Below are 225539 nucleotides of genomic sequence, written 5' to 3'. Positions count from 1 at the left end.
AACAGCACCAAGCCTTATGGCTGCCAGTCAACATAGAGGGGTAGCATTCATTAGGAGCCACCCTCTTTGACAGACGTGCCCCATTCAATCCATTTGCCTAGAATTAGCAGTGAAGGTGCCTTTTGGACAGATTAGGAGGACGCACGCAAAGGTTTCAGCACTCAAAACCACTCTTCCAAAGAAATTCCATCTTGAGAAAGAAATCCAGAGGCTTGATACATAATATGACTAGTACAGAAGACATTGGCCTAAAACATAAACTGATTGGCTGGTTTAAGTCTTATATGGTAAGTCAGGTTAGATGTGGTGAATGTTTTCATCCTTCAGCCCAGCTAGGAGCTTTCTTAAGGAGAGGAAGGGAGGGAGGGAGGGAGGGAGGGAGGGGGAGAGGGAGAGGGAGAGGGAGAGAGAGAGAGGGAGGGAGCGAGAGAGAGAGAGAGAGAGAGAGAGAGAGAGAGAGAGAGAGAGAGAGAGAGAGAGAGACCTGCCCTCCCCACCCACCACCTCCATCCCCACTGCCACCAAGGCGTTATTGGACAAGGAATCTACAGTGTTCATGTAATTCCACAAGACAATTAGTAATAAACTGATAATTTATGGGGATCTGTGAAGGAAAGAATATTTTAATTAACCCTATGGCTGCCCCCCAAACAACTGGTTGATAGGATTGCATGGTTTTTCCTGCTTAGTCCTCACTGCTGTGTGTGAAGCAGTAGGTACAAGTAAGACCTACAAGACTAAGCCCTACATGGCTTAGGCCCAGGATATCTGTCAGAACATCTGCAACCAGCAACAACTCCCCATCGTCCAGTGCGTTCTCACAGGGAGGGCCTACTCAGGGTGCCGTCGGCTAGACAATGTCAGCTGGCGACCCCCAGAGGTAGAGCTTTCTCTGTGGGTGCACCCACCCTTTGGAATCAACTCCCCCTGGGGCTCCGGTTGGCCCCTGACCTTCACACTTTCTGCCGTGAACTAAAACCATGGCTATTTAAATTGCCCAGCCTGGACTGATAGGGTTTTGATTTTTTAATGTATTTTAATATGCGTTTAATATGTACAGTATTTTAACATGTTTCTTATTTGGATTGAGATTGTATATCTTAATTGTTGTGAGCCGCCCTGAGTCCTATGGAGATAGGGCGGCATATAAATCTAATTTAAAAAAAACTCTACAAAAGCAAAAAGGTATGGCCAATAAAAACCCAGATAGCATTCCCACTCATGCGAACAAGAACCTCATTGTTCTGGCATCTGGTTTCTCAGCATCCAAGCCCCCCCCCTCCACAAAACACATACACCATGAAAACAAACACGAGCAGACAAGGGAGGGATTTTCTTGCTAGAGTATAGCCAGTGAAATCAATTCACAGAACTCCATTCCCAGATTTTTTTTAATTTTTTTTAAGAATCAAAGTAAGGTCAGGGGCGGAGGAGGCAATTTAGTTATTCCTGGCTGGAAAAGAACAGGCCAGCATCTGCGGGCTTGAATTGGTCTGCTTGTGACCGAGAATTGGCAATTACGGACAGAAAACAAGGTGGATGGCCAGCTTGCCTGCCTGCCTGTTCTCTGCCAACAAGCAAGGAACAAGATACCCTTTGACAATATCTTGAGTGTGTACTGGGCTGCCATGGTGTAAGCCTTGCCCTGCAGCTGTGTCACAGAGCAGGCATATAGCAAAAGTGCTTGTGTATCTTGTCCTGCTTTGTTAGGGACACCCCTAGCAGGTAAAGAAAGTACTGCAGGATTTATGGAGGGATTGTAGAATGAAAATATGGGTGGTGTAAAAATAGCCCTGGTCGTTATGTATTACCCTGGATTTCAGGAAGTATGGACTTCTTTTGAGAAATAACCCTGATTCAAACAGTTCAGTTTAATAGAGATGTGCAGCAGTGGTAGGATTCAAAATTTTTTACTACCAGTTTTGTCGGTGTGGCTTGGTGGGCGTGGCATGGCATGGCGTGGCGTGGCATGGCTTGGTGGGCGTGGCAGGGGAAGGATACTGTAAAATCTCAATTCCCTCCCCACTCCAGGGGAAGATTACTGCAAAATGCCCATTGAATCCCGATCAGCTGGGACTCGGGAGGCAGATGGGGCCGGGGCCAGTCAAAGGTGGTATTTACCAATTCTCTGAACTACTCATAATTTCCACTACCGGTTCTCCAGAACTGGTCAGAACCTGCTGAATACCACCTCTGATGTGCAGTGAGCAGAATATATTGGCAAAGTTTGCACTAAGTTTAATGGTTGGACCTTTTCTTTTTCAGATCCCTTCCCAGTTCTACAACCAAGGCAGAAATCCAGAGACAGCAAAATACTATTCTGACATTTTGATTTACCTTGGCTAGTACAGCTAAACTAATAAGAAATGACAGTAGGAACTGAACATTCTTAGCTCTAAGAAACAGCTCAGTCCTACCATCAACTGAACTATAACTACTTGATCTCAGTGATGGCCATGGGTTGGCTCTCCACAGAAAAAAATGCTGTAGGAGGATTTTTGTGAGAAATATCAAGAGCTGAGTTTAACTTAAACAAGACTTTGCCTAACCAGGAACAACTGTATGCTAACACTGACTTGCAAGTAAAATAGTACTGATCAGTTATTCTCTGTATAGAATGGTGGAAATGTACTTTGCAAGGTTAAATCATCATCTAAGAAACATGCATAATTTAATTACTATTAGGTAGAATGTTTCCAGTTTCCCATTTATTCACAATACATGAGTGTGACAACATCCAGGCAGACTGGCATTCTAGGTACATTTATCTGGGAGTAAGTATCACCAAAAACAATAGGACTTCTAAATAAACACATGTGGAGTTTTACTAGAGAATGTCCAGTGAAGTTTGCACAGCCTTATCGAACTCCAGACACATCAGTATTGTATTCGTGAATCTTAGAGCCTTGACCAGGCAGAAGGGAAAACATGTACCAAGAAGCAAATTTAACTCTGCTGTTGTGCAGTTAAAGGGGAAATGCATAGCAATTTTTTCGAAAGTTTATAAAGAATTATATAATATTATTTGCCTGGCATAGATAGATAGATCATGTGTGTATGTATATACATGTAGATAGATGTAGATGGACTGTAGGCATACATCTAGTTTTGATGAAGTTTGTCTATGGGCTCAATAATGAACTGTGGTCAGGTATCAAAAGCATGGAAATAACAGGCTCAAATGTTCAATAAATGAAAGGATGAAGGATTTTAGAAGAAATTCCATGTGGGTGTCTAGCTATCAGAATTAAAGAAGGATGCCCACTTTCACTTGCCTAAGGAACTACTTATAAACTGGTTCTCCAGGTGTGGCCAATTTTCATTATTATTCTTTGTGTTTTACCCTCAATTTGTTTGCATTCACACTTCATAACTGACATAAAGATGGTTAGATGGGCAATTTCTCATGCAAACTGCTAGAATCAATCAGTTTTTTTAATTGGATAAGATGACTCAAAGGTACAGCAAAACATGTGGGAGAAGGCAGGATGCATATTAGTCCTGTTATCCTTTTTTCTCTGCATTGCAGATTTAAACAATGGTTGCTAGTTCATGTCTCATGCTGCTGCATTTGAAAGGAGGAAATAATTTGAGTAAGGAAAGCGCATCCAAAAGGTAACTTCTGAAATGAGTGTAGTGAAAATTCTGTCAACAGGCAATTAGCATGTTACTCATCCAGCACAAAGGTAAAGGTAAAGGTTCCCCTTACACATATGTGCTAGTCGTTCCCGACTCTAGGAGGCAGTGCTCATCTCCATTTCAAAGCCAAAGAGCCAGCGCTGTCCAAAGAAGTCTCCGTGGTCATGTGGCCGGCATGACTAAATGCCAAAGGCGCACGGAACGCTATTACCTTCCCACCAAAGGTGGTCCCTATTTTTCTACTTGCATTTTTTATGTGCTTTTGAACTGCTAGGTTGGCAGAAGCTGGGACAAGTAACGGGAGCTCACCCCATTATGCAGCACGAAGGATTCGAACCGCTGAACTACCAACCTTTCAATTGACAAGCTCAGCATCTTAGCCACTGAGCCACCACATCTCGTATCAGCACAGAGAAAAGGAACAGATAAATGGTTGGTTTGCTGTTCACAATTCCAGATGATTTCTGAATAAACTTAAAAGCCCAAGGCCTCATTCAGACTCTTAAGAGGATCCCATCTTTTATTTTAACAAATGCCCCATTTACCTTTCTCTGCACTTGTGTTCTTTAATTTGCTGCAGGTCCATGAGGAGGGGGCTTAAAGTTTGCTGAAGAGTCTTTCATAAGGGTTTTGCCAAATCCAAGTAAAAGGGAAGCAATCCTATTCTAATGCTTAATGCTTTCAAGGTTCACAAAGGGGTCCTCTGTGTAGAGTTTTTGTGCTACTTTTACATCAGCATTAGATTTCCTCATCCCAATGTTCACTGATATCGAAGAGTGCAGGCATTCCTCTAATTTATTTGGAATTGGATTAATGGCGTTTTTGAGGAAGGACAATGCTGGTTGATAGGTACTGTTTTCTATTCATTTGCTGAAATTTCACAATTTGCTTTTAAGGAAACTGGAGTGGTCATCAGACTTAGCGATTTGGAATGTAGCAAATTCTGCAACTGCCCACTGATTACAATTTTCACAAAAGCTCTAGTCTAAGATACTCAGTGTTTTTCAGTCTAGGCCTGGGTGTACTTGACATGCTAATTGAATTTCTGCAAAGGCTTCTTATCCACAGCTACCAACCAGGTTAGCACTCTTGGGATAGTTTTGGATCTGTTCATACACAGTATACAATCTCCCTTTTTTTTTTTTTTTGAACAAAAGATAATACTTGAACAACAGAGTTATAAACCGTCTGGTATTTATTGAAATAAAAATAAATGCATTTTTACAATTCCCAAACATACAGTAGGTAAGCCATGTACAAAAATACCAGTTTCATTAAATGCAGCTACAGAGGATTATTATTTCTTTTTAGAAGAAAAGTGCACAACAGGTTTTGAAGAAGGAATCAGGCTGGTCTGCGTTTTTATTTAGAAAGCCAGAAATGGAAGGAAAAGGCTTGCTTCACCAAATTAAGTAGGTGCAGGTATAAATGGCGATAATTTGCACATGTAGAGAAAATGAGGCAGAAGTTTGGCTCATTAAAATGAACCTAATTTTCTTCAAATGCATTTCAAAACTATATCCTATGACAGTAGAGAGGAAGTGACCTTTATAGTATGTATGCTGAATAAGTTGATTCAAGATTAAAATATTGGTAATCGGGGCACAGAATAGACAGATTGCCCGATATCCCAGGGCATCCTCTTGCCTCTCTCTTGAAGTAAGAGAGGGAATATGCATGCTTCCTTCCACCATCTAGATTGTTTTACTGAACCTTGACCTACGCAGAAAACTCCAAACCAGCAGTCTGATTTGTGCAATGCATCTTCAATACTAGAAAATGAAACCAACTGACATTCAATTTAGCACCTATGTACGGACTGCAACAACCAAGGCACTCTGAGAACTGTTGTTGGGTGGGAAGGGGCTCCAGAAATGTCCAATAATTCAAACAACCCCTTCACAACCTTTTTGCAGTCGGATTATGTGCAGAGTTTATTTTTCAGAAAAGTAGGAAGCAAGGACAGTTAGAGCAGATCTACAAGGTTACACTAATTATCTGGATGTGACCTGTAATACTGAGGACTCGGAAAGGCCTAGGTGGTGTTGTAATTTTTTTTGTAATATGCTGGCATCTCCAAGTCAAGACATCAGAGACATTTTGAACAAGATTTTTCAGGACTCTAAGAGAGCTTAGAAAAAAGATCTGGGTTAGGGAAACAATTTGTCTGGGAAACAATATAAGATCTTATTCTTGTATTGTTTTTTTCTTATGGTTTACAATGTGGTTTAATGTATTCAAGAAATATGGGAGGCTGTTTTAAATCAAGTCTAACCTGTTGGCTCTTCTAGCTCATTATTATCTCTAATATTTGGCAACAGGTGACCACAAAGTCTGACTGGAGTAGTTTCCAGTTCTGCCTGGAAGCAGAAAGACAAAGAATGCATTATCAGTTTAATTATAAATTATGAAAGCCTATAGAGACACACTATTTTCATTGTGGGACAAACAGTGATAACCTTCCTGCATTTTTCCTTTCCTTTCAGTGGTATAATCCCATTACTATACATGGGAGAGTTTCCGTGGGCATTAGTTTTGCATTTGATAGTAAGAGAAAGAAACAGAATGTTACTTCTTATTACAATAAAGTACTAATGGTGAGCAACATAGTGATTTGGCTTCAGCTTCAGAGTTGCCAATCTTAACTTGTGTTACTTAAGTTTAACATGAAGTTATTTTACTGTGTATTGGGCAATTCCTTGTGTTAAAAGAGCATGGGACAGTGCAGGGGTGGGATTCTACCGGATTAACAACTGGTTCACTGAGCGCGCGCATGCCTGACGCACACTTTCGAGAAAAGTCACCTTTCGCATTGCAGCCGGCGAGGAAAACAGCTGAGGCGCAGCAATCCACTCTGCCGCACCGATCAGCTGGACTTCGGAAATGGAAATATAGGTGAGTATAATGCAGGGGCGGTCAGGCAGGCACACTTCAAAGTCAGAGCAAACCGGTTAGCTCACGGCTGAAAGTCAGAGCTAATGGTTCACCTGAACTGGTCCGAACCGGTAGAATCCTACCACTGGGACAGTGGTTTGTGCCCTGAGATTAACATTGATATATGGTTTGTTGGTTTCTTTGATGGGTACTACAGCGCAATACATGAGATGTTCACACAAGTTTCCAGAATTTTAGAACTTACAGTCCTATTCATAATTGCATCCACGGATGTTCCATATTCATTAAATTCAGAAAGTCCTGAGTGGTAATTATGTTTAGCTGATGTACCTAAAACAATCATAAGTGCTTCCAGATGGACTACTGCTATTAAAAAGCTTTTGAACAGTTACTCCACCTTTCTCTCCTCAACAGTTTCGATAGTAAGAAGAAGAAAAAAGGAATTGTAGAGAAATAAATGAGGGTTGCAAGCAGAACACAAAATCATCTGGATCTCCTGTAAAATTCTGTGTTAGACACATAATACATGATCTGAAAGCACTGAAGTTGCTTATGGTATCATAAAGCATATCCAGAAGATTAATTTGAGACACAATTTCATCAGATACAATAAAAAAGATTAATGCCATAATTTAGCTGTGTGACTTTAAAGATCTACATTCTATACTGAACTGCTTTGCCCTGATTGGACATTTTATACATTATTTTTCTAAATATATGCATTTTTATGAAATATTTTTAATAATATGCATTCTTACTGACAACTCTTTTCAAAATTTAGGGAATTACACATTTCAAAGAATATTTGTATTTCCTTTACATATTTGCTAGAAAAATATAATTATATTAGTTTGCATTAAAATAACTCGCGTTAATTTCTTCTCCATACCTATTTGAAATGCTTCGCAAATGGAAAACTTTAGATTAGGTTCTAGAATGAATGGCTTTTTCTCTGCGATTACTTCTAAGCTGTTATATCTTGGAATGCCAATTGTGGATGCAATGTTGCAAGATTAAGGGGAAAATTGTAACCCAAATCTTCAAATCATATCTCATATTATACATTCATAACATCATATATCATGAAATTTATTTCATGATTCTTCGAAGCCATTCAAATTATTTTAATTTTTTTAAAAATTTACACGGGTAATGGTACAGAACATCTGTAATGTAAATGAGTAAAGGGGAAGGGGAAAAAAAACCCTAAACAAAACTAAACAAAGCAACCAGTTTGCTGTATATATTTGACTTAAGAGACCTGATAATTTTTGCATAAAAAGTTCAGAGTGATACAGTATTCAGATTAAAACATCAGGAAGCTAAAGCTGATATAACAAAAAGATCACATCGTTAGATTCTAAGACCAAAAAAAATATGAACATATGAGAATGTAATGTTCTTTCAAAAACAAAGGCATTAGCAGAACGGGAAATTGGAGTAAGCACCTTTTCTTCTTTTCTAGAAAGCATTCCCCCTTTATTCTTGCTAAAAGCTGCACACAAAAATTATAGAGGAGTGGAATGTTACCATGTTAAAAACAGTACAATTATGACACTTGCTATTATATAGAGATCCCAGTAACATTAAATTATGTTTACAGAGCAAAGAGATGTGTGTGTTTGCAGACCACTCCAAAGCCTGCAGTGTTTAAATCTTATTGGAGTTGACATATGGTATGCTTAGATTAGTAAATCTGTGGATACAGGCTCCAAAGGTAAGAAACAAGGAGAATGGAATAAAACCATTTGTCCATGGCTTATAAAAAGCTTGTTATAAATTCTTGTTACTCCAGGCAGCTAGCACGGAGATTGCTTATTTTGTTTGGGATAAAGATCCTGTTGTGTGAAGATTCCTAAATGGGATATTATTCATAGATTCCCAGCAACTCACAGGAAATCTCAAGTTCAACTTTCAGAAACTGAGGTTGAAGCTCAAAAGGATCAACAGAGTTGAAGCAGTTTGCAACAACAATGAACATTAGAGACCAGTTTCTTGGAGCTTGGAAAAGAAAGCATGTGAGGGATAATTATTTGTTCTCCACCAGAAACAAAACCCTGGAGAATCTCTACAGAGCAATTCTATGAGCTTGCTTCAGAGATATTGATTTAGCCTCTAGATTTTTGTGCCTTCTGGATATGATAATTAGGGAGAATGTGTTGGAGTCACATTTTTGAAGAAGGCCAGGCTGAAGAAGATTTTGCTTGTAAACATAATCTCTTGCAGTAAAGACTTCATTACAGCAAAGGCAACAAGCTGCAATATATCACCTTTATCTACCCAAAAAGTCTCTCCATCCTATAATTAAATGGTACAACAACCAGGAAAATGAGGTCATTTCTAGCAGAATTAGATAGAAGGTACCTGGGTTCTACTAATACACGGTGTCAAACCCGCTGCGTCGCTTTGCCATCACATGACATTTGTGAAGTTTTCCCCATTCGCGGAGCTGGGGTGGGCATGGCCTGTGCAAGATGCATGTGGCCCGTGGACTGCCAGTTTGATACCCCTGCACTAATAGATCCCTTCATTTGCAATAGACAGACAAGTGTTTCTATTTTCCAAAGATTAGCAGCAGCAATGTGACTTTGTTCCACCTGAATTAGATTGCTATAATGAAAAATAACTTCATGTAAGCAGAAGGTTTTTTTTTTTTTTTTTGGTTTAAAAGGACTGTGAGCTCAACATTCTTCTGATACCTGGCTTAGAATGTACTAAACACATTCAGCAAACCAAACACCATTGTGTTTTAGTTCCAATATTAAGTTCTCTGATACAAATCTGGCTCTACTTTTTAAGAAAAAAAGGGTGAAAATTTTTAATAACAAGAAAAAAAAACATTATTAGCACTATTTTTAATACTGTTTCCAAAATTCTGTAAAAAGCCTTGTATGGTTAAAAACAAATGGGGCAAAATGAATACTTGGCTATATAAGAAGTACCACTGCCTTCTTTTTAGCTGCTTTCAATTGTTTGGTTTTCACTTCTGATATTCCTGTTTTAAGTCTTGCACCTATTTTTCCCTTTGGATTGTAACCTTCACCAGTAATATGCAGATGCTTATAAGAAGTAATTGACACCCATATGTGATGGGTGTTGGCCCTTTTGATTAATACACAGAGACTAACAATAGGTTGCTTGTCTTATGAATCCAACATACAATTATGATGATGCTGTTCAAATTACAGATCAAATCCTATGTTTTGAGGGTAAATCTTACCCTTCAGGAACATCTGGTAATTATTTAGTAAACATGTAAGTTTTAAATTAAACAAAATGAAGGCTCGTTTTAAAAAGAGGAAGGTGGTTTGAAAAATAGGGGTTTTTTTCACCTCTCCAAAATTAAGACAGTAGCAGAAGCCTTTTCAAATTTTATACTGTAGAGGCATAGTAGAGAAAAAGAGCATCTGTATGCATATTCCATTTACAATATACACATTACAGCTAACTTTAAAAATGCAGATTTAATTCCACAGGACTAAAGCAATAAATGAAAGACAAAGTCTTAGCAATATTTAAAATGACACACTAATCAACAGAAAGGGGGGGGGATTAATGACTAACAACTAATGTGATTATAGCCCCAGAAGGCCAACCATATCTAGGTTTTAAGCAAGCAGACATGAATGAAGTTGAACATCAGAATATTACTGGAGTAATGCAATAGTGACATGCATTTCAGCAGTTTCAGAGCTCTGGATTCTAGTCTTCAGCCCTCTGCTTAAATCATTTGAAGCAGCTTATGTGCAGAACAGCTGTTGCTTTTAATCCACAGTGTAGAAAGTCCAAAACCAAGTAAAGACATCTGAATTTTCTTTTAAGAAATTTGGTGGTGGTAGTGGGAAGGACCAGAATTTCAAAAAGCTGTTGCACCTTGATGTCTTACCAGTTTAATGTGGAAATTAAGGTAAGAAAGGCAGCTGGTTTTGGGGTGATGTGCCACTGGCATAGGTGGAGAAATAATGGCATTCCCTCTTTCTACTGGGAAATTTGCAAGATTCAAATCCAGTTTAGCAACTGTGGATAATGATGCTACAGGTAATGAGGCCTTGAAAAAATATACTTTCTGCATACACAAATGTTTGCCCATGATCTTGCATGCTATATGCATAGTTTTAGAAAACGGCCCCAAACCACAGGTATGTGAAAACTGTTACCACTGAAGTCTGATCATGAAACCACAGATAATGAAACCATGATTTAATAAGGGCCATCTGTGCATTTGTGCAGGTCAGATTCATTTCAACACATGCACACTAAAAACTTATTGTTTAGCACTGAAGAAAAGTTTATTTTAATAACTTAAAAGGGGAAGTTTAATCTTTAGTGCTGGTCTCACTGCTATAAACAATGATAAATATAATATCTTCCACTTTAGCAGGTGCACAGGGACTATTATGCAGATCTGAGTGAGACTTGATGAAATATATGAAAAAGGCAAAAAGCATTTTCACAGAAAAATAATGTTACTGCCCAAAGCCTTGTCTTATAACAGCTGAATTAGCCTTTAAGTTCTCTCATACTCTGAGCTGGTATGCCTGAGGGATGTAGATATACAAAGCCCCCTTACAGTTAAGTTCAACTCCTGATGACGTTATGAATGCATCCGTCTTTACAACAATATGGAAGTGGTTTGTAATTGCTTTCACCCAGAATGTTTCTGACTTCACAATCTGGTTCACAACCTTGGTAGTCTCCTATCCAACTACTAATCAAATCAAACACAGCTTGTTTTTTCAAGGTCAGCCAAAGTCAGATAACTACTAAGCCAGACATTATACAGAATAAAAAATTGAGGCATGCATGCAGTCCGTAACTAACTTGCTTCTATGTCCAAATGAAGGGCTAGATAAGAATACAAACGGTGGAGAAGCAGAGAGGAATCTCCTGTCAGAGATAGGCAACCTGGCACCCCCTGGTGGTATGGACCAATGTTAACCAATTCCAGGCTATGTGGTCAATAAGAGAGAATGGTTAATAAAAATGTCAAGAGGACATTTGTCAACCTTCCTGAACATGCAAGCCAAACTACAGTATGTTGTTTCAGAGTGTTTTCATAGAGGAAAGCACAATTTCTTCACTGTAAGTTTTGCCCTCAGTAATATTTAATAAAGTCAGAATAGCTGACTGGAAGCATACATGGTTATGAAGCAGAATGACATTTTTCTCTTTTGTTTTTCCCAAGACTGGAATCAGTTTTTACATTGGATTGTTCATGCAGTTTGCTTATTCAACTAGCAGGCATCCTGGCAAAGGATTTAGCATTCAAAACATGCATTAAATGGCAAATAACAAATCAGATACAAGCATTGCTTTTCAGCTTTCATATGTTTGCATTCCATGGAACTTCAGGAAATGCACTTTTGTCTCCATTAATATTCTGAGTTACAAAAGAGAAATGCATCTCCATGCAAAATTGGAAAGAAAAATACCTGAACTCATTTGAATGATGTCTCAGTTCAGGTCTACCTCTAATAACAATAATAATCTTTCCAAAGAGTAACAGGCTGTAAGAGATATTATAGATTAACGTGCACTGAAGAGTGGCCAATTCCCATTTTTCAGCATTTCAATACTTATTTCTGTATTTAAGGAAAAGGATTGGAATTGCTGAATGAACTAGTAATAGCCCTTTTGCTAGACTCTAAGCCTTCGGACTGAATGTGCTGCAGCTGGTCTTGTTGTTGTTGTTGCTAACAATGAATACAGTGAGTTTTCTTGCAAACCCAAGCTTTGTACAAAGGGGAGGGAGAGTCGCATAAGGCTTTTTTCCCCTTCCCAGATGGCCTTTGATGGCACATATTCACAGAATGCAACCATTATTTTCCACAGGAGATCCATACATTCTTATAATATGAATCTCTGGGACTTTCCTTTGCAGAAAACCTTACTAAAAGATTTGTGTGGGACATCAGCTGGGATCTCACATATGCTAAACCATAGATGTGGTATACTGAATAAAACATAAATAGCTTTGGCCAACATACTAAACCAGAAATCATGGTTTGCAAACCACATAATACATGAAGCAAAACATTCACTGCAATAGCTAAGTGTTACCTAGGGAATTACTGAAACATCGGCAGTAAGAGGTAAATTAGCTTCTTCCTTGAATTAGGGTTGAAGTCAAGTGGACACAATTTTTCCTACATTCTATTAGCTGCTCCTTTGTGATCTGTCTTTTAGCTGTAGTTGGGAGGGAAGTCCTACTTTTGCTTTCTGGACTGTAGGAAATTTACAGAGACAAGCTGGAGGCTTTGGATCTGTTGCACAATTGTGCACAAGACATTTTTCATGCTCTGAGGCGGGGAGGGGTTGGGGGACCAACTCAAATTGCAGAAGGATTTTTTTTTCTTGGAGTAATATTGGTAAACATGTTAGAAGGCTAATCTGGTATTAACATTGTTTTGCAGGTGTAATTTTGCATCTTGCCAATTACATCAGTCTGTAGTCTGAAACAACCTACGCTATGACCCTGAAAACAGTGTCTTGCCTAGAGCTGGCAAAAGATTTGGCAGCAATTAAGTCTTCAGACTAGAAACCAGAAAGCCATAAATTCTAGTCCCTCTTTAGGCATGAAAGCCAACTGGATGACTTTGGGCCAGCCACAATCTCTCAGCTCACCTCACCTCATTGGGTGATGGTTGTCAGGAAAATTGTAGATAGAAGGAGTATTAGATACCATATTTTTCGGAGTATAAGATGGTCCGGAGTATAAGACACACCTTATTTTTGGGGGGAGGAAAATAAGAAAATAAAATTCTGCTTGAGAGGCTCTCTGTTTGGGAGGCTGTATTTGCAGCCTCCAAAAACTCTGTTTGAGAGGACGCACGGAGGCCGAAGGGTGAGGGCCAATGGGTGGGCGGGGCTACATTCGATGTATAAAATGCACCCAAATTTTCACCCTTTTTTTGGGGGGGAAGTGCGTTTTATACCCAGAAAAATACGGTATGTTGAACTTGCATTATTTATAAAAATAATAAAGGGGGAAGTACAAATAAAAGAAACATAAATCAGCCCAACCTTCTCTTGTACTCCTCTACTTGATGTGTAAAGATTGGCAGATGAAGCTTTTCACATCTTTGAGATAAAACGTTCACCTCTACACATCTGTCATGTTATTGGGAAAGGCAGAGGTCCACTGAATTGTTGGAAAGCCAGCAGCCCTATTCTGAACTAACAAAATCATTTTATGAGAGCATCTCAGGACTATTCTTTCGTGCTGGCCAATTTTCCTCCCCTCATTGCTGCTCTTCTCTATTCTCTCCACCCACCCTTCTTTTCATGCTTTCTTGTATCTCCTGGATACACTGGAGTGCCTTTGCAGATTCATATTACGGCTCAGGATTCCAGCTGCACTATCCATACCACGTTCAACCATATTTAATATTTTGTAAGATTTAAGAAGGCCTTAATAGGTCCTTTATTGGGTTATCTACCTGGAACAGAAAGCTGATTATTTACAGAAACTGATCGGGTTCATACAGTGCAATAAATCACAGCTGTTTAATTCTTTTAACAATGCTGTTTGAAGAAACCAAATTGTGCCAAGCCACAAACCATGATTTACATGGTAAACTAAAAACCAGAGAAAACCACACTATGATTTAGCATGATATGTGGACCCAGCTAAAGTACACACACACCATGAAACTATAGTTGACTTCTCTTCCCTTTGGCAGAACATTTAAAAGCACATTATATGATTCTATCTGAACTACAATGTTGCCAACTCTGATTTAACTATGCTAAGGGGAACAATCAGATACATATTCTAAATGCCTGTTTACTTTTTAGGAGAATTCCAAGTCATCCAATCTAGCTGAATAGTATGAAATTGAGAATAAACAAAAAGAAATCCTTTTTCATGCAGCATGTAGTTATATTGGCATTTCTTTCCACAACATGGAGAAAATAGAGCTATGTAAAGTTTTGACTTCAATAGAGATTTTCATAAAGCACCTTTGGAAAGCAATGTGATCCTAATGGTTCTAAGAGTGAAGCGACCATGTTGGTTCACCTCACCATATTGTGTACCACCTTTCAACAATCTCCTACAGAGCTTTGTCTGTGGTAGAAGGCCGAGAGGAGCTCCTTGTGGGTGTGCTACAGGAGAAGACTTCAAGGAGCTTTCTCCCACCATATTGCTCAAGGGCTTCTTGGTATGGCTATTTCAGTGAATACTGTGACTGATTGTAATGTGCATCCAAAGCAGTCAACCTGGAGCCCAGGTTGATGGTCTTCCAGAAATGTCCTACATGTAGTTTCAAGGAGGTAAGTGATGTCTTCTCTGCAACCCTAGTCCATGGTGCTTGTCTTATCCAAACTATTTGCCAGAATCCCCACACTGAGGTCTTCCAGGCCAGGAAGTTCTGAGCTACAATGTGAGCAATCCCAAAACTGCCTATCCTGGGAACTGTCTTATTGAGAAAAATCTGGGAAGAATCTTCTCCTACAAACTGACCCATGTGGTAGGAGGCCACCCAAATGGTTTTGTTGAGGCAATATGGGTCATGATTCACTTCAGCCTTGGTGGAATGAATCATATTGTCTCTGCAGTGTGAACTGTTTCACTGATGTGAATCTAAGTCTCATCATCTACAGCTTGTATAAAAGGGATCAGATAAGCTGATGGGACAAATAAGATTTTCAATAATTACTAATTATGCTGACTATATGCCACCCTGAAGATCAGATGTTTTATGCCATTAATACTTGCTCTTGGGGAATATGAGCAGGGGTGTGAGATGGGTTGGGCTGAGAGAGAATGGTTGCTCCAAAGCAGAGGTCTTCAAACTTGGCATCTTTAAGACATGTGGACTTCAATTCCTAGAATTCTCCAGCCAGCATAGCTGGCTGGAGAATTCTGGAAGTTGAAGTCCACAAGTCTTAAAGCTGCCAGGTTTGAAGACCTCTGCTCCAAAGAATCAGCCTTTTTTTTTTAAAAAAAAGAAAAAAATATGACTGTATGCCATTTGCTTCTGTATTTCTAAGCATTTTGGTATGATATAACATTAACAAGGGAATTTAACAAGGAATCCCTTGTTAATTTTGTTATTTTCACAATATTTCAGCATTAAATATAATGAGATGTGATTTAAAATATATCATGGTGGGGATCCAAAGGGCAACCCCATGGTGGCTTCTCCTTTCTGCTAGTAAGGTGAATACATAAAAAGATGTGAGATGAGGATATTGGCAACAGCCACAATGCAAGACACATGATCTGTAGGGTGACAACATTAACCAATGAATATGGGGAAATAGGAAGCAGCAACACATTTATTCAGACCACTGGACCACTTAGTGCAATGTTTTCGGTAGCAAATCTCCAGAGATTCAAACTAACCCAAACTTCAATGCTATAGATCAGGGGTCTCCAACCTTGGCAACATTAAGCCTGGCGGACTTCAACTCCCAGAATTCCCCAGCCAGTTTTGCTGCCTGGGGTATTCTGGGAGTTGAAGTCCGCCAGATTGGAGACCCCTGCTATAGATGGCAACCCCTCCAGGTTGGAGACCCTGCTATAGATGGCAACTGGAATCCTTTGCACGTAAAATGTTATGGCCCTCCCTTTAACAGTAATCAATTATAATTAACTGGACAGTATATTTTTAAAAAATATACTGTTTCTGATTACAGGCACACATAAAATCTACAGAGGGCAAATGGCATCTTAAGAGGCATCCCTCATTCCCTTCCCAAGATATAAGATAAGGTTTAGTTTAGGTTCCAGTTTAGGTGTGCATCTTCTGCATTCAGGCATTCGAATACATCTGTATTTTGTCAGATGAATATCCTATCAGCAATAGCCATGGTGATCAATGGGAAGGATTGAGTAGAAAATCCACATCTGGATTGTGCATACTATATAAATTCAATAAGAAGTTAACTGGCTAATACAATTAATCGATTACCTTTTTTCAATCAGATGGCAATCCTAAGCACAATGTATGTAAAAACACAGGAAGGAAAATGACACATGGCTGCTGCTGCCTTTGGGTGGTAAATCATTTTTCATACCTTCTTATATTATTCTTTTTATTTTTGTGCTTAACACAGACTATTTTTCAACAAAGACATACTCAAATAAAGAGTAGGATTTGTTGAAAACATCAATGTCAGGACATTTTTGATGCACATACATATATATATATATATATATAAATCATATATACAATATAAATATAGTCATATATTTTAAAAACGTAATTTAGCTCTAAATATGAATACTTCATTTCTCCAGCCTGAGCGTATATTGGATAATGGCGGTCATTTAACCAAATTTCCAGTTTAAATGGACTCCTTAGCAGTTGCCATGATTCTTGAAGGACTTATACAAGATAAAGATCTGCGGGGGGGGAAAAACCGCTAGGAAAAATGCAATCTGTCAACTTAGCTGCACTGCAGGCAAGGAGAACTTAAATTGGCGGTGGGCGATCGTGTCTCAGCATTAAGTTGAAGGAGTGTGCAAAGTTGTTGGTGAGCTTGCAACTGTGTGTCTCCTCTGCTAGTGGGAGCAGAAAAGCAAGGAGTAGCAGAAGCAACAGCAGCAGCTGGAGGGGTAAAGCTGCACAGCACACACGACGTAGGAAGGAACATGCACTTACTGGTCGACCCTGAAAGACAGAAGCCACAGGCATTAATGGAAGCTAATACATGACTCTGAACTGAATCAGGCATTTCCTAGGCAATGGAAGCGTAAAATAATAAGGGAATTATCTTCTCAGGGTAAGCTCAGCCTTTTGGCTGGTTGTGCTGATCATGCACTGCTTTGTAGGGCATTGAGACAGAAGTGATAAATGCCGTACCCATCTTTCAAAATGCAACAGCATCCACAGTCCGCTAATCTTAATCATCGTTATTACTAGTATTACTATTTAAAGATCAAGTAATCCCAAAAATGTTCTACGAGCATGATGACAACATCTTGTGATATTTTGTTTTGGGTCTTTGAAATTTCAAGATTCTCATGTGAAATTTCATTTACTGAAATCTTGTGAGATTTGTTTGGGTTTGGGCTGTCTTTTATTTTGTTTTGATTTTTTTTGCAGGACCTGCAGATCTGAAAAATTTACTAAGTCTTTCTTTAAGGGATTTGGAGGATAGCTCTGCAGATGCCTCAAAGTTTTAATTTTAAGTAGAGCTGTGAATTTTGATAACAGCATCATCATCAAATTTACTTTACACAGAAGAATTTAATTTAATTAATCTAAATTAATTTAAGAACATTGTTAAGGTAGTCCAACAGAGTCTTAATTGTGTTTTAAGTTAATTCTTAGTTAAAATGAAGAGCTGAAAGGGTAAGTCAAAAAAATCAAATTTCTCTAGAACACTTGTGGGATCACTCAAAACTATAATAATAGCTCTAACTTAAAAGATATATCCCCTGTCAGGAAATAGATCACAAAATCCAAAAATTCATCAGCATGAATAACCAACAAAGTCTTTAGAATGTGTCACTGAATCTGTTGAACAAAACAAATTTAGAAAACTTTAGAAAATGGAAATTTGAAACAAGCCCCCCTCAAATGAAGTACATTTTTTTTCATAGCAAAAGAGCAATAGAGGATTTTTTTAAAAAATGGATTTTGAAGAAGGTAGTACCTAATGCTAATCTTGATATCTTGAAAAGGTCCTTCCTTGATTTAGCCAACATTGACAACTTCTTCCCTACCTCTCTTTTGGGAAGGTTGTTGAGAAGGTGGTGATGAGTCAACTGTAGAGGCTCCTATATCTGTATTCCTACTATTTAGCATCCAGTGCAGTCTCAAACATGGGATAAAAACCACATTAAGCACTGGTTGATAATTTTTGTTAGAATGTATGTGGGCAAGTATGTGTGTTTTGGTTCTGCTAGCAAATGAGCAACATTTGCTATTTAACAGCATTAGCAACATGTTATTGATTGTTTTATATTTTATATCACCTGCAAGAGATGAAAATTGGGATACCCTTTAAGATAGTTTTGCTCCCAGCTTATTGGATGGTTCCAGTTGGTAATTATTATTAAGAAGAACTCCAGCATTTGATTATTCCAGTAGTATAAAGGTATTTGGAAAATATCTAGTAGTTGGGGGTGAAGGGTACTTTGCCACTCCATGTTGTGCCTTGACTACTGCAATGCTCTCTACATGGGGCTCCCCTTGAGGGGCACCCGGAGGCTCCAGCTGGTCCAGAACGCAGCAGCGCGGGTAGTGATGGGAGCAGCATGGCGCTCCCATGTAACACCGCTCCTGCACGAGCTGCACTGGCTCCCGGTGGTCTTCTGGGTGCGCTTCAAGGTGTTGGTTATCACCTTTAAAGCGCTCCATGGCATAGGGCCTAGCTATCTTCGAGACCGCCTGCTGCTACCGACGACCTCCCAGCGATCCGTGCGCTCCCACAGAGAGGGCCTCCTCAGGGTGCCATCAGCCAAACAATGTAGGCTGGTGACCCCCAGGGGGAGAGCCTTCCCTGTGGGGGCACCTACCCTCTGGAATCAGCTGCCCCCAGAGATAAGGAGAATCCAAGACCTCAGTGCCTTCCGCCGTGCCCTTAAAACCCACTTTTTCCAGCAAGCCGGGCTGGCTTAGGAAGAAATTTTTTAAAATTTTTAAATGTTTAATTGGTTTGTGGTTTTTTAAATTTTGGGCCAAATTTATATAGATTTTAATTGTTTTTAATATTTGTATTTCATGTTTTTAATTCTGGCTGTGCACCGCCCTGAGTCCTCAGGGAGAAGGGCGGTATATAAATTGAAAAAATAAAATAAAATAAAATAAAAAAATAAAAAAAAATGCTGTTGAAACTGAAGATGTCAAGAACTGGATGACATGAAACATGCTCAAATTACAACCTTCCAGGATAAAGTTGTTTGGCCAGCATTAGAGCATGTTGTAACACCATTCCTAGAAGTTATTTTGGATGAGTAGTGCTTAAGAAGTTAGTTCATGTACTTGGTGGTCCTTTTGGACTTAGGTTCCCATACAAGCAGTAGGTCAATCCTATGCCAGGAAAATCCTTGCCCAGCTGATGCACCAATTATGATTTCCTCTAGTCCATGATACCCATACCTTAGGGATAGATAGTGACTTCTGCCTTCAACTGGGCTACTATAAGTAATGTAAGTTAGGGTGCTCTTGAACATGACTCGGCATCTGCAGCTGTGAAGAATGGACTAACCAGAATGCTTGAAGGGCTAAACCCATTTCTGCAAAATAGCACAAATTTTGAGATTGCTGCATAGACTCCAAGTAAACATCTGAGTCCAATTCAAAGTGCTAGTTATCACCTTTAAAACTCACTATGGTGTAGTTCTGGGTTATATCAGGCACAGCCTTACCAGAATCGAATCTGTCACTCTGGTGAACATCAAGTGAAGGTCTGCAAATAATTCTTTACCTACGAGAAGTGCATGGGGGTTGGGGTAGGTGGCCAACCTTCTCCAGCATAGTGTGCACTCCCTAGAACATGCTTTCTCAAGAGGTATGTTCAACCCTCCCTCCTCACATTTCACAAGACTGTTAAAAGCATTGGGTGTTCAGTTCAAATTATTATGAGCATTTCTTTTGGACACATAGTACTGTTTCTATTTGGCTATTACTATTTCTATTTTGATTTCTTTGCTACCCAGAGTCTTAATTGATTGGGGTGATCTTATAAATACTGTAAAGAACAAAATAAACAAACACTGTTTCTTCTCTGACCCTATTTGATTAACTGCTATCTCTTCAGCAGATGCTGAAACCCTGCACATCAGATGCCTTGTAAGTTTATAGGGCATTTGATTTTTAACCAACTTTCAACAATTGCTGAATAATGCAAGCCATTTTTTAAAAATTATATTGAATAATATCTTCTGTGTAAATACTGTAAGCAAAACTTCTGTAGTGGCCTACTCCACAGCCTTTAGAAAACAAGTAATGAACATAAAAGGCAAACATTTTTGGGGTGCCTAAAACCTCTTTTCAGCAGTCAAAAACCTGGATCAACTCAGTATTAGCTTGCCAACCCTTCAGTCGCTAAGAAAACGTTCTGTATTATGAAATACAGAATTTTCCAGACAATTTTTCTGCCTTAAGGGAAAACACTGTGTTGTTTTTTTTTTTAAATATTTGTTTTGTGATTGCCAAGTGTTGGCTAGTTTTTCCAAAAGGTTTTCATGCCAAGCAGGGACTTAATTATATGGAAGTGCAAGTTTCACACTCTTTCCTCCTGGCAGAAAAGTTTCTTACTTGTGTGCATTTCCTGCATTTGAGGCATCTACCATGTTGGCTTGTTCAGCATTTAGCACTTGATTGTCTTGCTCACCTTAATCATTGGAGGGCAGCAGAAAATTCCCCCACTAAAATCTTTTTAAATTATTATTATTCTTGTACAATTTTATATTTTTCAAGCTGCCAGGGAATGAAAAAGGAAATGGAACAGATGGTGAAATTTGAACCCAATTCAGTAGCCTTGGTTATTTCTGCTGCTTAGCAATGGCTAAGGGAATGGAAAAGGGAATCTTAGCAAAGGGAATGAAAAAGGAAATGGAACAGATGGTGAAATTTGAACTCAGTTCAGTAGCCTTGGTTATTTCTGCTGCTTAGCAATGGCTCATTATAATAAAGATATGTGAAAAGAAATGTGGACCGAAATCAAATCATGGCCTGTATCACAAAATATAGCTGGCACCTGATTTTTCTTAACAATAGCAGAGATATAAATCATCACAGTGTCATGTAGTAACACCTTCTACACATTGAATGCAATGGTATCACAAAAGGTGGCCTTGGATGCGACAGTTGCTGTTTTATTTATTTTTCATTTTATTTATTTGTGTCCCGCCTTTATTATTAATTCAAGGCAGTGAGGATATCCAACACACCTTCCTCTTATTTTCCACACAACAATCCTGTGAAGTCATCCAGCTGGATTTCCTGGCTAAGGTGGGTCTTGAACTCATGGTCTCTCTCTTTCTAGCCTGGTGCCTTAATCACTTGACCAAACTGTCTCTGAGTAGCCAATCTCTGGGGAGATAAGAGTGAATTTAATCTGCTCTGCGTCTCACTTGGTTGCTTTACCAATCTCTTTCCTGGAGGGGAATTATGCAGCTTGCACAGAATAGTAGCAAGGGGAGAGCAGGGGAAACAGTGGCTATATTTGCACAATCACATCTTGAATGAGATTATATGAATCTTTTGGGTAGTGCATGCACCCCTTTTGCAAACCCACCTGAGAAAGTTTCTATGAATTATAATTTCTCATTTTGCTTGAAAACCTTATTGGACTGTTTTGGAATAAATCAGTCCTTTCTACTTGTACAACTCAAAGCACACTGCACTAATTCTATAAATGGATAGACAAGTTTCAGGAGTTGGCTTACCAATCTCTAGGGCCTTACTATAAATAGCATTTTCCAGATTCACTGCTTCTACAGGATGGCTACACTCTAAGACAAGGAATATTTCCAAAGTATATACTGTAGCAGCTTCTCATGACCTAGGGCCCTCCTTACGTGTTGAGAGCACATTTACATGGCTTTTGGGATTCTGGAAGCTGTGGTCCAAAACATCTGATAGGGATTAGGATGAAGAACTAGGATGAATGAAAATAACCATTCATTTCAAGTAAGCAGTTTTGTTTGGACAGTGCAGGGAAAAGATTGCAACAAGGGGACAGGAATTCCAAGTTCAAAAGGGTAATAATGCCTTCTTTCAGGTAAAGTTCTCAGCACAGAAATGAAATATTCCCATGCTTTAAAGGTTATGCTATTTTGGGTCCATTGCCCTTCCTGTGTTTCCTTCATTCTGGATGAAATTTCAGAGCGAGTGAGTCTTAACTTCAAACAGAGCCTGGGAAACTTCAATAAACATGCAAAGCATCTGACTCAAAGTTGTCTTAATCTTGAGGCATAAAGGGCAGATGCTCATAGAATGACCTATCTCTTGAACACTGAATTCTTGATGTGCTGGTAATAATTTTTTGTATTTTCTTTACAATACCAATCCTGAATCTCACCGAGGTTTTAAAAACGCAATGACCTTTATGTCCTTGACAACTGGACATGAATTTTCCTAGCCTTAAAAGTGAATAAATTAGGCAGTTAATTTCTTAACTGATTTGCTCTTGGGACCTAAGAAGAAAACATCAAAGGGTTAAGCTGTCAATGGTAGAATTTTATCAAACAACCTTGACCTATAAGTTTTTTGGAGTGGAAGTGGCTATACTAAATGTAAATGAGGAGGAGGCGGAGGAGGTGGAGGCAAGAGGCAAAATCAGAAAACAAAGCATATGAATTAACGATCTGAGTTTGTATCGCTACATTCACATTTATAGTTTTGCCAGACAAATTTGATCAGCAGACAGAGGGAAGTTATGGAAGATGAAATCCAGCAAATTGGGGACTGGAACAGAAGACAGCACTACTAAAAATACTTTCTTTAGCAATCCAACACTTGATTCCTGGTTAAGTAGCAAAAGCTACCTATAGATCAGACATAAATAATGGAAATATTAATTCAATTTATATCCCTCTCTTTTTTTCCAAACTGGGTGGAAAAATCTACAAAAAACAGATTGTCTATGCCTACAATCTTTTTTCATGATCAACCTGCCCAGAATTAAATGTAGTATGAGCAGAGGTGGTATTCAGCCGGTTTGGACTGGTTCGGGCCAACCGGTAGCTCCGACGATCAGTTGACTCCGCCTACCTGTCCCCGCTCTATCCTGTCCTTTATTTCCTGCTTTGTAGCGCATCTCAATTGTGTGGCACAGCTGATTTCCCCTCCTTGCTGTTCTATTTACCGTTGCTGACTTGGAAAGTAAGCAGCGGAGCTTCTAAATGCTCCATTTTCAGCGCTGTGCGCAAGCGCCTTAGGCACGCACGCTCACTGAACCGGTTGTTAAACTGGCAGTATTCCACCACTGAGTATGAGTCTAATCAGTGACTGATTTTTAATACAGTTTGTGAGCCCTGATTGATTTTCAGTCTTATTCCAAAACATGTCCGTTATGAGATCTATTTTTTCCATACATCTACCTATTTGCACAGAAAGGTGGGATATAAATAGAAATGGTCTTTTCTACTTGCATCTTGCCCTCAGGATGTAATTTTCTAACCCATCTCTGCTACCCTGAAGTTAGACCCACAGGAAAAAAAAAGTATTTGCAAATTTAGCATTCCTGCAATACTCGGCCTCCCACCTTCTCCCTTGGTTTTTGCCAGATCATCAGCAGAGCCTGTTATCTTGTGTTAATAACTCGGCCAGTTACCATGGAAATGCCCAGGCTGTCACAACTTCAGCATTGTGATGCCTCTGCAGGATCTAGGAGTAGGAAGCACACATGCTTATTACAAATAGAGAGTCAGTCAAAATGTTACTTTCTTAGTTTAGCAATGTGAGCAGAGAACTGCACTATCTGAAGCCAAAACCTTCTTTTGAAGGCCTGTGAAGACAGCAAGTTTAAATGCAAAAGGGGGAATGACCAGAGGAAGGATAGATGCAATACAGGTAGTCCTTAACTTATGACTGTTCATTCAATGACTGTTAAAAATTGTGATGGCACTGAACAAAGGAATTTACAGTCCCTGCCCAAAGTTACAGCTGCTCTAGCACCCCTGCAGCAATGTGAACAAAGTTTGAGTCTTTGGCAATATGCATGCTCTAATGACCAACCACAAGGATACTGCAGTGGTTCCCCCACCTAACATCCCCCCATCCCATTCCACTGGGCCTCCCAGGCCTTGAGCCTGCTTCCCAACCCACTGGATCCCACACTGTCGCCCCCCCCCCCAACACCCTCATTATGGCTCAGTCACTTACCTTTTCCATAGATCTCCTTTGGAAAGCAGGCAATTTGCTGTGTGGTCTTCTTACATTGAGGCCATGTGGCGCTGTCCCAGAAATGGCACCATTTTGGGACTGGCTGCAATGAATTCTGGCTGCTCCAAAATGGCACCTGCTTCTGGAACAGCATCACATTGTCTCCATACTGTACAATCAATCTGGAGTTCACAAACTCCATAAATTAGAACTGGGGTCATTAGGTGAGGCAATCAGATGTTTGTCTTGCTTAACAACTGCCACAATTTGCATGCTCCATTACAGTTGTAAGTTGAGGAATACCTGTATAACAAGGACTTTCAGGTTTACAACAAGCTGCTTTATACCAAGTTATTCCCTTAATCTGACTAGATTAGAGTTGTCTACATCAGTGTCTTCCACTCAACATTCTTCAGATGCTCTGGGAATGCCGACTCCGCGAATTTTCAGCCACCATCTTCTGGCTAATGCAGCTGTGTATTCTAAAAAATCTAGATTAAACACTTCCAGAGGTCAATGGCTGGGGAAGACTGGTCTTCACTAACCTTCCTTAATTCTTGTGTCTAGATACATCAGAACACAATTCTTGTGGTTAAAGAACATATTTCAAAACTGGCATGAAGCTCAGTGAAATTCAAAGAAAAGGACCCTCTCAGCTTGTTGCTCTCAGAGGGTTACTAAGTATGCAGTGAGATATAATACAATAAGATATACTGTATAATAGCTACCAATTCCCCTACAAAATTAATTCAAAAGATAGCAAAACAACGCTAATGCTACAGTTGTGGTTTTACAGGTACCCTCTGTTAATCTTCTGTTACTTTGGCTAAACTACAATTTATTTATTTATTTGTATTTTGTCAAGCATGTATTTGAAACAGATACAAGTGTAAACATAATTATGAATATATGAAATGGATACGAATAAAAGGAAACATTAGGATAAGGAATGGTAGGCATGCTGGTGCGCTTAAGCACGCCCCTTAAAGACCTCTTAGGAATGGGGTGAGCTCTACAGTAGACAGTCTAAGGTTAAAGTTTTGGGGGTTTGGGGAAGAAACCACAGAGTCAGGTAGTGCATTCCAGGCATTGACCACTCTGTTACTAAAGTAGTATTTTCTGCAGTCGAGTTTGGATCGATTTACCATGAGCTTGCATCTATTGTGTGCTCTTGTATTGTTTTCATGGAAGCTGAAGTATTCATTGGCTGGTAGGACATTGTAGCAGATGATTTTATGTACTACACTTAGATCAGACTGAAGATGGCTAAATTCTAAATTGTCTAAAGCCCAAAATTTCAAGTCTGGTTCTTGCAATCCTACAATTCCTGCGATCCCAGCCAATATAGCCAATGATACAGGGTGCAGAGAATTTTATTCAGACATATTTGAGGGATCACAGATTTCCTATCATTGCTGATTTTCTTATTTTCAAGAAAAAGAAGAAAAAACCCCACAGCTAAGTGACAAAGTCTCTGTTTTGAATGCAGCAGGTGCTAGGAACTGTTTTCAATGTATGACAATATCTTACTATATTTCTTGCCATTCTGCATATAACTCCTGGGTTTTTTTACATGGACGGCTGAACACAATGCTTGTCAGATAAAAAGGGCTGTACTAATATTATTCCTGGGCAGCTGGACTAATTTCAGTAATAACACAACATCTAAATAAGATTAAACTGCCTATCCTTCCTTTCAAGTTACACTGTGAGATGACATCCTGTAGCATCCCAGAGAAAGCGAGTCAGGCAATAGGAATTTAATAAATCTTAATTATTTGTATAGCAAAGAACTTTAATAAGATTGTGCACTGTGCAAAGAAAAGCAAATCAAACTTCTGAACCCCAATAAACCCCAATCTTTCATTTTTTATTGATGTAAGTACACTTGGGCAATATTTTCCACAACAGGGAAGTAAACATTTATCTTCATTATTATTATATTTGTTTTTACAATGCTCTGAGGTATGCAAGGAGCCAAAGAACTATTGCTCATTGTCAAATTATGGAAAAGCCACAGGATCCAGGATCTTCAATTTCTCATTTTAATCTTCTAATCTCTTGTTTATGATGAAATGGCATTAGTGTATATTTTTAATCTGATCCATTCATCCTGATTCTGATTGCTGAATTATCACAACCCACTGATTTACAAACTATCCAACTGTATTTTACATGGGGGGATTGTATAAACCCTTTCATAGGATTTCAGGCTATACATACAACTTTTCTCAGTGGAAATTAATGCATAGGACTGCACTGCATATGGCCACCTCTATTTTTAATAAAAAATGGTTATTGTAGGCAGATACAACTATTGCTTCTCAGCCAGAACCGCACAGCCAAATAAAATATATATATCTTACAATAAATAATGAAAAATGGCCTTGGTATGTTCCTTGAACTTTTTGTTTTGGTACCCTTTTCATGAGATTTTTTTGTCTCAATATCTGGCAATCTTCCAACCAGAATTAAATAAAGCAAGTTTTTATCCACCTTAGGAATGTAAGGCCTGACATTATCTGTGGCTTGTTTAAAATGTTGAAATAAATAACTCCCCCTTGAGTCCTTGTACATTGATCAAGAATGAAATCTGATGCCTCTTTACCTAGGAATAATCCCTGCAGAATTCCAGGATTTACTTCTGAAAATGAGCAATAACATATACAAAACTGCAGATTTTGCAATCCATGTACTCCATTTCTCAGAATGGATCATTTTTGGGTCATTTTCAATCCCAGGAAGATCCTTCACCCCCAAACAAATGAACAAAGTAACCGAAATATTAGGATTAAATAATTTGCCTTAATATGGATAAAATTAGACTATATATATATTTCCTGGTTCCTTTGTGATACAGTACATTGAGATTTTGCAGCAGATACTCAATGATTATCTCAGTAGATGGCAAGTCAATATGTAAAAAGTTATTTGAAGGCAAGGCATCTAAAACCCCTTGGCTTACATGCATCCATTTATGATTCTAGACACAAATGTGAAAGAAATTATCCTAGACTTCAGCTTCCCCATTGGGAATGTTGCCAGCAATCCTGCAAAAACAATGATTTCTGGGAATGTATACTCTCTAATCATTCTTTGTCTTACTAGATTTATTGCATTTTTTTCTTGTATTTTTTCAGAACACTTAGAGATTCATATTCCACACATGGATTTTCCTTGTATTTTCCCTCCATCAAACAACCCTTTGGATAGTTGTACTCAAGAGGGAATCCAAAATCTCCTTGTAGGCTTTTATGGCTGAAGGTGTATTAGAATCTTGGGCTCCTTAATCATAGTCTCACATCTTAACCACACATTGGAAAAGCCATTGGAAAGTAATAGGGGGTAGAGAGAAACAGCTTTCTCTTTAGCATTTTAAAGGATCTCTTGCATTTTTTTTAATATCCTGGAATAAAACAAGGCTGTTAACCACTCTCGTAATTGCCTTGGTTGCTCCCAGCAATTATTTGAAGCTAAGGAGAAGTTTCCTGAAAAAGGCTTTGAAATTTTATCATCTAGAATTATTCCAGGAAATCCCCAAATATCCAAAGCAAGTTGGCTAATAGAGAAGGAAAAAACTACCTTGGGTTTCAAGGGAGCTATCCTATATGAATAATTATATGAATTTAAAGATCAATAAGAGATGTGATCAAAGGAAGAGGAAGAATTCCACATGGATATTTTGGAATGCTTAACAATGTAGATTTAGATGACCTGAAGCTACTTGGTTTTGCCATATAGGAAATTCATTATGTAATGCATAAAATTGGATTTTGAGATATCTGACCAGAGCTTGTGACTGGATAATTAAGATCAATATTGCTGTTCCTATGTGTACTCTTAGAGGTAGAAATATGACAGACCGACACACTGTGTGAAAGTAAAGACAGGCGTTTCTGTCTGAATCAACACAGATAGGCAGCGTAGTGCAAAAGGGCACCAATGTGCCCTTGGATATCTTACTTCAGCATTGTTAGTTATTCACATCCACTTTAGCAACATTTCAGATAACATTTCCCATGTAATAGCTAACTTGTGAGAGACCCACAATATGCTTTCGAATATGAATACCAGCCCCCAAATTTGACTGCCTCTGGCTTAACTAATCAGAGATTGCAACAGTCTGAATAATTTTCTCAGTGTGATGTTTTCCAGATCTCTTCAATTTCACAACTACGGCACCATCTTGGGGATGCCTAGTCTGCAAGGTCCCATGGATTGACTATCCCATCAGTCAATTCCCTACTTAACCCCTGACAGGTTGTAAACTCTTCAAATGATTCAAATGATTAGGTACTATTAAATAGCATGATTTACCACAAAGCAACACATGGCCACAGAAGTACAGAGGATGAAGCAGGACATAAAGTTATTATAATGAATCCAAGCCAACATGGAGATTATGAAGGTTAAAGTATTAGGATTACGTGGCTAGTCTACGGAGAACTAATAGTTATTGACTGCTTATCTGAAAATTCTTCAGACAAGCTGTCTGTTGAAGTCTAATTTAGTTCCTCTTCTATTTACAGCATAAACTTTTGGGAACAAAGAGATAAAGGCCTATTTGTCTAAGAAGAGCCAAACTTGAACTACAGTTTATATGTACTTAAGCACCCAAAGAAACAAACACTTTCCATAGCTCTATGCAAACTATTATTCTGTCTTTATCAAGAACGTCTCTCTTTTTCAATTCTGGAAACAGTGATCAAGAAATATACTGTATCTATTACCTGTAATTACCTAAACCAAAAGACATTGGCCATCTAACTGATGGTTTAAAGGAATAATTCAACAATTATACTCTCCATAACATAATAATTTTACTTCAAGAATCTCTGAAGGCTGTGCATATGTAATACAATAGTATGTATTGTACACATACACATCCCTACCTTTTTTTTTTTTGGTGGACAAAAATAGCCTTACCTTTCTGAATGGGTTTGGTTCTTTGAAATAGCTTGTCATCTGTTTAAAAATATACAAATTTTAAAGCATTAATCAATGCTAGTACAATTTAAAGTGCAACACTTTGCTTCACAGGGTGGGATACTGTTTTAAAAACTGCCTTCATTTGGATGGCTTAGAAGAGCAGACAGTTTATCTACTGAATTTTATAGTACCATACCAGTGGTGGGTTGCCCCCGGTTCAGACCGTTTTGCAAGAACCGGTAGTAAAACCTGTGGGAGGCTCCACCCACCGACCCGGATGTCATCAGGAAGTTTCTGTGCATGGTCCCGTTGCGAACCGGTAGTAAAGGTAAGTATAACCCACCCCTGTACTATACCATTTAAATTCTAAATAGTTTGGTTTCTTAACAATTTAAATCAGACATCAGCTTAAGGCAGAAATGACTTAGGTATTACTGACCCCTACTGATGTGATATTACTTTGCAGGAAGTAAGATGGATAAAAAATATAGACCCATAAAAAATTAAACACATTAACTTTTCTTGGTATTATGTTTAATTCAAACGTGGGTATTGAGGAAAAACAAAATACTCTGCACCTACTAAAATAAGTTTTACTTTCTAAATATCAGAAAGCAAAGATTAGAACCAGACCAGCGAAAAGCAAAACTGGCTGAGAAATCCAACTTTACAATTCCAACAAGCTGAGTGGTGCTAGGTTTGAGGACACTAAACAAAAATCCCATAGAATATATATTTGGCATCTCTTTTTCGTCTCTTTCCAAATGATATGTATAAAATAACAAGGCATACAGTACTACCAAGCTATAATTTCTCGAGGAGGAGGAGCCAATGGAATAAATTTATTAGACTAAGGTAGAAATGTTATACAAATCATATTCAATCATGGAAAGAAGGCTGTGTTCCCTCCAGGTGTTGCAAATTAATATCTTTCACAACTACCCATGCTGGCTGGGACTGCTGAGTGCTCCAGTATTAACAATTTCTGGGATACATCTGATTTCCATCCTTCTCCTGGAAAGTATAGGTACTACTATTTTTAATGGCAGCCATCTAATGTGTATTCATACACTAAACAATCAAAATAAGTGTAAATTTTTTGAGGGAAGAAACATGGTTGATTTTTTCATAAATAAGCTATTTGCTGTTCCTTTAGTTTTAAGCTGCCAAGGAATTTGCATAACCGCTATGAGATGAGCTGTTTTGTATTTTCTGTAATATTTGATCCTAGACAATTTTTGAGTGGACTGATTAGATTTATATTAAACATAGTTGTTCTGTTGGGCAGGAGGCAGTGTGTAGAATAATTTTAAAATAAAATTTAAGAATGTAAAGAATAATTTTAAGAAATTCATAATCACACTGCTTCTAACTGTCCTCAGATCATAAAACCTAAAGGTAAAGGTAAAGGTTCCCCTCACAATATGTGCTAGTTGCTCCCGACTCTAGGGGGCGGTGCTCATCTCCGTTTCAAAGCCAAAGAGCCAGCGCGGTCTGAAGACATCTCTGTGGTCATGTGGCTGGCATGACTAAATGCCAAAGGCGCACGGAACGCTGTTACCTTCCCACCAAAGGTGGTCCCTATTTTTCTATTTGCATTTTTTACGTACTTTCGAACTGCTAGGTTGGCAGAAGTCATAAAACCTACCAATATCTTATTGGAGTCCTTCAGTTTGGATTTATAAAGCATCCATTGGTAACGCAATTCCTCTAGTTCATCCCAGTTCCGGCCAGCTGGTTGAAGATGGAGAAGTTCTTCAAAATGATATTGACCTTCAGGGACCCTTAGCTGAAGCTCCTGTAGGGAAAAGAGGTATCGATGTTGAAGGCTTGATAGAGGGAATGAATAGAGCTCTGCCAACTTTGAAAACGATATAGGAATTTATTCTTATGGATAGTGTCAGACCTGGCACAAACTTAAACCTCTAATTAGAAAACAATCCTTGGCTCCATTTGCTGAGAAAGGTATATTTTATTAGAGATAAAGTGTATTGCAGTAATGCAAAGCCAGAACTGAGCCAAAATCCCTATGTTATACTTTTTCCCACCTCAAGGTTACCAATTAAACTATTGCGAGCTGTTTTCTTAATGGTCAGTTCAATTGTGCTCTGGTATGCCACTCCCTCCTTCTTTCAGCTGACAGACCTTGAAGCAGCTTCTCAAGATGGCACTCTACTTTCGTTTTCCCAAGCATGCCTCCTTTCATAACCCTTCTCCATAGTTCATGGCAGACTCTCATTGCATATCAGCGAAGCACAAACAAGGTCCAATAGTAGTACATATTGGAAGAATTTCAGAAGTATTTTCAAACAGAAAAAATTGTAACAGGATTATCAATTCCACAAATATGTTAAAGCATAAACATATAATACAATGTCGTTCCCTGGCTTAAAACTTCATGTTTAGTATTAATCAGACTTTCAATTACCTTAAAATATAGACTTTGAGGTATTCTTGGATCTGTATTGATCAGGAAATCAGAGCTAAGAATGAGGCTGGTCACAAGCTATGCCATTTTGGGGAAGGAAAAATCGGATCAGATTCATGGGTCTATTTGGATTATAATTAAGTGTTTGCCTATAGCCACAATTGTTTTTTCTCCCCAACAATGCATTTTATAGCCATCAATTCAGCCATCGATAGATACATTTAAACAACATTTACAACTATTCAAAGGACACAATAAGAGCTAACAATAAAACAAAAAGACCAAAACCCATCCTCACCAGCACCCAACACCGAGATAAACAAGGATTAATCACAGACAAACTATCAAGCAGAAAATAATTCTGATCAAGCAACTACCAAGGAGAAAATCACACCCCCACCAACACAAGCAGGACAAGCTACTGTATATAAACAGGGAGCAAGCCCAACACTCACTCACACTAATGATGCTAACCAGTCAAAACATCTGAAAGCAAACAACCAAGCTCAGACAGCAACAAAGACTCCAGTAAATAGACCAATTCACACAATTCTTGGAATCATCTTACTGGCCTCCAATTTGTTTCTAGGATTTGAACATGTTGTTTTGATCTTGAAAGTCTTAAATCAGAGATGGGGAACTTGTTCCTCTGATTGTCACTAAACTGTACTACAGCAACTCTACCTGCATGACTGGAAGTTAAAGCTCAGGAGCAACTGAAAAGACATGGCTTCAAGATCTCCTCCTCCCACTCCCAACCAGGGGTGAAATGCTATCGGTTCGCTCCGGTTCGGGTGAATCAGTAGTGATAAAAACTACCAGTTCAGGCAAACCAGTAGTTAAAAAAAGCTACTGGTTTGGGCAAACCGGTAGTTAGCTACCAGTTTGGTTGAACTGGTAGTTAAAAAACCAGTGAAACCGGTGGAACCGATAGTTTAAAAAAGCTACTGGTTCGTCTGAGCTGGTATTTCCAATGATCAGCTCTGCTGTGCGGTTTAGCTTCGCTAGAAAGCAGGAAATCCTGCTTTCTAGCAAAGCTAAATTGTGCAGCACAACTGTTCCCCCCCTCGCTGTTCTACTTACCTAGTGAAGTCTTCTTTTTCTGTGTGAAGCACGTGTTTGGTGTGCAATGTGCATGTGTGCGCAGCATGCTTTTGGCATGCACCGTGCATGTGCACAGCGTGCATTTGGCGCACACTGCGCATGTGCGGGCAGCAAACTAGTGGTGATTCAAAGAGAATTTCACCACTGCCCCCAACCCACATTGGAGTTTGGAAGTTTCACTAATCAGAGTTTCTAATGATGCTACTGAAATTTGCTTGCAGAAGAGTCCAAATTCAGTTTTAGCATCTTCAAGGAGAGATAGAAAAGGCCCCTGTAGAGAACTCTGAAAATGTACTTCTAACTAGCCCAGTAGTCAAAACTGAATTCATAAACACATTTAACAACATGGTACCAAAATGCTTCAAGGTTAATGTGGAAATTCTGGGGTTGAACTAACCTTTAGCTTGCTGTACCTTGCCTCAACCTCTTCATTGTTTGATGGATTCAAGGCAAGAATTTTAGATAGCTTGTTGTTTTCTCTTTGCAACCATTGTTCAAAGTTCTTAATAAGTTGGAGCTCATTGGTATCTTCCCCCTTAGCCACTTTCTTCTGAATTATAGAAAACAAAGAAAAAGACATAATGTAGATGTAAACTAGTAAATCATCTCTTTCATGTATACACACATTTTCTGAAAGTAAATGGCTTTTTAGTGTACAGAAGAGAAAGGAATTATTTCACACTTATTGATAGATTGAACTAGGGGAGAAATGACAGATATATTGAAAAGATTTTAAGTATCATCCTTATACACACTTGCACTGGTAAATAACTATTATTAAATAATTTGCTATAGTTACTTTTGAGATTGCAAAGTTTAAATCATGGGTAAGCAACCTGTGGCACACCAAATGTCATAAAAATAGTGAGGCACTTCTTTGAGGTGGTTGTGGGGCTACTTTGACTTGATTGTGGGACTTTTGTGCTATCAGGAACATGAGAGCTATGCCAGAGGCTCAACTTATACTGGATAGGTCTCATCAGAGGAGCTGGATGAAGACTGTCTCTCCATAAACAATATGGTGGGAGGTAATTTACAGAAACCCATACCGGATCAGTTGTCACTTGGGTCAACAAGAACCATGTTAGGTGTTGGAGTTCCTGCATGTGTCATTGGACTCAGGATTGTTGGCTGAGCAACCAGGGCCAGCAGTTACAAACTACTGGAAGAAAAGCTTGTCTGTACTATATTAAGAATCCTCCCTTCTTTGGTTGCTATGTTGCTAATTTTAGTCCCTTTTAATCCGGAATAGAAACAAAGATTCAAAACAAAGAAATGACAATGTGTTATTACAAATCGAGTCCAATGAGAAGAGGGCTAACTGAAAAGAAAGCACCAGTTTTGGAGCCTGTACTGATAAGACAGCTTCTATTTTTGATAAGGAAGTCCCAAAGGATCATCTTCCCAGAATATTTTGACAAAGAAGGCACAGGACTCATCCAATCTTGTTTCTACTTGGGAAGTTGGCAAAATGTATTTTATCTGACCTTTGGAAATACTGCCAGTTAAAAAACTGCTGCAGTTTTGTAATTTTTCTGCGATGGTTAGAAATAATTATGTTAGTAGCACAAAGTTTTTATTTTTAGGCCATGTGCTTTTTACTATAGAATGTGTGGTAGAAATGGGGATAAAGGAAAGAAATTGTTCTATTCAAATAAGGCATTAACCAATTCGACTAGGATACACTAACACCATGATGGCGAACCTATGGCATGCGTGCCACATGTGGCACATGAAGCCATATCGGTGGGCACGCGAGCTCAGCTCTGGCACACATGTGTGCACCAGCCAGCTGATTTTCGGGCCTTTTGGGCCCACCAGAAGTAGGGAAACAGACTGTTTCCTGCCTCCAGAAGGCCTGGGGGGGTGGGGAAGGCCGGTTTTTTGCTCTCCCCAGGCTCCAGATCCTCTCTAGAAGCCTGGGGAGGGCAAAAACGGCCTTTCCCACTTCTGAAGTTGGCAAATGGGCTGTTTCCAGCCTCCAGAGGGCCTCAGGGTGGGGTGGGGTGGGGTGGAGAAGGCCGTTTTTGCCCTCCCCAGGCTCCTAGAGAGGCTCTGGAGCCTGGGGAGAGCAAAAATCAGGCCTACCAGGCCCACAGTGCCATCACGTGCCAAAAGCGGGGGGAGCACAGGGGGGTTGCGCATGCATGCACGGGGCGCATAGAATTATGGGTGTGATCTCCCCCCCCACAATGCCCCCGCTTTTGGCACGCGATGGCAAAAAGATTAGCCATCACTGCACTAACATCATAAATAGCTCTCATTACGAATATGGAAAGGTCATTCCAATTAAACCTTTATATAGTAAAAGTACAGGTAGTCCTCAATTTATGAGCACAATTGAGCCCCAAATTTCTGTTGCTAAGCAAGGTATTTGTTAAGTGAATTTTGGCCCATTTTACAATCTTTCTTGCCACAGTTGTTAAGTGAATCACTGCAGTTGTTAAGTTACTAAAATGGTTGTTAAGTGAATCTGGTTTTCCCATTGACTTTGCTTGACAGAAGGTCACAAAAGGTGATCACACGACCCTGGGACACTGCAACCGTCATAAATATGAACCAGTGGCAAAACATCTGAATTTTGATCAGGTGATCATGGGGATGCTGCAATGGTCCTAAATATGAAAAACATTCATAGGTCACTTTTTTCAGTGGCATTGTAATTTTGAAGGAACAGTTGTAAGCTGAGGACTACCTGTATTTCATTAAGCCTATATGGTTTTCTTACCTGTAAGTGCTCAAAAACATCCACTTTTTTGAGTTGCGTGTTCTCTAAACAGGTTATCTTCTTATTCACATCAACTGCTGTCCTATTTGGATGGAAAGCGACTAAAATTAGCAACATAGCAACCAAAGAGGGGAAGATTCTTAATGTAGTACAGACAACATTTATAAATATATTGGTTCTTACTGAGAAAAGTTACTGATGGTTCCCCATTTTGGGAGGAGTGGGAGAATGAAGCACAAAAGCGCTGCTTTTTGGTAGCAATGCCAGCCATCTGGGATGGACTCCCTCAGTTTATTAGATTAGCCCTGACCTTAGCTACCTTCCCTAAGCAGTTGAAAACAAAGCTCTTTGGGGAATAGTTGGGGCTTGATACCTCTTCATTTGCACCAGTTTGGATGTTTTGAATGTTTTGATTTTTAGTGTATGTGTTTTCTGTTCCTGGATTTTATTAATTCTGATATTTTAATGTTTGTATTCTTAACACTGCTCAGGGTCCAGTGCAGGGGTGAAATGCTCTTGGTTCGGACCGGTTCGACTGAACCGGTAGCAATGGCGGTGCAAGGCTCCGCCCACCTGCCCAGTCGTCGTTACTTCCTGGTTTTAACCCTCTGTTTTTTTACCCTCTGCGCATGCACAGAAGGGTTTGCGCATGCGCAGAGGATGCGCGCACGCATGGCATGTGCACTTCCAAACAGATAAGTAGATTTCACCCCTGGTCCAGTGGGAGTGAAGGAGGATAGAAATTTAATAAATAATAAATAATGTTCTAAGCTGTAGCCAGTATTTAGTACAGTCTACAATCTGGAAATCAGCTGCACAGCCCTTTTAAATATTGAACAAGAAGAAAATGACAATATAGTCATTGCATATTCTCCATCCTTTTGTTTTCTCTTTTCACCAGCTGAAATTAAAGTGCAAAAGCCTCTTACCTTGACATTAGGTTTTCAAGAAACTTGAATGAGTCCTTCAGCTTCTTCATTTCAGCCTGAATATTCACAGCTCCCTCTGGAGAAGTATCTTTTATAACCAAATGCCCATGGGCTTCAATGAGATGTAACTGGATCTCTCTACCTGGAAACTCAGTTTGCAATCTCTAAAAGGCACAAAATACAAACACATCAATGTACTGATGAAGAGAATATTTGCAGTTGAACTGTGGGGTCCTTGGTGCTCCCTGAGCTTGGTGGTTTTCAGATGCAGATGTTTCATTACCAAACTAAGCAATAATCAGTGCACTGATGATGTTACCTAGCTTGGTAATGATACGTCTGCAAGAAAACCACCAAGTTCAAAGAGTACCAAGCACTCCAAATCAATGTAGATGATAAATGAGAATGAATGTTTAGGATCATTATTCTATTTGCATATTTAGCTCTGATTCAAATTAATTTTTGTTAACATTTACAGCATTTGTTTCATTAATATAAATGAAAGACAAAGTGCATATCTAGAGCAGGATCTTTGCCATTTACTATGAAAAGCTGCCAAATATTATTAATGGAATCCTATGTACTGATGACAAACTCTATGTCCAAGAATAGCAGAAATACTCTTCTGAATCAGACCAAGGTCCCCTTTAAACTAGCAATGAAGAATGAACAATGTTAAGGCCACAAATGGCTTTTGGTCTAAGTTCCAAAAATCTTGGAAGTAATTATTTTAAGCTTCTAGTAAGATTAATCGGTTTGTACCTTGGCAGCCTGCTAGAATATACAATTTTTACAGATCACTGTATCCTTCATAGATAAATAGTTTAATAATTTGTTTCCCTTGGTGACAGCAGATGTGAATCAAAAAATCAACCAGCAAGAAATGGAAAATAACATACTTCAATAATATGGCTTCTAAGCAATGACATTTAGGAGCATATTGTCTCTAAATCTGGAGATCCCATTTTTATTCTGTTGTATGAACTACATACAGTATTAATTCAAGTTCCATTAATACAGATGTATATAAATTTCTCTTGTTTTTAGTGTTCATATGGCCTTTAAAAACAGTGTACCGTATTTTTAGGAGTATAAGATGACCTTTTTCCCCCCTAAAAGGGGGTGAAAATTTAGGTGCATCTTATACACTGAATGTAGCCCCGCCCACCCACTGCCCCCTTCTTTGGCCTCTGCCTCCCAGCAGTTACCTCCTTGTAGCAAGCAGCAAGAAGAAACAGCGTGTTTCAGCTTCAGCACAACCTAATTAGCACAAGTTGATTGGATCAGCCTCCCGACTTTGGTGCGGGCCTCTGCTGCTTGCTGCAAGGAGGTAAATTGCTGGAGCATAGTTTTGTTTTCTTGTGCTAATCAAGCTATGCTAAATGAAAATGAAAGTAAAGCAGGCTGTTTGCTGTACAAGGCAAAATTGCTGGGAGGCAGAGGCAGAGACAGATTTCTTTTTCTTGTTTTCCTCACCAAAAAAGGTAGGTGCATCTTATAGTCTGGTGCCTCTTATACTCTGAAAAATACGGTAATTCAAAATAAATAGTACTTTCAAAAAACAGTAACATGGCACCTTGCAAATATTTTGCAGATTCCTAGACCTTTCTAGGTGAAATGTAAATCTCAGCTGAATCCTCATATTTCTACCCACTGGAAAGCTTGCTAGTAACCTCACAAAAGAAGAAAGGTTCTTTACCTCCAAGTCCAAAATTGCATTGTGAGTTGTAGCATCACAGTAATATTCCAGTTTCTGTTTGGTCACAGTAAGCCACTGTTGGAGATCTGATAATTTGTCATTAAAAGCCCAGTGCTTCTGAATATGTTGCTTACTTTGTGCAATCATGATCTGCAAAGAACCATAGGAAGACCCATCGTCATTAACAAGGGAACTCATTGGATTTCTTTCTTTGGATCAAAAAATTGTGTAGAACCTTTCTTCGTAACTTCCAAAATACACCTTATTATCATCCCCAAAATGAACATACCAAGATGAAGACAGGACCTTACCAGTGCCTTACAGCATCTTCTAGAATCATTCAGCCAGAGTTGTGTTGATATTAATGAGGACTGGTTTGTTTTTTTATCATCTCAACAACTCTAAAGGATGCTATAAGTCATCAAAAGCGAAATACGGGTAGTCCTTGTTTACTAACCAGTCATTCAGCTACCCTTCAAAGTTGTGATGGCACTGAAAAAAAGAGACTTGTAGTATGTTTGGTGGTTGAAGCTGTGGCCATTGCAGCATCCCTGCTGTCATGTGAGTATTATTTGGACACTTGGTAATCAGTGTGCATTTACAATGGGTGCAGTGTCCCTGGGTCACCTGGTTATTGGGCTACATTTCAATCACCTAGTTATTATTTATTACCCTCACAGACGGCTTCTGATCAGCAATGTGAATGAGAAAGCCAGCAGGAAGTTGCAAGTTGTGGTCATGTGACATCACATTTACCAACTGTGGGTGATCACAGCGGGTGGAACTACTGTCATAAGTCAAGCTCTGATATGTAATTTTTCACTTTACGTCTGCATCACTTAGCAAGAGTGCTAGTTCCATTTGCAGGCAGTAAGTGAAGGCAATCGCTAATTTAAGTCTGCAGTGTTTCCTTAGGACAGAGGTCTTCAAACTTGGCAGCTTTAAGACTTATGGACTTCAATTCCCAGAATTCTCCAGCCAGCATAGCTGGCTGGAGAATTCTGGAAGTTAAAGTCCACAAGTCTTAAAGCTGCCACAAGTCTTAAAGCTGCCACAAGTCTTAAAGCTGCCACAAGTCTTAAAGCTGCCACAAGTCTTAAAGCTGCCTTAGGAGCACGTTCTATTGAACCTAATACAACTTCCATCAAAGTAGGCATGCATAAGACCGTACTGCACATTTTATGAGTTCCAGATTCATACTCTATCTTCATTTTATAAATTGTTTTCTTATTAAGAAAAAGAATTTCACTAAATTAAAAAAATGTAAAGTAGTCTGTTAAGGTGAATGAATATTTAACATAATTTTACCTTCACTAGCAAAAAAATCTAGAGCTGCAGATCTGAATTTGGCCACAGAGTGGTGCTCCACGAATAAAAATGCCTTAAGCATCTCTTTCTAATGTACATAATAATGTAATAATGTACATAATAATGTAAAGGAAATGCAGCCAAGGAAATACTGTATTTCTAATATATTATTAATACTTAATTTTTATTGTGCTTCTACATTCATTGTTTTAATTACTCAGAATCAAATAACTTGTCATCTTTGTTTTATAAGCGCATGTAGATTCCTTTACACTTTTATCAAAGCTTGCCTTGGTAAAAGCAGCTTGATTTGCTCACCATTTGCAAGTGAAACTTTTAGATCACATAGCAACAGCTTCAATCACTAAACTTCCATCACTAAGCAACTTCTTGGAAGTGGACTGATGATAAAATTACACACTCCAAGGTTTGCTCTATCATTAGATAGAACAGTCATTTTACATAGCAAATGTTACATAAGATGTAACAAACATAAATTTACTACATTGGCTCCAATTTCTTCCCAATATTGCATTACCTTCTGAATTGTAATGGAAAATGCCAATACAAGATACATCACTAGCTGCTTAGAGAGGACTGTAAAGACTGTGAAGTGATATATAAGTCTAAGTGCTATTGCTATTATAAGAATTAGAATTGAATTGAATTTGAATTTATTAAACTTCTATTCCGCCCTTCTCCCAAAGGACTCAGGGCAGTGTACAGCCATATTAAAACACATATAAACTCACAAAATTTAAAAACAATTTAAAACAAATATATAAAATTTGGCCCACAAGGTTAAAAGCTAACACCCGATTTAAAATTCATATTAAGCCAGCCCGGCCTGTTGGAACAAAAGAGTCTTAAGGGCGCGGCGGAAGGTACGCAGGTCAGGGATCATACGCACCTCTAGGGGCAGCTCATTCCAGAGGCCAGGTGCCCCCACAGAGAAGGCTCTCCCCCTAGGTGTTGCCAGTTGACATTGTTTGGCCAACGGCATCCTGAGGAGTCCCTCTCTGTGGGAGCGTATTGGCCGGTGGGAGGCTATCAGTGGCAGAAGGCGATCTCATATATGCCCAGGTCCTAAGCCATGGAGCGCTTTAAAGGTGGTGACCAACACCTTGAATCGCACCCGGAAGACCACCGGGAGCCAGTGCAGCTCGCTCAGGAGAGGTATTACATGGATGCGACGTGTCTCCCCCATAATCACATGCGCGGCCGCATTCTGGACCAGTTGGAGCCTCCGAGTGCTCTTCAAGGGTAGCCCCATGTAGAGAGTGTTACAGTAGTCCAGATGGGAAGGGACGGGACGAGGGCATGAGTGACCGTGTGCAAGGCATAAATCCGTGCGCAAGGCATTAGCATAAATCCAGCTGCCTAGATTCACTTTATTGTGAGATGGGTGGCATAAAATTTAATAAAATCAATAAAATCAATGTTATTTTCCCCTTTATTTACCCAAACAATCTGATCTCCTGAATAATGAGGTCCTGGACTTTGGCTCATTATTATTCATCTCTATTTGGAGCATGTCTGACAAATCATTAAAAGAAGACCTGGAGGCAACATCTCCATAATGGTAACATCTACATAATGATTGGTGGGAGGGTGAGGGCCTATAGAGATGGACCATTTTACTTACTTGTGTTTACCAAAGAACAGAACTGTTATTATTATCATGAAAATTGGGATGTTACCCCACATTTTCTTCTGCTTGTTTGGAATCCCAAGAGGAGTAGAAACCCTGTCATAAGGGTCCATTATGAGCCACAAGAAAAGATGCAGGTTGTATGGGCTGATGAACACGTTTTTTCTGCTTGGCTCTCATTTAAGAAGCATAAGAAGCAATTGCTGCATCAGTGCAATAATTGCTGCACTGGATGAGAAGCGAAAGATCATCTTGGAAAAACAAAGGAAGTCCAGTTGCCTTTTGAAAGAATGACTGAGAATCTCCATAGACATGCACCAGGGCGAAATCATACAATTTAGGAAAAAAATTAGGGAAAAAACCTCCTTCAAGTTGAGTTCAGTTCCTGGTGGCTTCTTGGACCCATTTATGTAGTCATCTTAGCAACAGTAAGTGATTTGTCATTGTCTTCTTTGGTATGTCTGGGATTCCCTGAATGTCTCCCATTTAAGTACTAACAAGGCCTGACTCTGCTTAGCTTCTGAGCCCAGAAAAGATTAGCTGAGTGCTGCCATCTTTTGAGAATCCTTCACCAAAATGAGTTACCTCCAATGATCTCTTAAGTATTTGATAGTCAGAAGAACTCTGTTTTATTTTATGCATCTGTGCTGGGTCTGACTGAACAAGTTTCTCTATTTCTTCCATTTGGATTGCACATTCATCCAGGTGTCCTTGAATGCTCTGTAGAATAAAATTGTATTTTGAATAAGTTGCCATGCACGATGCTGTTCAAGGAATCATTGCATACTTGAAAACATCTTAAAAGAACACAAGAACCTGTTTGAAAATGCACATTGTTGTATTTCAAAGGGATACATTCAGAGGATAATCTCCAAGTAAAAGTTAGTCCTAATCATGCTAACCTATATCCTTAACTGGAGTTGCAGAAAAATGAATCATCTACCACCTCCTAGACTCAAAGCTTATATTCTGCAACATAACCCACTGGAATAAATTTGCAAATGGAGGGGGGGGAGGTTCTATCTTAATTATATCATGCTTTTCCTATATTGGTTTGTGCGTTTTGTGCTTTTTGGTTTGGTTTAACACACTTATTTTAAGATTCCACATCTTTTAGGGCATGAGTGTCAAACTCAGTGTCATGGTGGCATCACATGACATATTGAGACTTTTTCCCCCTTCACTAAACCGGGTGTGGGTGTGGCCAGTGCGTGTCATATCCGGCCCGCAGGCCACAAGTTTGACAGCCCTGTTTTAGAGTCTTGGTTCTTCACCTGTCAAGACAGGATCAGAAACATGAACTGTAGTGTCCAGACAGGTGGCAACACAGGTGAGGACTAGCAAATGAAATTTATTTTGAAGGAGATGTTTATTCTTTTAATGTGTGTCTTACTTTTTCATCCCACCTTTGCCAATTACACCAGTCCTCTTTTCTTTAAGCTTCACAACAAACTCATAATATTATGAGATAGATTAGGGATGTACCCCCCTTTTAGTTCCAAAATGGAAAGAAGTGCTGCAGCAGAGGACCAGGCATGCTTCCTGTACCAGTTGATGCCTCCTTACAGGAAACACCTTTTCCTGCCTCACACTGCAGCCATACAGTTTCAAAAAATTAACACTTATTCTTGAAACTGAATGGCTGCTGTGCGAGCCAAGAAAAAGACATTAAGGAGGTACAAGTCTCACTGCTCTAATGCTCCAAAAATGACAGCTTGGGGGCTTTTGTTTGTGTGACACACATCACATCCATAGCTGGCTATGCCTATTGATGACACATTTTGGAAAGGAATTATTTTGGATGGTTTTTGATGCCACTTACCTCTAGCCTTTGCAACCGGGCTTCTTTACCCATAAGATCTGGCAGCAGTTCTTTTTCTGCATTTAGCTTGACTCTGAGAGCAGACAGCTGTGTTTGCAGAAGCTTGAAGGATGCATCAAAGTCTTTATGCTGTGATACCAAAGCCTAGCCAGAGAGAAAAAGCTGATTTCATGCCAGTCCTGAGAGCATGAATGCTTTCTGCCAACTCACAACACAGACCTGTGAGTACATCAGAATGAAAATAACAACCTGACTGAAGTAAAAACTGAATGATGTATTAATCATTGTAGTTGGTGGTGTATTAATTGCTGCACTATTAAATCACAATTATTCTTCTTATCAGCTGGCTTTTTAGAAGAAGCTTACCTGTAACCTGCTTTTCCTCTGGAGTAGCCCTTTGTGCAGGTTTTCTAATTCCTTTGTAGCATCACTAACTTCCTCCAAGAGTAACTTTGCTCTCTCCTGTTTGAAAATATTGCCCAGGAAATCTTTTTTCATCTGGACTTTCAAGAGTTGTTCCTTAAGATGGGAGCTTTCAACCAGAAAAATCTACAAAAGAGAATAATTGATTGTTATGCATTTATGTCAATCATTTTTATTTTCCTACTTTGAAAATATTTTCCCCAAACAGGAATAATTAGAATAATAATTTAAAAAAACCCAATTACAACTCAGAAATATTATTAAATAAGTTTATCAGCATGCAATTTATAACAACATATAAATATGTCAGTGTAATGTATCTTTACCTAAAAATATCAGAACAATGCAGCAATGGTATTCCCTGTAACACTAGATGAAAACTGGAAGAACCAGGTGAGAAAGTTTGTTGATGCTTTTCAACATTGCTTTTGGAGGATACTATGGACATCCAAGGAAACAAATAAATGGATAACTGGATCAACCCAGAATTTTCACTTGAACACAAATGACCAGACTCATATTATTTCTCTTTGAATGTATTATTCAAAGACTATTTCTCTGGAAAAAGTTCTCTGTCAGTTACAATGACAGAAGGTGTCTCATTTGAAGATCTGAAGAAAAGGTTAAGAACAGATCATAGTGGGGAAAAATCTATTTGGAAAGTAATCTCTATATTAACCACATTGATTAGAGACAATGGATTAGACAAGGTTATGAGAGATTGGAAGTCATTTGCGGCCTTTTAGAATGTTAAGTACAATAACAGACTGTTAACAAAGATTTGAAGACTACTTTTGTTTCTGGGGTTACCTATTAACTTTCTCTTTTAAGTGAAGAGATGGTGGCTCGACTTGATAGATGGACAACAGATCAGGGACATCTTTTTATGTAACATAGTATTTTTAGTAAGAAACTATAGATGGCGAAATAGTTGTAGACCTGTTATGCAAGGGGGAGGAAAGTGTATCAGATATTTGAGATATATGTTTCAGCTTTAAATCAAGGTGTACATTTTATGTTGATTATTAATATTAATGATATAGTTGTTATTTGTTCTACACACATTTTATTATTGTTTTTTGCTTGGCTGGTTTATATACAACCGACATCTTTTTTCTTTTTATTCTGTATTTTAATTTTGGAGATGAATATAAAATTATTTTTAAAATAAAAATAGAAAAAAAGTTTTAAAAAAAGAAAGTAAAGTCTATGGGGTCACTATGGGCAGGCACCAATTAGATGGCAATCAATCTCTACAAAAATTAAAGAAATATACCAGCATATAAAACTGCACAATTTTATACAGATGGCATTGGGGAAAGTTCCTAAAGCTCCTGAAAAATGGGAAAAGGGGAATGTAACTGGAGAGAGCATTTTACAACTATAGTTCTGCTATTAAAGAAGCCTTGTCTTTTTTTTCAGATGAACCAGAGAACAGAGCCTTGGACTCAGAATTCAGAGCTTTATATTTGAGAGAATGGTCTTAGCTATGCAAGGCTTCTAATAATCTCCTATAACTGTTTTCCAACCACATTCTAAGGAAATCCTGGTTTCCTGGTGAGCTTGTGAGGATCTGTAGAGTTCCAGAAGGTTCCAGGACATTGACATTTCAATTTAGGGAGACATAAAAAAGAAATTCCAATGTGGGCAGGAGGACAAAGTAGAGGAATTGACTTGCTCCAACTGTTATTAGGTGAGAGTTAACTTTATAAGCATTTAGCAGCAAAGGGGGATTTAGGGTGAATGCATGTTGAACTTTTCCCATTATGCACTATTATAATACGTTCTGGTACAGGCTAGAAATACACTATGATGTTTTTGCAGAGTACACACACACACAGAGACACACACACATGGACTGTGTGTGTGTGTGTGTGTGTGTGTGTGTGTGTGTGTGTGAGAGAGAGAGAGAGAGAGAGAGAGAGAGAGAGAGAGAGAGAGAGAGAGAGAGAGAGAGACTAGTCAGACTAATAAATAAATGATATAACAGACAAAATATATCAATAGGGGTTGTTTGATTTCTAGAACCTTGCATTACTACCATGTCTTTATCTTTTATTTCAACTGTTTATTCCAATATACAATGCTAAATTGTTAAACTTGCTGAAGATTATGACGATGATGGTTAAATTAGCCTGGTATTCAAATATTTATTGATATTTACTTACTGATCACTATTTGACCAGGATGAGGAAAAATGATGCATATGAATTTTCACAATTTACAAGTTCTCCTGACATTGTGATGATTGTTGTACAGGCTAAAAATGTTTCCCATGCTAATACAGAATAGTCTTAAATTCTTACAAGATTACTGTGTTGGTTTATGTTTTGGTTTCTGAACACATCAAGTTTAAGATTCCAAATGTTATAAAGTCATCACCTCAATCTGACGCAGGAATGCATCTGTCAATGCAGGATCAGAAACATGGACTGTGGTGTCCAGGAGTCGCTGAGCTGATGGTTTCCACAGCTGAAACTCCCTCAGGGGGTTTTGGAAGCGCTGCCTCAACTCTGTTTCAATCTCTGTGCTCAATTTAAACATTTTCCCCTTCAGACTGAAAAAATAAATTAACAAAATGATGAAGTTTTATTAATGAACTATGAAGAAGGATTTCATTTCTTCCTTGGCAGAAGGGAGAAGTGAATCCCAAGTTGGACTGAAAGGGACGAAAAGCCTGGGCATGTAATCTGCTTTCTTAACACAAAGCAGCTCTTTTTCTGCTTCCTATATTCTCCTGGCTTCTTCTTTCCACAGCTGCCTTTGCCAATCAGATAATCCACAAAACCGTTTTTAGATGCATTTTCTTTGCACCTGCTGCAGGGAATTACAAGAAGCTAGCTGTGCAGCTTGGATTCCCCAATAGCCTCTTAAAGATCAGCTTTAAGATTCACACACCCACCATCTATTACAGGCCTAGAGCAGAAAGACAACAGAGACACTAAAGGGGGAAAATAACTACCAAAAGATGGATTTTTCCCTTCACAATGACGATCATAGTGATTTTGTTGGTATTTATTCATGTGACTTTGTATCATCTTAATTACAGAGATGGCCTAAGGTATTTACAATTCAAGACATACACCACTGAAATCTAGCTTTAAACTCAGCCATATAGCCATAATATTAAGATTATCTAATTTATTTACAAATAACAATTAACAAGAAATATGCACACTAGGTATCAAGGGAGTCCAATTTAGCAGTATTCTCCATTCTGGGATCCCTTAGTTAGGTAGGCTGGCACAGTGCATCATCTTGTCTGCATTTGAACTAACTTATTTAGTAGGTTACTGAAATAATATTGAATCATATATTCACCAATGAGGTGGATTTACACAATAAGGCATGTGATCAAGGTTAAAATTTAGCAGTTGGAGCAAGACGTGCAGCCACAAGGTTAAGTGTGTTTATTGTAGAATACCCCCTTTCTATATATTATATTGTCTGCATGTACAAAATACTGGATTTAAAATATGAGGTTGGGATGATAGATCTTTTTATTTCCCCATTCTGCTCTTAAAAAGGGGCAGCCATGAAGCAGAAAGTTCACTCTGATTTGACAGAGTTAACAGATGTGTTTTGTGGCTTCTCCTCCACCTAATTTTAGTATTACTGTCAAAATACTCTTTAGAATGAACTAGCCATACTTGAAACTGTGTGGTGCAAAATACCTAGAAAATGTAGCTATGTATCCGGTTCAATTCCGAAAAGCACAGTTTTGTTACTGTTTAAAAATTCTTTAGTGATTTTGTATTAAGAAGTTATTTTCAGTTTGCCTCTGAGCATACCTGGAAACAGTGTTTTGTGTGAACTCTGATTCTGTTTGTGTATTAGTTAAAAAAAAATACTGGTTTATGTTTAAATCTGAACAAAATTAATCTCATCCTCTCTGCAGGTGTCTGGCTCCTTCTATCCACTGACTGAAAAAGAAAAACTTGTTTTTACTTGCTGAAAATTCCAATCTGCTTGTGTCTCTGGCTCACAACCTAAGGCACAGCTTATTTTTAATTTGATTCTCTAGCTTGAAGGGACCTGGCAGGCAGTAATGGCCAATACACAGGTTTTTAGAAAACAAACATAAAGCTTTCCTTAGGAAACATATTTTGTTTTCAGTTAAACAAAACAATAGAAAAGGGATTATCCCACTCAGCATGCCACAATGCTCTTGTGATAGTAGCTATCCTGTAAGGACAGTCTATGTTTAACATACTTTTGGAAGAGCACAAGTCCTTTGATCACTACCTTCACTGTTGTTTCTTTTGTCTCTTCATAATCATTAGTGAGATTATCATTTCCTACAAAGGAAGCAATGCCTCTTTGGAAGATGATACCAATGATCTGTCATCTTTACTATGGCAAATTTTCAGACATTCCATTCTTACTTTTCCTCACTGGCAAGAATCCCAGACTTGCTTCCTTAACTCTGAATTAATGTTTCTCCTGCAGTAACTAATTTCATTAACAGAAAGCCTTTTTAGCTTGCCAAAACAGTCTATGCTTATCACAAGAAAGCCAGTATTTAGATACAAGCAAACATTTGTCTGTGCCTTAACCAGCTGTTGATAACCCTTTTCCCAGATCTGAAAAAAAAGATTATGCAGATAATTTCCTGACTGCATTTAGCATGGAAGCAAAAATGTTTTAGTAAAGCTAGAAGCGGGAGGGGGGACTATGTCTATCCAGAAAAACATGCATGGGAAAAAAATCAGGAAAGAACACATGGAGAAGAAGCCTTCTTATCATTACTGTTGCTACCTGCATAACATTTGGCTAACACCTCTGATAATATGTACAATTGTACATATATACACAAGTACAAGACAGCACACAATAAGATAATGACTTATACAGCGTGAGCCAGTGATTCAATTATTTTGCTCCATTTTCAAAAAATCCTGCCATGTCCAGACTTCCAAAAAGCAGGAGGGAAAGTAGGATACAAAGTTAACTAGAATGATTTTTCCTTCCCTTTTCCTTTCCTCTCTCTTCATTGTCCCTTGTATCATCCATAACAAGACAGCAGTGCAAAAAGCAAATATGGTAAGTATTTCTTACTTTTCTCAGAAGATTATTCAAGATGACTCAGTATTATCAATATTAACTAGTTTTCTGGCTAGTTTTCTGATGACTTTTCTAGTTGGACAGAGTTTCATTTTGGAAACTGGTAGTTGTACAACTATAGCTTTTCCTAATCAAAAGCTACTGATAAAGAAAAGCTACAAAATCAACCCATGAGTAAGATCTTAAAGCTGAAATAAATCGACATTCTTTCTATATCAAATCATGAATGGGACCCACCACCATTTCAGGAAAGAGTCATAATGCAATAAAGCTTCCGATGCAGAGAACTTGGATTCAATACCTGGTCTCTTACAGGTAGAACTGAAAAAATTTTAGTCTGAAATTCTGGTGAGTTACTGTCAGTCAGTAGAGGGTACAGAACTAGATGACCAAAGAACTGATTCCATAAAAGGCATTTCTGTATGTTCACCAATGATTCATCCTGAATCACCAATGTCACTATCTGCCAAGAAAAGTCAGAAAGCACATCCTAGGAATGTGGATAGCAAATGTCTCTAGATGACATGAGAGCATAAACCACATTATATGCCTCTTTCCAAAAAGTTGGAATATTTTCAGTCTTCAGGTGGTTTTTTTTTTAAGAGTTGTAATATAATGATAAAGGAACAGATTTAATGTTTAGGAAGATGTGAAAATAGTATAGTATATACTATATATACTATAAATAGTATAGAAATTTGAATAATAAATAAATAATAAAAAGACATTTATTTGAACAGCCAGATGAGAGGGATATTTTGAAAGCAGATGCAGGTTTCCTTATATTACATCCAGTGGTGGATTTCAAAAAATTTTACTACCGGTTCTATGGGTGTGGCTTGGTGGGCGTGGCTTGGTGGGTTCGGCAGGGGAAGGATACTGTAAAATCTCCATTCCCTCCCCACTTCAGGGGAAGGTTACTGCAAAATCCTCATTTCCTCCTGATCAACTGGGACTTGGGAGGCAGAGAATAGATGGGGGTGGGGCCAGTCAGAGGTGGTATTTACCGGTTCTCCGAACTACTCAAAATTTCCACTACCGGTTCTCCAGAACTGGTCAGAATCTGCTGAAACCCACCTCTGATTACATCTGCCCAAATTCCCTTCCTGACAGGATTACTATGGAGTGATTGCACTGAAAAATACCTGATTATTTTCCATTCATACACATACTTTGGTGCCTACATTCTACCTATTACATGGGTGTTATTTCATAATGTTCCATCTGGAAACTGAAAGCCAGTTAAAATAAGCAACTTCTCACCAGGGCTGGGAGATCTTTGACATGCCTCTACAAATCTCTCTTTCCTATGACGTGGGGGGAAAAAATCAAATCTGGATGGCAACCAACTACATTTGAGCCAGAGTTCCACAATGGTTTGTCCGTATTGGGGCTGAAGAATCCAGGTTTAAATCCCCATCCAACCACGGGTTAACGTGAGCCACTTATTATCTTTCAGCCTGTCTCCACAGTATTATTATGAGATGAACTATTGCAAGAAGTGAGGGAAACATATAAAAGGCACCTAGAGCTTTGAGAAGGAAAAAAAAAAAGACAAATCTTGTTTCAAATAAGCTTTGAGTCCAGTGGAAGTCAAGAGAGGTAATTTGCCATTGCCTCCTTTCAGATTTATGTTTCTTAATTTTGAAACAAACTGTCTATATCAATCCTTTCATTGAAATGTATTTTTGGAGCGATCTAATCCCCTTGCTGTCATTTATTCTGAGTTGTGCCACTTCCTACAGCAAAATACCTTTGATGTTCTCGTATGGCATGGATCACACTCTCAGAAAGAGGCTGCAAGTCTTGTGAAAATTTGAACAACTCCTTCAGTTGAATCTTCAGTTTCTCAGCCGTTGGCTCTTCTGCTGTAAGGTTTGCCTTTGTTGCCTTAAAAAACAAAATTATTGTCAAGAAATATTGACATACATAGCTGTGTTTGTTTTTTAACTTGCATAAAATCTACAAACATCCAAACATATAAAAATAAAAACATAGCCACAATATAGCATAAATGTACATTTCACAATAAAAGCAAACTTACAGTGGCAACTTCTCCCATCCCAATGCTTCATAAAATCATACATTAAAAACATCCCGAAACTTCAACTGAAGAAAACTCATCAGCTTGTGATGAAAGTTCAAGAGGAAACAAACAATGGCGTCTTTCATGGTTTCATAAATTAGCTACAGGTAAAAGTGACTTATTTCCACCAACATTAAAAAAAAATAGGACACAAGAAAAAAGACCTAGAATTACCTCATGTTAATATCAGTTTCTTAGTGGGAATAGAGTAAAGTATGCCTGTTCCAATGAAATGGAACATCCTGGATAAGGGCATAATTCATTAGGACCCATTAAAATGTTGCCATGAAGATGTCTCAACCATTTATTTTAATATACAGTAATCGCATCTGCATAGACGAACAAGCTTGAATTTCATTGTAATTTCATTATGTGGCCATCTGTCTTTGTTCCCAGTTGGTTTCTGTCCAATAACTACTCACCATGTATTCTCTCCATAGAGAAATTAAATCCTCATCACTTCTCACAATATCATCCTTTTCAAAGTGGTTTCCTAGTCCTTGCAGCCTTTTACGGAATTCTTGAACATCAGTTTCGAGCATCCTGGCCTGGGTGTGGTAGGTGTTTTCGGACTGAAGGCTCTTCAGCAGTTTCTCCTCTTCCTCCACACTCACTAGCTTTATATTCTCCAGGAGTTTTTTCAGCTCCTCAAGTTCAGCCTTCATCTTTTCTGCACCCAGGGGAGAGGTGTTTTGCATCACATCTATAGACTGTGCTTCCAGATGTTTCAATTTCTTTTCTCCACCCCTTACATCTTTTGTAATGTCCTGCAGGAGAAAAGAGCTGCAAAGTAAGTGATTCCCAATCTCACATGTTGAATATATGCATACTGAGGCAGCATAAACCCACCATGCATTGCTGCCTATGGATATAAGAAAAGGCCTCATGCCTTGTGCCTAGTTAACCAAATTCTTTTGAATGGCCAGAATGCCAGGAATGTTATAACCATGAATCCACCAGACCAAGACTGGATCAGGCAACATTGGTTCTTGGATTTATGTCACATCTCTGTTGGGGAACAATTGTGTGCATCTTCTTCCCTTGCCAGTTCAGCATGCCTGACCACTTCTGATATGATTACACATCTGTATGGTACTATCATCTTCAAAAGATGGAGCACCTCTAAATGCTTGGTCCATTCATCAAAACAAAATATAACATAAAACCCCTGACTGCTAGCAATTCAGCAGGATTTAGGATTTGGCAACAAGAATTCTTTATTTTTGAATCCATACAATATCCTGATGGCAGAAATGGCAACTTTCCCAAAGTAACGTAATAAATATAGTCAAACATAGCTTGGGTAGACTTTCCATACATATACAATGATCCCACTCAATACATATAATCCATGAACTGGATTGATCACCAAACATCGCTCTACACATGTGTTTGTGATCAGTGCATACAAAACATATGTGTGTATTAAGCTTGCAGATCACACCAGTCATATTGGGTTCTAATCTTCCTGGGTTAGCATCCCTAACATATAGTTTGGTTTTCTCCTCCTCTTTGCATTTGTACAATGAACTCTGTATTAAGTATCAAATAAAGAAGCAAATGTATATATCTCAGTTAAAGACTGGTTTAACTGCATTGACGCCACACTCTGTTCCTTAAAAATCATTTTGTCCTACAACTTATGGCTCACAATGTTGCTTACTCCATTCTAAGTATGCTTCTGACTAGTCCCAAAAATTCTTACAAGATTGGGATGGTAGGCATGTAGATACAGGAAAAAATGGTTCCAGAAATATTTTCAAGAATGTTCTATATTTTATATCTTATAGTAACAGAGTTTCAGCCTCTGAAGGCAGGGCAAAACTTCCAAATTCTAATAAACTGGATCTCATGGCTGTAGTAAATCCAGACAGTTTAAAAACAGAAATGAAAAATGAATTCAAATTTGATTTTATATTTCATGTTACATATTTATTATTCTTTAATATGGACGTAAAGGTACTTTTTTCAATGTAATGATTTTAAATTGGATGTTTTAAATTTTGGGGGGTTTTAATATTGAGCTGAAATTATTTAATAATTTTAAATTTATTTTAATTGTTGTTTGTCTTTGTGCTTTTAATAGGCTTTCACCATCCTGAGTCCTTTGGGAGAAGGGCGGTATAGAAATAAAATTATTATTATTATTATTATTATTATTATTATTATTATTATTATTATTATTATTATTATTCGCATTTCCAGTAATAATCAACATGGATATTACCATTCTTTGGATTTTGCTGGAGCAGAAAGCTCAGTAAATTGTAAACAGCGTGCAAAAAACAGCACAATTCTTTAAAAATAAAAATAACTCTGGAGGAATCTACATTTAGAAATCATTTTCTACAAATGATTTTTCATTCGATGGGGGGAAAAACTAGTGTTTTTTGACCGATGCCCTGTTAATACAAGTAGTGCAGGGAGCAGGATTCAGTAAGTCATAGGTCCCCCTGCCTATGGAAAATGATGGGCATGTTTCAAAGAAATTAAACAAGTCAAGAAGTTGGTTACAACTCAGAAATGAAGTCATATTGATTTTTTTTTTTTAAAAAAAGGTTCCTCCATAGAGGTTCCTGGAAGCTTAAAAAACAGAACTCCAACATGTTAGCAAAACAACACCTTCACAGAACTAACTTCAGCAATCAAATACCTGCAATGCTTTGATTCTATTTTCTGCTGGCAGCTTTGATTCTTGATTGAGGCAGCAGTTTAATCTTTCAGTTAGCTGAGTCAGCCATAGCCGAAACTGGTCAACATTGGTCTTATATAGCTTGTGCTCTGTTGTTATCTTTTCAAGTAACATCACTCTTCTCTGAAACAAGAGAAATATCCCAGACTGTTTTGTTTTTCTTTAATAAACTCAGAGCACAAAGAACTCTTCTCCTCATATGTCATTTGGTTGTTTTCAGGAATTTGAAACAGTTAACATACGTATCCCAGGTCCAAGCGAACTGTAATTATTTAGCATTTAATTAAGTAAATACAATATTTTAAAGACTTTCATTTCTTTTTCAAGGAAGGAAAGATAGTGCCGGAAGAAAGGTTTAGTAAGCCAACTTCTCATTAATGACAGCATTTCAGCTACTGTGTTGAAAATAAAAATACTTGTAGGAAATAACATGGAAAACATTTAAGAAAAAATACACAGTTCAATATGCATTATCCCTGCAGGTTTTTCAATGTAATGTTCCACTAGGGGGCCCTTATGAGTTATTCAATTTTTTTAATCCCCCCCCCCACACACACACTTTTGTGGGACAATATAAAGGAAATTTATACAGGCAGTTCCCTCAGGGCAAATATGCAAACATGCAAACCAGTATTAGTGTAGCTCCAGGGTTAGCTCACACTCCTCATCAATTGGATAATTTTCTGCTAAAGGCAAGAGAGAAGGTTTCTGGATGAGACCAAGGACCCACCTATCAAATATCCAGCATCCAGTTTTCTACAGTGGCAATTTACTGACAAGCCAGTAAGGCAATAACTCTCCTCCAATGTTTTCCAGCTATACTGCCTTGGAATATGGAAGTTCCATTCACACCTCAATATTAGCAGGACTACAAGCAGAGATAGATTTAATTTTTTCTGTGTTACTCTCTCCGCTTTATAATAGTATTACAACCAGAAGTCAACTGCAGATAGGAGTGTTCTTGGGGAGTGTAAAAAAAAAAAAAAAAAGTCAAGGTGGCAGCCACAACTGCATGAGTGAAGCCAGCATTTTGACTTTTTTGACACCCTCTTGTGAATGCCCCAATTGCTTGTGACTGCAATTGGAATAAAAAAGGAATAAAACTTGTTCTGTCACGTATTAGATAAAAATGCTCTTTCCAAAATCTCCTATTAGACTCTGGAGAGAGAGCCTTCCACCGGTAGGAATGGCTCTCCCCTTCTTACCTCAGACCATTTTGGGTGGCGGCAGTGGTGAAATCCAATTTTTTTTTTACTACCCGTTCTGTGGGCGTGGCTTGGTGGGCGTGGCTTGGTTTGGTTTGGTGGCCATGGCAGCAGAAGGATACTGCAAAATCTTCATTCCCACCCTACTCCAGGGGAAGGATATTGTAAAAACCTCACTCCCACCCCACTCTGGTGCCAGCCAGAGATGGCATTTGCCGGCTCTCCGAATTACTCAAAATTTCCACTACCGGTTCTCCAGAACCTATCAGAACCTGCTGGATTTCACCCCTGGGCGGCATGGACAGACATTTTCATTGCAACTGAGAGGAGAAATAAACAGTTGAGAATTTCTCCATCTCACAACAAGAGTCCTAACCCTGGAGAAGGGATTTCACAAAGTCCTCTGGAGTTAAATAATAAATTCAAACAAACAAAGAAACAAACAAATAGCAATGGCTGTTTAAAATTTTGCACTGCTAACGTGAGAAGGGAGCAATGCAGGATTCCTGCAAGTGACAGACTATTAGCAGAGTTGAAAAGCAAAAAGCAAAAGGAATTATTTGCCAAAGGAAGAAGGGTATATGATTATTTACAATACTATCATGGTTTTCTTTATGACTAAAACATATTTTAGGGTATCCCTAAAGTGTAATTTGGTGTAGATCTGTTTCATTTCTGAGGGATGAGGCTCTACTGAATTGGTACAAATAGACAGAAAGGGCTGCTTGGTTAAAAAAAAAAAAAAAGCTATGAATTTTAACAGAAAAAAAACCTGCTTGTGATTTGCTGTTTTTCTGTTTATTTGTTTCAAACATTTTCCTCCTGACCCCCACCCCCCTTTCTTTCTGGTGTATCTCTTTGTTTATAAGGATAATTTATTTACTTTTCTAAAATCAGAATAAAAATAAAGTACAAAAATAAAATGTTAGCAAGGTTAATTTAAAGCCAAGAAACTACATTTTGGTGTCTCTCAATACCAATTATCATTATTGAAAACAGAGTGTTTTGGAAATACAATGAATCATTTGTCAGAAGAATAGGGACTATAATATTTTTCACAGGAACCACCTCAAAGACTGCTCTACCAAAAAGGTTACTTTGAATCATAAATTTGAATTAATGTATCACAAAGAATGATTTGTGCCTTGTGCATCAGGAACACTACTTTCTCTGGAACACAATGTACAATAAGAGCTTTGGAAAACCAAAGAATAAACTTCTGTAACTGTTCTTCAAGTCTAACCAATGCAACAATTAGACAAAAAATAAATTTGTTAGCAAATGAATATTTTCTTTTCAGTCATGGTTGCCTCCTCTTAAACTGCATACATTTCAAAAAATGCATATCGTAATGGTTTTTCTCGTTATTTGCTTTCAAATTTGGGGCAGAGTTGTAGCGGTAACTTTATTATGTCCATTATATAAAATATGAAAGTCATTTCGTATAAATGTCTCTATGACTCAAAGATTTAGGGGATTATGTGATTAGGAGGAAGGTTTAAAATTAAACCCAAGACAGATGTGGTATCCCAATTCGATTTGGAAGCTTTAGAAGTTATTTGGAAGGATGAGCAAGAGGCTGAGCAGTATATAAATTATTCCTGTGTCTAGGTTCAGTCTGAAATGTGAAAATAAACAGATGAGAAAAACCAATAATGAGATTCAGAATAGTATGACATCACGTATCCAGATACTGCAGAATGTTTAAACCAGGGGTCTCCAACCTTGGCAACTTTAAGCCTGGAGGACTTCAACTCCCAGAATTCTAGAGGGAGTTGAAGTTCTCCAGGCTTAAAGTTGCCAAGGTTGGAGACCCCTGGTTTAGACTGTTCCTGATTTTCTACTCAACTTGTCTATCAATAATCTTACCCATTCATTAAGTGGTCAATAAAAAAGGTTTTCTTCCACCCTACTAATAAAGAGTATTTCTACTGTTCTACCTCCATTCTTCTCAGTTTTGTCAACTATAATATGAAATATTTCTAAATTAGTAGACAACTTTTGCCCTAAGCCACGGGTCTGCAACCTTAAACACTCAAAGAACCATTTGGACCTGTTTCCCACAGAAAACACCAGGAGCCACAAAACCTCGGTGGGCATGGCCAAATCAACGTCACTCAGTTTCACCAGTCACATGACACCCCCCCCCAGCCACGTCTACCTAGCCGGTCATTAGGGCAGAGAACCGGTTGTTGAAAAACAACGGGAACCACAAAACCCTTTTGACATCTCTCTCTCTCTCTCCCCCTCTCTCTGTATCTCTCTGTCTCTGCCCTGGCTGCTTCTCCATCCCCCGCCATCACCCTTACCATCTCAGGCCAGGCGAGGAGTGACTGGGAAGGGAGGGGGAGGGGTGGGGTCAGCCAGTGGTGGGATCATCCAACAGGGAGCCACAGCAGAGGGCCCAAAGAACCGCATGCAACTCCGGAACTGCAGGTTGCAGACACCTGCCCTAAGCCTTTCATTTGGATCTGGTTCCAAATGAAAGGCTTCTGGCAAAAGTTTTCTACTAATTTAGACTGTGTCTAACTATTGAAATACCATTGATATTTCAACTAAAGATAGAATGAGAAGCTGTCTCTAGTAATTATTTATACTATTATTGTAATAATAAATGGTCACCGAAGTTTTTAGGGTATACATAGCTGAAAATGTAATGAGAACAGAGATGGAAAAAAGATATGGAAATATTTCAGTAGTGCAATTGACCAAACTGAGAAGAATGAAGGCAGAACAGTGAAAATACTCTTAATTAGTAGGGTGGAAGAATGCATGTTACTCCTAGCTGATATTCAATGGAAGCATTAAAACCGCTCAGCTTAAGAGAGGAAAGGCCATTATTTACAAGAGGCCTAAAATACTCCATAAACACGAAAAAAGAACACATAGAAAAGAGCCCATGTCTATCCTGATCAAATTTGCCTGCCTCAGCCCTCAACCCACCGACTGATTTATGTGGCTCAGTTTAATGTGTAAATCTAATCTTTATGATTTGTAAAGTATGTGTGAACATGGGCATTGTGGTTTACTCAACCATCAGGGCCAAAGAGAATCATGGTAAATCATATGATCTCTTCCAACATCTGCAACTCCGGATCAAAACAAAAGGGAATTTGCTGATCTGTACAGCTGGGGGGCAATTTAAATATAGAGGACAGGAGCAGAAGACACCTACTACAACATCTACTTTGTTCTTCTATTTGGCCTTCACTCCAAATTTTACTCACCTCTGCTTCATTCTTAATTTCTTCATATTCTTCCTTCATCTTTTCCCTGGCATCTTCATCAACACTTGTATCTCCAATCCGGTTATACAGAGATATGGCTTCTTCTAGTAGTCGATCCAGCAAAGATGACCGATTCTGAACATCTTTCAGTAGGACCTGAGCGTGGCTAAACTGCCACTGCTTCTCCTTTAAGCCAAGCTGCAACTCTATGTCAGGTTCCAAGGTCACCTTCATGTTGTGAAGCCAGGTGTAAAATTCATCCTGGGCCTTCAAGTATTCACTCCAATGCAACCACACCCACTCAATGCGGCTGTTGGAACAAAAAAGACAGCTAGGTACATTAATTCTGCCTTCTCCAACATTAAAGAGAATCATCTCTGGATAGTATGACCAGTCCTACATCATTACATCATCTCCAGATAGTATGACCAGTAGCAGGTGATAGTTTGTATCCAGAGGGACTAAACTTGATAGTCTACAAAGTAAAAATGGTACTTGCCAATAAATTCCAACACTAAAATATGGCATTCGTCTAAGGCAGTGGCCCCCAAACTTTTAGGCACCAGGTTCCATGGAGAAAGGTTTTTCCATGGACCGGAGGCGGCATGGTTTCATGTGCTGCCTGCATCCTATAGATGGGCTTTGCTTGCTTGCATGGACCAGTTTCTGCCATACCGGTGACAATCCATGGCCCTCAACCTGTTCCATGTAAATGCTGCCAAGATGGTTGCTTTCCAGTTCCAGCACATGTTTCTCCTCATATTACTGTTCTTTCAACTTTTTAAAGAGATTTTGAATGAACTTAGCTTTAGTCATCATATTAATCCATGATCTTGTGCAAACAAGCCTTAAAGTATTCTTGGGCACTTTCTTCCTTTACTACAATTTATTTCTTTCCTTTCTGATGGGCTATAATTTTGGAATTGGGAAAATATGACTTGTTATTCCTGTGCCTATAAAGTTAAAGGCATTTGTAACAAACTAAGAGATCACATGCTTTGCATGGAGAAGAGCCTTGGACCATTCCTTGGTATCTCAGTAGTACTGGAAAATTTACTGCCTGAAATTCCTACGTAAATGTGGCTAATAATAAAACATATAACATATTACAAAATAAATAAGAATATAGTCTACAAAATCACAAACATTTATTCAAATTAATTTCATAAAGTCCCAGACACCACGACCTCCTCCTCCTCCTCCTCCTCCTCTTTTACCACTTCAGGTGTCAAGGGAGCTACAAAGTTCTGGTTCTTGCTCCTCTGGTGGCCTCAACCATAGTTAGTTGATGTTGTTATATATGGAATCCCAAGACATCCTCCCCAAGTGAGCATACCACCTTTTTTGCTGTGTGTATGTAATTATCACATACCTAATTACCAAATTCTTGCTTGAATAGCCGTCTTTTACAATTTTATCAATACTGGTAATGTCAAGATTGGGCTGCTGCACCAATGGTTCTTTGTATTCTTATCGTATATTTATTCCCACTGCAATTATCACAATTCGCCTTCTTCCATCATACAGAATACTATATAAAAAAAGTGTAGGCATCCTATTTGTTAAATGAAGACCAGGAGGAGGCCATGGCGTCAAATGCTCCCTTTATGTCGTATTTATCACTTTTTCAAGGGAATCTGGGCCCATGATCTGGATGTCTGAAAACAGGTATTTGAACCATATGAAATGATCTAAACTGACTTATTATGCTGCGATATTATCTCTGGATAAATCTCTAAGGATTAGATTTCATTTGCCACGATTACTTGCTACCCATCCAGCTTCACCTAGTTAAAGCAGATACATTTTTCAGACTCTTCAGAAACTGGTGACAAAGACGGACAAAATTGTCATTTTCTGTCTGGCTTAAGAGTTTTCTGCTCAGAAAACTCTTAAAAGCCATTTGATGGGAGACCTAATTGGGGGCACTTGGGAATCTTACCTGTGACAATGAGTAATGTATATGGCTGTTTCTTCCCACATGGCTTTTACATCCTTTAGCCTGGATAATACTTCATGCTTTTGTTCCTCACTGATACACTGAAGCAGAGCATCAGCTTTCATTAGGACCAGGTCCATTTTCAACCGGCCTTCAGGTTCCAATGCACAAATTTTCTATTAGGAAGAATTGTACATGAAAAGTAAAACATGTATATATTCTTTAATGAGGTTTTTTTTTTTTCCAGAAACATACTTAAAAAGAAAAAAAACTAGAGCCATACTTTTTTGACACTGGAAAATTACGGACTACAGAATATTGGTTGCTTCATTCAGAGTAAACAGAAGGAAATGCACTGAGTGAGTAAATGGAAAGGAAGAAAATGGATAAAGGAGGCTTTCTCATAATAGGGTTAATTCAATCTTCCCATTCTGTGCTTTAAAATAATTCATGCACAGGGACAATTTAATATAAATTGTGTGTGTGTGTGTGTGTATATTATATGATTATATGTCATCGGTTCCCAGTAAATAAAGCCGGGTTAGGATTATGCTATTAGGGGCACATTTTAACTGAAAGTCACATCAATTGATTTAATTAAGTTAATGAACTGCAAAATAATCTTCTAGCAAGGAGGACATATAAGCAGAATTAGACCTCCACGTTTATGGTGCAATTTTGTGCATTTTGCTCTGAGAAATACTGGACAGGAGACAAAGAGCTGCTAGGATAGATGCATGTATGTATGTCAAAGAAAGTGTGTGTGTGTGTGTGTGTGTGTGTGTGTGTGTGTGTGTGTGTGTGTTAGATGATACTGCTGAGATTATTTATTTTAAAATAGTGACTTTTTTCTTTCCTCTCCCTCCTTCCTCCCCCCACATTTTTGGAACTGCTTTTGTGATCTTGAAAGCAGATGCAACCTTATCTTCAGCATTTCTGTAATACCAAGTTTACCCTTAGTAGTTATTATTCTAAAGCAGGGGTGTCAAACTCAAGGCCGGGGGCTGGATCTGGCCTGCACGGTGTTTAGATCTGGCCCATGGGGCCGCCCTGGAAATAGCAAAGGACTGTCCCGCAGTGCCTCTGCCAGCAAAAACGGAGCTCGGGAGGATCATGTGCAGCCCTCCAAGACTCCTTTTTTGGCCATGACATCCTGCTGCAGCCATCTGCCCTACCCCCCAAGCTCCATTTTCACTGGCAGAGGACTGCAAGAGGCCGACATGGCAGAAAACAGAACTCAGGAACCCGTTTTTGTTGGCAGAGAGCTCAGGCCACACACAGAGGTCCCCTGATATGAGTGATGTCAAACTGGCCACACCCACTCTGCCCTCCCCCAAAGTCAAACACAACCCTGAATGAAATCAAGTTTGACACCCCTGTTCTAAAGCCATTCAGCAGATTTCCATAGGACTTCAGTGGTTGACAGGTGTGGTGAACACTGTATTGCTTTTAGATGTTTTATCTGCTAAATATCTTTTTTTCTTTAATTATGACACTGGGAATTCCCTTGCAAGGGTTGATTGACAATGTAGTAAGATTTGGAGAGGTATGATGGATAGTGTTGCTGTAAACTAATTTTAGTAAGGTTTTCGTTTTCTTATCTCCTGACTTAAATTTTTGACTTTTACTTTCTTACTCCTTTCCTACACTCTTTTCTGCTCTTTTCTGTTGCTAATTGCAAGGTACAATAGCACAATGGATATGCATGTATGAGCTTTCCTCGAGTTATGCCTACTTTCCTCTTGTGTATGGATGAGTGCTACGTTAGTCCCAGGATAATCCACACATGGAGAATGAGTTGTATGCTATGTAGGAAACATTTGCCAAATTCTATTTATCTTCAATATGTCTTGTTCTTATTTATGTATTATGGGCTATTTGAAAGGGGGATTATATAACCAAACAGACACTATACCCAATTACTTGGGTGAAAAAAATGAAGAACAGTGGATTAATTAAGGTCCCATCGATAAAAATCATATCTCATCCAGTCTTTAGGCACATTAGGTTTATCCACTTTTCTGCAATGGCTCTGGAGCAGCACCCAGTTTGAGGCACCAGGAGACATCCAGAGACATAGTTCAAAATGATGGTGGTCACAACTATGTGATCAAAACCATGTCTATTTTTTAAAAGATCACATGATTGTGACTAGATTGCATAGTCATGCCTGCCATCTTGATGTTTCGTATACATGCTCCGGTGGAGCACAGCTCCTTTAGTTGAAAGGTGGGGTGCAGGGGTGGGTTCTAAATTTTTTTACTACTGGTTCTGTGGGCGTAGCTTATTTTGTGGGCGTGGCAACTCATCTGGGATTGTCAGAGGCTTTTCAAAGCATTTTTTAACCACCTCTTTGGCCGAAGAGGTTGCAGAAAACAATGCTTTGAAAAGCCTCTGCCGATCAAGCAACTCAGCTGAGATTGTCAGAGGCTTTTCAAAGCATTTTTTTTACCACTTCTTCAGCTGAGCCATGGGATCATCAGAGGCTTTTTTTTTTTTTTTTTTTACTTTTAAAAGCATTTTTTTGGCCAAAGAGGTTGTAGAAAAAATGCTTTAAAAAGTTTTTAAAAAAAAGCCTCTGATGAGGTGGGCGAGGTAAGCGAGCGGCGACTGGGCCAGGGACCGGTTTGGGGGTGTGGCCAGTGAATGTTATTACCGGTTCTCGGAACTACTACAAATTTTTACTACCGGTTCTTGTGAACCGGTGCGAACTGGGAGCAACCCACCACTGGTGGGGTGGAACAGGTTGCCCTTCAGCTATTAATGAATTATATAATTCCTAGCAGATAATCATAGATGGCAAACACTAGGAAAATGTAGTTAGCAATATTTGGAGAAATACTACTGACTTACTTAATGGCCATTAGTAAATACAATAAATTTTAAAACTTTCCTTCTATCAATTATATCTCTGAAAAGAGTGCTGAATACAGTTTTACTCTCATAATTCCCCATCTAGATGACCAGACAGCACAATTTTAGGAAAGGCTATTATTTGAAGGATTTAAAATAGCCTGACTCCACAACTCCACATAATAAGCATCATTTATGATTGCCTAAAGGATATCAAATTATAATTGATGGCTCTTAAATATGCCATGTTTCTGCAAGATGATTCACAAATCCTGATGCATGTAGAAAAAATCCACACCCATTAATGCCTACAGTGCAGTGCAACTTGTGAGCTTAATTTTTATCCAAAAATGCGGTGTAAGAGGTGGCTTTGGAAATAGTTGGTATGTCAAGATATAATTTCACAAATGCACAATTATGTAATGACATTATGATGTTTGACACATAAAGTACATAAACTGCGTCATTTGCATAATGTTGTAAGTATAGGCATGACATTATTTGTCCCTCGCTTGTATCTCTTGTCTCAATATTCATGATAATGGATATTAGTCAGGAAGTTTCCTCACTATCTCTAAGACTAAAGTCAAGGAGAACAACTATAGGAAGAGACTAGTTTGAATATATTTTATTTATTCATCATATTTATATACCTGCTCATCTCACAAGCAAGTGACTCTATAAAAAGTCCAGCTTAGAAAGTGTCAGAGTGCGCACATGTAAGACAACCCAGGAGCAAATACAGTAAACAGAACTTGTAGGCAACAGCAAAAACAGGTGATATTAGCCAGGATAATTTAATTATAGCAATAGTTACAAATTAACATCAAATCTTTAATAATTTTAAGTTAATCAGAGAAAAGTATAGAGCCATGATGGCGAACCACAGGTGGCACGCGGAGCCATATCGGTGGGCACGTGAACGTTGCCCTAACTCAGCTCCAGCTGATTTTCAGGCCCACCGGAAGTCGGGAAACAGGCTGTTTCTGGCCTCCAGAGGGCCAGGGGGGGCATTTTTCACTCTCCCCAGGCTCCAGAGGCTTTCTAGGAGCCTGAGGAGGGCAAAAACGGCCTTCCCCACCCCCCCGGAGGCCCTCTGGAGGCCGGAAATGGCCCATTTGCCGTTTCTGGCCTCCAGAGGGCCTTGGGGGTGTGTGGATGGGGAAGGCTGTTTTTGCCCTCTCCAGGCTCCAAGAAAGCCTCTGGAGCCTGGGGAGGGTGAAAAACAGGCCTACCGGGCCCACTGTGCCATCATGTGCCAAAAGCAGGGGGGGTGCACGTGCATGCACGGGGGGCAGGGCGCATTGAATTATGGGTGTGGGCACGGGTGTGCGAGACCACCCCCCCATGCTCCCCCTGCTTTTAGCATGCGACGGCAAAAAAATTAGCCATCACTGGTATAGAGCATGGTCCTCATACCCCCATAGTCCTGGGCTGCAGTAGAAGTTCTCACAGCAGGGGCCTTGTGACCACGAAGGCTTCATCAACACTGAATGCTATAATGGAATTATCTGACTAAAAGATTCATGCCTGTCAATGAATTGTGATAAATGCAACCTCCATAGACTGAAATAGCATAGGATAGTCCTTGGCTTACAACAGTTCATTTAGTGACCGTTTGAAGTTACCATGGCACTGAAAAAAATGACTTATGACTATGTTTCACACTTACCAACATTGCAGCATCCCAATGGCCACGTGATCAAAATTCGGATGCTTGGCAACTGACTCATATTTATGATGGTTTCAGTGTCCCGGGATCATGTGATAAACCTTTTGCGACCTTCCGACAAACAAAGTCAACGGGGAAACCAGATTGACTGAACAACCGTGCTACTAACTTAACAACTGCAGTGATTCACTTAACAAGTATGGCAATAAAGGTTGTAAAATGGGCAACATTCTCTTAACAAATGTCTCACTTAACAACAGAAATTTGGGGCTCAATCGTGGTCGTAAGATGAGGACTACCTGTACTTTTGAATAGAAGAAACTAGAGAGCATGGGAAGGACCTTGGTTTCTTTTTCACTCTATGTGTATGACACTGTATCTATTGGCATAATTGTTTTGGTGTCTCCATTGCGCATCTGAGTCAGGAGGGGCAATTGAAGCAAGATTTCAGAATATGCCTCCATATAATAATCACAGCTATCAAAATATTGTTTCTGCAAACATGGTTCTTTTACCTCTGTGTCCCTGAGTCTGGCCTCCAAGGCAGACCGAGGCCCTTTAGTATTGTCATTGATCCGCAGCCTCTCCTGGATGGCCTTCATCCAATCTTCTGCTTTCTCCACACTGCTGTCAAATTCATTCTGTGACTGCTGGATCATTGCATTAGAAGAGGCTGGGCAGAGAGAAATGAACATAAAAACATTTTAAACAGGAGGAGTAGAGATAGGGTGCAATGTTCCCTAATTCAGAGCAAATTTGGTGTGTTATGTGGAGATATCAAAGCCAGGGACACTATCACTTACATTATTTAAAGTGTGAATAATGTAAGTAATAGTGTTTATCAATAAATAAGTCCAACTAAGCTCAGTTAAATTGATACAGATTTCAAACGTTAGATCTGATTTTCAAAATGGAGTCACGATCAAATACATGACCAAATATATCTTCTAAATATCAACCAACCAACCAATCATTACCACAAATCAACTATGAGCTTGTTTGGAAGTTCTAGTAGGGGAGTGCAGCTATCTTATACCCTTGACCAAAGATCAGTACACTCCTTCTATTTGAGGCAGTCGTCCTCTTCCACCAAGCACGCATCTTCAGAAAGGACACATATGGAATGGTAAGGGAGGAAGGAGACACCCGTGTAGCCGCTAGATCAGCTGAGTCAACCCTGGTGATCAATGGGATGACTGTTCTGCCCCAGCTCCGGATTCCCAAGGATTGTGACACACACCAACGGTTCTTATCAAAGTTATAACATACCAAGAATAAACAAAGTCCGGCAAAGGTTGGCAACCAGCCCAGAAAACAAGATACGATAAGACACTCACTCTCCAAAATGCTCTGTAATAATTACACGTTGTTTCCAGCAAGAAATTACTAACTGCGTACAACTTAAATAGGCTAAGGGAGTGGCCAATTATCCTCAAACCTTACTCTCGAGACCTCCTCCTCCTGAGTAGCCACTCCTGCCTTTTGGCAGCCCTGTGTGCTCGAGCATTGAGGAGAGGCTCCTCCACTTCGCTCTCTCCACTTGAAGGAGCCTCCAGAAGGTTCTGAAGGCCCTGGCTGAGTCTCTGTCTCTGGCACCACATCTTCTTCAGCCTCCTCACTGTCCGATGCGAGCGCCAGCTGCGCAGGCTGCTGGCGCAACCCCACACCAGCCTCCTCATCGTCGGGATCAGCCATGATCTGCATAGGCCGCTGGCGGGCCAGAACAGTGACAGATGTCACAGCCAAATCGCCTTCACAGCCAAATCAGCTATGAAATTAGCATGTCAGAAAGCAAGTTTTCTCACCCTGCTATTTCTATATACTGTAGGTACCATCATCAGCCCCACTACCATCACTTTCACCACCATATTAAAAAGAATCTAATTATGCCTACAGTTTGAAGAACTGAACCTTTGTTTCAAATTTCCATTCACAGACTGAAAGCATATCCCCTTTGTCAGAAACCTATATGACTAATTCTTTTTTTAAAATTGATTTTTCTATTAAATACATTTCTTAGTGCTTAATGTAGATCATGTTGTCTGGATATTTAATTTGCTTAACATTACAGATTACATTCTTAATCTCTACCCCTTTTTTCCAACCATTGATAGAATAGATTCCATGTTTGATAATATTCTATGTCTTCTTTCTATTTAGTTTTCAATGTCAATCTATCCATTTCTGCACAGTCTAATATCTTCTTGACTATTTCTTCCTCTTGCGGTGGATCTTCATTTTTCCCAGTATTGTGCAAAAATAATCCTTGCTGCTGCTAAAACATGTAATATTATATACATATTTTTCTTATAATTTTTTTCTGATATTATGCCTAATAAAAACAATTCAGATTTGAAATCTACATGTTTCCCTATACCTATATGACTAATTCTTAAATGGGTCCACTGTATGCATGGATTTACATGAATGGCATTCATGTTTATGTGATACTAATACACTTTTACAAAAACTAGGGAGGATCCTTTCTGAGCTGTTTGCCATGTCCACATTCCTTTGGCAGGCTAAGCTGCCTCTTATCTGACTGTTCCCCTGCCTGCAGGTCTTCCCCATCTCTCAAGGTCATTTTCACATACTGTACCATTATGGTATCTAATAATAATTCCTTGGTTCTATTTGTTCTTCTTCAAGAGATGCAGTTCTTCCTTAGTTCCTTGCATTGTGTGTCCTCTAAGTCAGGGGTCTCCAACCTGGGCAACTTTAAGACTTGTGGACTTCAACTCCCATAATTTCTGGCCGAGGAATTCTGGGAGTTGAAGTCCACAAGTCTTAAAGTTGCCCAGGTTGGAGACCCCTGCTCTAAGCTTCCCATAATAGATTAAGTTTTTGTGCTAGTATAAAGTCCTTCTATTTATGGAAGGTGATAAATCTCAGATTCTCACCTGCCACTTACATAAAAATCATTGTTACATTATTCTGGGAGTCCCATAAACCTCAGTGGATGAAGAGCAAGAGGGAAGAAGAACTGGTGATAATTGCACACATTGTCTTTTGAGATCACAAACGATTTATGCTGAGATAAAATCTGCTTTTGTCATTTCAATCAAGGTTATCATAACTAAGTTACACCTGAAGTTCGAAAGTCATTATTTTGTTTTTATTGCCACTCCTCATTCTTGTTTAACAATCTCACAGCACAAATGTCCTCAGGCATGTAATAAATTGAAACCTGGCGCAAAACTGAAGCTTCCTTGACAGAAGGCAGAGTTCATTTAGGGACTGGGTGTGTTTCTTCATAATGAAGAAAAAAGATAATATTTTGTGGTGGCAATTTAGTATGCATGGAAGAAGACTCTTCAACTCCTCCCCACCCCCAAATGCAGCATGGATGGAAGCTGTCAGTTTATGTGGACTTTGAAGTGCTTCAGACTTCTTTGTGAAAAAGTGCTTCAAAGTACTTCAAAGAATCTCAATGCATCATCATTTTTCTCAGACTCTTCTGACAGGTGCCTTGGAATCCCAGGAAAAGGTGCAGCTGCTTTAAAGAGTTGTAAATTAAGGACATTTTTGGAGTTAAATAAAAAAATGTAAACTATTGTAAAACTCTTGGAAGGAAATTGTAGAATATTTTGTACATATTTAAAGTACTGTGTCCAGCCTCCCCCCACCCTCGATTTGCTGAAGAATAACTCCCATAACTCTAAACTGGCTAGAGGTGACTAGGTAGAGGGAAAACTGCACCATGGAATAGGGACGGAAAAAGTGGAAATAGTTGAAAATTCAGAATGCTGTAAACTATAATTCCAATTATCCTGATTACAATTATTTTATCATATACTGTATGTGACTTTTCAGTTTCTTCATTCATATTGCTCTCATCAGTGTTTTGATTAAAATTATTTTCAAATCAAATAGCAGGTGATTTTGATATATTTCTGATTAACAAAATCAAGTTGCATAATAGTATATTGCTTGGTTACTTAAAAAATACAAAGTAATTCTCTAAATAAACTCTAAAGCTCCAGCTAGACACATTTATCATAATAACTGGATTAGAATCGGGCTCAGGTATAGAGTTAGATAAAGATGAGGAATTAAATCTCACTGAGAAAATGTTGCTAATTTTATGATATGCTGATGATAGCAGTACAGTTGTAAACAGTGTAGTTTATTATGAAGAATGAATATTTCTGAAGCATGCAAAAATGTGTGCAAAAGAATGTTTCTGCTTACTTAATTATGTGGCTTGGTTACATTAGAAGAACAAAGTGAATTGAATGCATGAAGAATGCATGAAGATAGATAGATAGATAGATAGATAGATAGATAGATAGATAGATAGAGATAGACAGCTTTGTTTCTGTTTGTTAGAAACACACGACTTACAAGTTGTGTGTATGTGACTTTATGTATGTGTACTTACAAATACAGTATACATTTGTAAATCATCTAGCTGAAATATATATAATTTTGTATGCAATTTCCCCAAATACCAGGATTTTTTCAGAGTTTTTTATTGAAAGATATAATCCAAAATAGAATAATCCAAACTATTATTAATCTTGGAGATATGAATTACAATTTGCTTAAAAATTACCCATTTATCCCTACAAGAAAAATTATATATTGTATTTAATTATTCTGTGGCTATGTTCATTCTTCACTCATTTCCTGCACCCCATCCCATGATTTAATTTTCCTAAATGTAGAAAGTGTTGTTTACGTACTTATTTTACAAACCTTAAATTAAACCTCATTTAGATTAGAAATAAAGAATTCTAAAGTAAAGCTCAACTGTGTTTAGACTTGGATATTAATCATCAGCCCTGTAAAATGGATGTTTGCCATGACAAATGAAATTCACATGCAAAAGTATCATATTAAAGTTGGAAGCAATAAGAATTGGCTCAAAGAAAACAATCCTTGCTGTTTTGTTATGGGACAAGGTTCATTAATTAAGATTCTCTGACCAAAATTGTTCTGAACTTTATTTTGCAATAGTCCCAAAGCTACATACTTCTAGACAATCTAGCCATTCAATGCCTTTTCATGGCAGTTTGGGCCCCAAGTGGATTAGGCTGCAAAATAGCACTGACAAAAACAAACACCAGTAGTGCAAAAACTTGCCTGACCAAGTAGATAAGGCAGCTACTGACAACTTCATCTCTGTGTGGCTTCTTCAGAAACAAAATCAACACCCTTCATATTGCAGATATATTTAGAGCTAAGGCATATACTGTATATTTGGGAATAAAGTAAAATAGGCTATTTCCTTATGACTCACTTTTGCCTGCACTTCTATTTTCCATAAAGTACTCCTACTAAGTCTGTGCATATGAGTTTGTGTGTGTGCCTAAGAATGTGCTGGATTACAAACATATGTTTTCAATCCCAGAAGCAATTCCTTTGCCATCTAGTGGGCACATTCAGTTCTGCTAAGAGGGCAACTCCACATTCTGTCCTTCTGCAGTCTGATTATATTAACCCATGCCATAGTAACACCAGACTTGGAGTACCACATCTCGTTTTGGTTGCCTCGATGTAAAAAAGATGCTGAGACTTTGGAAAAAGTTCAGAGAAGAGCAACAAAAGATGATTTGGGGACTGGAGGCTAAAATATATAAACAATGATTGCTGGAATTGGGTATGTCTAGTTTAATGAAAAGAAGGACTTGGGGTGACATGATAGCAGTGTTCCAATATCTCACAGGTTGCTACAAAGAAGAGGGAGTCAAATATTCTCCAAAGCGCCTGAGAGTAGGACAAGAAGCAATGGGTGGAAACTAATCAAGGAGAGAAGCAACCTAGAAATTTCCTGACAGTTAGAGCAATTAAACAGTGGAGCAACTTGCCTGCAGAAGTTGTGAATGCTCCAACACTGGAAGTTTCTAACAAGATATTGGGCAACCATTTGTCTGAAATGGTATAGCGGAGTGATGGCTAACCTTTTTGCCGCCGTGTGCCAAAAGCGGGGGGAGCATGGGGGGGTCATGCGTGCACGTGCCCACACCCATAATTCAATGACCCCCATGCCCCGCCCCTCCGCACATGCAAGAGCAACCCCCCTGCACTCCCCCCACTTTTGGCATGCGACAGCAAAAAGGTTACTGGTGGGCCCGGAAGGCCTTTTTTTTTTTTATTTGATTTATATGCCGCCCTTCTCTGGAGACTCAGGGCAGCTTACAATGCGTTAAGCAATAGCCTTCATCCTTTTGTATATTTACACAAAGTCAGCTTATTGCCCCCACAAACTGGGTCCTCAATTTACCTACCTTAGAAAGGATAGAAGACTGAGTCAACCTTGAGCCTGGGGAGATTCAAATGTGCAGTAATTGCAGGCAGCTGAATGTTAATAACAGGCTATTAGTTTTTAATCCTCCCCAGGCTCCAGAGGCTTTCTTGAAGCCTGGGGAGGGTGAAAACAGCCTTCCCCCCCCGGAGGCCCCTCCGGTGGGCCCGGAAGGCCCAAAAATCAGCTGGCCAGCATGCACATGCGTCCTGTAGCTGAGCTAGGGCAACGCTCACATGCCCACAGATATGGCTCCGTATACCACCTGTGGCAAGTGTGCCATAGGTTTGCCATCATGGATATAGGGTTTCCTGCCTGAGCAGGAACACCTCCATGGCCCCTTCCAACTCTATTATTCTATATTCCATTGTTGCTAGTACTGCTTGGACTAGAAGACTTCCATGATCTTGATTCATGATTCTAAGCCTTTTGCCATGGCACTCATAGGTAGCTTACAGTTGGAAGCCAATAGCCAGCACTAACAGAAGCAGCACCTAGGTTGTCATTACATTTAAAAGCAACTGAACAGAAACCCAGAAATCTCTGTTGCAAATATGAGCATTTATGTCATTCTGGAAGTCTCATTTAGATGGAGTCACACACATCTTTTTAAACTTTAAGATGCTTGCCCAGAATCTCAAAACTCACTGTGGGCTTTGTTCCTGGCTTAGCCTGGCTAAACCAGCTGCAGACTTGCCCAAGCGAAGCAGAAACAAAACTTAGCTCCATGCTTTGCCTGGGCAAGCCTATGACAGACAGTGGCAGTTTTATCAAGTCTGACAAACTTTGTCATATTGGTATTAAAATAGGATAAATAAAAGTGATATAGTTATATTTTGCCCTGTCTAAATGCCATTGAAATCAAAGTTGTATTCATAGGTGAAGGTTCATTCTTTATTTTAGCAAGTCATGCTAAGTTTCAGAAGTCCAACTTATGGGAAGCCACATGCAAAATATGTAAAAGCCTTCTCTCCTTGTTTCCTAACAAGTGGCATTTATTGGAAGCCTACTGCTTCTGATCCTGGAAACAGGTGGATCCTATCCTTGAGGGGAGTCCTCAGAGCAGAGCTAAATGCTGATTCAGCTGTTGTTGGATGGGAAAGCATATTTTATTTATTTTATTTGTCAAGCATATATAAGATAACAAATAAAATTATAAACATAATTTGAATACATGAAAAGGATACGAGTAAAAAGTAATATTAGGACAGGGACAGTAGGCACGCTGGTGCGCTTATTCAGGCCCCTTACAGACCTCTTAGGAATGGGGTGAGGTCAACAGTAGACAGTTTAAGGTTAAAGTTTTGGGGGTTTGGGGAAGAAACCACAGAGTCAGGTAGTGCATTTCAGGCATTGACCAATCTGTTACTGAAGTAGTATTTTCTGCAATCAAGTTTGGAGCGGTTTACCATGAGTTTGCATCTATTGTGTGATCGTGTGTTGTTGTGGTTGAAGCTGAAGTAGTCATTGACAGGTAGGACATTGTGCAGATAATTTTATGTACTACGCTTAGGTCAGACCAAAGTTGCGTAGTTCTAAATTGCCTAAGGCCAAAATTTCAAGTCTGGTGGCATAAGTATGGAGTATTATTTTTCTCTCCTTTTTAATACAGTACACTGGTTCATAACCCTAAGCCTAACCGAGAACAATCCCCAATCCTTTCTAGCACTGATGATGTTACCATGTCGGGTAATGAAATGTCTGCAAGAAATCAACCAAGCTCAGAGAGTACCAAGGACCCCTCTCTATAAAAACTAAACAGTCACTTTTTAAGCTTTGCAGCATTTTTGGCAACCTATAACAAAGAACCTTATAACAAAGAAAAACTTGTTGCAGACCACATTATAAATATCTGCTCTCATTAACCTGCCCCCATTTCTTCCATGGTGACTTTATTTGGTTCCATTCATCTAGAGGTTGCAAATCTTTTCATTAAAATTCTATGGAACAGTTTACTTTAATGTTATGGGGACTATATTTATAAAATATTCCTAACTGCCTTTTTGAACTTTATTCATTAATTCAGTAGATAAGAATGAATGATAGTACAGACGATGTAGCTTTTAATTAATTTAATCAGTAAACTAAATACTATACCATATACTAAGCTTTAGCTGATTAATGGGGATAATCGAATTATTGAATCAGTGCATAAATATATATTTTGCTTTGTCTGGCTTTGTTTTCATCAGTAATCTTTATGCTGTTAGAAACTGTGGATATTAAAACAGAAAAACAATAAAATCGCTTTAGTCAGTTTTGATCAGTAATTGCACTCACATGTTAAGACACAAACATGACATTACATCTACATGTATGTTCAAGGTTTCCAAATAATTATCCTCATAAATACTTCCCAAATTGCAGGTCTTATAAGAATAGCAGGTTTAGCTTCTCCCTGAAGTCTATGAAAAAGTGTTCCTTGCAGTTTACTTTGACCTAATTTAAAAAAAATATCCTTACAAACCTGTTCACTGCTTGTCAAGCAGTCAACTCTCCCAGATAAACTAGACTGAAAACTCAGCCAGATGAGCTAATTCTACTTTATTGTAAGGCAACATTAACAGAATCTACTGCCACCACTTTTAATTGCTCAATCAATTAGGATGCCTCCTTTTTAAGTTTCTTCCTCTGACAGTCAACTCCTCCTTCTCTTGTCTGATCATTTCCTAGGCAGCATCTCTTCCCCTCATTCCTCAAGGTCACTTCCACACACCATTATATTACTTTAGCAGACTTCAAGGTCCATTTAGACAGTTATGCGTTTCAGATCATGGGGGAAGGGGCTGCCCTCCTTAAGATTTTCCCCCATGGGTTAGAAAGCAGGATTTCTTAGCCAGGGTTCCCTACTCTAGGGAAGACACTGTCCTTGAAGATGTGCTTGGCTTTTTTGCTCCATACCTACAGGAAGCCTATGAAGTTTTGCAGATCCTTGCAAGAGAACAAATTTATCAAAATGCTCAATAATTTCAGCAAGGTGGGCAGGCAACAACACCTATTAAAAATGGGTGTGGCTTTGATCACATTAATGCTACCTTTCCTTTTCGGAACTAACTCTCTGGATGCCCCTAGCAACAATATACAGATCTAGAAAAGATTTCTAGCACCAAACTTATTTTGTGCCCAAAAATATCCACTTTTTTTTCCTTATTATATTCCTTATCACATGGAATATAATGACTTGCAGATCCATTTTATCCTAATATACAGTACATGTATGAGGACATCTGCAATTGACTTCTAAATCTCCATGGAGAAGTTTGAGTTACCTTTCATTGCTGCAGCTGGTGAGAGTTACTGGTTTGAATTGCTCACTAATATATGGTTTCCTAAATTAAATTAAATTTAAAAAAACAGATATGTATATTTTTAAGCTTAAAAAAATTAAAAGAAACTTCCATGAAATATAAAGTGAGAAGACAAAATGTTATCACTGAATCCTTGTGGAAGGCTAGGCTGCTGTATGAAAGATGTTCTGATCAGAGGTTGGTTTCAGGAGGTTCTGACCAGTTCTGGAGAACCGGTAGTGGAAATTTTGAGTAGTTCGGAGAACCGGTAAATACCACCCCTGACTGCCCCAGCTGATCGGGAGGAAATGGGGATTTTGCAGTAACCTTCCCCTGGAGTGGGGAGGGAATGGAGATTTTACAGTATCCTTCCCCTGCCACACCACCAAGCCACGCCCACCAAGCCGTGCCATGCCCACCAAGCCACACCCATAGAACTGGTAGTAAAATTTTTTGAAACCCACCACTGGTTCTGATACAAACAGATGTATATCCTATTGCTTAATTCCAAACCACCCCATATTCTTTGCCTTGTTATTTAACTGTATGTCCTGTTCAATATTGTGAGATCTTGTATGACTTGCTCCTTTATCTACAGTAGCATCTACCTCAAGGTTCATCAGTAAAGAACTGTTTTAAGGTTTGGGTTGCGTGAAGTTCTAACAAGCCCCCACCCCCAAGTGATCAAAGCACAAACAGCTTGCTTTAATTCCCTTCCAAGAACTCAGACCCAAAGAACCATCCATTTACAGAAAAAAAATTTCAAATGCCAGAAGCTCAAATCCATACATTTACCCATAGCACTTTGGCAATATGGGAGGATTGCCTTTATTTCATCTTAGTCTGGAAAGAATTTACCTCACAAACTCCTAAACTCCAATTCATCTGTACTTCATCAAAGCTGTGTCATTTACTGGGGGGGAAAATAGGATCAAAGTTTGCACGTACTGTAGAAAACACCACCTTTTCCATGAAAAGCAATTAAAACATTAAGTTCTGCAGAATGTGGGCGAAGCTAAGGGTCAAAAACCACATTTGCTATAGGCATAAACATTATTACAGTATTGCAAAAGTCATTAATGGAAAAAACACTTTCTCTTTCTATAAAATAAGCCAGAAGTGCCCATCATAAAATAGGGCTAGGCTATTTATCAGCTAGCTCATTTTCCCATGAGTCACTACCTTCCTTTTTATGCAGGCTGATGGCTTCCTTGAAAAATGCAGTTTAATTTTTTGATCTCAATATGGATTTCAACAAATAATGAAGAGATTAGATTTATCCTTTTTTTTTTTGAGTTTTAAAACAAACTATTAAACATAAAAAGATAAAATATCAAATCAGGTACATACAAAACAATATATATATATATATATATATATATATATATATATATATATGTGTGTGTGTGTGTGTGTGTGTGTGTGTGTGTGTGTGTGTGTATGTATGTATGTATGTATGTGTATATATATATGTATATATGTATATATGTATATGTATATATGTATATTTCTTTTGTTTTCTTTTCTTTTGTTTTCTTTTGTTTTTCTATTTTATGGGGTGAATATAAATGTATTTTGTATGTACTTGATTTGATATTTTATCTTGTTGCTTGTTGTTAATTTTATTTTCTTATAGAATTTTACATTTACTCTCCTTTCTTTTGACTTATCCAATCGTACCATCTATTCCATACAGTATAATATTTTGAGTCTACCTTGTCTTTTAACTCAAATGTTAATTTAGCCATTTCTGCACAACTGTAATTTTTTTGGATTACTAGATGATCTGTTGGCAATTTATCCGTTTTCCAATGTTGCGCTAATGCCAATCTGTATGCTGTAATTATATGTAATATTAAATATTTTGTTTCTTTGCTATGGTTTCCTTTGATCATGCCTAATAGAAAAATTTCTGGTTTCAACTCTATTTCCTCTGCTGTTATTTCTGTTAGTCAAGTTTTTATTTTTTCCCAGTATTTCCTAATTTTTGGGCAAAGCCACCAGACATGAAAGAATGTGCCCTGTGCTTGTTTACATTTCCAACAAATTGGGTTTAAGTTCGGATACATCTTCGCTAACCTCGAAGGGGCCAAATACCATCTACACCACATTTTATACTGATTCTCTCTATAAACTGCTGATTTTGTCATGATATAATTAGTTTCCCATGCGTTTTCCCAGTCTTCTAATTGTATGTTATGTCCAATGTTTCTTGCCCATGGTATCATTTGTCCTTTTACTAATTCCTCTGCTAGGTCGAATTCCAATAGGTATTTGTAAATTTTTGAAATTAATTTTTCTTCCTTGGCTTCTAACAGTTTATCTAATCGGTTCGGTTTTAGTTCAATTCCTCCTTCCTCTTGATCCTTTTTATATCTTATTTTTATCTGTAAATAGGGCCACCAGTCTATCAATATTCCTTGTTCTCTAAGTTCTTCTTGTGTTTTTAATACTCCCTGGGAATCTAATATTTCCTTATATCTTATCATTTTTTGTATTGCTAGTGTGTTGGGGTGCATTAGCGCCTCCATTGTGGATAACCATCCGGGAACTTTTATATAATGTTTGTTTTTAATTTCTCGCCATGTAAAAATTAATGAGTTTCTTAATATATGATTACTGAAATTTTTATGTTTTCTTCCCAGTGTTCCATAAGAAGGCGTGCCACCCCATCATCAAATCATGTCCTTCTAATTTTAATAGTCTTTGATTTTCCAAATTCACCCATTCTCTAATCCATGTCAGACTTGTTGCTTTGTAGTATGTTTCCCATGCTGGCAAACCAAATCCACCTCTAGTTCTATCGTCCTGCAATATACTTAATTTGATTCTTGAGACTCTACTGGAGACTCTACTAAATAAGGGAGTATTATTATTATTTATATTAGTCTATTATTTATATTAGTCTATTATTTATATTAGTCCTGGAAACCCTCCTAAAACAAATCAGAAGAGATAATGAAATAAAAGGCCTAAAGATCAAACGCGAAGAGTACAAACTCCAAGCTGTTGTTGATGATATTGTATTCATTACAGAACAACCAATAACAACCGGCACCAAGTTACTAGACAAGATAGAGAAATACGGGAGAGTAACTGGGCTCAAAATTAATAAACAGAAAACAAAAATATTGACTAAGAACCTTACCAATCAACAAGAAAAACAATTAGAAGATAAATTAGGCATACAAACGACAAAAAGAGTAAAATACCTAGTGATATGGCTGACCAATAAAAGTTCATCAATTAGAGAAGATAATTATGATAAATTAACAAAACAAATTAAGGAAGACTTAGAAATTTGGAAAAAGTTACAGCTATCTCTTTTGGGAAGGATCGCCTCCATTAAAATGAATGTGTTGCCTCGAATACTATTCTTGTTCCAAGTGATTCCAATAAAACCGGGGAAGAACTTCTTCAAGGACTTTAATAAACTAATTGCAGACTACATATGGCAAGGGAAGAAGGCAAGAATTAAACTAAAACACCTACAGGACTCAAGAGAGAGAGGAGGATTGGCATTGCCCGATTGGGAAATATATTACAAAGCATCAGCATTAATTTGGATCAAGGAGTGGATGGAACTCAAAAACCATAGACTATTGAATTTGGAAGGATTCGATCTTCAGCGAGGATGGCATGCCTTCTTATGGGAGGGCACAGACAAAAGGCATGAATATTTTCAGAGACATACAATCAGACATGCATTATACCAAACATGGCAGAGTATTAAAAAGGCACATTATTACAAAATCCCGGAATGGTTGTCAACGATGGAAGCCCAGATCTATCCAAATGCCATGGACTATAACAAAACGAAAACTTATAAAGATCTGTTAAACAATCGGGGGGAACTAAGAACGAGGCAAGAACTAAAAGAGATGGGTACAGACATTGACTGGTGGCCATATATACAAATAAAATCAAGATACAATAAAGATTTGGCTAAATTTGAATTCCAAAAAGGTCAAACCGAATTAGATAAAATTTTGCAAGGGACACAGGACAAACTGATAAAAAAAATTTACAATTACTTACGAGGATATAAATTAGAAGAAGAGGTAGTGAAAGAAAATATGATAACCTGGGCAAAAAATTTCGGTTATAGTATTCAATTAGACAAATGGGAAAAACTATGGAAAATAAATTATAAATTGACAATGTCTGTACCCTATAAAGAAAATCACTATAAAATGTTTTATAGGTGGCACTTGCCACCAGCCAGATTGGCAAGAATGTTCCCCGGCATGCCATCAACATGTTGGAAATGCAACCACCACAAAGGCACCTATTACCATATGTGGTGGACCTGCCCAATGGCGAAACAATATTGGCAAAAGATCAAAATACAAATAGAGGAAATAACACACCAAAAGATAGAACTAAGACCAAAAAGCTTCTTACTAGGCATAGTGAATGGATACTACGAAAAAGAAACAACATATTTAATTATACATATGATAACAGCAGCACGAATACTATACGCGCAACATTGGAAGAGTAGTGATATACCAACACCAGATAAGCTAATCAATAAAATTATGGAATGTGCGGAATTAGATAGACTCACAAAGGAATTACAAAACAGGGAAGAACATGACTTTTACTTAGTATGGGAAAAGTGGTATAGTTGGTTGAAAGATAGGAAAGAGATGAAGCAATAGGAAGTAAACAAAATGACCAAATATAATATGATGGAAACAAAGAACAGACATAGGTCAACAAAGATCAATAGTAGATAGACAAAAGGGAATGACCAAATAAGGAAGAGTCAAAATACAAAGGGAAATGTATATTACAGTTGCGACAAACTAGACATGTATTGAAATGGATGTTTATATGTTTTTATGTTTTGTACGTTTCATTGTTCTGTTTAGTTTATACTTATAAATAAAAATTGAAAAAAAAATGAAATAAATAAGGGAGTATGGCAGGGATGTCCACTCTCATCTTTACTGTTTATTTTAACATTGGAAAATCTACTTATAAGAATTAGGTCAAATAAAGGAATAAAAGGACTAAATGTAAAATGAGAAGAATACAAGGTCCAAGCATTTTTTTTTATTATTTGATTTATATGCCGCCCTTCTCCGGAGACTCAGGGCGGCTTACAATGCGCTAAGTAATAGCCTTCATTCTTTTGTATATTTATACAAAGTCAGCTTATTGCCCCCACAACTGGGTCCTCAATTTACCTACCTTAGAAAGGATGGAAGGCTGAGTCAACCTTGAGCCTTGGCGAGATTCGAACCTGCAGTAATTTGCTGACGACCTTGTATTCTTCATAGAAGAACCATTAAAAACAGGACCAATTTTAATAAAAGAGATAGAAGAATTTGGAAAAGTAGCGGGTTTAAAAATTAACAAAGATAAGACTCTTAACAAAAAATATAACAGCAAGACAAATAGAAGAATTAGTTAATCAATTAGGATTACAGGTGGTAAAAAAGGTGAAATATTTAGGTATAAATTTGACAGCCAGATGTGCAAACAAAGGAGAACAATTATGGAATTTTAGTTCAAAAAATAAATGAAGATTTAGAAAAATGGGGGAAATTGAAATTATCTCCATTAGGGAGGATTGCAGCGATAAAAATGAACATACTGCCGAGACTCCTTTATTTATTTCAAACAATTCTGGTAAAATTAGATAAAAAATTTTTCAATAATTTGAATAGAAAAAAAAAAGAATAGAATAGCTACAAAATTTGTGCGGGAAGGGAAAAAACCTAGATTTATCCTTAAAGCTCATTTCTCAAAGCACAGCGTGTTGTTTGGATGAAACTCAAATGTCTTAATAGTGTTATACCTGCAAAACTTTTATTGAAAAGTATCTTATCTAAATTAAATTAAATTATGTAGGCTGACCTGTCAGACTTCTCCAATCTGTAGCCTTCCAGAAGTCTTAAGATCGTAATTCTTGTCAGTTCCATTCAGCGTAAGATGATGGTAACTGTATTCCAACATTTCTGGAAGGTATTGTATAGTCAAAGACCTACTTAGAAAAAGAAGAATTGTCTTGTCCAGTATTGAAGAGTGGAATTGAATTCTTGTCCCAGAATCTCTTTGGAATATTTCCCAGTGCTTAATTTTTGACAAGTAGTAAAGAATACCATGTTGAAAATCTCCCATATTTCTTTGTATTTTTTTTTGTCTTACTAACAGAAAACATGTCTATTTTATTTAAAGATTTAGAACATATGTACTTTTTTATGTGTAAAGTGGAGTCCTTGGTGCTAGTTTGGTTGTTTTCTTGCAGACATTTCATTACCTGGTCAGGTAACATCTTTACTGCTAGAAGAAAATGGGATTTGTTAACTATTTATATACAATAGCTTGTCCTTTTGGTGGGGTGGTTTTTTCTCCTTGGGGGTCCCCTGATTAGGCTGTTGTTTAACAGCCTAATAATAGGCCATTAATAATAGACCATTTTGTATTCCTTAACTTCCCCAGTTCTTGTTGGAATTTAACTTCCTAATACATTCTGTTTTCCAAGCACAGTACTAAACATTGCTTTTTTGGGTCTCTAATATCTAACATTTTTTCATATTCTACAACTTTAATAATCCTGCAGAGATTAGGATTCTAAAAAAAAATCTCAAATAGCTCATGACTTTTTAACATTTTGATTCATCATCACTAAAAATTATATTGCTCTTTTTTATATATTAATCCCAGCACAGCTTGCTGAAGTACAATATACTCACCCTGCTTTGGGTGGAGCCACCTACAAAAAATATTTACAACCATTAATAGGTAACTCAATGTTATTCCAACCTGTCTACTACCAATGCAGTACTAGACAAAGATCAACTCCCTCGTTCATTCTTCATTCATTCATTCAGTTTGTAGGCTGCCCATCACAAATACATGATTCTGAGCAGCAAACTTTAGGGAGACTGCTACCTCTTAAGACACCTCTGAGGGAGATAGGCAGTTTAGAAATAGGATAAACAAACAAACAAACAAACTTAAAATTCTTGATTTCTGTTCCTATCATCAGTAATTAACCTGAAGACTTATTTCCTGTATTAAAAAGTTGTTGACTAATCAACATGATGACCTCCAAATTGTCAGTGTTGCACTGATCTGCATTTAATTTAGGCGAAAAAATCCTATTTTTGGTCTATAAATGTTTGCGTCAGTCTCACTTGGGAATGAGCAAGAAACTCAGAACAAATGAGTTCTTCAAAGATAGAAATGAATGATGTGTTTCATTGCATTTCTTCTTGACTGAAAACAATTTTCTTTTCTAGGAGATCTTGAAAAAAATATGCAGCTGCTTTAAGAACCTGATTTATTAACCTGACTCTTAAAGTAACAGCAACATTATTTTAGCTTTGCACAGAAAAAGTGAGTGTTTTAATGGAGAGAAAATGGGGTGTTTAGTTTGCACAAGATCTAAAATACTTCCTCCTAACCATTTTTGAAGCTTGCAATCCTGCTTCATAATACTGCCAACACTCAGCAACATAATATGGCCCTGGAATCCAACACGCTACTTAGTTTTGAATTAAACAAAAATTGGGTGGGGCTGTAGTAACGAAGTGGATAAAGACAAAATCAAATCTGATTTGGTTCACTAAGAATTAAATTACTTAACTATGGATAAAATGATGCTATTTAATCTGGTATTTAATCATTGTTCCATTTTGTAATACTGCAGATTACCCTGTAGCCTATCTGAAGTAATTCTTAGCCACAACCAAAGTTTTTCAGGAGAAAATGTAGTCCTGGTCCCCCAATTTATACATACGTTCTTTCTTTAATGACATGAATAAATTCATGTTACCAAGTTCATGAAAAATGAAGGGCATCTGTTCTCATAATTAATGAGCATAAAAAGGTTGCTTGTTTTCACATAGCATGAAAGCAAAGAAAGAACAAGGGAGGTTTGGCACACATGGTTTGGAGTTTGCCAAAGACAAACTGTTTGTTCCACCCACTTTTATTCCTTTAGGCAATCAAATACAATTTTGTTCCCAGCCTTTCTCACAGCAGCTCTTCCCTTTCTGGAAATAATGAATGTTTACCCCTTGCATACGGAGAATACCAACAACAGTCAGTTAAATCACATGGGCAGTATTCCCTGAAAAACTGTGCCAACAACACATGTCAACAATGTGAAAAGCATTTGTGCCCAGCTTTAATTATATCCAAGAGAGAAGCTCTTTTGCAAGTTAACTCTCTGAACCAAAATCAAGACCAATCCAGAGTCCTAATAGATTAATAATAAATGTATTACACATAAAGAGAAAGCCAGAATGTTACACATACATATATGTGGTATATACATATTCTTTCCTCTTGGAGAGATTTATTAATCACTTAATAAAAGAAGACAAACATGCTAAGTGTATGTTTCGGTAAACTTCTAAATTCTATTGTAAATTCCACTGTACTTGCATTTTTCCTTAATGTGGATTATAATACTGCATTTCAAAGTACCAAAAATGCTTTATGTACCTCATTGCAATAATATTTTCAACAAAGTCGGGTCAACAGGGAATACAGAGGATGGTAAAACCAATGTAAAATAGCAAAGAATTAAATTTAAGAAGTTTAAAATTCTTAAAATTGGGTGTTAAATAATTTTATCTAGTGCACAGTAATATTAGGCTGCAATCTTAGCAGAGTACAATGTGAGTTGCTTTCTAAAAAATGGTCCATAATAGTTAATATTTCTAATAAATCTCTCATCTTGAACACCCTTTTATCACCTTGATTACTGGAACACAGAACAGGTTTATCTTCTTAAACTGCAACTCAGATGACAAAACAGTGCCGGTCCAGTGTTGCTGATTTCTGATGAATTGCAGAAACTTATTGTTGCTTTTTCAGGGTTTTTGTTTTGGCTGAAAGGATTAGCTCATCATATTACCTTTTCTTTCTTTCCTTCTATTCAATCGTGTCAGATTCTCAGAGAAATTGCTTGAACAAGTCCTTGCAGTTTTCTTGGCAAGATTTCAGAAATGGCTTGCCATTGCATCCTTCCTAGGGCTGAGAAAAAGTGACTTGCCTAAGTTGCTTTCGTGCCTTAACAGCAACAGCACTTATATACCGCTCCATAGTGCTTTTACAGCACTCTCTGAGGGATTTATAAGTCAGCCTACTGCTCCTAACAATCTGGGGTCCTCATTTTACTGACCTCAGAAGAATGGAAGGCTGTCAATCTCAAGCCCCATCAGGATTGAACTCAAGGCTGTGGGCAGAGTTTCCCTGCAATACTGCATTCTAACCACTGTGCCACCAGGGCATTTAATGGAATAAAATTCATGATCTCATAGTTTCTAGCCTGATGCAACTACTACACCAAGCTGGCTCTCTACTATACAGTAGAACCTCTTCCATAACTTTGGTCACAAACCGATTTGGTTGTGACTCAAACCAGTTTTGGAAATTTGGCACTTACAAAAAAAATGGCACGGAAGGGGAAATCGGCTGTGGGGGGGAAAATGTGAATTTTTTGGTCGGAACCCGATTTGGTTGTGGTCAGAAGCGTTCGTGACCAGCGGTTCTACTATATTACTATTAATTATATATATACACCAGCAGGGCAACACCTAGTTGATCTTGGATGATCTCCAAAACAGGGTTGCCCAAGATTAGTACTTAGATGCAGGACCACCAGCAAATTCTGGGGCTTGGGCATTAGAAAGCTACAGCTGGTCCAGAATGCCTCAGGTCAGGAAATGGTGGGTGTCCTTTGAGGCACCGATGTCACACTTTTACTCTGAGAACTGCCTTGGTTGCCAGTTGGCTTTGGGGTGAAATTCAAGGTGTCGGTTGTCACCTTTAAAGCCCTTCATGTTCAGAACACAGTTATGAAATTATCTTTTCCATGTAATATCTGTCTGTCTGATAAAATGTAACATGGCAGGCTCACTAGATGTCTCCCCAGTTAGAGACTGTCACCTTTGGGGACCACATAAAACACTTTTCCAGTGTTTGCCCTTCAGAAAAATAGGATTGGCACCTTCCCTTTGGGTTTTCAGGAAGCTGGTGAAAAGCTGGTTCTTCCATCAAGCCAGGAAGACTGTTTGATTGCAATTGTCTCTTGGAACTGGTTTGGAGAATGGGTTGTCTTGTATTATTATGAACACTTTAGTTGTTGCTCAGAATCAGCAGATTATAGTGGCCTTTAGGCTTTGCAAATAAGTACATACGTAAGTAAAATTAATATCTACTCCACAGTATTTTTCATCTGTAAAAAGTGCAATTCTTAGTACAATTGATCTGGAGCCAATCTTGATGGTGACTTGACAATACTGTTCGATTGAAGGCTAGCCTTAAAAAGAACAGGAATCCTCATCCTATTTATTTATATATTACCTAGCTTTTCTTTATGGTACATAAGACAGTGTGTATGGGGTTAAATTGAAAAACCAACTGATCCCAAATTACCCAGTAAATCTCCATAATCAAGGGGGTTTTGAACTTGGGTTTTTTGAGTTTACCAAACTACTACACTACATATTAGTACTACAAACCGTGCAGGAGGCAACAGCCAAATACAAATGTGTTCACCTATCATGTGTGCACAGCAAATATTTTTGCTCATTTTGATTTTAAATTTCCAGTCAGTTGCACTGCTATAAGTGTGCAAGTATATATGACCCTCCAATCGCAAAGAATATATGTAACTCAGGGTTGAACTATGGAATTCTTGGTTCTCTCTGAACTTTGTTTGCTTGCAGATGTTTCATGTCTAACTAGGTAAAATCACCAGTGCATGAAATTAAATGTCTACAAGGTCAGAAAGCACCAAGGTCTTAATACATGACTCTCTCCCAAAGAGTTAGAGACAGCAGCCTTGGATATTGTCTTTCTCCAACTGATACACTGCAAATATGTTCAATTATGCTCATGGTTATTACAATCAGTGGTCCCACCAGTGAAGGATGTTTGGGAGATATAAACACACTTAATGGATGTCAGGTTTACAACTTACAGCATGTGTTCTTGTTTTTTTTCCAGAACATGCCAAGGACTGAACATGCCAAGTTCAGTCCAGAACATGCCAAGGACCGTTCTTGATGACAGTCTCAATACATTCCAAATGAATTGGGAGAGGAAAATGCTGCTGAGCATTTGTGTGTGTGTGTGTGTGTGTGTGTGTGTGTATTGAGAGATCTATTCTGCATCTTTGGTAACGAGAAGGATTCTTCCAAAGTTCACTTCTAATAAATCTGATGTCCATTAAGACTGAATGACACTACCCTGTGGCTATACCAGGAAAAACAGATAAAAGATCTGTTAAGAAAAAAATAAGCAAAGTTATAGTAAGATTATAACTCCTGATGCTCCTGAAATTCCCTGGTTTAAATGAGGGGGAAAAAAATCATTCTAGAGGCTGGAATAGATATGTTTCAACATTTCAGTAGAAACACCCATAAGTAAATCTTCTCAAGAGGATTAACCAGAAGTATCATTTCCAGAAAATGCCAGCCCAACTCTGAGCTATACATTCAGCAAAATGTATCAACTAGGCCTCTTTAAATTGATTCAGCAAAGTTGCAATATAAATAGCACAAGTACTCAGTTGCACAACCCACCTTCACTTCTCTTTTGCACTAGCACTCCCCCCCCATCCCGCAGAAGGTGTTTTCCCTTATTTATAGGCACACCCACTTTTTTAAAAAAGCCAAGTTCTTCTTCTTTTCTTATTTTTAGGCACACCCATTTTGTGAAGCCAACCCTGGCGAGGGCAACGACACATCTGGTTCTTCAAAGCCTCTCTTCCATCTTCCTCCACGTGCTTTTTCACCAGGCATCGCCAACTAACTCGCCTGCCAATTCTGCAGTCTAACTCTGCGCAGTCACACGACGACACAGCGGGGCCGTCAAAACGTGCACCTAAATGAATTTTAATTATTCTGGTGGTACAACAATTATCTTGAAGGGAGTGTGGTGGGGGGGGGAGTTCTTAACAGCCAATGCGGCCGGTTCTTCCTCTATACCAGTGTTTCTCAACCTTGGAAGCTTGAAGATGGGTGGACTTCAACTCCCAGAATCCCCCAGCCAGCGCTGCTGGCTGGGGGATTCTGGGATTTGAAGTCCACCCATCTTCAAGCTTCCAAGGTTGAGAAACACTGCTCTATACCAAAGAACTGAGCCAGTTCAAACACCCTGGAATTGATTTCAGAGAAAGCAAACAGCCTACCGACATCGCCCGCACAAGAGGCGTTTTGAGGATGGAGTCATTATGGCAGGAAATAAAGAGGGAAATGGAAGCGGCAAAGACAACTGCGATACAACGATAGCCGTACGTAGGCATAAAGTATTTATTTTATTTTTTTATTTTTATTAAACAATCCAATTAAAATCCCCGACCGTTAAAACTAACCCCCCACCCCCCAACAGATCAGGAGATTTGTAACTTTTTGCATAAAGTCACTTTTTTTTTTTGCATAAAATAACTTTTTTTTCCCAGCTGGAACTGGAACAGTTTGAAAACTAAAAGGCTGGGAAGGTGGGGAGTTGGGCCGGGCAACCCACACCCCGGAGTCCCCTTGCCTTCCCTTACATTTCAGCCCGGACCACACTGGCGCTTCCACAGGCGATATTCCTCGTCCCCGCGGGTGACCGACTCCGCGAGAGGAAGCCAAGTTTGCTTTCCCTCCGCCAATCAATAAAAGCAGCCCGTCACTCACCGCAGCTGGGCAGAGATTACCAGGTTGGCAGCTGGACAATGAACCAGCGGGACAGTTTTGCCTTCCGAGGTTGCTGTGGGCGCTCCATCCCTGGAGGTTTTTAAGAAGAGACTGGACAGCCACTTGTCTGAAACGCTATAGGATCCCCTGCTTGTGCAGAGGGGGCTGGACTAGAAGACCTCCAAGGTCCCCTTCCAGCTCTATTCAGATTCCGATTTCAAAGCGAAAGTGACAGACAAGCCGGAGAGTCGGGACTGACGCAAAGCCACCTGCCCCGCCGGCCCTCTCCCACATCATCCTCGACTCCCCCCCCCGCTCCCTCCTCCGACGGCTGGAGTTCCGCTCACCTCCCCAAGAAGCGCCTCCGAAGAGCCCCTCCGCCAAGACCGCCCTGCAGCTGGAGGGCTCCAGGACCCGGAGCTGCGGCGCGTTTGAATCAATGGCGCTGGCAGCGGCTCCTCCCTCTCGGCCTTCCCCGTCTCTCGCCCGCTTCCTGCTGCGGGCGAAGCGCCGCTTGACTCATCTTTTCGCCGCAGGGCGCTGCGCAGAAATGATCTCGGGGAGGAGCGGGGGTGGGGGGGGGAGAGAAAGGGAGGGCCCGGGACCCGAGAGGGAGGATCGCGGCCGTCGCTTTGCGCGCCTCTTGCCTCAGATCCGCTAGTTGTGATTCTCGGGAGGCGGACGGCCGGGTTTTCTCCGCTCTTTCGTTCTCCCCCCCCCACACGCCTGGGCAGGCGAGACCCGGCGCGCTTGCCAAAGCGGCACGCTTATGTAACCGAGTGGCGAACCGCTTAGCGACCGAACGGAGCTTACGCAACGGCCGAGCCTTTCACAGGCCGCGACCGCGCAAATGAATTCCCCCCTATTAAAAGGTTGTTTACTGTCATCTGAGCGGGTCTCGGACGCCTTCCAGCATTTCCTGGCGGCCGCGGTCTCTCCGTCTCTGCCGTGGCCGCGACGTCGTTTTCTACTCCCGTTACGGTCCGTCGCTCTCGGCCAGATCAAGTTTCCCTCAGCAGAGGGAAGGCGGTGGGGGCTTGCCGGCTTTGGGGTCGCGTTAGCGCGTTTTTTCCACTTCGCCTGACCACGCCGGGGAAAAGGTTTGTATGGGACGACTCTCGCCGCTCCCATCTCCCCGCGCCGTTGGAAACCTATTTCGGTCAGTGGGCAGAATGCGCCCGCGATGACCGCATAAAGAAGCCTATATGATGAAAAGGGAGACGGCCACTCGGAATGGTGGCGGAAAGCATGGCGGTCACAAGACCCAGTTTGACTCTCCAAACGCCTGAGGGGGGAATCAGTTTGGTGCGGTTGCTGTTGCTGTATTAGAGGGAAATTCTTTGCAAGAAACGTGAGAGACATTCAAAAATTGCCATATTTTCAGCAGTTCACTTAAAGGCTAACTAGTATCGTGTAGTATTAGTAGTAATTACTACTAGTATTACTACTACAGAGGTGGGCTTCAGCAGGTTCTGACCAGTTCTGGAGAACCAGTAGCGGAACTTTTGAGTAGTTGGGAGAACCGCTGGTAAAGATTCTGACTGGCCCCACCCCCATCTATTCTCTGCCTCCCAAGTCCCAGCTGATGGGGAGGAAATGGGGATTTTGCAGTATCCTTCCCCTGGAGTGGGGTGGGAATGGAGGTTTTATAGTATCCTTCCCCTGTCACGCCCACCAAGCCATGCCCACGGAACCGTAGTAAAAAATTTTGAAACCCACCACTGTACTACTATTACTACTACTACTACTACTACTACTACTACTACTACTACTAAACTACTAAGGCACCAAGATAGAAACCAGAAGACTAGTCTGATGAAAGCCAAGTGGGTGACCTTGGGCCAGTCCTTCTCACTCACTCTCAGCATTGGAAAAAGGCCCAGGATCCAAAATCTTGCCAAGAAAATTGCATGGAATTGTCCAGTCCCCAGGTGTCACTGCTGACTGGAAGCCAATCCTCCCTCCCAAAATGATACTATGAAATATTTATTCATTTCACATTGAAATAATAAAAGCAAAAAGCTGCACTTTTCTAAGGAAAAGTGACGGAACTTTTGACTTTCTAAGAAAGTCAAAAACATTTACAAACTGTTAATATAGCTTTGTCAAAAGAAATTAAACTTTATAATAAACTATGGTATAAATAGCACTATGTGACCCAGCTAATAGGTGCTATTAAAATTCCAGATTTATTTATATTCGTGGAAAGAATAATAGAATGTTGGAACCAACTTCCAGCAGAGATAGTTGATCAATCATCAGTAACTGAGTTTTAACATGCTTGGGATAAACACATGTCCATCATCCAACAAAAAAATAGAACACAAACATTAATAAAACATAAACATAATAATTAAAAATGTATAAATTAAAAAAAATAAACAAAAAAGAAATCAACTCAAAGGCAGACTCAATGGACCGTTAGGTCTTTTTTCGCCATAACTTCTGTGTTTCTATATAATATTAACTGATGTAATATTCTCAAGAGATTCATATCCTTTTGAGTGATATCTCTGTCATGTGGACATTGTCACCTGCTGGAAGAAAATAGATTCTCTGCTCTGCTTTTAGCAAAAACATTTCTTCGGCATTGGTTGAAGGTTAAACATATGGCTCCAACTATTCAATGCTTTACAATATTGGTATCATTAACAACAGAGAAATGAATTTCTTATTAATATAATTTAGCTATGATTTTACAATGAGATATGACCATCATTTATGAGCATAAATTCATTGTTTCTTTTTTCCAAGCTTTACTTTGTTTTCTTGTTTTATAATTTTGTGTATAGTTTCTTTTGTTTTTATTGTGTCAAGTAATAAAATCATTTTTTGAAAAAAGTTCACGTTTATTGTACAGGACTCAGTAATGAGTAATAAATGGTTCCTGCAGTTCTGGATAATTTAGCTTATGTGTGTTCACGATTCTCAACAACCTTAAAGTACAGTTCCTTCCTAAGGCAGCACATAGCAATTACAAGGGAAGAAAATTAGGGTAAGTTTATAGAATAGACTGCAATCCCATTCATGTTTGCTAAGAAGTATGAAAGAATGATGGTCTGAATTTAAAAGTGTTTCAGAGCATATGGGGTGTTTGTCTAGATGGCATCTGCTGACAGCCACTTAAAACAGCTACATTTGTAGCTAGGACTGTACAACCTGGAAAAGATGTGTTTGGGTTAAGAGTTACTAACAGTTGCAAATGCACCAAAGTATCTTTTTCTGAAGTTATTTTGGATTCCCATCTCTGAATCAAAATACTATCTGGCTGATTGGCACAGTATATGTACTATAGGACTAAACCTTGGTTCTCTCATGCAGCAAACACTATATTGTCAAATCAATTATTCAAATTAAATTGTCAATGTTTTCATGATCCATGTTTTTTCTTTGTCTCATGATGGGGTGAACAAGAAGAAAGGGTATTTGTGAAGATGTTTTCTTTTTGTCTTTTTCATCTAGCTTCAGTCTGATTGAAGGGGTGATTAAGGAAGCAATGAATGTAATTAATATTTGTAACCCACGCTGTTCCAGAATCTTAGGAAGAGTAGCAGCTAAAGTTATATATTCAAAGCAATCTACACAATTAAATTAACACAGTTAGTTATTAATGCTAAACCACTGTGTGACTGTTGATGTAAAACCCAAGTTATTGCATGCATCCTAGCCCACAATAAAGTTTTCAAACAATGCTTCAGTAGGCTTCTCAACATTGGGGTACCCCGTGCTTTTGTTATGTTTAAGCTCTTCATGTCACTTTGAAAAATGAATTTGGTATTCAGGATTTTCCCTCATTCATGGTCAAAAGAAAATGCATACAGTCTATGATATAACCAAATTATCTCTATTGCTGGTCCCTCTGCTATTTCTACCATTATATGATAAAGAATATTGGATGAAGCAGTTCCAAGGAATTTGTAAAAGGAGACAGCTCAAGAAAGGAAATGGTTAAAAGGGACAGCTTCAAGGAAGTTTTGGCACCATAAATCCCATTTGTTTCAGTGGGAGGGAGTTACATAGCATCTAATTTGCCCAATGGGAAACAAGCATGAGATGCAGACTCTATGGCTGATTGTTTTTCTCAACCCTGGCAACTTTAAAATGTAAGACTTCAACTCCCAGATTTCCCCAGTCACTTCCGTTCTGGGAGTTGAAGTCCATGCATTTTAAAGTTGCCAGGGTTGATAAACACTGTCCTAGGAAATGTGTCACAAGCAATAAATGACAGACACCATCTGACTTTCTATAGGACTCCCCTCTGTCTACAATCAGCCAATTTTAATCCCATGTAGCAGCTGCCTATCCCTTAAATAGCTTGATAGTTACAAATGGAGCAGCACACATAAATAAAATCCCCCATTGCCCCCTGACACCCAGTTCCAAAACCCATATCCTTTAAAGAAGCAAACAGTGGCTGTGCTAAATTCAACTTTGATCCCACTTGTTTCACTTTGTTTCAGGTGTCCCAAACTAATTTTAATTTTAACAGTAGGGTTGCAAAATATGCTGAGAGACAGTGACCTTGTCATCTAGGGAGGTTCCTGAAATTCAAAGACTGGCCATTTTATAGCCTTGCCTTCAATTTATTTCTAAGTTTTGTTTGTTTGTTTGTTTATGCATACAATTTGTATGGGGCATGATGGCTCAGTGGCTAAAGACTCTGAGCCCAGGTTTGAGACATGAGCGCTGTGCAACGGGTGAGCTTGCCTCAGTTCCTGCCCACCTAGCAGTTCAAAAGCATGCAAATGAAAGTAAATAAATAGGTACCACTTTGGTGGGAAGGTAACAGCATTTCAAATGCCTCGGGGTATAATCATGCTGGCCACATGACCCCAGAAGTGTCTTCGGACAATGCTGGCTTCCTTGACTAAGAAATGGAGATGAGCAATGCCCTTTAGAGTCAGACACTACTGGAAGAGGTAAACCTTTGCCTTATATACAATTTGTACATTGCATTACTCCAATGATTCTGGACTGCTTACAATTTAAAAAAAAGATTTTTTAAAAAAGTACAAAAGACAAGAAAGCAATTCAAAAACAACGTATAACCCTAAAAGCTAGATCTTTATATACCTTCCTGGATATCATCAGAGTGAGACCCATCTAAATCTCTATATAAATAATTACATTCCTCTACTTGCCAAAATCCTTAGTGACAGCAGGGAGGATAAAAAGGCTTTGAACACTTGGCATGAACAGTGTTGGGTAAGCCTTGCTATGTCTACATAACACTCCTGCTACCTGAGCTAAACTGACTGGCTTCTGGGGATAGTTCCAGGTGCATTTGTCACCTATGCAACATGTAAGACATAGCATGTCACCTATGCAGCAGAGGTGGGTTTCAGCAGGTTCTGACCAGTTCTGGAGAACCGGTAGCGGAAATTTTGAGTAGTTCGGAGAACCAGTAAATACCACCTCTCACTGGCCCCGCCCCCATCTATTCTCTGCCTCCCGAGTCCCAGCTAATTGGGAGGAAATGGGGATTTTGCAGTAACTTTACCCTGGAGTGGGGTGGGAATGGAGATTTTACTGTATCCTTCCCCTGCCACACCCACCAAGCCATGCCCACAGAACCAGTAGTAAAAATTTTTGAAACCCACCACTGCTACGCAGCATGTACAACATAGGACCTAGCTATTTGGAGGACTGCTCTCTCCCTCTCTCTCTCTCCCTCCCTCCCTCCCTTCTCCCCTTCTCTCTCTTGCTGCCTGCCTGCCCATCCTGTATGTGCCAAGAAGGTGAATTTGCTTTAGGTCCCATCAATGAATGTCACATAACAGGATCCAGGCAGTAGAATCTCTTGATCACTGCATCTGCTCTTGCAACAGCATCCCCTGGACATTTGTATTCCCCCTCCCCCAGACATACACATACTTTGCCTGCCTCTTTAAGTGTTCCTCAAAGGCTTGGGTCTTTGGTTAGGATGACCGGGTGGGTCTCTTTAAGTTGGAGGGGGATGCTGAAGGATGACTCTGTTCCAGGGGTGGATTCTAATTTCTTTTACTACCGGTTCTGTGGGCGTGGCTTATTTTGTGGGCGTGGCTTGATGGTCATGTGGCAATTATTTAGGATTTAGCAGAAGTACTGGTCTACCAGGCTTTTAACTGCTTGCAGAGCTGTACCGATCTACCCATTCATTTTTGCAGGCACCGATCTACTCATGTATTTTTGCAGGCACTGGTCTACTCATTTGTTTTCTTTTAACACTGATCAACTTTAGGGCGATCCTTTGAAACCCTGCGGCAAGAGTTTAAATAGTTTTTTTTCCTTCTAGCCATCAGCTGGGACTCAGGAGGCAGCAATAGATTGGCCAAATAAAAGGTAAGAATAATGCGGGGGTGGGTGGAGGGGGCACAGGGGAGGCACGGGGGGGGGGCAGGGGGGCAGAACCGGTTCGGTGACATCATACCGTCACTGCTACCGGCTCGGGAGAACTGGACTGAACCGGGAGGAACCCACCACTGCTCTGTTCCCTCAGAGGGGTTGTTGTTTTATGTATATTGCTGTATATATGCAGTCTTATTCTTTTATTTTTGTAAAGCTGTCCAGTCTTGTTTTGGAGCTGTGTGGGCTAGCAACTAGTTAATGAAATAAACAAATAAATTTGCACATCAGATTTAATTTTAATAGGTTTCATTATTCAACTGAGTAATCACACTACTGACCAATTTATAAGTGAAATGATAAGTGAGACAGAACTTAACCAATTATTTAGAGCCTCACCAGATTTCATGCCTTAGGTTTACAATTAAGGGAAAGATTGAAAAACTGCAGTATATTTTGCATTCTTTGTTATATCTTTGTGGGCCTGCTGGTGGATGTGTTTTCATCTTCCACTGGCAGGCATCTCTGGAACAATTTCATGCATTTCCTGTGATAAGATGCCCAAGAGAGTGGTTAAAATGACTGAACAATAGCTGGCAGACAAATGTTAAGAGTTGTTTGGGTACAGTGTAATTTTTAGAAGCAGGACAGTAGCCTTTAAAATAGGCACTTTCTATTATGTTTTTTTATCTACATTCAGATATAATTTGTATTGGTTTAACAAGACTTTATACCAAATCTTAATAGATTTTTATTATTTCAACAAGACATTCTGTTGAAATAGGATATTCACTCTCTCACTCTTCCTTCCTCTTGTTCTCTCTTCCTCACTCACTCTCCTTTCTGTACAATAGGTGGGAATTCAGCCTACAGTTTCAAATCTAAAACTGAAAATTATGAGGAAGATTCACTACTAATGATAAATGTTAAGGTAATACATTCACAAGCACTCACACCAGGGTTGGGTTCTACTTACCTTTACTACCAGTTCACAACGGGGCCGCGCACACGTTCTTCTGTGCATGCACAGAAGCTTCCTGATGGCATCAGGGTCGGTGGGCGGAGCCTCCCAACAGTTTTACTACCAGTTCTATAGAACCGGTCCAAACCGGGGACAATCCACCACTGACTCACACTCAAAGAATTAATAGGATCTGAAGTTAATATTTTTTTTATTAACCATTGCAATGAAACTAGTCCCAGAATGAGACTGGTCACCAAACCACTTATTGCTAACTTCATTTCTATGATAATATCAAGATGTCATAATTGCTCATAACAAATACTTACGAAGCAACAGCTGCTAGAAGTATAGCATCCTATTTTCAAATGCTGGTTGGAAATGATGAGGCTGTGTGGCCTGTCAGTATCTGAATTAGTATTTTGTGGAACAGGAACAAACGAGGACCTTTGAAAAAACTGGTAAAAATTCTTAGGTGTGTTTGTTTCTGAAATAATTTTCCAAGCCTTTTGTGTCTTCTTTTTGTGGGGACTTCTGTTATTTTGATTACTGTATATTATTTTGTTAATAACAATGTTTCTTTCAGTTAATAATTGGATGGAGGAAGGAAGGAAATACATCTTGGAAAGAGCAGCCAAGACAAACTAAGATTTAAAAATTAATGTGGGATTTGCATATAGGATGTTGAGGGCATTCAAACGCTATGTACTACTATAATTAGACTTAAAGTAAAACCAAGACAAATTGTTAGTCTGGAGAAACTCTTGTTTACTAAAGAAAGCAGAATTTGTGCAAATACAAGCAAGAATGAATTCTAATAAAACGTGTCTTAGCATACTTTAGACCAGTGGTGAAATCTAAAATTTTCATCGGTTCTGTGGGCGTGGCTTGGGGGGGTGTAATGTGACTGGGTGGGTGTGGCCAATTTTTTTTTTTTTACTTTTAAAACCATTTTTTCTACAACCTCTTTGGTGAAAAGGTTTTTAAAAAATGCTTTCAAAAGACTCTGACAATCCCAGCTGAGTTGTCTGATTGGCAGAGGCTTTTTTTCTTTTAAATGCCTTTGACGATCAGGCAACTCAGCTGGGATCGTCAGAGGCTTTTAAAGGCATTTTTTCTACAACCTCTGAAGAGGTTGTAGAAAAAATGCTTTTAAAAGCCTTTGACGATCCCAGCTGAGCCGCGCGATCTTCAGAGGCTTTTTTTTTCCTTTTAAAAGCATTTTTTTGGCTGAAAAGGTCATACAAAAAATGCTTTTAAAAGTAAAAAAAAAGCCTCTGATGATTGTGCGGCTCAGCTGGGCATGGGGGGGGGGGCAGAGATTTTTGCTACCGGTTCTCCGAACCACCCGCCTCCATCACTACTGGATCGGGCGATCCGGTCTGAACCGGGAGCATTTCACCCGTGCTTTAGACCTTGAACGCTGCTTTTGTTGATTTCATTCTGATGCTGTTTTCCCATGCCTTTAGGTTTGTGTTCCATTGTATCTGTTTACATTTTAAGATTCTATGTTTTGTCTGCGTATTAGGCAGAGGAGTTGCTATCAAGTGGTATTGGAAACTGTAAACAAAAACATAAAAGAATGAATAGTTCTACAGACAAACATAAAAGAATGGATAGTTTTGCAGATGCTTCTAATTCCTAGCATTCAACAGTCAATCAATGTCTCCATTCTGTTTCTCTTTACAGAAGAGAGCTTGTCCTGGATTGCAGCTCCCCCTAGAGGCCACTTTCATGGATTAATTGTTCTCACTGTCAGGAAATTTCTTCTCCCAGTGTTAGGTTGGATCTCTCTTTAACAGTCTTCCACCCGTTACTTCTTGTCCTGCTCTCAGATGCTTTGGAGCAGGGGTCTCCAACATTGGCAACTTTAAGACTTGTGGTGCAGTGGTTAGAATGCAGTATTGCAGGCTAATTCTGCTGACTTCCAACCAGCAGTTTGGCAGTTTGATTCTCACTGGCTCAAGGTTAACTCGGCCTTCCATCCTTCTGAGGTCGGTAAAATGAGGACTCAGATTGTTGGGGACAATACGCTGACTCGGTAAACCACTTAGTGAGGGCTGTATAGCACTGTGAAGTGGTATACAAGTCTAAGTGTTACTGCTATTGCTACATGGATACATACTGTAGATATATATCCATCCCTAGCATGCTAATCTCTTTTGGAATAAGCAACATTACGGCAGTGCTGAAAAGGGATAGAAAGTAGCAAGCATATAAAAGACTGGAGATAAGGTAAAAGTTTGCATCACACCATTCACATATACCTCTCCATGCTTTTCTATCCTTGAAAATCATCTTTGCTTATACTAGATTCAGACAGGAATTCAGACACTGCCCTCTGCACTTTAAGCTTCTCACTTGATTCTTTTTGAGGGTCATATGAACTCCATCCAAACATGTATTTTTTTTTTTGCTTTTCTTCTTCCTGTGCCTTCTTTCACGCTTCCTTCATATATTTGTTGTATGAGGCAATTTTCATTCAATCCTCTCTGTCATGAACAGACTGCTCAAAACGCTTCTTTCATACAGGTCACTCCTATTCCTATTCAGTTCTATTCCATACCCGCTCAATCTTGTCCATATTCATTATTACTTTTATGCTTTTCCTGACACACATTTTGCTTCCATATTACAAAGCAGGGTTGTACTGTTTGTATCTTTGTACAATGGAACACACATGATCCAATGTTTATGTTTTTCATTATACAGTAATCTCAATTTTTTTTAAAATCAAAATGCTCGATGACCAACAGTAGATGGTGCTACTAAGCTGAAAAATGAATGCTTGGTTATTGTCTTGGAGAAACTGCGTGCATTTGAAAAGGGAACAGTGTGTTTTTCTCTGAACTATTTTTAGCATTATACTAGCCAAAGCAATGCCAAATCTATGCAGAGGCCAATTGCTTTATCGTCTACAAAAACAAATTTCAATGGCAACATAGAAAAGGAAAACATATCTCGATAAAGAAAAACTCCGTAGGCTTTATCTCCAAGTAAACCTTAAGTCTGCCTTGCACAACTGTTAAGAAAAGCCACTGTGTTCTCCTCCCGATGCCCCACCACTAGAAAGCTAACACCGTGGGAACCACAGCTCAAGAAATATCAACTCTTTGCATCTTTTATCCAGTAGGAACACAAGAGTAAAGATACAAGCCAGGAATTTTGTTTTTCTTCTTTCCCATATTAGAAAACTGATATTTTTAGATTTCCCCTTCACTTGTCTTCCTATTAGAAGGATAAAGTGGCATCTTTCATCTTCTTTACCCTACCATGAAGAGAGAAATTGCTGAGAGGCAGCTTTGTGTTAGAGCTGATAACTTCCTTAGTAAGCTTTATTTGTCCTTTTGGACTTTAAAGGTCTGTCTCTTAGATATGGTTAGCAGGCTTGTGTCCATTTTCTGCTCAGCTAAAGGCTGATCAAAGAGAATGACCTGAAGGATTCCAGCTAGACGTACTCCAATATTTCCTTACAATAATATGATTAGGACTACTGTATCTGGCCTGAAAAGGCTGGAGACCATTAAATGGCAGGGAATCATAGAACTGGCAAGGACCTTAGAGGTCTTCTAGTTCAACTCCCAGCCCAAGACAGGAGTCCTTATATTATCCTGGAAAACTGGTTGTTCAAACTTTTTTTGAAAACCTACAGTGATGGAGCACTCATAGTTCTGGAAGACAAGCTGTTCCATTGATTAATCATTCTCACTGTCATAATTCTTCCTTATTTCCAGGTTGAACCTTCCTCTGACTAGCTTCCACCCACTGCTTCTTGTCCTGTCCTCGGATGCTATGGAGAATAAATTGACACCCTCTTCCCTGTGACAGCCCTTCAAGTATTGGAAGGCTGCTATCATGTCTCCCCTGAGCTTTCTCTTCATTAGGCTAAACTTATCTAGTTCTCTTAGCCGTTCATTGTATGATTTAGCCTCCAAACCCCTTATCATCTTTGTTGCTCTTCTCTGCACTCTTTCTAGGGCCTCAGCATCTTTGGTGACCAGAACAGGATGCAATATTCCAAATGTGAGCTCACTAGTGCAGTACAAAGCAGTACTATCACTTCTTGTGATCTTGATGCTGTCGCCTGTTGATGCAGCCTAGAACTGTGTTGGCTTTTTTTGATAGCTGCTGCACATTGCTGACCCATACTTAAGCGGTGATCCACCAGCACAGCTAGATTGCTCTCACAGTCCCTGTTGTTGAGCCAGGTACCTGCTAGCATCGCCTTGCCTCAATTGTTGCCAGAGGTTGTATGATGAAAAGTAAAGTATACATGGTTACATAGAACTCTACTGGACCCCAATTAGGTCTTCGTATTCATTTATTAAACTATATATTGGCTCAGTCTGATCTCTAGATATAAAAAAAATATAACATGTATGTATGAAAAAGGTCTTATTTATTTATTTATTCATTCATTCATTCATTCATTCATTTATTTATTTATTTATTTATTTATTTATTTATTTATTTATTTATCAATCATATGACATACAAGGTCAAGGAGGCTACAAAGCTATGCACATGTAGAAGTTCTGGCAGCCAACAGTTGTTAGTCCATTTGTTGCACTGGTGTACCACAAGAGACCAAACTAACTTCACATCAGCTTGTCCTGCAGCATTTTCAGAGGAAGTCAGCTCATATGGGACTTTCCTCCACCGTTCCTCTGCTGATAGCATCCGGGCAGATTCAGAGCCAGTTCCAGTTCCCCATGCAGAAAGCAGTCAGCACTTTCCCACCACTGAATGGTGGTACCTGTCCAGTGGTGGGTTGTCCCTGGTTCGCACCGGTTCTATAGAACCGGTAGTAAAACCGGCAGGAGGCTCCACCCACTGACCCTGACATCATCAAAATGTTTCTGTGCATGCCCCACTGCAAACCGGTAGTAAAGGTAAGTAGAACCCACCCCTGTACCTGTCTATCTACCCACAGACAAAGCTTTTGAATTGCTAGGTGAGCAGGAGCTAGGGACAAGAGACAGGAGCTCACCCTGTTCCATGGAACTGGACTCAAACCACCGGATTGCTCAGCACATCCAGCGTCATTAAACCTCTGTGCCATGGCATTCCCCAAAAGGTCCCAATACTCTTATGACTGAAAATAAATGGACATCATACCACCCTCCCTATGAAAACCTTGAAATGCTGATAGATAAGATGAGAAAATAGATTGCTCATAAGCAGCACGAGCCTCTGTAGTAAGCTTTATTGTTTTTTTCAAATGCACCAGAGCTGAGCCAGAAATAATGAGATTAGTTTTAAACAGGTATAAAATTGCTGTATAGAAGTGAAAGGGTTTTCTCAAGCAGAGCTAGTAAATTTGTGTGCCGGTAGCCTTCACATACAACCACAACTGAGCCCAAAATTTTCATTGCTAAGCAAAACAGTTGTTAAGTAAATTTTGTCCCATTTTATGACCTTTCCTGTCACAGTTGTTAAGTGAATCACTGCAGTTGTTAAGTTAGTAACGTGATTGTTAAGTGAACCTGGCTCCCCCATTGACTTTGCTTGTCAGAGGGTTGAAAAATTTTATTTATTTATTTATTTATTTATTTATTTGTCAAACATGTACATGGTAGCAAGTATAAGTATGAACATAAACATGAACAAAGAAAGTAAATACAGATAATGGGGACAGTAAGACAGGGACACATGACTTCAAGACAACATAGATACATGCCAGTTGCCAAACATCCAAATTTTGATCATGTGACTGTGGGTGTGTTGCAACAGTTTTAAGTGTGGAAGATGATCATAAATCACTTTTTATAGTGCCATTGTAACTTCAAACAATCACTAACTGAATGGTTGTAAATTCAGGATTATCTGTATTTGTCTATTAGATATGGTACATCTGTTCAGATTTGTCTAGGTGCTTCGGTATTTAAATAGAAAGTATTGGGAGAAACTAATACGTTTATAGCTGAACATTTTATCAATAAGAATAATTTATTTTCATAAATCAATTAATCTGTAAATACGTTTTGGTCCATATTTTGTAGTGCAACTGAATCATCATCATTGTCAACATCAAGGGCCTTAATATTATGATATAAACTAGGAATGTCCTAGCTTTATTATCTATATCAGGGGTAGGGAACTATGGCCCTTTTATGACTTGTAGACTTCAACTCTCAGAATTCCTTAGCCAGCCATGCCATAGTCCCCAACTTAACTCTGGTGTAGATGTTGCTGAACTAAGATCCCAGGATTTCTCACTGGTGTATAAAGATTGGCTTATATTCCAATCTTTTCCATTAAAAATGTCTACAGTAAATTTGGTCATTTATAATTGGTCCTCCCAAATGAACTGCATTTGCAATTTTACTTATACTCTTTTTTTCTGGATTTTATTTGTCCCATCAGTATATTGTGACTTTCTACCAAAATTTGGACTTCTCCAAACCATTCTATAGTTTCATTAATGCCCAATGCCCTTTCCTAAAGCATCCTAACATCAAATCCCAGGGGTTTACTTTCTGGGAACTCAGATTATCATCCCTGCGGTTATATAGCTATATGGTAATTGGTTTCTCAGAATTGATTTATTTGCCTTATTAGAAGAGTAGAGCTCAAAGTTCCACTCTACTTACATTTAGATTGGCTCATGAGATTAAATAGCCTTTGTTCCTGCTATATATTAAGATTTTCCTGTCAGTATTCCTTTGGTAGTCTATGGAATGAATATAGGCTCAAATTTAATATATTTCTATCTATTTACTCCACTGGTTTATGCATTAAAGTTTGGCTGAAAAGTTCTAGGGGTCAATGCAGCTGAAAAAAAAGTTAATTTATACCTTTATATCACACTGGTACACCGGCATTCTTATAACACAATACAATGTTACCTAACCCTAACCTAAACTCGAAGAAAAAAAGTTGTGACTTTGAAATATTTGCAGGACTGGTCTGTCACTGGCTATTTGGCCTTTTTTGAATGTTGGAATATTGGAATCTTTCTATGAAAACACCATAAATACTTCAGATAACAATGAATCACAAATACAAAGAATGTCCTGCTTCTGAGCTCTGAATTACAATCTAATGATTAGGGAAAGTTTGGCCTGTGATGTAGTGAAACAATGTTTGTGTCCTTGGCACTTCTTTATAATCATAGAACTGGAAGGGGCTCATCTGAGATCTCTGCTGCAAGCCAGAAAACACAACCAAAATTATGGATTCAGCATGTAGTGGACACCTTTGTCATAAAAAAAAAAAAAAAGGAACAGCTAGGAAAGATACATGAAACCATCTACATCTTCAAAGGAATAAAGTTTACATACTAGAATAACACATTATTCTTCCTGGATATTCTCATCAACAGAACAAATGGTTCAGCTTAAAAACACAATATTGTAAAAACTACCCACACTAGTGCTCCACTACCAAAGTAGTAATTCAACTGCAAACACAGTGCAGCAACCCAGAACACCAGAAAAAGAAAACAGACAACATCTTCCAACAAAATGGGTACTCAAACAACTTTATCAAAAAACGCCTGACCATCAACTCACTACAACACAACCAATACAAGTTATGGAAAAGATAACATTTCCATATGTCAAAAACAATTCAGAAACAACAAGACTATTATGCTCGCACAGCATCACTGTAGCACACAAACCAACTAATGCTTTCCAAAGACCTTATGTAAGCCAAAAGACCCAGTACCCCTAGAAGAAGAAGAAAAAAGGAACAGAAGTCATTTAAAACATACAGTGTAAGAACTGTAACAGCCACTATGTGGGAAAGGCAGAAGACAAGCAGAGTGTACCCATGAACACCAAATGGCAGTTAGAAGACACAGTGCAAAGCTCCTTCATTTCACAATACATGAATAGACTTAACCATAGTTTCAACTGGAAAACTGTGAGCATCTTAGACCAAACTAAATCCAAAAATGCTAGGGAATTCCTGGAACCTTGACTCTGAGACAAATTAGCCATCAACAGGTACATAGAGATTACACACATTTGCACACCATTCAGAAGAGACAATAAAAAAACTAAAAAGAAAACAAAAGGATCAGAACAACAAAATTCCTCATCAGCAATCACACTGAGATAAGCAGGGATTTAACACCAGGAGTAACACCAGACAAACAAATCGTAAACAATAGTCTAATCAAAGAACTACCAACTCAAAAGAAACAAGAAAGCAGTAAACAACTGCGCAATCAAGGAACCACAAAGGACAAAACAATACCCCCCACCAACTTTGACTGGGCAAGCCAAAGTATATGAACAGAGAGCAAACTGCACTCCCCTCTAGCACTGAAGATGTTGATAATGAATTCTCTGCAGGAAAACAACTAAGCTCAGAGAGCATCAGGGACTCCACAGGCCAAAAAATGGATTTTTCTTACAAAGGAGAACATGGCAAAGATCTCAGAACAGTAACTTGTCTATTATGATACAAAATCTTTTAATCCTAAAGCTAGATGGTTACAATGAGTTGCCAGTCTCCTGCACGCAAATAGGCAAGAATAAGTATTTCAGGATTACAAAGATCAGATACTGGCTGTTGTTTTAAAGCAAGTGCATATTGGAGACTTCCGTTGGTGACGTCAGCGTGATAGGAACCGAGGGGACAGCACTCCGTTCCTAGGTCCCAATTTTCGGTCTGAAAGCTGAATTTTTTTAGCTCTATTGACCACGAAGAGGTCAATAGATAAAAGGGAAAATCCTGAGGACCTCGGGAGTATAAAAACTTGCCCCGAAGGTTCAAGGAAAGTCCCTTAATTCAGCCCGGAAAAAAACCAACCTCTTGTCGGTTGGCCAGAACGCTGACGGTTGCTTTTAAAAAAGGGAAGTGAGGATTGAGCAAACAGCATCAATAAGAATAACTAATTACTCTTATTCTGAAACATTTAAATATTTAAAACATCGGATACATAACTAAAAAGAGAAACTGATCGGCAAAGCAGAATTGTTAAGAAGAACGGAGTGAAAATATAACGGAGTGAGTTAACGAGGCTAATTGAAGTGTGAGGGGGCGAAACTGACAGGCAACGGAGCTGAGGCGATTTTGAGGAAGTGCAACGGAGAGGTGTGGATTGGAAATAAAACACATAGTTATAGATTTACCAGACAGAAATTGGGAAATAGACAAAGATTATTCATTTGGGGAAAGAAATACAGATCCAAGTGTTGGACTTATTTTAAAAAAAAAGAAGGTGGTGCGGAGACAATAAAGAAGAGACGAAGAAGAAACAGTATCTAGTTTCCGGAGTGACTGTGAGGGATTTAAAAACTTTGTAACGGTGGCAGAGCTTCAGTGAACAGATACTGTAACTATATTAGAGTATTAACTTGCAAATAAATAAAAAACATTGAGGCTCTGGAAGAGGTGTTTAAAATATTTTCAGAAGGCAAATTGAAGGACTTTGGAAACAATTACAAACTAGACGACTGAAAAGACACAAAACCAAGTGAGGATTGCAAAGACTTCAATTCTGGAACCTAATACAACGAAAGAAATTTATTTTATTGTTTGAAAGACTTAATTTATTTGAATTATTTTAATTGAATTATTTTAATAATATTTTAAGTACTTTTAAGTACTTTTATCTATTTGTTTGTTTATTTATGTAATACTTAATGTTTTAATATAGAATATAGTATATAATATTATAGCCCAAATAGCATAAGGTTTAGGATTACTTAAGTTTAAATGTTAAATATATACTTTTTAATATATTCTGGAACCTAATATAACGAAAGAAATTTATTTTATTGTTTGAAAGACTTAATTTATTTGAATTATTTTAATTGAATTATTTTAATAATATTTTAAGTACTTTTAAGTACTTTTATCTATTTATTTGTTTATTTATGTAATAATTAATGTTTTAATATAGAATATAGTATATAATATTATAGCCCAAATAGCATAAGGTTTAGGATTACTTAAGTTTAAATGTTAAATATATACTTTTTAATATATTCTGGAACCTAATATAACGAAAGAAATTTATTTTATTGTTTGAGAGACTTAATTTATTTGAATTATTTTAATTGAATTATTTTAATAATATTTTAAATACTTTTAAGTACTTTTATCTATTTATTTGTTTATTTATGTAATACTTAATGTTTTAATATAGAATATAGTATATAATATTATAGCCCAAATAGCATAAGGTTTAGGATTACTTAAGCTTAAATGTTAAATATATACTTTCTAATATAAGTAAGAAAAGTTGGAATATATAAGTTTTGAATAGATATAATAATATAACACATAGCATATCTGTTTTTTCTTATTTCTGTTTTATCTTGTTTTTCTATTCTAATAGTTTTTTTATGTGACACAATTTAATATTAATTTAAAAATTGATATGGTGTTAAAAGAATGAATTGAAAATTGATTATTAATATTGATATATATTGATTTAAATAAGAATAAATTTATTAAAATTGATAAAATTTATTAGAGATATAACTAAGGATTTAATAGAACTTATTAGAATTAATAATATATTTAAATAGAATATTTAGTTTAGAAACTGAAATATGACTTGCTGAGATATCATATTTTATCCCTGCTCCTTATTTAAATTTAATTAATCCCTCATATAATGATATTATAGTTTGAAATTTGACTGTATTTGAAAACTAAACAAGTGATATTGGCTTCTGTAATTATCAGAAGGAAAATCTTACTATATGCTATAGACAGTGCGTGAAAATTTGGGAATTATTAAATTAGAAAATTAAGACAACAACTACTGGCTTATTAATAATGACAAAACCAGGTAAAAAGGCAATAGCCAACCAAGCAATGTCTATTACGTCATCAACACAACAGAAAACAATAGACACAATGTTACTTTCAGAAAAAGAGAAATCTCCTCAATCAATTAACATCAAAAACATTCACTCAGTATTATCAATGATACAAGAGACTATGAACAAAACACAGGAATCAATTGCTGATAACCATCAAGAAAGTAGGAAAAACCATGAGGATTTGAAAATGGACATAGGTGAAATTAAAGATAATCTTAAAAAAATGGATAATAAGATAGAGAAAATTCAACAAAATATTGCTAAAAATGAACAAAGGATCCAAAATATTGAAGATAAGATGGGCAAAGTAGAAAAAAAGATAGAAGAGTCAGAATGTGCTCAAACAACAATAAACAAAGAACTGGAAGATTCAATTTCATTTTTAGAAATGGAAAAGGCGTTATTTTACCTAAGATTTCAAAATATAGTGGAAAACAGAGAGGAAGATTTGAGAGATGTAATGGTGGGAATTCTGGCTGAAGCAACGTTAAAGAATAAAGAAGAAATTAATAAGGAAATTGATGAAATTTATAGAGTATTCACAAATTACGCCCGAAGAAACAGGTTACCAAAAGAGGTTCATATTAGATTTGTAAGGAAGTTGGTAAAAGAGGAAATATACAAAAAAATGAGAGAAAAACCAATTATATATAAGGGAAAAGAAATAATTACATTAAAACAAATACCAAGAAGAATAAGAGAAACAAGGAAAAATTATAACTTTCTGACAACAGAATTACACAAACATAAAATAATGTTCCGGTGGTTAACGCCAGAGGGACTGCTTGTTTCATGGCAAGATAAAAAATATAAACTTGATACACTAGAGAAAGCACAGCAATTTTTTGATAGCAACTTTTTTCCTGAGGAAGAACAAGAATCTGAACCACAGCAAGAAATTGCAAATCAGGAGAACAAACCGAGAAAAATACAGCAAGAAGAAAGAAAAAGAGGGGAGAAAGAAAGAATGGAAAGAGAAGGAGCAAGGGATAAAATACAAATTACAGGAAAAAAAAGACACTAGGAAAATAAGAACATCAAGAAAATAGAAATTTGAAATGGAGAAAGATTTAAAATTGATATCGATTAACATAAATGGACTAAACATTCCATCAAAGAGATCACGTACTTTTAGAAATTTACAAAAATTGAAGATAGATATTATAACATTACAAGAAGTTCATATTAAAAAACAACAACGCAGTTTATTAGAGAACAAAAGATTAGGAAAACTTTATACGGCACTAACAGAACAAAAAAAGAGAGGTATAGCAATGTACATCCGGAATCATATACAATCAAAGCAATTATTTGCAGATGAGGAGGGTAGGATGCTGATGGTTGAAATTGAAACAGAAAAGAAGAAGATATTACTAGTATCACTTTATGCACCAAATGGAACCCAAATTGATTATTTTAAAAAGATGCACAACAAAATTAAGGAATTGGAATACCAAAACATATGCATAATTGGAGATTTTAATGCAATTGTAAACATAGAGAAGGACTATAGGAGTTGTAAACATAATAAATCCAGGAAAAAAACACTTCCAGAAACATTTTATGATATAGTAGAAGAATTTCAATTACAAGATGCTTGGAGGGAACTCAATTATGATAAACAACAATACACATTCTATTCAAATCCACATCAATCGTGGTCCAGAATTGACATGGCTTGGATGACAGCAGAGCTTATAGCAGACATTAAACAAATAGAAATTACAACAAACACATGGGCTGATCATAGCCCCATTGAAATAACATGGAAGGGACACCAAAAGCGTAAAAGATGGATGATGGATAGAGATATTATAAATGACAAACAATATGTGGATATGATCCAAAAAGAATTGAAAATATTTCTACAAATTAATGTGAAAGAGCACACCAGTCTACAAAATCTATGGGACACAACCAAGGCATATATCAGAGGCTTAACAATTGCCTATACTGCACAAAAAAATAAAAACAAACAACAAATAAAACAAAATTTACAGACAATATTACATCAATATGAATTAGATCTACAGAAACAGCCATATAATCAAGAAATTAAGGAGAAAATAAATTTAACAAGGCATAAATTAAATTTGATCACAACAACAGAAATAGCAAGAAAAATAAAAATCGCTAAACAAAACCAATTTGAACATGCAAACAAAACTGGACGGTGGTTAGCATATAAATTGAAAATAGAAAAACAGAGGAATATTATAATACAGTTAAAAGATGTAGATGGTTGTTTATACCAGAATATTGAAGACAAAAAACGAATTGCAAAGGAATTTTTCAAAAACTTATACACAAAGGAAGAGATTAGAGAAGAAAATATCATAGAATATTTAAATAAAATAAAGATTCAAGAATTAGAAGAAGAACATATAGAATTATTGAACAGACCAATCTCAATGTTAGAATTAATAGAAGCGAGAAAGAAACAAAAAAATAACAAGACACCGGGAACAGACGGTATACCGGCAGAGTTTTATAAGACATTCCAACAACCATTAGATGATATATTAATACAAGTTTTCAATGATGCATTAATGGAAGTTGAAATTCCGAAGTCATGGAATGAAACAATAATCACATTAATACCAAAACAAGATTCGGATCCCACGGAAATTAAAAATTATAGACCAATTTCTCTTCTCAATGTAGATTATAAACTATTCACATTAATTATAACACAGAGATTGAAAAACCTAGTCAAATACTATATACATCCTGATCAAAATGGTTTTATTCCGGGAAGACAAATTCATAACAATACAAGAACAATTATTGACACTCTGGAATTCTATGAGCAAAGATCGGAAAACCAGTTAGCTTTAATTTTCCTAGATGCGCAAAAAGCATTTGATAATCTCAACTGGACATTTCTATTAGCACAATTAGAAAAAATGAAATTTGGAGAAAGATTTATAAAAATGATTAAAAAGATATACAACACCCAAACAGCAAAAATACAAATTAATGGCGATACAACTGAACAATTTGATATAAAGAAAGGAGTGAGACAAGGATGCCCATTATCTCCTATATTGTTTATATTAACATTGGAAATATTACTAGAAGAAATCAGGAAAGATACAGAAATAACTGGACTAAAAATAAAAAATCAAGAATATAAACTGCAAGCCTTTGCAGATGATATAGTATTCATTTTAGATAAACCCATACAATCTGGACCAAAATTAATGATAAAAGTACAACAATATGGAGAAGTAGCGGGATTGAAAATTAATAAACAAAAAACTAAAATTATAACAAAGAATCTTAACAAGTATCAAAAAGAAGAATTGGAAAATATATTAGGGATACAAATAGCAAAGAAAGTTAAATACTTAGGAATATGGATTACAAACAAAATATCAACTTTGAAGGAAGACAATTATATTAAATTAGCTAAACAAATAGAAAAGGATTTGGAAAAATGGGCAAAACTCCAATTGTCTCTTTTAGGCAAAATTGCTACCATTAAAATGAATATTCTGCCAAGAGTGTTATACTTATTTAGGGTAATACCAGTAAACCCAGGAAGAACATATTTTAAAGATTTAGACAGAATGATATTAAAATTTATTTGGCAGGGGAAAAAAGCAAGAATCAAATTAAAACATCTACAAGACAAAAGAGAGAGAGGGGGAATGGGACTCCCTGATTGGCAGAGTTATTACAAAGCCTCAGCGTTAATATGGATAAAAGATTGGATCGAACTCAAAAACATAAGAACATTAATATTGGAAGGTTTTGACTTAACAAGAGGTTGGCATGCATATCTTTGGGGAGAGAAAATTACAAAACAAGAACAATTTCGCAAACATATTGTAAGAGATAATTTGCTTAAAATATGGAATGAAATCAGAAAATATCACTATGATAGGATTCCTAGGTGGACTTCCATAATGGAAGCACATATTTATCCAAATACAATAGATACAAATAAATTAAAAACATATAAGGACATCTTAAATGAAGAAGGAAAACTAAAAACAAGAGAAGAATTGAGAATGCAAAATGTGGAAATAGAGTGGTGGTCATATTTGCAATTAAAATCCAGATATAAATCTGATATGGAAAAAACTGGAATTCAAATGGAACCAAATCAGTTGGATAAAATTTTATTAGGCCCCAATGAGAAATTAATAACCAAAATTTATAATTTTCTATTGGAATATAAACTAGCAGAGGAAGTAGTTAAAGAGAATATGATCACATGGGCGACGAATTTTGGGTATGCAATAGAATTAAATAAGTGGGAAAATTTGTGGAAAAATATTAATAAATTAACATTATCTGTACCATACAAAGAAAATGCTTATAAATTGTTCTATAGATGGCATCTACCACCGGCGCGAATTTCTAAAATGTTTCCTGGCACATCTCCACTCTGTTGGAAATGTAAAGCGCATAAAGGGACATATTATCATATATGGTGGTCATGTTCCAAAGCTAAAAAATTCTGGAACAATATAAAAATGCAACTAGAACAAATAATAACTCAAAAGGTGCCATTAAAGCCAGAAACTTATTTATTAGGAATACCTACAAGCAAATATGAAAAAGAAATAATATATTTAATAACACACATTTTGACTGCAGCAAGAATTATATACGCACAAAATTGGAAACAAGAAGAGGTCCCGACTCAAGAGAAATTAATATCCAAAATTATGGAATGCGCTGAGATGGATAAACTTACCAAGGAGATCCAAGGAAAAGAAGAATCTGAATATTATCTAGTCTGGCAAAAATGGTATAAATGGTTAGAGGGAAGTGGAAAAAGAAGAGAAGAAGAAAGAAAGAAAAATTGAATAAAAGAAAAGATATCAATAGAGTAAAATAAAGTTTTAAATCAAATGAAATTTAAGAAAGAGACACGAGATATCAATAAAATAATATCATTATATAAGGTGAGAGAAATATTGTATATTGAAGAATATAGGATATTGATATTGTAACAATTCAGATATTATAGGTAGATGTTATAAAGATGATGTTTGTTGTAAATTGTTTTACTTGCATTTATAAATGTATTATGTGGTTTCTTAAATTAATAAAAATTAAAAAAAAAAAAAAAAAGCAAGTGCATATTGAAAGTAATTCTGAATTTCAACCGATATGTGATAACGAACAAAGGTATCCCTTGAAAGTGTCCTTCAAAGTATGAAGATATTACTATTATATTCTTTGAAATATACAAGGACTACCAAACATTTAACTGTTCTTTGACACCATTATAAACTTTTGTTCTGGTACTTAGCAATTCCTAACATTGATTAATTTACAAGAAATCTATTTATAATCATATCAATAGTATATATCATTGTATATAAGTTTGGCTGCATCTTTAAATACATATGATTCACACTAAAGTTTTTTTTAATTAATAGCAAACTATTTTACTTTATTGTCACAAGTCTTTTCTCATTGTTGGGCTTTCCATTAATACTTGAATTAGGTTTCTCATTCTCCAAGCAATAATCTCACTTTTCTCATAAACTTCTTTTTTTTCCCCCTTCCTCATTTTTATCTCAATCTGATTGGTATTCTCCCCTTGTGTAGCATCACACTTGCTGCTAAAGAGGTTAGTGTTTTTTGTGCATCTTTGAGGTGTCTTTCAGGCTGTAGAAATTACTCTTGGTTCGATAACTCAAACTGGATCACCAGCAATGCAGACATTTGTTCAGTTACATATAAAAGTAGGAAGCACAGAGAAATAGCTAACATCTCTGTTGTGGAAGCACATGCTTTACTTTGCATCATATTTTGGAAGAAAGAAAGAAAGAAAAATGAATAAAAGAGTTCACTACCACTTCTTAGAAGTTTTACATATAAATATAATAACAAAAAAATCAACCACTTCCCTATTTAAATTTTATTTGTGCCTTTAATTCTTTTTAAGGATAGTTATCAGTTTTACTATTAAGATTTTTACTATTAACTATTAAGATCTGCTGGGTCACTAAATTCTGTCATAGACATGTGAAGGTAAAAATATAAATGCAAGGGAATATGGATAGGCTTGCAAGGGAATATGGATAGGAAAGAGCTGATTGGGTTGCATGATTGCAAATATTCTGTGAAAATCTATTGCAAAATTGATCCAAGATGGCTATTAGTGGATTGCAGGTGACTCATGAATCTTTTTGCCCTCCAGGTTAGGAAGAGGAGACAAGAGAACTAATACATGGCACTTCCAAGTCTGAACTGATTGACAAGAGAGAGAGAAATCTGTATATTTCTGTAAAGAAACTCAAATAATGTACAATAATATAAAAAACTCATAAAGGAAATTCAATCTTAATAAATATCCCTTGGAACGTCTTGCCATCTGAGCAAGTTCTATGCATGAAAGCTATAATACAAGCCCTAAAATAGGCATATCACAGAGGATGGATGGTTGGATGGATGGATGGAAGGAAGAAAGGAAGGAAGAAAGCAAGCAAGCAAGCAAGCAAGCAAGCAAGCAAGCAAGCAAGCAAGCAAGCAAGCAAGCAAGCAAGCAATCTTTTTTAAAAAAATCAGGAAAATATCTTGCCTGCATGCATAATATGGCTCCACCTACTTTTTGACTCATCTCCTCACAAATATTATGCAGAGCCTTTGGCCATTGACAATTTGCCCATTTAGCATGGTCCTAAAGAGAATATAGGGTTATACTGCCCTTGTGGGAACAATGTATCTTACCTCCTGTTGCTTTTCATAGCAAAGCAATGTCTTACCCTAATAAAGAATTCTTGGTATTGACCTGACTCCTTGAAGAAAGATGAAAAGATTTTCCTCTTTGATGTTGAATAAACTTTGTGACAGAGGGGAAGCGAGAATGAGGAAAGAGGGGGCTGAGTTATGAAAAGTTATTTGAACTAATGAGGATACCAAGGTTGTTTTATGTTAAAGAAAAGAAGTTAGCTACAAGCAGTGCAAGATCAAAGCCTTCATGTACAGACATCAAACAATTGGATACCTGCCCTACGGAAACAAGCAAAACCAGCCTCAAAGTAAGTAAAACTCTGGCTCCATCTTCTTCAATGAGCTTTTTCTAATTTAGGGATGTAGTCCCAACTGTTGGAATTGGAGTTCCTTTGCTGAAAAGGGACAACTCACCATGGTCAACTCATTGCTGCCAACTTGCTACAGAACAACTCACCACGGTCAACTTGCCACAGCCAACTCGCTGCGGGACACCATGCCGCAGGACAATTTAACGAAAAGTTAAATTAATTTTGACATAACTGTGGCCAATAATAATAAAATAAAGACAGTCAATGCAGAAATACAAAAGTTAATAATTTCACTGAAAACATGGTCACCAATAATAAAAGTAACTGACTGAAACGATTAATACAGGGTTGAATTGTTGCATGGCGAGTTGGCCACAGCAAGTTGCCCTCCAGCAAGTCGGCTGTGGCAAGGTGGCCATGTTGAATTGGCTGTGGCGAGTTGTCCTAGACCCTTTCTTATGCTGGGAGAGAATTTTGAGAGTTAATAGGCTGGACAGGAAGGTCTCTTCACTCCTGGCAGGATTTCCTTAAAGTGGTTTAGAGTTAAGCCAGCATTTGCACAAGACAGGAGCAGTATTAATAGTAAAAGCAGATATATCCAACCTCCTTACATTGGTTTGTTCCAACATTCTGTTGGATAGAAAATAATAATCCCTCCAAAACCTTGCAAGAGATTGACATTTATGAGCTCTTGTATAATATTTCATAAAATCTTGTCTGATCGTGCTGAAAATCTTGTGAGATATTATGTAAACACACTGAAGCCTGGCTGATTTGGTTGGCCTTGCACGAACTCTTGCAGAGTTGCACGAACTCTTGCAGGCGCTCCTAGCCTATCAAGTAAGACTATGGGGCTGAGAGATATACTATGTATTAGCCATGCCCTGTTGCTCTCCACATAGAGCAAACTATGCAAAAGAAGAAATGGACAGAAATCTATCTCAGAAATGAAGAGTCTTCCTTAAGCAAAAATCAGTATTATTCTTATTTAGAAGATTGAACTTTATTTCTCAAGATCAGTTCACCAAAAACACAAGACTGTTTTTGTCATTTTTAGAGCCAATTGTTTGCTAATTCAGTTTTAAAGCAACTGAAGATACTTTTTTACAGCTACCAGTCTTACCCCCTGCAGTTGTTTGTGTCATTGGGTAAAGTTCCTGTGCTGCAATTCACCATCTCATGTTTCTTGATTTCTCTATGGCAGCAAAATTGATGCAAAGGATGCCAACAGGGATTTGTCTATTTGGGATTTCTTTAGATCTATTTTTAAATTTTGTTCAAAAATACATAATATATATATATATATTTCATGTTGTGAAGGTATTGTCCATGAGGCAGTTTGAGATTTACAGATGTAATCATAGCCAGAGAAGAAAAATATATATAATTTCCCTAGTAGTCTGATTCTCAAATTTTATTATTATAGTATGAGTTCTGCTGAAATGACTCCACTGTTATGATTGTGGTTGGGTCCCGCCAGTTTTGATATTCAGAAAAAAAAAAAAAGTTACGTTCAAGTAGGGAAAAGAGGAATGTCTCTGCCTGATACAGGAGCCCAAGCTAATCTCAGAAGGCTCCACAAATAGCAATTTAGTGAAATTAGTATTTAGCAGGAGTGGGAACAATATGTGGTGATCCATAGCTCATAAATCTAAACCGTAGAATTTTTGATTAGGCAACTTTAGGATTCATAATGGGACAATAAGGGACAATGGGTCTTAAAATGTTCTGTATTTTTCACAGCCATTCTCATTTTCTCTTTAGGGGAGAACAATTGTTGAAAAAATTCTCATAGATATGGAGCAAAATTCTTGCATGCAGCTTATTGATGAGGTGACAAAAGGATAACTGTGATTCTTGGAAGGAACCGAGATAATTAGTCTCCTCAAAGAATATCTGCAACTGAATGAAGCTTCTCAATCGTCTTTAGGATTTGGTAGGACTGTATTACTGATTATGAAATAATTAGCAAAATCAGCTGAATTTAGGGATGCAGAGATGGCTAAATCATTGCCTCCATTAATAGCAGTGCAGGGGTGAAATCCAGCAGGTTCTGACAGGTTCTGGAGAACCGGGAGTGGAAATTTTGAGCAGTTTGGAGAACCGGCAGCGGAAATTTTGAGTAGTTTGGAGAACCGGCAAATACCACCTCTGGCTGGCCCCAGAGTGGGGAGGGAATGAGGATTTTGCAGTAACCTTCCCCTGGAGTGAGGAGGGAATGGAGATTTTGTAGTATCCTTCTCCCACCAAGCCATGCCCACACAACCAGTAGTAAAAAAATTTGGATTTCACCACTGGATCAGTGGAAGTACTTCATCAGATAAAGGTGTGCTCAGTAGTGTCTGGATGCAACAATTAATTTCCCTCAATTACCTTTAATTAACGCTGGGGTTTCAGCAGCATCTTGTTCACTTTCTCAGGTTACGAATACTATTATAACAATGCATTTTCTCAGTCTGGCTACTTTTAAGATTTGTACTGGACTGCTACATGTGGATGCAACGGAAGCCACAAATGAAGCTTTCTTTGTCTACTTCATTTCTATGCAATTGCCGTGACTGAATGCATTAGGGCAGTGTTTCCCAAACTTGGCTATTTTAAGATGCATGGACTTCAATTCCCAGAATCCCCCAACCAGTATGCCTGGTTGAGGAATTCTGGGAGTTGAAGTCCATACATCTTCAAAGGGTCAAGTTTGGGAAACACTGCATTAGGGTATTCACAATCAGCCTCAAGGTAAATCTTAACATCATGTATGCTTGGTCATATTTTGACTCAGTTCATCACTTGGAGCTTTGGAGAACATTAGAAAGATTCACATGCTCCCCAAAACCATAGAGGGCATTTAGGGAGCCTGCAGATGCAGAACTGGCTTTCTCCATCTAACACAATGAGTCCATACCCAAAGACTGAGTCTTTGATCACATTGAATAGCTGTCCTCACAGGAAATCTAATGGGAAATTATTTGAAAGTTGCCATATGATTTTTCATTATGTTCAAGACAAGCATGACTAATACATTTTTATCAAGTGCACTTTGGTACATCTGACACAGAAATCTTCTTCACTGATTCAAGCAAGTCCCCACTAATGCTGTTTCTTCATCCAGGTTCAGTTACTTCATCCAGTAAATTAGTTTAAGATATCCACAGAAATGAAGTAAGCTATGTTTAGTGAAATTATTTCTTTGTTTGCCAGCTTCTGAGTAGAAGATGCCTTAAGCCCGTGATGGCAAACCTATGGCACGCGTGCCATAGGTGGCACACAGAGCCATCTCTGTGGGCACACAAGCTGTTGCCCTAGGTCTCTTTCACTACGCATGTGTGTGCACCAGCCAGCTGATTTTGGGCTGGCCATGCCCACACCACCCCTCCCCGGAGTCTTCACATGGCCCGTATTGGATGCCAGCTAAGTACAGGGCTCACACAGAGGCTCTGAGGGGGTGAAAATTGGGCCTTCTGGAAGTCCAGAAATGAGCTGTTTCTGGCCTCCGGGGGCTTCGGGGAGGCCTCTTAGGTCCAAAACGGGGTGCAGGAGGGTCATTCACGCATGCGTGGGGCGTTCACGCATGCATGCGCAAGGGGCAGGCCATTGTGGGGTGGGGTGCATGGGGGGCATTGCATTATGGGTGTGGGCACATGCACACACGACCCCCCCTGTGCTCCCCCCACTTTTGGCACGTGATGGCAAAAAGGTTTGCCATCACTGCCTTAAGCTATTGTAACATGGGAGCTGGGTACTCAAAGATGCCTCTTCTATACATTAGCGCCTCAGACAAAAGAGTGTTTACCATATTCTTCCAACCATCTGAATTTTGGTGGATGGTGAGCAGAAAATAGTCCTTTTTAATCATGGCATCCAATTTCTGGATTGCCCTTTCTAGGGCACCTTTCCTGGTATAAACTGCTTAGCATTTTTGGACCAGGTGAAGATACATTCAAGAAAGTACATGCATCAACAGAAAGGGCACCACTTGTTCTGTTAAATGGATATGGTGAGAGAGTTATTTATTTATTTTTAATTGTAAATATTCATGGGATTTTTAATCACTTTCCTGAACATTGGCAATCTTACAGAACAATGATCTAAAAATCCCAATAAATCCATATTGAAATGAAAATATTATAAACTCCAGAATCTACAAATAGAATTTTATAGTGAACTATCAAATATCAATTGTCCTCAATGTCTTAAACAATACATAAGCATTTTGATCAACAAAATGACTTCCATCTAAATCTGATTGCTGCAAATGAAGAGAGCTTAGGAAACCAGTAATGAATTTTGTTTGAAAGGACTGTAAAATCAATTAAATTCTATATCTATCTGCCTGCATTCTCCCTAACTCTTGCAAAAGTTATTACATTGGGTAAAAGATAGATAATGGCACTTTCAGGGGCAAATAGCCATTCTGGAAATACAAATTTTGCATAGAAAGGGGAATCAATCTTCCTTTCTTTGATCCACTTGCTATGTTTAAAAAACAAACTGTGTCACCTACGGTAATTAAATATCTGCTCTTGTGAACAAACCCATCTGCTTCACTATTTTAGTTGAAGAGGATAAAACAATGCTGTATGCCCTTATTAATCTATCCATGTATTTATTATAATTTTATATAAGACCTTATATGAAAGTATTACTAACAGCCAGATAAAAACATTGTTTTTTTATTTTAAAAACAAACTTTATTAACTTTAAAAAGATAAAAATATATAAATTATTTTCAATAAAATTAGATATACAATACAAATCACCACGAACAAACGAACTGAATATATGTAATTATATATATACACATATATAAACAGTGACTTATTACCTACTCTATCTACATGACAGTGCCTATTTATTACTTTTAATTTTTCCTAAATTTTGTCTTTACTTTTTTTCCTTTTGATTAATCCACTTGTACCATCTATTCCATACTTTAAAATATTTTGAGTCTTCCTTGTCTTTTAATTCTAAGGTTAATTTGTCCATTTCTGCACATGTATAAATTTTTTGAATTACCTCCTGGTCCGTTGGCAAACAATCTGTTTTCCACAATTGTGCTAGTGCCAATCTATCCTTTTGTTGTGGGGATCAATGGATCAAATCCTGTGTTTTCCAATTACTTATCCATCACACTAGAAGAAAAACATCTGATTTCAGTTATACACTTATTTTAAAATAACTCTTAGGTTTCTTACATGTCCACCAAAGGTGCCTTCAGGCTGATTACATTTCCTGTATATATTTGACATACCATTATACATCTTTGACAGTTTATCAGGTGTTAAATACCAATAATATATCATCTTGCAAATATTCTCTTTCAAATTATTGTTCAATGTATATTTCAATCTCTTATTCCACATATTTTCCCACTGATCCAGCATTATATTATATCCACAAGTTTTGGCCCATTAAATCATTAATATTTAATGTTCAATATTTTAACATATTCATCTTGCATATTCATTTTCAATAAAAGTCTATACATCTTGACATTAACATGTTTATCATAAATCTAGGTCAAAGTCAATTTTCTCATTTGTAAAATCAAAATTCTTCTTATCCAATTTAAATCTTTCTGACATCTGAATATGTGAACTATTGATAAATAAAATCCTCATTTTCCAGTTCTTCCCTTGTTTTCAATTTAGATTCTCCTTTAAAAAAAGGTCAGATAAATCAGCCTAAGTCAACTAAGTTTGTCTAGCTATCTTCTGTGAAAATTTTCTTGGGATGGTAACCATAAGGGAGTTTGGGGAGTCAGTCTGGTTTATATCCATCCCAGACTTCAATATGTCATGCCTAACAAAATGATTTTGGAAATCTCTATTATCATTGAATTTGTCATACCATATATAGGCATGCCACCCAAAACTCAAATCATATTCGTCCAATTCTAACAACCTCTTGTTTTTCAAATTACCCCATCTTTTGTTCATGCCAAACAGCAAGTTGCAAAATACAACTTTAAATCAGCTAATGCTAACTTTCCTCTTTCTTTGGCATCTTGCAACAATTTATATTTAATTCTTGTTTTTTTTTTCTCCTTACCATACAAACTTAGAAATATCTTTTTGCAATGGTTTGAAGGTACATCTGATGTCAATATCTCTATTATTTGAAATAAAAATCACATCCTAGGTAAACATTCTTCTTAATCATTGAAATTCTACTATTAATGACAATTGTAATTTATCCCTCTTTAACAAATCCTTTTTAATATCATTCTAGGTCTTAATGTAGTCATTTTGAAACATTATATACCGTAGTTCATATTTAAGATATTTAACCTTCTTCTCAATTTTGCAACTAGACATTTTCATCAAAGCCTCTTTATCTTCTGTAGTCATATTTCAATCAACGTCTTTGTCTTTTGGTTTATGAATTTTAAAACTGGCTAATGCACCAAAGTTCTTCAGTTTCTTCATTAAGTATTCAGTGCCATTATTTGGCTCTTGCAAACTCAAAGCTAGATCATCATCAAATGCCCTCAATTTATAAGTCTCTTTTTGTATTTTTAAACTTTGAAATAAAAAAAGCAAATGGGACCAAGGATATCCTTATCTTGCCCCCTTCTGTATTTCACATGACTTAGTTAAATCAGGGTTGTTCTGAATACAATTGGAGTCAAAAGCCATCCAGAGTTTTTTAGAGACTTATTTGTTTTCCAATGATTTTATGCTGATCAAAGAACGTCCACTAGGAAAGCTTGCAGAATGATATACAGTGAAGGAATCCATAAAGGAGCAGATACAATCTAAAGAAGGCACTTAAAAAGCCAGTAGGTGAGAATAAACCACATATAAAACATATGCTAGCAACAAACATTTCACAGTCTTTAATCCCTAAACATGCAGACAAATGAAAAAGAAAAGAAAAGCAGCTTGGCTCCTACAATATGTGTCCCACTCTTCTCCAAAAACAGGTTATGTGTTTCTTATTTAAATTGAATGAGTTCAGATCATCAGGCCCATGTGGCTTGCATCTCAGACAACTTGTCATTGTGTATGAGAGTTCATGACTGGGAAGACATGGTAACAAGATCAGCCAATAAATAGGCATAGCAACTAAGTCAGCCAATGGGGATTGTTTGGATAGACATGGTAACAGGTCAGCCAATGGGGACTGTTTGGAAACTCAAACAGTTTTGGAGGCTGGCTCAGCTCTGAGTCTGTGAAAAAAGGAACGAAACTAGTCTGCTGACCAAAACTGAAACTCATCTCTACTGTGCTCTCCTCTGCCTGTGTTTTGCTTGTAACTACTACCACGTTGGATAATTTGCCATTGGTATTGTATATTGATTTCATGTGTTATTATATATAAAGAGAAGTTAATGAATCCTGCTGATTCAGTTACCTGTGTGTGCTTTCTGGATTTCATTTCTGCAACAAAATCTGACACAACTGTAGGGATTATAGTGAACCCTTATGCATTGTGCAAAGGATGCTTCCTTCTGAACACCTTACAAAGCATTCCCCCTATCGTATAGTTGGCTGAAAAGTATGTTGATTGAATTCATGCTGCCTCTGTGGCTAAGCTTTACTGCCATTCACAGGGCAGGCAAGAGGTGCTCTTCTTACAGATTTAATACATGACTCAGAAAATGTCAGTTTTCCAGAAGTTTGGTATTTCCATAACATAATAACAAAAAGGTTGGTCAAGTTGAGTGTCCAATCTCTTTTGCAATCCAAAAGAGAAAAATAGTCCTAGCTAATGAAAGGAGTGGCCTAATCCTGACCGTATCACTATCAACTTTGTTATCAAAGCACTATAGATTCTTCATATGACAAGAATTGTGAGAAAGAGGGAAAATATGGTTTTAACAATGGAACAACGAAGTATAATTTCAGGCTCCCTCCACAGTGAGATGGGGACGACAGGAGACAAGATCAAGAGGATATGTCTTTTAAAAATGATTATCACGGCATCTTTACACCATGGCAAGTGGGATATGAAGTTGAGTTTTTGCAGAATAATGGAAAATGGGTGAAGTGCTGGTTCACTGAAAAAATGAAGGGTGTTGTTCTTATCTTTAGAAAGACGCCCTAGGGAATTAAGGACCACTCAGTTTGACATTTTTGCCTGGGAATATTTCAGAACAGATCATATATAAATCAGTTGATAAATGCACTGAAAGCAATTCAGTAATACCAGATATGGCTGTATTAAAATACACAGGTACTGTGATCCACTTCTTATATAAGAGGGAAAACTCAAACCAGGCAATTCTTATAGGGACTGTACAACCAACTAGAAGAATTAAGGTAAGTTCACTGACTAATGGAGCTGATAAACAGGGACAGTTTTTTTACACTATTATGGAACTGACAAGAAGGATTAAGACTGGATTTGTTGAGAAGGTTTTCTGTATTTCTTTCTTAATATAGTTGAACTCTAGTGTTGGGTGACCAGAGGCCTGCCTACTCCTAACAACTGGGAACAAAGTTGGTAGAAATACAAATTGTCTGAAAGCCCTAACATTGCAAAAACATTGCTCTTGTTTCAAATAAACCAGTTAAAAAAGGCAACTCAGTCCCTAAATGAACCATTTGCGATGTATCAAATTATATGTGTGGAAGGGCCTAACTTTGTCTATAGGTAGAACTGTTTGTTCTCCTCCCCTCCACCCAACCAGGGGTGAAATCCAGCAGGTTCTGACAGGTTCTAGAGAACCGGTAGCGGAAATTTGGAGCAGTTCAGAGAACTGGCAAATACCACCTCTGGCTGGCCCCAGAGTGGAGTAGGAAATGGGGATTTTGCAGTATCCTTCCCCTGCCATGTCCACCCAGCCATGTCCACCAAGCCACACCACGCCCACCAAGCCACGCCCATAGAACCAGTAGTTAAAAAATTTGGATTTCACCACTGCCCAGAAACCCACCCCCCTGCAGTCAGAATCATCACTTACCACATCAGAAAATATAATGAATCATAAGAGATAAATCTGCACAAATGATATACTAACAGCTATTAAACGTAGCATATTTTTGACTTTCAGCTTCTGGTGATTGATATAGATATAGTTATAGCGATAGAGAGATAGAGAGGTACAGAGAGAGAGAGAAAGATCTAGAGAAGGAAAAGTTGTAGGTCTCTTTCACTGGAGATATTGAAGAAGAAGTTGGACAGCCATTCATCTGGAATGGTATAGAATCTCCTGGTTGAGTAGGGGGGTGAACTAGATGTCCTCCATGGTTTGACTCTGTTATTCTATGTTCTATTTTGGTGATTTTCTTTTTGGAAATTTCTTATTGTTGCTATATTCCATGTTATGCAGTTGAATAAACCAATCTTTGCTCCTAGCAGCATGACCCGTGGTTTTTTTGCCTAGCTCAGATAATTCTTCTAACAATTTTAAACATGTTAGAAGAGGATGTTTAGGACTGAAAGATGGCTAATTTGAACTCCAGAGTTGGGTATATCTCTATCATCACTTAAGCTGTTTCCATCCAGTTCATGCTGTCTTCAACAAAAGTCATTATTTAGAAAATAATGTTTGAACTGAGACACTTGGGCAAATGGGCACGCATGGAGACTACTTTCAGATTGAGGAGGTTATGTTTATTTCTACTCTCCAGAAACAGATGCCAGCCAGTTTTGAAGGCAGATGAAGTAGTTAGCCCAGATCTGCTTTAAGATTTCTTTAAGTTTAGTTTAAGACCAATGAAATCTACGATCCCCAGAGATTTCTTTTTTTACAAATGAGGCTCCTGATTTTGCATCTCACTCTGTTTCTTTTGGAATTTCCTTACAACTTCTTTTGGAAGGGATTTTCAGTTTGATTTACAGCAGAAGAATTCTGAGTTTCTTTTGTTATCTGTCATACATCCTCACCATTGCTTGGTGGTTATTCAGGCTTAATGATGCAACAAACCTATGGGAAGCATTATTTCATTTCTCCCCTGAGGGTTTATCGGAAACATGGGAAGCTGGGAATGTTGCAACTTGCTAGAGAAATAACTGTATAATGAAAGACACAACACGCATATATCTTGACTCCCTCTCACTAATTTCTAAGACAGTTTCACTGCTTTTTTCCCCCCTTTTGTGAAAGAACTGAAGACTGATTGCCTTCCACATTAAATAGGAATGGTAAGAAAATGCATAAAAACATGGAACTACTTGCAATAGTGATGGACTTGCTCTGAGGTAGCAATTCAAGGCCTGAAAAAAAGATAGTTGTGAGCGCAGCTCTATGGCTGACAATTGCAGCTGATGAAAGGCAACTTTCTAGCAATGCCTTTGAAATACAGGTAGTCCTCGACTTATAGCAGTTTGTTTATTGACCGTTCAAAGTTACAATGGCATTGAAAAAAGTGACATACTATTTTTCACACCATTGCAGCATCGCCGTGGTCATGTGATTTACATTTGGATGCTTGACAACTGACTCACATGTATGACGGTTTTAGGGTCCCAGGGCCTCTTTTGTGATCTTCTGACAAGCAAAGTCAATGGGGAATCCAGATTCACTTAACAACCGTGTTACTAATTTAACAGTTGCAGTGATTCATTCAACAAATGTGGCAAGAAAGGTCATTAAACGGGGCAAAACTCACTTTAAAATTTTCTCACTTAGCAACATACATTTTGGGCTCAATTGTGGTCATAAGTCGAGGACTACTTGTATAGGCAGGCCTAAGTGTGGTAGATTGAAAGAAAAAAAGCCACATTTTTCTTTCTTCTTCCTTCCAGGAAGATGGGAAAAAGGAGAGGCGAACATTAATGTATTCAGAAAACAGACTTGGTGGGAAGAGAGAAGAAAAGGAGAAAGGTAACTTAGTTTTCTTCAGGAAATTCTAGACATCTTATGGGAAGCTGGGATGTTAATGTTGTGATTCTTCTTCATATATACAGCTATACCATATAGCCTTCCGGGCTGTGACTCCAAAGCTGGGGAGTTGACTCCAACAGATCTCAGGAAAATTATTAGAGCTTTCTTCCCAGAAGAATACAGCGCTAAAAACAGCTACCGCACAGAACCTTCAAACACTTAAGTCTCTGGTAGAGGATCTGAAACTAAGGAAGACACATGGGGTGAGAAGGGAAGTTTTTGTGTGTGTGTCGCAGAATGCAGAATACTATAAATTTTCAATGACATCTTTGAGAAAGATTCACACACGCTTGACATTTCTGTATTTTTAGGTCATGCTTTAATACAGTTCACATATCATGTCCTTTTGTGGCCATCTCCATTTCAGCAATAAATGGATTATCCATTCCTCCAGCTTTCTTTATTTTGTTTTCTTATGGGACAATTGCATGCCATATTAGTAAGCAAAGCAGGGCACAGATTCACATCACTTTGTGTTTCTGAATCTGCATTACATCAAATGGCTACCTGATATAAAATTGTTGCCGCTTGATAGAGCATCTAAGTCTTTGAGAATGTAACCCAGCAGGCTACTTCCTGATTATCTAGGGTAAAACTTTGTGCGAACAATTTAAAAGTTTGTTTCTTTGTTTAGTTTAATAGTTCTAAGCCCCTGGTTGATTTTATGAAAACATTAACCCTGACACTTTGATGGATTCTTTCCCTTCCCTTCATTTAGCATCTCATTTAAAGTTTACTTCTGTTGTCTTCTGTTTAATGATTCCCTCTGACTGATTACACAACCAACGTCCTTCCAAGAATGACAGTTTAGAGTATTCAGTGGCAGATCCCAAAGTGGGGATTAATGTCTAAAAGAAAGGCAGGTTGCTAGCGTGTGACACCTCAGCAGCTTGACATCAGCATTCTCCAGTAGTAATGGGGATGGAATATATTGTAGTTAGGTAAACAACTCCTCTTAGGAAGACAAGTTGTTACTCTTAATGCCACCTCAGTTCATGCTCAGGGCTTATTTAGTTAATGCTGACAGTCTGCTAGGACTCGTGGGCTTAAGCTCTTTAAAACACTGCAGCTCTGGCTGCCCTTATGAGGAACACAACCCATCACCCACTGACACAGAAGCAGAACCCACTGAGGGGCTCTTCTGCCAATGTATTCATCAGCGGAGATGGAGAGAATAAGTTCCTTTCCCTTTGCTAAAGATAGTGACTTTTTTTTTTCTCTTTAGAGAAGTAAGGGATACAGAGAAGAGTATGAATTGGGTTGAACTAAATCTGATCAGGACCAGTTGCACAACAAAAGTTGGATCTCAGAACTGAAATCTAGGTCCTAAGGTCCCAAATCATCTTCCAGAGAATAATAATCAATAGAGGAATAAATTGACATGGAAAAAATCAGGATCTATCCTCATTGAATATTACTTACCAGTAGCATATTCTGGTATTTGAAAATAAAGCATCGTCTAGTTAAAGATGTTCATTGCTATAGATGTTCACTTTATTTTTTAAAATATATCAACTGTTTTTGTCCTGAAAGTTTTTGTTTTTTAGTTTTTCCGCAAACATATCAGGAACATAAAAGCAAATGAAAACTAAATGGTAGTTGTAGAAAAGAAAAATGTTAGTTGTACGCTCCACAACTTAAATGATATTCATGACCATTTCAAGACTTAGCATTAGGGTCAACTGTATTTCTCAAGAACATTTTTAGTTTGTATAACTTCTTTGTACCTATATAACATTGGAGCCACAGCAGCTGTGAATCTGCAGGTGTATCTATGTGGTGAACCAGGGTGTGGCAAGAAAGCAACACAGCCAGAGAACAGGTCTAACTCCCCTTTATTGCTCCAACTTTGCCCCCAAACCAGAGGTGGGTTTCAGCAGGTTCTGACCAGTTCTGGAGAATCGGTAGTGGAAATTTTGAGTAGTTTGGAGAACCAGTAATAAAAATTCTGACTGGCCCTGCCCCCATCTATTCTCTGCCTCCTAAGTCCCAGCTGATCAGGAGGAAATGGGGATTTTGCAGTAACCTTCCCCTGGAGTGGGTGGGAATGGAGATTTTACAGTATTCTTTCCCTGCCATGCCCACCAAGCCACGCCCACCAAGCCACACCCACAGAACCAGTAGTAAACATTTTTGAAACCCACCACTGCCCCAAATGTCCCCACATTTACTGCAAGTCTTGGAGCAAAGCTCTCACATGCAACTTCAGTAGCTTCTGGCTGCAAGTAGTCCAGTAAGCCAGGTTATCCAAACAGTAAGCAGGACCAGCAGTCCAGTAAGCCAGGTTATCCAAACAGTCACCAGAGCAAGAAATTCAGCGAAGCAGGCAAACCGGGAAAGCCCCATAAAACAGAGCACAGTAATCTCTTGGCGTTGGCAAATGTATACAAGGCTCCACAGATTCAACACTTGTTCCTGACAAATGCCCCTCCCACCAGCACCTCCTTACATCTCAGTCCCCAGGTGTGCCTTGTGAAGGGGAGCGGGGCACTCTCCTCCCTTGCAGTTGGCTCAGTCTGCGTTGGTCTCGCCTTCTCTGTGCTCTAGGATCAGGAGGCAGTGGTCCTTGCTCTTTGCCTGAGCTCTGTCTCTCCTGCTCCTCCCCGTCAGCAAGATGTTCTGATCCTGAAAAGCCTTGCCCGGATTGACTCTACCGTTCTCCAGTTTCCTCCAAGGACAACAGAGCAGCCCTCTCAGTCTCTGTTGGCTCTTGTTCCAGCTCATCTTCCCCCGCAGATTCAGACTCCGATGGGGGCATGACAATCTATAATATTTTGCTGCTTGAGTCATACAGGCAAAGCGTGTATCATTTAAAGCTGATTAAATTATTATTTATTTACATCTGAAGCAGAAAATGCAGGATTTTAACTGAGCTTCCTTGCAGTTAGTATGTAGTAATAGTTAAATAACTAATAATCTGCTTCTGTTTCATAATTCCAAGGAACTGCTCAGATCAGATGCTTCCTTCTGCCTAATGGTCTGAAGAGGTGTGAGAATCCTTTCCTGCATGATATTTTTCCATGCTGGTCATACACAAGAAATTGCTATGACAGGAAAAACATTACTTAGGAACAATTCTCTAATGCAAATTGTTCAAAAACCATAGCATAAATAGGACAGCTTTACTTTAAAATACAGACATTAAAGATTGCCCTTGTCTTAAATGTAGCAAGCTCTCAAATGCAGAAGTATACACTTCAGTATGTCATTCGCTTCCAAGAAAACGTGGTAGTTTTGTGATTTACTGATTATTCTGTTGCAGTCGATGGTATTAGGTATGCACAGTATTTGAAATGCTGAATAGTATATATTTAAAATAATGCAAGGAATTAGGACATTGATTTAGTATAATTCAAACTTAATTAAAATTAATAAAATTAACACAAGTGGATGCTATTCATGTACTTAATAATTTCATAATAGAAATGGCAATTTGATGGCAATATACAGTAGGTTATGGAGCTGGACATGTTACTAAGTGAATGAAATGAAATGAAGTGCCATTTTAGATCCAACCGAAATACAATCTCAGTCTAAAGTGCCAAATTACTCCAATGAAGTTATATTGTTGGATCAAAACCATTTTTAGCACATGAAACTCATGTTAATTTTGTAAATCCGGATCCAAAAACTGTGGGATTATTTCTATATGTCCAAAGCAGTTTGGGATCTGTTCTCATCTTTGCTGTTGCATTCATTAGTGAGGAGTTTTAAAACACTTTGGGATAATGACACAGGAGAAATGTCTATTTATTTTGGAATAGTAATAGCTAAGAATCAGTTAAGGGTTAATTATTCTTCAACTAACTGTATTTCTTCCTTCTATTTTAAATTAAGAATTTGAGATAATAAAACATAGTACTCCAATTAATTATATGGTTTTGTTATTTGTTTGTTTGTTTGTTTGTTTACTACCCGTCTTGTAGCAAATGACTCCTGTCAGTTTCCAGCATTAAAACATTAAAATCTTAACACATAAATATCTTTAAAAGATTACAAATAGAAATCAATTATTTCAATATACAGTAAGCAAGGTTTCATTTCCAAAACAGTGTTTGTTCATGAGTAATTAGAGCATCCTTCCAAAACTAATTTGATCCCCTGGCTGGTTGTTTCAAAAATGAAAGTACATATTGAAAATAAACTGCATATCAAGAGATTATCTTTTATAATTAACATTTTCATGAAATTTAGTTTGTGAAACAACATTTCCATGAAAGTAATTTCCTCATAATTTCCCAATCAATTTATCTATCAAAAAGAAAATACCCCCATAGAAGTTTTGTATACAATTACATGGATTGTGTGCATATGTTTACTTCTCTTCTGTTATGTTCTCATCATACACTAAATATTGTATTATTCTTACATCATTTGAGAGCTAACATTGGCCATTATTTGATAACCAATAGGGGATAATTTTTTAAGTCTAGTAACTGTTTAATGGTAATTGTTTAATAATTATTTAATGATTGCCAGTATGCTTGTTTACAATATGCATTAGTTAGACTTGACCGATTAGGGTACTTAACTCCATTTTTTAAGAGTCTAGAACTGGGGTGTCAATCTCGCATCATCACGGCATTGTCACGTGATGTATCACAACTTTTCCCCCCTTCGCTAAACCGGGCGTGTTGCGGGCCATGAGTTTGACAGCCCTGGTCTAGAAATATGAAGCTCGTCCCATTTACTGAGCACTTCAGTAGCTAATGTGGGTTTTATGGAGTTGCCATGGCTTGGACCCTACTTAAATGATGGATTTAAATAAGGTCCCAGGTGTTCCCACAGCCATTTGCATGAATGAATGAATGAATGAATGAATGAATGAATGAATGAATGAATGAATGGCTTAATGGTGTTATTATTGAAAAGGATTAGGTATAAATAATAATTAGTCTCTAGATGAATTGCTTGCTTAGATGGCAGCTCCTAATCTATGTTAGTTGAGCTCAAAAAGTTAAGCAGGGCTGGATTTAGTTATTTTTTGGTTTTAGAGATCACCAATAAGACAGATCAAGCAATTACAAAAACCAAATTTAAAAACCCAACCTAGAAGATGATAATGGCATTTTGGATTATTGCCAAGAAAATGGTGGTTTCCATGAAGTTCATAAAAAGTTAAGATTAATTTGAGGAAGGAAATTTTACTGTTAGATGAATTAGTATACAACAAATAGTGAAAAAAATTCATTGGTCCCCCTATTGTCGGGTCCCTTCGGGGAGAAGGGCGGGATATAAATTCAATAAATAATAATAGTAATAGTAATAGTAATAAATAATAATAATAATAATAATAATAATAATAATAATAATAATAATAATGTGTGCATATGGGAGTAGAGAGAGAGAGAGAGAAAAACAGACAGAGAGAGACACATACAGAGAAAGAATATTACTGAAAGCCTTATTCAGGAACTAGTAATTTTTTTAAAAAAAAACAAACATGTAGCCATTGTTTTGTATAGAGCAATGATTCATTTTAATATCCACTGGAAAGGAATCTTTTTCTCACATTAATTCACAGATGGCAAGACCACCAATTCTTTGGACTGCAACATTGTCCTATTGTAACTGCTAGACAATCTAGCAGTTTTTCTTTGTGTTTTTCTTTGATAACCTCCATTTTCAGCCTGGCGTCTCTGGACTTGGAAGCTTTGCCTGATTTTCATAGCTTTCAACAGATATATAAATAAATATAAAGGAAAGCAAAAACATTCCACACACTTTGTACTACAACTCAAGCAGTCACCAATGCCAGGAATTTCATTTTCTCAGTAGTTTCCAATAATGTTTTACTGACCACCTGCTGTAATTTGCATTTTTAACTTGTTACTGGAAGCTGCCAATTATGATACTGTCATATTTTTCTACTACAATTTTTTGGTATTTTTTCTAAGTTAAACTTATTGCTATAATATGCATTTACCTAGTCAAAAATGAGGCTAATTAAAGAATTCCATTACTATAAAACTTTTCCCCTCAAACATTTCCCTTGTTTCTTTCTCCGTTTCATGGGCCTCCTGAGTGATGTAATTCCAGAGAACTGAGGAAGCATGATCATATAGACCAGCAATAGTCTATAGAACCTTATCGACATTGGCCAAACTGGAGCATGTGCCACAGCCCTGGAAAGTCAAAGACCAGCTGGATGGCACTTAGCTGGTCTTCTCGTGTGCCAGAGTGCCGGAAACACGAAGACCAAGTGGCCAGGGCTCCAGCACACACAAAGATCAGCTGGCAGAACCAGAAGAGTAGCTGGCAACGGCACACATACCCAGAGAGAGAGCTCTGCATGCCATCTCTGGCACATGTGCCATAGGTTCACCATCATGGATATAGACCTAGTAATTAAGCAATTGGTTTACTTTGAAAAAGGCAAAACTAGATAAAATTTACTAGGCCCAAACAGGATGAAATCAGATTAACACTTGTATAAGTGAGCTCCAGAAAATCCCAGAGCTGTAGCTGGAATGGAAGTTGAAAATCCTCTCAGAAAGAGATAGTTATAATCCATTTCCATATAATTACTTAAAAAAAAAACATTGATGTGTCCATTAGTCTCCAAGAATTAAACCTGCTTGGAGAAAGTTTTTTTCTTCTTACTCATTAAATAGAGAGAATTGCTTAATATTCTTGAGAACAATTATTCAAAACGGACACCTTATTGTGTCATTTGAATTCATAAGTATGAAAACCAATGGAAATGCCTGCGAACCTGAAAGACACATTCATCTGTCCTCATTCTCTTCGGATCAGAACAATGGTGGGTTGCTCCCGGTTCGGTCCAGTTCTATAGAACCAGTAGTAAAACCGGTGGGAGGGTCTGCCCACCCACCACCACAACGTCATCATGGGTAATCTGCACATGCACAGAAGCGCAAGCGCGCACGGTCCCATTGCAAACCAGTAGTGAAGGTAAGTAGAACCCACCCCTGGATCAGAAGACTTCAGATTTCCTGATCGCATTTATGCTCTGCAATTACATTATGTCACAGTTTCATTTTAGTCCTGGATAAAGATGAATTATTGTATTCATTCAATTTGTATGTTGCTGCAATCACAATAATCTCAGAGGCTCAGAAGACAAAGAAATACAATAATATAAAATAACATAGACGAAGGCAATAAAATCCAGCACAGTAGATGGCATTAAGCTTCTAAAATCATTTAGAAAAGCTTAGTCTTTTGCTTTTCCTGGAAGGTCAACAATCTGAGGACAAATGAATCTCCAATGGCAAGCCATTCCATCAAAATCCAACACTCCTTGGCAGCTGCCCCCCTGACCTCCTGAAAATGGGAGACAATTTACTGTAAATGCTTATCCTGATAGGATTAATGTGGAATATCTGACTTTAATGAGGAGATGTGATACTCCAGGTAACCAGGTGCCAAGCCATAAAGGACTTTGTAGGTTAAGACCAGCACTTTAAATTGCCCCCTAAAACTATTAGGCAATGCAATGTAATGTAAAATATAACCAATGATCCACACCTGTGACTACTTAGACCACATATGTGGTTGACAACAGTGTGTCCTGGTTCCTATATTGGGGTAATGTAGCCTGGATTTGTTCCCTTGAAGAGGCAGGGATTTTTTCTGGCCAATAGTCTTGCTGAGTCCTCATCTTTATTTAGTCCTCGTCTCCTTGCAGTAGACCATTGCATTGAGAGGAGTTATTAGTTTCACCTTGTCTTCTGAGGCCAGCCATAGTTGCCTCTCCTGGTTGCTAGGCAACTGCTGCTGATCCTCTTCATGTTCTGAGTCTGAACTGGCCATGATGGTATCAACAGAGGCTGTAAATGGTACACCAGCCAAACTTAGCAAAAGCTCTGTGGCCATGGCCTCTTTCTCCTTATCAAACAATTGCCACAGGTCCAGGAGATGCCTGGAGAACAGTCTTAGGAACAGTTATCTAGGAACAGTTAATCCTCTTGGGCTTGATAAAGTCCTTAGTGCTATCAGTGCGGCTCTCTGCCAATTAAATCCCTGTCCCTTCTGGCTGGTATAAGCCTCCAGGATGGTGATCACCAGGTGCATTCAGGCAATGATAAATTCCTTGGGGGAGGGATCTATAGGACCTTTTAAGGAGGTGCTATTCCACCTCCTTCTTCAAAAACTATCACTAGATATCCCCTACTGGGACAATTTTTGTTCAATTTCTCACATTCTCTTTCTAAAAAGATGGTTGCATGGCAGCTTCAGATCCTGGATGAAATGGATTATCTGTAGCAATTTTTATTTTATCTCTCCCACTGTTTTGGAACATTATTAGTCAGTTGTGCCTCCAGAGGCTTAAGGGTCAATAGTTTATATTTGAGAAGATACTTAAACATGAAATAGGAACCCCACCCACAGTTACCCTGTGGTAAGATGAGCAGCCAATACATTTTATAAACAAATAAATAAACTCCATGTTTTACTGGAGGAAAAGGTTTATCTGCTTATTTGAATCTGTTTTTAGGCCTCATGCTGGGACAGAAACATTTCGGTAACATTATCCATGCTGAGAAATGAATATGAATCTTTTGGTTCTGCTAGTCTTCTCTGCAACTTTTTATACCCTGTTTCCCCCAAAATAAGACATCCCCTGATAATAAGCCCAATCGGGCTTTTGAGCACATAGCAATAAGCCCAAGTGCTTATTTCAGGGTTCAAAAAATATAAAACAGGATCTTATTTTTGGGAAAACATGGTAGTTGTCACCATGATGACCTTTTGGATGGTCTAACCAGAATATGGCAATGGGAAGGATTGACTATGAAAAGCTCTGACCTCTTCTATCTTGCAGCTCAGTTTAGAATAGAGGTGATGTGCTCTTATTCCTTTAATATGACAGGCACAGAAAACTATTAAATGCATGACTGCACTATATGAAATATTTTAATTAATTGATTCAAAGAACAAGTGTGGCCCTGGCCCATAAAAAGTTGTGGAATTTACTTGGATAAGTAACTAACTTTAGAAGTTAGCATATTCTTAACCCTTGTGAAATTGACCTCATATCCCATTCTCTTAAATTCTCTTAAATAATGATATGAAAAATGACAGGTGATGTCATTTCCAAGGATGTTGATAGCATTTCATCAGTTTGCTATTAATACCCATTTCTGTATCTTTTCATTCTACTGGAGATGGTTGAAATTCTGACTTCTGCTGGGAGACAGTGATGAGTAGGATGAAGAAGAAGCAAAGTTAATTTATTCTAGATGTCAGATAAGAGCTTTTGATAAAAAGAGTTTTGGAAAGCCAAATATAAATTACACAGTTGTAGGTAAAGATGGTGAAGGTTTCAAATAAAGCACATTATCACAGAACAGGCCAGGATCTGGGCAATTATTCTTTCAAATTAAGTTTTTGAGTTCAGAAAGCAGAAAGTTACACAGAGTTAAGTCAAATTTATAGAAGTAATAGATTCTGGAGCTTATTATGTGTTTCACAGTATCACTGAGCATGCCTCATTGGCAAGCCTAATGGGTGCTTTGGGAAGAGCATCAATCTATCTAGACTTCTACATCAAAGAATAGCATAGGTTTTCAGCCAGCCAGAACATTCAAGGGGGCTGTCAGAGAAGGCAGCTTTGCTTAGCTTGCTAGCTCTTTCCTGAGTTGACACGAGACAAGATATTACCATATAAATGAGATAAGGTCTTAGGTAATTGCTGACTGAAATAGGAAAAAAAACTGCACTGGATTGCCTGTGTCCAGAACTATTAAACAAACAATTTGATCTTCTATCTCTCCCATCCCCCCTCCATAAATCTGTATAATTCCTTCTGTTTCTACCGCTATTTCTGCATTTTCTTCTATAGTGTAATGAAAAATATGAATGCAAAATAGTAACAACAACTCTGATGAAACTGTAGTATGGTAGAATAAATAGAAAGATAAAACCCCAAGCTCATGCTGCCAAGACCTACAGGGAAAATGGTTAAATGTTGGCAGTGTGTTTTTAACAGATAGAGGTATTGATTTGGGAGATTTTAAGCATGAAAAGGGGAATGTCTTGTTTCTGGTAGGCCTCCCATTCCTTCCATTAAAGCCTCTCCCCCTCACCCCCCAAAAATAAAAAGGATGAGAAGGAGAAAGGAGAAAGATGGACAGAAGTGCCAAAAATTCAGCCACATTCCTTCTAGTGATATGACAGTTTCATCAAATGGCACCTTTAGGTCTAACAAATGTCAGCAGACTGAGTTGTGCCCTGGCATAACTATTTCCCATCTCTGCTTAAAACACTTTTCAGTTCACTTGCAACTGAAAATTTGAATGTGGCTAATGAAATTTTCATATAACGTTTGACTTTGTTTTCTAGTTTGTTCTTCTTCTGTCTAGGACCAAATAACAAGGTCAACAACAGGATGTCTAAAATCTGAAGATGAGATCATCTTGTACCTCTGATCTGATGATGGTACAAAGCCCCTTGCAGTGGTGGGTTGCCCCCAGTTAGCACTGGTTCTATAGAACTGGTAGTAAAACCGGCTGGAGGCTCCGCCCACTGACCCTGACATCATGAAAATGTTTCTGCGCATGTGCAGAAGCTTCTGTGCTTGCGCAGAAGAGTGCACGTGTGCATTTGCTTCGCTCACACACGCGCGCGGCCCCATTGCAAACTGGTAGTAAAGGTAAGTAGAACCCACCCCTGGCCCCTTGGTCTTTATAATTCCTGGTCAAATTACTTTAGGACAGAGGAGTGAGTAAATTTAGAAAACAGCTCTTTAAAAATAATGTATTTAAAATATAATTCCAATTAAACAGATGAGGAACTGAAAATACATTTCGAGGAGGATGGAGCTTAGAAAAATACTACCTGTTAAATGTAATCTAAAAGTAGAACATCCTGAAACATGATACCGTACTTTATCTTCGGTAAAAGAGAATGAATGGAATTATAGATATAGATACACACACACACACACACACACACAGTGTCTCAAGTCCCTTTATGAGGTTGAAGCTTGAAGTTCATTGCTTTATAAACACTGAGTAAAATGGGTTACTGTAATGAAATGTGTGAATGACTTTGAGGAATGTGGGGAATGTGATGCTGCTTATGAAACAATCAGACAAGAGAGGCATGTGCCCTCAGTGGCTTAAGAGTCAGAGAAAAAAACTTTGGAAGGACTCACCCTAATGAATCAAACAATTAAATGTGGTGGTGGGAAATTTGTACTTTCAGATTTGCAAGATTCTATTACTATAGTCTTACAATAATGTAGAATTAGTTTGTCCAGTCATGTTTTCTTTCTGGTTCAGCTGGGCGGGCTGACAGTTACTCTTTATTCAAAATATATCAGGTAATTTATTTACAATGCAATCTATGTCACGTAGAGAACATGGTACCTTAAAAAAACTAACACATCTACTATGGCATCTAAAGTGGACTATAACCTATTTTCTCAAATGGTTGTCATCCAAAGTGACATGTTCAGAAAATAACCAGTCATGACTAACAAATTGATTTGCCCATCTGATGGAAAATCTTGAACCAGGTTACAGAGTTCCTTCAGGTATTTCTCAGAATTATTTAAGATTGTTGGTCAGATCAACATGCTTTTGGAAAGTTGTTTCTCAACCTGGTGTACATAATTCAAGCTGTTCACAATGACAAGTCCTTTTTGACCTCTCCAGTTACAATGCTGCTATTGCTTTTGACACTCCGGATGGTGTAATATTTTCCGTGGCTGAGACTTCAGCACAGGATGATGCTTGCTAATATCTCAGCATTCTCTATACAAATCTACTCTAGTAAATCTTCAAAGTATATAACTTTCTAGCACTGGTGATGATTTAGTTTTTTCTTCATTAATTAAGTTACCCATTGTAATTTTATGTAATGATAGATACCCAAGGATTAGTGAGTGGGGTCAGTACACATAGTTGCGTCCAGAAGAGAAAACAGAGGTATATATTAACATTTAACATAGAAACATTATTCTTCTAGAGTTGGGTGGTTTGCTTTGCTCACATCCATTAGGAAGCTGGTCAGAAATTAAACCTCACAAAACCTCCCTGAAGGTCATGGCTCCCACTTACTGAATTTATTGTATTCTGAAAAGTAATCCATGACATGGCACTGGAAAAAAATGTTGGGATTATTCAGGAACAGAACTGGTAAAACAACTGTGTTGTTTAAAGGCTCCAGAAGATAGAATCAACATTACTTCCTGATAACTAGATCTCTTGTACGAGAAAGAAATGGTAAAACCATTTTGTAGCCCATACCACACCTCTATATCAGTATTCAATTAGAAACAGGGCACAAAAGCAGATTCATCAACAGATAAGGAATCATAGCAGTGATGAATTTCAAAAAGTTTTACTACCGGTTCTGTGGGTATGGTTTGGTGGACATGGCATGGCTTGGTGGGCGTGGCAGGGGAAGGATACTGTAAAATCTCCAAGGGAAGGTTACTCCAAGGGAAGGTTACTGCAAAATCCCCATTTCCTCCCGATCAGCTGGGACTCGAGAGGCAGAGAATAGATGGGGGCGGAGCCAGTCAGAGGTTCTATTTACTGGTTCTCCGAACTACTCAAAATTTCCGCTACCAGTTCTCCAGAACTGGTCAGAACCTGTTGAAACCGACCTCTGAATCATAGCGTTAAAAAAGATGGTGCAAGCTGCTGATCCCAACCGTCTGCTTGGTATACTTGGCAAGCTGCTGATCCCAACTGTCCTGCTTGGTTAGGAATGAAGTCATTCCTAACCAAGTGCTGTCTAGAATGATTACATAGGAGTGAAAGTTTGATACAAACTGAAAGGAGTTTGCCAAGAGAGGTAAGGGAGTTAAAACCTGATTGTCAAGGAGCTGATTTGGTAATCAAGATTTCAGAATAGCAGGTGGGGGAATAGGAACCTCTTAAGAGAGCAAACTGAGGGGAAGTTTAAGGGGATGATGAGGTATATGCTTATCATCAGAGCCAGTAAAATAAAATAAAATGAGGGACCCTCACACAGTGAGAGCTTGGCCCTAGGAATAGAACAGCAAAAAGAGCAACTCAAAATTATTAGGAAAGATATAAACATGAGTTATAGAATCAGATGCAAGAGGGAGGTGCTATGGAGTAAGGGGAAAGAGGGAAGCAGAAGAAATTTGGTATGGTTCATACCAAGAAGCATGAGGGGAAAAAAGGGGGGGGGATGGAATCAGCATCTTGAGAGATAAGAAATATGTAATAAACCTGAGTTTTTAAAAAAACTACTAAACAACCAGCAAGAAAAAATAAGGAAGACGTCAAAAGAAGGAAGCATGGAGCTTCCCCCCCCTGCAACAGTCTACCCTTCTGAGGGTTTGCCCTTTAGCTAACAGGGGGAAAGGCAGCAAGGGATGTGTCTTCAAAGGAATACCAAGTTTGGATTGTAGCAATGCTTGGCCAATGGAGGAGAGAGAAACTGGTAATATCAGCAGTGAGGGGATTAAATGGATTTATAGGAGAGGACCAAGGTTTGTACCAGCAAGGAAAGAAACATATTTAGAGGGATAGGTGGAAGACAGTGAATTCAGCAGCAGGTGGAGAAGAGAGGGAAAATCACTATTTTGCTTTGGGCGTTTGCCAACTGAGGGAAAAGAATGCATTTGTTTAAATAAGCACTGTACCTTTAAAATATATTTGCCTGGCAAGTGGAAGAGAGAATGGAAGAATTGCTAACTCCCAGCAAGGTTCTTTGCAAGGCAAGAGGATTCATCCCAAATAAACTTTAATATTTAAAGGAGTTCATGCAGGCATGTAACATTTGTATAAGGCTACTGTTTCTTTATTGCAAATAATGAAGCTCTTTTTCTCTATGTACAAGTCAAGGTTTGACAGAGTTTATTGGATGTTTTGGAGGGAGGAATGAAAGTCGCTCTCTTGCTCGTTACAAATTAGGCACCAGCTTTTTTTTTTTTTTTTTTTAAGTAAAATTGCAAATAAACTAGTTTAGAGGAGGAGCCAACATCCTAGTGGAGCCAACATTTTAAACCCTGGACACCTGTGTTAAAATAGGAGTTACACCTCTACTAGAACATATTCCAGTATGGTGCTCAGAACTGGGGTCAAGGAAGGGTTACACCAAGGCAAAATGACATGGAATTATTCCTTCTCATTATGCAAAACCCATATTTCCTAATTTCCTTTTTCAATCAGCTTTTAAAGCTATATATGTCTGCACTCAATTATCATCTAGCATACAATTAACTAGCTGCCTAAGTACTATGTCAAGGAGTAATATGTCAAATAATTTGCTGAACTCAAAATACAGTATATTATGTTTACTAAATTCCCACAATCTTCAAAATGGTATATAAAAGGAGAAACTACAGACCAATGTCTTAAAAACATAAGTAAGTTACCCAGTAAAAATAAAATAAGGTTCATATGACAGGACTTGTACTTGATAGATCTCGGCAATCATTACAACTTTTTCAAGGTGTTTGATGTTCTTCTATAGAATTTTCCCATGTATAGAGGTCAAACTGAGTGGTCTATAGTGCCCAGGTATTCATTTTTCTCTTTTTGAAAATAGAAGCAATCTTCATTCTCTTTCAGTCATTTGGCACTTCACCCTGTCTCCAGGAGTTTTCAAAAATTATATTTAAAAAAATCAGCCTAACCCCTTTGAAGGGACGCAGTGGCTCAGTGGCTAAGACATTGAGCTTGTCAATCAAAAGGTCGGCAGTTCAGTGGTTCGAATCCCTACTGCCATGTAACAGGGTGAGCTCCTGTTACTTGTCCCAGCTTCTGCCAACCTAGCAGTTCGAAAGCACATTAAAAAATGCAAATAGAAAAATAGGGACCACCTTTGGTGGGAAGATAATAGCCTTTTGTGTGCCTTTGGGGTTTAGTCATGCTGGCCACATGACCACGGAGACATCTTCAGACAGTGCTGGCTCTTGGGCTTTGAAACAGAGATGAGCACTGCCCACTAGAGTCAGGAACGACTAGCACATATGTGCAAGGGGGACCTTTACCTTTACCTTTAACCCCTTTGAAATACCTTCAGTAACCTAGGGAATGTAAACCATCTGGTCCTGGAGATTTGGACTCATTCAAAATAAAAAGGAATTGGCCACCATGTTTTTATCATCCTCAAGCTTCCATTCTTCTCCATCATTCTGCCCTTATCTGATGGAACATCTGCCCCCATTGCTGGGGAAAACTGCAACAAATGAAGAGTTGCCAAATGAAGACTTCTTAGCCTCCTTCATCAACCTCAATCCTTTCTGATTGAGGTTGAACTTTAATACTCCTTGTCAGAAATTTAATCAAGTAACATCATTTTGAACCAAAATAATTCAAAAGAGAGATCTAAGGTTCTTGCTAAAATTAAAGCTATATAGATTGGGCAGGGCACTAGACCCGGACCAGGGAAATGAACTTTTAAGTATCTAACTAACTAGAAAATTCTTCAGTAGTCTTGCCTACCTATTTACCTTGCAAGGCACTCTTGAGAATAACAAATAAAACGTGCTTCGGAGGAAGGAAACAATAAAAGAAAATGAACAAAAAATGCGCACAAATGATAATAAGAAGTGAAATAATGAAATTGTCTCTGAAGAATAAAACTGAGCCAAAAATGCAGAGGCTTCACTGAAGTATGAATTGTTCAGTGAGTGGATGGATAGCTGAAGCTACCCATGCATAACAGTTGAAGTTAAGAACATTTGAAGGCGAAAGAAAAAAAAAAGTTAAACAGTGGCTATGTGAAAGAATAATCAACAGTCTGATTAATTTTTCAGGAGTTCCTATTTTAAAATGTTGTTATTACAATGCTTCAGGCATTAAATTTGCCAAGCAGACTATTATGGGAAATTTGTGTAGTTTAAATACTCTGCAATCATTGAGAATTCATAGAAACCTAAAAGAAGTTATATATTATGCATTGTAACTGGGGGGGTGGGGGTGGGGGGTGAGAGAAAAACACCATAAAAACACAAATGAAAGAAGGAGAAAGAAATTATATAATTTCCTCATGTTAACTCTCGTTGCCACATCTCCTCCAGCATTTCATAGATGAAAAGAAAAACTCTCTTGTGCCCTTTGGACCTTTCTTTATTTTTAGACCGCTTATATATTTGCTTCGCAAAAAGCTGTCCCGGACAGGGTTTCCGGATGTCAAAGGGTTAATAAACATATCGTTCCATCTTCTTTTTAATTACAGAAGCATTATATTTATTATTAGAATGGCAATTTTCAATGCATTCACTGAGGTTCATTATTTGGGTGGGTGGTTATGAGATACGTGAGGGTGAGTCATGAAAACATGAGAATGGTTGCGATGTGTGGCATACAGAAGATTGTTTGTTCTGAGAGTGGATTTCACTCCCTCAGGCATTCAACTGAGAAAGAAAGTCCTTGAGCTTATCTTTAATGTTGTGGGTGGGGGAATCCTGTGCTAATATCTGGGTTTGCCATTTTTTAAACATTTGATCTCGGGGTACTTTAGAATTCCTTTTGAATTTCTCTAGTGGTATTTTGAACTCACTTTATTGTTGGAGGTAGTGTAGGGTGCTACTGTATTTTTCATTATGTATTTTTCTAATAGGGGTCCTTGGTGCTCTCTGAGCTTGCTTGTTTTCTTGCAGATGTTTCATTACCCTAACTAGGTAATATCACCAGTGCTAGCAAGCTCAGAGAGTACCAAGGACCCTCATTTCAACCCTGAGCTACAAATATTCGCCTTTATTTTTCTATCAATCTGAAGTATCCCTGGTTGCCCATCCTTCCCCATCTGAAAATGCCCAGTGAGAAACGCTTTTTTCATAGTTTTTAGGATTTAAGCCAGGGGTGAAATGCTCATGGTTTGGTCTGGTTCGCATGAACCGGTAATAAAAATGGCTACTGGTTTGCCGAACCAATAGTAAAAAAAAAAAAGTTCCGACGATCAGGTGAGCGATGCATGCTTGTCGGAACTTTCTTTTTTATACTTTTTTAGCATTTTTTTATTACGAGTTCTCCAGAACTGGTAGTTAAAAATGCTTTAAAAAGTAAAAAAAAAAAAAAAAAAAAAATTCCAAAGATCCTGAGTCACTCAGCTGATCGTCGGAATTATTTTTTTTTTACTTTTTAGGCATTTTTTAAAAATGCTTTTAAAAAGTTTTTTAAAAAGGCTCCGACATGGTGCATGATTATCAGAACCTTTTTTTTTTTTAACTTTTAAAAGCATTGTTTACAACCTATTTGGGCGAATAGGTTGTAAAAAATGCTTTTAAAAAGTTTAAAAAACGGCTCCGAAGATTGCATGCCACAGCTGATCACTCCCCGTGCGCTGTTCTACTTACCTCATGCCTCCTTTTGGCGTGCACTACATGCGTGCGTGCACCTCGCATTTGGTGCATGGTGTGCACTGTGCATGTGCACACTGCACATGCACATGCAGTGCACGTTTGGCGCATGGCGTGCATGGGTAGCCAGCAAATCGGTAGTAAACCAGTTCAGATTTCACCACTGATTTAAGCACTAGAACTTAGAATACACACCACTATAGAGGTGGGTATAAGTGAAAAAGAGGAAAATCTCAAGAAATGATGCAGGAACAATTAGAACGCTCTTGCAAACTATAACTTTATAAAATAACACTTCATAATTATTGGGAAATGGCAGACCAGAATTCCCAACATGTGATCCTGTAGGAGCTGCACAATTCCACAATTTTCAGTTACCATGTCAAAACAGCTATGGAAGTTACCAGGTTGGGTAAGCTTGAGCCAAAATTTTCTGCGTTCCTTTGTGGCAGTTGTAAAGCTTAAAACCCCATCATGAGTGGAGTCCTTGATTCTATTGGAACCAATCTATTGAAACCACATCATCCTTTGCCCTTCAGATAAAAGTTCCATTTTGTTTATATATAGAAGAGCTGGCTTGGCAGAATCCTTCTATGGTGCTATGACCATGAGGATCAGCTGTTTGGGTATTTTTATTCCTTGACAAGGAGTCTTCAAAGTTGTTAATATGGCTGGATGAAAACAATATTGATCCCACATTTGGACAGCCACCCAGGCTGCAAACCAATATTTGCCAGAGGATCTTACACAGCTTGCTGGTTAAATAATGCATCCACAAAATGCTGCAGAAATCTGAGGTTCAGAGATAGTTGTTTTGGAGATAACCCCTAGTGTTTCTAATGCATTTTGTGGCATCTGCAATACACATCTCCTGAAGTGTGAGATAATCTAACATGGCACACTGAGTTATAAATAGAATGATGAACTCTTGTAAAACCCTGCCTGAAAGGCAAGACTTCTATCTCTTTCTCTCTCCCAGTCCCCCACCCCCATGTTCCCTCTAACTTTATGATTGATAAACTCAAGCCTGATTTTGGGGTCCTTGGAAATTCACCGCAAGCTGTCCAGTTTCATGTTCACATTTGATGAAACAATAAAGGATACCAAAGAAGAGAAATCTTTTCTCCCTCCTGTAAAATAACCTGGTGTTACGTAGTGGAGTCGATTTTCAGTGACTTAAGACCAACAATTCATCTAAGGCAATTTAAATAATGACATAGCTGCCAGGATGATGTACAGACAAGTAAGCATATAAGATTTAAAAATAGATTCTCTGTATTAGATCAATTAAGTCTACATAATAGAACTCTTAAGGATAGGCTTCAATAGTTAGATGAAGCTTCTCAACTCAGCGATTCCAAGAAAAAGAGATAAACAAACCATCTTTATGTTCTCTGCATAAGTACTGGGAATGCAGAAGAAATAAAAAAGAGGAATTCTCAATAGTACATAAAGAACAATGAATTAGGATTATCAGGGGAACATATAGCTCAGAGGTAAATTAAATTCTTTATAAGCTGAAAATACAGGGCTGAATATTTGAACGAGTTTGAAAAAAAACTAGACCAGTAATGAGAAAGACTGAGATTTTGGATAGCGGCTGTCAGGCTGAAGAGGCAACACCAGCCAGAAACTAAATATTCAGATTGATGTGATGATGATAAAATAATATACATTTATAATTCCCAAGGAAGGTGCTTTAAAAAGTTTATTATGTTTCCACTGGGTATAAGTGAGTTGTACAAGTTATCCTATCATTTGAAGAGACTAGGTCAGTGCCCCTGAAGTAGAATCATCTGAAATGAAATGCTTTAATATATGGCTTCAGTGGTGGGTTGCCCCCGGTTCGCACCGGTTCTATAGAACTGGTAGTAAAACCGGCGGGAGGCCCCGTCCACCAACCCCAATGTCATCAAAATGCTTCTCTGCATCACAGAAGAGCGCACGCACGCAGCCCCATTGCAAACTGGTAGTAAAGGTAAGTAGAACCCACCCCTGTATGACTTTCATTATGTCTTTGAGATGAGTATTATTAATTACTAATGATAGGCCAGGATAAGGATCAAAATATCTTCTACAAACAGAAGATTTAAGAATGGGCCAATATATTTGAATGGTTAGTTCTATCCCCAATTCTTTGTGTAATTTAAGTGACAGGCTTTGATTTATTCAAGGTTCTATATTGAATGACATTATGTGTAACGAACAGATATGAAGTATTTCTGAGGATATTTATTTATGAATACATGTACACATGCAATTTTTAGGTCACCTGACTGCCAGCCCCAAACCCTGAAAGAATAGCCAAACCTTTAACAGGAAAAAGAATATTTTTAAAAAGTCAGGGGGATATTCTTTGTTAAGAAAGAACATAGAAAAGTGCCTGATATTGTGTAAGATTGTTGTCCCATGTAGCTCAATACCAACATTACAGAAGGTCCGACTTCAGATTTGAATGATCTACTTCATTTTTGGTAGTAAAATAATAATATCCTTCAAGTAGAACTGTATACAATATGAGCCTAGAACCCAAGAATGCTGAACCACAGCATGATAGACCAAATTCAACATACCATACACATTTATGAAGTGACCTAACATTTGTGGGATAGGAAGTCATTTCAGGATGAGGGAGATTCTGGTTTTGGTTTTGGCACTAACAGTCAGAAATTGTTTTGGATCTACTAGAAATGACTAGCTGGACACCATATCATCAGTACTCCAGAATTTCCAATCAGAAGTTGGTTTTATGTGCTTAAAAGATTCTGAAACTAGAAAACTGTGTTCTCATATATACTACTTGTAATATATACTACTTGTAATATATATTTCTCTATATCTCTCTATCTATATATCTCTCTCTATCTATCTATCTATCTATCTATCTATCTATCTATCTATCTTCTACAGTATGTGTGTGTGTGTCTGTATGTGTGTGTGTATGTATATGTATATGTATATGTATATGTATATGTATATGTATATGTATATGTATATGTATATGTATATGTATATGTATATGTATGTAATCAGAGCCAATCTTCACACTTCAGAATTTTAGCTTTCTAGATATGAGATGTTACTTCCTGTGTAACTCTATAACTTTTAGAGATAAATCATTGGCTATGACAACTAGAAAATATCACCAAACTAACATTGGAATTATTTCTGTTTCAAGAAGGACATAAAATTAACTAAAGCAAGAAAGTATTGAGATTTTCCCCATTTTCTTCATTTATAATTTGCATTTCCCCTTTAATTTGTAAAACCTCAAAGTATTTTTTTGTGTATCCAGCAAAGCATCTTTTTCCAAATCATTCTCCTGTCATTAGTAATTCCATTTTTGGTACTTTCTGTGTCTTGTCAGATAAAATGTGTTCCATATCTGTCATTCCCCCATTAACATATTTTGGACTATCCATAAAACAATGCATCATTTCTGATAGTATGTTTGCATGTATGTATTTACTATATATTTCATATTTCATATAAATGCCCATTTCCCACTGAGATTGTATCGTAGTTGCTAATTTCTGGCCATTCTTCAAAGATGCCATTTCATGTTTCTGATGTTATAACATGTTGTCTCATTTTTTTAAAGTTGCAATATTAACTGACATCAAAAACAGGCTTTTGTTGTTGTTGTTGTTCTAGTTAGAACCTTTAGTGCCTTCCAATGTTCAGTTTCTAAAACCGTAAAGTAGCTTATCTTTGTGTGGCCTAACAACAGCCAGAGAGCCAGAATAAATCTGTTTCCAATGAGAAGTTACATAATTGTTATAGATAATTCCAAAATCTTATAGTAGAAATCAATATTCGTAATAGAATATATGAGGGAACTTGAGGAAAGAGGAGAAAAGATGCTGCTTAGGAAACAATTAGACAAGAAGGGTAGGAGGCTGAAGTCACCTAACAGCCAGAGAAAGAAACTAAGGAAGGACCCACCCTAATGGAGCAAGCAGTTGAGTTTGTACTTTCAGATTTGTAAGATTCTATTAATGTAGCTTTACGATAGCTTACATTTAGGCCATCTTCCTATCTGGTTTACCCAGGAAATTCAACATCAATCTTGCAAGTCACTTGACTGATGTCACCAGTTCCTTGGTTTTTGCCACTGTCATTGGCTCTGCTTTCCCAAAGATGTGTTCAATTCATTATATATCCCCCCAGAAGTCCCACAAAAATTACTTCTGAGGGTCATCCGAGGTCACTGCTGAATAGAATTGCCTTCCCATAGACTAAGGGTGGGCAATTAATTTTCCCAAGGGGCTACATGAGAAACTAGGATTGTTGTGGAGGACTGAACCAATAGGCTGAACTTAATTTGGCTGCTGGCACCTACCTTTTGAGGGAGGAGGACGTGCAAAGCCTAGCCTCACCTCACCTCATCTCACCCCTTAGACCAGAGGTGTCAAACTCGCGGCATCAGATTGCTGTCACATGTTGTATCACAATGTTTTCCCCCTTCATGGAGCTGGGGTGGCCGTGGCCTGCGTGTGACGCATCCGCCCCACGGGATGCCAGTTTGACACCCCTTAGACAAATGACTGTATAGCCTATGCTTGAACACATTCAATTAAGCCACTCTGGGAAACTGATTCCACTGATAGACTACTCTTACTGTGCAAAAAACATTAAATTAGAAACAGTCTTCCTGTAACTTAAATGTGTTGCTCCATGTCCTGCAGTCTGGAATAGAAAACAGGCCTTAAACTTTTTCTGTTGACAATGTTTCAGGGATTTACAAAGTACAATCATGTCTACTCTAAGTCACCTTTTCTCAAGGGTAAGAATATCCTTACATATCTAGCTACCAGCAAATCTAAATATGAAGCCCAGAAATCTACACCCTAACTGAGTTGGGTTATATATAAATGCAGAATAAAGTGGAGTCATTGCTTCTTGTAATCTGGATATTGTACTTCCACTGATGCAACCTAAAATTGCATTTGCTTTTTCTGTAGCCTCATCATAGTGCTGACTCATATTTCATTTGGAACCAAATGCAATTCCACAACATTTTTTCACAAATACCGTAATATAACCAAATATCCTATATTAGTTTTTTGTTTTCTAAGTGAAAACCTCTCTATTTTTTTTTGTATTAGATTTCATTATATTACTTTCAGTTCATATCTTTATGCCATCAAAATCATTTTAAATTTTATTTTGGTCTTCAAGAGTATTAATCATCCTACTTAATTTTATTTCACCTCTACATTCAATAAACATTCATTCCTCATTTTCATTCGATTCATAAATGAAAATATTGAACAAACCTTGGGGCACCAGTTTCAATACCTCTCTTCAATATTAGAAGAATTGTTGTTGTTTGTCTTTGAGTATTATTCTGAGCTAGGTGAGTCATACTACCAGTTTGTATTATTGGTATTGTTTGTATTATTGTAATTGTAATTAGCGTTCTAATCTGCACTGTATGGGCTACTTTCTCAAAAGCTTCACTCAACAAAGTAAATTATGTCTACAACACTTAAATAAGATAGACAGTTATCAGAAGGAAGAAGAAGGAAGGAAGGCAAGAAAGAAAGAAAGAAAGAAAGAAAGAAAGAAAGAAAGAAAGAAAGAAAGAAAGAAAGAAAGAAAGATAGATAGATTTGTTTTAGGCACTTCCATGCTGACTTCTACTAAGTATTAAACTGTTTTCAAGGTTCTTTTAAATGATATTTTTATAATATAATCAATGAGCTTCCCAGGTACTGTATGATCTATACAGACTGACTGATCTATCATTTCTGGATCTTCCTTTTTTTTCTTTTCTGAGGATGGATACATTTGCTCTCCTCCACTCCTATGGCACTTGGTAGATTCTCAAGAGTCATCTAAGAAAAATATATAAAGGTTTAGCCAGACTATCAATTAGTTACCTCAATATCCTAGATGCAGTTCATCTGTTCTTGAAAACTGAAATTTCTTTAGAGAAAATAGTATTCCCTGATTTTATTTTTTCAGTCTCATCCTACATCCTGATTTTCATAATTTCTTGATGGAACTTGTTTTGCTGTTGTTATTAGACTGAACCAAGAAGGAAGTTGAGTAGCTCTACCTTTTCTGTTACTTGTTATTATTTTTATCAAGCAGCTAGTAAATGAATTCTTTTATTTTCTTTTTCTTTTGAGCTTAACTAAAAAAAGTCCTTTTTGCCATTGCTCTCACTTCATTCCAAATGTTTGCTTTCCTGACACAAACTATGGTGATGTTAAAAATATGTAAGTTCTTAAGTGACAGTTAAATTTTAGTCCAGGTTTTGTTCAACAAAAGGTTCATAAGGTTGATTGCAGGGAACAGTTTCCTTATATGTTAAAACTGGTATCCTTATGCAGTAGGAAGGATCTGGCTAGCTTTTCTATTTGGGAAAAAAACCTTCAGTTTGAAGAAGGCCAGGTGCTTTCTACAACCTTTTCCATGACCCTGTCTTCAATAGTTCTGGGGAATAAAAATGATACTAAAAAGAGTGAATTTTGCAAAGTAAGATTGTGCAGAGATTAGCCCTCATCTCTTCCATTTGAACATTGATTGCTGGATCTTGGTAAACATTGACAGATGTAGCAAAAAGGGTATCTGTACAAGATAATGTAGTTAGGACCATGAATTCTTCCTGGGCCATTCCATTGTTGGTCAGAGCATGAGGCATATGTTTTCCAGTGACTAATTTCCTTGGAAGCTCTGTTGTTGATTAAAAGGAGTCTGGAAAACCTTTTCAGAATCATCAATTTTGGGCAACGTTTTTGTTCAGCCCAGGATAAAAGTTATTAACTAGCACAATTACCTTACTGAACCAACCTTCCTTCCTCCCTCCCTCCCTCCCTCCCTCCCTCCCTCCTTCCTTCCTTCCTTCCTTCCTTCCTTCCTTCCTTCCTTCCTTCCCATATCTCACTGTTCCCAAAGAATATCTAATAAATTTCTGTCTTGTTTTGGCGGGGGCCTCCAAAAGTCTGACTTTCTTTATTGTGGCAAAAAACTGTTTCACTTCCAGCCTTATAACCAAACACTGTGAACAGTGGATCACTTCTGGAAAACCTTCCTTATTGCCACTGTCTGAGCTCCTGCTTCATCTTTCCTTTATTAAACCAAATTGCTACTTCCTAATCTTCTTGTTTTTCTTCCATTGAATAGAATAATGCACTAAATTATCATTATATGTTGTAAAATTTAAGACCATCCCTTTGCAGAACTTGAGACTGCTTCTTCACCACCAATCTAAAGTTGTTAAAATGTTTCTCCAACCCCATAAAACATCAGGGCTATTTTATTAGAGCTGCAGAACTATGCATACTTAGTATTTTCCATGTCTTTTTGCTCTACCTCATAATCAGTGGTGGGTTCCTCCCTGTTCGGCCCGGTTCTCCTGAGCCGGTAGCGATGATGATATGACGTCACTGAACCGGTTCTGGGATGGGTGGGGGTGGAGCCAGGTTTGAGCAATCTATATATTACCCCCCTCCAAAAAAAAAACACAAAAAAACCCCCAACAACCTCTTTTGTTTGTAACCTTCATTTGGGTGAAACAGTGCATTATACATCAAATCACCGTACTTCAAATGGGCTAACTTACAGAATTTATCCAAAATTCAGGACTCCCATTGGTAAAGTTATGGCCATTTCAGTGTTGCCATGCTACTACACTGCTCAGCCACATGATTGTCATTTCCAACATTCCCTGGCAACTTCCTACAAGGGACGATAATGGGGAAACTGGCAGGAAGCTGGAAGTAATTCCCACACCCACTTCTTTTTTGCCCTGCCCGTATCAGTACATGTTTTGTAGAAGGGTGAGTCATATTTTCTACATTCTGAGTTGCTAAAATGGACACTTGGTTAAATGGAATTTCCACTTAGGGTAGGGTAAGTGAACATACTGTATACTAGCCTACCCAAAGCAGTATATTTCCGCTAGATATTTCAGATTTTTCTCTTCTTCAAGAGGTATGTGACTCAAAGTCAGGGTGGGCTGCTAGGGGTTTGTAGGGGTTCGGGAGAACCTCTAGCTAAGATTCTGTACAGTTTGGAGAACCCACAAATCCCACTCCTGGATGGCCCCACCCACCCCTCCCCTCCCCTCCCCTCCCAGGAGTCCCCATGCAGCCCATTTTGAATGCAGGTAAGTGCAGGGCGTGCATGAAGGCTTGGGGAGGGTGAAAAATGGGCCTACCGGAAGTTCAGGAAGGCTGGAAACGGGTCTGTTTCCAGCCTCCAGAGGTTCTCTGGAGCGTTGGAAGGCCGTTTTCACCCTCCCGGAGGTGCAAGAGGCCAACTAGATCACGCCCACCGTAGCCACGCCCATCCAGCAACTGGGCAGAGAACCCCTTGCTAAAATTTTTGAAGCCCATCCCTGCTCAAAGTGGATATAATGTCAGGGGGGAGGGGGGAATGGAGGGAGGGAGGGAGAGAGAATTGCAATAGCCATGTGGAAATGTCTTAAGTCGGTGGTTCTCAACCTTTTCTTTACCATGGACCTCCTTTAAAATACCCTTTTGTGGCCATGGACCATAGACCACCAAGCCTAAGATTTAAATCATAACATTTTTTCAAGCTTTCTCAGATCCCCTGTGAAGACATTACACCCACCCCCTGGGGTCCGCAGACCACAGGTTGAGAATAGTATCACCTTCCCAAGATCCACAACAGTAATAATTATTTATTCTTTGTTAGATGTAATGTTTGGATGGTGTGCTGTTAATTACAACTCAACCAACTTTGTGGGTAAGTGTCTTCCAAAACTCTAAAGCAAGGGTGTCAAATTCTCAGAGTGTCATGTTGCCATCACGTGAAGTTTCACTATATGTTTTCCCTTTGCAGAGCTGGGTGGGTGTGGCCTGTGTGTCATGCATCCGGCCTGCAGGCTGCCCGTTTGACACCCCTGCTCTAAAGCAACAAGGAAGGATTACCAGATTTTATACTCATATTGTGTATTTTGCAAGTCTTTTTAATTTTGGTACCTCATAGGTTGGTGCCTGAAACAGCTCTGGCAGTGATTGGGGAAATGTAAAAGGATACTTCTATTTTTACCTTTAGCAACCATAAAAACAGCTTTCAGTCTTCTTAACAGAAATTACAAATACATCTGTATTTTATTTTCTCTCTTTCAGGAGATGATTGGTTTTCAAGAAAAAAGAAACAAGAAATCCAGTTGCCTTTTGAAAAGCATCTTTGGAACAACTATGATGATTGAGAATTTCCATAGACGTCTCTCTTTAAGGTTACAAGATATTTTCCTTCTTTCTATAGTCTACTTTTTTCTAATCATCAAACCCATAAACCACATTCATTTTTTCCCTTTTTTTCAGAAAAAAATCCATAAGAGTTTTCCATTCACTAATAAATGCAGTTATTGACCTTTCTGTAATCAAACAAGTCAGTTTGCCATCTCTGCTAATTTTGTTACCTTCAGCAGCCATTCCTCCATTGTGGATATTTCAGTGGCAATAATTATTCATATAAATGGATAGAGTGCAAGGACAGATAGAGTGGAGAACTTACTGGTGGATCTCAGGTTTTCCACCCGTTCAAGGAACATCATACTTATACATTCTGGGCACCAAATTTGTCTGGAGTTTGAGGGGGGGAGTGGATAATTGGTCCCTTGCATGCTTATTATTTTAAAATACTACAGATCAAATCAAGATCTGTGATTTTCCTAAGCAATTTGTCAAGCCACAAGACTTTTATTGATTAACAGGGCCAAACTGAAGAAAACCTATTGTAGGTTGTGTGCAGCTTGTGCTGACCTTTCCCTTTAGCTTTGCCAAGTGCACAGAAGGACAAATTTATGTTGGAATTCCTTTATCAGAAAGAGAAAAGTGGTTCCAAGGGATTAATTTGCAAGGCAACCTCAAGCTTTTGTGAAAGCTGTTTTCCCATCTCTGCTGCAATCAGCAAGATGCTTTCTGTTTAGTTCAGCTCTTCATTTCCTATATCCCTTACTGAATCCTGAAAACCAACATCTCCCCACCTATCGGTTCATTTCCATGTTCTTCACACACCTGTTACAGATATTCTGGGAGATTTACAGAATTGTAAACAGCTGTTAGCCCCAGTCTTGTCATTCTTCCTTAAGAGATAAATTACCAAAAAAGTATAATGAAGATAAAGTGTAAAAAATGAGGCCTAAGTTCACATATATAGAAAAAGTTCATTGAAACTAATGATGCTTTACTTTGGAATGTATCTGTTTATTAGTGTACTGCAAGTCCATTTTGATGATGCATGGATAACCAACCCCTGGTCCTTCTTTTCTCTAGACTGGCCATATCCAATTCCTGCAACCGTTCTTCATATGTTTTTGTCTCCAGGCTTATAATCATCATAGTTTCTTCTTCTTTGCACTTTTTCCAAAGTCTCAACATCTTTTTTGTACTGTGGTGACCAAAACTGGATGCAGTATTTCAGGTGTGGTCTTACTAAGAATTTATAAAGCAATACTAATACTTCACATGATTTTGATTCTATGTCTCTGTTTATACAAACAAGTATTTCATTACCTTTTTTGGCTGCTGCTGCACACTGCCTGCTCATCTTTAAGTGATCATCCACTAGGTCCCTCTAACAGTTAATGTTTTTGAGCCAGGTTTTGCCTAATCTGTACTTGTACATTTGGTTTTTCCTGCCTAGGTGTAAAACCTTGCTTTCCTCCACATTAAATTTCATGTTGTTGGATAGGGCCCATTGTTCAAGTCTGTCAAGATCTTTTTGGATTTTGAGCTTGTCTTCTGGGGTGTTGGCTATTCCTACCAGCTTAGTGTCATCTGCAAATCTGATGAGTTCTCCTACTCCATCATCTAAATCATTTATGAAGATGTTGAAGAGTACTGGGACTAAGACTGAACCTTGTGGTACCCCACTGCTTACTTCCCTCCATGTAGATGTAGTACCATTAAGGACTACTTGTTGAGTATGTTTTGTCACCAGTTACAAACCCATCTCGTGGTAATGCTGTCTATCTCACATTTTTCTAGTTTACCAAAAAGTAAGTTGTGGTCAACCTACTTTGTGGTCTACCTATTCCCTACTTCTGCAACTGTTCTCATATATTTTAGCATTCAGCCCACTAATCATCTTTGTTGCTCTTCTCTGCACTCTTTCTAGAGTCTCAACATCTCTTTTATATCATGGTGACCAAAACTACATGCGATATTCCAAGTGTGGCTTTACCAAAGCATTATAAAGTAGTATTAACACTTCACGTGATCTTGATTCTAGCCTTCTTTTAATGCAGCCTAGGACTGTGTTGGCTTTTTTGGCAGCTGGAACATACTGCTGGCTCATATTTAAATGGTTGTCCATTAGGACTCCAAGATCCTTCTCACAGTTACTACTATTGAGCCAGGTACCACATATTCTATTCCTGTGCATTTGGTTTTTTGGTGTTTTTTTTTTTTTTTTTGCCTAAATGTAAAACCTTGCTTTTTTCTCTTCATTGAATTTCACTTTGTTAGATAGGGTCCAATGTTCAATGCTGTCAAGATAGCAATAGCAATAGCACTTAGACTTATATACCACTTCACAGTGCTTTACAGCCCTCTCTAAGCGGTTTACAGAGTCAGCATATTGCCCCCAACAATCTGGGTCCTTATCTTGAGCCTATCTTCTGGAATATTAGCTATTCCTGCCAGCATGGTGTCATTTGCAAATTTCCTCTTTATTGTCCAAACATTTTCTCTCTCCCTTCCCCACATCGCAGCAGTTACTTACCTGCATGCTGGCCTTGGACTTGAACTTCCTGTCAGCTTCCTCACTGACTTTCTTCCTCCAAGCTTCCCACAAGTAAAGTAAATGAAGAAGCTGGCAGGAATTATGGAAGGAAGGAAGGAAGGAAGGAAGGAAGGAAGGAAGGAAGGATGGTTTCTGATCTCCCTGTTAGTTTTCTACAAGGAAACTCAATGGGAAAGCCAGCAGGAAGTTGCAATTTGCTCCCACTCCCACTGTTTTCTTTGCCTTCCTATGTTCATTTCTGTGTTTAGGTAACAAAATATCTCTGAAACCATGACCCAGTGATGAATGGGTTGTCTAGTTTTTTTTTCTCTAAAAATACTTAGTCAAAAACCATGGGGGAACATTTAGAAAGAGTGGGTATTCTTAATTCACATGTTAGCCTGAAATCTAAATGTTTAAACATTTTAGGGAATTAGGAAGTGATTTTATATTCAGTTGATTTAAGGCTGGGTCTGTCTGAAAATAATAGGTAATGGTAAAGGTTCCCCTCAGCTGTCCGAAGATATCTCCATGGTCATGTGCCAAAGGCACACGGAACACTTTTACCTTCCCACCAAAGTGGTCCCTATTTTTCTAGTTGCATTTTTTACGTGCTTTCGAACTGCTAGGTTGGCAGAAGCTGGGACAAGTAATGGGAGCTTCACCCCATTACGCGGCACTAGGGATTCGAACCGCTGAACTGCCGACCTTTCAATTGAGAAGCCCAGTATCTTAGCCACTGAGCCACCGGGTTCCACTCTGAAAATAATACTCTTCCATTTTAACTACAATAACTTCCAAGTTATTGGAAGTTATAACCTAGTTCTTAAATAAATGAATAAATAAAGTGTAGCAAATTATGTCATGCAGATTTTCTTTGCAGTAATAATGGGCTTATAAGGGTTGGAGGCTGGTTTTTGCTAAAGAAGAACAAAGGGATGAACTGATATGGTATGCGTGAATTTCTTTTGTTTTAGGGGGATTTGAAACTACTCCTTGAAGATTTCATGCATGTCTGACTGCATTAAGTCTATCTGCAATACATAGATACATTTTATCATCTCCAAGGCCACTGAAGAGACTACTAACTGGTTTCAACAAAAGTAACAACCAAATGTGAATTTGTAATATGGGGATTTTCTATCCCTATAGTTTAAATAAATATAGTTGACTTGTTAGATGTTTTTCCTTTCCATTGTAGATGAAAAATGAAGGTGGTATCAGGATTCTATAAACTAGGGATAAGAAAATCTGTCATTTCAAAGGCTATTTTCCTCAGGGATCATGTTATTAGGCCATTTTAGGCAGTTGATAAGCCAGAATCAAAAATGGGCAGGAGTAAAGCCTAGATATCCTTCGTTTATGCCTTTCTTTTTCTCACTCTTAGATCTTTTCTCACTTCTTTGTCCATCTCATCTCCTCCTCATCAGCAACCTCATGGAGTGAGGACAAATATCTTTTGCTAGGGATGCAGACAGATAATTTGCAGTGAGGTTATTGCAACAACACAATCAAGGTCTATCTTCTGGTTTCAGGCTTAGCCAGGATTTGGTTACTCATTGAAATGATGATTGAAATAGGAAACAATGAACCATTGGAAGGAATGGATTTTGAAAGTGCAACCAGTTGTTTTACAGTGGTTACAGAATAATACATTAGAAATGAATGTGGGACTAGTGATTAAAATAAAAGGATTAGAACATAAGATGCAAAATTGTGCCCATGGGCTACTGGAGATAAGAACTTGCTGGCATTGGCTTCCTCATGACTAGCTACTCCTTCTGGCCTAAATAATGGGTCACATGGTAAGTCATAAGGTTTGCTTGGTACTTGTTGTTTTGGTCTCACTTCTCAGAATGAAACCCAGATGAGTACTGAGGTACCACAGTATTTAGTTTTTCCTTTGTCTGTACAACCACAATTACACAACTAGGAACAAAAATAAGTATACCTATATTTAAATTTGTAACTATATTCTACTCAACATTTCTTAATATTTGTAAATTTTAAATGCAACTGGTTCTCAAGTGTATAGTTCAGGGAATTAATTTTACCCAAATCATATATAGGCTTGCTCTTCTACACAAATTTCACAAATAAATGTTGTTTTACAAATGTTTCAAGCAAACCTCAACAGACAACTGCGGAATCAGTTTGTTGCTACCATCTGCTTCAGCACCATTTCCTTAAGAATATTAGAGTATTTCCTATAAAAAATAATTCCATGGTAGCTTCTGTTTTTCTACTCAAAGAAAACTTACGTACATCGCTTATATAAACCTTATAATGTATTTCTGTCTTTCTTACATTCTTTCTGCATCCATTTCTTTCTGCTTTTAAGTTTCCAAAATCTGTTTTGCTTCCTCCTCTCTAAAACCATTCCTTCCCACACACTGGATTTAGTTGCTTTTCCAATGAGACTATTAGAGTTTTGAGAGGTACTTTGGTTCCATGGTGTTTTGACTGAATAACACCATCAAAGTAGATCCACAAATTGCCTTTTCATGGCAGCTAATTAAATCATGTGGTTTCAAAGTAATTCATAGTTTTGCTGGATGCTGAAGTATTCTGTGTGTGCATGTGAACATTTCTGAGAGCAACAATTTATCCTGAACAAGGGTTAGTCCCAAAGGTGGTATTCACTTACCTTCGCTACCGGTTCGCAAATGGGAATGTGCTTGCACACTTGCTTTGCTTGCACCCGCCACCTCCATGCATGCACAGGGCCTTCCACGTATGTGCAGAGCATCAAAAACATGGATAAATGGGACGTGATTACATCCGGGTGGGTGGGCGGAGCCTCCCACAGCCGCCACTACCGGTTCGCACGAAACGGATAGAACCAGCTAAATACCACCACTCGTTAGTTCTCCTGCAACTAAGAGAAGGGAGATTTAGTTACAAGAAATTCATTATAAGAGTAGGCAAAATCCACCATCTGGTAGGATTAAAGAGTCCAAGAACCCATAAAGCATATAAAGGAGAAAAGGTATGAAGGAAATGGTGTAAGACTAGCAATATTGAACAGAGCAGGCAGAGCGATAGACAAAGAAGGGACATAGACTGAATTGTTCTTTGTTTACACACTACTTCCCATGAAAAGTCAGCTGCTTTGAATATGGATCTCTTTTGTAGCATTTTGCAACTCGATGGCTTTTCTTTGCTTTTGAGATTGTTCTAGATGATGTACAATGTTGCAACTTCACTTCTACACCTAGAAAACCCTGACAGAGGAATGTGACAAGCTTGTTGATGTTGATATGAATAATTGGCCAATGAGTCCGATCACTTCATTCAATACCAAACCTGTCAAAACTCTTTTGGTTGACGAGTTTAATATTATTTTGGGCTTCATTTGTTTTTTTCAACTCTTGGCTTCTATAATGTGACCAGACATAAGCTTTAATTTTGTTTCCCCTTGTGCTTAAAGTATGCTGTATTTCTGTGCTATTTTGACAATACAGGTCAAATCTTTGTATGTGGGTCTTAGGCTGACCAATCTGATAACACTCTTAAGTCAAATGTTGAACTTCTTAATGATTATGGCATGTTCAATTTTCTCAACAATAAGCAAATGGCATTGCAGAAAAACAAGTAGACAAGTAAGTAGTAGATTAGTACCATATTTTCCCGAAAATAAGACCCTGTCTTATATTTTTTTGAATCCTGAAATAAGCACTTGGCCTTATTGTCATGCACTCAAAAGCCCGATTGGGCTTATTATCAGAGGATGTCTTATTTGGGGGGAAATAGGGTAGTAGTAGTAGTAGTAGTAGTAGTAGTAGTAGTAGTAGTAATATACACAAAAGTGTGAAATCATAACTGCCAGTTCTTTAGCTGGTGTTGCATCAAGTTCTTCCAAGAACCTTATTATCATTATTATGATTCATTGCATAGACAGTCAGATGTTTAGACTGGATTTGGCATTTTATTTCCCTTTTGTTCCCAAGGACCTAGATAGGCAGATGTTGTTTGATGGTATTAAAGGTATTGTCTCAAGAATAAGCTGTTCCAAATAAAGTTGCGTTTTGCAATCGATGGATGGTGATTTTGTCAATGCCGGTAGTGTTCAGGGATTAGGATTGCCCCCAAGATGTTTTGGGAGTGCCCGCAAGGTGCTTATCATTATTGGTACTATTTTCGCTTTCTTTTGCCACTGTTATTCTACTTCTATTTTCAGGTTTTTGTATGTTGTGATTTTTTCCAGTTCTTTTTTCCTGCAGGTAATCGTCAACTTCCAACAGTTCATTTAGTGACCAGTCAAAGTTCACACTTGTGACCATTGCAGCTTCCCCATGGTCACGTGATTTTCATTTGGATGCTTGACAATTGACTCACATTTATGACAATGGCAGTGTCCTATGGTCACCTTTTGCAACCTTCTGACAAGCAAAGTCAGTGGGGAAGCCAAATTCACTTAACAACCGTGTTGTTAATTTAACAACTGCAGTGATTCGCTTAACAAATGTGGCAAGAGAAGTCATAAAATGGGGCAAAATTTAGGTAACAAATTTCACACTTAGCAAACATAAATTTGGGGCTGAATTGTGTTCGTAAATTGAGGACTACCTGTATTCTGCTGTCTCCAGGTACTGCCATATCCACTATCCAGACTTTTCCCCCTTTCATATTGACAGTTGTTAAGTCTGGAGTGTTACATGACAAGTGCTTGTTTCAATTCTAAAATTACTACTATTTGTGGTTACATTTATATCCCACTTTTATTTCATATCTTGGAAGTGTTTATTTTTATGATGGAGTACAACACTTTTGTCACTAGATAGTTTAAGGTATTTGCATATCCATTGTGCTAGAATCGGCACTTCCAGATTGGATCTGCAGTGCCTTCTCCATGTCCGCAGATGAATTACACAACAGGTTTTTCCTTAAACCCAAAGGACCTCCATACACCATTTCCCATTCCTCCTGTTTCTGCCTTAAAAAAAAGGTACAGAATGAGTATTGCAAACATTATTTGTATGGAAACCCTTCAATGTACCATATCCAAATGAAACATGGCAGTTTTAATCTTGTTTACTATCCCTGTTATTTTCATCCCCATCTTCCCAAATTTTAATGCTTCCCCGTGGATGCTTGCTCCCCCCCCCTTAAATCAGATCTCCCATTGCTCGAGCTCAAACTGCCTATTTTGAAACAGGGCTGTTTCAGGCAGGTCTACTCTGTGTGACATGTCACCCTCACTTTGCCTTTGCTTTTTTTTTTTTAAACTTTCTGGCACCTTTATTTGTTTTTTAATTTCCCCAGAGTTTGTCTAGGGCAGGAAGTAGGAAGAAAATAAGGGGATCTCTGAATCTTCATCTTTTTTAAAAAAACACACAACAACAACACAAAGGCATGTTGGTGCTATGGTCTTTGTGTTATGGAGGTGCATATTTACACCTAGCAGTCCAGTCCTGATGGTGCTGCTACCTTGATATATCGGCCAGCTACAAGTCAATATAGTCCCCTAAGAGTTTGTCTTTTATTATCACCTTTCACTTGGAATTCAGCACATGCTATCAGCGTGTGGATTCTTGATGTTCCGTGTAATTACAACAGGGGTCCCAGTGGGATCTCCCAAACACAGGCTGACCTTTTAAAAAATGCACCAGCTGTAAACACAGACACGGAGGAAAGCACCTAAGCAAATGATCCACCGCAGACCTCAGAGCTGCTGCTGGCGTTCATCAATGTTGCATGTTGTTTGGTATACTAATACAGGCTATGTGTGGGTGGAAAAAGGAAATAAGGGATATTTGTGGCTCTCTCACAGCCTCCAGATATTCTGAAAATTTGTTTATTAACGTCATCATAATATATATCTGCCAAGGGCCACAGCATGGTTCTTAGCAGCATTCTTTTTTCATTGTCACTTTATTCAACTTTACATTTAAAAAGATTAAAAAATCTAATACAAAGAAAAATAAAAGAATAAAAAAAGTGAAAAAAATATAGAAAGAAAAATAGAAATGAAATAAAATGATATATTTTATTAAAAAAAAACCCAAAAGAAATATATACTTATTCATCCTAATAATTATAAACAATTTTGGTAACTTATCACCTTTTATTAAAATACAACAAATGATCTCTTCTTCCGATTTCTCATCTCTTACATACAAACAAATTCACACAAACTTGTTGTTCAGTCCTAGTTAGTAAAAGTCCGATAAGGATTACCAGAAATAATATATCTATTTTAATGTTGATCAGATAAACCAACTTTTTTCCCTTTTTTATTTTTTACTATCTTGATCTTTAATTCCTTCAACTTGATTTCTTTTAATTTTTTCTTTATACTTTCTTACACAATTCTTCAAAAAATTAACAAGCAAGTCTTTTTGTAAATCAATATAAAAAGTTGTCCAGTTCACTCTTTTGGTTATCCCTCTTAATTATTAAGATATCTGCAGTTTCATTCATTCATTCATACATACAAATACAAACACACACACATTATAGCATCTTTTTTCTTGTACACTGTCCCTAATAGCAGTTTCTGGGTCCATTGTTCACATATATCCCAAAGTAGTTTTCTCCATTCGTATTAGTAAGTCAAATGTCTGTGGTGTTCTCCTTTAACTGTAATCTTTAGTTCCTTCAGCTTTTCTCTAGTGTCCAACCTTCCAAATGTCATCTGTTTTGTTTTCAGTTCATGGTTGAATCCAAAACAGCGGCATTTTCTAACAAGAAAGTTTCTTAAAGATTCTTATCATTAATTTCAAAACTTATTTCAAATCCATCTGGACCACTAACCCATTTGTAACTTTCCAAAATTAATGTTCTAATCACCCTTTTGCTGTTTGTTCCAAAGAAAGAAAAATTTAAAGGCTTTAAACATGTATTTAAAATTTCTTTTGTAAAGGATCGAAGGAGACTTAGTAAAACTTGTCATTCCAAAGATTCCTAATACCTATAAAACTTAATTAGTAAACATTTCAAAAAGTGATTAGAGGAAGTATGTGCCCATAATGCTGCCAAGGATGGTTTGGCAAGGATGATTTCCCCTCATCTCCCAGAGTTCTAAATCCACTGGAGATCACTGTATTGAAATCTCCTGAACAGGACCACGTGTGTGTGAACCCAGGGGTGGGCTTCAGATCAGGGATGAAATCCAAAATTTTTCCCTACCGGTTCTGTGGGCGTGGCATGGCAGGCGTGGCAGGGAAAGGATATTGCACCCCACTCTGGGGCTAGCCAGAGGTGGCATTTGCCGGTTCTCTGAACTACTCAAAATTTCTGCTATCAGTTCTCCAGAACCTGTTAGAACCTGCTGGATTTCACCCCTGCTTCAGATCCTTTAGCAATGGGTTCACTGCCCTGTTGCTGGGTGGACATGGCCATGGTGGGTGTGGCTTATTTGGCCACCTGCACATGTTTTTCACCCTCCCCAGGCTCCGGAGGATTTCTTTGAGCCTCCGGGAGGGCAAAAAATGCTTTCCCCAGGGTCTGGAGGCCAGAAACAGGCCCATTTCCAGACTTCCAGAACCTCTGGTAGGCCAGTTTTTTCCCCTTCCAGACCCTCCTTGTGGCCCTTGCACTTACCTGGAATGATGAACGGGCTGCATGGAGACTCCTGGGAGGGGCAGGGTGGGGTGTGCATGGCCAGCCAGGGGTGGCATTTGGGGGTTTGCTGAACCCCGGTGATCCTTGGCTAGAGGATCGCCAGAACCTTGTTGAACTCTCAGGAGCCCACGCTCTTGGCTCTCTCCTTGTCAGAGAGAAAGTATGAAAAAGCAGTTTGCTCATTGGCACTTCATTCTGCTGTCTTTGTCTGCTCTGCTCTCAGAAAAACCATCTTCAATTCTCATTTTTCCCTAGAAGTCCTGATTTTTGGCAGCATATTCCAGTCTGACACTATCCAAATATATTGGCCTATAACTGCCAGAATTTCCTGCAGCTACAGCCACTAGTGATCATTAACTCCATCCACAGAGCTATTTACAAGATACGGAACACGATCCTGCTGTAAACTCATCAGATCTAAATGATTACCATCATATCTTGTGCTAAATCCCTACTGTTAACCACAGATAAACAGATCTGTTGGTTCACTTTCCCTCCACATTTTAAAAGAATTACAATTTAATTTTTGTCTATGTATGAATAAATTTTTGAATGTTAGTACAACAAATATAAAACAAAATAAAATGATTTACTGGATGGAATCCTGAGCATTAAGCAAACCATATCTTGTTTGCTTGCCCTGTATCCATGAAAAGGCCAGTCAGGAAGAGAAGGGATGGAAGAAAAAATAGATGAATAAACAAGGTTCAGCACCCCAGATAGACCCCTAAATAAATGCAATCTTGATCCCCGGTATACTAAAGTTTCATGCTCCTCTGCTAGAAATTGGATAACAGAGTTGGAAGGGACCTTGGAGGTCTTCTAGTCCAACCCCCTGCCCAGGCAGGAAACCCTACACCACTTCAGACAAATGGTTATCCAACATCTTCTTAAAAATTTTCAGTGTTGGAACATTCCCAACTTCTGCAGGCAAGTTGTTCCACTGATTAATTGTTCTAACTGTCAGGAAATTTCTCCTTAGTTCTAAGTTGCTTCTCTCCTTGATTAGTTTCTACCCATTGCTTCTTGTTCTACCCTCCGGTGCTTTGAAGAATAGTTTGACTCCCTCTTCTTTGTGGCAATCCCTGAGATATTGGAACACTGCTATCATGTCTCCCCTAGTCCTTCTGTTAGACGGGGCTCATTTTACTTTTTTTTATTTCCACTTGTTTAAAATGTCAAGGTCTTCCTGTCTTTATGGGAGAAAAGATGAATTTTTGAATGCTTTCATTAAAATCTGTGAATTTTAGCACATTCTCATAAAAATACTAATCTATCTCATACTACCTAGGGTTATAAATATTTTAGCAACCCACTGTAAAATCCCAGTGTAAAATATAGAGAAAAGATCTTGTAAAATGGATGATAAGAGACTTCAGTAAAGAAAAGAACATGTCTTAGAAACCACATTCCCTCCGCATTCTGTTCCCTTTACTGTCTTCTAGTAAATTATGTGTTTTTGGGATGCTTTTAATTTCAGATGGTCGTTTCTAAAACTAATATTGTCTCTGGTGATGCAGACATTAATACTTTGCACATGGCTTTCTAATGTTCTATCAATGATCCCAGTATGTGCTTGATTGAATTCCAATAATGTTTGCACATACATGTCTCCAATTTTCATTGAATCCTTCTGTACCATTTTTTAAACTCCATTCCTCTTGGAAGTCTTATTAAATATAAGTAGATAAATTAATTAATAAATGAAACAGATAATTTAATAAATCGAGCAATGCTTATTCCAAGTTTAGTTTTCTCTTGGGATGTTTTGGCACTGAAATGCAAGTAATTTAATAAGCTCCAAGATAGACTTATTTTAAATATCACACTCAATTCAATCAAAATATTGAAAAGAGTAGCTTGGATAAAATATCTGTGTAATTATTTGTGAAAGTATTTGTCATGTTTCTAAAGCAACTTGCTGATTCAAGATAATTCTGTCTATTTCCTTCCTCTCTCTGGGCTTCTCTATATCTTTTATGCTGCTCTTATGGTATTAGACTTTAATCAAAAATGAGATTAGGGTCACTCTAAATTGCTTTATACCTAGTAACTATGGTTTTGTGTAGTTTTACAGAATGCATATTAGGAGCACAGGATTGGACTCAGCATTCAAGTTTGAAAAGCTAAAGTTTGAATTGGGATATTTGTATAGATGTATTATATTTTTGCAATACTGGTTTGTGCTTGACATCTTTGACAATGTCCATTTTCTCTCTCTCCTTTTCCTGCCCCACCCTCTATCTGTAAGCATTCATACAGAATTAAGCCAAAGCTCCTTTTAATCACAATTTAGCGGTTGGCTGTATGGCATCCATACCTATTCAGATATTTGCTGGAAGTCGTCCTCCAAGAAATCTTTGAAATATCTCAACATTGTAATATCTTGTGAAATTTCAACAAAATCTTGTAAGATTTTAATAGCCCGATGAGTTTTGGTGATCTTCTACAGGGCTACAGTGATATTTAGGCACCACATCACTACAAAGTGCCATTCTTAGGATTTAATTGAAAGGCGAGGAGCCAAGAAGTCTATACAGTGAACCACAGGACATTCACTCACACCTGCTATTTCCACCTTGTAAAAGTAGAACACAATCCACCCATCAAAAATCCACATGTTCTTATCTTCTTTGAAAAAAGTAATTCAAGAGCACTTCCCCTTTAAAAATAGAATCTAACAGTTAGGAGATAATACAGAATTACTTTTTCTGGCGTTTATTTACTACTGACGCAGACTTAGGGATTCCAGTTTCTAGTTCGTGATTCTGAGCAACTAAAATTTATATAGTTAAAAAAAAAGGAAGGTGTTGGCTCTGAATTCCAAGTAACACACTAAATCTTTTATGGTAAATAAGTGAATAGAAGTTAAATGATTAAACTGCTTTATATTGATTTATTTTGATATCTACTAAAGATTATATTGGTTCCGAAGGAAGGGATTTATTGCAGGCTGACAATGGATGGGACAGTATAAAATGTAGGAAGAATTTTAAGATGATCTCTCTCCCTCTCTCTCTCTCTGTCACACACACACACACACACACACACTTTTTTTTTGAAATTATATTTTATAGAGATCTCTATTCTCCCAACACTTCATTCATTTTGACATATTTTGTAGAATTATACAATTTTCAGGACATTGCCTTCACCTATAAAAGATATCCCATCAAAATCTAGATTATATATTTTGGTTTAGCACTAAACTTTCCTCATCACCAAGATTTCTCCTTTCCAAATCTATGATCATATAATGAAGTGCAGTGAGTCAGGTTCTGCTTGTTCTTTTCATTATTTTCCAGAATGCACTATTTTGGTTTTCTTTTGATCCTTTTCACAATAATGTCCTGAAATCTGTTTAGCAATTTTTCACATTTTCCTCTTCTTCAAGAGTCATCTTTTTTTCCTTTTGGAGTTTATTTTCAGAATGCTTAAGAATTTATTTTGAAATTCTTGGCTTCCGGTTTGGCTTCCGTCGCCACCAGACGGTCCTTTGAGACCGCCAGCCCCGTCACCCATAAAGAGCCGCCTTTACAGCTGAAAGGCAGCTCGAAAAACTCCATTTCCTTAAGGAAATGTGAGACAGAGCCGGCGAGGGCAGGTAGAGCCCTCTGCGAAGTCCCCAGAGTTCTTTTTTACCTCTGGGAGGAAGCAGGATGAGGCTCCCTATTTTCGCTCGCCGCTGCTCCGGGCTTCGGGAGAACTCTGCATTTTGCAGAGCCAGGCGATGGGACCAGACCAACTAACGAAACTAACAGATCATCTGAACAAGTAGGATGAAATCCGGATCTGGGATCTTAAATTGCAAGTATTTCTAACAATCCTAAGACTGATTTTAAAAGTAAAGAAGAGTGAAAGGGGAAAAAAAGAAAGTTTAAAATGGCGACTGGCTGAGGCTTGAGAAGAAAGCCGAAAGCGAAAGTCCTTCCATTTGAATAGTTTAATAGGTTACAAAGTAACTGAAACAACAGCGCTGGCTAGAAGTGAAGAGAAAAATTCTTATTTCGTGCTTTTTTCTTCTTAGAGACTTGATATTAATATTGTTTGGAGAGAAGTCTTTCTCCATAAAGGGGAGAAAAAAAATCTGTTTGTGGGGCAGGATGGCGTTAAAACTGACAAAGCCAGACAACCAAGCTGTGGGGGGGGGCTCCCCCATTTATAAACCACATGAACAAGTTGTGAGCTTGCAGATGCAGAAGAATGGCTTTATAGACCTAAAGGAATTTGTACTGGAGGAGATGGCAAGACATGATAAGATTGTGAATCAGAAACTTGAAAATTTTAGACAGGAAATTAAAGAGTTGGTTCAACAAAAGTATGATATCCTGAAGCAACATTTGAAAAGTTTCTTAGACGTAATTATGAGGATGGATAAAGAGATTAATCTAGAAATAGAGTCTAAAATGAAGGAAGTTGATGATAAAATTGATAATCTGGACAATAAAATACAAAGAATTGAAAATGATTTGATAAATATTCAAGATAATAGCTCAGAAGTAAAATCCAAAATAAAGGAAGCTGATTACAGGACCTATAATGCAGATAATATAAAACAAAGGATTGAAAAAGAAGTTACAATGATGCAATACAGGTCCATGGAATTTGCGGTCAGAATAAGGGGACTACAGGAAAATAACAGAGATGATTTGAGAAAGATGTCTGCTCAAGTCCCTGGCTGGGATTTTAAAGGTTAGTCCTGAAGAGGTATCCTGCAAGATTGATAAGGCCTACAGAGCTAATTCTTGGGTGGCAAAGCAAAGGCAGCTGCCTAGAGATGTGGTGATCTACTTTACTGATAAAGAAATAAGAAATGATATTGTGCAAAAGTCTTTTAACTCCACTCTTGAAATACATGGAAGGAAGATTTGGATATTTAAAGAGCTGCCGCCCAAGATGTTAAAAGATAGAAAGGATTTTGGATTTTTGGTGACTGAGCTAAAGAAACAAAACATCCCATTTAGGTGGGATGCTCCAGTTGGTATAATATTGAGATATTAAGGAGAAAGATATCAACTAAATACTGTTGAAAAAGCGGAAGAATTTTACTACAAGGTTCTTAAAATGGATTCAACATCTCCATGTATAATACACGAGGGGAATAAAGAAAAGCAAAATCAACAAGAGATTGAAATTCAGGCTAAGCAGATGAAGGTGGAGGTAATGGAAAAACAACAAGTTACAGAGGCCTTTTTGGATGAGCCGCTTTTGGATTCTCCTTCAGAGGTTATAGTTGGATTACCTATAAATACAAGAGAGGCGGCTTTGGATTCTAATGTGATGATTTATCAAGTTACAGACCAGCATGGAAATCAATCAGCTGATATACAAGTCCTAGAAAGGCAACCAGATGGAGATCTAAGCCACAAAAAGTTAAGAAAAGAAGAAGCAGGTTCTACAAAACTAAAAATTTTTAGACTAAACAACAGTCTAATGCCAGTTACTTAAGAGACGATTAAATACATGAAAATATAGTTGAGGCAAAGTATTGGTTTATACTATTTTGAGGAGAGTGACAGATCTCTGCAGTGCTGTGCTTTTGGGATGTGGAAGATGGCCTTTAATTGAGTGGATTGGAACTTTCTATTTTGGACTCTGTGACAAATGGGGGAGGAGGAAATGGGTAGATTACGAGTTGAAATTGCCAAATTAGGATTTATTATATAATTTTACAGCTGAATGTCGTTCTGAAATGTATAGTATAGGGGGGATATAATAATATTGTTAGAAAGAAAGGGTCAGTATATGGGGGGTGGAGTAAAAGGATGGTAAAGTATTATATAATCTGTTATCAATTTGGGTTTTATTTTGGAGAAGCCACAGGGGGAGGGGAGGGGAGGGGGGGTTAGGGAGGAGGGGGGAAGAAAAGGGGGAAAAATTTGTATTTGAAAAACTTTTTCAATAAAATAAAAAAAAGAATTTATTTTGAAATTCTCTTGAGGGGTTTACTTCACTTTTGAAGGAAAAGGAGGCTGCTGTTTTCTGTTATTCATATTCCATCAGTCTGAACTTTCCTTATTTACCTACTCTTTTCAATCAAGAAACATTCAATGGGAGAAGTGCCTTTATGATGTTTTCTCTTGGTAGATAATTAAAGTATAAGGTAGAAAAGTTGTGTAATAAGAGATAGGATACTTATACCTCCCTTGGTGAAAGTGGAGTATAAGTAATTGAATAAGTGAATAAGTAATTGAATAAGTGCGAGAGTATCTATCTTTTCCATAATTTCCTGGTGCTCTCATCAAATATTAACCAAGTTGAATCCTGTTTAGCCTTTTCAACCTTAGCCAAAGTTGGCTAGATGCTACTATTAGCTGCGGGACCTAGAAATACTCTTGGTCAGACTCAACATTGACATGGCAATCATTCCCTCGGATTTCAGAAAGAGTTTTCTGAGTGCTACCTTGAGGTCTTCAAGATTGAACTTGGGACATTCCAGGTGAAAAGCATGTATTCTGTTCATGAGTTTCATCCCATTATTTTATGTTTTTGTTAAAGATTGGAGCACTTTTTCCTCAATAGCAACCCTGTGGATAGTTTAGCGAATGCAAAGTTCTTTAATGTTCTTTTTGGATCCTACATTCTATCTTCCCTTTCAAATAAGGGGGAGTATAGGTATCAGGGTAGGAAAAGCCTGAGCTCTTTCAGAGCTATTGCTAGTCAAGGTGAACAAAAGGATTGCAGTGAGATTTAGTTCCAGATCATTCCACTCTACAGAAATAAGCCGGATGCTTGAAATCCCATGTCAGTCTTAGTCATTTTGATCCCTACTCATAAGAAAGGTTAAAAATAACACAGCTAAATAAAGGTAGTGAAGAGTCCTGGTTTAATCAAGTACTGTACATCCAGGTATTTTTAGAAGGTAGATTTAAATGTATTTTTAGAAGTCTCTTTTGCATAGTACCATCACTTGGAATCGTTTTATTTGCAATTGTTAAAAAGAGAAGGCTTACATGCTACATCTGTAAATAATTTTAGCCACATGTGACCATGTCTTATTTGGGAACAGATGCTTCCTGTTGTGGAATGAACTTTTTCAGCTCAATGTTGCAAGTAATTTTCACGCAAGTGCTGAAACGCAAGCAGTTTCCTCAGCAGCTGAGTTTTTGCTGGCTTAGGCTATTGTCCTCTTGCTCAAACTTCCACCACCTACCACCTAAGCTTTGTTTGGTAGCAGATAGAATTGTTAAATTCACAACATGTCTGGTGCTTACTTGCCAAAGTGAGGAATGAAAAATGAGACACTTGGTATTCTCATTTCCCAGTATGTCTCTGTTTTATGATACCTCAGTGCTGGATCAAGTATTTAAGAAAATCCCACCTGGAAAACGAGCAGATCCATCAGTAAGAAAGGGCAAAGATGGCATACACTTAATTCCACTCTCAAATGCTTCAGGCTACATACTGTATTACTACTATTACTGAGAAGCTCCTATAAACTCTTCTGATACACGATGAACTCAATTACAAAACTATGATTATTAACCATGTTAGGTAAGAATTCTATGAATTTGAAAGTATATATGGAAGAGGCAAGTTTGGGGAAGTTTGATTAAAAGTATTACAATAAATGTTCCAAATCCCTTTGTGTGTGTGTGTGTGTGTGCGCGCGCATGCAATTTACTCTATAAAACTAGCCACAAACCACTCTAAGAACACATTGTAAGTTGTTGCCAGTCTTTCTCTTGTGTTATTTGTTAGTTATGCAAAGAAGAAATGAGGGCTTACAAGGAATCCTATATTTAAGGAATATTTAAGGATATAATGGAGACTAGAGGTTTCCAATTAGATCCCAAGTTCTACCCCTTCTACCTTCTGCTCAGCAATACTTGAAGCCGGAATTCTGTCACTGGGAAGGAAGCTCTATCCTATGAGCACATTGCACCAAACTGCTGATATTCTTATTGTATTGATAAGGAGGCAACATAATTCAATTCCTTTGCCAGGGAGAAGCCACTTTTAACATTGGAGAGCTCAATATGGAAGCAACCTCACTGCATTTATAAGCTAAAATTTGCTTGCAAGGGTTGGTTTGTGTACTACATGCAGCACCAAGGATCATTTTTTCTCTTGGAGACATATCACCTGTGAAACTTGCTAGATATTTTATCTGCCTCCTGTGGCGGCCAATTTGTGTGACCTTCTTATTGTTTGTCCCTTCCTACTAGATCAGCATACTAGTCCTACTCTTTTTGAGATATGGTCAATGAATAGAAAATAATTTAGTTTGCTGGGTGACAAGTTCCTGACTGAGTCCTTTTCCTGTTGTTACTCAGGGTCAATTCAGCTTGCTGTGAATGTTTTCTTACAAGGGCACTTTAAGCAGTTCATATGTTTTGTGGGCTGGAGGGGGGGGGAAGGTTGACATCTCAGAGGTCTGGTAATGAGTGGAGCTTACATGTGTACAGAAAGGAGGGACCTTTACACCCCACTATCCCCTCATGCCTCTCTGCCTTTCTATCCATAGATGATGGAAAGTGGCTTCTCCTTGGCAAAGGAATTGAATTATATTGTCCCTTTATTTAACAAGGAATATCAGCAATTCGGTGCAAGCAGAAGTATGCTGCAAAATAATTATATCTATTCTATCATACCAGACATTCTTCTAACTAAGCTAAATCAGCTAGCAGTACCTGAACACACTTGTAAGTGAATCACAAGCTTCCTAGCAGACAGGAAGCAGCAGGTGAAGCTAAGCAGAATCACATCAGATACCTGTACAATTAGCACAGGAGCCCCCCAGGGCTGTGTGCTCTCTCCACTTCTCTTCTCTCTCTATACCAATGTTAAACTACTGAAGTTTGCAGATAATACAACAGTGATTAGTCTCATTCGAGACAATGATGAATCCGCATACAGACGGGAGGTTAAGCAACTAGCCTCGTGGTGTGACCGGAACAATCTGGAACTGAACACACTCAAAACCATAAAAATGGTGGTAGACTTTAGGAGAAACCCTCCCATACTACCACCTCTTACAGTACTAGACAACACAGTATCAACAGTAGAGACCTTCAAATTTCTAGGTTCTATCATATCTCAAGACCTAAAATGGACACCTAACATCAAAAAAAGCACAACAAAGAATGTTCTTTCTGTGCCAACTCAGGAAGCTCCAACTGCCCAAGGAGCTGCTGATCCAGTTCTACAGAGGAATTATCGAGTCTGTCATCTGCACCTCTATAACTGTCCGGTTTGGTTCTGTAACCCTACAAGACAGACACAGACTTCAGAGGATAATTAGAACTGCAGAAAAAACAATTACTACCAACCTGCCTTCCATTGAGGACCTGTATACTGCACGAGTCAAAAAGAGGGCTATAAAAATATTTACAGACCCCTCGCATCCTGGACATAAATTGTTTCAACTCCTACCTTCAAAACGACACTATAGAGCACTGCACACCAGAACAACTATGTCACGAGTGTTTTCAGGATTGCTGTGGCTACTTGATCAGTCACAAACAATATGGTTTCAATCAAGCCATCTCCTGTTTGCAATTACCTGCAAACCTTCCCCGCCCTAGTTAATTGCAGGTTAACTCCCCATATAAGCAAGGACCTTTTCGCTTGCTACTCGGGCCTAAATGCTATTTAGGCCTAGATGCAAAGCTCCTGCTTTTTAAATGTTTTAAAGTAAATTATATTTTTACACAAGACGCTTCTGTCAGATTTATTTCAGTCCTAGTGTGTTTGCTCATGAGCTGGTTCACGGTCCGGGGTACCCCTCAACCCCACATCATAGCAACATCATCATAACATCATAACACTAGACACAAGAACAGTTTTTTCCCAAGCACCATCACTCTGCTAAACAAATAATTCCCTCAACACTGTCAAACTATTCACTAAGGCTGCATTACTATTACTATTAGTCTTCTCATCTTTCCCATCACCCATCTCCTCCCACTTATGACTGCATGACTGTAATCCTTACGATTTATATTTATATTGATTGTTTCCTGATTGCTTATTTGTACCCTATGACTATCATTAAGTGTTGTACCTTATGATTCTTGATGAATGTATCTTGTCTTTTTATGTACACTGAGAGCATATGCACCAAAGACAAATTCCTTGTGTGTCCAATCACACTTGGCCAATAAAGAATTCTATCTAATCTAATCTAATCTAATCTAATCTAATCTAATCTAATCTAATCTAATCTAATCTAATCTATCTATCCCTCCACCTGAAAGTTTTAAGTGCTACTGTGGAAAATTCAATGTATTATTCCTCTCCCTCTCTCATGGAGAATGTTTCTTCTTGTTATACTACAACTCTTTTCAAGTTTAAGTATGGCTTGATTTTACCTCAAAGGTATCATTCAAATGATTAGGTTTAGGAAATTGACCTGTCCCCTTGACGGCTCGCCATCTACTTCAGCTATTTGAATTGTGAAAATGGTTGAACTTGTGTAGCTGAAGAGACACCTCACAAACATAATAGGAATAGGCCTAAGCATTTATAGAGAAATGAAGAAAAATTCTAGGAGAGAAAGTCTCAGCAGAGTCCCATGAGTGGTTCAATCTGATGCATGACATTTTAAAATTATTATTTTGTTAATTATCATTAACAAATTATCAAGAGCCGAGGTGGCGCAGTGGTTAGGGGATAGTACTGCAGCTACTTCAGCTGACTGCTAGTTCAGCAGATCAGCGGATCAAATCTCACCGGCTCAAGGTTGACTCAGCCTTCCATCCTTCCGAGGTGGGTAAAATGAGGACCCAGATTGTTGGGGGCAATATGCTATTTAGTATACTGTCTTTGGTGTAAGCCGCCCAGAGGCCTCAGAGAGTGGGCGGCATAGAAATATGAATAATAAAAAATAAAAATAAATAAAATCATTTCATCCCTCTATTTGTTAATTCCTTTGCAATTTTTGTGGAGTATATGATATATAATAAAATATTTGGATGCCCTTAAAAATGTGTTTAAAAACCTTTGAACTTAACTGATTTTGAAAGTACTTGGTACAGATTTATTTTATCTATACTGAAGTTGAGACTTTTCTGGTTGATATGGTGATATAATAAATTTATATTCGTATTCCACAAACAGGTTATGGTTAACCTATCCTTATTTTTGATGGATTTTATTGCTTAATTGGTAAGGGGGGAAACTTTTGCCTTTTTTCCTTTAGAACTGCTGTTTGGGATAAATTATGGGTCTTTTTTTTTTTTTTTTTAATTTGATTTATATGCCGCCCTTCTCCGGAGACTCAGGGCGGCTTACAATGCGTTAAGCAATAGCCTTCATTCTTTTGTATATTTTTATACAAAGTCAGCTTATTGCCCCCACAAACTGGGTCCTCATTTCACCTACCTTAGAAAGGATGGAAGGCTGAGTCAACCTTGAGCCTTGGAGAGATTCGAACCAGCAGAAATTGCAGGCAGCTGTGTTAATTACAGGGTGCACTAAACCCCTGTACTATCAAGGCTCTTTTAAGAAGACCCTTACTATCAAGGGTCTTATAAGAAGGTAAAGAAAAGTAGGCTCACCTCAGGCAAGAAACTTCCCAGAACTGAAGAACAGTTGAGAGCTAAATGTATTCCTGACTCACAAAAGAAAATAGCACAGATAGAAATTATTGTTGTTTTAGATAAAAACCATGGTAGACAAGGTGAAACAGAATTTTCAAGAGATGGAGGAGAGACTGGAATTATTTGGATCAGAACAATCACAGAGTTAAAAAAAAACATAGATTCACATTGGAATAAGAAACCCTCAACTTGAAAATTCAGATCAAAGTACAACACATGTGTTCAAAATAAATTAATGTTCATGAGAAAGGAGAAACGTTATCTATGTATCTATCGCTATGTTACCTATCTAGTGATCCTTTGGATTTCCACAGTCTAGATTTGGTAGTACTAGATACGAAGATTCAGATTTTTAAACTAACATTGAAATTTGGACCTGATTTGAATGAACTTTCTTCTGCATTACTCCAAAATACAGCAAACTTTTCACGTGTACGAACAAATTTCATGGTCTGTGTATACCCATTGCACGTGAACTGCAGAACTTTGGACTGCAAATTAGTTTGGGGAAATGAAACACGTAAAAGTTACATTTTGTGTCAGTGCTCCTTGCATGAGGCCAGTGCTTTGCTCATCAAAAATGGTCAACAACTGAGACTACTAAAAAAACAGCAAAACACAGGATGTTTTCAACTATTCCTGAGTTTAAATGATTGTGTGAATGGGGGTAATAAGGTATTTGACAGATGTAATAAGAAGCAATAATCTGTGATGACTCACTATGTGGTAACTTATACAAGGAATTTCACATATTCAAGCAAATACTTGCAATTACCTTGTGATTAACGTAATGTGTGAACTTCCTCTGCCTAGTATAGAAGGCAATTTCTTGACACTGTGCATGTGCTTACCCAGCAATAAATCCATTTTATTTGTGCCATAGATTTGTCTTCTTTTTCTCATTTTTCGGAGTATAAAATGCACCTTTTCCCCCGCTAAAAGGGGGTGAAAATTTAGGTGCGTCTTATACACTGAATGTAGCCCTGCCCACCCACTGGCCCCCACCCTTTGGCCTCTGCCTCCCAGGAGTTACCTCCTTGTAGCAAGCAGCAAGAAGAAACAGCGCGTTTCAGCTTCAGCACAGCCTAATTAACACAAGTTGATTGGATCGGCCTCTCGACTCTCAGCTGTTTTGTTCTCAGCTGTTTTGCTCTGGCCTCTGCTGCTTGCTGCAAGGAGGTAAATTGCTGGAGCAGATTTTTTTTTCTTGTGCTAATCAAGCTATGCTGAAAACAAAAATGAAAGTAAAGCAGGCTATTTGCTGTTTGCTGCAATGAGGCAAAATTGCTGGGAGGCAGATTTCTTTTTCTTGTTTTCCTCACCAAAAAAGGTAGGTGAGTCTTATAGTCTGGTGCGTCTTATACTCCAAAAAATACAGTACTCTTCCAATTGCTTCTGTCTACTGTGTCTTCCTGTCTGCGGATATCCAAATTATAACATCATTTCTGAGGGTCCTTTAAGAGGGCTCAGTTGCTACCTTTAAAGTTTGGGATACCACTCCAGAAAGAAACAACTTGTACCTTCTTTCTTTCTTTCTTTCTTTCTTTCTTTCTTTCTTTCTTTCTTTCTTTCTTTCTTTCTTTCTTTCTTTCTAATTGCTCTTGTGCTACAGGTATTGCTTTACCAATCAGTTAAATTGGAATTTAATTTGGAAGTAAATTTAAGCAGGATATTATTGTACGCTACTTGAAGAGCTTTTGCTATAAATGGCCTATTTAACCTGGGAAACTAGTTGAAATAGATGATATTCACATGCTACTGTGGTAGCCCAGGCACCCAGTTTCCCTACAATTTAGAACTCAGACAATGCTTCTGAAGAGGAGCAAACTTAGATCAATTACTCATGTCCGTTATGGGAGATAGTTATTTACAATTATTGTTATTGTTTATAATTTTGATGACCAGATATAAAGGTTTCCTGAACCTTTATTGAGTGGACAGGACAGAAGATTTTTTGAAAGGCATTGTTCCACTCCCTGTGAAGATTCCTCCACCTATGTTATTAATTACAGAAAAGATTGCTCTTTCAATCTGATTGTTCTGTTAATGCCTTTTCCTGGCTCTTTTTCCTAAGGAGAAAGGGATTGCTGACTAAGAAGAACCAATCTATTGCACAGCCTGATAACTGCAGCTCTTCATGATTGTCTTGCACGATGAGGCTAAAATAGAGTTTTCCAGAGCAGTCTTCTAAAACTGATTCCAGAATTTTCAAAACATTTTATTTTGTTTGTTTATTTTATTTTATTTTATTTTGTTGTTTGTTTATTTTATTTATTTATCAAGCATATATAAGATAACAGGTAAAAGTGTAAACATAATTTGAATACATGAAAAGAGTAAAAAGGAATATTAGGACAGGGACGGTAGGCACGCTGGTGCACTTCAGAGGTGAGTTTCAGCAGATTCTGACCAGTTCTGGAGAACCGATAGTGGAAATTTTGAGTAGTTCGGAGAACTGGTAGTAAAAATTCTGACTGGCCCCACACCCATCTATTCTCTGCCTCCCAAGTCGCAGCTGATGGGGAGGAAATGGGGATTTTGCAGTAACCTTCCCCTGGATTGGAGAGGAAATGGAGATTTTACAGTATCTTTCCCCCAGAGTTGGGTGGGAATTTAATTTAATTAATTCAATTTATATGCCGCCCGTCTCCGAAGACTCAGGGCGCCTATGGAGATTTTACAGTATTCTTCCCCTGCCACGCCCACCAAGCCACGCCCACCAAGCCACACCCACCAAGCCATGCCACGCCCACCAAGCCACACCCACAGAACCGGTAGTAAAAAATTTTGAAACCCACCACTGGTGCACTTATGCACCATATTATATTATGCACATACAGCGGGCTCCAGAAAATGTTCAGCAAAGTTGCAAGGTTCCATTAGTTGACATCTGAAGGAAAAGCAGGTGAGAGGGAATCCAAAAGAACATGGGATTTCCTGAGAAAATACATACTTCCCAATTCTTACCAAACCTGGAAATCCTTAAACGAGAAATGGAGGAAATTCCTGCCAGTTTATGGTTCAGGGGTTCAGTAAAACCACAAGGCACACTTTGTAAACATTGCAGTAAGCACAAAGCTTCAGCAAAGCAAAGCTGTAAACGTGATGACTCCTGCTTTATTGCAGGGCTTCTCTGGAAACTAATTTGAAGCAATTGCATTCCCAAAGCAGCAGAGGTGCAACAAGACCTTAGCTAGCACATTTTAAATTAGGCATTTTCCATTTGTGATAGTCCCTGTGTTCCATTGAACTGTTGGATGATTGACAGTTCGTGCATGGTTAATTTACACAAAGCTCATGTAGTGGGGGGAAAAAAGGCGGGGGGGAGTAACATTTGGTGTAATAAATATTGTAGAGGTAAAGATCCTTTCCCCCAACTGTTACACCTTTAAAAATCATGGAACCATATATAGAGTTTAGATCAGGGGTCTTCAACCTTGGCAACTTTAAGACTTGTGGACTTTAACTCCCAGAATTCCTCAGTCAGCTTTTAAAGTCCATAAGCAGTGGTGAAATCCAATTTTTTTTACTAACAGTTCTGTGGGCTAGGTTTGGTGGACATGGTGTGGCTTGGTGGGCGTGGCTTGGTAGGCATGGCAAGGGAAGGATACTGCAAAATCTCCATTCTCACCCCACTCCTGGGGGAAGGATATTGCAAAATCTCCATTCCCACCCCTCTCTGGGGCCAGCCAGAGGTGGTTTGCCGATTCTCTGAACTACTCAAAATTTCCGCTACCGGTTCTCCAGAACCTGTCAGAACCTGCTGGATTTCACCCCTGTCCACAAGTCTTAAAGTTGCTAAGGTTGGAGACCCCTGGTTTAGACGATCGCAAGTGGATTTGATTTGCTTTTCTTTGAGGAAAGAAGAAAGAAGAACGATTCCCAAAACAAAATGATAGAATCACCAACGCAGATTTCATTTCCTTACAGAAAGAGAAGGTTAGGTATCTGAGAAAAAAATGGAATTAAAGAGCAACAATTAAAAGGTTCATACACAGAGGACTCTTCAATCATGAAAAATGGACCTTCATAGTTGTTTAGAAGTTGAAGAAGATAGTAGAAATTATTCTTGATTATGGAAGACAAACAACAAAGCAGCAGTGTCCTACGTGGGTAATAGATTCTATATCACAATAGTGCCAAAATTGGTCCATTGAGAAAAAAAAGGAAGAAAAGTAATCAAGTAGGATTTTTTTTTTTGTATTAACTGCATTCATTCACTGAACCTATTAAATGTATGTATCAGGGGTGGGTTTCACTTACCTTTACTACCAGTTCGCAGCGGGAGTGTGCACATTTCTGCGCATGCACAGATCATGCATGATAATGTCGTAGTGGGTGGGCGGGGTCTCCCGCCAGTTTTACTACTGGTTCTATAGAACCGAACCAAACCGGGAGCAACCCACCAGTATGTATGTATGTATGTATGTATGTATGTATGTATGTATGTATGTATGTATTTATTAGAATTTGTCAAAAACAAGAACAAGAATAAAAGAAAAAAATGCAACAACAGGAACGATAGGCATGCTAGTGCCCTGATGCACGTCCCCTCTACTATATACTATGTATGTAGTGATGGATACCTTGTCCCTATTCACCAAACTGCTTTCTCCAGGGTGCAGATAGAGTTAGAAACTAGACCTACTGTTTGATTTTGCATTTCTCTTCTGCTGCTGCTGTGGCTTTTGATAGATAGAAAATTGTTGACCATAAGTCTCTTCCCCATTTTACCTCCTATTTGCTATCTAGCTCTGTCTTTCTCCCTACAGTTTGATTGATTGATTTGATCAAATGCAACTTTCATGGTTTTCAAACTATACACACAAATTTACTAGAAGAAAAATAAGAAGAAAATTTAAGACTCTCCTGATACTGTATTGCAAAAAAACCCCAAAACAAACCCCCACCCGTACTCAATTTCTTTGATTTTTAGTTTCCATTTTTGTTTATGCTAATTCACTTCAGGCATTTACCATTCTATATTTTTTTTCAAAAAGAAATGGAACATAATCAATTGACACGGGAAGTGTTCAAAGCAAGAAAGTATCAAAGAAAGCAGTGTGAATTGAGCACTTCAGCAGCATTTAAAATTTAAAATGATGGTTTAAATTTATTATTGTTATTAGCAGTAATATGTTTTATTCTTTCCCTTAAAAAAAAATAGTTACACAAATATTTTACCATGGGGACCCCTGTCCCTTTTGTTTGAAATTCACTGAGTTTAGAAATAACTCGGCCAAGAATTGATATGAATGAAAAAAAAAAGGAATTATTGATTTAAAGATTAGGAATCTTATGCTTTAGCTAAATAATACGGTCTTCAAAAGGCAAGATAATTTTCCTGTCCCAGTCAGAGAAGCGGACCATATATGGGGTTACAAATCAACCAAGATTAAGTTCAAAGACGAGATCAAAGACGAGATCAGAGCTGAAAGGATTCAACCAAAGATTGACACTGAAGATCTGAAGAAAGTGTAATTCAATTTAAATTTATTCAATATTTAATTCTGGAAGCATCAAAATATATGCCTTTACTTCATTTGTTGTCAAATAAGATGAAATAGCTGGGATAGCTATGTTGGATATGTCATCTTCATTCACCAAATTGTTCCTGTTTTTAATCCAGAAGAAGAGATTTCTACTTTCCATCTCTTTTCTGCTGCTGTTATATACCTGAAATAGTTAGAGATGGAAATATCTTGTGACTGCCCATGCTAATTATTCACAACATCGTTTCTAGCTGGTCTGCACAATGCTGAATTTATTCTCCACATCTCCTTTCCCCCCCACTTGTAGTTTATGATTCTTTTTTTCACTTGTGTTTTGTCTTTTTTGCTCGTTAACTGTTTTGACGTTTGGCTGATCATAAACATTAAGCTGCTTTTGCCAGCTGAATTCAATTATGTCTACCCATGTTCTGATCTGGATATAGGGACTGACCTGAGAGTGTGCAGGATGCAAAAATAAACTAGAAATTACTCATAGCCATTTTCCAATGTGGTATATACCCTTTAGGGGATATCCACCCTGCCAAATTTCAGCGAGATAGCTTGAACAGTTTCACTTCGATAATTTTTGAAATACCTCTTCCAAGCCAGAGATAGCGGGGATGAAGAAATGAATGAACAGCCTCCAAATTGCTCAGCATAGAGCTTTTAGAAAGGATGTACAGAAAATATCTTGCTGCATTAAATAAGAAACAAACAAACAATCCAAAACTAAACCTAAAGCTTTTAGTAAAGTTTGAAGAATTTGCCAATCTCTAACCTTTTGGGTTGCCAAGTAAAATTGGTCTCTTTTGGATCTTGTATAACATTTTTTTTTTCTTAAAGGCAGAAAAGTGTGTGTGATCAATATTGTGTGGGCATATGTGTATGCACGTCACACTATGAAATAAAAGAATATTCTTTTATGGAAGAACAGCAAGTTCAGTCTGAGATCCATTCATGAAATTGAAAAAAAAATCCTCAAATTATTCAAGGTGGCGCAGTGGTTAGAATGCAGTACTTCAGGTTACTTCTGCCGATTGCCAGCAGAAGTTCTCACGGGCTCCAGGTTGGCTCAGCCTTCCATCCTTCTGAGGTCAGTAAAATGAGGACCCAGATTGTTGGGGACAATATGCTGACTCTGTAAAACTATTTAGAGTGGTAAGAGTAAGTGCTATTGCTATATAAATCAGGGAAGTATCAGAATAAAAAGCAAGATATTTGAAATGTTATTTTGGAAGGAGCAGAGAGATGGAAATCAGAATGAAAGTGGAAACTGATTGGTTTAACGAACTGCCAATAGGCTAGACAAAGAGACTATCAATGACTATATTACTGGTAAGATAAATAGGTTGAAAGTCAAGAAAGTTAAGCATAAAACATTATGGATTTGGTGACAGCCTGAAAAACACACAGATGGAAAGGTCAAATTAAAGAAAGAGCAGCACAGCAATATTTTCCCCAACTGATATAATTTGTAGATACAATCCTCCTGCTTGAGCAGGGGGTTGGACTTGAAGACCTCTAAGATCCCTTCCAATTCTGTTATTCTGTTAATAGTAATTAACCATCTACTCACATGGATATCGAAAAGCTCATCCAGCTGGTTGTTCTCCGCTTATTTTCTTCATATAAAAAAGTTGAAATTAGGTTTGAAATTTCAAATCTAGAAACACCAATGACTTATTAAATCTCCAAATCGCTTCTGAATCTCTCAGAAGCAACTTGAAGGGTTCTGGATTCAGTGCAATGCTTTGAAATGGTTTTGGATATTCAATTTTTTATTTTAAAAGGTGGTTCCATTAAATTTCTATTAGATTTTCTTTTTGGTAAACATCATATTTCCTTAATACAAAAGTTGGGCCAATATGAAAAAAAGTATTTTTATTCCAAGTTTAAATTAACTATGTCCATTCTACCGTTCATTGTCCATTTTGTTCCTAGCAGGCACTATGTTTTCACTCTGCTTTGGGATTGTGGTGATAGAGTTATTTCCTGAAAATGAGCTACCCCCTTTTTACACCTGAGAAATGCCTACAAAATTACAAATGAGTAATAAAGATACTGCACTACTTTATGAATCTGGAGAATGAATAAGTTTTCTATTAGTATATACTATAGGATATTCTTCCTTTGGTACATATGTGAGTACTCCGATCAGACTTAGATAAGCAGATATTTTGAAGCCCTAGACTTGAAGACTTAACTCACAATGTGTGTGTTTGCATTTAACACATTTGGATACTTATCCTTACTATGCTGCTAAGCTTCCAGGGTGGGCTTGATTAAGTGACTTCCCCTACTGTCTCATGTTCCATTAAGATTGCAACAATAAATATAAAGGCTCTTCCATTGCAAATGTGCAGCAAATGTAATCAGCTAAAGAAGACATATCCATTTGTCTGACTGTTCACTCCCCCATGATTCTTCTTTCCAATCCGACTAACCTAAGGGAAGAATACATAAACATAAAGGGTCAAACGATAGATAGTTTGTTCACCTGTACTGAGATAGGGAGATTACAATTCCTCTTTTGTAAAGAAGAATGGAAGAATAAACAAAATGTTTTGGCTTGGTTGTTGTTGTTTTAACTCAAAAATTCACACTGTACAATGCAGATACTCGGGTTCCTGATTTTGCTTCAGTATTTTCAGTTGTATCTATTACTAGCTTTCTGGGATTACAAATCAGAGATGCCTGGCACCACTTGCCATGCAAAACAGCCCCTCTATCACTGAAGAATGCTCTGTTTTTCTATTCCTCTCCAGCAGCGTGGTAGAACTAGGCAAGAGAACATTATTCTAGAGCCGTGATGGCGAACCTATGGCATGCATGCCAGAGGTGGAACTCAGCATTCTCTCTGTGGGCATGTGAGCCATCGCCTCAGTTCAGATCTGCTGTGCTTGTGCACGTGCCTCCCGCCGGCCAGCTGGTATTTGGGTCTCTGCTGCACAAGCATGGTGGGGGAGCGCACATGCACAGGCAGCAAGGCATGTGTGGGGGGCAACATGCACGTTGCATTTTGGGGGTTCAGGCATGTGTGCTTTGGTCACTCGGTCTGGAAAAGGTTAGCCATTACTCTTCTAGAGGAAATATTGCATGAAACATTGTGCAATTTGGAATGCATACCAATTTAACCTACTGCTATCGGTAGAATATTTTTAGCTGATTCGGGAGTAGCTGTCCTTTATAAAACATTGAAATCTTCTCTTTTGAATTGAGTTCTTGAGACAACTTGAGTTCAGACAGATTTGCATTCTGATCTAATTTTGTTTAATTTATTAAAATACACAATTCTTTGTGTTTGTCTTTTTTGCTTTGGCATCATGTTGTTGACTCATACTCATCTTCTAAGCAACCAAATCCTTTCCATTAGTATTATTATCTTTTACTCTAGAGCCGAGCACCTGATTTCTTTTTCCTAAATTAATGGAGAAAGAAAACAACAAAAAATCATTCTGATCATAATCCAGATATTCATGCAAATGTTATTAATTATTTCTCAATTCTTCTCTGACATGTTTAAAATAAATTACAGTAAATCCAAAAATCCAGCTGCTTCTTTCTAAGTGGAATGTATCATGATTTAATGAAGACAGCCATCTGGTCTGGTGTAGGACCCTAATTAAGAAATATACAAATCAAAGCAAAATTAATTCTAGAATAATTAGCATTTTACAACTTTTGCAAGGAAAAATATAACAAATCATCATGCAAAAAATTTTCTTAAGCATCCCATCTTTCTTTAAGCTGCTGAGGTAAATGTAACAACCTATTTTGTCCATGGCACTCCAAGTTGCCGCCTCATGCAGTTTTAGATTTGAAAACAATCAATTTAGAAATTGGCATGTATCTCTTCTTTTTTAGAGTTTATGTTTAATCTCTTCCTCTTCCTGAGGCATAATTAAAATCCAATTTCTCTAATCTGCAAAAAGTATTTTCAGTATAAATCCAGTCGTAGTCACTTGAGTAAAGGCCACTAAAAACTGAATAATGGGATTGAAGGTGAAATTTACTAATATCCAGAGTATTTAAAGAGCTTGATATGGTTGTATAATAAATTTTAATGCTTATGTAATGAAAATGTTTGTACAATATACGGTGATGCTTTGTTTTAACTATTTTTTTCTTTTGGTTTCTGGTTTTATGGTATTTTATTTTAATTATTGTAAATCATGTTGTGACTGAGGCAGCCTGTAACTTTAATTAATTAAAGAATAACTTCAGTTTTCTTGGTTCTGATCATTTTGAACAACAGTTGGTTTACCTGGTGGAGCCTGGTGGTGCAGTGGACTAAACTACTGTTAAAGTAGTATTTAGCTGCCAGCTGCCTGCAATTACTGCGAGTTCAATTCTCACCAGGCTCAAGGATGACTCAGCCTTCCATCCTTCCGAGGTAGGTAAAACGAGGACCCGGTTTGTGGGGGCTGACTTTGTATAAAATAGAACACCACTTAGGGGGGGCCAAAAGCCCTACTAAGCAGGTATATACAAAAGTATGAAGGCTATTGCTTAAAAGCATTGTAAGCCGCCCTGAGTCTCCGGAGAAAGGCGGCATATAGATCAAACTAATAAATAAATTAATAATAATAAATACCTTGTTTGTGTATCATTATTCGAATAACATAAAATTCCATTCTATGCATGTTAACGCACTGAAAACTCCCATATAGCTCAATCTGATTTGCTCCAGCTAAGTGTACTCATGTAATAGCTTTACTAATGGAAATTAGTAAATAAATGTGTTGCTTAAATGTGAAATACACAGTTTTTGTCCCTGTCCCCTATCACCAGTCAATTCCATGCTTTAAAACTGCTTGCATTTTCATAGTACAGCATATTTTATTTTTCACTCACAAGTATAAATATTACAATCTGCTCTGTTAAGATACAGTCTGTTGTGCCTTAAAATGGCTTCTACTGGACTGCCTTAAAATGGCTTCCACTGTACAGCACAGTGGAGTTGCCATGGTAACGGCTTCACAAGGGGGCTCCCTCTGGTAAGGGGAAAAATCCAACATTAGAAATTACATTTGGAAATTTCAATAAAGCTTTGATGATCAATGAAACATTAATGCATCTCGGCCTGCCTGCACCACTATGAGACCCACATGACGTACTTTACGCAGATTACATACGAGAAAAGAACTACAATATCAAACAGTTTAGTGCATATATCATGGACAAGAAGCCACTTCTAAATCAAGATCAGAAAAAAGCATACCAAATAATCATGGATCAGCTAGCAAAACAACAAGGTGGTATCATTTTACTTGACCTTTCTGGGGGTCACAGGGAAAACATTTTTAACTAATTCAGGGTGAAATTGCTCTTCCTGTCTAATACAGGATTGGGATAAATAAATACCCGGGCAATGCTGGGTTATCAGCTAATAGATAAGATAAATAAGTGAACACACACGGAGAGAGTTGATCAGTCTTACTATATTGCAAGAAAAACAATTACAGTAAGTTTACTGTAATTGTTTTTATTTATTTATTTATTTATTTATTTATTTATTTATTTATTTATTTGATTTGTATACCGCCCTACTCCCGAAGGATTCAGGGCGGTGAACAGCCAAACAATAAAATACATAGATACAAAAAATTAAAAAAATGAGATAAAATCAAATTAAATCATTTTGGCCCAGACAGAATTAAAACACCCCAATAATTTAAAAACAGATTAAAATTTACATATTTAAAAAAGGGAAGAGATTAGGCCAAGCCCGCCTGATGGAATAAAAAGGTCTTCACAGCGCGGCGGAAGGTGCGCAGATCCGGGATCCTCCGTATCTCTGGGGGGAGCTCATTCCAGACGGTAGGTGCCCCGACAGAGAAGGCTCTCCCCCTGGGGATCGCCAGCCGACACTGTTTGGCTGACAGCACCCGGAGGAGTCCCTCTCTATGAGAGCGTACTGGCCGGTGGGAAGCTATTGGTGGTAGTAGGCGGTCCCGTAGATAACCAGGTCCTAAGTCATGGAGCGCTTTATAGGTGGTAACCAAAACCTTGAAGCGCACCAGGAAGACCACCGGGAGCCAGTGCAGCTCGTGCAGGAGAGGTGTTACATGGGAGCGCCATGTCGCTCCCATTACCACCCGCGCGGCCGCACTCTGCGCCAGTTGGAGCCTCCGGGTGCTCCTCAAGGGGAGCCCCATGTAGAGAGCATTGCAATAGTCCAGGCGGGAGGTGACGAGGGCATGAGTGACCGTGCGCAACGAGTCCCGATCCAGAAAGGGACGCAACTGGCGAATCAGGCGAACCTGATGAAAAATCCTCCCGGTTTTTCAAATATTTTATTTATTTTATTCAAATCAACTATTGCAAACTATTTAAAAATGCAGTGAGCATTTGGCTATGCATATGGCTATCTGGAGAAGCCTTGATTTTTTGCAAAGTTTTGTGGAATCACAACACATCACACAACCAGTTCATTTACTGCAAATTGATGGCCATTTGTGGCTTGTATCCAATAATGCTATTCATTCTATTGGATATATTTCTTATCCCTTAAAAAAATAAAAGTTTTTCTATTGATTCCTATCAAACTTCTGGCTCAGTGTTGGAACTCTTATGTTGCATATTAGAAGGTTCAAGATTAATTCCCTGGCATCACCATGTATTTTATCACTCTTAAAATATCTCTTTGAGTCTATTTGGACATTATGTATGTACAAGTAATAAATAGATAAGAGGGCCAGGTCCTCTGATAGCATCCATTTAAATGCTTTGTCTCATTGCAAACTATTTTTATAATTTCCACCCACAGATGCATCAGAAATGGAATTTTAAACAGCAGTAAAAAATATGGATTTTTGATCTGGATCTCCCTCTACAAAGTTACTACACAGTTACTATCTACACAGTTACTATTTAAATAAACAAATACACAATTTCCACTTGTGTGATCAAAATCATTTCTCCAGTATTTTGCTCCTTGACTGAAATCGGAATTGCAACTTCTTATAAAATATGAATATCTGGTTGGGGATCTGGTTGCTTATTTATAGGACACTGATGAATTTCAAAATAAGATGCTTACATTAATTTAGACCATTGGTTCATAGCTCAATATACAGGTAGCATTGTCAGAAATAATGAGAAGTAGGAGATAATAGGAGATGTCTAACATACTATTGGTTTTTTTATTGATTTTTCCAATACTCCACTAATTGAACATTAGATGATTTTTTTTGGTCTGATCCAGAAGCAGTTATCTTATATTTTTAAGAGTTCAGGTGCAGGGATTCTGAAGAAATATGCACCGCAATTATGTTGATATAATAGTATGCATTAATATGGACTTTCTTTAGACGAATGAAAAACATGAGTGTGGGATACAGAACCTATTGCCAAATTCCTCTTCTCTGTTCTTTATTCTTCTCTAGATATATAATCTGAAGGAAACTTTGGTGATATACACCCACTTAATTCACCATAGGGATCAATGCAATGACTGCTTTGCAGTGATGCAGGAATCTTCTTACTTAGCTTGATGAGTCTTTTTTCCTTCTTCAATAACGTCAAGAAATGTATCTTCCATAATTCCATAATTTCACAGCCTCCTTCTTATTCTTATCTGGAAAGAATCTTGTTTCTTAGTAAGCAACTCATATGGAATTAATTACATCAACAACACTTCGAAAGAACACTTTCTTCCAGGAATGTGATCCTGTAACCTTGAACAATAAATAGAATAATCAAATGGTCTTATTATACTGATTTTGTCCATTAGCTCTTTCAGCTTAATAATGACAGTCTCTCTTTTTCAACTTTGCCTAGAAATGCATGGATTGAACCTGGTAGCTGTTTTATTTAGGTCAAAAACTTTCCCAAAGGAGACTGTTTGGTGTTGTTGTTAAGGCATCAAGCTAGAAATGGCGAGTCCCACTGTAGGCAGTAAATCAGCTAGATGACCTTGGGCCAGTCATTCTCTCTGTCTTAAGAAAGAAGAATTGGCAAATCACTTCCAAAATCTTGCCAAGAAAATCACAGGAACTTCTTCAGGCATTCACCAGGAGTCAACACTAACTCAGAGATATACACATGCGTATGCAAACACCCTGTCCCAGTGCACTACAGCCCTTCCTAAATCTAAATACTTATAGGAACATTTAGCTGATTATTTGTCTATTATACCAATATAGTTTTACTCAAGTTGGGAATTGTTCTCTGTGTCCATAGTGTTTTAGGCATGTTCTTGTTGTGGTCCGCCAGCAGCCTGCAGAGCTGGCAGCGGAGTCAGACAGCGATGAGGCTGAGGAAGAACATGGGCCAGTCCTGGAGGCTGGGGAAGGCCCAGATGAGGGCTCTGCGTCTGAGGCAGAGATGGGGCCAGGGCCATCGGGGAGTGATGTGCGGACTTCGGAGCCTCCAGAGGCTGACAGTAGAGAGGCAGAGGAACAGGAGGAGCCTGTTCCTAGTGCACGTATGAGAAGAGCTGCCAGAAGGCAGGAGCAGATAAAGCAGAGAGGACGACTCGGGAGTAGTGGCAAGAGATGATTGGCCCCTCCCATAAAGCTTAAAAGACCAGCAACAGCTCTTGGCCTCTTTGCCGGAAAACAACGTTGAGAGAATTGCTTCTTGTTTCACTGTATTCATTTCTTGTCGGCATCTTCTGCTTCTGAACTTTTGCCAAGAAAAGCCTTTGGCAGTTTGCCTAATTATACCAAGGTCAGTGATAAACTGAGGAATGGTGTTTTGAAGAATTTGCTTTTAATTTAGTTTGGACTACGCTGAGAATGAGTTAATTCTAATATTAGAATTCTGTTCTAATAAAGTCTGTTTGTTTTCAAACTGTTTGCATTTAATACTAACTACTTGGGCCTGGGTCACAACAGTTCTTTTCCCATTTTTTTGCTGACATCTTTTATATGCAGAGCAAGTACTTTACCAAGAAACTACAATGCTATTTTACTTCATAGTTGTATTTATCTTTGCTTTTCTCCACACTTGTTTTATTTCTTTGTAACTTGAGTTTTTATTGATATTTTTTTCCAATTAAATGTAACAGCACTAACAATATATGTTGTGGCTCTTGTTGCAACCCATTACTTGTTGGTTGCACAGTCTATTCACGGAAAAGTTAGGAGTTTGCCAATAGCACTTCAGGGGCAAATAACAGCAGATTGGATGTTTGTCAAGACACTGTTCAAAAGGGAAATGAGATTTTGGCTCTTTTGCACAGTAATCATAATCTATGTTGGATATTTTTGTAAGGGAAAGATCTGGTCAGATACAGAAACATTTGTTAATAATTCTTTAATATAACATTCTTTGGTTCTAAATTAAATTTATGGTTAAATTGAAGACAGAAGGGTATTTTTATTGTTCAGTAAAATGTTAAAATATTAAAATCTTAAAATATTATAATAGGTTAAAACTTAGCTTAACTAAATGGATGTTAGTGGAAATAGCAAAGTAGCATATCTAGGTGACAGGATTTTTTCTATTTAAGCATGTTTATTTTTTTTAAAAAAAGTCTGCTTCTGCTGTATTAATTCCCCACTGGGATTCATTTAGCAGAGGGCACTGTCCCAAAAGTGCACTTTTACCTTTATGTTACAAAAAAAAAGTTTCTGTTAAATCTGCAAGGCACTCTTAATAGTTTTTGTTGCTTTGGGAATATTAGTTTTAAATTTCACTCCACTGCTAGGAACGAAGGGAGAGGAGTGATTCAGCAGGGTCCAAACACCTTATGACTCAGAGGTTTAATGTTACCAACTAGTTTTAAGTCTTGATCTGAATCTATAAAATGACAAGACTAGCAATGCATACTAAAACATTTTAATGCGGTTTCCTTCTCCCAGGAAAGCAAAAGGAAGAGCAATGACCTACCAGGAACAAGGAGAAGTTAAGTGGGAAGGACTCTAATAATCAAGAATGGTTGGAGTTCAAGGTGAAAGATGAGGAAGGATTTTTAAAATCATAGAATTTTTCAGAGGGAGGTTCTCAGACCTCAAAACGTTTGGCAAGTTTCTTGCTCATTGTTACCATTTGCAATAGCCTGGATCATATTTGAGAAGAGTAGCTCCACATTGGAGATACAGTATTCAGACCATATGATTAAACTTATGAGGCAACTGAACTCGTGAACATTTGCTCCATGTCTTCAGATTTTCCTGAAATCCTCAGAAAGGTTTCTTTTCCTTCCTTCCTTTTAAAAAAAATCTTTTCTTATCCTATTTTAGATCACTCTAAATTTTTATATCTAAGAGTAGCATTGATAGATCTGCCCACTGCCCCCCTCATAAAAGCAATGCAGTTCGATTAATTCCATGCAAAAAATATACTCCTTCATTCTTTGGATGGTTTGGATACCATTCCCGTTGGCTCAGTGTTACTTTTTATTTTTTTAATTACACAATTGTTAATAAGACTCCAAAAAGTGAAGGACTAGTTAGGCCTACAACTAGCCAGGTAAGATAATTGAATATCTGTCCTTTTAACGTTTATGGTTGTGAGTGATATGTCTATTTCCAACAACCCTGGGCATTGAACATTTTAAAATGAAGCTAATTCAGTCTTGGAAAAGAGAGAAAGACAGTCAAATGACAGGAAAATCAGGAGATCCAGACAATTCAAATGTGTATAAAGATTTTTTGTAAGCTTAAGCTCTCTACAAGAATCTGAACTAAAATGGCCAAAAGAAATTAGCGGGAGGTAAGAGAAGAAGGAATTTGAGGTGGGTTAGACTTGAATCTTTTGTGGATGTGAAGGGACTCATGACTGATGATGGTTTGACTCCTTCCTCGGGCTCAGCCTGGTCATCTCCTGCAAGTCTACAACAATGAACTAAATAATTCTACCTAGCAGTTTCAATAATGAAAAATTGTGAAGAAAGTATAGAGTGATGTATAATTTCCCCCCATAAATAGAATGTGCTAGTTACTGTTTATTTAGGCACTTGTTGTAATATACAATTTGACTGGACAGCTTAAAATTGGTCAGTGAAGAACAATTACTTAAAATTGTTGAAATCAAGGAAAGATAAATGTGTGAATGTGAGAGAGAAAGAGAGAGATAAACAGTGAATTTGTAACCTCCCTTTCTTGTAAAACTAAGTATGTCATACATAGCACTCCTTCCTTATATTTTCCCTACAATGCGAAGTAAGTTGGGCTTGAGACCCAAGGTCACCTAACTGGTTAGAAAATTTCTCACTTCCTAGTCTATTACATAAAGAGAAGATCTGGAAAAGCAAGAAAATCTCGGCTATGGTTGTAGAAAAACTGATCAGATCTGTAAAACAGAACAACAGATTACTGCAAATGAAAAAAATATATGACACCACTAGAGTAATTGTCTCAGGTCCACAAAAAGCACAATGATCTGCATGAGAGAAGTATGAGAAGAACATCCTTTTTCTCCACTGTTCTCATCATAAACACATCATTTGAAATATGCAAAATAAAATCATTTTGGAATGAAGTGCTTTGGAGGTATCAAAGAAAATCAAAGCTATTCAGCCACGAACACACAAGATATATCTGGATTTTTTTAAAAAAAGAAGATGAAATCATCAACAAGTTAGGCATGGAAATTGTGCTATTATACTTTGAGGTTGCAGTGGCACAGGGAATATGTGAGTGAAAGGAAAGACAGAATTAAATATCAACCTATCCTAAGAGCTACTGTCCCACAAGCAGTGAAGAAAACAAAGCTCAAAATGGGTTGGTTATATAATATCAACAAGACAACAATCCAAAACATATCTCCAAAATCCACTATGAATTACAGCAATAAAAAAATATATAGATAAAAGATTTTGGAATGGCCTTCAGAGTTTCCAGACTTGAATATTATTGAGAATCAGTGGGGAGATCTCACATATATAGTGCATACAAAGACACCTTGGAATATTTCTGAGTTTGAAGAGTTTTTGCAAGAAAGACTGGGAAAAAATCCAAAAACAAAAATAGAAAGACTCTTAGCTGGCCATAGGAAATGTTTGAAAGCACTTTTTTCTGCCAAGAGTAGGTATTACAAAGTTCTGACTGAGAAGAAATCCAAATTTCTCCAGCTGCCATATTTACAGCTTTTTTATTTGGAATTTGTAAACCACTACACATAAAAGTTAGTCTAGATTAATAATTGCAGAATGGTTTCTTTTATTTATATGACAGTATACCCCAAACTGGAAGAACTCTGGCCAGTGTTCATGACCAATCCAAATGATGTGTATTTTCATACATTAAAATCATTGATTCTAAATATAGTTATAAAAATGCAAAACGGGGTGGGGGGGTGAGTACTAAATTAACTTTGATTAAGGATCTTGAATTTAAGGATGGTAGGTCTAATTACACTTTTGGGGGTCCATAAAACAAGGGCTATTACTAAGAAGCATAAATCTTCTTGACCTTTTATAAAAGGGAGGAGTCAGAGTAAGCCTTCTCTAGAAACTTGGACTAGATGGGTAAAAGTATAATTGGCAAGGTGGTCCATGATGTATCCCAATGCAACATTATATAGAACTTTATGGATGATAACCAATTCTCTGAATTAGACCCAGGAATCTACTGGCAGTCATAGCAACTGCAATATTTGTGTTACCTTACAGTCATTTATATACCATAGCCATTCTTTCATGGGATGCTTCCAGACATCAACTTCTCTAGTCTAGCTAAATATTAGGCAGAGTAGTTTTTTCTGACACCATACTGCTTTTAGCAATATAAATAATCTTTCCCGAGTTATTATTAGCCCATCCCAGTGGAAAATAAATATTGGTGGGAAAGCATGATAAATACTTCTGATTATTCCAGAGAAATACAAAGGAGCAGCATATAGATTTTCTAAATAAATAAATGAACTGCTGGGGAACGCATTTTCTCAAATGAAAGGATCCATTCTTCATCTCAGATGGTAGCATAGTTACAGTAGGAAATCATATTTTCAACAACAAACTGGTTATGGTGGGTGGCACTTTACTGATTGCCACTTCAGTTGAAATGTGCAAATATATTAAACTTGACAAAGGTTCTGTGTGTGATTTAGAGTCTAATAAGCTGCAAATTAAGATAAGAAGTACCCTCTTAATTTGCTAGTCAATAATTGCAGACAAATGCCACTAATATTTATTAACTAGAACAAAATGTAAGTGAGTTAAGTGATAAGGAACTCACTTTGCAGGGGTTTCTTAAGGGTGAACAAAGTCTCTTTATATTATAATCAGGAGTGGGCTTCAAAAATTTTAGCAAATGGTTCTCTGCCCTGTTGCTGGGTGGGCGTGGCCATGGTGGCTGTGGCCTAGTCAGCCTCCTGCACTACGGCGGTAAGTGCATTTCACCGCTGGTTGAGAACCTGCAGCTTATGGGCTAACTCCTGCTTTTGGATATCCTGTTGGAATCATTCCTTAATAACTTAACAAGCTTCTTCTTTCTCAGGGTTCAAATGGCAGGCAATCCAAAGACCTCTCTGCTTGAGACCTCAACACTGCTGCTAGCTATTGAAAAAATACTATTTTGCATGACACATGTAACTAAGTCAAAGAGGCTGGTGAAGGATACTAGGGGGAATTAATTATAACTCTACCCTGGCCTGGCCTCACCTGACCTGACCTGACACATTTCTTTAATTGATGCCCTCCTCTGCTCAGCTTTGTGGTATAAGAGCATTGGTGGCAGATTAACTTTTCTCTTCAGCTTCTGAAATGGAAAGAAAGCATAGGATAGCTTTGTTCTTGGCAACTTTGGTGCCAAACTACATTTTATTTTACTCCCTCCATGACATACAGGACGCTGGTTGTGATGAATATCAGAAAGGGATGAATATTTGCACATCCTGTGTCTCTGTCTGGAGTGGCACCAACCTCAATTGGGCCTCTGTGTTCTGTTATCTCCCATTTTATAAATCACACACAAATATGTGCACGCATCAAAATGCTACCCTCCTCTTGGCACCAGTGGTGGGTTGCCTCCGGTTCAGACCAGTTCGCAAGAACCGGTAGTAAAACCAGCAGGAGGCTCCGCCCACTGACCTGGACATCTTCATAGGTGATCTGCGCATGCGCAGAAGTGCACACGTGCAATGCAAACCGGTAATAAAGGTAAGTAGAACCCACCCCTGTGTGGCACATGGGAATAGACTAAAAAGAAGCATCTTCCTTTGACTGGGACATCAGTGATGGTGTATTCCTAAATTGTGGACGTTAAATACTTACCCTGAGAGCCAAGAGGCTTACTTAAACAGTTACATTGTGTAAACAAAGTCCCAGTGGCTATAAGTTTTTGCAATCAACTGACTTGATGGAAAGTCTCATACAGATCATTCTCAGTCACATCCATAATGCACCCACAAGGAAGATGGCCATGTCCTTAAAATGGATCGTAACATCCCTTCCTTCCATTATAAATACAGCTATCCTTTTCCCCCATTTAATTACATTAATAAAAAGTTGGTGTAAATGAACATTGCAGCATGTAACTTCTCTCTTTCTTCCCACCTTCCTTGCCCAGATTTTATCCATGGTGCCTAGCATTCATAACTTTCTATTTTCAGGGTTGTTTCATGTATACCCTGCAGTGCCATAGCTCATTACAAAAGATGTTTATCAATAAAGAACTAAGTGCCAGACCCACTATAACAACATTGCCAAAAAAGGCATTAAGAGTTGTTAACCTAATCTTGCATAGTTTTTTCTCTGGTAATGTTGTACTACTAACTAGAGCATACAAAACATTTGCTAGACCAATTCTTGAATACAGCTCATCTTTCCGGAACCCACACTGCATATCGGACATAAATACAATTGAGAGAGTCCAGAGATATTTTACGAGAAGAGTCCTCCATTCCTCTAACCGCAATAAAATATCTTATGCCACCAGACTCCAAATTTTGGGCTTAGACAACTTAGAACTACGCCGACTTCAGTCTGACCTAAGCATAGTACATAAAATTATCTGCCACAATGTCCTTCCTGTCAATGACTACTTCAGCTTCAACCACAACAATATACGAGCAAATAATAGATACAAACTCAAGGTAAACTGTTCCAAACTCGATTGCAGAAAATACGACTTCAGTAACAGAGTGGCCAATGCCTGGAATGCACTACCTGACTCTGTAGTTTCTTCCCCAAACTCCCCAAACTTTAACCTTAAACTGTCTACTGTTGACCTCATCCCATTCCTAAGAGGTCTGTAAGGGGCGTGCATAAGTGCACCAGCGTGCCTACCATCCCTGTCCTAATATTTCTTTTTACTTATTCTTTTCATGTATTCAAATTATGCTTATACTTTTACCTATTATCTTATATATGCTTGACAAATAAACTTATGATTATGATGATTATGATTAATACATAAATTCTAATACTGTCATTTAAAACAGTAACTGTAACATATTTTAACTGACAGCTAAGATCTTTAGGTTTCAGGATTTATAATGGGGAACAATAACGGTATGTTGTGGACTGGTAGGAACTTGGAAACAAAGCATTATGCAACTACTCAATAGAAGGAATGAAATAAATTACTGGGAAATTGTTTCAGGAAAAAGTTTTTTGGTGGCAAAAAATTATCATTAGGACAAATCTAGTTGTCAATCTCACTTTGATATGAAAATTTGGGATGCCTTTACTAATAAAAATATTTTCCTTTTTAAAAATTCTTTTTGCCAAATGTAAGCAACTGCTTTTAGATTTATGGATTCATGTATTGTGCTAAAATATTTGTGAGAGAAGATAAAGCGCATTGACTGAGGTGACACCCCCCCACCCACCCAATGCTTAACTTGCCTAGAGTAAGCTGACCCAGTTTTAGAATCAATACAATTCAATGAAATATAAATTAACTGAAAAGACTGGAGTCACATAGCATACTAATTATTCCTAAAACAAACCAGAGTTAGACTTAATTTAGCTTAGTATGTTTTGTGACTGCAGGTATTAAGTTAGTTTAACTGACTTGGTTAAAAGTATTATGTGAACATAATAATCATTGTAGATGATATCAACTACTATCTGTGATATAGTGAAGGGAGAATTATAGGAGAGCAGAGAGTGCTATTTCATTTATCAGATATTCTCTGATATGTGGATAATATGGTAAGAGGAGTAGATATGATAAAAGAGATTATTTTGTCTCTTCTTCACAATGGAAGAATTACTCAGAAGTCACTGCCTATAAGGGTAACATTTCCATCCCAGCTCAAAAGGCTCAAAAAAACATTTCCTTTATGAAAATCCCATCCTTCTCTTGTTTATAGACTCATCTCAGATCTGTTCCTTTGCATTGATTAGCTTTCGGATTTTTGGTTATTACCATTTAATACTTGAATGTCACTTGACGTTCATATTTTACCCGTTCTTCCTCCATCAGTTTCTTGATTCTTAAAGAGCTCTTTTGAATAAAGAGCAGGACTGTTTTTAAAATGGCTTCTTAGCTTCTTTCTGAAAGGGTCAAGCACTTCTCCAGCACTGCACATGAGGGGAACATAAGCATCCTTCTCCTATAAGAGTATTTTCATCTCTATAATTTTGAAATAAAAGATATGTGGAAAGTGCAAGTTATCATCCCATTATTTAAATTTTGGTAGCAATATTGGCTCAAAGACAAATTTATATGACATTTGCTCATTCACCCTACACAATAGTCAATGTTGCTCAGTGAGGGAGATGGGCAGTTGCTAAGTATGATAAATAAATATGGGTGTCCATGGCAATTGTAAAAACAATCAAGATGGTGGGTGTGATCATGTATCACAGTTACGATATGTGGGGTTTTTTTTAAAAAAGAAAAAGGTGCAGATATTATCTTAACCTTTTTTTGTTTGTTTGTTTCTCACTATATTTCCCACTGTCAGTGGCTATTTCCATACCAATACAGATCATACTTTATTCCAGGGGTGGGTTCTACTTACCTTTACTACCAGTTCGCAACTGGGCCGTGCGCGCCTGCTCGCTTCGCGCACCTTCACACTCTTCTGCGTGCACCCAGAAGCGTTCTGATGATGACGGGGTTGGTGGGCGGAGCCTCCCACCTGTTTTACTACTGGTTCTATAGAACCGGTGAGAACTGGGGGCAACCCACCACTGCTTTATTCCTCATTGACCCATTCCATAACATCAAACCACCATTTAATAATATCAAGCACGTGCGGCACTCCTCACATGTTAGAATCTTAACATTCCCCTCATCAAGTTGTACACAAATGTAATTAATTCTAAGGTGCTTTGTTGTTTGGGTGGCCCGGTTTCTGGCATGCTGCGGACCGGTGCCAATCCACAGACTGGGGTTTGGGGACCCCTGCTCTAGAACACTGTAGTGACAAGCAGTTTTTAATAGTGAATACAGGGACAGTTTATTGAGACAGATTTCTGTTTGTCTTTTAACCCACTAACATTTGTCTGGGTTTACTGATGTGGGTAGATACTTCAGTATGATTTGCATGCATAAATGCACGCACAACCACTCAAATGGATTATCCACTAAATAGCTGATGACAGTGGCAGCAATGCAGAGGATGTAATAGACCTAAATGACTTCTGAATAATGGTAAAGTTGAAGCAAATTCAATGAATTTAGCATTGGTTCATTTGTTATTTATTGTACATCACTTTGTTCATTTTTTGAAACCCTTTCATGTGGCATATTTCAAATGGACTAGGAGAAAAACTATCATGGAATTCAGGACCTTACTAAGTGAAGTGTATTGTCATTTGCAATTTTGGAAGGAAAAATTCTACCTATATGGAAATTCCTCAGTGTGCAGAAATTGACAACTCTTCCCAGGCCTTGTGGTCTGCATATTTCATTCTCAGCTTCATAACACATTCAGTTTGCATCCAAGATACACTTTTTTAAATATATCTAAACATGTGCTTGAAACATTTCCCCAGTAGGGCTTAATTTAGAAGGACACATGTCAATTTAGAATAGAAGCACAGGAAGAATGTTTTTAAAAAAGCAAGTTCTGTTTTGTGAGTTTTCATTCCTTAGAGCATCTACATCATTGTTTTCCTGTGATTTTTTAAAAACATTATTCATTTTCAAAAACAAAAGTAAAAGATAAACAGACGAGAAATAAAAGATTGGAGAAAGAAAAAGAAAAGGAAAAAAATAAAGAAAATAGAAAAAGAATGACTTCCAACTTTCTTTGACACAGATATCAATAAAAAATACGTCAAACTCTTACTCTAAGATTAACATTTGTCTACATTATTTCCATAATCCCATGTACTTCTAAGCATCAAATCCTAAAATCAACATTTCATTTCTTTCAGTTTCTCACACACACAAAAAAATCCAAAATGGTTTCCAAGTACAAATTTATTCAGTCTTTTATTTAATCAACCCGTCAATTTTGCCATCTCCATCAATTCCGTCAGTTTCACCATCCATTTCTTTTTTCATTTGGAGATCCTTCCACCTTTGTGCATATAATAATCATATCACATATATAGTAAAAGCAATGTTCCATAACATGTTTCCATTTGTTTCCATTTTTCCATTAAACCCAAAAGAAAAACCTCTGGTTTCAATTTTATAGTCACTTTTAAATTTTTTTGGATCAAAATACATAATATTTTCCTAGAAAATGTTTATAAATGTTTATCTTTTATAAAAGCTTTATATATTTTTTCCTTCTATATTCCTTTGAATCCAGAAAATATGATAATTCATCAAGTAGAAATTTATCCTGAGGCCCAATAAATCTTTCTTTACAACATTAAAGTTGTAAGTTTGGTTGAAATCCTTTGACTCCAAGTACTCTATTCTTGAGCCAATTGTAAAAACCTCCATTCCTGCACTGTTTCATAAGGAACAACTGTCTGGAGTGCAAATGAGCAATCTCATAGTCCCTGTGGAGCATTGGCCATGGTAAGTTGGCTGAGGCAAGTTGTCCCATTCCATTAAAGTACCTATTTAGCACTACTAATAGATATTAGAACAACCTTTCTTAGGCAAACAGCACGCAAACATTTGGGTTTCTTTCAAATTTTTCGTCAAGCCAGAAAGTAATCAAAGCAAAGGGTTGCTGATATTCTGATATCTATATTTAGTTATACCTTTAGATGGACTGAAAAAAAGGACCATTGACTTCCTTACTTTTAAATTTGTCACCATGACCCTATACTCAATCCCACGAAACAGAAAAAGAGAAAAACCCGGTATTTGTTATGCTAAACATTTTCAGTAACCCTATCCTACATGTTCTCCTTGCCCATGAAGAGAGTCCCAGCAACTGAATCTTTAGAACTCTAAAACAGAGATTCCCTAAGGTCGGTCTTCATACAGTTCATTCACCTTCCAGAAAACCAAATCATGAGTCTCAATCTAAACCAAGTTATAACATCTCTTATGAATAATAAAGTGAAAGCTTCCAGCAACATCTCTGCAGTGTATCAAGTGTATCTGCCATCTGCCTTTAGGTATTCAGCATTGACAGAGCACTTGTCACGTGACTACGTCTCAGGAATATGAGGCACAAGTAAGCTTTTTTTTTTTTTGTTGGGACTTTTTGTCCCACCCATTTCTGCAGTTCTGACCTGTGCTCTGGGCAAAAGATTGTATTTGTTCATTTCTGAATTCAGTGTTCAGCATCCTTCCATCTTTATAGGTCATAGAAGCTGCCATCTCAGAAAATAGCAGCACCAGCAATTAAAAGCCTGAAGGGGAAAGCAAAGTTCATTCCTACTTAGCTCTTTCTAGAGCTAATAGTAATGACAGTGGAGGAATTCGGATCTTCTAGCTGAACCATCCTGTCCAGCAGATTCAGTATCAAATAAAGACTATTGAAAATCATTTTATAAAGGTATATATATATTTATTTTGATGTGGCTTGGAAGCAGTTTCAGACATATCAATGCACATTTGAGAAATATTCTGATCCTCTTTGCCCATCCCTGGCAATTATATTTTTTAAGATAGTTTTTTTTAAAAAATGATTGGCGCATCTCACCTGACTTTTTTTTTTTTTTGTCATATTTATATGCCGCCCTTTTCGTGAGGGACTCGGGGCGGCTCACAGAATAAAACAACCCAACAATAAATAGAATTAAAATGTTAAAATCCGATTTAAAAACCCCAAATGTCCCAAATTAAAATGCACGGCAGATCAGGGAATTTGTTGAAAGAGCCATGTCTTTAGATCGGCGTGGAAGGTGCGGAGGTCGGGGGCCGTCCGGAGCCCAGTGGGTAAACCATTCCAGAGGGTCGGTGCGACCACAGAGAACGCCCTCATCCTGGGGGCCGCCAGCCAACACTGTCTGGCCGATGGGACCCGGAGGAGGGCAGTCCTATGTGAGTGCACTGGGCGGTGGGAGTCCTGCAAGACTTTTAACTATCAAAAGGGAGTGAAATGGTTATGCTATGGTAATTATTAAAACAGCATGTATCCTCCTATCAATTCTGATGGAGTCTGTGTGATGAACATCAAATTCCAAAAAATATCAAGACAAACAAAAACTATAATAATAATAGAATAGATAATAAAATAATAGAATCAGTTCCTATAATGGTACCTTGGCTCGGTGTTCCTCAACCTTGATGTGTGTGGACTTTAACTCCCAAAATTCCCTAGCTACCTGAGGGCTAAAGCCAACACATTTTAAAGTTGTTATGCTTGAGAAACACCGCCCTTCCTGAGTTTCTGGTAAGGATTCATGGAGAATTACATATCTCTGAGGGAGGGGAGCTGACATTGTGGTGAGGAGGCCAGAATGAGAACTTTATCTAGCAATTTTTTTTCTGGAAAAAGGAGGCGGAATAAGACAACTCACCTTAGCCAGCTTAATAGACCCCCTACTTCAGATACATTATGCAAAGACCTAGCTCTCTAGGGAAAGAGAGAAGGTGGAAGGAAAGAGAACAGGAGAAGAAGATGGGCTCAATTATGGTGGCAATACTCAATTACTCAACAGAAACATAAATGCAAAGCTGCCCTGTTTGAGGTTTCTACTGAAGAGTGTCTGAAATGGCACCAGATCCAAGAATGAGAATTGACTAAGGGTCCATTGCATGATACTTGTGAAACAGTATTGCTTTCTCAAATGTACTTGTGTATAGCAAGTATTTTGTGGTCATTTTTGTTGCTCTTTTAGTGTCCTACTGCTTCTTGTTATTAATATTTTTTAATAATTAATATAAATAAAATTAATATTTTTATCATAGTTAATTTGTAATCAATTTTCTAGGCAATACTTAACTAATGCCTCAAAAAAATGATTTAACACTAGTCTAGTACATGAAAAAAGAAAGCATCATTCACATGTAATAAGACACAAAATTTCCTTCTAACTAATGATGGACAATGGCCCTCAATGCCGCCGATAGCCTCCCACCGACCAGTACACTCCCACAGAGAGTGACTCCTCAGGGTGCCGTCAGCCAGGCAATGTCGGCTAGCGACCCCCAGGGGGAGAGCCTTCTCTGTGGCAGCTCCTGCCCTCTGGAACGATTTGCCCCCAGAAATACGAAGGATATCGGATCTCCGGGTCTTTCGCCGTGCCCTGAAAACTTTTCTTTTCCATCAAGCAGGGCTGGCGTGACCCCCCCCTTCTTTAGTCTTTTTTAGTTTTTTAGCTTTTAAATTGTCAATGGGTTTTAATTTGAATTGTTTTAAATTTGGGTCAAAGTTATGTAATTCTTTTAATAATTTTAAATTTTGTATTGGTATGTGTTTTAGTTCTGGCTGTGCACCGCCCTGAGTCCACTAGGAGAAGGGCGGTATACAAATTGAAAAAATAAATAAATAATAAATAAACCTGAAGTAGTGTGCTCTCCAGATCAGTGAAATGTTAAATAACATAGGGCCTAGGATGTAGCTTTGTCTCACTTCCTTATTCATTGTAATGTCATCTGTAAGTGAACCTTTTCCATCTAACGTGCATTATGCTACCTTGATATAGTGGTGGTATTAGATATTTAAGATGCTTGTCTGGAACCATATTCTCTAATTTAGCCAAAAATCATCTTACAACTTGGTTCCTGGCAGGGATATTATGTGTTGATTTGGTAGGAAGGGAGTTAGAAGTACTATTAAAATATTAGTGAAGGATGCTTAGAAACAATCCTTCAAATACTGAAAATTCAATGTTAATTTAGGCAGTTAGCATGTACTAGAGCAGTGATGGAGAACCTTTTCATCACCGACTGCCGAAAAAGGAGTGCATGCACGCTCGTCTGGGCCGCACCCCGGAAGAGGAGCTGCCCAGGGCTGCCCAGTTTCGGGCACTGCCGCACACAAAAAGGCCAGCTGATCATCGTGTGCGCATATGCACCAGAAACCCGGAAAAGGAACGGGCAACATCACATGTGCCAGGTGTCATGGCTCCATGTGCCACTTCGAGCACACGTGCCATAGGTTTGCCATCACTGTACTAAAGTAATAGCTGTAGAACTACTACATAATTAATTGTGGGGGGGGATTACATTTTTGCTGAGTTCCTGATTGAAAGCAGACAAATGTCACATACATTTATATTAGCATTTGTTTAGGATGTTTTGTCAAGACATTTGGGTATAATTTCATAAGACTATCAAATCAACATTTCCAGTGGTTCTTGGATAAGAGTATTAATAACAACGACCCTTTTAATTCTTTTCTGTCATCTAGTGGCCATCCAAATTTTTGCAACTCAATCTGGTAATCCTAACCTTTCAAAACTATTTAAAAAGCAGCATTAACAATACTTCAGAGATAAAGTAACACATCAAGATGTTAAAAACATGAAGCACAATTCAGAAAGTCCGAATCAACTATACAGCATGGTATCTTGTTTCATGTTTTTAGCAAAAGTTACTGGAGTTTTTAAAGAAAAGTCTGGACAGCCACCTATCTGAAATAGTATAGGGCAGTGATGGCTAACCTTTTTGCCATCGTGTGCCAAAAGCGGGTGGAGTGCGGGGTGGTCGTGGTGTGTGTGCCCACACCTATAATTCTATGCACCCTGCCCCCCGCACATACATGCATGACCCCCCCCCATGGTCCCCCCGCTTTTGGCATGTGATGGCATGGTGGGCCCGGTAGGCCCATTTTTTGCCCTCCCCAGGCTCCAGAGGCTTTCTAGGAGCCTGGGGAGGGTGAAAAAGGGGCGTTGGTCCTACCTGATATGCCCCTTCTCGTTGAGTGGAGACAGCAGCCAGATGTGGGTTGTGCTCATTGGTCAAATGTGGACTGAGCCTGTCAATTCATTCTTAAATCCCGCCCCTATTCCTAGGGGATTCCAGCTTTGGCGAAGGAGGAAGACAGACTCTGAGTGTGGAAAGTAGAAATATAAACAACCTGTGAAAGAAATTTAAACTTTTTAGTGACCAGACTGATAAAGGGTGGGACTGGCTGCTGTCTCCACTCAACGAGAAGGGGCGTATCAGGTAGGACCAACGCCCCTTTCTCCCTTGAGAGTGGAGACAGCAGCCAGATGTGGGACATACCAAAGTTCACTGTCCCAGCTCACGGGAGGGAACAGTCTGGGCAGAATAATCCTCCCTGACCTCAACACCTTGTAATACTCTTCTCCCAAAGTCAGCCTCTGCGGAGGCAAATTTATCTAATTTATAGTATCTTACAAATGGAGAAGGAGAGGTCCAAGTAGCTGCTCTGCAGATCTCAATCAATGAAGCTTTAGAAGCCCAAGCAGCTGTAGTTGCAGCACTTCTGGTGGAATGAGCTGTCACATTAGTAGGAGGATGCAAAGGTCAAAGTTGAAATAGGAGAGGATGGATGCTCCATTCTCCGTGATCTATCTTTTGGCGGCTCAGCCAGTCCCCCGTCACGATTGCATCTCCCGATATATGGTCCACCTTTAACAAGGCTAGATGTTGCTCTGCCCAAAGTCCCAGTTGTTTGGCCTCCTGCATCAGAGACCTGGACCTGGTGCCACCCTGGCAATTTATGTGGGCCTTGGCTGAGGTGTTGTCGGTGAGCACCAGTTCATGTGCGCTGGCCCCCAGCTGACGAAAAAGAAACTGAAGTGCAAGGGAATTCGCACGAAGCTCCAGCCAATTGATACTGTGAGCAGCGTCCATGGTGAACCATGTGGCCTGAGCGACTTGCACCCCGCAGTGAGCCCCTCAACCGAAATTGCTGGTATTGATGGTCACTATCACCCATTAAGACTCCAGGAACAGGCAGCCTTTGGAAATTGCAGGGGATCGCCACCAGCGAAGGGACGCGAGCACTTCCCTTGGAACTGCAATTCTGGCCGAAGAGGAAGCCCCTGCCCCCATTCTATAAAGGCAAAAGAAACCATTGAAGGTCTCTAAGGTGTAACCTGGCCCAGGAAACAATAGAAATGACCGAGACCATCTTGCCCAACAGTCTTGAGAGTAGCAAGGAGAATGCCCTTCTATCTTTTATGACCCTGGCCACAAGAGATCTCAACCCGGGTTGCGATCCAGGTAGAGGAAAAACTTACGTTCAACTAAATCAATTATAGTTCCTAAATGAAGAATTCTAGTCATCTAGGAACCATAATTCTAGAATCATAGTTCCCAAATGAAGAATTCTAGTCGAGAGTTTCAGATGGCTTTCTCTATGTTAACCACCCCCAGAGGCCCATTTGCTGACTTCCGGTGGGCCCAGAAGGCCCGAAAAATCAGCTGGCCAGCATGTGCACGCGTGCTGGAGCTGAGCTAGGGCAACGCTCGTGTGCCCACCAATATGGCTCCGTGTGCCACCTGTGGCACGCGTGCCATAGGTTCGCCATCACGGGTATAAGGTCTCCTGCTTGAGCAGGGAGTTGGATTAGAAGACCTCCAAAGTCCCTTCCAGCTCTGTTCTGATTGATTGATTGTTAAGGAAGAGTTTTCATTTCAAGGACAATTTAATTCAAAAAATCCAACCTGGCACTAACCTCTCATTGTTATTGCTAATATTCTAAACAATTAAATAATACAAGAATTGATTAACAAAACTTTATAGCAAATCACTTCTGAGATCACTGTCTATTTCTTGGCAAATCCCTCTGGTTTGGGAGGAAAAACCTAAGTCCATGGGTGGGTTATTTAAGTTCAGCATTGCCAAATAAGCTTGATTGATTGATTGATTGATTTTTAAAGTTGGTTGGCCCTTGAGATGTTTCATTTCTATCCAGAAACTCTGTCAGTGATATTCACACGGTATAATTCTGAAGGGTCTGTTAATAATTGAGATTTTGGATAATCTGCTGTGCCTTCTTAATAGGAAACATCAGCCAACACTCAAAATAATTGGTTCATTGATATGTAAGTGATTTAACTCTCTTATACAGAACCAGCTCCCTTTTGTTTATTAATCATGTTGTTCTGGTATAATCCTTTTCTCAATTCTGACGATGAGTTTATATTTCCCTCTTTTTCTCACTTTAAAAGGTACAGGAAACAAGACAGCATGTGGCATTGAAGAGAAAGCAGATCTCTCTCTGTCTCTGTCTCTGTCTCTGTCTCTGTCTCTCTCTCTCTCTCTCTCTCTCTCTCTCTCTCTCTCCCTGTCTCTCTCTCTCTTTCTCCAATCTCAGTTTATTTTAAATTGTAGCTTTTCTGACTCCATCTCTCTCTCTCTCTCTCTTGTTTTTACAAAGATCACATATGTGACCATTTGCTTTTTAATATCTTTTGGAATTTTTTGTGCTTCTTCTGCAGTGCTCCATTTTTATCTTTATTGGAACCATTTGCCCGTTGTGCTTCTATTATCGCCATTTTTAGGAATTCCCACTCATCTTTAGCTCCTTTTTTAATTAGCTTCTTCTGTCATGAATTGTAATTATCACTGCTCAGAGTTAATTAAAATCTGCTTTTCTTAAACCCCAAAATACCGCTTCAATTATATTCCGTATTTGGGTGTTATTCACTTGTTTACTTGCTTTTATTGTTTCTGACCTGATAAACATTATTTTGCAAGGATTATCTATCAGTCATTACCTGTCTGAATTCCAGTAAACTCATGGTTGTGATATCAGTGATAGCATCTACTCACCTTATCTTTAGTTGACCTCTCTTCCAAATGCATTAAATTTTCTACACATGACAACTGAAATCCAACTTTTAGCTTCATTATGTTACTTTCTAGGGAGCAGTTGGTTTTATTTTATTATTGAACTATTTCTTCTTGCATACCAGTGTACAATCAATAATTGTATTCAACATCTCCATTCAAAGCAGCAATTTTTCATTCAGCATTTCTGATGATCCTGATGTCACAGTAGCGATAGCACTTAGACTTATATACCACTTCACAGTGCTTTACAGCCTTCTCTAAGCAGTTTACAGAGTCAGCATATTGCCCCCAAAATCTGGGTCCGCATTTTACCGACCTCGAAAGGATGGAAGGCTGAGTCAACCTTAAACCTGGTGAGATTCGAACTGCCAAATTGCACGCAGTCCAGCAGTCAGCAGAATTAGCCTGCAGTGCTGCATTCTAACCATTGCGCCACCAGAGCTCAATCACAGACTACAACTGACAATTGCATGGGTTTTATAATACATACCTTAGTAGCCAGTGTGATGTTTCTGCACGTTAATATTCTTTCTAGATTTGTCACAGTATTTCTCCCAAGTAGCAAACATCTCTTCATGATTTCATGATTACAGTCACCATCCCTATGAATGTTTGAATCTAGGAAAATAAAATCTGTTATCATTTAGACTTTTTATTCACATATTTTCATTGGGTTAGCATTGCCCATTGATAATAAAATAAATAGAGCATTGAACAAAGGACCAGCTTTTGAATTCTTTTGTTTCACCTTCTACAATTTTGTTAAAACTCACTTCTAGCAATCAAAGTGGTATCATCAACATATCTAAGGTTATTGATCATTTTTCCATAAATTGTAATGCCAATTTCTATTCAACCTTGGCATTTCCTTTGAATCAATTCTAAGCATTACTTGAAATGAGTTAAGCAGTTTTGCTTTCTCCCTGATCCTCATCACCTTCTTGCCATTTTCTCCCATTAATGGACCAATCATTTCCTTGACTTTTTTCTTGTTTTTCTTGTTGAAAGAAGCTTTTTTTTTTTTTTTGGTATTTTTTAAAAAACTTCTTTTGAGATCTCTGAATGTATCCCAACTTTTCCAGTGAAGGCAATAATTTGGAAGTCCTGTCATTGCTGAAGGCATTGAGAAGTTTGATAAGGAAATATATTGAAAGGTTAATCCAATGGGGAACGGGTTGTCTGGTATATATATACCGTATTTTTTGAAGTATAAGAGGCACCGGAGTATAAGACGCAGCTTAGTTTTTGGGAAGGAAAATAGGGGAAAAAATTGCCTACCAGGTATTCATCTGGCTAGCGTTCTTAGTCTGGTCAGCTTCAGTGCTTTAGTTTGCTGGTTTTGAGCACACATGCACACTTTTTATCCCCTGCTTGGGGATAAAAAACAGCTTCTAAAGCACAGCTGATCTTTGGAGAGAGAAGCAATGAGAAAAGCAGTTGAAGCTCGGCAGATCGCTTCACTCGCTAGCGCCTCGTTAGGGCTGAAAAATAGCTTCCAAAGCACAGCTGAGAGGGAGCAGCAATGAGAAACGCAGGCAAAGCATGGAGATCACTTTACTTGCTAGCACCTCATTAGGGCTGAAAGAAAAGCTTCTAAAGCACAGCTGAGAGTCAGAGGGAGCAGGCAAAGCAGGGAGATCACTTCACTTGCTAGTGCCTCGTTAGGGCTGAAAAAAAGCTTCAAAAAAGCTACATTTGGAGTATAAGATGCACCCAAATTTTCAGCCTCTTTTAGGGGGGGGAAGTGTGTTTTATACTCCGAAAAATATGGTATATTATCTAGTATATGTATTCCTGTGCATTGTTATTTTAACAGCTGCATCTGATCTCACCTAGCCCTTTGCTTCTTTGTCGAAACCAACCACAACTTCATATATTTAATTGATAAAAGTAAAGACAGGAAGGCTGCAGAAGATATAACTGAATGGTAGAATATTTGCACAAACCTTTTGGCCATTATCTTATTACATTAGTGCATTTTATCTAGGAGAATGTCATTGACATTTCCTCTTCCTTTGAAAAATTTTTTTGAAAGCAAATTATTTTTCATAAAAAATACCAAATATTTTTCTGATAGATAAAATAATTCATATACACTCAACTGATAAAAATTTTCAAGATGTATTGATAGCTTAAAAAATAAAAGGTTACAAAGGAGTGCAAAATTATATATGGGTATCAGTCATTACAACTTTATGAAGGCTCCATGTTTCACAGCCTATGAATTATTAGTGTTTTGGGGTTTGTAGCTTAGGGAAATAGAATATCAAATTAGATAAACCATTACTTGGATCTGGCAGGATTTATCTTTTGCTCCTATTTTCTCTATTGTGAATAGTTCAGTGGTGCATTCCTATTAATGCAGATTTAAAAGAAATCCATTATGGATTTATCTGAAAATAAAATAGAATGATCTGCCAAGACATAGTTAATTGCAGCATGAATAAACAGCAATGCAGATTTTCCTAGCATCTCTTAATCTATATTCAAAATGATGGAATTATGCATCAGGTTTTGTCACTTTTAGCTCTAACTCTGTCTCGCTCTCTGTGTAACATACAAGGTAACCTACAGTAAAGTGCCATTCAAATTGACTTGGCTACTGCTGACTTCATTGACATGCTCACGTAGGTGTCTTGGCAGCAATATGGAATAGGTTTTTTAAAAGCTTTTTAGTAATCAATCAAATCTGCAACCCGGTGTTTCCTGAAGGTATATTTTCATTGTTCTTGTACTAAATAAGGAAAAGTCTCTAAATTATAAAAATTAGGTATGAAAAAACAAGTGGATTTTACATTTTTAAAAGATTTTTATTTTTAAAAATCTTCAGAGATTATCTAATACTACTTATCACACTGGTATGGATAATTTTAGGCTGTTCCAGGCATCTCTAACTTGTATACCTGTTGCTGCACTGAATCACTCACAAGAAATCCATTTTTAATTTTTTTTAATATTTCCTATCTTCCTGGCAGAATATCTTGAACCTTGCTTGTTATTTATTATTTATTTATTTATTTATATTTCGTCAAGTATGTATTTTATGACAGATACAAGTGTAAACATAATTATACATACGTGAAATGGATACAAATAAAAGGAAACATTAGGACAGGGACGGTAGGCACGCTGGTGCGCTTATGCATGCCCCTTACAGACCTTTTAGGAATGGAGTGAGGTGAACAGTAGTATTTTTCCCCAAGTACCTCAAGATAGCATCCGTTAGTCCTGAAACTGGAAAAACAGAAAGCAAAGAGATGTAGCGTAGTCAGCACCATTGTTTAAAATGATGGTGGTGTCCTCCAGAAACAGGTGTGGGGGGAAAAGGAAGAAAGTAATAAATGGCTAGGAAAAATAATACCATTTTGTAATAGCTGGTTTTCTGTGTAAGCAAAATGTTTATCTAACCATGTTGGGTCTGTGAAGATTCTGTTGTTAGCTAATTATTGGGTGGTGAGGGGTTGTACCAAATAACTAAAGATTTATGAATCAAGTTACACATGTGGAATCCTTATGGCAATTTCTGTATGGAAGGGTCATCAAGTAAGTCTTAAGGTACTGAATAGAAGTCCTCACTGAATCAAAGTCCTATGGACTCATCCATGTAGATTTCTTGATAGCAATGGAAGGATGGATGGAAATGGAGAAGGAGAAGAAGAGGGGGAAGGAAGGAAGGAAGGAAGGAAGGAAGGAAGGAAGGAAGGAAGGAAGGAAGGAAGGAGAGAGAGAGAGAGAGAGAGAGAGAGAGAGAGAGAGAGAGAGAGCCTACAGCTGTTGCTGAAGGTCTTCCATGCAAATACTAATTACGTTTGGTGCTGCTGAAGTTCTGAGTACAGACTAGGTAATCCAAATGCTCCTGTGCACTGAAACAAAGCAGTAGAACACCTAATGTTATTACTAGATGAGAAAAGTGACATAGAATTCATTACCTAGCAAATATTGCCTGCCCAACCAATTTTATGGAACCCATTTATTGCATCAAATACTGAATAATAATTGTGCCTTCCAGCATGAATCCCTGTATCAGTACGGTTACTGTATTGCACAAATCCTCTGTTTGCCCTGTTAGATGTTTCAGTGATTGTATGTCACTCAAATAATAGAAATACATATTCAATAGAAATACATATCTGAGAAATTATCAGTATCATTCTATTTTGTACTACAGGTAATCCCAAAGATGCTTTTTCAAGAGGCAACTGGACTTTCTGGTTTTTCTTTGAAGACATTCCGCTTCTCATCTAAGAAGCTGAAGAAGCGAAGCATCTTCAAAGAATGGATGAGAAGCAAAACATCTTCAAAGAAAAACCAGAAAGTCCAGTTGCCTCTTGAAAAAGCACCTTTGGGACAACCATGACCTGAGTGACCAAGAATCTCCATAGACATTTACTACAGTAATCATATAAAATCCTTGTTTAACCTCCTCAAATATTATATGAATAAAAGTCAGTAACAGAATGTCGTGAATGGAGGCAAATATGTATATGTTTCTCAGGATAACATTGCAGGATCCAATCTGAAAAGTTTTATTCTTCCAAGCTTTCAAGCTTATCAGATAACTTCTCTCTCTCCAGAATATGTGCAGTGGGCTGTTCTACACATTGTACTTATATAATGCCTGGTTGTGTGTAACTTTTAGTTGTTAATTAAGGTGTTGATCAGAGAATGAGGTGGCTGGATGGAGTCATTGAAGCAGTCAGCGTGAGCTTGAATGGACTCTGGGGGAGGACAGGAAGGCCTGGAGGAAAGTTGTCCATAGGGTTGCGATGGGTTGGACATGACAACAACAAGATGTTGATGGCTGGCTATTAAATTGTTGGTTATTATTTCCTTGTGACACTGAGCCCTTGGTTTCTAAATACCTGTAGAAGAGCATGTACCTAACTCAGGGTTAAATTGTGGAGTTTTTGGTGCTTTCTGAACTCGGTTGTTTCCTTGCAGACATTTCACTACTCAACTAGATAACATCATCCATGTGAGTGGGTGGGGATTTTGTTCCCTGATAACATACAGTAATTTGCATTGCCACTTTTGATAAGGGTGTAGCTTTCTTTTTAGTAGTTGATTAGGATGTTGTTTTCTGCTTGATTCTTTGCCTGGTATTAATCCCTGTTTATCTGGGTGTTAGCTGCTGGAGAAGATGCATTCTGGTCTTTTTGTTTCCTTCTTAGCTTTTTTATTATTACTTTTCAATGGTGTCCAACTATGGTTTACCTCTATGTGTCTATTGTTGGCTAATTTATCTGAATGTCAAACTCTCAGGGTTTCCCTAGCATTTTGGGGTTTGCTTTAGTCTAAGAGACTAACAGTTTCCTAGTTGAAACTGGTTGAGTCTGTCCATGTGTTGGAAGACTAAGGAGATTTCTTCTCATTGTGTCTTCTCACTGTTAATTGGTGTTCATGGTTGTACTCTGCTAGTCTTCTCCCTGTCCATCCTACATAATGGCTGTTACAGTTTTTACACTGTATGTTGTCCATTATGTTCTTGTCTAATAATACTTACGGTATTATAACATACATACATAAATACTGTATGTGCTGATCTTTAACATTTCTGAAAACAATGAAGAAAACTTCCACTTAAGCATCTTTTAGCCTTAATTTACCAGCAAGGAGGTATCCTTAGAGAGAAAATTCTAAAACTATCATCCTAGACCAGTGATGGTGAAACTTTTCAGCACTGGAAGTGCCCAAACTGGAACGTATGTGCATGTGCATGTGCTGGAGTGTCAGAAACCAAAAACGGTCTGGAAAATGGCCCAAAAAACAGTCTGTTTTTTGGCCATTTTTGGTTGTTTTTCAGGCCATTTTTCAGGCTGTTTTCTGGTGCTCTAGCACCCGGGAAGACCAGCTGGCCAGTGCGCACATGCACACCAGAAACCAGAAGAGCAGCTGGTGATGGCGCGTGCCCACAGAGAGGGCTCTGCATGCCACCTCTGGCATGCGTGACATAGGTTTACCATCACAGTCCTAGACTATTTAGAGAACTCCGAATATTTGGAGAACGGAGAATTTATCAAATAGATCCTAATAAGGACAGGTTCTTTAGCAGCTATATCAAAGAATGATGTAAATTTAGACAAATTTATAGTTGCTTCTTCAACAAATCCCATGATAAAATCCATCCATTTATTCCCAATTGATTGAGATCATATTCTCCTTGCTTTCTTTTTTTGCCTTACAAAATATCTTGTGAAATATGCTTCCTATCACAAAAAACAGCTACTTGAAAAGATAATAGAAACTCTAAAGCTAATCCCACCCAATATGAAAAAGAAATTACATTTTCTTGTACCACAAAAGAATAATTTGCGTACATTGCAATGGCTGAGAACTATGGCTTTCTTCTTATCTGCATCACATTCCTTCATCACAAAAAGAGCAGGCCAAACAATTTGTTTCCATGTTATTTTACAAAGGATTCAACCAGCTGAAATCCCTGATAAATTTGTCCTGCTTTGTTGCTATGATGAATCATTGTGTATTTTTCTGCTGCATTGGTTAATCTCACTCTGCAGTCTAGGGCTTGTATGTGCATTAAGAGATAAATTGGACAGTGACCTCTACATAACAATGTTACAGCCAATGCTAAGAATGAACTTGCAACTAAACCCTTTAACGTCATCAGGTTCTGTGCTTTATGCACGACTAGCCTTTATGCCCTATCATTGGGTAGGGAAGACTAATGCTAATGGCTCCAGTTTAACAAGAATTCCAAAAATATATCTGAAAAAATGGATCAAATATCTACTTTTTGATATTTACTTTGAAAAAGTGGAGCTAATTGTTATAAAACCCAAGCTTATGTGCTGTGAGAAGAACAAAAAGTGAAGAATTTAAAAGCCTATGGACTGATTTCTTTAAAAAATAATAATAAGTTGAAGACAATCCTTATAGAGCAAACAATCCAATATTCTAGTTTGGTTGGTACCATGTGGTCAACATCCAAACAGAAAAGCTTTTTCAGCCAAACATAGATATGGGTGCACCGGAGCAGTTTGACCATGGGAATGGCAACCTTTATCAGGCAAAACATAAAATGTATTTTATGTAGAACATAAAATAACAGGATTAGAAGAGACCTTGGAAATCTTCTAATCCATTCTCCTATTTTAAACACTACACCAAACCAGCTCTTTACGAGACCTTTAAGGGGGTGTGATGGCCCTGTGGTTAAAGACACTGAGTTTGTGACCTGGAAAGATTTAAGCACCTTGCAACAGGGTCAGTTCCCAATCTTGTCCCAGCTCCTGCCCATCTAGCAATTTTTATGTCAATTTTTGAGCTGCCCACCTAGCAGTTCAAAAGCATGAACATGAATGGACAACACTGGCTCCCTCAGCTAAGAAATGGAGTTGAGTACCACTCTCTAGAGTCAGACAAAACTGGACAGGAGAAACCTTTACCTTTACCAGGCATTTACAGCTTCCGGTATCATTACTTTTCTTCTTTTCTTGCCTTGTTCATTCCACTTTTACAATGATTACCTCTAGGCCAAAATTAACATCCTTTTTCATCTTGAAACTTCAGGGCAAAACCAATATATAATGATTCTGGAAGCCTTGGGGGAAAAAGTGGATTACAAAAGAAAATCTATCAATAAGCAACAAAAGAAATTTGTTTACTGTCAGTTCTTTACATTATCCTCTTATGGAAGAGCTTCACATAACCTTCATGTTCCTAATGAACACAGCATATAGGCCAGGGGTGCATTTTTTCTACAACCTCTTGAAAGCATTTTTTCTACAACCTCTTCGGCAAAAAAAATGCTTTTAAAAATTAAAAAAAAAGCCTCTGATGATCAGGCAACTCAGCTGGGATCGTCAGAGGCTTTTAAAAGCATTTTTTTTACAACCTATTCAGCCGAAGAGGTTGTAGAAAAAATGCTTTTAAAAGCCTCTGACGATCCCAGCTGAGTTGCCTGATCATCAGAGGCGTTTAAAAGCATTTTTTTTACAACCTCTTCGGCTGAAGAGGTTGTAGAAAAAATGTTTTTAAAAGAAAAAAAAGCCTCTGATGATCAGGCAACTCAGCTGGGATCATCAGAGAGTTTTAAAAGCATTTTTTTTACAACCTCTTCGGCCAAAGCGGTTGTAAAAAATATGGTTTTAAAAGTTAAAAAAAAAAAAAGTTGGCCACTCCCACTCAGTCACATTACCCCCCACCACGACCAAGGCCACGCCCACAGAACTGGTAGTAACAAATTTTACATTTCACCACTGATATAGGGCCATAGATTGAGGTGAGCTATACATAATCTGCAATAAGATTTATAAAATAGATCAGAAGGATTTAATTTATCTTTTTTTAAAAAAACAAACAAACCCTTTTTTGCCTAGCTAAAATACATGCAAAATCATGTCAGTAATTCAATTCCATATACACACATACACACACTAATCGTTATTCTCTTGTAATATATAGTTTTTAGGGATCTGGCCCTGGGTCTCACAATTCATTTTAGTTTTCCCTTACTTAAGGCATTAAGAAATAGGTGCTTAGTGCTTTTCATAAAATGAATATGAAATAATATTTAATAAAAAATTAAAAGAAAATTTGGTCTACTTATTTCAGAAGTGTTCAACAGCTGTTAAGGTCTAATCCCATCTTTTATGCTCATTTAGTCTTTAATTACCACTTGTTTAAACAAGGAGAAAAATTCTGAACGTTGGTTCAAGACATGCTAAAAAATAAAGCTGTTAGATTAGATTCACTTTTAACATCAAGTTTCAGCCACTTTCTCATACCTATTTTATATTCATATAAGAGTCCAGGGTTTTTTTCCCCCTTCTCCTTTCTTCCAGGCATGAAATTAGAGAAGAATTCAAAAGAGAAGATATCTTGCTAATAAAAATCACATCTGCTCAAGGTATCTGAATGGTGCTTAAACAGATTTGACTGAAGCAATAATCCTGGGGGCTGCTTCTGAAAGAAAATGCTACAGACTTCTCACACCTATGCAAAAACATAAATTAAAAACAATCAGACATCTAGGTAGGAGTATGGAGAATTTTTAATCTTTGAGCTATGTTTGCTCTTGATCTGACTTTTTGGGATAGAAACTGGGATAATTTTGTTGCTAAAAGTGACGTGAACAAAGGAACTCAGTGCTTATTTTTTTTCACTGGGTAGAAGAAGACTTGATCTGATCTTAAATATGTTTCACCAGAAGTAAACCCATCAGGATTCAGTCAGATTTTCTCCAAGAAGACAGATACACTGTACAATAGATTATAGTCTCAGTGGCATAATTTACTTTGCTAGACAGAAGAAAAAACTGAAATGAACACCATCCCAGAATTCCAGGGGGAAAAATGTAAGAAGGATTCAAATGAAGGAAATAGATCAAGATACTATAAGCATGCTGCAAATAGAGTCAGCCATATAGAGAACACAAAAGAAAACATAAAAGAGAAAATATAAAAGAATTTTATTGCTCTTCAAAAGTATAAGACATAACTGCTGTCATTTTTTGTAGTGTTCCTATTGTTATATCAAGATCAAGGATTCTTAACTGAACCCCCTCATTTAATTTTCACATTGCTTTAAACTTATTATAATTAAGCATATATATATATACATATATACAGAAACAAATCTTTCTGTAGTTAATTGTCAGCATTATATATGTATGGCTCGATGCCTAGTACTGTGACTCTGGACTGGAGACAGAAAAGTCAGACAGCTGTCCTTCCTGGGGAGACCGAGTCAAATAATATTAAAGGAAACTGCAACATAACCAATGATGTTTATTATACCTGTTGATAGTAGCAGGAAGGATTTTATCCTCCTACAAGTATGAAATGTGGTATAATCCCACCTTCCCCCCCCCACTCCACCTCCGCCCTCCCCATGTGTCTTTGGTTTTAATATTTGATTTTAACTTTTTATGTTTTAACTTTATTATTATTAATTCAACTTATATGTAACTGTAAGCCGCCCAGAGTTACCCTATGGTATGATAGCCAGCCAATTAATTAATTAATTAATTAAATGCAATGCAATGCAATGCAATGCAATAGTTATTTTATTAGTTTATCAAAGCATTTCAGCTAAAGGATCATAATGTAATTGTATTACTTCTTTTATCTTTCCATTTCCAATGTAAATCACCAAATGTATATAATCTGTAGAAATGTCTCACTCCTTTCCCACTGTCTTTTTGCAAGAAGCCTAATGATCACCATAGTACATTCCAATAAAAGTATATACTTTATTAAATATCTCTCCAATCACATTGGTTTTTATTTTAAATGAGAATACAACAATACAACAGTATTTAAACAATATTTAAATGAGCAATACAACAATACAACTTGATGAGGATTTCACCAAGTCCATCCTACAATGACTTTGATCTTCCCCTTCTTCTCCCTAAATGGATAACGTGCAGTCTGATCCTCATTCATAATCAATAAACATGTCAGAAACTTCTTAAATACATACACTTCACAGTGACTTGTTAAACACCAAGAATCTGGTCTGTACATATTCTACTTGGCATAATGCTGTATGATCCTTGCCAGATCTTGCTCATTATCTAATCTCAAACCCTTTCAGCCAAAGTGTTGTCACTACTATGTAGTTTTTAGCATTCACTCCTGCTACCTTTTCATTTATATAAGGAAACAATAATGGAATTCTTCCAATTTTCAGGCATTGATGTAGTCATTCCACTTTTATTCTTGTGATTTTCATTTTTTCTTTTTCTTCCATACCTTTTTTTAAACAAAATTCACACTGACACCACTTTAAAGAGATCTGTTCTATATTCAGAATATCTTATTACCCGTATATGCACTACATCCTACAACATCTTGAATCTCCAAAGACCTACGCAAGGGTCCTCTTTGTAGTCTTTAGTTCAGCATTCAATACCATCATTCCAGACACTCTTCTAACTAAGCTAAACCAGCTACAGGTAGCTGAACACACTTGTAAGTAGATCGTAAGTTTCCTAACAAACAGGAAGCAGCAGGTGAAGCTAAGCAGAATCACATCAGATACCTGTACAATTGGCACAGGGCGCCCCCCAAGGCTGTGTACTCTCCCCACTTCTCTTCTCTCTGTATACCAATGACTGCATCTCTAACAACCCATCTGTTAAACTACTGAAGTTCGCAGATGACACAACAGTGATCGGTCTCATTCGAGACAGTTATGAATCCGCATACAGATGGGAGGTTGAACAACTAGCCTCGTGGTGTGACCGGAACAATCTGGAACTGAACACACTCAAAACCATAGAAATGGTGGTAGACTTTAGGAGAAACCCTTCCATACTTCCACCTCTCACAATACTAGACAACACAGTATCAACAGTAGAGACCTTCAAATTTCTAAGTTCTACCATATCGCAAGATCTAAAATGGACAGCTAACATCAAAAACGTCATCAAAAAAGCACAACAAAGTATGTTCTTTCTGCGCCAACTCAGAAAGCTCAAATTGCCCAAGGAGCTGCTGATCCAATTCTACAGAGGAATTATTGAGTCTGTCATCTGCACCTCTATAACTGTCTGGTTCGGTTCTGCAACCCAACAAGATAGAAACAGACTTCAGAGGATAATTAGAACTGCAGAAAAAAAAAACAATTGCTACTAACCTGCCTTCTATTGAGGACCTGTATACTGCACGAGTCAAAAAGAGGGCTGTGAAAATATTTACAGACCCTTCACATCATGGACATAAACTGTTTCAACACCTACTCTCAAAACAACATTATAGAGCACTGCACACCAGAACAACTAGACACAAGAACAGTTTTTTTTCCCAAACACCATCACTCTGCTAAACAAATAATTCCCTCAACTCTGTCAAACTATTTACTAAGTCTGCACTACTATTAATCTTCTCATCTTCTCATCGTTCCCATCACCCATCTCCTCCCACTTATGACTGTATGACTGTAACCTTGTTGTTGGTATCCTTACGATTTATTTATTTATTTATTTATTTATTTATTTATTTATTTATTTATTTATTTATGAGATTTATATGCCGCCCTATCTCCAGCCAGACTCAGGGCAGCTCACAACAGTTAAGAAACATCTAATAAAAAGTTAAAAAATTAAAACCCCATCAGTCCAGGCCGGCCAAACGAAACAGCCACATTTTCAGGTCGCAGCGGAAAGAGCGGAGGTTGGGGGCCACCCAGAGCTCCAGAGGTAGTTGATTCCAAAGGGTAGGTGTGCCCATAGAGAAAGCCCTCCCCCTGGGGGTCACCAGCTGACACTGTCTGGCCAACGGCACCCTGAGGAGACCCTCTCTGTGGGAACGCACCGGGCGATGAGAAGCTGTTGCTGGCTGCAGATGGTCCCCCAAATATCCCGGGCTTAAGCCATATAGGGCCTTATAGGTAATCACCAGCACCTTGAATCTCACTCAGAGGGCAACCAGCAACCAATGCAAGTCGCATAGGAGAGGTGTAACATGGGAGTGTCGGGATATTCCCATCACAACCCGCGCGGCCGCATTCTGCACCAGCTGAAGTCTCCGAGTGGACTTCAAGGGCAGCCCCATGTAGAGGGCATTGTAGTAGTCAATACGGGAGTGCATGAGTAACCGTGCGTAGGGCATCTAGGTCCAAATAGGGGTGCAACTGGCGCACCAGGCGAACCTGGGCGAATGCCCCCCTGGTTACGGCCGTTACATGATCTTCCAAGTTTAGCCGCAAGTCCAGGAGGACACCCAAGTTGCGCACCCTGTCTACAGGGGGCAACACCTCATCCCCTATGACCAAAGATGGAATCTCTTGATCAGACCGAGACGCCGGTACCCACAGCCACTCGGTCTTAGCAGGGTTGAGCCGAAGCCTGTTCCTCCCCATCCAGATCCGCACCACTTCCAGGCACTGGGACATCACATCGAGGGCATCGCTGGGTTGGTTTGGGGTGGATATAAAAAGCTGGGTATCATCAGCATACTGATGATACCTCACCCCAAAATCCTGGATAATCTCACCCAACGGCTTCATATAGATGTTGAACAAAAGAGGAGAGAGGACCGACCCCTGGGGCACCCCACAAGTGTGGGGCCTTGGGGCCGACCTCTGTCCCCCGGCCCCAAAGTGCCTCCCACTCCCAATCCCTCGAGGCGTCGCAGCAAGATACCATGGTTGATGGTATTGAAAGCCACTGAGAGATCTAATAGGACCGGGACAGAGGAGTAACCTCTGTCCCGGGCCCTCCAGAGATCATCCACCAGCGTGACCAATGCCGTCTCCATACTGTACCCGGGCCTGAAACCCAACTGGTATGGATCCAGGTACTCCGCTTCATCCAGGGCCAACAGGAGTTGATATGCCACCACACTCTCAACAACCTTCGCAACATTATATTGATAATGTTTCCTGATTGCTTATTTGTAACCTATGACTATCATTAAGTGTTGTACCTTATGATTCTTGATGAACGTATCTTTTATTTTATGTACACTGGGAGCATATGCACCAAGACAAATTCCTTGTGTGTCCAATCACACTTGGCCAATAAAAATTCTATTCTATTCTATTCTATTCTATTCTATTCTATTCTATTCTATTCTATTCTATTCTATTCTATTCTATTCTATTCTATATTCTTCAGTTCTCCTTGTCTTATATCATAAACAATCAAATCAATTATTTTTTTAAAGTTATGCTCATTCTTTTGCCGTTATACAGATAAACAATTATTCTCAAAACACATATTGAAACCCTGTATTTCTAGAGTAAGTAGTATCACTATTTATTCCTTTTCTGTACTATCTTTTTATTTATCACCACCTGTTCATATTCTCCTAGTATTTTCCATGAATCACATTCATTCAGAATGTTGGCAGTTTTTCAAGATTCATCTTTTTTTTATCACTATTCACTAGTGTGTTATGCACTTACCATAATCAACTATGTATATTTATTTCATACATACCCACAACAATCGAGATAATACAAATTCTGCCTTCTGACTCACATTTTAGCACTTGCATTCATGATTAAATCTACACCTTCAGTTCCCTGAATGTAATCAGTAACTCCACTTAAGTAGACCAGACCAAATATATTATGTCCCTCTTTTCTCTTATTTTCATAGATATAACAACATATTCTTATTTCTCTCTTTTCACATTCTCAGACATAGTCCTCCATATGCCATGGTCTTTATCAGATAAGCTCATGGAAAAATGAATTGAAAGTTCTGCATAATGCTACTTAGCAAGATAGATAAGGCATAGATGATCCAACTAGCCTTAATGTGGCCATTTTGCATGTAGCATTCTTTATTAATGATAAAGAGACTACCTGTCAGGTTTGATATAGAGCTTCTTTTAGCAATAGCAACAGCACTTAGACTTACTGTATATACCACTTCACAGTGCTTTAAAGCCCTCTCTAAGCGGTTTACAAAGTCAGCATATTGCCCCCACCAATCTTGGTCTTTGTTTTACCCACTTCGGAAGGATGGAAGGCTGAATCAACCTTGAGCCGGTGAGACCAGAATTGCCAAACTGCTGGCAGCCAGTGATCAGCAGAAGTAGCTTGCAGAACTGCATTCTAACCACTGTGCCACTGCAGCTCATTTTAGAATACTTTGTGTAAAGAATGTTCTTATTAATCTCTCCCATTGTTCACACAATCTTGCTATAGGTGGATATACTGTAGGACTGTGCTTGTTTGCTAGCCAGTCACTAGCATTACTCTCCAATGTCTCTATGTCTGTCATAATGCTTGAAAAGGAGCATATTTAGACATACACTGTTTATACTGTTAACAGTAACAGAGTTGGAAGGGACCTTGGAGATCATCTAATCCAGCCCTATGCTCACGCAGGAGACCTGAACTAGGGATTCGAACCGCCAAACTGCTGACCTTTCTGATCAACAAGCTCAGTGTCTGAGCCACTGAGCCACCTAGCCATGCGAGTGCCGGTTTCTCCTTTGAAAAAGTTTAACTGAATCTGTAGATTCAGGTCAGAAATGAAAAATATACTCATATCAAGTATATGATCAACAGAGATGCCCCCACTACTCTTTCTATCTCCTTCTATATATTGTCCATCTATCGTTAATTTGCCACTTTCACCAGAGAAAATAGAACATATCACTGAAGTACTGCAACCATGAAATCAACCTCTTAACAGATTTTTTCTCCCTGATAAATAAGGGACTCACTTGGCAATGCCACGGGCCTGTTTCACTTGACCTTTTCTCTTCCTGACACTATGCAAATATTAATAAATTACACACAACACTTCTCATTTATTCCACATTGTAAGAGCTTCTGAACTTTTAAGCTATATCTCCCGAGTTGGAATGAGCTGATTTAGCCAAACTCTGTGACACAATTGTTCCAAAAGTCCCTGAGGATGCCTAAAATGCATGCAGAACATCTCTAGCTTCCAGTTCTAGCCATTCTTTCTAACAAATTGATAGCTCAATGCTTTCCAAACACAGGAGTAATGCTTTCTAAGCATATTCATGAAAAATTGCTCTCTGAACAAACTACTGTTACCAAAATGCTTTATGCACTAAATGTTGAGATTTAAATATTTTTGTAAAAGTTCTATAAGATTCATCTTCTGGCTTTTTTACAAATTCCACAGATATTTGGCAGAAAGAGAACTATCTAAATTTACATTCTGACTTGTTTTAAAAAATTCAATTTGTCATATTGTGGATATTTGGATTCTATCTCCTGATATTGTGACAGTGTTAGTATTATAATCCTCTTTACTTTTAGTTTTTTAGGTGATTGTGATTTTAATACAGGCCTTTCAAATTCACACTGAAAAATGTAATAGGATGTAAAACTGAGTGGAGATTCATACTTCAATGTGGCTTCTGCCTATAGCAGACAATATTCTAGTCTTCTCCAAGAATGCCAGTACAGGTAGTCCTCAAGTTATGACCACAATTGAGCTCAGGATTTTGATCATAAGTCAGGGCAATTGTTAAGCAGGTTTGCCATGTGACCTGATTCAATTTTACAGGTCACAAAGCAAGTTGCCATACTTTTAAGTGAACGACATGGTTGTTAAGCAAACTATATGGTTGTTAAGTCAATCCAAAATGCAGTTAGGATTTTGCTGCAGTGTGCTGCAACTGCCAAAAAGGCCAATGCAGTCCTAGGTTACATTACCAGAGGAATAGTATCAGGATCACGTGAAATATTAGTATTGCTATATGTTACTTTGGTAAGACCACCCTTGGAATACTGCATCTAATTTTTATTACTGTGATATAAATACATACACACACATATATATGGACTCTGGAAGAGTGCTGTGAAGAGCAACAAAGATGATTAGAGGGCTGAAGGCTAAAACACACAGTGAATGATTGCAGGAACTGGATGTGTCTAGTCTAATGAAGAGAAGGACTTTGGATGACACGATAGCAGTCTTCCAATATTTGAGGGGCTATCACAAAGAAGATGAGGACAACCTATTCTCCAAAGCACTAGGGGGTAAGACGAGAAGTAACAGATAGAAATTTATCAAAGAGAGATCTAATCTAGAACTAAGAAGAAATTTTGTAACAGTGAGAAAAATTTGCCAGTGGATTGGCTGTTTTCAGAAGTTGTAGATGCTCCATCATTGGAGATTTTTAAGAAGAGATTGGACAGTCATTTGTCCAGAATGAATAGAGGGTTGAAATAGAAGACCTCCAAGGTCCCTTCCAACTCCACTATTCTGTATTCTATATTCCATATTCTGCATTCTGTCATGTGACTGCAGGATACTTGCACCAAATCAAAATGTCAGCCTGTTGCCAAGCACCTAAAATGTTGTCGTGTGACCGTAGGGAGGGACAGCATGACATTTTACAATGATAGGAAGTGCTTTGCATTTGCAACTGCAAGTGCTTTGTACTGTTCAAAGTACAATAGTCTTGGAAAAGGTGTTTACTATTGTTCTTTGAACAGTTGTTAAGTGATTGGTCATTAATCAAGGACTACCTATAAAGATTTCTGCAGTTTATTTCCTCATTAATTGCAACAAAAAATGCTACAAAAATACTTCTTTCTAAATTTCCAAATTTAGCTTGTACCCTTAAGCCTTCAAATGCCAAATACAAGGGGATATTTAACATAAGAAGAACTATGAATGCTGGAATTCTTGTGAAGGAGCAGGTAAGAAGAATAGCTAGTAGGAGTGATGAAGCATCATAATTTCCAATGAAGTAGCCCTATTAAGGTTGTCAAATAAAGTGTGGTATCTCTCTCTCTCTCTCTCCCTCCCTCTGTCTCTGTCTCTGTCTCTGTCTCTTTCTCTCTGTGTGTGTGTGTGTGTGTGTGTGTGAGAGAGAGAGAGAGAGAGACAGAGACAGAGAGACAGAGAGACAGAGAGAGACAGAGAGAGACAGAGACAGAGACAGAGAGACAGAGACAGAGATAGAGACAGAGACAGAGACAGAGAGACAGAGACTCTGAACACTAATGTATGTATTGGTACATTAATTTATGAGGTATAATCCTGAATTGACATGTACATAATAATATTTCAGTAAACAGATCCATGTAGGGATTATTTGAGCCAGTTTACTAGCATTTTCCATCCTCAAAAATCAGCAATAATATCTAAAATTCTTTCTAACTTGACTTTAAAAAACAAAAACTGAAAGAACAGCTCCACAGTTTTGGACAATACGTAAATTTCTCTAGCGTTAACTTACTGTATTCCATGGGGGTGGCTCAAATCTGTTTACACTTACACTGATCTTCAACTCTTATATTTTCATACATTATCTGGAATAGCAAATTCTTAAATCGACAGGCAAAGCTGCATCAAAGGAATGCTGAACTTCTAGTTACCAAGCCTAGAAAAAAATCTGTAGCAATAGATCTATTGAATCTATTGCTCAGGAGAGCCAATTATCTGAAACACTTTATTTGGAAAAGAGATTAGGATTAACATTGGAATTATCCAAAGTAAAAGCAATGATATGCCAAGAACAAGGCATCCTGCACTCAGTTAGGAACACATTAAAGTATTAATTTGGAGAATTTAAATTTTTAGTTATTAATAACAATCTTTCTAAACTAGAATTCAGATACGGAATTACTGTGGTTCCACTAGGAAAAATTCAAGGAATGAAGACCCTCTAATAACATCTTGATAGTCAGAAGACTGAGGGCAGTTGTAAACCATCTATCTAAAGAGGTTTCTCCAGATATATCAGAAATCACCTGCAGTTCAGATCATGCAGTTCCTCAGGTTTCCAAAAGGATGTTTCATTAAGAAGAGATCTTAATGAAAATTCCCTTTACATGAATATGCACGTCCTCATTTGACTAGACATCCAAATGTCAGGTTTCACATTAAATCACAACAACACTGAGAAGGGAGCTGGCAGTTTTCTTCATTTTAGAAGAAAAAAATTTAGGTGCTGCTCAACTACCTCTGCAGCTCCTCTGTACAATATTCTATATTCAACAGCAAGAAGTGAGCCACTCTTTTGTCATCAATATCTCTTTGCTATGCAGGCGGTCCAACTGCTCTTCCATGTTCATTTCAGTGTGCAGAAACATGAGTCAAAAGATAATCAATCAAGCTTCTCCTCCATCATGGAAAAGAACTGTGATAAATCCTTGAAAAACTTCATTAAGTAAATTCAGTAGCAGTTGTGCTTTCAGCTCACAAAGTAGCAGTCTAAAAAGTAATTGGAATCATTATAAATGTAGCAGGTTAAGTAGGTTAAGTAGGAGTTAGAGCAACCCATTGACACGGAACTTGTGTTAAAGTTTGAATCCAAATACTGTATGTCAAAATTATTACAACAGGAGCCAGAAAATTGACTTAATGTCATATTTACTTAAGTTAACCAATTCATATTTACCGCACTGCAAAAAATCTGGCCAGGAAGATGTCACTGGTAGATTGGGCCCTGGAATAGAACATCATATAAAATAAACTAAAATCACCATTACTTTTAGGAGACTACACCTAACAAAAAGGCTGGATCAATCGCTGATTGTGACATGCTGGGGACACGCTATTTGGAAAGTACATCCCACTTAACTTCTAGATTCTAGTCAAACATGGTTTGTAACTTCTAATCAGAAAGCTATTAGTATACATAATACTATTTTCCGAATTTATAACTTCTACCTTTTTTTTCTAACTCTTAAAAAATAGCCACCAGATTAAGAAGTATTCTATATCTATCCATCATCTCTTGCCCTTTTTAGAATTTCAACCCTTATTGACTTTGGTAAATCTTTCATGCTTCTCCCTTGGGATCTTGTAACTCCTTACATCACATTTATTTAATCTAAGAATACATTATAATTACTATGTATACACAAAGGTTAGAAGTTGAAAGATTATGATTATGTAATATCTAAACAATATTACTATTATAATTATTGTGTGTAAAATATATTGACCCAGACGATACTCTATCCACCAAGCACCTGTGGATGTTAAAGAAAAAACTATAAATAAAACTATATATATAAAAAAGAAAGCTATTAGAAGCATTTTATATCATTAATAAGTGCTTTCTTGAGAAAAGGCAGGCCCTTTTGTTTTAAAAAGGCAAGTATTAGATTTTTTTAGAAAGAAGCCTACATTGGATTTTTCTGAGATGGGCAGAACTAGGACAGTATTGAAACTTCAATGGTCGGGCAAAGTGACTGAGAGATACGATTTCTCAATTCCAGGCAACCCTGAGAAAAGCAAATAATGACATCAAGGATGAACACTATCTGGGATTTAGTAGATTAAGTCTGACTCTGCTGTTCCTTCTGGATCCTTCACCAACAATAAGAACTGAAGGCTTTAAAATGGTTCTGTTCCTCTCTTTCAGGAATATGTCAGAAAATGTCATTTGAAAGCAGCTGCTTCTCAAAACAAGATGAATTATGTGGTGCTCCTCACAGTTCCATTTTCCCCCAGTGTTCTTCAATATCTAATTATAGTTACTTGAGTCATCTCTAAAACTGTAGCATTTGTAGGGAACCTGGGGGTTATGTAGTGAAGCTCTTCTGGGTAATGTGGGAAACAAAAACTACAATAACTAGATAGGAGCTGTGGTGGCACAGTGGTTAGAGTGCAGTACTGCAGGCTACTTCTGCTGGCTGCTGGCTGGCTGCAATTTGGCAAATCGAATCTCACCAGGCTCAAGGTTGACTCAGCCTTCCATCCTTCCAAGGTGGGTAAAACGAGAACCCAGATTGTTGGGGCAATAGGCTGACTCTGTAAACTGCTTAGAGAGGGCTGTAAAAGCACTGTGAAGTGGTATATAAGTTTAAGTACTATTGCTATCCCCAAAAGATGGCTGTTTAGATAGTTAAGTAAATACAAGAAAAAAAAAGACCTCACTCATCACCAACTCTCATTTCCTGCCATAAAATTGCTCTTATTGTTAGCATAGAATCTGACATTTGGTGTCCCATAATTTATACCACTGGTTTTAACTCTGCTATCTGAAGTAAGAGAAAATGTGGTTGGTTCAACACCTTCTATTGTATATGACAATCCCACAGATATTTCAAAACTAATGTTATGTCCCTCTCTTCTCTAAGAAATTTTCATATGACTCAGATTCAATGTTTAGTGAGAACGTACTTGCAAAAGCCAGAGGCTAGAGACTAACACCAACTATTACCACCATCATCTTTGACTGCATACCTGTCAGGCACAAGCAACAGACCCACATATAGAGTTCAAGCTTATATGTCTATGGAGAGTCTCCATAGGTGCTTTTTCAAGAGGCAACCGGGCTTTCTGGTTTTTCTTTGAAGAAAAGAGTTCAAGCTTATTACTTTATTCCTTTCTGCCTGTTATACAGGAATCTCCCCAGACTTTCAGACCCAGCCTGGGAATGGATAGATAAGGCTCTATAGAGCTTAAGGGGGTTAGTCCTGGATCTCTTGAGGTTGCACAAGGACTAGAGGCTAGTTCCAAGCTTGAGGCCTCCCCTCTGGTTTTCCCAACAATACAATTGAAAATGGAATATTAGACCAGATGAATTCATAGCCTGATCTTAAAGGCAGTTATTACTTATATTTCTGCATTTTTTCTTAGATTTTTTTCCTCCAAATATTCCTGCAAAATAAGTATAGTTTTGATACTGACATATATGAATAGTCTTTCTATCACTCTTGCACATAAAAATACACACCAATTAGTTTCAGACAAATATACAGGAAAATGATATCAGATCCAAAATTTAAGAAAATGGATTTAATTCATAATATATTAGTACATGGATTGGAATAAAGTTTTTCTTCAGACTGCACATATGATGGAGCTCTTAGTTCAAAAGCCATGTAGAAAAATATGGAAAAACTGCATATACATGTAAATATTTGTATATTAGAAAAAAGATATATACAAAATAGGGAAACCCATGGATAAAAATAAATGTTAGTTTTAATATTCATTTCTAAACAATTGCACACTGACTCAAACTAGGCACAATTATTAGAGATATGCAAAACTAACTCATGCCATTAATATTCTAGTCAATAATAATCTCTCAGAACATACATATTGTGTACCTCTTAACTCACATTCCTAAATATTTAATTTCTGAGATATAATTACTAATGCAAGTAGTCCTTAACTTACAACCACAATTGAGACCGGAACCTCTGTTGCTAAAAGATGTGGTCATTAAGTGAGTCATGCTGGATTTTACAGCCTTTTTATAATGGTTGTTAAATGAATCGTGTGGTACTTAGACAAATCATCCTTCCTCATTGATTTTGTTTGTTAGAATTTACCTGCGAAGGTTGCAAATGATGATCAGCTGACCTCAGGATACTGCAACCATCATAAATACATGCCAAGCACCTGAATTGGTCATATGAACACAGTAATGCTGCAATGGTTTCAAGTACAAGGACCAGTCATAAGTCATTTTTTTCAGCATGGTCATAACTTTGAAGGGTTGCTAAACAAATGATTGTACATTGAGGACTATCTGTAGTTCCAAACAGTAATGAGTTGTACCATTGCTATTTGTAAAATAGAAAGCCTGTTTTTATTTTGTCTTAAAGTCAGTTCAGGAAATGATTGTTTATTACTTAGATGATATCTTAGTTTTCCTTCAAGATGTCAAACTGGAGTACTTAGTATTCTCTCCTGCTGAATCCCATTTGAACAGGACAGGACAGGACAGGACAGGACAGGACAGGACAGGTCAGGACAGGGCAGGACAGGTCAGGGCAGGGCAGGACAGGACAGGACAGGACAGGACAGGTCAGGACAGGACAGGACAGGACAGGTCAGGTCAGGTCAGGACAGGACAGAACAGGACAGTGGTGGGTTGCCCCCGGTTCGCACCAGTTCTAAAGAACCAGTAGTAAAACCAGCAGGAGGCTCCACCCACCAACCCCGACGTCATCAAAACGCTTCTGTGCATGCGAACCAGTAGTAAAGAACAGAACAGAACAGAACAGAACAGAACAGAACAACAGAGTTGGAAGGGACCTTGGAGGTCTTATTGTCCAATCCCCTGCTCAGGTAGGAAACCCTATACAATTTCAGATGAATGGTAATGTCCAATCTCTTCTTAAAAACTTCCAGTGTTATAGTATCCACAACTTCTGGAAGCAAGTTGTTCCACTCATTAATTGTTCTAACTGTCAGAAAATTTCTCCTTAATTCAAGGTTGCTTCTCTTCTTGATTAGTTTCCGTCCATTGCTTCTTGCCCTGCCTTTAGGTCCTTTGGAGAATAGGTTGACTCCCTCTTCTTTGTGGCAGAAGTATTTGGCAATCTCTTAGATATTGGAACACTGCTATCATGTCACTCCTAGTCCTTATTTTCATTAAACTAGACATGCCCAATTCCAGCAACCATTCTTTATATATTTTAGCCTCCAGTCCCCTAACCAGCTTTGTTGCTCTTCTAGAGTCTCAACATCTTTTTTACATTGTGACAACCAAAACTGCATGCAGTATTCCAAGTGTGGTCTTACTAAGGCATTATTGAGTGGTATTAACACTTCATGTGACCTTGATTCTATCCTTCTGTTAATGCAGCCTAAAACTGTGTTGGCTTTTTTGGCGGCTGCAGCACCTTTTATACCTCTCTGAATTTTAAAATCTAATTTGTCAATTAAAATGAAAAGTATATTAGGAAAATGCTGCACAAAAATATGTGTATTTATACAAAATGATATACAAAATGTGCTGTGTTAAAATTTGTAAAAAGTGAATACATATAATATGGCAAATGTTTGTATAGTAGGAGAAATATGCAACATAATTTTTTTTATTTATTAACAAATTTATATAGCTGCCCAACTCACACATAAGTGAATCCAGGTGGCTTAAAAAAATTAATTGGTTTTTACAATATTATCAAACTAGCATGGTAAAGGATTAATTGAAACCAGGAATATATAACTGAGAAATTGAGGAAAATCAAATGAGTAAATTGGCCATCTTTTCTTGTTTATATTGGGACCGCTCTGTTTTAGCTTGTATTTTAGACAGCAAAAGGACAATTTTGTGGTCTGATGTTTTCAAGCTGCTAACATGGTGAGATTTAGAACTTCTTGATCAATTTCAGTCTACCTGAATATTTTATTATTTATGGAACAAATAAGACAGTACAATATGGTTTTCCATTCATGCATGTCATAAAGATATACTCAGATAAAAATTTTCTCCCGTAATAATTTTGTTAATTGTATCAGATAAAAACAACAAGAAAATTATGAACTATAAGTGCTTAAGAACGAATTTTTTCAGCTATGTTCATTGCTTTGTTACATACTTTATAATATGTTGAAATTCTGTTTGAATAGCACAATCATTTTCATAGATATGAAAATTAGAAAAGCCAATTTGTACTTTTGTAGCACTGGTCAGTAGAATCCTATTGGCACAAGACTTTGTGTGCTTGATGAGGATCAGATTACTTTCTTCTTCTTC

General features: G+C 38.0%; 1 protein-coding gene and 2 long non-coding RNA genes across 6 annotated transcripts; 2 read left to right on the top strand and 1 right to left on the bottom strand.

Annotated features, from left to right (window-relative positions):
- Window positions 1-16788: 16788 nt before the first annotated feature.
- SYNE3 (spectrin repeat containing nuclear envelope family member 3) lies at window positions 16789-87443 on the bottom strand. 3 transcript variants are annotated; one of them, XM_034418416.3, is made up of 18 exons: window positions 87151-87443; window positions 64598-64755; window positions 59561-59733; window positions 57619-57928; window positions 53148-53309; window positions 50917-51261; window positions 50162-50298; window positions 45727-45901; window positions 43288-43470; window positions 42922-43065; window positions 41685-41819; window positions 38141-38290; window positions 36442-36605; window positions 35513-35594; window positions 33182-33334; window positions 30901-31050; window positions 29250-29288; window positions 16789-17153 (listed from the first exon to the last, which is right to left on the bottom strand). In XM_034418416.3, the coding sequence occupies exons 1-18, from the start codon at window positions 87398-87400 to the stop codon at window positions 16956-16958; spliced, it is 3108 nt and encodes a 1035-aa protein (XP_034274307.1). In that variant the 5' UTR covers window positions 87401-87443; the 3' UTR covers window positions 16789-16955. The 3 variants fall into 3 exon arrangements, with proteins under 3 accessions (XP_034274307.1, XP_034274308.1, XP_034274309.1); XM_034418417.3 differs by lacking the exon at window positions 87151-87443 and adding an exon at window positions 86617-87097; XM_034418418.3 differs by lacking the exon at window positions 87151-87443 and adding an exon at window positions 86270-86657.
- On the top strand, window positions 23906-50326 carry LOC117665956 (uncharacterized). Its single transcript, XR_004591527.3, has 4 exons — window positions 23906-24011; window positions 44767-45037; window positions 47243-48387; window positions 49868-50326. It is a non-coding gene; the product is annotated as an uncharacterized LOC117665956 (long non-coding RNA).
- A 53-nt stretch (window positions 87444-87496) lies between the features above and the next one.
- LOC148116401 (uncharacterized) lies at window positions 87497-122576 on the top strand. 2 transcript variants are annotated; one of them, XR_015728569.1, is made up of 4 exons: window positions 87497-87620; window positions 92544-92590; window positions 122047-122125; window positions 122209-122576. It is a non-coding gene; the product is annotated as an uncharacterized LOC148116401 (long non-coding RNA). The 2 variants fall into 2 exon arrangements; XR_015728570.1 differs by lacking the exons at window positions 87497-87620; window positions 92544-92590 and adding an exon at window positions 98235-98446.
- The last annotated feature ends 102963 nt before the right edge of the window (window positions 122577-225539 follow it).

Source organism: Pantherophis guttatus, chromosome 1 (assembly GCF_059756535.1).
Source record: "Pantherophis guttatus breed Tessera chromosome 1, ASM5975653v1, whole genome shotgun sequence".
Lineage (NCBI taxonomy): Eukaryota > Metazoa > Chordata > Lepidosauria > Squamata > Colubridae > Pantherophis > Pantherophis guttatus.
The sequence above is the reverse complement of the archived record's forward strand: the minus strand, read 5'-3'. Positions and strand labels throughout refer to the sequence as shown.

Bases quoted from the DNA above. Each gene is read 5' to 3' on its own strand.
- SYNE3 (XM_034418416.3), bottom strand. From the start codon at position 87,400: ATGGGAGCGGCGAGAGTCGTCCCATACAAACCTTTTCCCCGGCGTGGT. The intron at 64,756-87,150 runs GTAAACAACCTT...CTCTCTGCCCAG, and splicing joins CGAGACCCGCTCAGATGACA to CCTCTTCTAATGCAATGATC. The intron at 51,262-53,147 runs GTATTTGATTGC...TTTCTCCTGCAG, and splicing joins ATAGAATCAAAGCATTGCAG to GACATTACAAAAGATGTAAG.